Genomic DNA, 286,251 nt, shown 5'->3' with positions numbered 1-286,251 from the left:
GGTAGCTACTCTCACCCGATATCGATGCTGATCTATCTGGTCCTTCCAAGCATATTGGTTATTTCTACTATACTAAGCTGTTCATCTTTATGGCCCTTCCAAGTTTTATCAAACATCCTTGTTCTGGGCTTGTTCACCATCACAAGTCTATCCAACTGTTCACCTGATATTTATATCTCTAAGCCATCACAAACATCCCTGTTCTTTTCGGCTTGTTCATCCTCAATCAAGGTCCTTCCATATGTTTACCTTATCTGAGTATTCTTCCAGCTTATAGACATATTCAATTATCCAATATCTTGTTCACCTTCAATATCGATAGAGCATCTTGACAGTGGCAGAGCACTCCTCATATCAGAATGTTTTGGTGCTGTTTATGAAAAACATGTGCATCTCAGCTTGTGCATATATCACCTGGCACTACTCAACCAATTTACACATTAGTAGCCTTTTATTGTTTTTGTCATCGTCAAAACCAGATAGGGAATTTTTCCAACAATCACTACATAGGTGATATTCCCAACAATCTCTCCCTTTTTTATGATAACAAAACAATCTTCTAAATATGCAAATGTCTTAATACGCAATAAAAGATATTGAATTTGAGTGCATGAAAAGTAAACAAATTTGCTTATCTTGCCAAAAATAAGAATTTAGGTCAAGGCATAATAAGCACGTAATGCAATCTCCAAATATCAAGATATTCAATGAATATAAATAGGAGATAGCAAGAAGAAACATTATAAGTAAATAATAAGAATTATCAACAACTCATGTTTCTACACTCGTTACTAAATTACATGAGTTTCAAGTAGGAATGAACATTCATCGTGTAAACTAATACTCCTCCAAACACAAATACAATATTCATCTAATCTCTCCCTATTTTAGTCATAATAAAAAAGGAGCTAATGATATGTATGCAATTCAGCTCATTTTAGCATAATCAAACCTTTCCCAACATTCTCGACTCTCCATAATTGTTGGGAAAATCCCTATGTTGCTTTGTCAATGACAAAGATAATCAAAGGCTACTAATGTTTATATTGGTTGAGTAGTGCCAGATGATATATGTACAAGCCAAGATGCATGTGTTTTTCATAAATAGCACAAAAACTTTTTGATATGAAGAGTGCTTTGCCACTGTCAAGATGCTCTATCGATATCTAAGGTGAATAAGACATTGGGTAATTGAAGATGTCTACAAGCCGGAAGGATTTTCAGATAAAGTGAACATTTGGAAGGACCTTGATCGAGGATGAACAAGCCGAGAAGAACAGGGATGTTTGTGATGTCTTAGAGGTACAAAGATCACGTGAACAGTTGGATGGACCTGATGATGGTAAACAAGCCTAGAACAAAGATGTTTGGTAAAGCTTGGAAAAACCATGAAGATGAACAGCTTGGTAGAGTCGAAATTGCCAATATGCTTGGAAGGACCATAAAGATAAGTTGATTGATGATGTTTGTATCGATGCTAAGACATCATGTCATTGGTGATGTTTCAATAATGAGCATGTGAGAATGTTCGAGATTATAGCCGTTGAAGGGTGGAAATGTGCAACGAAAGACAGAGAAGTCTATCGGGAAACAGGAACAGGTGTCTGTCAAAAATGTCAAAGCATTTAGAGTCCGGACAAGCTGCATAAGCTATTTCGGGTAGCCCATAACTGTTCAGGATAGATTATATGGGCAGTCCCATCCTCGGACAGCAGCACCAATGGATCTTTGATGGCAAATTGATCTTCTGAGCATCTCCAATGGGAAGATTGAAGATTGCTATTTAAGAGAAGAGCTTCTAGGCCAAAATGTTATAGAGTACAATGTAGAATCTGAATATTTGCTCTGAGTTGCTTTCCTTGTTGATATTGTTTCGTTTTCTTTAAAGATCTTCACTGTGATAATCTTGTTGTAGAGTAATCCTGTGAAAGATCAAGTGTATAAGAGTAAGTACGGTAGCTGAGTCCTCATAGTATAATCTATCATTTGTAAATGATCAGCACTTGTCAATTGTAACTTGTTGAGTAGATTACTAGTGCATTCAGCCCGTATTACAGTTGTTAGTCTAGAGAGTGGATGAAGGCTTTGGGATAAAGCCAAACCACTATATATATGCTTGCAAATCATCTATATCTTCAGTATTAGTATAACTTGATCTTTATCATCACGATTTGTCAAATAGTAGCATGCACCTGATTTCTACAAACTGTTTTTGCCAATGTTTGAAGTTGAACTTGTTATATTCCGCAAATATTTTTTATAGTTCTTGAACAACCTATTTACCCCCCTCTAGGTTGTATTGTTAGACCCAACACATACCATGCGGTCTTAATAAACCCTGCAGCTAACAAACGCTCGATTTCTTCCTTAACTTTAAGAATAACCTCTAGAACGAATCTTCTTGGGATTGTTTATGTGGTCGAAATCCTTTCTTAATCGATAACTTGTGTTCTATCACATATCTTCCCAATCCGGGCATTTTGTGATAATCTAAAGCAAAACAATCTCTGTATTTTTTCAAAAGCTTGACTATTTGCGCTTTGAAATCATCATCTAATAGTACACTTAAAAATATTGGTCGACGACGCTGGTTGTCACCAATATCGATCTCCATTAAAGGGTCTTGGGCCTCTATGACTTTATTACCTTCCTTGATAGGTAATTCCTCAAAATCTATTATATAGTCCGTAACATCGATGGACTGCTCATCCTTCTCGACCATATAGGTCGCATACCTCTTACCGAGCTCATTCGATAATATGAGACTTTCCATGGACTACCTTGTATAACTGCCCCGACATTTCATTCTTACGAATCCATTCAACCTTAAGAGGTTCGATAACACACGAGCTTACATTGGTTTCTCCTCTGTGATTTTGAGCTACCCCCACCGCGTGTACCCAAGTCACATGTGTTTTGGTGTTAGCTTTAACGTACTCAACCTTGTCTCCATTCCAAAAAGCCAGCATTTGGTGTAGAGTGGAAGGCACACATTAGTTTCCATGAATCCATTCTCTTCCTAGCAATAAATTGTATGACCCATCAGCTTCGACTACACAGAAAGATGTCTTGGAAGTCTTCGATCCAATAGTCAAATCGGCGATGAATATCCCCATGGCTTCGGTCACTTCTCCAGTGAAATATGAAAGCTAGATATTTGATGGAATAATCCTCATCCCTCTTACCCAGTTTCCTAAAAAATCTGTAGGGGATGAGATTTAATGTGGATCCTCCATCGACAGAACTTTGGACATTGGTCGACCATTGACATTGGCGTTTATATTAAGTGCTCTGAGATGCTTGGAACTGTGACCGTGTAACTTCTCAAACTCCACCATTTTCTAGTTGTAAAATTGAAATTCAACTCGCTCCTCTTCATCCATAATTACGTTTTCATTTTCCTTCATTTCCATTGAGGCAACCCGAAATTCTTGAGGAAGTCTAACTTGGACCATACATGAACTCGTAGGGGATACTGATTTTTTCTGGTAAGGTAAGGGGGGGGATATTGATTTTGATAAAATAAAAAAAAATAAAAAAAGCTGCCATGTGCTCCGATTTATTAGTCGTTGCAGAACTCACCTCTTTGCTTTCTTCTTCGGCTTGAATTGGTTCCTCTGTCATCCTTTTCCAAACCAAATTTCTAGCTCGAAATTTTATGGGTTTATAGGTTGTAATCAGAGCTAGCTTACCTGAGTAATGTGGATCTGATTAATTTGTTGCTGCAATTCGTGCTTTTTCTTCCTTTGCAACCTTCTTTTTTGAGTTCTTATTATGTTGCCCCCTAATCCTTGAACTTCCACGGACTCGAACCATTGATCCTTCGGCGGATCATGAGGTATCTTCAATATGTTGGCGACAATACAATGCCGGAGGATCGACACCTTCGGGAGACAAATCACTGAATTCTTCCCCCAAGCCGGAAGGAACATCATGAGGGTATGAAGGGGTGTAGCATAAGTGACGTAAAAATCAAACTTGGCACTTGGTTTCCCCAGCGTTCCTACAGTAGGGTCACCTTCTTGAAACCTTTGTTTAAAAGACTTTAGTTTTACAAGTTGTTGACTCGGGTAGATAATTCGATCGAGCACTCTAGGGCGATCTTGTCGATTAATCATATCAGGGCGGCTAGCATAGTTTTGTTGACAACCACTCTTATCACCCCAAAACGAGATCTTTGTTCGCGGAGCTCTTCCTCTCGGCAAAGAATAACAATTTCGATTAATCTTCTGGTTGCATCGAGTACAAATATTTTGACGTTGTACGACCTTGCCCTTAGATCTCAGAGACACCATGCCCGTCATCATAGAAAAAGGCTCGACATTAACTTCCATTATAGTTTTCTCTTTCTCATCTGCAAACTTAATTTTGCCCTGTCGAATTTCTTCTTGAATATTCGTCCTTAGCATAATACAGTCGACAGTATTGTGACTCCGGGAATGATACCATTTATAATATTTTTTGCCTACTAATTCATCTTTGCTTGGAATAATTCGGCCTTCAATCAATTTTATCTGGCCATACGCTAGAAGCAAGTCAAAAATCTCGTCTACCTTGTTTATATCAAAGGAATAATATTGAGTATCTTTTGCCTTAGCTATGAAACTGACTTTCTCTTTGGTTTCAGCGCTTGACACGTGTATGGTATGTCGATCATCATTTGGCCACAGCTGCTTTAGCATATTGTGTTTGACCCATATCTTCATCGAGTTTAGTCCCATCGACGAAATTCACATTATGCTTACCGTGTCTCGTCTTTTTCCTTTAGCGGGCTCTGAATTTGACCAAACTTTATTTATATACAATCTCTCTTCAATTAATAACTTAGATTAGACTCTTGAATAAAAACAGTCAAATACATATTTTAAATGGATGACATTGCTATAGCATTTCCAATGCGGAGCCACGTAACTTCTTCCCTCGGTCCAGTTATTGTCATGGTCTAGGAAAGAGAAAGGTACTGGTCATTGGTGAAAGTATGCTGTCATAATCTAGGAAAGAGAAAGGTAAAGTATGCTTTCTTTTTTCGAACTTTAATGTTCTTCACGAGTGTCATTGGTCAAAGTATGCTTTCTTTTTTCCTATATAAATAACAAAGTGGAATTTGGTAACACGCCTTATGGGCGTCACAGCATATAAGAGATCACCTGACATCTCATGCATGCCATGAGAAACCCTCTTCTCTTGTTATGTTTCTCACTGGCCTTATCTTTTTCACTTACATCCTCAGTTCGTCTCACTTTGCGTGAAGGCTCCTCCCTCTCGGTTGATAAACCGGATGATATTCTAACGTCAAAAGACGGTGCTTTTTCCGCAGGCTTTTATCCGGTGGGAGAAAACGCTTATTGCTTTGCCATATGGTTCAGCAAACCCTCTTGTAGTATCCATAACTGCGCCGTAGTTTGGATGGCAAACCGTGACCAGCCCGTCAACGGAAGATCCTCAAAGCTTTCTTTAGGAAAGAATGGTGACCTTGTACTGACCGACGCTGGTCGTACAGTTGTTTGGGCCCCAAGCACCAAGTCATCCTCCGAGTCATCAAGGAAGTTGCTGCAACTTCTTGACACGGGCAATCTTGTCCTTCGTGACAAGCAGCTCAATATTTCGTGGCAAAGCTTTGACTCGCCCACCAACACGCTTCTTCCACTACAAAAGCTCACTAGGAACATGCCGCTCGTTTCCTCTCGAAGCAAGAACAACTTTTCTTCTGGCTATTACAAGCTTTATTTCGACAGCAATAACCTTCTTCAACTTCTCTTTGATGGCCCGAAGATTACCGGTGTCTATTGGCCAGATCCCTGGCTTAATAGTTGGCAAGCTGGAAGAACAATTTATAATGATAGTAGAGTTGCAATGCTTGATCCCCACGGGAATTTCACTTCATCTGATGATTTCACATTCTTAACATCCGATTACGGTGCAAAAGTTCAGAGAAGATTGACGGTCGATCATGATGGTAATGTTCGAGTCTATAGTCAGTCCGAAGGAGAGGAGTGGATAGTTTCATGGCAAGCCAAATCTGAACCCTGCACAATTCATGGCATTTGCGGACCTAATAGTATGTGTACATACCACCCTAGGGAGGGAAGAAGTTGCATTTGTGCTCCCGGATATGAAAGGGAAAACCATTTCGACTGGACTCAAGGATGCAAGCCTCAATTCAACAGCTTCTGTAACAGCAAAGTCGACACCGATTTCGTCCAGTTACAACATGCCAATTTTTATGGGTATGGCAAAAACTTGATTAAGAATTGCACTCTCGAAAGGTGCAAGAAACTATGCTTGGGGATGTGCAATTGCTTGGGTATCCATTATAACAACTCTGAATGTTTTCCCAAGTTGAAACTGTTAAATGGCCGATATTCACCCAGTGTTACTGGGGACATCTACTTCAGGCTCCCAAAATCCAGTCTCTCCTCTTACAAAATACCGAAAATAGAGTACGCTGCTCTGCAATGTCCAGGCAAAGAAATTGTGCTACCAAGGACTTATGTAAAAACAAATGGGAGTTGGGCAATCAAGGTTTTGCTCGTTTTTGTTGGGGCAACAGCTGGAATGGAGGCCACACTTGTACTCATAATTTGGTGCCTGTTATATAGAAACCGCCCAGAGAAAGATGGAGCTCACATTGATGGATACCACGCAAGGCCGACTGAGTTCAGACGGTTCACATACGATGAGCTAAAGAAGGCAACATGGAATTTCAGCAAAGAAATTGGAAGAGGAAGTGGAGGAATTGTATTCAAGGCCATGTTGTCAGATTGCAGGGTTGCAGCGGTCAAGCGGCTCCATGAGGCTAACCAAGGAGAGAATGAGTTTCTAACAGAGGTGAGCACCATAGGAAATCTTAACCACATGAACTTGATTGACATGTGGGGGTACTGCGCTGAAGGAAAGCACCGGCTTTTGATCTACGAATTCATGGAACATGGTTCCTTAGCGGGAAATTTGTCGTCTCCAACCGAACTCGATTGGTCCAAGAGGTTCGAAATTGCGGTAGGGTCAGCTAGGGGACTCGCTTATCTTCATGAAGAGTGCTTGGAGTGGGTTCTCCATTGTGATGTGAAGCCACAAAACATTCTCCTTGATTCCACGTACCAACCGAAGGTGGCGGATTTTGGACTCTCGAAGATACTCAAGAGAGAGGGCTTGAAGGATTCAAGCTTCTCAAGAATCAGAGGAACGCGAGGTTACATGGCTCCTGAATGGGTTTACAATATGCCAATCACCTCCAAAGTAGACGTCTACAGTTATGGGATTGTTCTGTTGGAGCTGGTGACCGGCAGGAGTCCAACAGGAGGGCTTGCAAATACTGAGGGTGGTGATGAGAATGAGAACAAAAGGTTGACTTCTTGGGTGAGAGAGAGGAAGAGAACAGGAGTTCCCATGGAAACATGGATAAAGGAAATTGTGGATCCAAGGCTGACAGGGGAATACGACATTAGGAAGATTGAAGTTTTGGTTACAGTGGCTCTTCAGTGTGTGGAGGAAGACAGAGATGCAAGGCCCACCATGAGCCAGGTGGTTGAGATGCTTTTGCATTACGGAGATGAAGATGAAATGATACTAGTATAGGTTCTCTTATCCCTATCTCTTTAATAAATTATGACTATAAGGTAATGATCTTTGCATATTTACTAGTATAATGTAATAACAGTCACTGAATGTTTCCCAGTATAAGGTACTAGTCTTTGGATGTAGGAAGTCATGAAAGTGTGTTACTTTGCCTCTATGTTTATGCTACTTTTTGCGAGAATAACATAAACAATCTCCAAACTTTTTATTATATTGCATTTTGTATCCGCTATTTTTATATATTCACTTTGCCACCTATACTTTTTGAAAACCAACATGTCAGGTGATCGAATCATTAGAACTATTAGAAATGGATGGCGCAAATAGGTTTTTCTCGTCGAAAACTCACGATGCAAAGTGCAAACTTATGTGATCAATTAACGCATCCCGGCTTTTTACGTATCCTATCCTACGTGCATCAAATATTCAGAAAGCCTATTATAAAATAGCCTAAAACATGTAACACGACATGGAGATTTCGTTAATAGAATTTATTTGGTACATACAATATAAACAATATTGGACGAACGTGATGACTACTTTATAATCATCGTACCTAGATTATCTTTCGTATCTAGAGAGACATATAGTTTACTAGTAGAAGACCTGCAATTGTTAAACAATCTTTTGAATTATTAACCTAAAGTTATTACAAAAAAATTCCTTAGTGTGCATTATAACTAATCCCGTTATTTGAATAATGTTAAATTTTTTTAAAGTTAAACTTTTTTGTCATGCTGAAACTTACTTTAACATAATCTATGTCTTCCTTAACATATTTCTTTTATACTCGTAATCAATCTTTTTTCACAACAAAAAGTGTTTTGTCACGAACTTATATTGTACATATTTTCAACAGTTTCATATAATATTGTAGGATACGTTTGTTTGGCGGAAAATGATTAATTTGAAAAATATTTTTCTAAAAATAATCGCTTATATCGCTTGAAATAATTAATCAACTGAAAATATTTTCATTAGTTTATGTCTAAACGTTTTCGTAGATTGTGAAAATGTTTTCTATTAATTCTTTTTGGTAAGCGATACAAGCAATCGTTTTTAAGAAAATATTTTTAAAATCGATTATATTTCGCAAAATAAATGGAGCCGCAGAGTTGTAAAATAAGTTATAAATTGTTCTTATTTTTTTACGTATTTATGTAACAAATGGACCTTTTTGTTTAAAAAAGAAAAGGACTTAGGCCCAAAAGACCCAATTCTCCTCTCTTAAGCGCGTGAAGCTGCATCTTTGAAGCCCAGCAAAATAACTTCCTTCAGCCTACTCATAATTGTTGGGAAAAGTATCTGAAAAGTCCTACATTTATATCATTGATGCCAATTTAATCATAAACTTTTTAATTGTGATAATTTAGTCCTAAACTTTTTAACATAGAGCCAATTATGTCTTTCCGGCTAATTTTGGCCAGATATTACTAACGTGGATGTCGACCAACCTACGTGGCACGATCAGCGCTGACGTGAATAACTTTTAATAATATTTTAATATTTTTTCAAATTTATATATTTATTTTATTCTTTTCTTTATCTTTCTTTATTTTTCCTACCCTTCCTTCTTGTAAATCAACAACTAGTGGAATCAAGCCACTATTAGGCCGTTAGCAGGAGAGTAGATGTAGGCTTAGATATAAAGCCACACCACTATAAACTTACTGTGTGATTTACCTCTAGTGCTCGTTATCTGCATATTAGTACACTATCTTCACACACGCTATTTGTATCTGATCACAATCTACTTTAGTGATTGCTATTATTCCGCGAAAGATTTTCACTATCTCCAACAACCTAGCTATTCAACCAAACAAAAAAAAAAAACCTGTTCAACCCCCCTTCTAGTTTGTTCTGTTAACCCCAACAATCTATTATCAATATTCAAGTCGTGTCTCTTTAAAATGATATTACACCTCTATTTATAGAGATATTACTAAACAAAAGAGAAAACTCTTGAAATTCCCGAGAACCGAATAGACTCTATGGGAATTCACCTAATTATGACTCTTAAAAGTAATACCACATTAAAGACTCATAAAAAGCTATGAATTAAAGGACTCAATAACTAGGACTAAATGCATTTAACTAGCATCAGATGCATTGAAACTTGATAAGACCCTCTAAATTCGTGCACTTGGAAGCCGAACAATCACCATAAAAGGTCATCAAATAGCGATAGAAATTAGCCAGAACAACCTCTAGTCATTAGGTTGTCAATTGGGAGACTTGAAATCGACAACGAATCTTGTAAATCAAAAACTATGCCCCAATCGGTAACTTCATCCTTGAACCCACATAATTAAATTGCAGTAGAAATTGGTTTTCACTTGCATGAATAGCAAATGGATTGGTTCAATTGACGAAACATGAGTCGAACTTGAGAGCTAATCGATAGAGCCCGATGCTTTCGTATTAAACTCCCTAGGTTGTTTGAGATTTGCCCTCAAATCTAATAGTTCTTCATCTTCAATATAAAGAGAAAGGTTTCCTACATTAAAAGTTGTTGAGACGCCGTATTCTCTAGGGAGATCAACCTTGGATGAATTGTCGCCAATTCTCTCGAGAACTATAAAGGACCATCAGCTTTAGGCATGAGCTTGTTCTTTCAACGAACTGAAAATCTCTCTTTTCTCAAGTGTCACCACACAAGATCACCAAGTTGAAATTGAGGCTTCTTTCTAGGCTTGTTTGCTTTTTGTTTGTAAGACTCATTCGATTCAAAACCTAAATACTATTAGCATGAACTTGTGTATTAAACGAGATTATCAAATGAGTACGACATCCAAGTAGGACTTCTTTAATATTGGACTTTCTTCAGAAAATGACACCAGAGCTAACAATAACTATATAAATTCTAAAATAAAGCAATAGAGAAAAGTCGACATTGAACGTAGAACAAAATCAAGGAAGCACCGGTAAGCTGTTGACATCAAACGTCTGAGTTGAATGCAAACAATTAAACCTTATATAGAACTATAAAAGTTATCAGAACACAAATAAAGCATATAAATAGACAACTCCAAACAATGAGATACAATGATAATCTTTCGACGTTAAATATACACTTCTGAGAGATCATCATCAACATACGATTCTTACGCTCTAAAATTGGCACCAAAAGAAATCATTGATGCCAGGGAACAACCGGATGCAACCATATTGAAAACCTATAACAACTGAAACCAAAACCTAAATAATGCTTAATTGCTTACATAGCTATAATATGCATCTGATGACATTGGACTCGAATTAAAATTAACTACAATTCATAATGGGCTGCATCATATTTGACTAAAATGACACATGAAGTAACAAGAAATATATAAATTTCCAAATAAAGCTAAGGAGAGAGTGAAACAAAACAAACAATTTCAGGCGCAAATCACTAATACAAAGGAATCTATCAATATCTAAATAAAACAGTTGGCGGTGCTACGTCATTATACTATGGGAAGTAATACCTGCTCTCTCTCTCTCTCTCTCTCTCTCTCTCTCTCTCTCTCTCTCTCTCTCTCTCTCTCTCTCTATATTTTCTTTTCATTTTCATAGTAAAACAATAAAAAATAATATAATAGTTTATTACCATAGATGGTACACGTCTAGAAGGTTATCATCACATGAGCTTAGACGAGACAAAAGGGTATCGTCCAAATTGTCTCCCTGTTATGAGGCACCAAAATAAAAATATTAAAGGGTATCGTCAATTATTGATGTTAACAATTGACCGACCACAACTAAAATAAAAATAATATGACAAATTAAACAGAAATCTAAAGAATATTAACAAAATTAGAATCCGCATTCAACAAGATAAAGTTGAAAAGATAGACAAAAGCTCGATTTCGATGGAAAATAGGACACCATTTAAGTTTAGCTCTATTGAGTTTGATCGAAAAAATAATGACATCATAGGTAACAACAAATATATAAATCTAAAAATAAAGCTAAGGAGCATGTCAACATTAAGTAGAACAAAGTTAAGGAACGTGGAGAAATCACTGATTTAAGCAGTTTAAATTGGATTAGATAAAACCATGACTTAAGATTAAAGACCAGCACAGAATAGATAAATACGACGGGGAACAAAGCTAAAGCATAGAACAAACAATTTCATACATACGGTAGTTTGACTATAGCTCTCAATTTGAAAATAACATCAATTTCAGTTTAACTAGAAAAAGGGAATTATGATGATATAAAATGTATTGCAATGTATCAAGACTTTTGGTATGGGTAATTACGGTGGAGGATGCGAGATCTGTGGATAAATTACGTAGCCTGTGTCGCATCAATGCATAGGTAATTATGACATGAATGGACATCCCTACGTTTGAATTAAAAAATTACTCTGACATCACAGATATACATGGAAATCGCGATTTAAAATGATTAGTAGAAAACAAGTCAAAGAATAAACGATTTCAAGCAAATCTTATAATAACTGAACAATTGTAGCAAAAAAACAAAAAACTGAACAATTGTAGCACGTGGGTGTCGTTCTATAATAAGAATTCTCAGTTGTCAAAAAAAAAAAAACTCGTTGACTTTTGTAGTGGTTTTATATATAGTGGTCTTTAAAAAATGCCCATGATAGCCCACTATTTTTAGGTAGACTGTGCTGACATCACACATTAGAAAATATATATATACACACTATGGCGATAGTATATATGTAGTTTTGCATAAGACACTGCTAAAAATTGAAAAATGACACAAATAATTCATAAACATTGGCTCAATGTGCAATATTGTCAGTAGACTTTTAATTCGTTCAATGTGATCATTGAAATAATATTCCTAAATTTCAATCTATTCCTTAAATTTTCATTTGTTCATCTTAATCTCTTAACTTTCGTAACAAGGTCAAATCAGTTTGCTGGTACTGTTCACAAATTTTCATTATTATACTATTCCCTAGATTTTAGAATATGTTTTCATTTCAATTCATTTCTTAAATTAACAAAAAAATGTTATTTTCTTATGACCTTTTTACCATTTGGTCTTTATAAATATTACTATAATTCCATTAAATTATATTTTAACTTATGATCCTCATAATACAAAGAATATAAAATCATTTAAAATTATATTGGATTCATATTTTGAAAAAACAATTATAAGAATATTTCATTAAGATATTAAGTTATCTATAGATTTCTTATAATTATATTAACATAAATCTTGTTCATAATGTTTTAGATAGATAAAATATTTCAAGATTTGTGTTTCGTGTTTTTTCAATTAAATTTAGTTAAATATGTGAATTAGGAAATTAAAATAGTCTAAATATCCACCCCGTATAACTTTAAATGAGGCTCTACTTTTACTATTGTAGATATATTAAGCTAAAATATATTTAAATAGAACTATTAATAATACTTATAAACATAAGAAAAGGTACACAAGTAATAAAAGATAGCCATTTTTTTTGTTTATTTAGGAAATGGATTGAAATGAAAAGATACTCTAAAATCCGCGCAATTGTTATCAAGAGTTTTGATTTTTTTTTTTTATGGAAAGTTGAGGGATTAGATTGAATAAATTGAAAGTTCGGGATTAAATTAAACATTTAGGGATAGTTCAAGAATCAAAATAAATGAATTAAAAGTTTAAAGATGACATTGTATATTAAGAGCGCAAATGACAACATTTCTTTTCCCAGGCCCTATTTTTGTTGGAAATTAAAAAATCTATTTCTTTTTTCCCGACGAGTTTCTAAACAAAAAGTAGTGTTTGATAACGACACAAAATTTATGTTCCCAGAATAGAAATTCGTTTGATAACAATGAAAATTTCTATTCTCGCCGGACGGTGAGTGGCGGTGGATGGCTGGCGAGCAGCGGCGAGGGGCGACAGTGGCGACCGTGAGCTGCGACAATGACGGCAGACGGCCGGCGAGCGACGACGGCAACGGGTGATGACGGACGGCCAGCTAGCGAGCAGCGGTAGGTGGCGGCGGACGGCCGACGGCTAGCGGCGAGTGAATGGCGGTGGGTGGCAAGAGTGAGAAATAAAATAGAGTTGTTATTTCTATTTCTGTCCCAGAAATAGAGTAAAACAATTTAACTTCTCATTTCTGTTCCAAATATATTTCTAGGCCAAAATTTGTCCCAGAAATAAAAAAAAATGAAATTATTTTACCAAACAGATTTCTGTTCCAAATATGTTCTCGAGAACAAAAAAATAGAAAAACAAGAAAACATGATGGTTATTATTCGCACCCTAAACTTAATTTATAGACCATTTGTGTCATTTTTTCTATTAGAAAAGAGCACTACAGGTGATGGGTAGTAAGTCATATGCCTTTGGTAAACTTTTTTACTTTCAAACTAGACTGTGCGGACTCATATTTTGTAGTTTGCTACTTTAACATTATATAATTGACAGTAAGCTGTGGCGATATATATTTGGTCTTAGGGGTGTGGTTGTTTAGAATTAAGTTTGTGCAGAAAGTAATTTTCTACATTCCCTTCAAAGTTTAAACTATTATTCAAATTTCAAAAAATTTTAAAAAAATTTAAGTGAATCTATGGACGGGATGTTCAATTCGAGCTATAACTACTGTTCATTTTACACAAGCACATCATTGCTGCACGATGGGATGCAAGTTAGAATAAAACCTAAAATATCCTACACCTGGTAGTCAAGCCGTTTCTATGCAGTAGAAGAATTAGGATTCATCGGCACAAACTTTTTTTTTTGTCTATCCTATCTCTAATCCTGCTCACTGTTTGACTTTTTTTGCTCTGTCTCTTGCAGAGCACGGGAGTCGAACCCCACACCTGTGATACTAGCGTCCCCACCCTCCTCTCCCAATCTCTTTACCAGCTAGGATACATGCCTATTGGCACTGGCACAAACTTAATTGCCATTGAAAATCTTGTCAATTGGTCACATCTCTCTGTCATATATCTTTAAATTTTAGCTACAGTAGCTATTACTAACTCCAGGATGACTTGTCCCATTTTGTCGTGCAACTTGGAAGTAGGAAGGTCTCCTACCCTCCTGACGGCTGTCCCCTATTACATATATTAAGATTGATCTATAAATTAAACCAATATACTATGGGATGCAATTTTGATTGATTGTCAAATATGAATCTTATAATATCTATTTCATTCGATTTGACGCACTATGCGTTTCTCCTTAAAGAAAGACTCATAACTAGCCAAGTGCTACAACTTATATCATGTTGAGAACATCAAACTATAACAAGATACATCAATCGAAATTGGACACATAACTATGTGGTTAGTATGAAACTAAGTAGTGGACAAGCGTTATAATTTGAATGGAGGACTTCGCCGTGGTAAGGCAAATTCAGAAAATCATAGGAACTTCCATCGTCCAAGAAATGATGGCGGCTTGGGAGGAAAAAAATGTGGTCAACGATCTACCTGTCAAAAGTATGCTTTGGTTTTCTCCCAGAAGTCTCTGCTGTAATATTTTAATCAGAGCCAATAACTACAAATGTCCCCACCAATGGATGGTGCTACTGCTATATAACCGAAGTAAAATCTCCTACCATCTCGCAGATGACCCCACATAAGAGAGTTCACCAAAAACCCATGAATGCCATGGGGAATTCACATTGGTTGCTTGCTTTCTCACTGTTCTTATCCTTTTCGTTCACATCTTCCATTCGTCTCACTTTGCAAGATGGCTCCTCTCTTTCCGTTGGGAATGCGGATGACGTCTTGACATCGAATGATGGTGCTTTCTCCGCCGGCTTTTTTCCCGTCGGACGAAATGCTTATTGCTTCGCGATCTGGTTTAGCAGGCCATCTTGCAGTATCCCTAACTGCTCTGTAGTTTGGATGGCAAACCGTGACGAACCCGTCAATGGAAGATCCTCCAAGCTTTCTCTAAGAGAGAATGGTGACCTTCAGTTGATCGACGCTGGGGGGACAGTTGTTTGGTTCACAAACACAGGTTCCCCCTCAAGGTCCTTCATGAACTTGCAACTCCTCGACACGGGAAATCTTGTTCTTCGTGACGACAAGCATGCCACTTTGTGGCAAAGCTTTGACTCGCCAACTGACACGCTTCTTCCAGAACAAAAGCTCACCCCAAACGCACCGCTCATTTCATCTCGAAGCAAGAACAACTTTTCTTCTGGTTATTACAAGCTTTACTTTGATAACGATAACCTTCTTCGTCTTCTCTTCAGTGGCCCTAAGATTACAAGCGTCTATTGGCCAGATCCATGGCTTAATAGTTGGGAGGCTGGAAGAACCACTTATAATGACAGTAGAGTCGCAATGCTTGATCACTATGGGAATTTCAATTCATCTGACAGTTTGACTTTCTTAACAGCTGATTACGGTGCAAAAATTCAGAGGAGATTGACGGTTGATCACGATGGTAATCTTCGGGTTTACAGTCGATCTGATGCAGGGGGATGGATGGTTTCATGGCAAGCCAAATCTGACCCATGCACAGTTCATGGCATTTGTGGACCTAATAGCCTGTGTACATACCATCCTAGCGAGGGAAGAAGTTGCATTTGTGTTCCGGGATATGAGTGGGAAAACCTTTATGACTGGACTCAAGGATGCAAACCCAAATTCAACAGCTTCTGTGATAGCAAAGTCGAGACCGAATTCGTTGAGTTACCACATTCTGATTTTTACGGGTATGACAAAGGCTTCTTCCCAGGTTATACACTCGAGATGTGCAAGAAGTTATGTTTGGATTTGTGTAATTGCTTAGGTTTCCAGTATAAATCCTCTAACTGTTACCCCAAGGTATTGTTGTTAAATGGCCATTATTCACCCAGTGTTGATGGGGGCATCCACTTCAGGCTCCCAAAATTCAATCTCTCTTCTTCCGACATACCGAAAATAGAACATGCCACTCTGCATTGTACTGCCAAAGAAATTATTCTACCAAGGACTTATCTAAAAAGACAAGAGAGTTGGGCAGTCAAGTTTTTGCTCATTTTTGCTGGGGCAATAGCTGGAGTGGAGGCGATATTGGTGCTCATGGTTTGGTTCTTCTTATATAGAACCCGCCCAGAGAAAGGTGGGGCTCACACCGAAGGATACCATGCAGGGCTGACTGGATTCCGACGGTTCACATACGATGAGCTAAAGAAGGCAACACAGAATTTCAGTGAAGAAATTGGAAGAGGAAGTGGAGGAATCGTATACAAGGCGGTGTTGTCAGATTGCAGGGTTGCAGCAGTCAAGCTGCTTAATGAGGCTAACCAAGGAGAGAATGAGTTTCTCGCAGAAGTGAGCACCATAGGAAATCTTCACCACATGAACTTGATTGACATGTGGGGGTACTGTGCAGAAGGAAAGCACCGGCTTCTGATCTACGAATTCATGGAACATGGTTCGTTAGCAGAAAATTTGTCTTCCTCAACTGAACTCGATTGGTCCAAGAGGTTTGAAATTGCCGTAGGATCAGCCAGAGGACTCGCTTATCTTCATGAGGAATGCCTAGAGTGGGTTCTTCATTGTGATGTGAAACCACAAAACATACTACTTGATTCCACATACCAACCAAAGGTGGCGGATTTCGGACTCTCTAAGATACTCAAGAGAGAGGGCCTCAAGAACTCGAGCTTCTCAAAAATCCGAGGAACAAGAGGTTACATGGCTCCCGAATGGATTTACAATTTCCCAATCACCTCCAAAGTGGATGTGTATAGCTATGGAATTGTCTTGTTGGAGATGGTGACGGGAAGGAGTCCCACTGGAGAGTATGACAAGATTGAGTGTAGTGATGTGCGGGAGACTAAAATACTGACATCGTGGGTGCGAGAGAAGAAGGGACTCGGAGTTCCAATGCAGACATGGATAGAGGATATTGTGGATCCAAGCGTAAGAGGGGGATATGACATTAGGAAGATTGAAGTTTTAGTTGCAGTTGCTCTTAAGTGCGCGGAGGAAGACAGAGATGCAAGACCCACCATGAGCCAGGTGGTTGAGATGCTTCTACATTGTAAAGACGTAGATGCGTAGTCAGAAAATGATAATAGCTTTGGTCCTTAGTTATGTCTATATATGTCATCAATAAAAATACAATTGTAGGTCCACAGTCTTTGCATACCTAGAAGTATAAGGCAGTAGTTTTTGGATGCCATCATTTTGGATGCACGAAATTAAGAAAGATAGTTTCACTTTGCCTGTGTGCATTTTGCATATCTATAATTGCATATCTAATAACTCAGTGGAAACAAATCTATTATGTATAGCTAAAATCGGAGCTAAGAAAATGCTCGCTTATATGCTCGTCACATGACACGTAACTTTAACTCTGTGGTTGCCACATAACGAACCACATGGGATACCCTCCATTTATTAAATTAGCATTAGTTTAGTGGTTTGCTGGACTCAACTTCTATCACTTATTGAATATAAATTAAAAATTTGATAAGAAGAAAGTGTATTCCAATGTATTCTTGTATGTATTCCACCAGAACAAAAGTTGCGACTTATTTGAAAGTTCACATTTTATTTAGTTTTAAGTCCTTTTAAAATCCACTTATTTCATATATTACTTATATGATTTGATGCATACCTTCAGGTCTGATCTATAAAGAGGATCCATATTTGGAGATGTTTGAGATTAAGCCATCAAGGGCCTTTAATCACGCCTGAGAAAAAAAGAATAAGAGGATGTCTATGATTTGATATTGTAATTAGAGATTGAACTTTCTTCATTAAATGCAATTCATATACATCATTTGATCTAAGATAGAAAATTTAATTTGTGTACAGTTAAAGTCGAAACTGAGTAGATGTTCGCTCTCATTTTACTTTTGCGATAGTCATGTGCTAAGACATAAGGCAAAATTTCGGCATGTGGCCCAAATTCGATCAACAGGTTATGAATCCGTTGTTCCAAACTTCTTTCTTTTATCAATGATGAAGAATCTAAAATGATATATTTATTCAGCCCTCAATCGAGACATGATAATGTTTCATCTGAAGATAGAAAGACGCTAACTCAAAACCTCATCAGTATTATTACTTCGTTCGAGCATCATTTGGCCGTCCTATTAGTACTAGGTGTGTTTCCTAGAGACACGCGGAATGTGCATCCATCATCATAGTTCTCTCTCATTCACAAAAACAAACAAATGGGATAAAAAGGCAAAAAAAAAAAAAAAAAAAAAAAGGAAAGATTTTAGTTGGTGGGGTAGCTGCAAAAGGATCCATGGGCCTTGATGGAATATGCTATGAGGATGTTCTGGTTGTATCCTGCTGCTGCTGGTGCCTCACAAATTGTCCAAACCAGAAGATCCACTGCTCATGAACGTCCACATTCACAAATATCAATTACTACTAGCCTAAAATCATCATCTCTTGGCAATAATATCAAGTCCAAATGCGCACATAACATCTTTGGATAAAAGGGTTCATCAAACCAAAGGAACCAAAGTTCTCGCTGCCCTAAATGCAAATGATTTGCATGTTTTAGCTAGCTCCTAGTGTTATTCATGTAGTAAAGCTTGGTTTAGAGAGAGAGAGAGGCTTTACCTGGTCATCCCAGACTTTATGGTTGTTGTAGATAATAGCAGCACCAAAGCTCCTAGCCGAGTAGATGTGACGCAGCCTGTATTCAAGACTAGCTCGTTCAGCTAAGAACGGCTCGTATTCAAGATCGACAAACATCAAGAGTCTCATCGATAAGTGAAAAGCCTCATCTTTAACTTTGTCACGTAGACTTTGTCCTTTTTAATGTTTCGAAGCTTGCATCACGAATCCTTGAGACGGTCACAAGCATTGGAAATATTGTACATTTAATAACTTCTAGTTTCTAGATTTGCTGTTAGTCTATTGCTTTTTCTTGTACTGTAAAAGGCCATCAAGTTTATGTACGAAGATAGATTGAATTTGATTAATGAAATTTACTTCTTGCAACCTGACAAGTAACATTCGTCTACTTCCTTGTGAAATCGACAGCTCCACAGTACTTATCTGAGAAAACTCAAAACACAAAAATTGTAGATCCAGGAGTCTTCATTCTTTTAGGTTTGGAATCAGGTCAATTCGATCTTAATTGACAAAGTTATAACTATTTTCCCGAACTAGTGCAGAACTGAAATTTTTGCTCACATTTGTGACAGAATTTCCGTGTGTGCAAGTCACTCTCCCGATCCTATTGTTCAAGCAGTCAACTCGACTACTCGAACAATAGGATCGGGAGAGTTTAAGTATCACCACTGCATTATGATCTCCTAGTGGTGGTAAATGTAACGTTTTATTTTCCTCACCACTCAAACCTAACAGCGCAGCAAATCCAGTGGTCCTATGTATTATTCTTAGTAGATTTTCTTCGCTAGTGCCTGCCATTAACGTGAAGATGCGAACACAATAAGCACCTTTAAACGCTTGCCTTGATATTTGATAGTGCTCTATCCACAGGGATGAGCGAGAACTGGAGGAAATAATGTGTACACTAACCTCAGCAAATACAATATGGAGTCGAAGATAGTACAGGAAATAAGAGCTGCCTGGTAGCATCTGTTGTTCATGTCAAACGATTTCGGGAAAAAAATACTTCCCCATATGAAAGACTAACCAGACTATAACATCGCCGACAAAATGGCACCTACTTCTACTGTTGGCCGCAATGAAGGCTGTCCATCGCTTGATCGATCGATACATTCCTGTTGCAAATCAACATATATAATCAGTGGATAGACTAGTCGCTTGGATTTGCTTGGGAAGCAAGTCAAACGACATAAAAAAGAGCTTACCATGCAGGCAAGCTCCCCGAAAATATTGAACATTTTCATATAGTTCAGGGACTAAGTTGAATATGTATCAAAAGTTTAGGGATCACATTGAATAAATTAAAAGTTTAGGAAACACATTACATATTTGGCTAAAGTTCAAAAATCATATTGAACAAATTAAAAATATATAGACTATTTGTGTCATTTTCCCTCTTGAAAATTATGGCAAAACTAACATCTTCAAGAGACTGCGGCTTTATAAATTTTTATCTCTAACTTTTCTTAAAGTCTAAAAGGCCTGCTCGATGTGCTCATACAAGAACTTCACTAAAGACTAGAATTTTATGTTGGATTTCTCGCGGCTTTCATTGGACAAACCGACAGAGCTGGACTATGACGCCCCCTTCCCTTCTTTCCACGCCGTTTCTCCACCGTTGACGTGAAAGAAAATCTTTCTTGAGATGTGGTTTTCAACACTTAGATTCGACAAACTTTTTGGATCTATAAAGTAAAGTTTTATGATTACGACTTGAGTTCAAAAATCTGGTTAGGCAGTCCAAAGATATAATAATACTTCATGATATAACAATGGAACATATACTTTACAATATGAATCATACACATTAACTACCAAGCCAATTTCATGGAGTTGATACTTATATTTATGATAAATATTTTTCATTTATTCATATTTATAAGCAATATAAGCGAATTATTTTTAGGAAAATATTTTTCGAAGTTCCTTTATTGTTTGCAAGACAAATCCACCCTTAATGCTAGGCATAAGCACATTGGAAGTACCAAAAGTTTCGTACGACGCCAACTTTGGTGCTAAAAGATTTTTTCGGATAACTTATGTACAACTTAAAAAAAAAATCACTTAAATGCCAACTTCAATTTGAGTTGTCCGAAATCCGACGTGACCATATTTTATCAATTTCTCTGACTGACATGGCTCGTCGGCATACCTAGTTAGCATATATACCCTTAAACAACATTGTCTACGTGTTTTACCCAAAATATAAATCCTAAATTGAACAATCAAGCATTTTCCCAAATTCGAAACCCTAATTCGATTTTTTTGGGGCACATCCTGCAACCTAATTCTTGCTATAGACAGCTCCAAAATGAACAGCTGAAGCTTGAAATGGAGAGCAGGAGCACCACAAGTGGCTCAAATTCGTTTCAATGAAGCTTCGGATTTGGTGGACGTCATTGAGAAGGGGGACCTTGGGTTTTCTCAACGAGAGCGGTGTAAAGATTTTAGTGCGAAAAGAACACAGCTAGAACATGGAGCTTCGGATTTTCTCTGCTCGTGACTACTCTTCATTATTCGTTGTCGTTCACCTCATTGCCGCTCCTTTTGAGAAAGCACAGAGAATACTCTGTTTCTCTCTGTTTTTCGGCCACTGAAGTCGATCTTAACCGGAAAAAGCTTCCAACACTCCCTCCTGTCATCGCAACCTTAATCACGATCAAGATTTCTCTTCGGTAAGGAATCGAGGTGCTAAAGTTAACGGCCACAGGTAGATTGCAAGGCCTCCTCTTCCTCCTCCAAACTTGAAGAATGGGTCCGTTCTTTGCCCATGCTTCATATTTCACTGTCCTGAGCTACAGGGAACGAGAATCGAAGCGTCACGAAAGCGAACTCCAAGCTAGGACAGAGCTCCGTCTCTCCATGTGAAAGCAGAACTTTATGCCTTCATCTCCACAAAGAGAGAGAGTGTGTTTTCCCTAAATTAAACTATGTTCGTTTAGTTTATTTTGCCAGAATGGAAAAAATATCTCCACGTTGGACTTCAATTTCTTTTAAAAAAGCCACGTCGGAGCAAAATATTAATTTGAAAAGCCACATGGAACTTTTTACCGGAATTTGTCACCGGAGACACTTAAGTAAAATCATAGAGATTATTTTTTCTTCGATTTGGCATTTAAGTGAGCCGGCAAAAAATTTTAGTAACAAAATGAACGCCGTATGAAATATTTGATACTTCTATTGTCCTTATGCCCTTAATGATAAAATCGCATTCCAAATTTGTCTTGCATGACCTAAGTCCAAAGAAGGTCTTCATTCACTAGTCTTGCTCTCCAAGAATTAGTGCTATTTATTTTCGTATATGGTTAAGCTATTATCTTAATTGTGAGGAAAGCGAACCGTGAAACGAAGTGAACTTCTTCCTCTTTCTTCCTCTTAGAAAGCTTATGGCCGATCGACTCTGAGGTCAAAAGTCCGCTCTCAATTCCCCAAGCCAACTTCCATCTTGTCACAAGAAAAGGTAGGAATAATATTTGAATATTCTTATTTGGAAAATAAAAATCAAGGTAATCCTGATATGCATTCTTGGGAAAGAAATATTGCAAATTTAAACTTAAATTGAATATTGCATATCTCTATAAGATATCCAACAATTCTCTTGTCAAAATAAAAAGGGCAAAAGTTGGCTAAAGTCACCAAAATTCCTAAACTATACTCACCGACACATTTACTTTAATTTTTTTTCATAATACAAAAAATCTCAAACTTGTACCCGTGTGACACATTTACCTTCATTCAAAGTTTAAGAATCATTAAAAATTTGCCTAAATGAACGCTACAAAACAAAAAAATGCTGGCATGGCACTCAAGTGACTTAAGTGAAATAAAAACGACGTTCTTTTGGCTAAAAAGTCATCTGAATGAACCTTAATGGAGGATAAATGCGTCGCATAGGTACAAATTTAGGGTTTTTTTAAGGCACAACAAATGGTTTAGGATAAATATATCACATTAAGCATAGTAATGAGTTATAGTGGGCATAATTTGAGGGTTTTTTGTGGTTTTTTCTCAAATAAATAAGATGTGCTACATGATCATGAACGATGAGACACCCATCAACCCTTGTCAAAATAATAAAGGTACACACAAATTATTGTGCTAACATTTTCCACACCAAGTCAATGGCACAAATGGGTATTCCAATAATTGGAGGAAAACTATGATTTCTGCTTTAATATTTCTCAGTTGTTTATATTATATTGTGTGCTCGAAATATTCCATTTACTTATATCATAATTCAATAAATATTGCAATTTTATGTCCCATATTTTCTTTTAAGCCGAGAATAAACCTAAATGACGGTATTCGGATCTACTTTAAATAAAATTCCTCATAAGCTCTAGCGAAGAATTCGAATGATGTGAATATTTATTTTGTTATAATTTTTTGCATATTATTTTTCTTGCGATTGCAAGAGCATCTTCGTAATTGGATATTAAACCATGCAGCATGACTATACTGGATACTTTTAAAAGAAGTCGACTATCTCGTGCGTCGAATGCACTTCTAGACACTTCTCTGCCCAAGTTGTTTGTATAATCATACTGTCTGCCGTGTAATTCACCAGCCATGACCAGAAGTATTGTCTCCAAACAAATTTCTGTTCTTATTACATACATTAGACTGGCATACTGATTATTCGCACCAAACGTACAGATGAACAAGAGAGTAATACTGCTCGTTGCTGAATGATCTTTCCAAGGAACACATACTAAATGATCATTCCAAATTTGTAAGGACAAAACAGAGATGAAAGAGAAGTTGCATACTAATTGATCTTTCCTAGCTTTATTCATCCAAAGACTACTACCTTGTCATCGTTAACTAGTACAGAAATACACAAGAGGAGCTATGCTTTTGTCATTACACAGCCCCATTTTCATGGCGCAGAAGCATCTCAACCACCTGGCTCATGGTGGGTCTTGCATCTCTGTCTTCCTCCACACACTGAAGGGCCACCGAAACCAAAACTTTGATCTTCTTAATGTCCAAATTCCCTCTTATGGCCGGATCGAGATATTCCGTTATCCATGTCTCCATCGCAACTCCTGGTTTCATCTTCTCTCTCGCCCAAGAAGTGGATCTTTTGTACCCGCCTTTTACTTCTCCATAGATTGCATGACCTCCGCTCGGGTTCCTTCCAGTGAGCATCTCCAACAGGACGATTCCATAGCTATACACATCCACTTTTGAGGTGATTGGCAAGTGGTCAACCCATTCAGGAGCCATGTAACCTCTTGTTCCTCTGACTCTTGAGAAACTGGTATCCTTAGGGCCCTTTCTATTAAGAAGCTTAGAGAGCCCAAAATCCGCCACCTTTGCTTGGTAATTGGAATCAAGAAGTATATTCTGTGGCTTCACATCGCAATGGAGAACCCATTCTAAAAACTCGTCATGAAGATAGGCAAGCCCTTTGGCCGATCCTACGGCGATCTCGAACCTTTTGGTCCAGTCAAGTTGTGGGGAAGAAAGATTTTCAGACAAGGAACCGTGATCCATGAACTCATAAACCAGGAGCCTGTGCTTGCCCTCTGCGCAGTACCCCCACATCTCGATTAGGTTCTTGTGATTCAGATTACCAATCGTTTTCACTTCAGCCAGGAACGCCTCTTCTCCTTGGTTAACGCCGTACAGCCGCTTGACTGCAGCTACCCGGTGATCCTGCAAGAGGCCCCTGTACACAATCCCCCTGCTTCCTCTTCCAATCTCTTCACGAAAGTTTTTGGTTGCTTTCTTTAGCTCGGCATATGTGAATCTCCTGCATCCTGTCGCTGCAGGATGATATCCGTTTACATAAGCTCCACCTTTATGGCGACCAGCTCCAATCAAGAAGGACCATGTGAGGAAGACAACAACAGCTTCCACTACAGCTAATACCGTAGCACAAATGAGCAGGATCTCAAGTACCAGATTTCTGTGACTTTTCAGATAAGTCCTCGGTAAGATAACTTCTTGATCTTTCGGTGGGCAGGGCAGCGTATTGAATTCTTTCATGGGTATTTGATAAGAAGAGAGATTGGCTTTTGGTAGTTTTATATACATGCTCCCAATTTGTTGCAACGAAAGACATCCATTTAACAGAAGTATCTTGATGTAACAATCAAAAGAGCCAGTGTCCTCGTTAAATTTGTATTGAAAACCTCTGCAGTTGCAAAGATTCACGCACATTTCCTTGCACGCCACCAAGGTAACGTTCGGAAAATAGTCGATATCATATCCGTAGAAATCATGATGAGGCAAAACAAGGAAATCGACCTGAGTTTCGGAATTCTTGTTACAGAAGCTCTTGAATTTTGGCACACATCCTCGAGTCCAATCAGTTTTATGTTTCCACACATATCCAGGAGCACAAGAGCAACTCCTTCCCTCACTTGGGCTGTAACTGCAAATGCCATTTGGTCCACAAATCCCATGAACTGTACATGGCTCAGTTATGGCTTGCCATGTCACAACCCATTCGCCTCCTCCCCCTCTGCTATACACCCTGACATTACCATCATGATCAACCTTCAGTATTCTTTCGGTTTTCATGCCGAAATCTGATGACAGGAACTTCAGATCGTCGGATGAAGTGAAATTCCCTAAGGAATCGAGCATGGCAACTCTACTGTCATTGTAGGTTGTTCTTCCTACTTCCCAGCTCACTTTGCTCGGGTCTGGCCAGTACACACTCGAGAACGAAGGCCCATCGAAGAGGAGACGAAGGACGTTGTCGTTGTCGAAATACAACTTGTAATAACCTGAAGAGAAATTGCCTTTGCTCCGAGAGGAAACCAGGGGCGTGTCCCTAGTGAGGTTCTGTTCCGGAAGGAGCGTGTCAGTCGGAGAGTCGAAGCTTTGCCAAACCGTGACTCTGTTTTCTCTGTCCCGAAGAACAAGATTACCAGAGTCTAGGAGCTGTAACTGATGAACCGGTGAGGATGAGAGTGAGACTGTGTTTTGAGCCCAAACAATTGCCTGGCCGGCGTCAGTTAGCATGAGATTGCCATTTTTCTTTAGGGAAAGCTTTGAGTGTCTTCCATTGACGGGTTTATCGCGGTTTGCCATCCAAACAATGGTGCAATTTTGGCCGCTGCAAGGTGGCCTGCTGAACCAGACGGCGAAGCAGTAAGCATTTACACCGACGGGGTAAAACCCGGCGGAGAAGACTCCAGAGTTTGAGATCAGCACATCATCGGGATTGTCGACGGAGAGGGAGGAGCCTCGGTGCAAAGCGAAACGATTTGCAGAGGAAGCTTGAGAAGATATGTGAAGAAGGGAGAGAACAAGCACAAGGAGAAACGACGAGTTCCTCATGGCTAGCAAGGAAACAGGTTGCCTTGCCTTGGCTTGTCACTGAGATTTTTTAAAGCTTTTAGCTTTCTTTGGAGAGTGAACTGGCGTACAAATCCATGAGAAAGTCCGATGCTGAATAATTTGTTCACAGTGTACTATGTGATAAGCACTCGTTGGGTGTTCATAAAATGACTTGCTAATCTTTTTTCTTTTGCATAACCAATTATACTTTGTTGTATTATTTGGTATATCAAGTCTCTACATGCTTTGAAAAAAACGAAAAAGTCTCTACATGCATTTGGGCGACATTAAATCACTTGACGAGGAATTGATACATCATATTACATAACAAATTTAATCTCATAGGACGTAAAACAAATCAAAAAATAATTGATGTCATGTGTCATAAAGAAAGTAAATGAAAACTATTTGAAGATAGGTAAAATAAGAGAGTTCTGTGCAAGAATTGTTTGTCCTATCACTTCTTGAAATCAATGAGATGCAATTGATGCACAACAATGCACAAAAGTTTGTTTGTCATTAGATTATTGGATCAAATATTAATCCATCAACATTATAGTAAATGATTAGGTCATTTGATTAATTACTTCATTTTAATCTAATATTTCAGTATAAAATGACAAGACCAAATAGATATAAAAAAATCCCAAATATTCATCCATGGGGTTCATTAAAAAATGCTAACTATCTTTTATGCTTTTCTATTTAAACTAATGTATTTTTTATTGAGAATTCACCACTTTTTTTAAATATTTAAAGAGGAAAAATAAATAGAAAAGTTAAAGCTGTGTGAGGTGGAGTGGCATCCATATAATAGACAAACTCTTCTCTTTTTTTTTTTTTTGGTAGTAGGTTATTGTTTAGAAATAAGAAAGGAAAAGACGTAAAAAAAAAAGCACTTGAGGCCTCCATGGATTACTGAAATACTATAATAGTATTAGATTAGATTTACATAAAAAAAATCTAGACATTGTTTTTATTTTTTAGGTACTAGGACTAAATCCTTACCTTGAAATCACCGTTACAAAAAGATTTCGATAGTAGAAAACGAAAACAAAAACAAAAGAAGACAAGAAGAACTTAAACATTTTCGCGGACGATGAAAATATCTATCGCTCATTTATTTTTCTGAGCGATATAGACAATCATTTTTAGTAAAATGTTTTTCAAACCATTTATTTTTGGGTTAATATCACGAAAAACCTCAAACTGATACACATGTGACAAATTTACTCTAAACTAATTTTTTGATCACCAAAAACCCCAAACTAGTACACTTGTGACAAATTTATCCTCAGTTAAATTGGATTAATACCATGAAAAATCAAAAATTAGTAAATCTGTAACAAACGGAAGGGTAAAACCCCAACTTAGTACGCCCATCAATTGCCACGTGTCATCCAACTTAGTAATTTGACTGTAAAATTTAACGAAAACTAATGGAGGGTAAATTTGTCATAAGAGTTTAGAGTAAATTTGTCACAAGCGTATCAATTTGGAGTTTTTCATAATATTTACCCATTATTTTTCTAAGAACAAACGCACCATTAACACCTATTTAGCCACCTCGAGAGCAGCCACATTTGAGTCGCGTCTCATCTAGCAAAGGGACAAGAATATCCGCAGCAAGACCTTTCTCGGTTGGTCACCTGCGTGCAAATGACAAAAGAGTAGACTCTAAGGTCAAAATTGGAGTTCCAAGTGAGGCTCTCCATTTTCTTTCCACATGGGGAGAGAAATGGCGATGGTGGGAGCCCAGCCAAAAGTTTTTCGTCCTCAATGCATCCCGTTCCAAGATTCTTCCCCCTTGGTAGGGTTTCGATTGGGTCTAGTCGATTCAGTGTCGAATTCTTAACGTGAATTGACTCGTATGTTCGGTACTTGAAACTCAACTCGAACGCAATCGAATATAAAAATTGTACTTGAACTCGACTCAAATGGAAATGACAATTATTCGAGCTCGACTTGAACTTGACTTGATTATATTGGAGTTATACATAAGCTCATGCTCAATCTCTAACTCGAGCTTCAAAATCTCGACTCGTCTCCTGGAAGTTATATATATGCGGGCGCAACAGGTAATGTTAAGGATTTCTCTATGTACTTTGTATATTATAAAATAGGGTTAATACCATGAAAAATCCCAAACCGGTACACTTTTGATAATTTTACCCTAAACTAATTTTTTGACAACCAAAAACCCCAAACTGGTGCACCTGTAACAATTTTATCCTGCGTTAGTTTCCGTTAAATTTTAGTGTTAAATTGCTTTGTTAAATGACACCCGGTAGTTGATGGATATACCAGTTTTTTTGTTTTACCCTCCATTTATCACAGGTGTACTAGTTTGTGATTTTTTTTTGCATTAATCCAATTTAATTGAAATTAAACGAAGGTAAATTTGTCATAACTGTATCAGTTTGGGGTTTTTTATAGTCAAAAAATTAGTTTGGGGTAAAATTGTCACTGGTATACCAGTTTGGAGTTTTTGGTTGTCAAAAAATTAGTTTGGAGCAAATTTATCATAAGTGTACTAGTTTGGAGTTTTTCGTGGTATTAATCCTATAAAATAATTTAAAATAAATACTTGAAAATCTATTAGGCTTGATTAGACTCATGAGCAGGTGAAGTTTAATATCGGCATGCTTGAGCTCGACTTAACAAGATACTTTAGTAGTTGAGCTTGACTCGAAATTAGGCGAGACGATCTCAACTGATCTTCCAATCGAGCCAAGATATTGGCAAGTAGCTTGACTCGATTATACCCCTACTTCGTAATATAAAATACTTTTAACCTTGATCCCTCTCTTATTTGTCTCGTTAATAGCATTTCCCGAATAGAGTGTTCATGTGCTCTGGACGTACATACAGTTGTTGCACCCGAGAATGAATCTTAAATCTAATCCATGAAAATCTCAGAAAGGGTGCATGCATTCCGAACGGGACCTAGACACTTAATAACAATTAAATATCACATAATATTAAAAGATTTAGTTCAGCTTTCTCCAAAAAACCATAAAATACCTCTACCTTTTTAAAACATCAATTCATTGCCTCTAAATAGAATCCTATTATGAAAAGACCAAATTGCCTCCATTTCAAATCCCCAAACTCTCCTGCAAGTCCTAGCATCCATCACTCCGTAATAGCGATGAGCATATTGGACCGACCAAACCGGGACCGCCAGGACCGGTCAGTTATGGGTGGTTCTGGGGGCTCCCGGTCCGATCCTAAATTCCTATTTTTGGAACCAGTGACCGATCGGTCCGGTTTTCAGTTCCAGCGTGGGAAGTGAACCGACTAGACCGAACTGACTATATATATTTTAATTTTTTTTAAATCTGAAGAAAAGAAACCCTAATCTAATTCCTTTCCCAATTCCCTTTCCCCCACTTCCAGTTTCCTTCCCTCTCGAGTCTCGCCTTTCCCTCTCATCTAACCCCTCACTCGCTCTACAACGCCTCCTCTCGCGGCGGCGTGGCCTCACCTCGACGACTCACGCCTCGCTCTACATCAACACATTTCCCTCTCGCAGCGTCGCCTCTCGCCTCGCTCTACGTCGATGACTTTCCCTATCGCCTCACACCTCGCTCAATGTCAACGCATTTCCCTCTCGCCTCACACCTCACTCGACGTGGACGGCGCTCGACTCTCCCTCGACTTTCGGTCTCAGACGGACGGCCTTTTCAAGATTTCCTGTAATCAAGGTAGTGGAACAAAATTGGAAGGTCTTAATGTGAGAAGAAGAGTAGCTACTGCGAATTCCTCTTGCATGTTGAATAGACGGTCTTGCTAACATGACCGTAGTGATTTATTAAACTGAATATTGAGAAAGTATTCTTCTGCATGCTAATTTTCGTGGCTCATCTGCCTTCATCTTAATCTGCATTGTATGTAAAGTGGAATCGAACCGGTCCGGTCCCCGGTCCTTGGTCCCAGAAACTAGGAACTTGTCCTCTCGATCCGGTTCTCGGTTCCCGGGTGGGATCGGATCGGATTGGGAACCGATCACCCTTACTTCATAAGCCCCCATCTCTCCTCCGCCAAACACCACCGTGTATTTTCTGAAAGGAAATGATCTATTTGTAAATAAAGCCATAAGGATAATTGATACGAAGGTGCAAAATGGTGATAAGGGCAAAACTTAGGTAATAAATTGGTAGTTGAAAAAGCTGATGTATGAAAATGGTGTAGGAGTGAAAAGAGATGTATATTCGTTATATTTTCCCTTAAATACTTATAATCATAACTTATGTTGGATTTCCTGTGAGCAAATTGGTAGTTGAACTTTAAGGGTTTTGTAGCTTTTAAATGCTAACGATATTGAGTACTGGATATGATTACCTTCATAATAACAATGCATGATTTGTGGAACTTAGAAATATCACTTGTACTGAGGTTAATGCTATTAAAGGTCTCCCGTTGATAAAATTTTGTAGACCCCTTCTTGTTTGAACTGCCCAATTTATTTCTTACAGAACTTAATATTTCAAGTCAAAAGTGCTAGGTGTTATCAATCACAAATAATCTTTTTAGTGTTAAATGCTGTAATTTTAGCACTTAATTTGGGTATGAAATATGAATTTCTTTTATTACTTACCCATAACTGTCATATTACATGGCATCATATGCTGGCCAATAACTAAGAAAGATTATAATTGGGTAAGTCAATTAATGAATTACAAAAGACAAATTACAGTGTTTGGCTTACACCTGAAGTACAAGAGAAAGTATAATTTTGTCAAAATCTTCTTTACACTGATGTTAGATATATAAAAGGGTTAATACTACGAAAAACCCTAAATTGGTACACTTGTAACAAATTTATCTCGAACTAATTTTTTTACCACCAAAAATCCCAAACTGATACACCTATGACTACATTAAACTTTTTCATGTAGTTTAGGGACTAAATTGAAAATGTACCAAAAGTCCAGGCACCACATTGAACAAATTAAAAGTTTAAGGACCAAATTACGCATTGGGCTAAAGTTCAGAGACTATTTTTGTCATTATCCCTTTAATTAACTTGGGTAAAAATTCTCACAAAATGACCAAAAATACCCTTAAATTGAAACTGACAGAAATGTCCTACGAACTCAATTTGCTAACCGGACGTGACAAATCAAATGAATGACTTTAAATATTCAATGCAAAAAATGCAATGTTTTCATGAAAACAATGTTTTTGGTAGGGACTAAATCCCAATCGTCTCTATTTTTCCTTTTGTTCTCTTTTTTCTATTTAACAATGCAAAAAAAATGACAAATCTTTGAATAAAATTTAGGTGTCAGCAGTACCGATATTAAAAGTGGTTACACTAAGCCTCCCCATCATACTCTTGATGCGGAATAAACCTCCGACAGAAGGGTCGTTATGGTGAAACAATGGCTATACTCCAAGAACCTATTCCCACCGAGAAAGACCGGCCGTTCAGGAGGACTTTTAAGAGTTGTGCTCTTGCTTTTCATCGTAACGACCACGAGGAAGACACTCTACTGTAGGCCGATCATACCTCCGACGGAAGCGTCGTTGTGGTGAAACAATGTTGATACTCCAAGAACCTATTCCCACCGAGAAAGACCGGCCGTTCAGGAAGAATTCTAAATGTTGTGCTCTTGCTTATCACCATAACGACCACGAGGAAGACACTGGGTACTGTTGGCCGATCATCTGCATCTTTGTGAACGCACAACAGTTCGTCAGCTAATTGAAATTTGGGCAAGAAAAAGCTCCGATCCTCGTAGAAAACCTCTAAGTAATAGGCATGATGAAGGGAAATTCGTGGACTAAGCTCGAAAGAAAGACTTAGGCCCGATCCACTTTCAAGTGGTGCGTTTATCAAATAAGGCTCTGATTGGAGTTGAGGGATGTCAATCGCAATTTTGGCGGGGACAAATTGTCACCTATCGAATAGATACGTCGAAACTAGTAGCTAATGACTTCCGTGGGAAAGTTGAAAGGCTTAATACCACAAAAAATCCCAAACTGATAAATCTGTGATAATTTTACCCCAAACTAATATTTTGACCAACAAAAACCCTAAACTGGTACACCTATGACAAATTTGCCTTCAGTTTGTTTCCATTAAATTTTACTGTCAAATTACTTTGTTAAATAACACACGACAGTTGACTGATGTGTCGATTTTATGTTTTACCCTCCATTTGTCATAGGTGTAACAGTTTGTGATTTTTTTTTTGTATTAATTCAATTTAAAGAAAACTAATTGAGGGTAAATTTGTCACAGATGTATCGATTTGGGGTTTTTAGTAGTCAAAATATTAGTTTTGGGTAAATTTATCACAGGTGCACCAGTTTGAGGTTTTTTATGATCAAAAAATTAATTTTTGGTAAAATTAGTACAGGTGTACTAATTTTGAGTTTTTTATGGTATTAACTCAAGTTGAAACTTTTGGGCTTTGAAAAGGACAACCACTAGATGGACAGTACATATTATGGGACCACCGGTTTTAAGCACTGTAAAGTTTCTTTCAGTAACAAAAGGAGATTCATTTCATGGGACAGTGATGTGGAATTAATGGAGTCACAAAGTTTAATCTCAAATGCATGATATAATCCAGCAAAAAATTTGTGAATTAGATAAGACGCGAGTCAAACGAGATTGGTTGCACTTGGTAACAGCACAAGAAATCAAATTTAAATTGTGCACTTTCTCCCCCTGCTAGACCTCTAGCACACATGCACACTTCAAAACTAGTTACCAATCTTGTCCCGTGGGTCAAGTGAGAGTACCTAATCTCTAATTCTACGACACTGAAGTTGGCTACGACAACATGCTCCAATTTTCATTGGGATAATGATAATGAAAATCTTAAAAACTTGTGTTGATCCGTCATATTTAGTACAAAAACTTTTTTATCTGATCATCTAAATCCTAAAATTTGTTGTCATCCTTCAAATGAGTCATTCTGTTAACTCCCCACCTTTTGGTGGACCGAAAAGTCCAAGCTGGCGCTCGCCCGGCAATAGGTGAAGTCTGCGACTCTCGCCAAGAGCAAGTGAAGGGTTGTGGCCATGGCGGCGAAGGCGGCCCTCATCACCATCGTTCAAGGGCCGCTACGACCACGAAGCAAGGGAACCCCTGCTCTGGCGAGAGTGGCAACCCTTGCCGGCGATAAAGAGGTGGCACCATCTCCCGCCCGTCCTGCCCCCTCACCTCTGATCTTTTTCTCTCCGTTTTTTTGCCCCTTTTTGAAACTTTAGTCTTTTTTATTCGTAGTGTTTGTTTCTAATGCATCACATCAATGCCACTTGAATGAAAGAAAAAGATAAAATTAATTAAAAAAACCCGCCTGGATTTTTTGTCCAAAAAAAATTGACACTGTTAACGAAAGACTAATTCAAAGGACGGTAACGAATTTTAAGCCTTCAATGACCCTGAAAATTTTTTAGGACTAAAGTGACATATCAACACAAATTTTGAAAATTCTAATATCATTATCCCGCTTTTATTTTGTCAAATTTATGGGACAGGTACGTAGAAAATCAAATGAGGTGAGAAAATTTTATGTAGCAGACTTAGTTTATGGAGAGGTGATAGAGAGAACTAGCTAATCATAATATAAAAATCACATGGATTAATATCATGAAAAACCCCAAACTGTTACACCTGAGACAAATTTATCCCAAACTAATTTTTTTACCACCAAAAACCCCAAACTGGTACACATATGACAAATTTACCCTAAATTAATTTTTTGAACATCAAAAATCTCAAACCGATACACTTGTGACAAATTTACTCTCCGTTAAATTGCATTAATATCACGAAAAATCATAAATGGGTAAATCTGTAACCCATCTAAACTGATATACTCATCAACTACCACGTATAATCCAATTCAGAATTTTGACAGTAAAATTTAATAGAAACTAATGTATGGTAAATTTGTCACGGTGTACAAGTTTGGGATTTTTGGTGGTCAAAAAATTAATTTGGAATAAATTTATCATAAATGTACCGGTTTGGAGTTTTTTGTAGCATGAATCCAAATTTCACTAAAACTTGTGGTTTTTTTGTAAGAGAACCTGTGAATTTAAGTTATTTTCCCAAACGTGACTGATGTGACCTAACAAAATTAATACAAGCAATTACTTTCTTCAACCACGTAGATGGCTCATTAAAGGTCAATGGTCGGTGATGCATTATTGCCCCCTAAAATAAAGCTCGGATGTCGAACTGAGCCGCGTCGAAGGCGTTGGGTGTCCACGTCTTAATTGAGACTCTTGTGTCGGATTCATGGTCTCCTATGTTTTGAGGCAACGATGGTCAATCAAGGAATGGCTTTGCCAGTTGCTGTCTCTTACGATTGCATGACTCGAATCTCTATCGTCACCATAGGGCTCTATCACTCGCTCATCCACATAAAATTTATACCGGAAGCGTGGTCATTCTAGATTTATTATACGGATGTCAATTTATTTCTAAATTTTTTGATTTTATCAATTTAATTCTAGACTTTCTTCAAGAAATTCATTACAGTATTTCGAATCAATGTTTGCCAGTCATCCTACGCGGTGTTTGTTGAGTGATTTTGGGCTTCTCTCATATGATGCCTTCTCTCACACTTATAAATTGATCATTAACCCCTTTCACTAGAGACAGGTGCATGTCCCTTCAAAATCACCGTCAAAACAGCTGGACCATGCCCCCATTCCCTTCCTCCCATGCCATCTCTCCACCGGTAACGAGAAAGAAGAATTTCTTGAGATGTGGTTTGCCCTAACCAAGGGAAAAATACGAGGTTGGCAAATATTTTGGATCCATAAACTAATCTTACAATTCCGTAATGCTCGTAAACCAGCAACAATCTGCAGTCTGATTTCCCTCAATCATGAATAGAGAAAGATATTACAATTTTATATTTACCTCCGGTGTAAATGAGATATTCGCAAAATTATACTTTCTTACAATTCCTATTGATAAACCTATCCGGTTGTGATCATTATTGATGGTGCATCAAAATACGATGTAGTGTAATATAACGATTCTGGGCAAGAGACGAGAGTTCATAACTAAATTAAGTATTAAAATTACAATATCTGACGCCTGAAAGATTTATTTACAATTGAGATTAGATCGATACTCTTGAGGGTGTTCTCATGAGAAATGTATAAGGAATGGCGATTTGAACGTAGGAGCATGTATTGATTACTAGGGGTGAGCAAAAGAATTTGACCGAACCGGGAACCACCCGGACCAGTAACTATGGGAAGCTTATGGGCACTTACCACAGTTCACGATTAATCGGTGAATATTGGTTCAGTTGCCGGTTTTAGGCGTGGATCCATCCACCCGGACCGAACCAATCACAAAACTAAAAACCCTAATTACTAATTCCTCATTCTTCAGTATTTCAGCTACACAACGCATTCAAACCACATGAAGAAGCATACTGATTTGTACTGGCCACACAGCACATAGTTGGCACATTTCCTGAAATACTTCCACACCCAAGCATGGTACATTACATGCAATAACCATGACCTGGCCATTAACAAAGGGCCGCTCAGGTCAAACTCTGTTGGTGGAAGAACAAGGATTGCACATTAAACCATCTGAGGACTAGCCTGCAGTCCTCATTCTTAATCAGTGCACATTGTGACTCCATCTCCAGGAGCATTCTAGGTCTAAATGTAACTAAGCCTTCTGAGCAAGAGATGAGAAACAGTGAATCGTAAGGGTCTAAGGAACAAAATAACTTCCTAAGGATGATGAGATTGTTATATTAACATCACTTGTATAGTAGTTTATACTATTTGACAACACTTGCAGTCTTGTAAGGAATAGGAAAAAAAAAGGGAGAGTATACCGCCGGTTCCCAAGTGGGTCCAAGACTAAGTGGGCGGTTTCCGGTTCCACAAACTAAGAACGATCTAATCAGTCGGGTTCCCGACTCCAGGTAAGTGGGAACCGGCCCATCCCGGAACCGATCGCCCCTAGCGATTTGTTTTGTATGCCTGCCACTCTATAAGTAAAGCCAAAGACTCGGAAAAAAAATTTCAGTACAGGCCAAGCATCAACCTGTTCCCTTGAACGCCATGAAAAACTCATCATTTCTCCTTGTGCTTGTTCTCTCAATCCTTCACCTGCCTTCTCAACCTTCCTCTGCAACTCGCACTACTTTGCGCAGAGGCGACTCTCTCTCCGTTGACAACCAAGACGACATCCTCATCTCAAAGTCAGGTGTCTTCTCCGCCGGGTTTTTCTCCGTCGGCAATAACGCTTACTGCTTTGCCATCTGGTTCAGCCATCCACCATGCAGCGGCCAGAATTGCACCGTAGTTTGGATGGCGAACCGCGATGAACCTGTCAACGGGAGGTACTCTAAGCTCTCCCTTAAAACAAATGGCAATCTCGTGCTAACCGATGCCAGCCACGCCGTTGTTTGGGCCACAGATACAGCCTCGCTCTCAGGGTCCAAGACACCGGTTCATCAGTTACAGCTCCTAGACTCTGGTAATCTTGTTCTTCGTGACAGAGAAGGCATTGTCCTGTTGTGGCAAAGCTTCGACTACCCGACCGACGTGCTCCTCCCTGAACAGAACCTCACGAGGAACACACCGCTTGTTTCCTCTCGGAGCAACGGCAACTTCTCTTCAGGCTATTACAAGTTATACTTCGACAACGACAACGTCCTTCGTCTCCTCTTTAACGGACCTTTGATCTCGAGCGTCTACTGGCCAGACCCGAGCCATGTGAGTTGGGAAGTTGGAAGAACAACCTACAACGATAGTAGAGTTGCAGTACTTGATTCCTTGGGGAATTTCACTTCATCCGACGATCTGAAGTTCCTGACGTCGGATTTCGGCAAGAAAACCCAACGAATGTTAAAGGTGGATCACGATGGTAATGTAAGGGTCTATAGTAGAGAAAAAGATGAGAAGTGGGTCGTAACATGGCAAGGCATATCTGATTCATGTGCTGTTCATGGGATTTGTGGACCGAATAGCGTTTGCAGGTACAGCCCAAGTGAGGGAAGGAGTTGCTCTTGCCCTCCTGGATATGCGTGGAAAAATGACACTGATTGGACTCAGGGATGTGCGCCCAAATTCGAGAGCTTCTGCAACAATAATTCCGATTCTCATGTCGATTTCCTGCGTTTGTCTCACCATGATTTCTATGGATATGATAAGGGCTATCGGCCAAACACTACCCTGGCGTCGTGCAAGAAAAAGTGCGCAGATCTTTGCGATTGCAAAGGCTTTGAATACAAATTCAACGAGGACAGTGGGAGCTTCGACTGTTTCCCAAAGATACTGCTGTTAAATGGACATTTTGCATTATCATTACTTGGAAGCATCTATCTGAAACTACCAAAAGCCAATCTCTCTTCTTATCAAATACCCACCGAAGGATTCAACCCACTGCCCTGTGCCCCAAAAGCTCAAGAAGTTATCCTGCAGAGGACGTATCTGAAGAGTCACGCGAGCTCGACACTTGAGATCTTGCTCATTTTTGCTTCGGTGTTAGCTGGAGTGGAAATTGTTGTAGTCTTCCTCACGTGGTCCTTCTTGACAAGGACTGATCCCAACAGACGTGGAGGTTATGCGAAGGGATATCATCTTGCGGCAAGAGGATTCACTAGGTTCACATATGCCGAGCTAAAGAAAGCAACCAGTAACTTTAGCAAAGAGATTGGAAGAGGAAGTGGGGGGATTGTGTACAAGGGTGTCTTGCCTGATCATGGGGAAGTTGCGGTCAAGTGGCTAAACGAGGTGAATCAAGGAGAAGATGAGTTCCTGGCTGAAGTTAGAACTATTGGGGATCTCAATCACATGAACCTGATTGCGATGTGGGGTTACTGTGCGGAGGGAAAGCACAGGCTCTTGGTTTATGAGTTCATGGATCATGGTTCCTTAGCGGAAAATCTTTCTTCCGATCAACTCGACTGGACGAAAAGGTATGAGATTGCGGTGGGATCGGCCAAGGGACTCACTTATCTTCACGAAGAGTGCTTGGAATGGGTTCTCCATTGCGACGTGAAGCCACATAACATACTTCTTGATTCTAATTACCAACCAAAGGTGGCGGATTTTGGATTGTCAAAGATACTCAAGAGGGAGGGACTGAAGAACTCAAGCTTCTCGAGAATCAGAGGAACAAGAGGTTACATGGCTCCTGAATGGGTTTACAATATGCCAATCACCTCCAAAGTAGACGTGTACAGCTATGGGATTGTCCTGTTGGAGCTGGTTACTGGCAGGAGTCCCTCAGGAGGGCTTGCAAATACTGAGGGCGGTGATGAGAATGAGAGCAAAAGGTTGACTTCTTGGGTGAGAGAGAGGAAGAGAACAGAAGTCCCCACGGAAACATGGATAAAGGAAATTGTGGATCCAAGGCTGACAGGGGAATACGACATTAGGAAGATTGAAGTTTTGGTTGCAGTGGCTCTTCAGTGTGTGCAGGAAGACAGAGATGCAAGACCCACCATGAGCCAGGTGGTTGAGATGCTTCTGCGCCTTGAAAGTGAGGATCTGTAATCAGCTTCAAGCATTACCTGCTCGTGTTTGATCTCTAAATAAGTGGACAGTGGTAAAGGTAATATAGTCTTCGGATGTACAAACCTAGGAAAGATAATTTAGTGGGTGTTTATCTCTGTATTTTCTTCTTACAAATCTAGGAAAGATCATTTAGTATGATAGATCCCTGTAAGAGAGATCATTCAGCAACAAGGACCCTATTGATCTCTTGTGAATGTTCACCTCTGGTGCTTATAGTCCTGTCCTATGAATTCACCAACTGAAGACAGGAAAGAACATTTCCAAGTAATTTGAAAGAAAAAAATTACACGTGCTAGTGTCCTAAGAAAGATTGCACATAAATTATACCCAAAACAACACGTATAATAAGTTTGGCATCGTTCATGCCGTGTCCCTTCACTGTGATTTGGATGATGAGTTGTCGTCTTATCCTTTCGTTCTCGCTGAGCACGTTCGACTGAAGTTAATTCCTTCGATAATCAATCATGCAAGCGGACTACCATTTCTACATTTTTCACGGTGAAATTGCACCTGTTGTCTTCCATGATTCATTGGCTAGTACTGAACGTGGACTCCAAGGGCACTAAGGGCCCGTTTGGTTAGGCTTTTCAAATGCAACTTTGGTAAAAAAAATTTTGCAAAGAGTTTTGGCAATTTTTAGTTTTAATATTCCGCTTTTGCCCATATTACTGTTCATCTTCTTCACCGGCGAGGGTGGCCGGGCGAAGCGCGGCGAGGTCGCCCGACCCGAGCGACGGCCGCCCGGGGTCGGGCGACCGCCTGGCGCCCATCACTCCGGGTCGCGCGACCTCGGGTGACGCCGACTCGGGTCGCGACCCGGCGGCCGTCGCCGGAGTTGCGCGACCTGGCGACCGCCGCCCGAGGTCGCGACTCAGCCGACGTCGCCTAAGGTCGCGACCCAGGGCGGCCGTCGCCCGGGGTCGCGCGACCTCGGGCGACCGTCGCCGGGTCGCGCGACCCAGCGACCGTCGCCGGGCAGTCGCGCGACCCAGCGACGGCCGCCCGGGTCGCGACCCAGGCGATGGCGCCTGGGCGGTCGCCCGACCCCAGGTGGCCGTCGCTTGGGTCGGGCGACCTCGCCGGCCCTTCGCCGGCCAGATCCGCCCTCGCCGGCCAGATCCGCCCTCGCTGGCCACCCTCGCGGTGAAGAAGATGAACAGTAACATGGGCAAAATCGGAATAAAGAAATTTGAATGAGGGCAATTTAGGAAGGGAAAAATAAGCTTCAGCATCCCAAATGCTAACTTTCGGCTTTCCGTTCCCCAAATGCTGAACCAAACGGTTCAGCATTTTGGGAAGGGGCTTTCGAGCCCAAAAGCCCCTTCCCAAAGCTGAACCAAACGGGGCCTAAGAGTGTGACATAAATAGTGCCCCAAGCACTTTTGAAAATTACTTACGCACACTATATGAAAAATATTGGATTTAGGATATAATGGGAAGACTGATGCAGCTAAAACTTTACATTGGTTACCATGTGATGTTAATGTAATGCCCATTTGGTGTCACATTAGCCTGTGATACCACATCAACACTAAATAAAACTTGAAAGCTGATGAATGTACAAGCTGGTGGTAGCAGGTGGCAGCTGCAGCTAGTCCAAGTCGAATATTCCATGAGCTTGTCTGTTGCAATAACAAGTTTTCCTCCTTTTTTCCTGCATCAAGTTTATCCTCACTCCATATATCAACACTTAAATTCATTGGTATATCTGTTTTAAAACAATGGAAACCGTATCCATTTAGGACAGCTTAAGACAATCTTTGCTTTTAAATTTCTTTGAACTTAAACACTTCCTTAATCTTCTGTCCTTATAGAAAAACTAAATTATATATCGAAGCGGCCTCTTTGATCATTTTGCTAAGCAAAACCAAAATCTCAAATTCAGCTAAATGAATCCATTTGAAAGAAGTTACACTATGTATCTCAATGATCACGTTAATTTGATTTCTTGCACATTGTTTCTTAATAATAAATTCTTGGCTAATTTCCTTGCCCAAATTTATTTTATTTGTTTTGTCGAACCTTGCCCAAATTGACTTTTGAACATAACTATTGGTATACACTTCTTAATCGGCACATTGTTTCTTAATGATTAATTGATGACTAGATAAGATAGTTGAAAATTTAGCAATTTCCTTTTTGACATTGACTTTTGAACAAACTTACCCAGATAAACTTCTTCATTCTTTATGAAGACATTTTTTTAGAAGGAAAATCGTCCAGAAAGTCCTAAATCTCTTGTACGGCGGCCAATTTAATCATAAACCCTTCAATTGTGCCAATTCAATTTTAAATATTTCAATTTACTAATTTAGTTCTAAACATTTTAACGATTTATCAATTTAGACTTAAATCTTTTAACGATTTGTTAATGGTACCGTTAGTAATTGAAAGTGAATGCTAGGGCTCGGTGACAAAAGAATTTAAACCGGTTTGGGGGCAAATATGGGCTCAATTCCATAAAAAACCCTCAACTTTACACTTTGTCCCAAATATACCCTAAACTTTTTTTTGTCTCAAGAAAAACCACCAACTTTTATCTAAGTCCCAAATCTGTCCTCCCGTTAAAAATCCGTCCAAATCCGTCAGAGAAAAAAAAAAAAAAAACAGAGAATTGGCAGCTGCGGCGGTGGCCAAGCCTTCGCCGGTGGCGACCGCCGCAGCCGTCGGGAAGGAGCGGCAGCCCACGCCTCGGCCTTCCCGAAGGCCAGGCGACCTCGCCGGCCCCGGGCAAGCCGCCGGCGGGCGCGCGGCTCCGATGCACCGGGGCGAGGTCGCTCCTCCCCGGATCGGGGCCGCGCGCCTCGCCGGCGGCTCGCCCCGGGCCGGCGAGGGTCGCAGCCTTCGAGAAGGCCCGGGCGAGGCCGGCGACCCTGCCGACCACTGGGCGAGCCGCCGCGAGGCGCGGCCCCCGATCTGGGGCGAGGTTGCGCCTCCCCGGATCGGGGCTGCACGCGCCACTCGCCGGCTGCCGGCCCGGCCGGCGAGGGTCGCCGGCCTTCGAGAAGGCCCGAGGCGAGGCCGGCGACCCTCGCCGGCCCTGGGCGAGCCGCCGTGAGCGCGCGCCCCGATTTGGGGCGAGGTCGCGCCTCCCCCGAGATCGGGGGGCTGCGCGCCTCGCCAGCCGGCTCGCCGGGGCGGCGAGGGTCACGGCTCTTCGAGAAGGCCCGGGCGAGGCGCGACCTCGCCGGCCAGGCGAGCCCGCCGGCGAAGTGCGCGCGCCCCGATTTAGGGCAAGGGTCGCGCCTCCCCGGATCGAGGGCTGCGCGCCTCGCCCGCGACTCGCCTCATGGGCCGGCGACCCCGTAGGCCTCGCCCGGGCCTTCTCGAAGGCCGCGACCCTCGCCGGCCCCGGGCGAGCCGCGGCGACCCTCGCCGCCCGAGGCGAGCCGCCGCGAAGGCGCGCAACCCCGTCTGGGGAGGGCGCGACCTCTGCCCCAGATCGGGGCTTGCGCCCTCGCCGCGGCTCGCCCGGGCGGCGGGTCGTCGGCCTCGCTGGGCCTTCTCGAAGGCCGGCGACCCTCGCCGGCCCTGGGCGAGCCGCCGTGGCGGCTGCAGCCCCGTCTGGGCGAGGGTCGCGCCTCCCCGAGATCGGGGCTACGCGCCCTCGGCCCGGCTCGCCCAGGGCCGGCGAGGTCGCCAGGCCTCGAGAAGGCCCGGGCGAGGCCGAGACGACCCTCGCCGCCCCAGGCGAGCCGCCGGCGAGGCGCGGCCCCGATCTGGGGCGAGGTCGCGCCCTCCCCGGATCGGGGCAGCGCCCCCTCGCCGGCTCGACGGCCGGGCGAGGCCTCGCCGGCCTCGAGAAGGCCCGAGGGCGAGGCCGACGACCCTCGCCGGCCCTGGGCGAGCCGCCGTGGCGCGCAGCCCCGATTTGGGGCGAGGTCGCGCCCTCCCCCAGGATCGGGCGTGCGCCTCGCCAAGCAGCTCGCCCGGGGCGGCGAGGGTCACCGGCTCGAGAGGCCCAGCGAGGCCGGCAACCTCGCCGGCCCGGGCGAGCCGCCGGCGGGTGCGCGCGACCCCGATCATGGGGCAAGGGTCGCGCCCTCCCCCGGATCGGGGCTGCGCGCCCTCACTGGCGACTCGCCACAGGGCCGGCGATCCCACGCCGGCCCTCGCCTGGGCCTTCTCGAAGGTGCGGCGACCCTCGCAGCCCCCCAGGCGAGCCGCCGCCGGCGACCCTCGCCGAAGCCCCAAGGCGAGCCGCCGGCGACCCTCGCCCGGGGCGGCGAGGGTCGCCGACCCGGGAGGCCCGGGCGTGGGCCGCCGCTCCTTCCCGACGGCTGTGGCAGCGGCCACCGGCGAACGCTTGGCCACCGCCGCAGCTGCCGGTTCTCTATTTTTTTTTTTTTTTTTTTTCTCACGGATTTGGACGGATTTTTAACGGGAGGGCAGATTTGGGACTTAGATAAAAGTTTGTAGTTTTTCTTGAGATAAAAAAAAATTCAGGGTATATTTAGGATAAAGTGTAAAATTAAGGGTTTTTTTTTAATTGAGCCGCAAATATGTGATTTAAACGACACGGTTGGCTTGTACTATTAAGGGCTCAATTGTCCATTCGAGGTACATAACATCATTGAAGTCAAATAATACCAAGTCAGATTTTCTGACAAGTCAACAAACAGAGACGTCTCGTTCTACGTACCAAAAAACAAAACAAATAGAAATTTCTTGAAGTATATGACGATTGAGAATGATACTAGCTATATCTCTGTTGTCACTGAATGTACGTAGAACGAGACATCGTCATTTTCTTACAAGCAGTAAATTAGGAAAAAGCCATAGAGACTGTTATATTCGTTTGGGGACTAGCATGTAGCAACTAGCGCAGACATCCGAATTACAAAAGAAAGATGAGGTATTTGCAGTATACAAAAGAATAGTGGGTGAGAATTACCAAGAACGGCATTGGTTTGGGGTTACTTGTCCGGTGTGATCGCCGTGGCGGTAGTTGTGCTGGAGGCGACACGCATCTTTCTTGAGGCGTGAATTACTACGATGCGGCGAACCAAAAAAAGAGAGAGAAAGCACGCTTAGGGTTTTGTGTTGACTAACCATAGTACCGTTCATAAGTAAAAATACCATTGCTATCTTCTCGAGATCAAAAGACATTAGGTTGCATTGCTCATACAATTGAATGTCGCGAGGAGTGTTGGCCCATATATAAGATGAGATATCAACTTGATGGTGATGACAATTTCTAGATATGCCAATCAAGTTGGGACTAGTACGAATTCGACCCACAAGAGAAATGGCATGTGCTGATCGACTAATGCCAACAGCACTTGAGTCTTGGGATATGGAGCTCATGACCGGAAACGTGAGAACGAGCTAGCTCGGTCCAGTTCGCAGTTCTTAAAAATGGACTCGGTGTTTGGGCGGTCCGATGCCCAGTTCCAATGGAGAGAATCGGAAGGAACTGGACTGCCCAGACCGATTATTTTTTATTTTTCATTTTTTTAAATGTCTCACACATGTCTCCTCAATTCACGCTTTGACTGGACTTGGGAGTGATCAGTCCTCTAAATGCTCCAAATCCAGCCAAACGAAGCCAACTTGCTCTTGTTAACAAATGACAAAAGAAGTGACCCCAGAGATGGGAGAGACTACAGAGACTGAGGTCAACATTCAAGGTAGGCAACCCAAAACTGGTCAAAATTACATTGATTAGGATCTCATCATTCAGGACTTCATATAAATCAAAGAGATAAGACACATGATTTGAAGATCCCACACCAACCAAAGACAAATGACGATAGAAGGTGGCACTTACATATGAATACACGGGAGTGGAGACAAAACGCCTTTCAAGGCGAGACAAGAGCTATCAAACTCCGTTCGCTTGCATCATCTCCCCCATCATGTCTCACAAAGATATTCAGAACTCAGTGGACCCACAGAACTATTCTCTTGAGTTCTGTTTATGCTCGATAAGCGCAATACGTCATCACTAGTTCATTATTGGACGATAAAAGATTTCTTGGTGATGGATTCTCTCCTTGGAACTTGATTGCTTCTATTGGACCGCTCGGAAACCGGACCAGACCGGTCGACCGGTCTAGTCCGGTTCCGGAAACTAAGAATCGGTCCAGTTCCCGGTTTCGAGGTGAGACCGGACTGGACCGATCACCCCCAACCCACAAACCGGAAACATGCAAATATAAGATTCACTATTTCGACACTTAAAGCCACTTTTGTACTGATTTCCAGCATTTCTAATTTGATCTTTTGCTTGAAGGCTTCTTGTCGTCAAACCAACTTCAGTCTCGCTTTGCGTTAAACCCTAAACGAAGTTTTTGTTCTTTTCTCAATTGTAATCATCTCATTATCAATACGAGGACTGTCGTGTAATTCAGAAATTGTCGATCAGAACTGTTATTCAAATGACACGATATTGTTGAGCGTTTGGCATTCGGAAGCTCTCTTTTGTAGAAACAAACATGGGTATTCAAATATAGATTCACTTATAATGTTTCCATAACTTTTTTCTAGACTTTCAAAACTTTCGTTTTAAAAACAGATTGGACGAACAACAGATGGTATTTTTTTTCTTCTTTTATTGATGGGACGGACAGACCTAACCATAATTTCTCTAGGAACGAAATAGGTATATGTCAGAGCGAGAAATAACTCTACGCATGTTTTCTGAATTAAAACTAACCATTGGGTGCTAGGAGGGTCGAATTAAAACATAAAATTAACTCGAATACAACCTTTTTTATGTTTGGATCTTGATTTCGAAATCCTTTCGGAGTTGAAAGGTCTCAATTGCAGTTGTCCCCAAAAGTTTGACAATCTTCGAAGTTTCACCCCTCGCCTTTCCAACTCGAGCTCTAATAAAAAATTCAACACCAACGTGAAAATCATTTGCTTATGTCAGAGATTATGCTTTCGCTTATTCATTGTTTAACGTTTATTATTAAAGAAAGACCGTTGATGCTACGTTGGTCATATACAAAAAGGCCAATTTACGTGAGACAGAGAGAAGCAAGAATCTATCCCTTTCGCGACGCTCCGTCGCAAGGTACCAAACCCAGCAACAATGCTTTCCTTCTTCTTGCTCTTCCTCACCGCCACCGCCACCAACTCCCCCTTTGTCCATCCTCAAGCACTCCCTCCGAGCCCGAGCCCGAGCCCGAACCCGAGCCCGAGCCCGAGTCCCAAAAGCATCTTCCTCCTCGCCGGGCAGAGCAACATGGCGGGCCGAGGAGGCGTGGTTAACATCTCGCCCACCGGGTGGGTCGAAAAGTGGGACGGCGTCGTCCCTCCCGAGTGCGGCCCCAACCCGTCGATCCTCCGGCTCGCGGCGAACCTCACGTGGGTCGAGGCACGCGAGCCGATCCACGCGGACATCGACTTGAACAAGACGAACGGGATCGGCCCCGGCATGGCGTTCGCCAACGCCGTTCTGGGCCGGGACCGGAGCCTGGGCTCGGTGGGGCTGGTGCCGTGCGCGGACGGCGGGACGAAGATAAGCGAGTGGGAGAGAGGGACGGTTCTGTACGACCGGCTGATGAGGCGGGCGCGGGCGGGGACGGGCGGCGGCGGCGGCGGGAGGACGATCAGAGCGCTCCTGTGGTACCAAGGAGAGAGCGACGCGATGGCGGAAAGCGACGCCGCGCTGTACAAAGGGAGGTTGGAGAAGTTCTTCTCGGACGTGAGAGCTGATCTGCAGTCGCCGGAGCTACCGATTTTTCAGGTGATTGAATTTCTCCTCCATGCTTCATTTTTCACTTTAGATTAGTCAAACAGATTATGATAAAAATTAATTAAACAAATGGCGATCGTCTCGATGTGGTAGGTGCTGAGTCTATTTTTATTCGAGACCAGACAAAGAATTAGTCAGATATGCATTTTTTATAGTAACAGCTTGCCAAAAGGGTCCGTGGGAGTCCATGTGATGTGTTTCTGTCCTGCAGCTTTTTGAATAGAAATAAATAATAAGAAAGAAACAGCAACGTCAAGATCTTAGGATTATCTTCTTCTTTTTTTTGGTCTAGTAGGATTATCTCTTGAATAGCTAGCTATTGGCGGCTCGTGAGGAAAATTATCCAAAAAATTTATAAATTTATTACATTTTGCGAATTCAATCATAAACTTTTCGATTTTGTAAATTTAGTCATAAACCGTTTGATAATTTATCAATTGAATCCATCCGGCCAACTTTGATAAGAAGTTATTGACGAATATGCCGATCAACCTACGTGGCACAACCGGCACTAATGTGGACATTTTTAATAATATTTTAATAATTTTTTAAATTTTTTATGATTTTTTTCTTTTTTCCCCTTTTCCTTACCCATTTTTTTGTTGTTTGGAGGGATGGCCGGCAAGGGCGTTGCGACCCTCACCGAATCTAGGCAAGGGCTCGTGCGCCCTAGCTTTGGCCGGCGAGGGCCACGACGCCCTCACCTAGAGCCGATAAGAGTCACGGGGGCTTGCCTGTGGCCGGTGTTTTCTCCAAAATCGAAAAAAAAAAATAACAAAGAAAATGGAAGAAAAAACCATAAAAATTGTTAAAATTTCATCTGAAATTATCCACATTAGTGTCAGCTGTGCCACGTGGACATATGTGGCAACATTGGAAAATTGCTGTGCCACGTAGGACATCCACGTCAAAAATTTCCAGTCAAAAATTGATCAGATAGACTCAATTGGCAAAACGTGAAAATGTTTAGGACTGAATTGGAAAAATTGAAAGATTTAGAACTGAATTGACAAAAGTGTAATAGGTTTAAGACTTTTTGGCCAATTTTCCCAGCTCATGTGGGAACATTGAAAGAATTTTGCCCATAAATTATTTAATGAGTTAAGATGATCAACAGTCGACCGCATATTTAATTAGATTAATAAATCGGACATCAAGAAATGGTGATATTCACACTAAATCCTCGAAAAAAAAAATTGTATGTTTTCATGCGTTTTCTAATTCGCATAACCGGAGTTCCCCTTTTGCTTAATTGAACGCTTGTTCTGTGTTTGGTAGCAGGTGGCTATCGCGTCGGGACTAGGACCATTCACCGAGACGGTGAGAGAGGCCCAGCTCGGGCTCGACCTTCCGAACGTGCGAACTGTCGACGCCAAGGGACTGCCTCTCGGGCGTGATCACGTCCACCTAACTACCCCGGCCCAGGTCCGGCTCGGCCAGATGCTGGCCGACGCTTTCCTTCAGTCCGTGCCTGGCCCCGCGCCGCTCGCGAGCAAAGCTTCCACGAGGGGTTCGAATCTTGTTTTCCACGTTCTGCCCTTTTTTACGTGGAGATTTGTCGAGGCAGTTTTCATTAACAGATGATTAATGATTTACGGTTTCTGTTTTTGGATTGGAAGGTAATTGACGATTCATTTGTTTTGGACTCGACCGGAAATTGCCAAAGGGTGAAGAGAAACATGGGATGCGACTGTTGTTTGATAGAAGATTGGAGGGGGATAGTCATGAAAAATGAGAAAATTTTTCTATTGTAGTCCTAAATTTTTGCATGAAATTTTAATATAATTCTTCCGGTCAATCTTAGACTGAAAATGGTGATATGACGGTACAATCAATGCCATGGCCAGATGGACAACTTTACTAAAAACGATGTTGTTTTGCTTAAATTTATGAATTTTCTGATTTTTCTTTCTTTTTGTCTTTTTTATTTTTATCTTTTCTTTACTTAGAGATTATAATCAACCTATTGTTGATCTTCTACCACTACCATGAGCTCTTTGTCACGATCCCCAGGTTCTCAAGGCTCGATCCAAGGGAACGGGATAAGCATTGAATTAATTAAGGTCTAGGGTATATTTGTATTTAGAACATTTAATGGGTAAATGGTAATCTTATATTTAATAGGGTAGAATGTAGTTGAAAAGAACGAATCTCCACATATATAAATAATGGTGTTCTGCCCCTCATTTGTAGCATCCAACGTATGAGCAATAGAAATACATTCACTCCCAAAACTTCTCTTTCAAAATACCTCTTTACGATCTGACTGAGTTAGCGAACGAACATTAAGAATAAGCTTAACTTAGGCGATCCATCGAACCAATGGAAGCCTAAATCGCCGCACGGTCTCGATCTCAAGCATCGGCCCGTGACATCTTCATCATCCCCTACCTGTTAAGACCTAACCCAAAATTGTCCGACACTCAAACCCAAAAGCTCAACCGGGACCTCTCAAAGCCCGACGGAGACTCCCAAATCCTTGTCTAGGACAAGGATCCACCCAAGACGACCCCGATCTAGTCACTACACCATCCTTGTGAGCCCAAGATCCAAGCTTTATAGTCCCCACCTCCGCCTCTTCTCACCACGAGCCTGAAAAGCAAGAAAGTGGGAAGCCGCGCAGAAATGCCACACCATGGAGAGGAAGTCGCAGCAAAAGCTCAGATCGCTTGCCTGAGGCACATGTTGTGGCACATTCTGCTGCAAAGGTTGTGGTAATTGTGGGACTTGGTATTAGGGCAAAGGTTGTGGTGGTTGTGGTACTTGGCATTGGGGCAAAGGTTGTGGTGGTATTGGAGGTCTTCCTTGATTATCTACATTAACATTTGGTTTGGATGGTGTTTGAATGAAGTTTGATTGAGGCATAAAATCATATGGTTGCACATTACCATATGGTTGAACCGGCGTAGTCTGTTGAGGAGTGTGATTTACATTGTCTCCATTAACTTGAACTAGATTAAGTCAACTATTCCCATTGGTCAGTGCTTGTCCATAGGACTGACTCGCACCAACATTCGCACCAACATTCTCAATTCTTGGTAATAGAATAACCAAATTGTTCTCATTAACCAATGTTTGGCCACAAGTCTGAATTGCAGTTACACCCTCACCTCTCTGCAGGATTCTCAACGGTGTTGGATGTACAACCTGCCCTGCAGTTCCAAAATTGGGTGTCATATTGTTGGATTGAGGCACATTTCCAGTAGAACTTGGTAAAAATATAGGACTAGGCTGCATTTGGGTTGAACTGGTCAATGGCCCTTGCTTATTTGCAATCTCATGGCCAGTGATAGGCCTGATAGTGTCCGCTACACATCTACCGACTAAATTAACCAAATCATTATATTGTTCTTTAATGATCCTTCTCATAGTAGCATGCAATTGTGACCGGGTTTGGCTCAAATTGCCTTCTCTGTTTTTCAGTGAGATGTTTGGGTATATCTACCTCTCCAATCTATCCTTGATCTACAATTGGTTGTACATTTGACGATTCTACACATGCCACCCTTTCAGCAATAGCCTTTGGATGTGAACTATTACCTGCAACATTGTTGTGATCAAGTTGACTCTGACTCCTAGTTTATGCCATTGTAACTCCTCAAATCAACCACAATGGTCCCACTGGGCATGCCAAAATTATGTTTCGCCTCATTGGATTTGCTCCCGCAGCGAAATATAATTCACCGAGCGTCGTTCTTCGATTTTTTATGAGAAAAAATCGGGTTCAGTGGTGACTCCGAACATGAGATATCTAGGCGAGAAAAATGAATCCACTTACTTCAATCAAGACAATACAAATTTGAACCGTGCTAGTATCTGATCGACGGCAAGCCCAAGCAGTATAAATGATTCGAACCAATTCCGCCATACGCTAATTGACGACAGTATTGATTTACAACGGGATATTGCATTTTAACCTCATCAATGACATGTTGCACACTAACACCAAACTAAACCATTTAGGATCTACAGCTAAGGAAGTTGAAAGTACAATGCGGAAAGCTTTAAAGATAAAAAAAAATGACGTTTTGATTGTGTTTTTCGAGGGGCCTTCTGCTGGCAATCGAGTGGTATTTTTAATGAAGGTACGGTAACCATTCCTCGGCAACACCTGTCAATTTGCGCCAAATAACTTCCGTTGATCCTATCTTCATCCCTTATTTCCACAATCTTGAATTACCCACGTCCTTATATAATCGTCTTCATCGTGTGCAAAACTTTCCACTCTCGGCGATAACCTTCATGACCAAGTCCTCAGGCGGTAAATATTCCCTCTTCAATTTGGGCTATCTCAAGTTTCAAATATAAAATTTCCCGTTGGCATGACCATTGGCGGCTGCTAGCTTCTGTCGTCGTACTAGACACAGGGCATGTTCAAGGATTACATTATCCCCTTGTCAATGGATATGCGTTATACCAAACATAACTCACATAATACACTTGTGGTTATTTCATTTCTGGTTTCTATTTTGTGTATTTATTTAGATTTCATGTAATTTCTCTTGCCGTCGACAACCTGACTATTTTTTGTGTCGAACACATTATAAACGAAATAGGTATACGTTAGAGGGAGGAAGAAAACTCCATGCATGTTTTATGAATTAAAACTAGCCAGTGGGTGCTAGGAGGGCCAAATTAAAACATCAAATTAACTCGAAAACAACCTTTTTTATGTTTGGATCTTGATTTCGAAATCCTTGCGGAGTTGAAGGGTCTCGATTGCAATTGTCCCGAAAGTTGAACAATCTTCGAAGTTTCTCCCCTTCACCTTTCTACTCAGGCTCTAATAAACAATTCAACGCCAACGTGAAAATCATTTGGTTATCTCAAAGGTCGTGCTTATCCATTGTTTAACGTTATTATTAAAGAAAGACCGTTGATGCTGCTAAGTTGGTCAATGGTCATATATAACAAGCCAAGCAGCCTCTGTAACTCTTGAGAGAGAGAGAGAGAGAGAGAGAGAGAGAGAAGCAAGAATCTCTCCCTTTTGCAACACACCGACGCAAAGGTACCAAGCCCGGCAACAATGCTTTCCTTCTTCTTGTTCTTCATCACCACCACCACCAACCCCTCCTTTGTCCATTCTCAGTCACTCCCTCCGAGCCCAACCCCAAGCCTGAGTCGAAGCCCCAAAAGCATCTTCCTCCTCGCCGGGCAGAGCAACATGGCGGGCCGTGGCGGCGTGGTCAACGACACATCCACCGGGTGGGTCGCAACGTGGGACGGCGTCGTCCCTCCCGAGTGCGGCCGCAACCCGTCCATCCTCCGGCTCGCAGCAAACCTCACGTGGGTGGAGGCACGGGAGCCGCTCCACGCGGACATCGACACGAACAGGACAAACGGGATCGGCCCCGGTATGGCGTTCGCCAACGCCATTCTGGGCCGGGATCGGAGCCTGGGCTCGGTGGGGCTGGTGCCGTGCGCGATCGGCGGGACAAGGATAAGCGAGTGGGAGAGAGGGACGTTTCTGTACGACCAGTTGATGAGGCGGGCACGAGCCGGGACGAACGACGGCGGGACGATCAGAGCGCTCTTGTGGTACCAAGGAGAGAGCGACGCGGTGGAGAAGAGCGACGCCGTGCTGTACAAAGGGAGGTTGGAGAAGTTCTTTTCGGACGTGAGAGCTGATCTGCAGTCGCCGGAGCTACCAATTTTCCAGGTGATTGAATTAATCCCATCCTTCACCTTAGATTATTCAAACAGATTATGATAAAATTATAAACGAAAGTTGCTATTTAATTAAGCAAACGGCGATTGATGTGGTACGTCCTTAGTCTATTTTTTATTCAAGACCAGACAAGTAATAGTAAGATATGCCATTTTTATAGTACTAGCTTGCAAAAGGGTCCGGGTAAGTCCATGTGATGTGTTTCTTTTCTACGGCTTTTTGAATAGAATTAAATAATAAAAAAGAAACAGCACATTTAATGTTAAGAACCTAGGATGATCTACCCTTGGATATCTAGTGGAGACTCATGTGGGAACCTGTCGCCTTGCAAAAAATATTTGTTTCTGTTCGAGTGTCGCATCAAGTTTGTAGTTCTGGACGTTGAAGCTGAAAATTTGAACTAAATTTTCGAAAAATTGAAAGAATTTTGCCCGGATATTATTTAATGAGTTAAGATAATCGAAATTCGACCACGCATCTAATTAGATTAATAATTCGGACATCAAGAAATAGTGATATTCACACTAAATTCTCGAAAAGAAGAACGTACGTTTTCATGCATTTTTTTAATTCGCGTAAATGGAGTACATCTTTTGCTTAATTGCATGTTTGTTCTATGTTTGGGAGCAGGTGGCTATCGCGTCGGGCAGGGACCTTTCACCGAGACGGTGAGAGAGGCCCAGCTCGGGCTCGACCTTCCGAACGTGCGAACCGTCAACGCCAAGGGACTGCCTCTCGGACCTGACCAGCTCCACTTGACCACCCCGGCCCAGGTCCGGCTCGGCCAGATGCTAGCCGACGCTTTCCTTCAGTCTTGCTCTGCGTCGCTCCTGAGTGAAGCTTCCAATAGGGGTTCGAATCTTGTTTTCCACGTTTTGTCATTTTTTACGTGGAATTTTGTCAAAGCAGTTTTCATTGACAGGTGATTAATGATTTATGTTTTCTGTTTTTGGATTGGAAGGTAATTGACGATTCATTTGTTTTGGACTCGACCGGTAATTGCCAAGGACCGTAGAGAAACATGAGATGCGACTGTTGTTTGATAGAAGATTGGACGGGGATGTAGATGAAAAATGAGAAAATTTTCTGTTGTAGTCCTAAATTTTTATATGAAATTTTAATATAATTCTTCCGGTCAATTTTGGTCTGAAAATACTTATATGGCAGTTGAATCAACGGCAGTTGTCTACGTGCCGTGGATGACGTTACTGGATATGATGTCATTTTGCTTAGTTTTATGAATTTTCTGATTTTTCGTTCTTTTTGTCTTCTCTTAATTTTTTTCTTTTGTGTTCTTTGCTTCTAGATCATCTTCAACCTATTGTTGATCTTCTACCAATACCATGAGCCCTTCATCATCCCTTACCTGATAAGACCTAACCCAAAATCGTCGGAGACTAAAGCTCAACTCGGACCTTTTAAAACCGGACGGATACTATCAAATCCTTGAAAAATTATCCAAAAAGTCTTAGATTTATTGCATTTTTGTCATTTCAGTCCTAAGCCTTTTAATTTTGTCAATTAAATCATAAATCTTTTTACGTTTTTCCAATTGAGTCTATATGATCAATTTTAGTCAGAAATCACTGATGTGAACACTGACCACAGCCCTGTTGTTGATAATTTTTAATAATATTTTTATATTTTTCGTGTCCGATGAGAGCCTCTGGCCAACCGTCGCTAGTACAGGCGAGGGCCGGTCGACCCTCGTTGGTCGTCGCGGGCGAGGGCTCCGCAATCCTCGCAAGGTCTAGGCGAGGGCCACAACCCTCACCCGCGACCAGCGACGAAGCCCTCGCCTAGTGGCCAGTGAGGGTCAGCCGCCCCTCACCAAACTTGATAGAAAAAAAAAAAGTAAAGGAAAAAAATAAAAATTATAAAAAAATACAAATTTTTTTGAAAAAATTATAAAAAAAATTACCCACATCAACATCGGCTATCATGACACTACGGTGTCCACGTCAGCGATTTCCGATTAAAATTGATCGGATGAACTCAATTGACAAAACATGAAAAGGTTTAGAACTTAATTGGCAAAATTGAAAGGTTTGGGACTCAATTGGCAAAAAGTTTACCCACGTTAGCACCGGCTGTCCTGGCATTACCGGCGTCCACGTCAGCGATTTCCGATTAAAACTGATCGGATGGACTCAATTGAGCAAAATATGAAAGGTTTAAGACTTTTTAGATAATTTTGCCCCTAAATCCTGGTCCAGGACAAGGATCAAACCAAGACGACCCCGACCCGGTCACTGCACATCCCCACTAGCCCAAGACCCAAGCTTTACAGCCCCGCCTCCGCCTCTTCTCACCGCAACCCTAAAAAGCAAGAAAGCCGCACAGAAACACCGTGCCATGGAGAGGAAGTCACAGCAAAAGCTCGAATCGCTCATTAAGACCTTCAAGCGCATCCCTTTCGGCAGCCTCTGTCGATTTGGCCCTAGCTGAGCTTGAGTCCTCCATCCGTTTGGCCCGCCAGAGAGTTCTTTCTTCTTATTGGTTCATAATCGGAGGTTTGTGTGTGGAATAAAAAATGCGTCCCAAATCTTCCGGACTGATTTTCTTGGCCAATCTTGCAGTTGATGCTCTCATGGACCGGGAAAGTTGTCATATTTTGTAAGTGATGCAGAGCATCCGACTTAACTCCATTGACAAAATCAGCACCATCAATGTTCATTCAAGTGAAGGTCGATTTCGGTCTTAACATGGTTCGTTAGATCATCGACAAGGAGACTATCAACCAGGTTACCAGTTATTAAGTTGTCGATTCTTCCCTTGACGTTTAAAGCTATCATTTCACAAAGAATAATTGCAGATTTCAATGCAGATCAATATCATATCAATGGGAGGTTGTTCCAAGTAATTTCCTATGATATTTGCTGATTTATTGAGGTGGATATCCTCTGGTCAAGGTTGGAGCACAAATTTTGGAGATAAACCACAAGGCTCAAGATTTCAAGTCTTTATGTGTCATCAATGCATTTCAAGTCTCCATGTATTTAAATGCTTTCTAGTTCCGAAGTCCTTAAATGGTTGGGTAGTTCCCATGTCTCTTTAATGTTTATCTATTTCCTAAGTCTTAAATCCCCTATAAACAGAGGAGCGTCCCCCATTGTAAGCAGAAGACTTGTTGAATGATATACATGAGATTTTCCTCTGTGTGAACGAATGCCTTTGGAGAGTGAATAACTCTTATATCGGTTTCTTTATCTTTGGAGAGTGGATTACTCGTCGGTGGTGAGCTAAGAAGCATTTTATTCTCAGCTAGTGGTTTCCTTTAGGCGTCGGTAGTGAGCTTTTCCTATCCCGAAGTCCTTTAACCTTGGCGAGCGGCTTGTCCTTTAAGCCTCGGTGGTGAACTTCGTCGATCCCAGTCTTCATCCTCAGTTGGTGACGCGACCTTTATACCTTGGTTGTAGTCGATTCTATCCACTACAAAAAAACATGAATTTTGCGACGGAAATTTTTCGTCGCTAATTTGCGACAAACTTTGCAACGGATTTCTAATTCCGTCGCAAATTAGCGACAAAAAATTTCCGTCGCAAATTCCGTCGCTAATTTGAGACGGAAAATAAATCCGTCGCAAAATTCGTCGCAAATTTGCGACGGAAATTTTTCGTCGCAAATTAGCGACGACTAATTTTTCGTCGCAAATTTGCGACGGATTTATTTTCCGTCGCTAATTTGTGCAACGAAATTTACCATTTTGCGACGAAAATGGAGACGAATTGGATGATTGTCACAAGTTCAAATTCAAAAGAGATTGGACGATTTGCTACACGTCCAATTCTAAGAGAGATTAGATATTACAAATTCAAATTAGATAAGAAGATCTATTATAAACTCAAGATATTAGATAATCTCTTAAAATGTTCTCGTCCCAAATAAGCTTTTTTAGATTCGATAGGTGCAAATCTTATCTTCTTTTTTTTCAAGACTTAGATATAGATAACACAGATATCTATTTAGTTGAATATGGCGGTTTCCTCCGCACGTAGCTCTTATGTATGCGTAAATATATGGGTAAATAAATTATAGCAATTTTCAAATAGATCGGAATCGGGTGAATGTATGAAATGTAAAGTCAATGTATTTATATGGGGATATTTATAGGAGATCATATAAAAGAGATATTCTTATTTAGACCTAACCAATTTGATCTAACCAATTAGATGAATTATTCCTAAAGGGTTACATCCGAATGATGAGTGAATAGAGGGCATGCATTCTATTAGAGAAATATTTAGAAGATTCCCTATATTTCCTTTAATTGATTGTAATTGATATTTTCCCTTTTAGATAGTCATCCTATAAAACCGATAAATAGGTTCGTGTACTCTTCATTTGACAATGATATATATATATATTGCTCTTAATTTTTTTTATCACATTCTTGACTTGGTATCAGAGCCCTATTGTTATTTGAGAAAGCGTCAATCGAGTCTGTTTGTAACAACGACATCCACATCAGTCATGTTTCTCCACAGTGTTCGTAATGCTAGTCACATCGGCCCATTTCGCAACAACCTCCCGTAGTTGTTTGACATTCCTCCGCTGCTCTAATGAAAAAAAAAAAAAACATCACCAGACTTGCCGCCCTTAGACGAATTAGATCATGACATTTACTAATTCGTCAAATATGAGTAATGTGTCATTGTAAGAAGCATATCTACTCAAGGTTCCGGCGGAATTAGCGATGGATTCGAAAAATTGGTCGGTATAAACATTTTCGTTGCTAATTCCGTTGCAAATTAGCGACAGATTTGAAAAAATGGGCGCCATGTGCCGCGAAGATCACTTCCGTCGCAAATTTGCGACGGATTTGGAAAATGCCCTTTATTTTTGGAATCCGTCGCAAAATCTGTAGCAAATTTGCGACGGAAAAATAAGTCCGTCGCAAATTTGCGACGGAAAATAAGTCCGTCGCAAATTTGCAACGGAAAAATAAATCCGTCGCAAATTTGCAACGGAAAAAAAAAGCCGTCGTAAATTTGCGACCGAAAAATAAGTCCGTCGCAAATTTGCAACGGAAAAATAAGTCCGTCGCAAATTTGCAACGGAAAAATAAAGCCGTCGTAAATTTGCGACCGAAAAATAAGTCCGTCGCAAATTTGCAACGGAAAAATAAAGCCGTCGTAAATTTGCGACCGAAAAATTCGTAAATTTGCGACCGAAAAATAAGTCCGTCGCAAATTTGCAACGGAAAAATAAAGCCGTCGTAAATTTGCGACCGAAAAATAAGTCCGTCGCAAATTTGCGACGGAAAAAAAAATCCGTCGCAAATTTGCGATGGAAAAATAGTCCGTTGCAAATTTGCGACGGATTTTGTGACGAATTTGACCAAAAAAATTCCCGCCAATTTGACCAAAAAAAAAGAAAAATTCCCACCTGTCCTTTGCCCCCCTCCTCTTCTTCTTCTTCTTCTTCTTCTTCTCTTCTTCCTCCTCGCGCGCACGTCCTCTGCTCCGACCTTCTCAGCTCCTTCTCCCTCTTCTTCCTCTACCTCTTCCTCTTCCTCTTCCTCTTCTTCTCTCTCTCTCTCTCTCTTTCTTGATCTCTGTAGCCTGGCGATCTCTCCTCAGACCCAACGAGGAATCGCCGCGATCTGTCCCCCTCTCCGCTGCTCCAGCTCAGGTAAGATCCTCGCATTCCCCCGTCTTCGCTCCATCATCGGCCATCAAGGTGCAGCTCCACGTGTCTCCCTTCGTTTCTTTTAGCTGTTCTTTGTCTTTGGGCTTCCGGAGGTTGCATTTTGACTTTCTGCTGTTTCGATGTCCGCGTGCTTTTGGAGTTCTGGGTCTGTTCGTTTGCTTCTTCTTGTTGTGAAATTTCGGAACTTGGGATATTCTCTGTTTCTACTGGGGATTATACTCTTATGAAGAACTTCAGTGTGGCCCAAACGATGGAGGCTTTGAACTTTGCATATGTTTTGAAGGAGTACTCGGTCAATGTTGAGGGGCAGACGCTGGACCAGTTGGTCGCAAATTAATGACCAAAAAAAAATTCATCAAAAATTAGCGACGAATTTTGCCACGAATACATTTCGTCGCAATTTTTAGACCAAAAAAAAAACATTTCGTTGCAATTTAGAGACCAAAAAAAAATTTCGTGGCACATTAGAGATGAATTTTGCGACGAATACAGTTCGTGGCTAATTTGCGACGAATTTTGCCACGAATAATTAGCGACGACTTTTGCGACGGACAATTAGCGACGAATACAGTTCGTGGTTAATTTTCGACGAATTTTGCGACGAATTTTTTTTCGTCGCAAATTAGTGACGAAAATTGATATTTTCCGTTGCTAAATTTTGCGACGCCGAATTAGCGACGGATTTTTTTCCGTTGCAAAATTTGTCGCAAATTCGTTTAGCGACGAATTTTGCGACGGACAATTAGCGACGAATTTTGCGACAAATACAGTTCGTGGCTAATTTGCGACGAATTTTGCGAAGAATGTTGCGACTAAATTTGCGACGAAATTTGCGACGGATAGTGTTCGTGGCTAATTTGCGACGAATTAATTGCAACGGATAGTGTTCGTGGCTAATTTGCGACGAATTATTTGCGACGAATTTTTTTCCGTCGCAAAAATCGTCGCTAATCCGGCGTTTTTTTGTAGTGATCCTTCACTTTCATTTTACCCTTTCAACATACATCCGGCAAACACACACCCATCCAAATACCAAAATACAAAAAACCCCATTTCCGGAATCACTCGCCCACCCACGCATCAGTAAGTCTTGCTTGATCCGTTGTCTGCCCTTTGCATCAAGCTGATTTTCTCGAACAACTTCTTCGCATCCGGATGTTTAAGTTAACAACAGTTTGGCCATTCTATCGAAAAATGCTTGAGACGAGCGGGGTTTCGTGGAATGTCGTGATCGATGCCTTGGTTCGGTTTAGTGAGATCAATGCTGCGGTGGAATTGCTCCGGGAGATGCATAAGTTTTTTGGGCTAGATGGGTACACGACACGTCGGAGAGCGTGTTTAGTGCTTGCACCATAAAAAGCTGAACAAAAGAAAGAAAATAAAAGGGAAAATGACAAAAATGATCACTGAACTTTTACTCAATGTTCAATTTAATCCCTGAACTTTTAATTTGTTCAATGTGATCCCTACACTTTTAGTACATTTTTAACTTAGTTCCCAAACTACATATTATCCCTGAACTTGAATTAATGAAATGACAATAATAAACATTTTCATATAGTGCAAGGACTAAGTTGAACATGTACCAAAAATCCAGAAATCAAATTGAACATGTACCAATAGTTCATGGACCATATTGAACAAATTAAAAGTTTAGGAACCAAATTGCACATTAGGCTAAAGGTCAGGAACCACATTGAACAAATTAAAAGTTCATAGACCATATTGCACATTGAGCCAAAGTTCAGGGACCAGTTATGTCATTATCCCAAAATAAAATAAATTAGATAATTCTTAAAATGATTGCAAACAACATCATTTTGAGTAAATTTGATTATGTTAGATCGGCGGCTGTACCACGAGGACGGCTAGCGATAATCACATCGCCACTTTAGTATTTTCAGATAAAAATTGGCCAGAATAACTATATTAGAATTTCATGCAAAGGTTTAGGACTACATTGGAATAATATAAATATTTAAGACTGAATCGGAATCCGTATAATAGGTTTGTGACTTAAATAATAATTTTTTCCATTAAAAATGGATAAGTTGTTTGAGCCGGATGGGTACATGAAGGAAAGTATGTTTAGTGCTTGCACTATAAAGAAGATGAACAGTCATAAAAGAAAAGAAAACAAAAAAAAAATTACTGAAAACAACGTTGTTTTGAGTAAATTGATCACATTAGATTGTTGATCATGCCATGTATGGCTAGCGATGATTAGACCGCCACGTTAACATTTTCAAATGAAAATCGGCCGGGATGATTACATTGGGATTTCATGCAAAGTTTTAAGGTTACATTGGAACAATTTAAAGGTTTAGAATTAAATTGAAATCCATATAATAGTTTAAGGCTAAAATAACAATTTTTATCATGAAAATTGTATGTATCTGAAGCATAAATGGTGTGGGTTGAATGTAAAACTCACATAATCTAATGGTTGAGATTGAATGGGCTCACATGTATCGGATGGATGCAAGACTTGCTGGTCTACTCCCTTCTCTATTTTCCATGAACATGCTCAGGAGTTTTTCCGCATTCACTAATTCAAATGAAAGATTATACAAATTGATCGATGTAGAGCCAACTCTCCCACATGCTAGGAATCTACCTTGACTTCACATTTCTTCTGGTGTATAATATAAATATGTGCACTTGACTCTTGATTTACGAACGAATTGGAATGCCAGAGGTTCGAACCTTTTGTATGTGCATCATATTTCATTATGAAATATATTGTTTTAATTTAGCCCTAAACTTTTGCATGAACTTACGACATGCTTGTCAAAACTGTTCCTAAAAGCTGAAAAAGCCATCCCTAACCGTCACCGGCAACTGCACCTAACCCGTCACCCCTCGTCGCCCATGCATACGCTAGCTGCTGAAATGAACTTGTACGGCTTTGCGGAGCTCTTATAACTATTTTTTTTTAGCGACGGCTATCGTACATGTCTCAAAGAAGGTGCATTGCGGACGCCTTGTCTGTCCCTTGAATCAACTTGAGAATTGTTGCCTGGGACAAGGTTCGGCGGTAGCCAACCTAATATGTGCCTTAACGACCAACCTTTTCATTTTTTTGGTGGGTAAAAGTCCATTGCTTTTCATTAAAGAATAACCTGGACCGACAGTAACAATGCTTCGAAATACAATAAATCTCATAGAGCTTGCGGAGGATAGGACACCCAATTATGAAGAATGGCTTTCCATCTACGGGCTTTGACAACCCAATTCGCCGAACAATGGGCTATTTGGAGCTCTGAAAACTTGATAAACAGATCTTTGCAATCTTTGGTAAGTGCACTCACGTCCCAAGCTTGCTGATCTGAGCCCAACAAAGCATTTGTACTGCTGAAAGTCGAGAGGAAGGAGAAGATGAAGATGACTCGAAAGCGTACCTTCTGTTCGAGGTCACCGTTTCCAAATTTCTTAATTGCGGCCCTACGTACTTCATTCCCCTCCATCGAAACTGTTAGAAACCCCAACAGATAAAGCTTAAAAAGTAAAATAGTTCAAAAAAAAAATGAGGTTAATATCACGAAAAATCCCAAATCGGTGCACATGTGATAAATTTACCACAAACTAATTTTTTTACCACCAAAAATTCAAAACTGATACACATGTGACAAATTCACTCTCCGTTAGTTTCCATTAAATTTTACCGTTAAATTTCGAAGTTGGATTACACGTGGCAGTTTACGGATGTACCAGTTTAGGGTTTTACCCCTATGTTTGTCACAGGTTTACCAATTTATGATTTTTCTTGGTATTAAATTAATTTAATGGAGGGTAAATTTGTCACAAGTATACCAGTTTGGGGTTTTTGTAAATTTTTCAAAAGTGTATCGGTTTAAGATTTTTCTTGGTTAAAAAATTTGTTCAAGGTAAATTTATCACGAGTATACTAGTTTAAGATTTTCATGGTATTAACCCAAAAAAAAAAATACTCAAAAAAGAACTCGACGCGTAAGTTTGCAGCACAACTTCACTTTTATGAGATTACCCCTTGTTTATGATCTTAGGAGATGGTTAACATGCTTGCCAAAATGATGGAACACTTAGCAACAAATGCATAATCTTTGACCAAGGGTGTTTTGGTCAACAACCCAAAAATGCTGTGTTTCCGGCCATCAAGGCCGTTGAAATATGCCCTTCCAATGTTATTTCAATAAAATGGTTGTCATCTAAAATCACACATTCTAACTAAGATGGAGATTTCGATAAAAAAAAAAAGTAAGATGGAGATGAGTGGCAATGAATGATTGCGAAAAATTGTGAATTGAGCATACTTTTGCAAACAGATTAGTAAGTTCAATCCAATCTAATAACATCGTGGATGTACATTATACTAGAAGTCTCTATTTTCAATTTACATATGATTACAATGCATCGAGGATGATTATAACTCATGATTCAAGGGCCTGACGATAATTTAGTTAAGTTTATATCTCACGATCGAGGATATAAAATGAAATACGACTAATCAGTCGGTCACTACAAGGACTAAGGACTAAATAATATGGGTGACCGGGTTTTAAGGAAGTCCATTCCAAAAGTGGAACTAGGAACTAACCCTATAAGGTCTAGAATCAAGAATTGGACAGTTGAAACCGAGAACTAAATCGGGTTCGTCTAGAATCGGCCTAGAAAGTTTTCGAGTGGACTCAAGAACCTGCCGTCCCTTTTTTTTTTTTTTAAAGCATGAAAATTTATGGGACTTGATTTCCTTTGGCAAATGAGGTCAAGTGGAAGCGAGGACCAAATTGATTATACTTTGTCAAATGTCACAAGTAATGACTAGAAAATTCATAAAGGAACAAGAGCAGAGACAGAAAGCTAAATCATCTAATTTAGAATGGAAAATTATTGATCCCCCCATAAAATTGGATTCCTACCAACCTTGGACTTGAGTATTCACGAATCACGATGCAGATTCCTTCGACTTTTAGTACTGGCCATGTCATTAAATGCAACAAGTTTTCTTGGCACTTGAGAAGTTTCGTGCATCTAAGCAACGCAACTACCACAAATTTTTAAAGCTATGTTGACCTTGACCTGCTGACCAACTTCTTTGGTAAGCTCTTCTCATCTACATACGGATAACCAATTTCTTTTCCAATAATAGTCCATGGTAAATCAATTACATACATCATATGTAGAGGACTATATTTATTGCACTATATACATTAGGTAAAAAAAATATAGGAAAAGTAAAAACTTTGATCTTGAACTCGAGGAATATCCTCATTTGCCTCTAAAGAAAAAAATTTAAATGTCATGTAGAACAAAAAGATCTATACACGCTCTTAAATGGACGATAAATCTCCTAACTCTAATATGAAATAACGTCTCTCGATGTACTGCACACGTGTCAACGTGATAATCCTGTATGAGGTTTCACTTATATTTCTTCTTTCAGACACAGAATTTATCCTTTGGGTGAGAAAATTAGTATTTTTTTTTCTGATTTGCCCGCGCCATCCTCATGCAAGGGCAAATTATATATGAAGAATTACAATTGGCTTGCTTAGGGTTTTTTTTGCACTTTCTAAACCTTCATAAAATACTCATATGCAAGGTAAATTATTTCCCTTTTTTGTATAAATTATTTTCCTTATGTCAAAAGAAAGAGGTAGAAAGAACGTGGAATGCATCCTTTTATAGATTTTTTTTTTTTGGTGTGAAATATAAGTACCATTCATAAGTTGATATACAAAAGCTTAGAGGCATACCTCAGCATTACAAAGAGGACTATGATCACGAAAAAATGAAGTGTGGGAGTCTCCATATATTAGCCAATATTACATTTGCCCTAGAAGGTCTAAAAGTTTTATAGATTTTATTTTATTGAACACCTATTCGATAAAAAATAATTATTAGGTTCATCATCAATATAAAAAAAACCTCCTTACACATTCACCATTCAATGAGTAACATTTGTGTTTGAGTTTAATTTCATAACCAAATTGATTACGATAAGCGTATAGATTATTTTTATATCGAGAATGGACTTATTAAAAAAAACACCTAAAAATAAAATCGTGTAACTTCTATTGATGGTTTATATAGACAAAAAAAAAAGAATAGAAAAAGTCACAAAAACTCCAAACTATGCCAATTATGACATATTTACCTCGATTTTTTTTTTGCATCAAAAATCTCAAACTATACTTACCGTAGCACATTTACCCTAAACTTTTTCTTGCAATATAAAAAATCCCACACTCAACCTACGCAACACATTTACCGTCCGTCCAGGTTCCGTTTAATAATTTTTCAGCCAGAACAATATTTTTTTTTTATTTCATTTAAGCCCTGCGAGTGTCATGTCAACGCTGCTTGTTTTCTAGCTTCCATGTAGGTAAATTATTAATGATTTTTATTGATAGAATATTAACGATTCTTATTTGAAATATTTATAAAAAAAAAAATTTAGAGTAAATACGGTGGGCTTTTGCCCAAATAAAGAAAGACAGGATATGCCGGAATCGGATTGTCAACGCGACACCATCACCAGCAACTAACGTTACCCTTGGCAGAGAAAACAGTTAAAAAAAAAAGTCACAGACAGGAGAGAAGAGCCCCCCATAATCCCGTCGCCAGTCCCAGACATCTGGAAGAGAGCGCAGCAGTACACTGCGCCAAATGGCGGCTACATCTTCATGGAATCCCGTGTTCACCCATCCCTCCAAGAAGCAGCGCTCCCTCTCGTGGGCCCGCTCCTTCGCCTCCAAATCCCACCTCCGCCTCGCCCCCCGCGGTGACGCCGCCGGCCGCCGCGCCGCGTCCCTCGCGGTGCTGTCGCTCCTGGGCACGAAGCCCACCGTCCTCGTCACCGAGAAGCTCGGCGATGCGGGCCTCGACCTCCTCAGGTCCTTCGCCAACGTCGACTGCTCCTACAACCTGAGCCCGGAGGAGCTGTGCACCAAGATCTCCCTCTGCGACGCCCTCATCGTCCGGAGCGGCACCCGGGTCACCCGCGAGGTCTTCGAGTCGTCCGGCGGGCGGCTCAAGGTCGTGGGCCGCGCCGGCGTGGGGATCGACAACGTGGACGTCTCGGCCGCCACGGAGCACGGGTGCCTCGTGGTCAATGCGCCCACCGCCAACACCATCGCCGCCGCCGAGCACGGGATCGCCCTGCTCGCTTCCATGGCGCGGAAGATCGCCCAGGCGGACGCTTCCGTGAAGGCCGGTGCGTGTCTTTTTTGCGGTGCTTTCGGGCAGTTGTTGATTTTTTGCAAGGTCTCGGTGCGGCATTTCTTCGAGCAGCCTGGGTGCGATGTGGGCCATTTTGAAGCTTTTAAAATTGTGGGTTGCGTAGGCCGTTTGTCTATGTTTATTATATCGTTGATGGTATGGTTGATCATATCTCTTATGGATTTGGTGATTGGCAGTGTTCAAATTGGTTGAGGCTCGTTGAAATTAATACATAGTATACTGGAGGTTCACCAACAAACGACAAATCTTTAAAATACTTGAACGGAGCCCCATTTTGTATTGCAAGCTGTAAACTTTCAGTGTTATATTGAATGCTCATTATGGACGTGTGAGCGCGCGCTCCTATAACATGGTAAATTGGGTTTTTATGCCGTGAATGCCCTATGCTGTTTCTTATGAAAATGCTGGGCCACTTGCTGTCTGGGTCGCTTTTTTATTTTTTAGGAAAGTGGCAGAGAAGCAAGTATGTTGGTGTTTCGCTGGTGGGGAAGACTCTTGCAATTATGGGGTTTGGGAAGGTTGGATCGGAAGTCGCAAGGCGGGCCAAGGGGCTCGGCATGCACGTGATTGCCCACGATCCATACGCCCCTGCTGATCGCGCGCGTGCAATCGGAGTGGAAATGGTGAGCTTCGACGAAGCAATCTCGACCTCGGATTTCATCTCCCTGCACATGCCTCTTACCCCTGCCACGTCCAAGATGTTGAATGATGATGCTTTTGCTAAGACGAAGAAGGGCGTCCGGATTGTCAATGTTGCTCGAGGCGGCGTGATCGATGAAGAGGCTCTTCTAAGGGCTCTAGATTCTGGAATTGTTGCTCAGGTTCTGGTTTTCTTTGATCTGTCTGCAGAATTTTTGGGATCAGTTCATACAAATGGTGAAGGAGCAATAGTTCTCATTTTTGTGCAGGCTGCACTTGATGTTTTCACGGAAGAGCCACCTCCCCGAGACTGTAAGTTAGTGCAGCACGAGAATGTGACTGTAACGCCTCATCTCGGCGCTAGCACAACTGAGGCCCAGGTAAATTTGGCTAACATACTGTTGGTAAGTTCTGTTCTTTCCAGGCTGGATTAGTTTTCCGACCCTGAGTTTCTTTGTGGACGTAATCAGGAAGGTGTGGCCATTGAAATTGCAGATGCAGTTATTGGGGCCTTGAAGGGTGAGCTTGCGGCTACTGCTGTGAATGCACCCATGGTGCCTGCCGAGGTAGGATATCAAATACTGTTTTCCTACTTTTGTCGTGCTGCATTTTGCATTGACTTTTAGTTATTTTGCTCCAATGACTCCTTCCTCATTTAGTACAGGATAGCTTCATCAGCCTCAACTGCTTGGTATCACAATAGTTTTAATTGACTGACATCGATTGACCAGTTTGAGAGCATATTGTTCACTTATGTGCTGTCTCTCAATTCATTAACAATTTGCAAGCATAACCATGTGTTCGGTGCATGCTTTAGGAATTTAATTGAGCTTGAATTGCTCTTTCGTTTAATTGTTGTCATACTGTTCATCTCATCGTTACTTATTTTCTATGAGAACTGTCAAATCTGACATGTTATAGAGAAGCACCCCTTAGTGAGAACAATACAAAAACTGTACACTTAAAACTAAAGAGAGTCGTTTTCATTTCCCAGGGTCTCACTATGTCTATTAAATAGACTCATTGTTACTTCGTTGTTCATTCCATTTGTTCCAGAGACAGGCATGAGTTGTTACAGCGCTATGCCATGTTACCCACTTACATGCTTTGATGGGAGTGAAGCTCAAGTTCGTTCATGTTGCTTGCAGGTTATATCGGAGCTCACTCCTTATGTTGATCTAGCAGAAAAGCTCGGAAGACTAGCCATACAGCTCGTTGCAGGTGGAAGTGGCATAAAATCGGTGAAGGTGGGTTATGCTTCAGCCAGAGGTCCAGATGATCTTGACACTCGGCTGCTCCGTGCTATGGTCACCAAGGGTCTAATTGAGCCTATATCCAGCGTCTTTGTAAACTTGGTCAATGCTGACTTCACCGCCAAACAAAGAGGACTCCGGATCACAGAAGAGAGAATCATGTTGGACGGATCACCTGAGAATCCCCTTGAATACATCCAGGTCCAGATCGCCAATGTCGAATCAAAATTCGCCAGCGCTATGTCAGAGTCTGGAGAGATCAGAGTTGAAGGGAAGGTGAAGGATGGGAAACCACATCTCACCAAGGTTGGGTCGTTCGGCGTAGATGTGAGCTTGGAAGGGAGTTTGATTCTTTGCAGGCAGATCGATCAGCCTGGCATGATTGGGAAGGTGGGTAGTTTATTGGGTGAGGAGAATGTGAATGTGAATTATATGAGTGTCGGGAGGACGGCTCGGGGGAAACAGGCCATTATGACAATTGGTGTGGATGAGGAACCAAGCAGGGAAGCCCTGATGGCTATTGGAGATATTCCTGCCATCGAAGAGTTTGTTTTCTTGAAATTGTAGGAGAGAAAAGATCGAAATGTTTGTCTTTGCTGCTGAATTCTTGAAGATATGGTTTTTGTGTGACGGTGTGTTATAAATGTCAGTAAAGTTGATTATTAGCTATTGCAATTGACGTAGATTTATACGGCGTCGATGATACTTTTGATTAGACGATAATCTGGTGTCTGTTTAGGTACGATATACATATGCCGACATGTATTCTTCTTTAGGTGAAAATACGTTTCCCGACGCATCCAATGAAGGTTATTTTCTCAGTTTCATTGCTGTGCTTCCTGTCTATATAAATGTCCATGCTGCAAATGTGGAAAACGCGGTTGCTTTCGTACTATTTCTTTGGCGGTGCTGCATATAGAATTCTCATGCCCAGTTCCTTCTTTTTCGCGATAATCTGTCTTCACCTGTTTAGTTTACCAGGGCGTGTAACAAGGATCACTTTAGGAATCTGCACAAGTCCGCTTTTTGCAGAACTTCACTATGCAAAAACCCAATTGCCCCCATTTGGTATCAACTTGTCAGTCAGTCCCACTGAGTAGAAGTTCGATGAGAATCGTTTACCCCATTGTGGAAATGCCATTACACAAGAAGAGCCTTGACGGTCATGCTTTACAATTTTCGTAACAAGCTTTACATTTTTCTGTAGCTGCCGGTTCACATAAGAAAGGCGTTCGATCCTATGTAACAGTCTCGTACGCCATGTGTTCACGAAAAGTGCGCTAGTAACACATCAAAGAGCTTGAATGCTTAATGATTTTGTTAACGGTATCAGAGGAATTTCCATACTCAGCCATAACATTACTTCTAAAAGCTTCTCTCGAACTGTCAAATGAACCAGCGCTGCAACTTCTCAATCATTCGATAATAACCCCAGCTCTATCAATAGAAACACTTGCATTTTCATAACTAGTTAGAGGGGGAACGGGTATTCCACACTACCTACTGAAATAGCACAGAGTTCTTCGCAGAATCTCTACCAACTGGAACATAAAAGGAACAGTTCCATCAACAACATGTCAGTCCCGAACAACAGGGCTGGACATCACAACAAAGCTCACTACCAAATCCCAACCTCAATGAAACCATCTTCAGTTGCAAATCCCCTGAACATCCCATTGGTGTTAAAGCCGCAGGCCACTTCCCCGTTCTGGGACACGGCTATCATCCCCGCCTGCCCTTCGTCCAGCCTCTCCTTGACCACGAAGTCGACCGCCGCCTGAAGGCCCAGGCCCTTGTACTCCATCACGGCCGCCACGTCGCGGGCCAGGGTCCCGCGGATGATGGCCTCCCCCTCACCGGTGCAGGAGACCCCGCAGAGGCCACAGGCGTAGGTCCCGGCCCCGATCAGGGGCGAGTCCCCGATGCGGCCACACATCTTGTTCATGAGGCCGCCAGTGGAGGTGGCGGCCGCGCACCTCCCCTGCCCATCGACCACAACGCATCCGACCGTCTCCGGCGCGTAGACGCTTATCGGGAGGCCATTCATCTGCAGGGGGTTCTCCACGCTGGCGCCACAGGTATCCAGGAGGACAGTTGGGATTCTATAGTCAAACTGTTCAACGAAAAACATAAAGAGACATGTTTAGCGTATTGCCCGGAGTGAGAGGCAGCACAATTGGGGGGTAAAAAACACCCAATTCAAATGAGATTGAGAATGAACTTCACCATAATTGTGTTTGCTTCCTTGGCTAATTTCAACATTCCCCTATTGTCTTCAGTGATAAAATAGTCATTGTCCACCACCTCAACACCCTGTACAAATCAAGAATCAATAAATCTCAAAAAGGGAAGACGACAGCAGTAATCATCTCATGATTCCCGTGCAAACTAGCAACTACGGCGCACTGCACAACTGTTGAAACTCTTTACAAAAACCAAGGACCGCACCAATCTTTCCAAGAACCACAAAACCGACAAAATCAAAACATAATTAACTCCAAGACTCACAGGCATAATCAAAATGGACTAATGACTGACTAAGTTAGAATGCAGACGTTACAGACTTGGGGTATCCAACGTTAATAACATGACATGTCTGAACTCAAGAACCGGAAGAAAAGTAAGAAAACTGAAAACCATTTCAAGCAAAACCTAATGAACCCTAATGACGAGGGGCAAGAACCCGTTTCAACCGAGGCAGGCACGAGGGGAAAAGACACGACCGCCGGGTCAGAGGTTCATGCACCAAATTAAAAAAGCACGTGGGTGGCTTAAACGCAGAAAGAGCAATCATTCTTTTGTCTCGCGACTGAATATTTCGACGGTTGAGATCGTTCATCGAGGCCGTCCATGAATGCATGGCGCAGAAACGCTTCTCTCGAGGAGAATTTATGATTTCATGAATCGAATGCCGAACCCATATGAGCAAAAAGGGAGAAGCAGAACTATGGTAGAGTGGGAGTGGGCAGAAAGTACAGACGTGGAGGCGGGCGAAGTCCTCGGCGCCGGAGAAGGCGAGATAGGAGTGGGGGGACTTGTCCATGACGAGCCTGGCGAGGGAGACCGGGTTCTTCACCGTCGTCACCCCCGACACCGCGCCGCACCTCCTCCCCTTCCCGTCCATTATGCTCGCCTCCATCTCCACCGTGCCTTTCTCCGTCAGTGCCGATCCCCGCCCCGAGTTGAACACCGGATCGCTCTCCAGTTCCCTCACCTTTAAGAAAAAAAAAAACAAAACGAGTGAGACTGCGTATCATGTAATCCACGACGACAAGGTCTCAAGCACACATGAAAAACCCTCGTTCGTCGTTCGGTTTCATCAGAACCGGTGTTGCATGTCGAAAAGAAACAGAGACAGAAACAAAGACAGAGAGAGAGTGTGTGCACGTGTGTGTGTGTGTGTGTGTGTGTGTGTGTGTGTGTGTGTAACGTACGACGAGTTCGACGACGTCGACGGCGGGGAGAGAGGAGCGGAGGGCGGAGATGCCGAGGTTGAGACAGCGGGCGAGGACCTGCTTGGCCTCCTCCTGGCGGTGGAGGGGGAGATTCGGGTCCACCCCGGCGCCGCCGTGCACGGCGATTGCCCACCCTCCCATCTCTCCCTCTCCCTCTCTCTACGGCGGTGGGGGTTGGTGGCGGTGGTGCGTGTAACCGGCGGACGTCTCTCTCTGCGTGGGTTTGTCTTCTTCCTACACACAAACACACACGCAGAGAGAGAGAGAGAGCGGTGGAGAAGAAGAGGCTGCGGTTGGTGGGGTATTTATAGGGGTGGTAAGAAGAAGTTCGAAAAGCAAAAGGCATTCATGGGGGGGCCCCGTTTGAGAAATGAATGCATGTCCAAAATCAGATTTCGAAAAAATCCTGCGAATTTCGAAATTTATTTAATGAAATGCCAATGCCCTTTTCCTTTCATTATTTTCTTTCCTTTTCGGATTCCGAGGCAGCATCGGGTCTGGAATTGATGGGAGTTTTGTTTTCACGTGAGGAGCGAGGGGGGGGCGTTTGACGAAATTGCCGAGAAGGAGAGCGGTTTGGGGATCGTTTGACCCGATGGGGGCGGGCCGCCGATGCTTTGAAGTAACTAAGGAAGTTCCTACTTAGGGTTTCAGTTGTAACACAAGTGTTGTAAATGTTTGGATTAATACTACGAAAAATTCTAAATCGATATATATGCGATAAATTTATCTAAAATTAATTTTTTGATCGCCAAAAATCTTAAACCGGTATATCTGTAATAAATTTACCCTCCGTTAGAATCTGTTAAATTTTACCTTCAAATTGCTTACAGGTGTAACAGTTTTGAGTTTTACCCTCCGTTTGTCACAGGTGTACCAGTTTGTGGTTAATCAAATTCAATGGAAATTAACGGAGGATAAATTTTTCATAAATATACCGGTTTTGGATTTTTAGTGGTCAAAAGATTAGTTTTTGGTAAATTTATCACGGGTGTACCAGTTTGGGATTTTTTGATGTCAAAAAATTAGTTTTAGGTAAATTTATCATAGGTGTACCAAATTAGGATTTTTCATGGTATTAATCCTAAATCTTTTAACGTGGGACCATAGGGTTTTTTGGGTAAATCAAGGGCTTATTGAAGATCTTCCCTTTCTTAAAGTTATATACACTAACTTCAAATTGAAGGGAATGGGATTTTCGTGAATTCTCTCATACATTTGATTGTTTCGAGGCCTTGAGAAGATTGCTGGATAGATCGAGAGCAATCCTGCCTTTTTTTTTTTAAATGGTTAATATCACAAAAAATCTCAAATTGGTACACATGTGACAAATTTACTCTAAACTAATTTAACCCCAAACTGGTACACCTGTGACAAATTTACCCTCCATAAATTTTACCGTCAAATTGTTGAGTTGGATGACACGTAGCGGTTGAAGGATCTACCGATTTAGGGTTTTATCCCTCTATTTATCACAAATTTATCAATTTATAGTTTTTTGTGGTATTAATCCAATTTAATTGAAGGTAAATTTTTCACAAATATACCAGTTTGGGGTTTTTTGTGGTCAAAAAATTAGTTTTGGATAAATTTATTATAGGTGTACCAGTTTAGGTTTTTTCGTGGTATTAACCCTTTTTGAAACTCTCGATCATATTAGATTTTAAGTTTCGGTGATAATACCTCCAAGAGTAACCTATGGGATTGTTAAATGCGATCGGGGCTTGAAAATATCCATTGTGTCTATGAACTTACGTAGTTCAATTCACGTGCCTTATTTTAGTAGCGAAAGTTTTCGCGCCATTGCTGTCCATCGTTCATTTTCGACGGGCTTGAAAAGAAACTCTAGGAGCGAATGACCTTATTGCAAACTTCTTGGAGCCTTGGAAAACTACAGAATAGAGAGACATGTAGATGTCGATGTAGATGAAAGGAAAGAGCACGAAGCCTTCGGTGCAAGGAAGTAGAATGTAGTTTTCAAAGCCATCCTCATGCCTATCTTCTTCTCTGAGGTTGCATAGCAATCTCTAAGCGAATTCAAAGATCGAGTCATTTGCTAATTTTCAATTCTCTGATGTTGCGAGACCAACTCATTTCCAAATTGGCTATTAGTATATGCATGTACTTGGAATATTTTAATGACATCCACATATTAAATGGGTCAATATGCAAGAGAACTTATAATTATCTTTCAAATTCGCACGTCACTCCTTCAATCGTAAGCATACATATTTCACGGAAAGGGGGGCTCCGTTTGCGATGCCGACCCTGTTTTCTTTCCATTGCTTCAGTATTTAGTACTTAATATTTAAATTCTATGTAACGTCACGCGCCGCGAATATTTATAAAGATTTGTGTATATTAGACCCTGAACATTAAGGTTACTTAGAAATCATTGAAAAGCTTTTTATTGTGCTATAAAGCTCGACTAAATTCTATTTAGGGTTAATACCACCAAAAACTCCAAACTGGTATATCTGTGACAAATTTACCCCAAATTAATTTTTTTGGTCACGAAAAACCCCAAACCGATATAGCTGTGACAAATCTATCCCAAATTAATTTTTTTAACAATCAAAAACTCAAAACGATATATTTATAATAAATTTAGCCTCCATTAAATTGGATTAATACCACAAAAAATCACACATCGATACACTTGTGATAAATTGGTACATCCATCAGCTGTCACGTGTCATCCAACTCATAAATTTAACAGTAAAGTAAGATGAAATTATCATAATTGTACCAGTTTAAAATATTTCGTGATATTAACTATTTTATTTATTACGATAGAGAACTTAATATATAGTAATACATACATATATATATATATATATATATATATATGTGCGCGCGCGCATAAAGTAAGTAAATGGGTCCCCAAGAACAAGGAGTGTATTGCCACGACAAACTTCCAAGAAAGCAGTGAGATGGGACATTACTGTCCTACAGCTGTGATTGAAAGTAGAGTATGGCTAATAATAATACGATGAGTGCCTGGCTACCACAGCAAATGTTGGGAACATGAGACGCCACCCGTAGTCCCGCCCAGATTCTCTGTCTTCCTGATCTTTCTCGGATTTTCCAACATCACGTGACATAAATAATATACAAACCAACATAAATTTTTAATTAGAAAAAAACCACGGAAAAACTTTAAATTATATTCATCGTGACACATATAACCCAATTTTTTTTTTGCAACATCAGAAACCCCAAACCATATCTATTATGATCCATTTACCCTATATCTTTTCTCGTTGCATAAAAAAACTCCAAACTTATATCAATGCGATACGTTTACCGTCCGTCAAAATTTCGCCCCTGGCGAAACTCGACCTTGCCGGGTTGGCCTTGCTAGTGGCTAGTAAGGCCGACCTCGCCTAGTGATGGTGAGGTGGAGCTCACCGGCCTTCACCTCAGCGATCGACTAGAGGAAGAATGAAAGAAAAAAAAAAAGAGAAAAAGAAAAGAAAAAAAGGAAAAATGAAATAAAAAGATCACAAAATTATTTAAATATTATTTAAAAATGTCTATGTCACGCCGGCCGCGCCACGTAGGACGGCTACTCTCCATGTTAGCGATTTCCGACAAAAAGTGGTCGGATTGATTGAATTGGCACAATTGCAAAAGATTTAGAACTCAATTGGCCAAAAAAAAGATTTAAAATTAAATTGGCACAATTATAATAAGTTTAAGACTTTTTTTGTGATTCTCCCCCTTGTCCTCACAAGCCGCAAACAATCTCGCCACGGATAGAGAGAGGGATGCAAGGAGAGGGATGCAAGCAACAGGCAAGAGCGAGGGTATCGTCATCAACTTTGAGCCGAGCTATGGCATCGAGCCGCCGCTCAACACCACAGGGTGACTCTAAATTGCTTTGGTGCTGTAGTACGTAACGGAAGCATAGGAAGAAGGTGAGAGAGGGGTTTGGGTGTAGGTTTTGGTCTGCATGAGAACAAATGTGTTCTTTTAGTTTGAGGAGTTGCAAAATGTAGGTTTTGAAATGTAAGGAGGGCGTTTTGACCACAAAAAAAAAAAAAAATGTAAGGAGGGTGTTTATTATGGAAAGCGAAATTGAGAATGGTTTTTGCAATTATTCCTTAGATCTTAAAAGGCTTTCGACTTGTGAGATTTTATGGGACCACTGTCAACTGTTCTAAAAGTTTAAGCTGTTAGATGAAGGTATGATTTAATATTTATACTCTAACACTCCTCCTCACGCTTAGTCTGGCCTTTTTGCCTAGTACTAAGTATGGACATATTTAATTGAAGAAGCAAAGCAAATGGGGTCTGGAAAGATTCAAACTCAGGACTTCCAGCTCTGATATCATGTGAGATTTTATGAAATCACTGCCAACTGTTCTAAAAGCTTAAGCTATTAGATGAAGATATGGTTCGATATTTATATTCTAACACGACTGATGGTTATGACCCAAGGAAATGAAACTTCTTCCAGCCATGTTTCCGATCGGTGAATTACAAGTTGAAGTTATAACCCATCAATTAGAAAGTTGATTCCTCCAACCAGAGATGAAGGAAAATAGACCCTAGCGAAAACCCCTTTTTATTAAGTGTAAACTACTTGCATGTCGGGTTTGTGTGTTTGATCCACTGTTGTTTTCCCCTCTTATTTGTGACCTTTTTATCGCTTGTCCAAGATATCTATCCAAAATAAAGGTCTCTAAACATAGGGACTTTGTCCTACACGGTTGTGGTGGTGCACAAAAAAGCAAGATATGACTTGAATTGATTAGGATTTAAACATCGAGCGCTTTTTCGAAATCGGGCATGTTGAGCTTTGTGTACTTGCATGACCTTCATTCGTCAGGTTTATGAGCTTTGGGTTACCGTCCATTCTAACCATAAATGTAGGCAACGTTGACAAAACTATGTAAAGGTTTTCAATACCTTTTTGCTTTTACTATAATAGAGACAGATCGCACATGGTTGATGGGTAATAGAAAAATTGAATCAACTTTTTCATTTTTTGATAGATAAACAAGGTAGGAGTGGCGACCAACGTCCGCAACCCCCATAATTAGAGGTGAGCGTGGTCCGGGCGGGCGGTTCCCGACATGGAACCGGAAACCGCCCACTAAGAACCGGTTTCGAAAAATTGGAACCGGGAACCGCCCGTTAGTTCCATGGATCCACCCGGGAACCGGACCGCCGGTCCGGTCCAATTCTCGGGTGGATCCATGAAGCCGGTCCCACTAAGTTTCACGCAAATGAAGGTGACCGAGAGTGAGAGAGAGAGGCGATGAACGGCTAAAGGCGTGGCCGTGAGTTGATGAGAGTTGAGAGTCAAGCTATAGATTAGGGATTTTATGGTTTTCATTTTTCTAAAAATGTTTTCTTTTCTTTTTTTTGGGTTGAAATTTTTCTAAAAAATTATATATATATGTATTTCTATATTACCGGTCCGATCCGGGTGAGCGGATGGGCGGGTTTATGCCTAGAACCGAGAACCGGACCGGTACTCACCGGTTCTAGTAAATTAGAACCGGGAACCGGACCGGTCCTCATGGGAACCGTCGGTTCCGGGTCGGTCCGGTCCGGATCCGGGTGGTTCCCGATTCCTTTGCACATCCCTACCCATAATAAGAGTTTTACACGCGCAATGAAATGTTCGATTTCAACAACGACTATTGCTCATATCGAGCCAGCGCCCCATCTTTGCAACCCCACTACCGAACTAGCAGGAGTAGAGCCAGAGTTTTCCTACATCATGTCACGGTTGAACATAAGCTGCAAACGAACCAAGACTTCATGAGGCCAAGAAGCAATCGGGAGAGTTAAACCTATGATCAACGGACCCGAAACTACTTGGAAGTAAGCCCTACAACACCATCAGACCAGCCGCCGCAGCGATGGAATAAGCTTCTGCTGCATGCACAATTTAACATTGCACGTATCTAAAGAGACATTAGCCACTCCCCCAAGCAACCAAGCAAATGCAGAAACTCTCTCTCTCTCTCTCTCGTCGAACAATTATTTTCCACAAAGTGCAAAGTGCGAGCCATAAAATGACAACATACATGTGGAATCTGACGTGCCATCTCTTTCCCTTCTCGTCATCGGAGATGATTGGCTTGATCTCGCCATGGTTACTTCAATCACTTCCTCTTCTTGGCCCCCGTGACTTTTTCAATTCGACCCCTAATCCAATAATTGATGGTGAATTAGCAAGCTTGTCATTGAGTCATCAGCCTCACCGAATCCAGCCAATCAGCGTTCCTATCGCTTCCTTCATCACGATATACAAAAAAAAAAAAAAATTGTCCTCTTGTCGGGAACTCACTTCCAAGAATGCAGCAACTGTCGGGCCCCCTCTGCCTCTTTCCGCTACTGTGGCAAAATTCGACATAAATTCCATTTTTTTTTAAGTTCAATTCAGTAGGTCATGCGGGACATGATTTTTCAAGAATTTTGAATACAGTGTGAATTAGAGTGAGCAAGGCCTGAAAGTAGGTATGGATTTTAGTGAATTTTCAAGCTCCGAGTCCGCGCAATCAAATTTGGTGTTAGAGAATTTGCAACTCAAGAATCGAAGATCGTCTATTCATATCCACCAATTGCGTGCAAACTTTTGGATCGTATTTACCTGCACAGACTAAAAGGTATTGAGTTAATTGGCTTATGGGTATTGCAGGGTGTTTTATGATTTTCAGATAGCCGAACATGTATGCTCGTATCTTTACCAAAAAAAAACATGTATGCTCGTATCTATGTGTTATAAGATAACATAATAGAATTTGATAAAAAGAACGTAAGAAAAGAGACCTCAATCGAGCCCAACAAAAGGCATGGCATAATTATCTGTCTCTACAAGCTTTTTATTTGCCTCTAAAAGATTTTTAAATTGCCAGATTTGCTTTAACACTGAATTGAAGTGCTCAATATAATCATATGGATTCCACAAGAGTTATGCATTTGTGATTAGTTTGATCTATGAAATTCCAGCGAGATACACACGAATTACTCATCAAAGATTATCTATTAATTTATTTCTGACTTGATTTCCTTGTAATTGCAAGGTGAGTGTGGCAAATTATCTAATACACAATTCACTCACCGCAAATATTAGAGTATAGAATGGCAAATAAATAGTTCGTTCCTTGTAATTTGGTTAAACTTAAGGGGAAAAAAATCGTTTGTTTGTTGATGCAAGCCAAAAGTATAATGTGAAAAAATTTGATGTCACTGAGGAAAATTCAATTCAAGCTGACCAAATTGCAGGAAAAATAATCCGAATAGGGAAATATTCGGTAGCTTCTCAATATTAGATTTTTGGTCAGTACTAATCGAAAAGGCAACTCTAATTCGCTAGAATTGGCGACAGAGGAACTTAATTTTTTTTTTAAAAAAATAAATTTCACAGGCTTGATCGGATAATATAATTGAAGAAGCAGTGCTAAACGAATACCATGTCGAAACGCGGCGAGGAAATGTAAATAAAAGTTTAACTGATATGAGAGATACCAGAGAATATTCTAACTTAGCTCACGTCCCAATCGTGTGCTAAACTTTAAAAGTGTGTGTGTGCAAACACTTGACAAAAGGATTTGTTCATTCACACCACTTTTTTTCCACGCCACTCAACAAGTAATTGTTTACAAAACTTTTTGAACAACTTTTAACACTATTATTGAATTTAAAAGCATAGTCATAAAAAAAGGACAATTACCCATTTAGCCATAAGCCTATTGTATGGACGCTAATTCAATTCCACCACATCGGCTAAGTTTTTAGCAAAACTTAGCCGGAAGGGAAGCGGGAAAGGCTACATTGGAATCCGCGCAAAAATTTAGAACTAAATTGAGAAATTTGAAACAGTTCATGATCGAATCAGTGTTTAAAATTGATTCGACAATTTTCCCGTCTTGAAAAAGAATTGATTGATGTAGGGACTAGGGGAGGGAAGTTGCGTAAATGGAGGACTATGGGGATCGCATTCGAAACCCCTTTTTTTTTATCTTTTATATGAATTTAAATCTCCAACATTCACGCGAGTCCAAAAGGGTGCGCAAAATGCCAACTTGAATTGGTGTGCGTGCCAACTTGAATTGGTATGCGTCACATCCACCATACACTAGGGAATCTTGACGATCCAATACGGATTCTCCCATACTTCCCCCATTACAAAGGACAGCCCTTTGTGCGTTCCAAAAGGATTCCCATCCCATGTGTGTGTTTGTTGTCTAGGAATTGCATTAGGCTAATCTCTTTTTGTTTACCCTTTTTGAGTAGGGACAGTCCTGCGTCCAGTTGCAATCAACATGGCTTTTTCCATAGTTTGAAACTTTGCGAGAGAGGAAAATCGATTTGCCTAACATGATGTGATAGCACGATTCACGAGTTTAAATGCCGACTCTCCTCCTGTGTTCATTTTATCTATTAGATTTGTCATTATGCCCTCTCTGTACTTATTACTGTGGCTATGCCCACGTCCTGCGTTTCACGTGTAAATTTTGATTTTACGACCAAGTGTATGAAAGCCGAAAGCATACGTTGGAGACATAATCGTCAACATGCTTTTGTTTTTTTGGGTCGAAAGAAAAATTATGTTCGTTTCTCATAATAACACTCGAGAGATATATAGATTGCTTATAAAGAGCGACGAGCCTAACATCAGGATCATTCGATCACAGATTGGTGTCAATAATCTTCTAATTTTTAAGACGACTTTCCTTCGTTCGGAAGTAGAGAAAACAAGTTGGTAGGAATCGGGTGCATATCATCACCTCAAACCTCACTTTTAACCTATATGGTTGAACAATGCAACATCTTCGTTGAAAAATAGGAGAGATATACATGTTTGTATGTTCTCTTTACTTCTCCTTCTTTTGAAGATTTTCTCCTTAAGTATCTGTTTGACTTTATTACCTTCCAAAGGCTGCTTTCCCACGTAAATTTCTTATACACACACAACAAGATTATTGATATGTTTTCCTAGGTTTACCTCCACATTTGACACTTAAGATTCTACTTAGTTACAAACATCTTCTCCTCATTGCAATAAAGAGGCTGCCACCTAGGCGCCACGTAAGCAACGAGTGTCGAATTGCCTAGATCACTCGACCCCGGCGATGCCGATTAAAATCATTGTGTATCATTTTAACTTCTAAACTTGAATGAATTGGGCGGTATTGCCCGTCATATAAATGTAGTGCGCATTTTCACAAGCAGGTGCAGTGCAATAATGGATGTCCTTATCTTCTGTAAACGTCCTCATGGAGACAGGATGAAGAAATTCAAAAAGCATCGCCAGACACTTTGCATTATACCCACATGAATTATAGAACAATTTCAAGTGGCTTATCAACTTACTTCGATGCTTCGCACTTTCGGCCCATCTCCCTTTGTCCTTTCGCAGATGCTTTAGGAGCAAAAGATGTGAGGACGAGCAAACGCTAACAGGGTGATTTGGCCGGAGGACAAATGCTTGTACCCAAGAATTTCTTCTTTTTATCGGCCAGAAAAGTAGAGAAGGGCGACCGGCTCGACTATCTCCTCTAGACGTTATCAATGGGGTCCAGCACCTATCACGGGATGTTCGGTTCGAAGCAAACTCATTGTCTAACTCCAGGTATAGGAGCCCGCCGCAATCCCATCAACATGCTGGGAAATCTCTCTACATTAGCCAATGCCCCAGGCACGAGCTGACCAGAAATTTGCTCCCACCCAATTCAAAATTGGGACCTCAAGGAAGATAGCATGACCCATTTACCACTAGACGCTCGGTGGTATGTGAAAATTCATTCATCCATCAGACAGACATGACAATAAGTAAATTCAACTGATATATCTATGGGTTCTTACTCTGTACTGAAAAGCAAACAGAAAAGGATATCCCTAAGCTCCATCTTGAACTGTTCCTAAAAAACTTCAAGAAAGCCCGTGATCTATTGCAAATTGCAAAACGACGGCATATTGCTAGAGTAATGGACAAGGGAACATCTGAAAGGATCGAAAATGACTATGGTCAATGCCCCATAGATATCTAGTCGAAAATGCACACTTTCTTTTCTAAGTTTCTCTATATTTCATACACGTTATGTGGGTGCCTTCATTGTGATTGTGTTTGAAGTAAGTCTGCCAGGTACAAACAACGCCTGATTAAGCTTAGAAGATCCGTGAATGGATTTCAGGTATTGTCATGTCATCTCTGTTTGAGATTCCCGGCAATCTCTTGCATGTCGGATATTTCGTTCTCCCGGCACCAATGCCCGCAGAAATCTCCGCACGTTTTTTTGTCTTTTCTTGATGAACCCACGCATCGTTTTTCAATTTTCGAAAAAGCTTTTGAGTTTGGATTCTTTCCCATAATTCGTAACGTCGGGCCAGATTTCAATTTTTCCGTGTCTCATTTTAAGATTTGATTTTCTATGTGGGTTGTGTCTTCGTCTTCTTCTCTATCCCACACTTGTTATTCCCTTCCTAAAAACGTTTAAATTTTTGGGTTTCAATTACTTAGTAATTTTTTAAAAAATAAAGGTTGAAATTTTGAGGGCCCATCCAGGTCCAAAAAACCCAAATAAGGAAATAAAGTGTTTGGGCCTTTTTCATCCCCAGCCATACTTGGGCTTTTGTCCTGGTTATAACTTTCACCTTTTGTCACTGTGCATCTCAAGATGATTTGGGCCTAATCGATCAGAAATTATATGACCACCGCACACATTAGTGAGATTGATAGGCGAAGACCTCCTTCCATTTCCTAATTCATGGTAGACATAAGATGGTTCTTGCCAAGAAGGAAAATCTAAATGAAGGCCACATTAGTAAACTCATAATAATATTTGTCTACGCTAATTTTTCGATTTTTTTATAAAATTATAACATCCGCATGATGTGTCCCTTTACTAAGAACACGGTCTTTCACTTTTATCGAAGTTGTTGTCACATCAAATTTGGCTATTTTCTCTTATAGAAACAAGCTCCGGTCATTCGAATGGATTAAAAGTCGATTTTTTTCGCATCTACCAATAAAAAACCAAAAAGTTAAAATTTCGCCCAATGTTCTTTTTTTTTTTCTCTGGTCAAGAAACTTTTGTGCCCAATGTTAGTAAGGGGTAAAACGTGGGTGGTTTCTCATGTAAAATTCTCATATATAGAGGACCATAAATTCTCTCGGCCAAACTTTTTCAGGAGCATGCGATTGTGGATGCACTCTAACCAACGCGAGAATGATGCTTCGAGTAGACTAGACTGTGGACTCTCTATTAACGTTCAAGTGTGTGCCCATTGCAACTTGCGATCCCTGGAACAAGCCTGCACTGGTTTTATTAGACAGTCTATGCTGGCAAATCAAGCTTTCTTATAAAAGAAGATGAAGAAATTCAAGAAATCACAGTAAATTAGAAACAAAACCAGGAAGAATGGGCTTTGGCAAGCCCTGGATGTCCCCCAGAATAGGGTGGAGTCCCTTTCTTTCTGCCCTCGAATAGCGGACACAAAACTACAAGAGGACTGAAACTGATTTGCATACCCTATCAGCTATAACTCCCACTTACCACAAAACATAAATTATATGAATAAAATAAAATAAATAGAAGATGGAGAGGGAGAGCTATAACTCCATGCACTGTGAAGGACCACACAGAAGACTCCATAACACAATCTACATATCCTACCAATCCTAAATGCCCATAAGCTCTCTCTCTCTCTCTCTCTCTCTCTCTCTCTGTGTGAAAGTTCCTGAGAATATTGGTACCAATGGACTCTGACCATATTAAATGACAAGAAATTAACTTCCCCTGCATTTTCATCAGTGCTTGATGGAGCACTAAAGTGACAAGACTTCAGCAGTATCTCTTCACAGATCCATATTTTATGGGGGGTGCTTTTCCATAACGTCTCCTGGTATAATTTTGCTTAGAGGGGCTACACAAGATAATTCCATGCAAATTATTAGCATAGGTTTCCTGGCCCTAGTCAAAAAGTTAAAAACCATGAGGTAGGGTATGACCAAAACATCTTTTCACCCCCTCAAATGGGCTGGCCCATCATTGCCCATTTTGAAAAGCAGGAGAGATTTTTACTGGGTTGGTGTCCCTTGTGGGTTGTGACAGAGCATGGGTTTTCCTTTCTTCGTCATTTTTTCATTTTGGTGCTGTGGTTTTAGAGCATTTCATTTAAGAAGCCCAACCATTCTTGAGGGGATTGGGACCACAGTTACGTGATCCTATCACTGAATGTCTCAGGCTCATGGAATCACAGAGAGAGAGAGAGAGAGAGAGAGAGAGATGGTTGGTCATTTTGGTTTCCTGCAACAGGTGCAGATAGGAAAGTAAATGCTAGGCTTGTCTTATGCCTGTCAGAGGGAGGCCTGCACAGTGAATACTTCCTTTGGCATTTACCCGAGAAAGTGACAACAATTGAATGCATAGGCAGAGGAGGTCAAGAGGCCCAGCCAAACCGGCCCATTGGATGCTCATCCTGTGGTTGGCCCACCTCACCACATGGGTCCACAAACAAAAAATCTCACCAAATTAGGTGAAGAGGCACGGTAGTTTTTCCTTTTATCTTTTGCGCAGTCCTCATCGGAATCCCGAACTGATACATTCACGACACATTTACACGAAACTAATTTTCATTGCACAACAGTACTCTAGACCCAAATCTACCATCTGTCAACAGTTTGGGATCCGACGTGAATGGTAGATTTTGGGTCAAAGGTATCAGTTTGGGATCTTTCGTGAAACGGGAATTAGTCTAGACTAAATATACAATGAGAGTACCGGTTCAGGATCTTCTGTGAGACGAAAGCTAGTTTCAGGCAAATGTGTCACGGGGCACTATCAATTTGGGATTTCTTTTACTGTACTAACCCTTCTATTTATGCGAACTATCCAGGATGAATGCAACGGTCCAGATGAATGTCGTGTTTTTTCCAAACAACTCGATGTCGAATTGAATTTCGTACGGGCTGCTGTATGGAATGAATGTCGTCGAGAAATAGCGACAAGAATCGCAATATCAAGAACAGATGATGATAGACACACAAAGATTTGGGATTGCAGGATCGAAGGATCCTTTCGCAATAAATAACGCTCACGCACGAAGTGTGCAACCCCTGCCAAGTAGTAACTGGTTGGACTGAATCGAAAATGTTTCATGAACATTCATATGTGCGTTTCATATGGTAATTGGCATTCAAAGTGGCCCCATTGCTTCATTAAATTCGAGACCAAGCTTCCTCTTTTTTAGTTTTGTTTGGAATAAATTATAAATTTTGCCATTTTTTTGTTGGCAGTAAGGTAATTTCAGGGAAAAAAAAAACTCGAAAACTCGTATAAATTAAGGGCGTGTTTGTATGAGTGAAAGAATTCTTCGCGAATCAGTTTTCCGAGCTTTTCACGCATTTGGTTTGCTAAAAATGGTTAGTCGGTTAAACCATTTATGATCAAAGAGAATATGCACGCCTAGAGTTAGGAAAATAAATTCCCTAATCTGAAAATGGGAAAATGGTTTACAAGAAAAATCATTTTCCTTCATCATGGAGTTTTCCTCGATACAAATACACCTAAGTAGTTATCATCATTCAGCCTCTATTCATTTCTCTATCTTCATCTGCGAACGTGATCGTAAGTCGTTTATTCAAAATAATCACTTGACAAATTTGATAAAAATTATTGGCAAAATAAATCGAGCATTTATATTATCAAGGTTTAATACCACGAAAAAACTCAAACCGGTACATATGTGATAAATTTACATCAAACTAATTTTTTGACAACAAAAAAACTCCAAACTGGTACACTTGTGACAAATTTACCCTCCGTTAGTATCCGTTAAATTGGATTAATAACTAGAAAAAATCACAAACTGGTACACCTAAACCGAAAACCGGTACACTTGTGATAAATTACCCTCCGCTAGTTTCCGTTAAATTGGATTAATACCGAGAAAAATCACAAACTTGTACACCTGTGACAAACGGATCGTAAAACTCAAAACTAGTACACCTGTCATCTAACAACTCATGAATTTGACAGTAAAATTTAACAAAAATTAACGGAGGATAAATTTATCACAGGTGTACCATTTTAAGATTTTTCCATGATATTAACCCTATTATCAAGTTATGGTCCGGTGAATTAAGTGGATATAATAAAGGCAAAGGGTAATTCAATGATACGGGCAAAAATTCCTGGGCAAAATTATTGATAGCAAAATTATTGATTGGGCATGAATATTTTGGTAAAATTATGGAGCCGACACCTAATGGAGGGCGCTGAACAACTTCTGAAGCTTTAAGCCGTAAATCTACAGATTTGGTAGCCTCTTTGTCTATTATTTTTTAGGGCTTTTATTTTTTCATCTCTTTCTTTCTTTCTTTTTTGTGATTTGATTTTTGGCCATTTGTGATTATTTTGTCTTTCACCAGTTGGGTTGAAAGTATAATTATGCAGAGTTAGGGGGGTCCACTGTGATTGTGATCCCCTAGAGTTTAATTATTTTGTTGACTCTTATAGGTCAATTACTCATTCCTCTTTTTTATTTAGTTATTGTGTGATTTTTTCCCCTTTTTATTTTGGATTAACTAGTGGAATTAGCAATGACTTAACCAAAAGATTCATTGGTTTAGCATTGACTTGACTCCACCCAAGGACATTAAGAGAAGGACCCATTTTCTTTTATGCTGTGAGAATTTTTTTTTTTTTATGTGCTGTAACAGTTTCATGCCTACTTGGTCATAATAAAATCAATAATTGCAAAATTAATAGACATGAGGATGGTCATTAGTCAAAAGTTCGCATAAGGGTAATAAACTACATCCTCTTTAACCCGGAATTGGCTCACTTAGTTGGAGCGTCAAGTTCAAAAACTCAATATCGCGTGTTTAAATCTCATCGATTAAATACAAACCGCTTTAAGTTAGTGCTACTTACACGGGTTAAAAGGCTCGACTTAAGTTGTTCAATGAGTTTGTGAGGTGTTTTTAGATGAACTACCAAGTAGTCGAGCCTCGTGCCCGAGCCTCTAAATTATTTTTATAAGAAAAAGCCTTCTTCTTCAAACAAGAAACACTTAAAGAGTGTTTTTGACAATTGCCTCGAACTATGCATGATTGAACTTAGAATGAATTTACAATGTGAGAGATTGAGAGAAAGGGAATGCCATTCTTATGACAATGGAGTCATAATCTGAATAGAATCATGACACAAAGGTGCGAAGAGATACACAGATGCGATGAGTTTTATTTAGAGAAGATAGAAATAACACAAATCATCCGGAAAACTATCTATTATACTTGAAAACAAACGCTTGCCAATGATTAATTAAAAAGAGAAGAAAAAAATGACAACAGGAATAAATAACTTGAACCATCTTTGCCCTCTAAATGTGGCTACCAAGAATTATTTTAATTTTCCCCAAAAAGGGTTATAATTCAATTAAATCTCAATAAACATCTAAACATCATTGCTCCCTATGTCAAAAGGGTCACCTCTGAGGAGCCTAAAAGATGGGAGCACTGTCCCAAAGATGTTCATTGGAACCAATTGCTCTCCTCTCTCTCTCTCTCTCTCTCTCTCTCTCTCTCTAAATTCTTTTTCTTCCTTTATTTTTTCTTTCAATCCTTTTCTTTTTCTTTTCTCTTTTTCCATACTGTGCCAAGCTAATATCAAAACTAAAAGTGCTGAACAAATCAAAGAAGCCCAAAAAAAAAATAAAAAATCAAAAGATAGTGTCCCCCAATTTCAACATACTCGTCCTTAATTTAATAATGCATCTCACTTTTTTCCCTGTGTGATGTTTTTGGTGTATCTACTTGTCTCTTTTGGATCTTCCCTTAAGAGCTTACTTTATGAGGCTAATTGCTGCTTGGTCTTCTCGTGTCTGCTTTCTTTTTGAGTCGCCTTTCCTATATTCTTCTTTTTCTTTTTTCTCTTTCTTTATTTTTTTGGGATTTAGGTGAACACCTTTTCTATATTCTTCAATCCAATCTTTTCTTGGCCAAGACAAAAGTGGGCATATTATCTCGCATCTCCAATGGAGAAAAGAGGGAAGAAAACGAAAGAGGTTTCGTTCTTCTTCGTCCCATTTGAGCTGAGGAATTGGATGAGTCCCCTCATCCAGCTCGAGGGTCAACCAGGAAAAAGTTTGGGTTATCATATAATTCTGTATTAGATATACAGTTGTTCATTTTAATATACGAATCGGATAGATGTGTTATGCCGTGTCTTGTCATATTTGGATTTCCTATCTGTAATGCGTGTTTTTCCCGTATCCTGCTCGTCCCGTGGGAGTCGTGTTCAAATTGCCAGCTCGACTCGATAAAGAACTCGGGTCGAGTTCGTTCGTTTGGATAGTAAATAAGGAAAACCGCAAAGCATACCATTCGAATTTTAACATTCAAATAAAAGGGGCGTTTAAAACTGTAACCTTTTGAATCCCTTGTGAATCTCACATTCGATTCTTACTCGGCATAAGTTCTCAAGACCGGCCGGAAAGAAATTATCAGTTCCTCGCTAGTCTCCCCATCCCGACATGTATGGCCTACGTTCAATCAAACTAAGAAGAAGGGCTTAGCCCGATTGCAAAAACTAACTCGGGAAATCGATCGGCAGCAAAACCCACCAAAACAAATAAACAAATTCCTCAAAGCACAAATGCATTTTTCTAGGTTTCACTTCCATTACAATATCTATTCACATACCAACTTGATTAGAGCAGGAGTGACCACCCAATGGCTACACGAATGACAATGATCATTATGACATCAACGAAATTGTCAATTCAGATGACTCCGGCATTCACGGCGCTATGTGTGAAAGACCAACATGAATGTGGATTTGAGGTTTAGTTCGTGAGGCAAGTGAAATTTTAATTTTATTTTATTTTATGTTATTTTATTTTTTTTTAACTACTTGGCCATTAAAATAATAAAGTTCGGATTGAGAGAATAAAGCCAAGTCATGATTCCAAAAACTTTAATTCAAAGAGGTGGGGGGTGGGAGGGTGGAAAGCACATGCAAACCCCCTTGTGCATGTCTTTTTCTGTACACCCAACAACTCCCTCCCTCAGTCAAAAAATCAAACTATATTCTCAATTTTATTTATTCAATTTTATTTATTTATTTTTCTCTATTTTTTAAATGGTTGTTCAGAGAAATTTAATTCTTGCTTCTTGTCATAAGCACTTGTACTGTATAGTCCTCCTCTGTTCTGAGAATCTCTCACCCCGCGCACGAGATTTATTGCACGTTTGATTGTAATTTCTATTGCAAATCTTATCACGTATTACATAATTTGGTCATTAACTAGCTATTGCATAGCCCTCCATGTGACACTTAAGTTGCTATGGGAAATTTTGGAAAAATACATCCAGCTAGGTCAATTTCATAGCCTAAAAAGTAGAATCCATAGTTGGTTTCCTCAATCAAAGGTCGAGGTTGAATTTCATCTCCCAAGCAACGCCTCTTTTTTTTTTACCCTCTCGCATCCTTATCGTGCTGATATACAGTGTTAAACTTATTGTGCATCGCTTTTATATACACACGGTCTACTTCCACTTATGAGCTTACGTTTCTGGCTTGAATTTTCTGACATGATATCAGATCTTGTAATTTCACATGTCTGTTCCCGATCCTATAAATGCGGTTTCCCTCTTCCAGATTGGACGCTGCGACATAAACCAAACTGGGTTTTGAGCAGACGAACAAAGCATTTTTTTAGGGCGGGAAAATTTGCGCTAAATTGTTAGATTTTTTGCATCGGAAACCCCAAGAAAACTACCCAATTGTTATCACCAACACAAGTTAATTAAACAGATCAGACAAGAAGTCGATGAGGCTTGGGAGGATCTCAAGGTTGATTTTGCCTTCACAAAGAAGCCACATCAAATTTCTTGTACATTGGAAATGTGCATAACGAGCTTGTGTTGTTGAACTCCCACCAATTCGCGTTCAAACATGCAAAACAGACTTCCACCTAAAGAAATGTTCATTAATACCGCCAATTAATGCGACTTCCCCTTCGCATGTGCTCCCCCTCCTTGGACTTCTCCTTCCTCAGATTGAATGCTGATTGGCATATTTATTAATCTCCCATTTTTATTTTTATTCTATTTTATTTTATTTTTCCATGTCGATTTATGATAAAGATGGGTGTGGATTCAGCTTAAAGAAACAGTACATGATTAGCATTGGCTTTTAAGGGGCCGTTCTCGAGCTTTGTTCTTGCTTGGAACGATGAGAAGCATATAAATGGCATAAATGATAGGATATGTATATAAAAATTGTATAAATATATAGATATAGATATATGTAATGGGTTTTCTTAATTCTTTTAGTCACTTATGGGCTCCAGCTGGGCACACCTAGCTGACGAAGTATGACTAAGAAATTTTTAAAATTTTTATATTGGAAATTTCTAAAAATCTATGCTTAGGAGGGCAAAGTAAGTAAAGATAACTCGAAATTTCACCGGCATAGAAATTATTAAAAGTCGCGTCGAGCAACTAACATCGAAAGGTGGCCCATCGTGCAATATACCTCTCCCCTCTTCCGTATAGAGTGTATAAGTGTGCTAGATAGAATGAGAAAGTAGGTACAATAAGTGCCTTTTCATTGAGAAATGGTCGAGTATTCAATTTCATACACGAATAAGTTTGTGAAACTATCGAACTTTATTGCTCCTCGCTAGAAAACCGAAGGTAAAAACTTCATGCGAATGGAATATGATACCATTTCATATTTTGCGCAGGTGAAATTTGGCATGCTACATAACATGACTAGAGTGCTCTTAATCAAATGCAACCCTTGGTAGTTTATAAGTTAATAATCAATTTGATTGCAAAAAGAAAGGAATTTTCTCACATAATTCTACGAACAAAAATGAAAGCTCCATCCAAGATCACATGAGGATTATTATACTATAGGTAAAACGACCAGCCATTTTATCGCAAGAATATTTTATCACAAGGGCTTTGACAAGCCCTCCCTCATCTACTCCTGTCTTGGTCAGTTTGGTGCATTTTCAAACATAAGTCTTCCCCAAAAAACATGAGCTCTTCCAACGAGGTCAAATCGAAACCATAGTCCGAAAATAAATTCTTTTAAAAAAATACGTGAGTGGCCGACTACATGTAATGTTTCTTCCCAAAAAAAAAAAAACACTCGGGTGCGGTTATTTTACGAAAAACAAATATTTTTAAAAATAATCATTTATATCGCTTATAAAAATGATCGAACGGAAAAAAAAATTTCATCATCAACGTAAATTATTATTGATAATGAAAAAAAATTCATTAATTAATTATTTTGAGTGATATAAGTAATTACTTTTAGAAAAATAGCTTTCGAGTCATTCATTTTTTCGCAAAATAAAGGAGCCTGATCATTTTTCTTACCGATTTGTCCAAAATCAAGGTGTTTTTTCCATATATATTGCTAAAAAGTGTTATTGGATGGTCCTTCACATTGTTCGAAGGATTTGACTTTTCTTTCCAAAAGATAAAGCTCTCCCTCCCCACAAACGAAAAACTACGAACACTGGCCACGATTTGGTGCTTGGACTTTTCAAAGGTATCCCACGGGAGAGAGAAGTCAGAAAAAAATAGGGTGAATGCTGCATCCGGGCTTTCCACCGTTCGATCGAAAAGCAAGAAAACGACCGCTTCCCGAGCTAAAATCTACCGAACGGCTGAGATCTGTTGCATTTCAATTCAACGGTGAAAGACTATAAGGGCGCGCGCTCGGCCTCGCGCAGACCGCAAAATTCACTCCCGAAAGACATCCTACCAAAGGAACAAAGTGACAATATGCCACTGAGTCTGATGATTTTGTCCAAAGGCTCCACCTTCATTTTGCTTTCGCTTCCAGGCTTTTCATATGATTAGTCAAGGACCCAATGAGCAAGCCAAAAACACACACATCAGAACCAATGCTTTGGTTACCTCATGATGAACCTCTCTTATTTCAAAGTACCCTATAGCTGAAGTGCCGTTCGATACAGAAAGGGAAAGGAGAAGAGAGGGACCGTACAGCTAAAGGAACAACAGGAACAGCAGGCAAATGCAAATAGTCCTCCAACTATTTCTTCTCTTCATTTGTTCATAATCCTAAAAGGTCAATCCGGATAAAATGCCAACCATCTCCATTCCCAAATCTCAAAAGCCTAAGATACCCAAACAAATCCCCAATTGGGAATGGTTTCTGCAACTTCCCATTTCGCTATTCGATCGTCTGGGGATTAGGCCGGAACCGAGAGATGGTTGGCAATTTAACTTGAACATTACATGAACATATGAAATGTTATTTCCAACATATAAGAGTATAATAACCAGAACCAGGAAGGAGTACTAGTGAGGGAAGCTGAAGACATCCGCATGAGCATGGTCTTCGACGTCGAGCGACCCCCGCGGAAGCCGATCTTCGGCTTCTTCGCCGGCTCTGCTCTTCTTGGAGTGAGGCTCTGGGGAGGAAGAAACCGAAGCCGCCACGGCCCAAGAGTCATTGGAGCTATCGGAGCTGAAGCACATTTCCATTACTCCTCTGGGGCTCCCGGGGACCGAGCCAAACTTGCGCTTGTTGTGTGGATAATTCTGGCCTCTTGAGGCGTGGTCGTTGATGAGCTTGTAGCAAGCATCGATCTTGTCCTGTTCAAAGAGCGATGCCACAGATCAGATTTAGGGTTATCTTGGTAATGTCCTGTTTTGAACGAATCAAGAACGAGAGGGAGGGTGGAATGAGATTTAGAGAGACCAACCATGCCCATTCCTAGGATTCCCAAGAGCTGGGTTTGGTCTTCGACACCGAGACGAGGTTTTAGGCCATTGATTACGTGCAGCATTGTGGAGGCAGCTATCACTGAAGGAAGAAAACACGTGAATCTGCAATCTGCGGAATGAAGACATACACGGTGCGTCAGAAACAGAAAAACCCGCAGCTATCCCAAAGGATTTCTACGCCGAATGCATCAGCTAAGCAATGGAGCTGGGCATTTTGGAATGGCCTACCTGAGATTACAGAGAGGAGGACGTGCTCGCACCTTCTAAGGAACTCCCAGCACAGATGGCCCGTCAGCCCCAGTCTCCTTGTCATGTAATCAAGAAACGATAGCGGGGTCACTGGATTCATCTTCCAATCAAGCGACGAGAGCACCAGGAGCTCCATTCTCTGTATGTTCTTCGCCTCAAAGACGGGGCAGCTGTCCTCGACCTGAAAAGAAAAATTAGCATAAAAACTACCGAACCCACATTGTCAATGAACAAGCAAATCAAGCGACGCCTTTTTCTCAGAGGCATTCTATCGAACAGCTGGAGGACGGACGCTTTCCGGCAACGTACTTGGAAATCAATGAGAAGGGGCACTTGGGTCTCCTCCACTTTGGCAGCGAGGGAGAGACAAGCGACGGCGGAGAGCTGAGTCATCCACGGCTTCTCTTCCTGCAAACGGAAGCCGCACATGAACCTGTCCCAGTAGTTCACCGCGAGCAGAGCCGTGAGAGCGGAGAACGCGTAGTGCGCGTGGACTCCCATTATCCACTCCACGGCCTCGCGGCGAGCATCGGCCAAAGACGGGTCGTTTTCCAGATTCGGATGCATGCCGCTCCGCTCCTCTTTGGAGAAGAGGGAGGCCAGCTCCTCGTCCTCCCACAGCAAGTCCTGATCGAGCAAGACTCGCGGGCTCAGCAACCTGTGATCTCTCTCTTCCGACAGAAGCCCATCACCCGCTAGCTCCTCTTCCTCATCCTCCTCCTCCTCCTCCTCCTCTCCTCCCCAGTGCTCCTCCGAGCAGTAAAGGGCGTCGAAAAGGAGGGTGCTTTGGAGCCGTTCTTGTTCCTCCTGTTGATGAAGAAGACGATGGTGGGGCTCATAACCTGCCTCCATCTCCTCCTTCTCCTCCTCCTCCTCCTCCTCCTCCTCCTCCTCCTCCTTCTGCTTCTTCTTCTTCTTCTTCTTCTTCAGAGAAGAAGAGGGTCGAGGTACGAGAAGACCATCACTCCATCAGAGGGGCAATGGAGATGGCGCAGATAAAGAAGGAACAGAGTTCCAAGAATGGCCCTCCTCTTGGAGCCATCTCTCTCTGTCTCTGTCTCTCTCTCTCTCTCTCTTCCTCTGTTTCTGAGCAGGTCTGCTGAAGGAGTAGAGAGGGGAACTGATGAGAGCTCCTCAAAAGGATCTGCTGCCTTATTTGTTGTGGACTTCGAGCTGCGTTTCTTTCTTTTTATTGCAGGGTGTCCTTTTGTGCGCGCAGAGAGAGAGAGAGAGACGGAGACAGAGACAGAGAGAGGAAAGAATTTTCTTACGATGCTCGAAACTTTTTCTAAACAAATTTGGAAAGTTTGCTCGCCCCCATCATCGTTAATGAAGAGCAGCTATGTAGTTTAGAAAGTTTAATAAAAAAATTTCAGATGGATGTTAATGGGTGTGAGCAGTGCAGCAGGAAAGATTGTGCGGGCTAAGGTTATAAGGTTACGTTTGGTCGTCCGAATTTCTAATCAAGATAGGACTCGATAGGATAGGATAAGAAGTCATGGGATTTTGTCATATCCTATCTACTGTTTGGTGAATTTCGGATTTAAAGTCAGATATTTTTATATCCTATCTTATCCATTACTTGGTAGAAACCGGATATCAATATAAAGGACATATATGCCCCTATGTAGTGTCCATGAAATAATATCAATCTCATCATCATAAAAATATCTTTGCGTGACCAAAAATGACAAAAACTGCTGTCACAAATTCACAAGGTTTGCTACTCTAATGCACATGCTGACTAACAATACTAGCCAAAAATTGATCTTAGCAGAAATATGTGGTGCTTCGGGAACTCAATGGAGAACAAAGGGGCAGAAGGCGGATTCTGGAAGCCTAGAAGAGAACCCCGTGATATAGTTGGTGATGCTTCGGTCAATGGTCGAGTAGCAACTCATGAATTCTATGAAGAACGAGGCCCGCATGTTGAAAAAACTAATTGGTTGATGCTGGAGGACTATATAACTTTGAAGGTGTTAAGAGAAGCTGTTTTGGCAAAGTATTACCCGAATTCCACGTTGTCTATGCTAATTCATGGATGTATTTTTACTCTACTGCCAGTCAATGGCCAGTTTAGGTTGGATTTCGTGCAAGATGCTAATTCACTCTGCAAAGTCTTCTTTAATAGTAGCTCGCCACCGTCTGACAGTAAAATGCTGCAAAATGTTGCGGGTACTGAGATCCATTGAGAAAATTACGTTTACTCACTACCTCCAGATAATTTCAGCATACCTACCGAGCAATGTGTAACCAACCAGATTTCATGGATTGAAGCACGAATTCACCAAGATGGAGCTTCAATTCATCAGATTAGAGCTACAGAGAAGAAGACGTTTCAACTCTCGCTACTTTCGTAGTTTGGTTTCGTGAAACTTCGATGTGAGAGGAGTCGCACATGTGAACAAGAAGAAAGAAAAGAAGAGTGTAGGGTTTTCTGAAAAATAGCTAGACAAGAGAAATCCTATCCGGATCTATCCCATCTCCCCCCTAGGATTTTTTTATCCGGGCTATATCCCCTTTATATTCGACTTTATCTTATACTAGAGATTTACCAAACACATGATAGGATAAAAAATATCATATCCTGATTTTTATCCTAATGACCAAACGCACCATAATAGTGTATTCGCATAAGAACAAACACGTAACTTTGGAGGAGATGAGATGGCGAGAGTTTTATGTGTACAATAACATCACGTGTTTTACTTGGGAGTAGAAAAATGTCCCACCATATCAAACCATGTTTTACTTGGATTATCGTGGACAATATCGAGTGGCGTTCCTCTCGCCCGCTAGTTGATGCCCCAACTCTCGAAAGTTCGCAATTTGAGCATTCCTCTCGGGGAATCCGCGCCGTACTATCAAGTTGGATCGTCACGGATCGGAGGGATCAGTGACGCTCCTCTTAGGAATAGTGATCGGGTTAGAGTGATCAGATAATGTGCATCTCTTGACAGGCTTTCGGGCTATTAAAGAAGTGCATCGCGAGGTTGGGTTCATCTACTTCTCGAGTATCTTTGACACGCTCCCGTTTTTTCTAAGGGGAATGGTTACCAAAAATCATAAACTATACCCACCGTGACATGTTTATCTTAAATTTTAGTCTGTGACACAAAAAATCCAAAATTTATATCTGTGAAATACATTTACCCCCCGTCAAAGTTATATGTCAATGGGAACCGTTATAAATCTATCTATATAGACGCCAGAAAGCAAACGGTGTTGATAGGCGTCCACGTTGCTTAAGTTTTGGCCGAAAAATCATCAAATGAAAACTTTGACAGAGGGTAAATATGTCACGTAGATATAAATTTCGAATTCTTTTATATCACAAGAAAAAGTTTAGGATATAGATATAGTTTGAAGTTTTTTATATTACAAAAAAAGTTCAGAGTAAATATGCATTGTGGGTATAATTTAGGGTTTTTTCTAACTTTTTCCCACTGTATTATCAAGTCAGACCATTATGAATCAGCAATACTCCTCTTAGGAATAGTTATCAGGTCAGAAGGATCAAACAATGTGCATTTTTTTCACAGGTTTTTAGGGTTTTAAAAAGTGCATCGCAAGGTTGGGTTCAACTCCTTCTTAAGTAGCCTCGACATACGCTCTTGTTTTTTTTTTTTGATAATAACATAAATAGTCTCTGAACTTTTTTTCAATATGCAATGTGATCCATAAATTTTTTATTTATTCAATATAATCCATAAAGTTTAGCTTAATATGCAATGTGATCCCTGAACTTTTAATTTGTTCGGTGTGGTCCTTGAACTTTTGATACATGTTCAATGTAGTCCTTGAATTATATGAAAATGTTCAACATAGTCCCTAAACTTGAATTAATTTAGGGACTACATTAAACATTTTCATATAATTCAGGGACTAAATTAAATATGTACTAAATGTTTAGTGACGATATCGAACAAATTAAAAGTTCAAGAACCACATTACACATTGGGTTAAAATTCAAGGACCACATTGAACAAATTAAAAGTTTAGGGACCACATTGCACATTATGTCAAAATTTAGGGACTGTTTGTGTCATTTTCTTTTCTTTTTTTTTCCTCATGTAGAACTTAGTTCATTCTCTCTATTTTTGCTGTGCTAGAATTTTACCAGTTGAAGAGAAACAAGCCACACACATCGAGAATTTTTACCGGCAAAATTTGTAATTGATGCTTAAACAAACCAACCATCCATAGCACGAGCCCCACTTGATTGAGCACTCAATCAAAATTTGCCACGTCACTTAGTAAAAAAAAATTAGAGTAAGATTTCTTAGTGCATCTAACATTCTCAACAAAATACACCATCGTAGAAGTCAGTGGGATCCCTTAGTAAACCAATCTAATCTAAGAGCGACTGCGAAGACGAAAGAGGTCATTTAGCCCAAAAGCATAAGAGCAACAGTAAGGGGAATAAAAATTTAATAAAAAAGTTGCGTTAGAATCATGGCCATATGCGATTTTGGAAAAATAACACAAATGATTTCCAAATTTTGACCTGATATGCAGTGTGATCGCCGAACTTTTAAATTATTCAATGTGATCCATAGATTTTTTATACATGTTCAGTTTAATCCTTAAACTATATGAAAATGTCCAATGTTGTCCCTAAACTTGAATTAATGGAATGACGATATTGAACAATTTCATATAGTTCATGAACTAAATTGAACGTGTACCAAAAGCTCAAAAATCATATTAAATATATTAAAAGTTCAGGGACCATATTACACATCGGGCAAGAAAGTTCACGGACCACATTGAACAAATCAAAAATTCATTGACCATTTATATCATTATCTCCGCAACTTTTAGCTCGACGCGACTCCACTTCCTTTGCGATTTTTCAAAAGCCCTGCATTTCCCCTTGTTGCTTCTGATCATTTACTACACGAAGCCAACCATGAAAATTTGGATTTTCTGAACCGTGGAGATTTGGAGATTTCAATGTGCCTTTTTCTCTCGTTTTGACCTTTTTTTCTTTTATTGGCAAAAGGGAGGAAACAGGTGGACGGTGCCGGGGATCTCCTATGGATGTTATCACAAGGGTCCTGCGTTCGTTTGCTACATGAACTGAACTTGTGACCTCACGGAAGATAAATAATGTCTTTACCATAGGCCAATCACCTTGGTGGTAATGTGTTTCTTAAGCAAACGAATTAAAATCGTGAACAGAAAAGTAGGGAATGTCCCCGAGTCCCATCCGGCGATGACCTGTGTTGTTATCGCCATTAAATGATTGGGGCTTTTCTTTTTCGCCTAAAAAGTTTCCTAGACATCGACACGCTCAAACATAGATTGAGTCGATTAAGACATGCCCGACATGAAGTTGTTTTTGGCATGAAACTTATGGAATGCGATACGCCGCCGGCATTACAATTGCAATATTTGATTGGATAAGTGGCCGTTATTACTCTGTAATGATTTTCAAACATGTTAGTACTAGCGGTAACTGATTACACTGTATCATAACGATGTAGTACGTGACATGATATAAGTGTTACATGATTGATTTTCTCCGAAGTCGAAACCGTGATCACGTGCAAGTTTTTTGGGGGCAGATTAGTAACTTGCAGCCAGTCTTAAGGATATTAAATTAATTTTAAAATTAATAAATAAAGGTCCGAAATTTAGTGGGCCGAAATAAAGTTCAAACCCCAATATGACGTTGATGGGCTGAGAGTCCCCCATAGACTTGACGGGATCGCAAAATATCGATATTGCCCCTAAATTTTAAGAAAAATGAAAATTTATTATTATAAAAATTTCTGGTGGTTCTACACAGTGCTTAATTATCTTAATTATCTGGTGATCTTTCATAAACCCGATGTGGATGGGCAATCAGGAAAATCGTTTAAATAATTGTTAAAAAAATTTCATGCAGGATCGATGTCTGGGAAAATTCGTAGTTTATTACAAATTAATTTTAATAGTTCAAAATTGACGTATCTTTAATAAAGAAAATTCCCGATTTTCCCCTTCTTTTTTCCCCTTGGTTATGTGTATAATTTGCACGGGACTAGTCGGATTTACAAGTCACTCACCACTTGCTTTTAAGGTATTTGGTTTAAAATTACCGTGATAAAAACAAATGAATACCGACAAAATTTGTCTTAAACTGTTTGTTTGGACTTACATAACTTTACTTTTCCAGCAAAACTTTTAAAATATTATTCCGATCACATAAAATCGTGAAAAAATCACATGTAAGTCTAGTTGTCAACGTTTAAGTGTTGAGAAAATTTCAAGTAGTTTCGGATTCAACGAACAAAAAAAAAGTCAAAGTGTGTGAGTTGCGACACTAAATTGTATTACTAGATTAAAGAAATTGAATATAGGGAAAATACCATAAAAAACCTTAAACTATGTCACTTGTGACAAATTTACCCTGAACTTTTTTTTGTGACACGGAAAACCTCAAACTATATCACTTGTGATAAATTTACCCTGAACTTTTTATTGTGACATGAAAAATCCCAAACTATGCCACTTGCGACACATTTATCCCACAATACTTTAGCTCATGGACATTTTCGTCTTTTTCCTTTTTCTATTTTTTTCTCCTTTTTTCTTTTCTTTTCTTCTCCGGCGGAGGGAAGCCGGCGAGGGCTGCTCTCGCTGGATCCAGCAAGGGTCGCCCTCACCCGCCCAGGCGAGGGCAGTCCTCGCTGGCCTCCCTCTGCCGGAGAGAAGAAAAGAAAAAAGAAAGGAAAAAAAACAGAAAAAGGAAAAAGACGAAAATGTCCATGTGCCAAAGTATTGTGGGGTAAATGTGTCACAAGTGGCATAATTTGGGATTTTTCACGTAACAAAAAAAAGTTCAGGGTAAATTTATTACAAGTGGCATAGTTTGGGGTTTTTCGTGTCACAAAAAAAAGTTCATGATAGATTTGTCACAAATGACATAATTTAGGGTTTTTGGTAATATTTTCCATTGAATATATTCCCTTATCTTTTAGCGTCTCTAGCTTTACTCACGAACTATTCGAACTTAATCATAGGCCTCTCAAATTCGACTCAATTTATTTTGAGCATGAATTTTGCCCGAGCTACGAAATTGACCCGAGTCCATACAAATTTTTTTTTTCACCTGGCCCCCAAAGAAAAAATGTCCTCGAACGTTGAAATGGAAATTGCACAAGTTCAATGAGTGTCTCTTTGTCAGTCGTGTTCTCTTATACCGGCATCTCGATCCATAATTTTCTATCATCGATGCATAGTTAGGAGATGTACATCTAAAGCGATAGGTTAAGATCGCCATAGAAGTACCGTGCTGGGCAAGGGATCCACGCTCCTCTGCACGTAATCTAATTTGGGTTCATATGATCCGAGGGCAAAAATACCATCCATTACAAAAGAAAAAAAAACAACTAAAATCTTAAGAATTCTAACGGTATGTTTGTTTCAGGAAAATTTCGCGATAAAGGAAATTACTTTTGGGGAAATTATTTTCAGGAAAATGTTTTCTCCTTTTCAAGTTGGGAAATTTCATTTTTCTTATCTTTAAGCATGCATATTATCTTTAACCATAAATGATTTTTCATTAACCGATCATTTTCGGCAAACTAAATGGGCGAAAAATCGAAAAAAATTAATTCATGAAAAATTCTTTCACTTAAACAAACAAACCTTAAATATAATTATTCTCCGGGTGCAAATTCAAATTAATTATTTGAGATTCTTGAAACTAGGCTAGTTCTGCAACAGCAGAACTGTAGAGAGAAAGAGAGAGAGAGAGAGAGAGAGTCAGCTTTGAAGCAGCTCGCACGAACCTTCCTTTTTGTTGGTGAGTAACTTATGGCCCGAACCGTCGCCCGAACTGCTGCAGATTTAAATGTACGAACTTCTTCTCTCTATCTCCCTCGATTCTTTTGCCTATTGCCACCCACAGATACAGAAAGAGAGAGAGAGTACGTAATGCATCACTGTGAATATTTTCTCGTGAATATTCAAAGACTCTCTCTCTTCGGTCCTTTGCTTTGCTTGACGGGGCAGAACTGAAACGTTGCTTTCTCTCCCTCTCTCTTTTCTTTCTTTCTTTCTTTTTCCTACCACTTCTTTATGGGCTCGCTCTCCAAGAAATGCATGCACCTACCCTCTCTGTCTGTGCGAGTGTGTTTGTTTGTGTGAGGGAGAGGCGCAGGCGTTATGAAATGACAGGGAAAAAGTGCAATGCGTGGTGAAAGCAGTGCAGAATCCATGGGACTCGAGAGAGAGAGAGAGAGAGAGACAGAGTGTGTGGTAATGGAGGTGGGGAGATGATGCAGATGCGGAGATCGTGTTTGCTGCGATTGATGGTTTCGAGTTTCGATTCCAACCCCCCCTTCCCCCACCAAACCAAGAACCGGAAAAGCAGGGATAAAGAAGGCTTATCGAGTTCTCGCCGTGACACTGTTTCACAGTTTAGGCGTTACTTGTCCAATAACCCTAGGTCTAGTAAATATCTCTTGCTACTTTTGATGCTGGATCTTGCAAAAAAAGGTGCTCTAGACCATTGATGTTTAGTTATGCGTTAGCTGTTTTTGTGACCCATGTTACCAATGTTTTCAAATTTGTAACATGAGAACGAGGATTGCTTCCCTCTTATCGAGAGAAAAAAGTGGTAATTTTTCTTATGGAATGTACTTAACAAGTGCTTTGAGACCCATTTTGCATTTTTCGTGATGTGATGAAATCGAATTAAATAATCTAATATGTGAGATCCCTTCTATGTACAATATGGTTGACATTCATCGGACATGTCAAATCACACAGTTCAATGTTCTCCTAAAGCAAAAATATTTGTCTCCATCCTGTATATTGACAGTTGTGCAATCTAAATATGCAACATAAGTAGGGTAATGTCATATGCAAGTGATTGGTATGGACCTATACAAAATTGCCACGTGGTTGGCAAGAGTATTTTGTTTTTTTGGGCCAAAGTAGTCGGCAGGAGTTTAGCTCGAAGGCAAATACCTGTTTAACAAAACTGAAAAGTAAATACTGAAAACTTAAATTACTAAATTTTAAACGTTGATAATCTTAGGCGCTGAAAAAAAAAAAACAGAGTCTCACGAATTATAATTAATTTCTTATCAAATGCGGAATCGTAATGGTAGGTTTAACGATATAATTGATAAGATTAATATCATAAAATACTAAAGTCTTAATTTTTAGCCCTTAATTGGGGTCATCAAACAGGCTTGTTCTTTCTTAATTAATCTATGTCTCTCAAACATCAATCACAGCACCATTGTGTACAAGAAAGCATTTAATGCATTGATTGCATTGCTGACGTTGTGTGACGATTCGAGCTTTACAATGCGATATGAATCCCGATTAACTTTGCATTTGACTTTCAAAAAATTTTAGGTTCTTACAAATCCTTGATATAACTGCTTTGGTAAGCGGTGTCATTATTCATTTGCACAGCATATATACATATGTGTGTCAGTAAGATAAATTCTTAAATTGGAGAAGATGAGTCCTTTATTACCACAACCTTTCAACCTCACTCATCTTTATCATTCTCTCCCTTGTGTACACATGATTCTGGGGATCATCTTCCTCTTTGCTTTTACCAAATCTCAGACAGAGAAGGGTCTCAAAAAAGAATGAGCAGCTCCATTTTCATCAATTAGGTTTAAGATCAGAAGAGGCCATTCTCTGCAAGAAGAACCAGAGAGAGTGGAGATGTTCTGATGTAAAACCATGTCAATCCCAGCATCAGAAAAAGCACGATCTCTTTTCTCATTGGGACTCGTCGAACTCCCTCTCCCACCATTCACTTTTCCCACGCTCCTACTCCCTCTTAGACCGTACCTACTTCGTATTCACCTCACTTTGACCCAATCTACTGAGCTCTGTACTTCATCAATAATGGTCAATGTCTTTTTACGCACACGACTTTCTTTGAAGCAAGGTTAATTATTCTAAAACTAATTTACAATATTAGTTTACTAAGTGATACGACAAACCGTAAATGGTCGATTAAACAATCTCCCTTCGATTTTTGTAGACGGCTCTTACTATTATTTGAATATGTCGAAGATTTTACGGTGGAAACTTATTTTTCTTGGTGAGATTCAGTGGGGTTTTTTTCCAGGAAAGGGAGATTCAATGATGTTTCATTTGACAAATATTACCAAACTTGGGAGACCCCACTGATGAGAAACTCATCATGACTGCCGTGGGAAGGAATGAAGGACCCAACCGGATATCTTGCAGCTTCCAGCTGGCCGGGAGAGATGGCGTTTTAGTGTATCTAATGATGGTGCTTCTCTCCGTAATTGTAGGAGAGAGCTTGCGTAGTCTTTTTCTTTCCATTTTAATTTAACGGATTTTCATGTTCTATGGTACAAATTTTGAACGATTATCATGCATTTTTTTAGAAGCTATTATGGATGCAATATTAACATTTTTGACATCGATATGTCTACTAGGACAATTTTCATGAATGAAATTTTTACATTGATGGAGTAAGAAAACGAAATCGAGTAGTTAAGTTGATAGGTAAAAGCGTAATTGGATCTTTAGATACTTTAACATTCTCATTCACGCGTACTCTAGACTTTGGTCTAAGGTTACCGATACGCTCGACTCTAGAAATCTTGCTCTGATACCAGGTGAGGTTACGTAGGTTTACTGTCAGTTATTTGAAAAGTTTAAACTAATAAGTGGAGGGAAATTACATGTATATAAATAACGTATAAACTTCACAGTTAAGTGATGTTGGATACTTTAACAGCTGCTTTCATGTGCAAGCCGGATTAGGAATGACACGTGAAATAATGGGGTGAACGCACATTTGATAAGACCACTGCCAATAGTTCTAAAAACTTAAGTTGATAGATAGATGTAAAATTTAATATTTAACTACTCCATTACTTCCCTTCACCTATAGGCTGGATTTTGGCCTAAGATTACAGGGTGGAAATATATAATAAGGAGGTAAATTAAGAGTTTGGAAAGTTCAACCTCAATACTTCCTACTCTAATATCATTTGAGATTTTGTGGGATTGCTGCTAATTATTCTAAACGCTTAAGCTAATAGATGGATAGATATCACATGTATATTAAGAGTGTATTAACCCCATAGTCAGATGATGTGAGATATTTCAATACCTCCTCTCACGTGCAAGCCAAATTAGGAATAACACATGAAATAACGCAGTCCATGCACACGCCAAAGAAATCGAGGCAGAACCCTACTTTGATACCATATGAAATTCTATGGAAATACTGTCAACTGTACGATAAGTTTAAGCTGATCAATGAATGTGTGATTTAACACGTAGATATTATAACATAGAAGAATTAGTCAAAAGAGAATTTTTCTACTATTGACGAAAATTTACGTCTAGATATTTTCGTCTTATTTTCTTAAGCAACATAAGTAATCATTCTCGCAAAAAACATTTTCCAAATCCAAAAGAAACCCACCTTAGACAATGATGGGGTTATAAGCCGTGGTGGGACTCGAGTTGAATCCTTCAACATAATGATTGAAAGGGTTGCCTATTGGTACGTGTCATCAACATCAACATTCATTCCTTAGAGATTGTACGATTATCATCAATGGAAATTTGCTCATTTGATATTTGAATTAAGCCGTACGAGTGACTTGGCTAATGAGAAATCATAAAACTAAAAGAGAGAAAACACTAAATCACCAAGCACGGAGAGAAAGCCAATAGGCATGCGGCTTTGTTGATAAATGAATTGAGGAAGTGGTGACGCTAGTATCATATGTGCGGGATTTGACTCTCGCATTTTGCAAGAGGCAAAATAAAAATCAGAGAGTGAAGAGAGTTAAAAATAAGACAGACAAAAAAAGTACAGAAAGAAATGTTAGCTTGACAAATGAGAATTGCTTTTTACAAAAATTTATAGGTGCAATGATATGTTGTCCAAAAGCGGCTAAACGACTTTTGGAACAAAAGAGGGGGCAAAAATGGAATGATTGGGAAGGAAACGTGACCAACATATGGTACGTGGCATAAGGATTTCTAAGCATCACACTATGTACCTTAGAACTAACATCGTTATTGTCTCCTTTTCTAATCATAACTTTACCGACGACAACTACTACGACAATATTGTACATTTAGCTATTTGCAATGTGAATTTCCGTCTCTAATTATAGACCGTTCTGTCAACTGTACTATGATAACTACAATCTTGTATGCGGTACGCACATGTTACAAGATAAAAATGTGACGTGAGGAATATGTCGCCCATAAAGAATGCGGCATTATTTTCTTCGATGATGAAGAATGTCGATTAGCCTCCAAACCACTAAGAAAAAATGACAATTTCGCGAGGACAAACTTTGGCCCATGACATCGTCTCCTTTCTGTTCCTCGAACAAAGATTTTTACCGGACACAAAACACGACAGCTAAAAGAAATTAAGTTGGTAAATTATTCGAGCATCATCATACCGTTGACTTTTTAGCGTGCACACGAAACGCGAAGTGACGCTAGACAGATTCAAATCACCATTAAATTGCTAGATTAACAAAATGATAAGAGGCAAACTACAAATGGGCCACAATCAACTGTCCACACGAGCCTGTCACATTATTCGGTAAATCAATTTAATCTAAGGGTAATCATATACTTAACATTACACGAATCAATTTTTTTCGGGGGTTGTTTCACCCAATCTAGAAATGATTTGTCACATTGACTGCCCTATAGTTGCACTGGCAGTCCTCAACCCCTATTAGAAGATATGGTAGTTCACCCCTCATTGTCAGCAAAGCAGATTTTTCTTTTTCCCTGGTGGAGATTAGTGCGACCAATCATCATCATTCCGAAGAGAAAATCATGAAAGTGGCGTTTCACTGACCTCTGTGAAAAAAAAAAAATACTAGCGCCAACAACTGAAGACATTCATCCCTAAAGAAATATATTCATTTTCATGACGAGTTTGCAAAACCACTGTCCAAGAAAAGTCCATGAAAAGTTCATTGTACACTAGAAGATGGAGATTTCAATTCCTATATCACTAAGATATGAATGGAATGCGGTAATTCAGAAGGAATACGCATCAGATGCCAGTTAGGACCCTGCTAACAAGTATGAGAAAAGCATTGATGCACTCTGATAAATAAAAAGATGTGGTCCTTATGTTCAAGAGATGAAACGGTATGGAATCTGATATTCAAAGAACCGAACCAAACCAAACCGAACCAAACCAAAATTGGAGTAAGAAAACGGGAGACGTGCCCTAAGAGCAGCAGCTCATGATGCTTTGATGTCTTGGGTAAAAAGTTGCACAAGTACTTGGCCATGGATGGCAGAGAAAGGACAAAAATTCAAGGCTTTGTCTAACTCTAGTAGGGCTTTTGTCTACTGGACATGTATCAAATCGTCTATTTGTTGAAAACACAGAAGAAAAAGAGATATGGGTGTCCTCCAACCCCAGAACATTATTTGCAGTCTTTTCAGAGCTGGCCAATAATGGATTCCCTCCCATTGACTTTTGCACAATGAAGCAAAGCAAGACCCAGCTTAACAATGACTCCTTTTTGAGTTTTGACTCGGTTCCTGACCCATTCACTACCATTTCTCTTCCTGGACCACCATAGGAACTTCTCAATTCGGGCTAGTACCGTCCATAATGAACTCATTCATAAAAACAAGTCACCTAATCAAGCATCAACCTTGAACCATATCATTGATTAACGTAGCTCTACATCATCTATTCATATAAGTCAACAGCATTTGACCCTATGTTCACTCATGATGTCCCTTTACAGACAAAAGAATCCAGATAGTTGGAGAGAGAGAGAGAGAGAGAGAGAGAGAGAGGCTAACTACCAATTTCCTACCGAAAACAAGTCCTAAAGCCAACCCAAAAAGAAAAAGTGGAGTTCACCTTCAATCATGTTCTTGTCCCCACATGTGAACAAACAGTTGAACTTGAGGTGCCGGTCAAAGCATCATCTGCTCCATTGACTAATGACATAATCTAAAGTGCATGAGCATTTCTTTAGCTTCACGGCCAAATCGGAATATTTTATACGAGCCAACAGCCTCTAGTGATTCCAAAACTGTTGTCGAACTTACAGTATGAAGCACGAGTCTTCGACATGCATTAACCACTGCCGCGTTTTAAATGTTCCCGGATGAATCTTTCAGCATAAGACGGGTACTTCGATCGGATATACGCTCGAAGACACTTCTGGTACGAGAAATCTATCCATGCACCATTGGTTCTTACGACAAACAGACACCTTGAAACTCTAAACTGGGGATGTCGCTCGACCTTCAATGAGAGGAAAAGGCAAGTTAGATCATTTCTTAAATGTTTCAATCATGTCATGACATGTTCTGACAAGGAAGTATTTCCCATGTTTACCTCAATGACAAGCAATAAACTTCACCATAAAAGCATAAATTACTATGAGCAATCGGAACAGCTGTGTGGACATATTTCTGCTCAAAAAAGAATCAGTAATGTTGGTTCTATTTTGAGTGCAAACTACAAATTAATAGACCTATTACCACACCAGAGAGAAGCTCTGCGGTACAAAAAGCAATGGGGTGGAAAACAATGGTCATAATCTCTCACCTCAAATTCAAAAGCCACCTTTACGGGACATACACTTAATGGATTGCCAGGTAAAAGGGGCATGTGACGGTAAACCCAAGAAAAGCTAAGGAATATAATCAAATAATGTCTCCTACAGGCACTCAAGTTGACAGAGAAAGAAGAAAGAGAACTTTACTGAGTAAAATAAAGGACAGCTCAGTGCTGAAAAATTCCAAAAGAAAAAAACAAGCAAGACATAAGTCAACCTAAATGATAATTTGATATGTCTAGCCTGTTACTTACAGCAAGGGATGTTCGGGCAATTGGAGCATCATTGCAACTGAACTATTTTACCATAACACCAAACCTCTTTCTCTACGACTCTATGGAATAGTTACTGTCAACATGATGAGTTCTCTCACATAGTTTCCTCTGTAGTTGTAGTCTGCTATTGAGTTCATTCTTCTTCTGTGATCTAACTATCACCGGTACATGTTTGATATCCATCTATGCATGCTACATTGTCCCTATTAGTTTTCTTCAGGATTAAGAATTTCTTTCTCCTTATGCACGTATTTTGTAGTTAACTACATTCATTTCACTCAAACAGCAGGGCACTAGATCCTTGAGAAGCACAAGGAGTTCCTTATATTGACCAGGCATAATATGCTAAGTAGCGTAAACTCGTTCTCTCGTCACCGAGTAGACTGAGTTATTTCTTTAATGATAGGCCTATTAAGACTGGTTCATAAAATTTATCTACTTATGCATTGGACTTTAATCAAGTGTTGAACATGTGAGTCACGTTTACAAGCCCACTTGCAGTCTGCAAGTGACAATCATTACAAGAACAAGCATCGTTAAATATAACAAGTGTACTGCACTTCAACATTCTACTGAGACAAACCACAGAGCTGAACAATAGAAACATTAGTGATTTGCCAATGCCACGCTTTTGGCCGTTAAAAAAAAAGGGAAACCGTGTGTGGTATCCTGATCAAAGAATATGAGATGCCAGCATATGTTAGATGTGCAGAATAAGGAACAGTTCATGGTCATCAACTACATGATGCAAATGGATCCGACAAAGAGACATTCAATGTTCATGGTTTGCAGCTAAATATGCAATAAGAAGAGAAAATAGAATCAAAATTTTGCTATAGAGGCCAAATGCATGCCATACCACTTGGTAGAGCTTGATCTTGTGGTTTGGAGAAAAACTAATTCCATCAATAATATCACCATCTTAACAGTTGTTTGAGTTCAATCATCAACTTGGCCGCTAAGTTTCTTTTCTTTTTTCTTCTTTCTAATGAGGGAAGGGGAGTGGGTGTTTTATAACTTCAAATTCTAATTAGCAGCGGAAGTGCTTAAAAAATAATTTTTTGTAACATGAATGCCTCTTTTACGTTCTTTTTCTTTGGGAAAAAACCAACACCAAAAACTCAATCTATGCCCACTGTGACACATTTACCCTAAACTTTTTTTGGTGACACCAAAAACCTCAAACATGTACCCGTTTGACTAGGGGTGTCAAAAACCGAACCGAAACAAGAAATTTGGGTCTTTTGGGTTATAGGTAAAGGATTTCGGGTAGCTCGCCAGTCCGGTTTGGTTCGGGTTACAAATTTTTTTCTTTTTTTATCTTTAAAAAATGTAGATCAAAACCAAACCCCCCGCAATCCATTCGAAAACCCTAGAAAACCTTTAATATCCGATTATCCCTCTCTCCTATAATATATGACAGAATAGCGTGCGCCCTATCAAATATCAACATAATTTTCTGTGAACAGCCTGGCATGTGACTCGAACCTGTGAAGCTCAGCCCAATCTCTCTCCGTCTCTTCGACACAGCCTTTATCCACTTTCAACTATACCTCTTTCCTTTTCCCCTTATCTTTTCCGAAATGCAAAGTAATCACAAAATCAGGGCAACTGGAGCCAGAGGAGGAAGTGAATTAACTTAGAAAAGGAAAAGAGAGAGAGAGAGAGAGAGAGAGAGAGAGAGAGAGAGAGAGAGAGAGAGAGCATATGAATAGGCATTCACAATCCTTTTGGAATTCTAGGACAACAGTCGCATAACATTCATTTCTTGTCAAAATGGATGTTCTTTTTTTTATCAAAGAAAATGGATGTTCAAAAAGGACAAAGGAAAAGGACTCTCTCTATGATCCACGGACTCCACCAAGTCCTAATTTTCCATGAATTCTTCATGATACACAATTTAGTTGAAAATCGTTCGAAAACCTTTAGTTGAAAATCATGTTAATGGGAGAATAACTCCTATAATATACAACAGCAGGCCATGGCAAAGATGAGTCCACAGTTGCTTTGTTAACTTTACATTGTGAACAGGGGCGAAAAAAAAAAAAAAAAACCAAAAACCCGACCTGGCCAGAACTGATTCATGATTCAGTTCAGTTCAACTGCTCACCCTAACGGTTCCTATGTGCAGCTGACGTGAACAGCGGAATGCAAACAGCGCTGACGCGATGCCCATGTGAATTAAGTGGATATCAACAAAACGGTGTCATGCTCTTCATCTCTTCTGTTGCTCTTCGTCTCTCTCGTTTTGCGGTCAGGGTTCTCCCTGGAGCTCGGTTTGGGGAATCAGGGTTCTTCCTGGGGTTAGTGATCATGAAAAGATAGGGTTTGTACAAAAAAGAAAAGAGTGGGCAATCCATTGATCATGTAGAACTAGAAGAGCGTGAAATAGCATGGAGGAGAGATTTGCCTTGCGATTTGCAACAAGAGAGCCAGAATGAGGAATGAGAAAGATTTAAGACAAAATTAGAGCTAATACAATGCTAGAAATTTTAGACAAAATTCGAGCTAATACAATGCTAGTAATTAATATTTCGGCATGTTTCAAGGCGTTCACTAGGAGGCTACATAGAATGGAGGAGAAAATGAAATTGCAAGACATTCTTTTACACTCACAGTCGCAGTCCCAGTCAGTCCCACTCAGTCACAGTCACACAATGGAAAGTCAGAGTTTCAGCAGTCGCATGGACAACGACGGCGGGGGAGATCAGATAATACTGCCTTCCACGGTGAAAGCGACGGAGGAGTCAGATTCGAGCGTTTTGCGCATTAGTGATTAAAATGAAGATTAATGGGCGGAACAAAACCAGACCATACCAGGCTATTGAAGGAATTCAAATACCAGAAAAGGGGGCAAAACCCAGAATCAGAAAAACACCAGACAGTACAAACAACCACGGATTAGGAAAAATTTGAACTTGTAATCACTCGCCTGAGTTGAACGGAAGCTCGATTTGGATAAATCATGGTCAAACAATCGCGTATTTGGCGAGGAACCTAAAGAGAGATAAACATGAACAAAGAGCCCTAAAATTTTGCTCAAATGGACTTCAGCAACCGAGAGAAGAGAGCAAAACGGCACCGTTGTCCACATAAGCTGTCAAAACAATGCCATTTTTTTAATCACTTAAGCCATGTGGACGCCACATCAGATTCATTTGTATTTCGCCGTCCACGTCAGCAGCCACGTAGGACTTTTAACGGTGCTTTCAGATAGAATCATAATGGAGGGTAAATGAGTTACATGGGTTCAAGTTTGGGTTTTTTTTGTGTCACAAAAATATGTTTAGGGTAAATGTATCATAGTAGGCATAGTTTGAGGTCTTTTTATGGCTTTTTCCCTATTTCTTCTTAAAGCAAATATAAGTGCAGGAGAGCTTACCATTATGTAATCAAGTCCACAACCAATTTTGTCTTCAGCATGTGGATGATACATGAGAAGCCTCCGTATAACAGCTTTCTCATCTTCAGCTGTAAGTCGTTGCCCATCCAAGTACCTGGTAACCAAAAAAAAAAAAAAAACTAAATAAGGAACTGAGAGCACTCTCAACTCACCAACTGCTGCATCAACATGACTTTGACAGGTAGGTGCAATTCACAATGAAGCAACTATCAACACCTTTAGTGTGATGCAAATGTTTTCATCAGTTAACTTCTAAGATTTATCTGAAATCAAGTAATTCTGACCTAAATCATGACTGTGTAACTTGTAAGCCCAATCCCACTCATAGTCCACCAAAAGGATAATTCAATAATTATCAAATAAGACAAATAATCCTCCACTTACATTCACCATTAGCTTGTCACAATTATCAAAAGTTGTATAGGAGAAACACCTTAACTAATTGAACTATGATCAAAATGGTATGCAGCTAACCACCAAATAAGTGATGCCAGCCAATTTTAAATCAAAAGCCTTATGCAGCACCGGTGTTAACAAAATCAATCTAGATTTCTAATCAATCCTACGAAAGAAAATTCTTTGGTGCAACTTTTTACAAATATTATTTCCTGAACTCTAGGATTAGAAGTGTAGAAGTGAGAATCTAATGAAAAAAGCACAACCAATACGAAACAAGTAGTCATGAAGTGCGGCCGAGATTCAAGCATACAATAGCGAATGACATCATAAAAACAGAATACGGACTAGATGTATTGGGAGAGCTTGACATGATTTACAAACTCCACCAAGTTCCTAGCCATTTAAGAACAGAATATGGACAAATATTGCCGGTGATTGAAATGAATTTAAGAGTCCAATGGTGGAGGAAGAAGATCTTAGCGAGCAGGGATATCACACAGTAGATTAAGCACATTTATTAAGCTTAGGATTGCTGGAGGGAATAAAATATCAAGTGGTGATGGCAACTGTCAAATGGTAAATGCTGTTTGTAATAAGGACAGGTGCCATTGTTTCGGCAACGAGAAAATTTAGGGAGATACGAAGCCGTCCTACTAATCATGGGTCTAAAACATGCGTGTAAAAAAGAATGACCTGCAATCATGCATAACAACCTAAGACTATCTGTAGGCTATATTTGAAAGACTCTAGGAGAGGAAATAATGCGAAGAAATTTTTCATAATTCTAAATTTTTCATCCTTTTTCTTCTCACAGAAATTTTAAATTTTCATGTTTTTAGGATGCTATATCCTGTAGGTAATATTGCAGCACTGCATCTAACTATTTTGTTATTCAAATTAAAGGTATAAAATACAGGTATTTGTCCTCAAGCTCAGTGCTGTTTGAAGATAACAATGCGTGGCGATATCTTTTGACAAAAAGGAAACCGTTTCTCAGAAATCGTATTCCATCTCCATAGTAAACAGATGGAAGTGCTCATTTTTTGGCATTATAAGAAGTCACAAGTCGATGCTTGCTGTCGTCAAATATGCTTGTATCCTTGAGCTACTTTTTGAGCTTTTCTATAAATGGCTTACCATGAGCCTTTGTAGACTAATTGGCATGCCTTTGGTGCCTTCTTATCGAGATCATCTCATCTCTAATTTTCAGACTAAGAGAAGAAGAACAGTGTCGAAGAAAATTTAAAACAACTGAAGAACTCACCACTTGTTTGATAATATCAAAAATAAGTATTGAAAATTTAATTATTGAACTTTAAGTGTTGACGACTTTAAGTGCTTAAAAAAGAAAAAGTTGTTTGATGATAGCAAAAATTTCAATTCTGAGTATAACTCATTTCTTACCTAAAATGGAATTGTGGATAGTATATGTAGGTTATAGCAAACTTATTGGCAATCTATTGAGTCAATTAACCCCTTTACCTAAGTCATTTCATGAACTTTTTACTTCATCGGATCTTTTTAGTCAACTAATTAATATTATCAAACATGCATCATCTTATTAAATGCTGAATCTTTTAACTTTCAACCTCTCAGCCTGCAAGTCCATTTTTCCCTCTCTAGTGAACTTACATGCACACAGATTTCTAGTATTTTGTAGTCCTTCCAATACCCTAAAGCCAAATAATATAAGATGATAGGAACTCAACATTGACTAGCCTCAGACCAAAAAAATAAAAAATAAAAAACATTGACTAGCCACACTAATGGAAGATAGTTTCAAATTTTTTAGAAGCTCTGTCTTAGGGCCTGATTCCTAAAAAGACCCAAAACTTCAGCCGGTTTTCAATTATCCCGACTCAGCCCCAGCAGTTGACCTAAGGAGTGGCCCGACAGGGGAATCATTTCTGTCTATCTTACCGGATCCACCCTCTGTCAATGTCCAGTGATATTGCTAAATGAAAATAAGAGATTGACATGTCTTGATTGGTCAAATATATTTTTCATTAAAAAAAGTCTGTCTATCTTATTGGATCGACCCTCTGTCAATGTCCAGTGATATTGCTAAATGAAAATAAGAGATTGGCATGTCTTGATTGGTCAAATATATGTTTCATTAAAAAGCACGAATGGACATTTAGGATGATCAATTGATATGTGAAAATGCAGTCTAATTTTACCGCTGATGTCAGCTTCAAAGATAACTCAACAACAAAGTGGAGAATAGGACATGCAGGGCAAATAATTCCGATTGTTAATCATCTTTTCGCTTTCACTTTATCTAAGTCCATTTTTTAACTTCATAACTCAATCTTATCACCACACTAGCCCTATGTTGAGCCATATTAGCAGTTAATCATGTCACTAGTGTAATACTGATGGCTGGCTGACAGGTACCTTCATGGTAGAGTTGGAAAATCAGAAATTCAAGGTAGAACTGGAAAGGTCCTGGATTATTATTATTCATAATGCAAATAGGCCGTTTTCTATATATTGGGGAAAGCTAACATCCATTGCTAGTATCAGAGTGAGTAAAAGAGGAATGGAGGAGAAGAAGAAAAGCAAAGGTAAGGAAAGCACAGAGAAATGGTAGATTGGAAATTATCCATCTTTACTTTTTTCCAAGAAAAATCAATCACCTCTATTGAAATCAATTAAATGTTCAGGCATGGAATGACAAGAACATCATATGAAGATGGTACAAGGCATCTGCAGATTTCTGAGTATTAAGTCATGGCTTATCTAAAGAGAAAGGGCATACAATACAAGAGTGGTCGGCTGTTCTGAAATGGTAATCAAGAGTACCAAGATCCTGAGATAGACAATATAAACTGAAGGAAAGAAGATGGTAAATAATTCACCACCACAACTGTCCATGGAACCACTTTTATCAACTAGCGGAACACAGAAATAGTTGGATGACAGACGTGACGATAAAGCTAATAGCTATACACAAAACACGCACAGAGAGAGAGAGAGAGCTGTTGTCTACAAAGGGTATGCAACTCATTTGTCTGAATGAGATGTGTGAGAATGCTGTGACTTTTATTATTTGGTTCTTCATTCAATGAGAAATCCCAACAGGTTTTCAAGCCGCAAAAGAAAAAAAAAAAGAAACAAAAAAGAGACATCCCAAGAGGTTTGTGTTTTCATATTCGCATACAATTCTTCACCCAAGATGCTTGGTGCCAAAGAAGGATGCCTGTATAAATTCATAGCCATTATCAAGTCCCCATGTAATTAATCACAACCGACTTTCACCTTCCAAGCTACGTAGGTTCTTTATCGAGGAGTTCAACATCCTTCAGCAAAGCTGTCGAATTGATATAACTCACTTCTACATAAAGAAAAAAAATTTCGAAAGCGTTCACCACAAGATGAAACTCATATAAGCTGGGTGCATGCAAGCTATGTTCCCGACATAGACGCATAGCGAACTGTAAATTGAAACATGCCCAACATGCACATTTCAGGCATCAAGTGAATTTGCATCCTAATCGAATCAATTCCTTTCCAGTGGCACGATCTTCCATCAAAAAGTTCATGCTCTCTGACTACAGGAAATATGCACAGTTCAGTCAACAAAACTTAAGAAGGGCTCGGAAATTATTCTGGCAAATTCTACTTTAAATCTAATTACTCTAACCAAATTCCGACCGCAGTTTCAGTAGTGCGCAGCAACGAATCACCGGAGCAACTTTCAACTACTTTGCGCGGAATGAACAACTGACGCTCACAAATTCGGACTACACAAGAATAATCGAATCATTGTCGACACAGAACATCCAGTTTAAGTAATCATTGCGTGTGTGTGTGTGTGAGAGAGAGAGAGAGAGACCTGTCGGAGTGGAGAATCTCCTTGGCGAGCGAGACAATGGGCTCGATGTCCCTCAAAATCTCCTCCTCCTTATCCTTCCACTTCCGGTAGTCGGGATCGTCCCACCTGTGGTACTTGGGCGGCTCTTTGGCGCTCGACAACACCGCGCTCGCCTTGTCCTCGGGGGACGCCTTCTCCCCCGGCGAAGCAGGCTCAGTCGAGGCGGAGGCCGCCGCCGCCGCCGCCGCGGCGCACAGCGGGCGGAAGCCTCCGGAGAAGAGGCGGTGGTGGAGGTGGAGCCGGAGGCGGAGAGCCGGCACGCTCCTCAGGAGCAGAGGAGGAGCTGCCATGAGCGGAGAGGCAGAAGCTTCTAGGGGGGCTGCCGCTCTGCTCTGGCAATGCTCTCGGAAGCGAGGATGGCGAAGGTGATTCGGTGAAGGCCTTTGCTCGTGGTGCCGATCCTTCGCGAGGGAGAGATCAGGTCCCGCGCTGGGCCCCACTGCACACTTTGGGCTCTTGCTTCTTGTTCGTCTGAGAAACGAAACCTATCACCCGCTTTTTTTTTTTTTTTTTTTTTTTTTTTTTTTTATCTTTTTTTTTTTATTATTGTTTTTATTCATTAAATGCTCAATTGTCGCTCTACAAAACTAATTGGCATCAGGAATGATCGGTTCCTGAGAGGTCTGGTTTTCACCTAGGAACTGGGAATCGGACTTGAGGAATCGATTCCCGATTTCCAAAACTGAGGATTTGATCGATGCCCCATGGAATCGGTCTAGTTCGGTTCCTGGGCGGACTAATAAAAACGGTGGCAACAAATCAATGCAGTATCGTCAGATCAGTGGTTAATGTATGTTTGCAAATTAAACGCGTTTGATGTTGTCAAATCAGTGTAGTATCGCCATGTCAGTGTTCTAGCTCTCAAGGGTTCTATTCTCTAGTCGCCGTGGAAGCACGATCACCGTCATCCTATACCTGCTTTATTCAGTAACCACGGTATGGCATTTGTTCATGAACACACATCAAAACAATCAGCTGAGGGTTTGCGTTGTGAAGAAAGGATTATGGCCTTCTTTAGTTTTCTAGTGTTTTTTTTTAGTGTCGAGACCAAGGAAGGACCAACCCGCGCACTGTACAGATTCCAGCGACCCTAGGACTAGAGACTGGCCCAGTCCCCCTTGGGAACCGGACCAGGGCCGGCCGGGTTGGGTCGGTCATGGGCCTGGACCGACCCAAGATGGGCCGAGAGTTGATGCCGGGCCCAGTTGAGCTCTCTCCTCGATGGGCCGATCCCTGCGCGCTTTGACTCTTCAAACGCGACACTTCTTCTTCCTTCTGACATTTCTCGATCTCCAAAGCCGACAAAAACAGTGTCCACAGGCCCCACCCACCGCACTAATCTCCGCGGTCCCTCCCTGTGCAACCCAACCAGAGGATAAGATAAGCCCCGCCCTGAATCCCCCGCCCTCCTCACCACCGCCCCCCATTCCTACCTCCGCCTCCGCCGGCGATGGGCCAGTCGCCGTCCTCGACGGCCTCCGTACTCGTCCGCCGCGGCCCCGACCCCGACCCCGACCTCGACCTCGACCTCGGCGGCCGCTCGGCTTCCAAGTCGAAGGCCGTGATCTGGCCGGTGCCCGGGGAGGCCGCCGGCGAGTGCGCCGCCCCCGATCTCTCCGTGTCCGTGTCCGTGTCCATCTCCGATCTCCCCGACGAGTGCCTGGCCTGCGTCTTCCAGTACCTTGGCTCCGGCGACCGGAGCCGGTGCTCCCTCGTGTGCCGCCGCTGGCTCACGATCGAAGGCCAGAGCCGCCACAGGCTCGCCCTCAATGCCCAGTCGGAGCTGCTGGACTCGGTCCCGGCGCTGTTCGCGCGATTCGATGCGGTCACGAAGCTCGCGCTCAAGTGCGACCGCAAGTCGCTGAGCATCGGCGACGACGCGCTCGTGCTGATCTCGCTCAAGTGCAGGAAACTCACGCGCCTCAAGCTGCGGGGCTGCCGCGAGCTCACCGACACGGGGATCGCGGTCTTCGCGAGCAATTGCCGGGGGCTGAGGAAGCTCTCCTGCGGATCTTGCGCGTTCGGAGCCAAAGGCATGAACGCCGTGATCGATCACTGTGCCTCGCTCGAAGAGCTGTCCGTGAAGCGGCTCCGGAGCCCCGCCGATGGAGCTGCGACGGACCCGATTGGGCCCGGCGCGGCGGCGGCTTCCCTGAAAACGATTTGCTTGAAGGAGCTTTACAATGGGCAGTGCTTCGGTCCGCTGATCATCGGCTCCAAGAATTTGAGGACGTTGAAGCTGGTGAAGTGTTACGGAGACTGGGACACGGTGCTCCAAGTTATGGTGCAGAGGGTCGCGAAGATAGTGGAGATCCACCTGGAGAGGATCCAGGTAAGCGATTTCGGCATCGCCTCGCTGTCTAATTGCTCGGATCTTGAGATACTGCATCTGTTGAAGACGCCGCAGTGTACGAACTTAGGGCTCGTATCGGTCGCCGAACGTTGTAAGTTATTGAGGAAGCTCCACATTGATGGACTGAAGCTGAACCGCATTGGCGACGATGGTTTGATTGCCGTCGCGAAGCATTGCCCTAATCTGCAAGAGCTCGTTCTTATCGGGGTCAATCCTACGGAATCGAGCTTGGATTTGCTAGGATCTAACTGCGGCACGCTAGAGAGGCTGGCGTTTTGCAGTAGCGATACGGTCGGAGACCCTGAGATTGTGTGCATCGCGGCTAGATGTATGGTACTCAAGAAGCTTTGCATCAAGAATTGCCCTGTTTCGGATGAAGGAATGAAAGCATTAGCCTCCGGTTGCCCTAACTTGGTGAAGCTGAAGGTTAAGAAGTGCGGTGGAGTGACTTCTGAGGGTGCACATTGGTTAAGAGCGAGGAGGGAATCGCTTGCGTTGAATTTGGACTCCAGTGATCAAGAACAGGTAGACGCGTTCGCCAGTGATGGCGTAGTAGAAGAAAATCATGTGGAGTTTCCACCCGTACCTAGCCGAACAGCCAGCGCTAATATTGCATCGTCGAGTGGCACCAGTCGGTCATCTTCCTTTAAAGCAAGGTTGGGCAGTTTGAGCGGAAAGAGTTTGATGGCATGCGCATTCAGAAGATGGTCAAGTGGCGGTGGCGGTGGCGGTGGCGGTGGCGGTAAAGACTCCTAAAACAAGATCTTAGGGGAATCTCCGAACAGTCGGGGTAAACCAATGACTGTCCCTCGGCACATCAAATTTGAATTGTTGACTTCATGGGTCCGAAGGTTTTGAACTTCGATCTTCAGATGATCAGCTTCATGCCATCACCGACTGTCGTCCCAACACGCACAAACCTGTTCTAATTGGTGTCGGTCCTACAAAATCGTGCCCGAGTTTGCTGGAATTGAATTGCCCGAGTTTGCTGGAATTGAATTGCCCGAGTTTAGAGCGGTTTGGCAATCGATGGTTAGTGATACCATTCACTCCGCTAAATGTACAGCTCTAGAGAACTTTTGTATCCGAAAATTTCCCGGTTTCAATTAGGTGTAGAAGCACTAGTCAGCTGTTGCCCGAGCTTGCTGATAGCGAAGCTCAAAAGGTATAGACTGTTGTGTGGAGTGACTAGTGAGATGCAGTTTGTGAGGAATGCTCTTGTTTGAAATTTGATGCTCTAAATTCGAAGGGAATCGTCTTTGATTTATCGCCCGTTGCTGGCCCACCGGTATCCATTCGCGAGTGGCTCGTCGCATTATCCTCTCGCTACTCGAGGTTAATTCAGTCCGGCGGCTTGCAAGTCGGGAGATGGTAGTGATTTAGATACTGGCGTGAAAATTGGCGTGGGATATGATTAACTGGTACCAGGGGTCGTGACTTTTTAAATCGAAATTATCGGTCGGCTTATAATCCGATCTTTTGGAAACCGGGAATAATTAGATTCGCGAGTCTGTAGACCTAGTATTCACTTATGTGTGGTTTCCTACGATTTCTCATCGACTCGTTCCGGTTTTGATTCGGGCGTGGTGCTTGGTCAGGATCTGTTCCTTGGAACGGCGATTGACAAAGGAAAGAGGTACTTCTGTTACCTAGCTGTTTTCGATTGACATAATCTGTGTGGTTACTTCATGGTCTCAGTAAAGCGCTCGGCATAACATGAAGTGACCACTTTTGCATCCCAGGACTGCGTGGGTCCTGGAAAGGCGTGGTCAGAATGTAACGTGTATCTTGTGTCGAGGTTTTGGAGCGGTCAGCCTGAAAAAGCTGTGCAGCAATGTTTACTTCCTAACGGGCTTCTGCATGTTTTTGATTCCTTCGTATGTCAGCGAGGCTCGAGTGTTCTCGCCGGCGAGAGCTCCGCCGTTTACTGTAGGCTGGGTTTTGGGAGGCGTCGATCGTCTGTTTGGTTGTTGGTAAGTTTCGCTTGCTGATTTTTGCCGAGCGAACTCTAGTCGCAAAATTCCGACGCACCAAGAATAACGACCCTCTTTCATTTTCCTCGAAACAAAAGGCGCTCAAGCAAGTTTTTTTCGAGCTCGGTGACCAGTTGAGTAGACAGTGACGTGGTCTTTCAGGGGAGCGCCTATTAACTTCCCCTCATCGGCGTCTTAGCTCAACGTGTTCATAGGCAAATCCCCGACGAGTCTCGAGGCGTGCGCGTCGCGATGCGGACTTGCACGGCTTTTGGTCAGGCGACTGATGTTTCCGAGCATGTTGAATCAGGTGGTGTGGGAGTAAAGCTGTTGGGTTCTGTAAAAAGGGGGAAGTGATCGGGACCTCACAGCAACACCGGCTTTTGCTTCAAAGCAAAATCGAATCTCGTTTTCCACGTTAAAGGCGCGAGCCGTTAGTCAAAAATTGGGGGAGCCACTTCCATCTAAAACCCCCACCCTCTATGCGAAGTGCGAGACAAGTCACGCGTCGAAAGTGAACGTGGAAGCTGCTTCGATGCGCGCCTTCGATCCGAATTTTTCTTCGTAATACTCACGCTTCTTTCCAACTGGGTCCGTCCTCCTCCTTTTTCTGGCTTTCGTTTGTTCCTTTCTTTAGTTCACTTTTTGGGGGTCCAAAGTCCCCGTCGGAAAAGGGGAAAAGAAGAAGAAGATAAGGAAAAGAAAAGTTGCGATGGAGCGAGCATATTCTTAATCGAACAAGAACTCGATATATACGAATGTCAATTCAGTCCCTAACTTTTCGATTTTGTCAGTTTGATCTTAAATCTTTGCGCGAAATTTCAATGTAGCTCTTCCAACAACGTAGTTCTCGAATGGCAGTCAAATTTCCCCATTTTCTCTCCTAACTCGTGATTAGCATTGCCCGAGTTAGGTGAGGAGATGTCCACGTATGGGTCAAGGGAGACGTCTTTGAAAAGGGGACTTGCCTAATTTTCAGGTCATTGCCTCCTCCACGTACATCTCAAAGCCACCAGAATGGCCAGTTGTCTTCGTCGAAACTTCCATGGACCAACGGCTTTAAACGCCATCCCCGTCCTTGTTCTCAAACGTAAATCGACACATCCATGGATTCTTCTTACAATCTACGTAAGTGATGATGCAATGAACTAGGAAGCACGAGCAGGGTAGATCCGGATGGACTCAATTGGCAAAACGTGAAAAGGTTTATGGCTCAATCGGCACAATTAAAATATTTAGAACCGAATCGACAAAAAATGCAATAAATTTAGTATCTTTTGAACAATTTTCCTGTTTTCGTCTGTTCTCTGTCATTGTCCTTCGTTCTCCTCGTTTTACGCGCTGGGTATCAATTAAGTTTTTAACTTTGTTAGCTTTCTCTTAGCATGCAAACCAAGGAAAGATCCCGTGTCCGGACACTGTATCCAAACCAGAGATAAGACTTTCGAATTAGCCGACTGCGTTTTAAACTACGTATCCATTCGAGAAACTATTGCTCTTAAAATTGTAACATTGGTACATCCTGCCCTCATTTTCCTTCCGTACTTTTTTTTTTCTGTTTTTTCATTACTTTCTCTTCGAGTTCCACCAATTACCAACTCACCTTAGGATTTAATGACGATTTTGGTTGATTTGGAAGGACTTCGCTAGAGAGTAAGAGTAGTTGAGCCCCCTTTTTCTGTCATATTTTCCGGCCTTCGTTCTTGAGATTCTCTCGTTGTAACGTAATAGAGAGTGACCCCAAGTTTAGTCCAAAGACTTCTAAACGTCACGGATATGTTCCATCCCAACCACCAAAACATTAAAAAAAAAAACAAGAATTAGAGAAGAAAAAGAATAGAAAACGACATTAATAATCTCTGAATTTTGGCCGAATATGCAATGTCGTCCTCAAACTTTTAATTCGTTCAATGCGATCTTTAGACTGCTTTTAAATGTTTAATGTAGTGCTTCCGTTTGATCAAACAAGAGAGAGAATCGCAAGTCCCTGCACTATTGCAAAATGTGCAATCTAATCCTTAAAATTTCAATTTCTCCGATTCAGCCCATCAACTTTCCATAACAAAGTCAAGTCAAATATGTCTTTCGGTACTATACACAAGTTTTGATAATTACGCTACTGTCCAGATTCTAGAATATCTTTTCATTTCAATCCATATCCCGAATCAATGAAACTATTCTATCTTTTCATTACCCGTTTTACTTTTCTGATTTTTTTATTATTTATATTACAATGATTTCATATTTTAGCTTTACTGATAGAAAGATAAAATCTCTTTTGGTGTACAAAGAGAGAACCACCAACGGGAGATAGGAGCGCAAAATAGAGACTCGAAAGCATCCCACACCAAAAGGACTTATATGGCAACCCCATGTCAAGGTTCACCCAACCTATGCTCGACTACTTGGGCAGAATCGTTTCACAGTGGAAATAGTTAACTGGAGTGGTTTGGCCACGATCACGATACAATGCGATCTACGTGTTACTTTCGATCGGGATAAGAAGCCGAATTCTACATACTAAGAATGGAATGGTAGACAACTTTCGGTTCGCGTATGAATACCTGTCCATACTCATCAAGACCCCCGACCACCTATTCGTCCTTCGATCCAAGAAAAGAAGCTAGATATCTGAGATACACTTCACCAGGATGACGATTCACCTCAACGGGCTATTTGATCGAACCGGAACATACACGAGAAGTACCTGCTCGAGCTGCAAAGAGCAGAAGCCCGCTTGCTACTTCACTTTCTTCTCTCCTTTTTCTTCGTGCGACTTGCGGTATATCATTATCTGACTCAGGATGGTGCCATTCGTCACCACAGTTCGCAGCGAGCCCAAAACAACTGCAGCATAAATGAGGACAGAGAAGTTGACAGGATCCATGAGAAACAAGGAAATAGCTGAACAGGCTGTGGCAGATGCAAAAATAGAAAAGGGGGTGCTTAGTGAAACCGAAAAAAACAGTGTGCTGACTGTCACATTGACCGCGTCAAATCGGTTAGAAGACTATTTTAGAATGTCCATCATTTTGGCTGCATTGACATGGTGGTTCATGTTTGTCTGCACCAAGCTCATTGTTCAGATATTGGTTGTGTTCCTCAGTTTTCCTCAAGGCATTTCATTCAAGGAGTCCCTTATATTAGCCACTCAGGTGGACAGGTAGAGAAAAGGAAGGATCAAATTCTGATCTCCCTGAAGGGAAAACAGAGTAATTTGACCGTATAGAAGCAAACTAAAGCGAAGTCAACTTTAAGGCCATTGCTTCCATAGCGATTTTGCTACAGAAGCAAAAGCAAATCATGACTCCTTTAAGAAATGTTAGACGCAAAGAGTAGCAGAACTTTTCGAGTCCCAGGGAAGCCTGACCTATAATGAAACCTTCGTATTTTTGTGGATCTTCAAAAGCAAAATTTCTTAAAATGAGAAGCATAAGGGAGAAAAGAGAGGGTTACCGCTCGTTGGGGCTTTTTCTTGTATGCTGGTGAACACTCTTGCTGCCATAAAGGAGGAATTCGAAAATGTCCCTTTAGATTCAAAAAGTTAATTATGTCACACAGTGTAGAGCTATTCAACAAGCAGTCTGAACTCACCAAGGGAACCTCCAAAATTCATGAAAATTGTCAAGAAGCTAAGTTGCCCGGTACTCTTGGTCTGCTCAGCAAGAAGTTACTATTAGAATCACAACAAACACAGTGAAGTATTCTAATGGTAAGAGGATGGCAAGATTAAAAGTGCAAAAATATCATAATGGGGCAGCTCAACGACGCACAGTGAAGCCATTAACCCCTTCAAAATATTATGACCGAAAAAAGATACACCCAATTTATCGCATGCTCATTACTGAAAAGGCCAAAACTCTAAGTAGAAGAGTGAGTCCTACCAGGAGAATCCTTGAGAATTCACATGTCTAGTTAATTAACCCCCTAATCAAATGCAACCAAAAACAAAAAGGCGAGGAAAATAACAGCTAAGCTAATTCTCATGGCTCCACTAATATAGAAAATCGATTAACTAAGGAAAAGAGAGCTGAACTTGGATGCAAGTTTCCAACCATCCTGGTTATTTCATTTGGAATGATAATCAAATCCTATATCTTCACTATCTCAAGATGAAGAGATGCCCTTTAAAACACTCTATGGTAATCCAAAACAGAAGAAGCACCACAGTTTCCTTGAACCAGGATTAACTAGCATTCTTCAACTCGAAGTGAATTTACAGCCAAAACAGAAAACTTACAGTGAAATTTTTCCATATTTGTGGAACTCTGGCACAGAAGAATATTGCATGCTGGCATGCCTGTGTTTGAGGATTCCAGTTTCATGTTAAGTTAAAATCATATAGGTGAATCTCAGAAGGGGAATACATTGAAAAATACATATACATGACGAAAGTATAACGAGAACAATGGGAAAAGGAAATGAACACGATCAGACAGTAGAAGAAGACTGCAAAGTGACAAAAGAATTTGATACTCACATATAAAGCTTCAAAAAGAACAGGATCAACTTTACCAGATAAAATTGTCGGTGCCAAAGCAAAGTACCTGGATGACAACACGTTAAGGAAAAATTTTGAAAGGAAAAATTTTGAAAAATCTAATCATCAGGGAAAATCAAAGACAAGGCCATTTAGGAAAAGACACTTCTGCTGGCAAAGGAAGAGGATACAGGAGCGTCTTGGTCCATGTCTTGGTCCCCAGAGGTTGTGAGTAATAATATATTACAGCAACCAGAATTATAGCTGTGAATTGTGAACATCAAATTAACTTGTAGTGTCATCACGTAACAGGATATTTAGTTTCACGCAAGAAAAGTAAACAGCAGTCATTCCATTAAAATATCTAACAGCAGTAGATGGAAACACATCCATTTCGAGAGCAGAATATATCACTCGTTAAAACCAAGTTCTACTCCTAGGGTCAATGCACAGCATTATGAATACAATAAGCAATTTTTAGTTAATATGAGCAGTAGAATAGTTTGTGCTCCCGGAAAAGTTCATCCTACAAGAGTTGTCCTTGGACATAGTTGCCACTTTGATTAAGTACACGATCAAAAAGCAATAGTATGAGATACTAAGTAATCGACAGAGCTACCTAACGTTTCATTTACTTAAGTTGCAGTTTAATCTGCTTTAACTTATGAGCTCAAGATAGATAAATTGATGACTTAAAGGTGAACCCTTCAACTACTGCTTTCCCTGAAAAGAGGCACTGAAGATGGCAAGGAAGCCACACTTCCAATAATTGTCACATAATCAGGCGTCTACGTTCACTGAGGCTAAATGGGAGAAAAACCGATTGATTGTTCGGTTTAAGAAAACTGTCAAGTGCCTGTAGCAAGAAGTGTTAGGCAGTTTTTTTCCCAGTTTTTGGGAAATGAAATGAAGTTATCCAGAAGGCTAAAGACTTAAAGTTTTCTGAACCTCCAAACCAAAATGAGAAGAAAATTAGTGTTCTAAGATTATGAATGACTCTCTCAAAGCTAGGCAGAGTCTCCATGAAAATGAGAGCAAACATCATGAAGAAATGCGACGTGGTGGAACTCAACGCACTAAGTGGAACTCCCGGAATTTGGAAGATTGTCCAGAACCAAACAATCTCTAAGCTTCCTCAAATGGCTCCACATAGTAACATACATTGGATCAGAAGAAACACCAGCTCGCCATAAGCAGAAAAGTGAAGCCCTTTGTGGAGGCAATACGCCAAAGCGATTGTGTAGCCGACCACGTCAAGCTCGAAGGATAACATACTGAGCCCCCTTGCACTCCCGTGCTTCACAATCTTCAATATCTGCGGTTGCCAAAGCAAGATTCCGCGACCAACATTACTGAAAGAGCTGTAATATATCAACCTTCAAGCAAACCCAAATTTCTAAATCCAAACGATCCGGCGCTCTAACGCCATTGGGCTAGAGTTCCCATCATGTCGGAAAGTGCCAAAGTCAAACCATTCTAAAAAAAATCCGTTCTTTTCGTTGGATTGCTCGTGCAAACCATGGAAACAGAACTGCCCGATGTTCGTTACCGATCACGACGAACGAGACGCCATGTGGGTTCTCGTTTTTCATTACAACAAGAAAGAAAGCGACGAGACATACCTGCGGGAGCTTGACGGTGGTCGAAGCAGCGATGAGGCAGTACCCGACGAGCTTCGACAGCAGAGGCAAGACGCAGTCGTCCCTGTCCGGGGCTCTGCCGTCGCGCAGGGATTCGAGGGCGCAGGTGAAGTCGATCCCGAGCAGCGCCATCCCTTGCGCGCGTGGACGCGAATGGACTTTGGATCGAACTGAACTGCCGGGGGAAAGTGCAGCAGATCGGGGGGACAAAGCGGAGGGTGTTCGCAAGTGGCCGGAGATTTTTCTAACTCGTTTTCCTTTTTCCTCGTTCGGAACGTGCTCAGAAGTGGACAAGACATGTGAGCTTTTTCACGTATGGCGAGGAATACGTGTAACTGGCGCCGGCAACTTTCGGCCTTACTTGCTTGTATAGAGCATTATTTAAACTGCCGAACCACGTGAGTCCGCCGTCTCCAATTACTTTTTTTGCTGTTTATTTCTTGTTCGAATCGTTTTGATCTTATTTGGGTTCCGATTGTGCGTACAGTTTGCGTGTGATGTCGATGCGTAAGAGAGAACTACGGTCGCCGCTTCTCTCGGTCACCTCACGCTTCTTAGTTTCTGACCATTTAGAAGTTCATTGTGCTGCAGCAAGTTGACATGGGATTTTGAGATTGACAAAAAGATTCAGAAGAGAACATACTAATGCTTGGCCCAAGGGAACAGATTTGATCATCATGTCACGAAAGTTCAGTTGAATTGACGAAACTGAAGGGAAAGAAAAGTAGAAGAAAAGAGGAAAATGCAAATCGTTCACATGCTTCCAGTAATTTAATGGAGTTTGCTGTTGCGCGATTGATCAAGGTCTATCTTTGAACTGAGTTGACCAGTTGCTGATCAGTACGGCGGAGGCGGGTAAATTCCAGCTGCTGGACCTGCATCGTTGCGGGGAAGTCCATCAAGCTTCAATTAGACATATGAATGAGCGAGAATCCATTAGGCTTCTGTCCGTAGATGGATGCGACTCTTGACATCCTCCATTCGCAAGTTCAAACAATCCGAAGGCATGACAATTTGCAGGTACGCAGAACTCTCATCCTATCCAAAAAGGCAATTGAAATAGGGAAGATTTAGATTTACCTGGAGGGTAACAGGTCGCAGCTGGAGGCGGATACTGTGGAGGATAACCTGCAGGAGCGCAGGGCGGATACTGTGGAGGATAACCTGCAGGAGCGAAAGTGGGATAACCGGCTGGTGGAGGAGGGTAGGCAGGAGGCGGTGGATATGTGCTCGAACTGGGAGGATACGCCGAGTAAGTAGGTGGGGGAGGATATGCAGATGGCGGGTATGTGGTTGAAGCAGGAGGATATGCCGGCACCGCGGTGTATGGTGATGGGGTTGGATAAGGAGATGCAGTTGTTTGGGGGTAAGGCAGGATGCCGGGCATGGTTGGGTTCGGGATTCCGCACGGCGGAGCCGATGGTTTGGCTTTCGTCTTTGATTGCTTGTCACAGATCACGGGAAAGCAGAATTTTGTGATCCTGTTAGTTTCATTGTTCAACGTGCCTATTCATGCAAATGAATGAGAAAAACTAGTCTGTCAACTCCTTGCGTTTTGGTCTTGTAAACAGATCCTTTCAGATCTGTCGAGTACTTTTGCTTTACTCCATCTTATGCAGATTCTCAAGTTAAGTGGGAGAGCGGGCTGTATTGCTTAAAATTGCCTAACCAGTTGATTAGTGCCGAAAAAACACAAACAGCATAATGAACACTTCTGATAGAAGCGCAAAGCTTAGATCTCAGAATGGTTTCTCAGTAATAAGGGTGCATTTGTGTCCTAAGTAAAAGTCATCGTTTTCAGGTTTCTGTGCATGCATTGAGAGAGAGAGAGAGAGAGAGAGAGAGAGAGAGAGAGAGAGAGAGAGGTTACATTAGTAGCCGAATAGTACAATATGAGCCTCACTTCACCGGAGTACCTGGAATCAAGAAAGCAATGCATACATGTGAACTGTGAAGGGTAATAGGGCATGGAAGGGGTTCAGAAAAGCTCATTACCTGCCACATTTATCCTGAATTGGCCATGCAGTGTCATCATAGCCTTGAGACAGAACCTTGTGCAATTGAATCCTGGCAAAAGAACCCCAAAGAAACCACTCACTTCAGGACTAGGTGTCAGGATGAGGTATGTCGTGGTAATATTCACTAGGATTTCAATCTGCTAGGATTTCAATCTGCCGTTTCTCTCTCAGTCTGGTCAAAATAATAGAATTACATGCCCATCACCAAGTACCTTCCAGTGCCAATGAAGTCATCAGCAGAGAGAGTGTTGCTATTCCAAACCATGACATTCAATTCTCGCAGGCCTTCAATGAGGGTGAACACAAATTTCTCCTGGAAGATGGGATTCTTGCCTCCATCTACGCATATCAGAAGCAAGTTCAATCTTTGTGGATGAGAATAAACTACAGACAGTTAGAAATCGGCCTTGAAGCATGAAGTAAAATCGCAAAAACACATAATAAAGATACATTTCTTGCGTTACCTGTACATGTTTTGGTTCGGAATTTGGAGCTAGCGCATTCGAGGCAGACGTAAGGGTCTTGCCTAGAGATCCATTCCTTGTCTTTCAGATTGACGCATCCGACGACTAGCACATGAAACAGAAAAGAAAAACAAGTCGAACCGAAGGTATTTGATAAGCTCACAATGCTGAAAGCAAACAGACGATGGTAACAGAGAATCGAACTCTACCAGTGACCTCCAGAGGCAGCCCTTGGATTCCTGAGATCGACATGATTTCTCTTCGTGCAAACGAAGCAGGGTGATGGCATTTTCGTAGGCCAGCATTTTATAACAGAGGCTTCAAGATGTGATCTCCTGAAAAGAGTTGACCAGGACTTTAGCAATCCCTGATCATCACCAGCTACATACAGTGGGCCCTGATATGATTACATCCAGGTCAAGTCAACCATGTACAAAATCAACGGTACGGATCTCGTTCATTTGGAGCAATTAATCCATGGAAATCGCCTGTTCAAAAGCTGGAAGGGGCATGCAGGAATGAGCAATGGAAGCTGATAAAGAGGCTTCTCTTAAAGATAAATTATCCAATATTCATATGTATCAGTAAATATTCTAAAAAACAAAAATGAAAGTGCATGAACATATGCACATTGCACAGATAATGCACATTATATTTTCTGTAACTTTCTTTATAGTAAAATTGATAAAAGGTATAAAGATGATAATTATTAGGGAGCAAGGCGCCGAAAAAATTGAGTATTGAGATGGTAATGGTATGCCTGGCTAATGCAATGGAGCTTATCTGAATCGGGTTCTCCTAGAACCGTTGACCTGCTAACAGTTTGACCAAAACTTGTTTGATGCAAGTGAAAGTCAAAGTCAAAGGATAAATTGTCATGATCGAAATGCCAACGAAGCTGTGCTGCAATGCAAGATCTCTCCATGTTTGACTCTACCAATTCATTGATTCTTAAGTCATTCATTCCTACTGTACAGTAGTCTGCCCAAAAAAAAAGAAGAAGCAAAAAACAAAAAAAGAAACTGCGCTAAAAAAGAAAATGAAAAAAGAAAATTGCAATTTTGAAATTATGGACGGAAATGCCGATGTCGTTGTTAAATTGCTAGAAAAGCATTTAATAAGAATGTCTCCTGCTCTGTCTAACTTTCTTTTTAGCTATTCGATCTCTAGTAAATGAAGAAACAAATTAGTCTAGAGTGGTTGTCAGCATTAGACACGGACATACTAGTAAAATTAGTGATACGGAGGATTTCTCGAGGATTAATAGTTCGAAAAGCAAAGTAAAGTGATGACATAGCGGTGGGAGACTGATCCTGACGGCTAAAAAGTGTAGGGCGTAACTCCTTATAATTGTGAATCTCTCGGCCTCACCCTTCGTGAGCGGATGAGGCCGGCCATGTGCGCGCCCCGTGAAGTTTATGCGAAATCCGCCGACTTGTGGAGGCCTTACAGAATTTCAGGGGAACGAGAATGTGCTTCTTCACTGTTCAGGTTGTTCTAGCCGATTTATAGCCATCAAACACTCGGATGTCAGAAGTTTTCTTGAATCCTAGTAATGTTGCAGTGGCCCAAGAGGAAGAAGAAAACCAGTGACTCGCATGTTTGGAGATTTCTTAAAGTAGCAGGAAGGTCCAAGACAAATTACAGGAGCGGTTTGGGCTATGTACATGACTCGATCTGAATTAACCAATCGACCCAAGGCCGTTCCTGGCTCAGCCCATTGTCAGGTCTAAAATTACATCATCAGTACAGTGCACCTAAAAATACAGAAAGAGGTCCACGGATCCATTTGTTAGTATTCGGTATTTATTTCCAGTATATCAGTAATGAAGGTATGGCCTGTATTTGTTACAACCTGCAAAATCTACATCTCGTGCTGCACAACTCCCGGTTGACAAAATGCACACTTTCTTGTTCATTGCACAATCTGTCAATCCGTGAAGTGGACAACACCCTATCATCTAGACCGATGCCTCCGAAAGTCATATAGTGTGTTCCCGATTGCCAAAAGACTACTGTTGGAGAGCCTTTTCTTTCAAATGAAAAAGAAGCTTTAATTAGCCTGCACAATCTATACACTTTCGAGATAGACGCGACCGTACAGATTGCATTTAAGGCGAAGCCTTGAACCACCTTCGTCTCTTAAATACTTGTTGAGACTGGTTCCATAAACTTTTGAGCTACTCTTCCAAAGAGAGAGGGATATCGTTTTTGCTCGATTTCACGAGGGTGTCCAAATTAAACTTAGGCATGAACTTTGAAACAATATTTTAATTTATGCTCTTGAGTCAACCAAATATGTCATATTAACCTGCCATCTGAGGTTCAAGATTTGCCATCTTTAGGGAAATCCATTGTCGGCTAGGACTTCATTAGAATAATGTGACCGTGAGGGGCACTTTCCACGATGTGATGAAGAGGCACTGTTTTCCATTTCCTTCCTCGATAGGGCTCGTTCCCAAGTAGGCCAATCCAAAGAACAGACAATAAATATGGATATGAAGAGTTCATGATGATATGTGTGAACGAATGTGGTTCTTGCATGAGCCAACCAATAGGAGTCTAAGGAGGTCAGAATCTTCTATCCGAAGGGATAAGGGAGAGGCGAAACAGAGAGGGCCATGCCAATGCCATTGGAGGTGATTGCTGTTCCAGAAAGGAAGAGTAAGGAGGGGTGCATGATGGGCTTTTCTCTTTTATCTCGTAGCTGTCAATCAGTTTTCGTTTGTGGTGGCTTCAAGGAAAAGTCCGAACCTGGACAGCATAGTACTCCTCACAAAGCAGGGTTCATCTTCTGTGTCCTCTTTTGCATTATGTATGTATGATCGGTTGCTGCTGAACATTCAATCTGGCTCTGGGTCTAGGAGGGTTGTTAAGATTAGGAGAACTAGGAGAGTTTAGTACAAGAAAGCATAGTACAATGGCCAGTTGCATTTATTTAGGCCAATGCCTTGCGGGTTCTTAGGGTGTGTTTGGTTCAGCTTTCCCAATGGGCTTTCGGACTCCAAAGCCCTTTGGAGAAATGCTGGAGTGTTTGGCAACCCTTGTCAAGTGGCTTTAGGCTAAATGCTGCCCTTGGGAAAGCTGAAAACCCAATGATGTTATGGGCTTACAATATTTGGCCGAATGCTGAAACTCGTTTTTTCTTCCAAAACTATCCTCACCAATTATTAAATTTTCTGGTTTTGCCCCTTATTGTTACTGTTCGTCTTCTTTACGGGAGGGCGATCGGCGAGGCTAGATCGGGCTGCAAGAGGCCAGCGAGGGGCTGGCGAGGTCGTGCGATCCAGTCGATTGTTGCCCAAGAGTCTCGAGTCACTAAGTTATTTCTTGGCCAGAAGTCGTAATGAAATAATAAGGCCTAACCAAGCAAAGCTTCACAGCCAAAGAGCCTCAAGAGTTCATTATTCTAGGAACTGACATCAACTCTCTCACTTTGATTAGGGTTTGATGGAATTTGAGGAACGGAGGAGGGTATTCCCCTCTTGTCTGACCAAGCATCCAAACAAGAAGAGGCATGATTGAGACTTGACACATGGTTTTGGGTAGAACGCGTATGGTTGGGATAAATATTGCATAGACTTGTTTTATAAATGACCCAACAAGCGTAACATAATCGATTATTGTATAAGCAAGTGTGGATCTTAATACCTCATAGATCATGATTTTAATTGGGTAATGTTTAATTAGAAAGGGAATTAAGAAGGGATTCGAACAATTATGAGAGAAAAATAATAAAGAAACGAAATGGAGGAAGTGTTTTTTGGATGCAGACGAGACAACGGAAATAGAAAAAATGGATTAGGATTTAGGATTTTTGATGTCCTTTGATGGAATATGATTTTGTTTTTGGTGGAATGGATTATGACTTTAATGTCGTTTTGTGCACTTATAAATTAAAGGGGTCAAAACTATAAAAAAAAAACAACCCTAAATTATATTCATTGTGACACCATTAGGTCCAATACCGCAATTTTTTTTTCCAATCACGTAAAACTCTAAATCATGTCTATTGTGACACTAATACCCCAAATTTTATTTTGTGTCAACAAAGGCCCCTGAACTATGCCCATTGTAATACCAATATATTTAACTTAACCCCCAAACTTGTACTGGTATGACAAAAACACCCAGTGGCCAATAGCACAAGTTTGGAAGTATTGGTCACATGGAAAAAAGTTTGGGATATTGGTATTATAGTTGGCAAAGTTTAGAGTTTTTAGTGGTAGACGGAGGGCATTTTTTGCCACAGCGATACAAATTTAGATAATCGTGACGCGGTAAAAGTTTTGGGATATCGGTTTTGCAATGAACAAAATTTATTTTTTGGTAATAGATGGAGGGTATTTTTGTCACAAATTTGGGAGTTTGGTGATATAGAAAAGAAATTTTGTGTTATTGGTGTCGCATTAGGTATAATTTAGGATTTCGGGTAATAATTTTTCTAAATTAAAATTCCATAAAAGAATAAATGGGAAAGAAAAAAAATTTATAAATAGTAGGACGAATTTGAAGGGAACCAAGTCCACATAAAATTAACCGCATCAAATCCCACTTCATCCTTTCTTTTCTGTACCCTTGGTCACCTTCCTTCCAAACAAGATGATACGTGTAAAATCCTCTCGCTTTCCTCTCGATCACCTTTACCAATAATATTCTTGATTGGAGTAAACTTCCTCTTTCAAAAATTGGTGGATTCATGTAAAAAGAATGCACGAGTAGGTGATCGAGAAAATTACCAAAAAAGTTATAAACCTACTCTTTTACCAATTGAGTTCTAAACTTTTTTATTGTGCCAATTGAGTCAAAATTATTTTCACGTTTTGCCAACTGAATCCATTCGGCCTATTTTGACCGAAAAATTACTAACATGGATGTCGATCTTGCCAGGTAGGACAGCTGGCACTAATATGGATATTTTTAATAATAATTTGAAAATTTTCTTCTTTTTTTTCATTTCTACTGTTCTTTCTGGGTTTTGGAGTGAGGGCTGGTGAGGGTTGCCCCATGGATGAGGGTCGTGATGCCCTCATTGGCCACTAGGCGAGGGTGAGGGTCATGATGCCCTTGCTGACCAAAGCAAGGGCACGCGAGCCCTCGCTTAAATCTAGCAACGGCTGCCGGCCCTCACTCCAAAACTCATAAAAGAAAAAAAAAAGGTAAAGGAAAGGAAAAAAATAAAAATTTCAAAAAATTATTAAAATATTATTAAAAATATCTATGTCAGCGCTGATATACCATGTAAAATAATCGGCATCCATGTTAGCAATTTCCAGTCAAAATTGACTAAATAGATTCAATTGGCAAATCGTAAAAATGTTTAAAATTCAATTTGCACAATTAGAAGTCTTAGAACCGAATTGGCAAAAGTACAATAAATTTAGAACTTTTTTGATAATTTTCCTGTAGGTGATCTATTGTAAGCTACCAGAGTACTAACCCTAACAAACACCATTGATCTCTATCGAAAATTGTTGAGCCACCATGTTGTTGTAGCCACTGTATTGCGGCCCCTCATCACCGCCGTCTCTCTCTCTCTCTCAACCGCCACCGAAATCCATCTACCTCAACCGTCTGGCAGCCACCGCCTTCAAGCTCCGTAGATGGTAGTGCCGAGCTCCTACTTGTCGATGGAGCACACATTGCCCGGATCTAGGTTGATCTGAACAAATTTGGCAGAGTTGCCTAGATCGATGGTGGATGGGTAGTGTTAGAATTTAAAGTTACTACAGTGATATTAACATGTAGAATGCCCAATTGAAAAACTAAAAACCAAGTTGGAGGAAATAGGTCCCTCCAAATTTGAACCGCAGAATCCCTAATCTAGTAGAATCGTCTATGTCAAAATTGGGATTTAAGACCTCACGACCTCGAAGTTACTAAGCAAAAGAAAACGTCGACACGATTGATAAATTTATGAGTTCAAGATGTATTGTAATAGTTCTTGATCGATCCAACTTTACTCTTTAAGATCCATCCACATTTTAATTGGGGATAGGTGCAACGAAGTCTTAAAACTTGTCACGAAAGTGCAATTGAATCCTAAAACTTTCAAAAAGTGTAATTAAATCCTAAAACTTATCAAGCCGATGCAATCAAATCCTAAAAATTGTTAACATTTTCCTTTTGTCAAGTTGAATGGAGTTAATGAAAGGACTTGATTGCACAAACTTAACAAGTTTTAGAACATGATTGTACTTTTTGAAAGTTTTAGGACATTTTCGTGATAAGTTTTAGAGTTTTTAATACAGTTTTTTCTTTTAATTGCATTTTGACCTTGTACATGACACTTAATTCGTATCTTCTGCATCATGCCCCTTCCACAACATGTTCACAAACACAATCAATTGACCAATTCAAGTAGTTTTGGTCAATCAAGCTATTGGACCCAAATCACTGTACTAACTTTACGCTCCTCGCACGTGAGCTGGATGACAAAAGAGTGCAAAACTGATCTTTACGTAGGCAAGCATCGTGGAAGCCCACGAAAGATTGAAAGCACATAGACTGGTGAAAGTTAATTTTGAGATTGCACCGGATATTTCTGCATCGATACTACCTCGAAAATCAACAGCCAACCTCTTGGTCAATAAAGCTCATTGCACTGTACACCACTATAATCTAGGATCTCCAACATCAACATGGATATGTTGGGTCTAAAGTATTAACCTCAAGATATGCAATGCAAGGCCAACAAACGCAATACAACATGGTACACACACACACTCTCGTACGGCCGGTGCTGTGGACCAAGTGTTTTATGGCGCTTTCTTAATTGCCAAGAGGACCGATGAGGACCACCTTTCCTTTCTTCTCAGAGAAAGGGGACAAAGCCCCACCACCCTGTACACATTTCAATGGATCTTTAGGAGTTGGTTTTGGTTTTCTTTGATACAAGATCGTTGTACTTCTCTCTTACATGTTCAGAACAACTTATTCGTTGAAATTAAAGCATGTTGGGTGAAGCTCGTTGCCATGTTTGGTGCACCCATTTATGCTGCAACATGAAAATGTACGGTCCGCAAACCGGTTTTGTGGTTTGCGGGTGAGGGAGTAATTGTTAGGGGGGGGGGGGGGAATTAAGCGATCAGTCCTAAATTTATTGTATAGATGTCAGTTCAATCCTAAACTTTTTTTATTTTGCTGCCATGTCGGCAATTTCCGGCCATAATTTACCAGAAGAATTATATTGGAATGTCGTACAAAGGTTTAAAACTGATTAGTAAAATTGAAAAGTTTAAAACTTAATTGGTGTTCATATATACAATATGTTCAGAACTGACTGGACAATTTCCCCGAGAGAGAGAGGTAATCTTTCACTCCAATCATTAGTTTATAGATAAGGCAAGAATAATTAGATCATCGAAGTAATTTAGTCAATTAACCATGAGATGAAAAGTTGGTCCAACCATGAAGAGCAATTAACAAGCTAGTTACTGCGCACCAAACTGTCTTGCTCTGTCAAAAAACCCCAAAAAAACAAAGGAGTCTTTCCTTGGTGACACTGCATGGATACTCGAAAGCATCATCATATGTCAACGTTGCGTAAGCTTAAGGTAGATACAATGTCGGAAACAATAGAAGAACGAGGGACCACGATTGGAAGACAAACATAAGTGCTTTGTAAAAGCATATAGCAAAAGCCAAATAGCAATACCACTTCGAGGACCACTGAGAGAGTAATGAGAATTGAGGATGGGTTCCTATCGTGTGGTGAATGTGTCGATCAAGAATTGAACTACATACCCAACGGACAGGAAGAAAACGAGAAAAATTCTTGCCTTTTCTCTCCGTACTTTTACTACGTTTCAGATCGAGCCATTCTACTTGCACAAAATATCTAATCGAGTCTCTTCTTTGGCACAAGATCTGGCCAAATCCAGCCGAATTTTTGCCTTGGAAGAATTCAACTAGGTATTTTACTTATTTAACCAAAAAAAAAAACTAGGTATTTTACTTAAATCAAAGGTCCTAATGAGAAAAATCAAAAAGTACACGGCCTTGATTAAAAAGAGTAATGAAAGCATAAGGATGAAGCTTCTCCTATTTAAATTAAGGATTAATACCACGAAAAATCTCAAATTGATCTATATGTGATAAATTTATCCAAATTAATTTTTTGACCACGAAAAACCCCAAACTGGTACACCTGTGATAAATTTACCCTATGTTAGTTTCTGTTAAATTTTACTGTTAAATTACTGGGTTAGACCACATGTGGCAGTTAACGGTTATACTAGTTTGAGGTTTTACACTCTATTTGTCACAAATATACAAGTTTGTGATTTTTCATGGTATTTGGAAGGTAAATTTGTCACAAGTGTACCGGTTTGGGATTTTTTGTGGTCAAAAAATTAGTTTGAGATAAATTTGTCATAAGCGTATTAGTTTGGTTTTTTTATAGTCAAAAAATTGGTTTGGGTAAATTTATCACATGCATACCGATTTGGGGTTTTCGTGATATTAACCATTAAATTAACTCATGTTGATCGCGCTTTCAAGACACAACGCATATATGGTATCCCAATACCCACGATTCAATGTTAAGGTCCCGTTGCGTACGTGGACATCCTCAGCACTACAGTAGTTACAGAGTGTATGTGGGATAGGGCGACTGCTACGCCCAATGCACGCCTATTGCACGCCCAGTGCACACTCAATGAGAACTAATCAGGTGTTCAAAGAACTCTAAACATTATGCAGGACAAACCCCCGAGAGAGAGGGAGGGGGCTTGAAGAAGGCAATAAGGAGAGAGAGCGAAGGCAGGAACGCGCAGGCTTAGGCTGAATAGCTGCAGGACAAACTCGAGCAAGAGAGAGCTGAGAGCGAGAGGGGCTTGAAGAATGCAGTCAGGACACAGAGTGAAGCCGGGAATGCACAGACTTAGGCTGAACAGGTGCAGGACAAACCCGAGCAAGAGAGAGTGAGAGCAAGAGGGGCTTGAAGAATGCAGTAAGGACAAGAAGTGAAGGCGGGAACGCATAAGGGGACATGGATCACATTACAACGAGGACAAAGCCGAACCAATGCGGGCTAAGAGCGTGACTCTTGACATGTTTCTTGGACGATGAAGGGTAGAGATGGATCACATTACACATCAAATAGGGGGAGAGTGTTGATGAACCATATGAGCAAACACCGACTAAAATGTGAGCTTTACAAACCGGGTCATTAGATAAACATGGCATGTAATGATATTTTTAAAGAAATCACACATACCCTATCCCACATACACTCATCGGTTAAAGAAATCACTGACGTGGATATCGACAATCGTGGCATAGCCGACGATGACGTAGATAATTTTTAATAATATTTTAATAGTTTTTCGATTTTTTTAATTAATTTTTTCCTTTTTTTCTTTTCTTCTAAAATTAATAAAAAAATTTGAATAATATAAAAAAGGAAAAGAGTGCTATAATTTTTTTTCAATCACTCATAACTTCTTTAAAATGTTTACTTGAGTGCTATAATTTTCAATCGACCACTTGAGTCTCATAATTTTTAGTAAGGTTCACCAAAGTATTGAAAATCTGACATGACATGGTACTTGTGGTGGACGTTTTAAAAAGTTATGGCATTCAAGTAATTGATTGAAAAGTCATATGCAATCAAGTGATCGAAAAATAGATATATCGTACAAGTAAGCACTCTACGAAAGTTATGGTACTTAAGTGAGTGCCGTATGAAAATTAGGGCAAAGCACTGTGGTGTCCTTATCTCCACAAATCGATAATAGTTTATAAACAATCTTAGCATGTAACAATCTTAGATATACAAAACATTAGATTTTATCGTACTTTTTAGGCGTAAGAAAATTGCTTTTATATTTTAAAATAAATATACCTGATTTCTTTGCAATTATGGATCGCATTGGCACCCCATAAGAGAAATATTGATTAGTGTTTACAAACCGATCTGGGATCTGGATTATATTCTACTAATCCATAAAATTAGTAGGTTATTTCACGGATTGGGGTTTACCTTTTTGAGATGGATTTCTTGTCATAAAAAGATAAATCTATTCATTTTTGGGTCTGACATACTAAAAAGTGTGCATATTCTAATGTTTGTAATATCTCCAATAGGACTTTTTATATATTTCAACCTCCAAGATTAGGTTATTGCAAATTTTTGTCTCGTTGTTAAGTTGCATGTACGCTTCGTGGCATCATCATCATCATTATCACCTACCAATTTTTCCAACAGATGTCATGTGTTTTTGACAGTGCGAGTTTAAGAACTGATAATCATGTTGCGCATCATGTAATCGTCTTGGAATTTCAAACATCTGTATCATGCTTTGCAAATCTCAATTAAAATCGGTTTCAGTATTTCTTTTCAAGATATATACTTATCGAGATGGCTTTCTAAAGGCTCACTTGCAAAGATAATTTGATTTTGAATTAGTAACATGCGCAAATTAGTTCTTCATATTGCAGAAATTTTGGGGTGAATGTTCTTGCGTCCTAAGTGGATTTTGAGCTATTTAAAATACTTGGTCCAGAAATATTGCATGGCCGTCCCACGTCATGTGATCACTCAATCACATCATGCCAAGAAGTGTGTAGGATCCTCTCTCGAAATATCATGAGACCGTAATTCGGCACCACTAACATATGCCTGATAGACAAATAGAGTCGAGACATAGGCAACTAATAAATTAAAGGATTCACCCCGATGGTTGGCCTAGTTTGTCAAGGTTTCTGGGAATCTCACCAATTCTACGCAAACTGCTCAAAATCAGAGTAACCTGTTCAAGCCAAATTCTTGGACTTCACCGGCTTATACGAGGCTTGCAGCGTTATTCCCTGAACTTTCAAGTCGTCATGCCTCTGCACTCGTTCCCCAGGTTAACGAAAAATTAGGGAATAGGGTAGCTCTCATTAGATCAGCTCCATTATATGCGACATTGATATGTTGTTAGTGGTTGTGGCAGTGCTTGATATAGCCATGTACTGCTTGCTCTAGCTATCTCACCATTTAGGTATAGGATGAGATGATAAATGAGCCAAACGTGGTGGATGAGACAGTGCAAAGCTGAGGCAATTGTGATGTGTGCGAATAGAATCATTCTCAAGTAAGACGTCCCTCCCTTTGCCGTGTCTCCAACTTTGCATTGGCCGGAAACAGAAACCCTCATCATCATCATTCCAATGTCCTCTCTTCTTAGCTCAATGTTATTTTTCCGGCCACTGAATTTCACCGCACATTGCACTCTAGTCCCTAGACCCGAGGTGTATCGTTTCGCTTTAGTCCGGCTCCATGCCAAATCAATTGGTCCGCATGTTATACTCGCCGAGATAACGACGTGGAAAATTGAATGTAACATCCCAACAATTTTGCAATATTTTCTCAAGTATAATAATAAGTCAAGTGAACTCTTTGAATACTAATTTTGTGATAGAACATGCACAGATTACAAGAAGGAAGTTTGACAAACATGTGAGATGATCTTGTGAACCAACTGTCATCAATTGACGCCGGGGAAAGCGGGTTGACAATTCTCCATGGCAACATCGCACCACATCCTGATTCCTGGTTCAAACAGAACTGGGTCGACACACAAAATGACACGCACGAAGACATGCCGAAGCTTCTTCCCACGTCGTACTCAAGAATAGTCTTTGATCTAGAACAGACAGATAGGAAAAAGAGGTCCGGTTTGTCAATTAAGCGATGTACTTCGTTGAACCCTTAACTCCCATTTGATTGAAAAAGAAGGTACTGGTCAATAATAACCGAGGCTAGTTGAAGTTCAGTGTTTCCAAACACTCAGTTTCAAGTGCATGGGGCCACAAGACTGGGGAAAGAATATCAAGTCAGCTGATTCATCTAGATGCGCCAGATAACATCAATTGTCCAGGGATTTCGTATTTTGAAATAAGATCAGTTTAGTTTCGCCGTTATTCCCCAAGAAAAGAAAAACACTTCACGTAATATATATATAGGTGGCATCCTGAATTACTGCGTGACATGTCTTGAACTAAGAATTTGACTGAAAAGTTAGTATATTGTGTATTTTATGTGAAGGAATACAGTCTTTTTTACATATGCACTAGCCTCTGTAATTTTCATTTTAAGGGAACAATAAAGCCAAAGTACAATGTGAGCTCTCCAATTGTACCTCCTCTCTCTCTCTCTCTCTCTCTCTATCTCTCTGACACGCAGAGTGAGAATGGATGGTGGACTTCCAATGCTGAATTGTCTGCTGCAGCACACATTGAGGAGCATATGTTCATATTCATCAGATCCTTCTAATTCCTCCAAGTGGGTTTATGCTGTTTTTTGGAGAATCTTGCCTCGGAACTACCCTCCACCAAAGTAAAGATGCACACACTAATCATCAGTTTTTGTTGCGTTAAGTTCGGTACATTTCGCTGTTTCTTGATCCATGTTGCTCTGTTGCAGGTGGGAATTTGGAGGGGGTGCAATTGACAGAGCCAAAGGGAACAAAAGAAACTGGTAACCGTGATGTGGTTGAGTGACTCAAAAGAAGTGAAAGACCCTCTTCTGATCTCCCATCAATTTTTGAGTTTTTGATTTGGTTTCTGAATCAGGATTCTTGTTTGGGAAGATGGGTTCTGTGATTTCTGCGAGTGTGAGAAGGTGGGAGGTGGATACATGAAGGGAAGGTTTGGACCAGAAGTCTTCTTCAAAATGTCTCATGAGGTCTACAGTTATGGTGAAGGGTCAGACTTTAATCAAACTCCCCTCGCATTGTCAGCTTCTTCCGTCTCTTTCTGAGGCAAGAAAGAATGATTTCTTCCCCTTCTTGTTGCAGATTGGTTGGGAAAGTGGCAGCAGATAACAGTCACAAATGGGTGTCGAGAGACACAGGGAATGAGAGTGATCCAAACTTCATCTCCTCGTGGAACATGTCAATGGAGCCTGTAAGACAAGTAACGCAACTTCACTGTTTTAGAGTAGCCACAGTAGATGCAAGTCTCAGTTTCAATAGTTCTCCTTCAACCTTCATTTGCATGAAAGTTTACTTCCTACATTGCAGCAACCAAAGGCATGGGAGGTTCAGTTCAATACCGGCATTCAGGTCGGTGTTTCCCAGACTTAAAAAGCAAAACAAGCCCAGCTTTTCTTTTTTCCTTCACAAATGCACCTGCAGCTAAATCGTTTGATTTGCAGACAATTGCCATTATTTCGGTACAAGAAGGCATAGTTCAGCTTGGATCATTGGATAAGGTCTTCCTCTTAACTTCCTTCTCTTTTTCTCTGTGCCTTTCCTCTTGATCATTGTCAAATGTGGTCATTTATTTCTCCAGATAGCGGAAGATCTTAATTTGGTGATTGGCATACAGAGAAAATTCAGCTATCTCCAAAGCATTCCCGGCGTTTTCACGATACAGAGACCATATCTACCTCTCCAAGATCCCCACCTCCGTAAATCCCATATCTCCATCACCGAACACCATGAGACATTTTACTTGGAGGACGAGAAACGCCAATTCATTGGCGCCAAAAGGTTGTTTGAGGAAGCACCGGAGAGTTGCCCGGTCAAGTCCATCAATCTTGGTTGGAACACCCCGCAATACAGCATCCAGGGCCCATCCATGTGGCCGATTCCGCCTCTTCTGTCGAAGCTACCTCCCATGATCCCGCATTACAACCCCATCGAACCTCCCGATCCAGCTATCATTGACAGGAACAGCATCGGCAATGGGTGCCAGAGAGCAAAAGCGAATGAAAACCGAGTTCAGATTGGTGATGTGAAAGTGGAGCCTTCATGTCACCTGGATGCTTTTAGTGAAGAAAAGCCAACGTCCCCAAACTGTGAACTCGACGTGAAAGATCAGGCACTTGTTGGACTAGGATTTGAGCCTGTTAGGAATGGAGAACGGTCGCCGAATCTTAATTAATTAGGAAAGCCAAAACGCCACGTAATTATGAAGCAGACACAGACCGAGCACTTTCTGGTTCCGAGCGGTCAGTTGGTAGAACATTAGCAGTTATGCATCAGCTATCCGTCTGTTTATAAAAATGAAAAGTACAGTTTTATATGATAAGCTCAGGCATTATGTACGTACGCAGAGAATGTTTCTGTGAAGCCAAAATAATGCTGCCGGTACGTACCGAAGGCTGCATACTGTATGACAAACTTCGGCGCCTTAGCTCGATTTAGCACCTATTTGTTCTGGATCACGATCAGCTAATCTCGCGGTAGATCGTACGACAGTCCAGGGTTGAGTCGGACAACTGGATTGGCCCAATTCCCTTTTGTTCCATCCCTATCGTTGTGGGATGCAAGACCACCACCATTACGTGATGGTCCCCCTAAACATACTGATAGGAAAAGGACACAGCAAATTGTCAATAGGATGAAGTAGTGTGCAACATTTGAGAACTTGCCGGGGACACACCGAATGGTCCCCGTTCTCAACCACTTGATTTTTTTTCCCCTCTTGAACGAATTCGAGAGAGAGAGAGAGACCTGCGATTCATGTTTTGAGACATAGATGCAGCGTGATTAGGTCGGAAAATAACATGTCCGAACTGGTGTCCAGTTCGGTAGTCAGGCTGAAGTTCATTTAGGCATACATGCTACATAATCAGACCAAGTTACCTCTCCACTCCCCTTCGCGACATGATCTTCAGTAGACCACATCACATTGATCTTATGTATGGATGGGGACAAGAATCAGCACGGCGGATAGGCTTTCTAAGAAGAGTGTCTCAGATCTATCAATACATACGGGGGATTATAATATACTGCAGCAGCAAATTTTTAGAGGTGGGCGGTTTTAGGTTCCTTACATGTTCCAATAATTCCTCAATTTTTGGAACCTGAAACCCACACGTCGAAACGTGAAACCTACCCTATCACAAGCTCTAAGGTCGGTTTCAAGATTTACCCAAATTCCACCTATATTATTATTAATTGAACAATTATAGTGAATTATCACTTTTAATGACCACCACTTGCTGCTATGATTTACTGACCATAACTTATATTTAGACACACGAAAAATATGAAACATTAACAAGTCATAAAATGAAAGCTTAAACTTGTGATTTTAAATTATACACTCATCATCTAATGCAATGGAACATCACAGAATCACGCGAAGACATAGATCAAGAAAAAATACATAACTTGTTTAAGGTTTCAGATGAAACTTGAAACATTCCCTGCATACCATAGAACCCGAAACCTACAAGTGCTCATCGGTCAGATTTTTAGGTTCCAGATTCTACCCTGAAATCATGCTCACACCTACAAATTTTGGTCGAATCTTTGTAAGGATTTGGAAAGCAGGAATCAACTTAAAAGAACGGGCATACTTTGCTCAAGAGGGTAGGTGGACCTGAGACTGGCACCCCCACTATTAGTAATATGTATGCTTGTTTTCTCCTCAAGCACTCGATTTTAAACCATCAGCAACTCACAATGATTTTTATTCTCAGAAAAGGAATGCGTCATCTCTCTAAAGAGTAGTTTCAACCAACGGTCGCAATCCGTTCAAGACAGGCCAGAAGAGATTAAACAGAGTAAAGCTGCTTTCACGTCATAAAATGAAATTAACCGACCAAAGAACAGAAAAACCAGAGGCATGGAGAGAAACAAAGCATTCAAATTCTATTGAAATAGGGGAGCTATTCGAGAACCCCTTTCTGAATGAAGCCTGGATTTAGAGAGGATGTTCCAGAAACTTGCAGCAGCAAAGTCTGTGTATCTCATGCCGCATAAAATAAGAAGTCTATTTACAGAACCGGTGCCTAGACATACTTTACGAACATCTTAAGAAAGGGGTTCTCTGGATCTGCAGTTAAATGAGAATGAGGAGGAGAATATGAGTTGCTGCGATTTTCTCAATTCCCCTGAAGAATCTCCACCCACAGCATACCAGATCCAAGTTTTTTTTCACGCACTGCTCTTCTGTCCATCGCTTCCAAAAGCCCAGTGAAATTTAGCAGGAGTGCGCTTCAATGCCTTGACTCCTAAAGGATTGTTCTTGCTCTGTTGCACAAAAAAAAATTAGAAAGGAAGAAACCACGTTGAATTAACTTTAATATGTTCAAGGTTAAGTCAGATGCATGTCCAATTTCAAAAAGCCATTCGTGATGAAATTGAATTTAGTCGGTTGTGCGTACCATTTGGCAGGTGCCTGCGTTTACATTGCAGACCGGGAAGTCATGAGGACAGCAACTATAGTGGTCTTCACAGCAGGTGGCTGCCTCGAGAGGGCAGCATCCCCAGGCAAAGCAGTAGTTTGCATACTCATAGACGCAGCAGCAGGTGGTGCTCTCGGGACAAGAGTAGTAACTGTCGCAGACAGTTGGGGGCTTCACTGGAGATGGTGGAGACGGGCCGGGATTGGGAGGATTTTGGCCACTTTTGACAGGATACGAGGCCTCCATCACTATACCACATTTGCCAGTGGGGGTACCAACCACATTACGTGCCATTCTGATGTAGCCTTGCTCTCCCCAGCTATCACCCCATGAGTTCTTCACTATCCAGTAATCAACTCCGTTTTCTGTGCCATATCCGACAGCGGTGACCCCGTGATCCAGAGCTGTCCCACATTTGCCAGTAAATACACCCTGTAAAAGTCAGAGGGCACAGTTAGGGCCATAAGCCTTTTGAGAATCATCTGCGCCTCCTCCAAGAATTTGTGTTTAACAGTAACATTCCAAAGTAGCTCTCACAATTTGAAAAATAAAAGTTTCCGTGAGTAACTAAGGAACTCATCAAACAATGGCTATATCTGACCAAAAAAAAAAAAACAAGGGCTCATCAGCCAGAAAAATCATTGCTCCGAAGAAGCTCATCAATTCCTCTATGTGACGAATTTTCAGGTAAGCAGCATGGTTGACACTCTAGCTGCAGAAGAAATAGTTGAAATCTAGAGTGAAAGTGCGAGTAACACTCCTCCATGTTGATGGATATGCCAAAGCTTTTCTTGTGATTCAACATGCGATATTTTATTGATGGACCAACTAAGGAACTAAGACCGTAAAGTAGGAATATATGTTTTTTTTTGGTCAAAGGTAAAGTAGGAATATTACCGAATCGTAAAACTGGAATTCCCGGCCTCCTGCTTCTATGGCCACACTCACTGGTTGATTAGCAACTGCCTTTTGCAATGCTTTCTCATCATTCTCTGGGACATCTTCATAATCGTCGATCGTCACGACCTTTGCGTTCTTCTGCAAAAGTTGGCATAAAGGGAATGACATGTTATCACCTTCGTGGTCATTATTATGCCTACTATACATTTAGATGATTAATTGTGACACAAACCCTGTATTGGTCACAAGTACTATCTACAGCTCTATAGGGATAATCTTCCTCGCTATCAATGCCTCCGTTGTTGATAATGAATTCGAAGGCATAATCCATGAGCCCGCCATTACATCCTTCATTGTAGGATGTATCGCAGTCCACAAGTTCCTGCTCGGACAGAGAGATCAAATCACCAGTAACAATCTTGTTTATCCCCTCCACAGCAGCAATGGTAGAGAACGCCCAGCAACTCCCTTCAGTCAGAAAAAAATCATTTAACAATTGACAGAAATTCTCCCAAAAGAAATTCTTTGAGAATGAATTTAATAACAGGTGATGATGATTGCTTTGAGTTGAGGAAACTATTAAAAATATATATATAGACCACTTTTTCTTCCCAAAATCCTCTTGCACTAGCTGCTACAATTGCGTCAAAACAAAAAAAAATTATATTGACCGGCTTTCTTTTTTTCCAAGTAAAGTACCATTTTCACTTCAAATCAATTAACAGTGACTTCAGAGAAGCTTGTCACGAATGGCATTTTAATTTTTGGGCAAAAAGATTTGCAGTCATTACTATATCTTCATATGCATTCTAAATTTCTAGCAAAAAAGCAAACAAAAAAGATTTTTTTTTTTGGGCCCGTGCGTATCCTCTCTTAGCAATTCATGCTATCATTGAAAATAGAGTATGCATCTTCTACACGATCCATACAAAGCAAGCCCAAGCATATGAATAACAGCTGACAGATTATCACGAATGGACCGCATGGAAGTCCATCAAAGGATGCAAATCATGGGATCACCCCCAACAAAAACAGAACGCAACAACCATGGAAATCGGTCCAAAACGAAGAAAGTCACCATCAGACAAACGAAGGCACGAAACTTCCTAACGAGCAAAACGGGCTAATTCTTAACGCAAGAATCGATTTCTTTTTTCCCCCACAAAGTGAAATAGCAAATTACCAGCAACCACATCCTTGACCACAACATCAAAATTCCTCCTTTTTCTTTTGGTTTAATATCATCACGGATGCATCATACAAAGATATCGTCAACATAAGAACAATAATCTCTATTCCGCGCAAAAATATCAAATAAAACCACTAAAAATATCAGAAGCGGTACAAAAATGAAAGGAAACAATTATTTATATATGTTTTATCAGGAGAAAAAACTCACCACAACTTCCCTGGTCCTTGACGTCGACAACGGCGCCTTCCTTCCTCCAATCGACCGACGCCGGCAGCTCCTCCCCGGCGACCACGGCGTAGCGATCGCTGCGGGCCTTCCCGAGCCGCCGCCTCGACCGATCCATCTTGGCGCCCAGGTACATGGACCGGTACTCCTCGTTGGTGAGATCGGCGAACCGGTTGAGGCCGACCCTGAAGGTCCGGTTCCCGTCGTCGGCGGCGTTGTTGTGGTCGTCGATGAACCGGAGGTTGTCCTTGAAGACCTGGAAGCGCCTCTCCTTCTCGCCCAGGGCGTTGTAGGCCTTGCCGTGCTTGGCCAGCCAGCTCTCGTAGGCCGCCATCACCTCGTCGTCGGTCCTCCCCCGGTCGCCGTGGGCCCGGTCGTAGCTGACGATGGACATGTCGAGGGCGGCGGAGGCGATCGCCAGGAGCAGCGCGAGGGCGAGGGCGAGGGCGAGGGCGGCGGTGGCGCCGGCGGCCGGCGGCGGCGGCGATCTGGGATCCATCTTCCTTGGCCTTGGCTGTATCGGATCGGGAGAATCAGAGGAGGTAGAGAGAGAGAGAGAGAGAGAGAGAGAAAATGGAGGAGAGAGAAGGGGGGGGGGGGGGAGCGTGGCTTTATAGAAGGCGATGTAGAGAGAGAAAGGAGAGAGAGAGAGAGAGAGAGAATATAGGGGGAAATTGTAATGGAATGGAAATGGCAGTGGACGAAGGAGAGGAATCGCAGAGGCGAGACGTGATTGGCTGGAGGGGGAGAGAGACCTCACGCGCGGTGGGGGGGCGCGTGAGGGTTCTCCTCTTTCTTTCTTTTTCTTTTTTTTTTGGGCATTTTTAGATATTTCTTTCCTTTTTCCAATCGCGTGAACTTTTTTTAAAAATGTGGCCGTATTCATAGTAGCCGTTCAAAGTCGATTTGAAGACTACTTGGATTTTTAGTTTTTTCTTTATTTTCCATTTAAATTTTTTGGTCATAAATGACTTAGTTAGATTTAGTTCGATTCTTTTCTAATTGGAGATGAGGTCGTGCTCGGGAAAATATTATAACCACGTAGCTGCGCGAGCGTAGTCTGCGCGATTGTACTTTTACATGTTACAATCGCATAATTTACCGTAATTCATATGAATAAATCTGCAGACACAATCTTCCAATCGTGCTGTATTTTCAAAGCGAGATCTTTCAGCCCAAGTTTGAATTCGATTTAAAAATTTAAATTAGTGAATTTGTTTCGCTGAAAATTTCATGATAAAGGAAATTATTTTTTATGGGAATCATTCTCAAAGAAAATTGTCTTGTTTTCATTTGTTTGGAGCTTTAGGGGAAATGATTTCCCTTTTGTTTGGAGGAGAAGTTGTGATCCCCCAATCTAAGCTCGTTATTTTCGGTCCATGGAAAATATTTTCCAAATATCGATTAGTTTCTCGTTATTCAAACATCGGAAAGTCGGAAAACAATTTTCCAAAAAAAAGATTTCCTTCGAACAAACGGGCCCCAAGCTTCAGTTAAAGATATTTCAACTAGGGATGAGCATGGTTCAGGTGAGCGGTTCCCACCATGGAACCGAAAACTGCCCACTAAGGAACGATTCCGAAAAATTGAAATCTCCCGTTGGTTCCATAAACCCACTCGGGAATCCGACCGGACCGTGCGGTCCGATCTTCGGATGAGTCCATAGAACCGGTTCCATTCAAGTAAATGAAGGTAATCGAGAGCGAGAGAGGAAGGCGATGAACGGTTGGAGGTGGGGCCGTGAGTTGATGGGAGTTAAAAGTCAAGGTCGTGAGTCGATGGATGTTGAGCTTGAGAGTCGAGACCATGAGTAAGAGATAGAGAGACGACTCAAACAAGATGAGAGTAAGACGAAACGAACACTTAGTTGATGGGCGTTGAGCTTCATATTAAAGATTAATTATACATATTACCGGTCCAGTCTAAATAGGCGGGTGGATGGTTTCACCCCTAGAACCAGAAATCGAACCGGTATTTACCGACGATTCCCCGTTCATTTGCACGTCCCTAATTTCAACCTATTAATTCACCTGGCATGTTTCTCTCAACTTTTTACGGCCCAATTCCAAAAAAAACCCTCAACTTTATACTTTGTCCCAAATATATCCTGAACTTTTTTTTATCTCAAGAAAAATCACAAACTTTTATTTAAGTCCCAAATCTGCCGTCCCATTATAAATCCGTCCAATTAACGTCAGAAAAAAAAAACAGAGAACGGGCAGCTGTAGCGGTGGCCAAGCCTTCGCCGGTGGCCGCCGCCGGGAAGGAGCGGCGGCCCTCGCCTGAGCCTTCCCGAAGGTCGGTGACCCTCGCCGGCCCCGGGCGGCGACCCTCGCCCCAGATCGGGGGAGGGCGCGACCCTCGCCCCAGATCGGGGGCTGCACATCCTCGCCGACGGCTCACCCAGGGCCGGCGAGGGTCGCCGGCCTTCGGGAAGGCCCAGGTGAGGACCGCCGCTCCTTCCCGGCGGCTGTGGCGGCGGCCACCGGTGAAGGCTTGGCCACCGCCGCAGCTGCCCGTTCTCTGTTTTTTTTTTTCTGACGTTAATTGGACGGATTTATAATGGGAGGGCAGATTTGGGACTTAGATAAAAGTTTGTGATTTTTCTTGAGATAAAAAAAAGTTCATGATATATTTGGGACAAAGTATAAAGTTGAGGGTTTTTTTTGGAATTGGGCCAACTTTTTACGGAAATCGATTATTATTATTATTAATTATTTCAAAGTGAAACTCCGGAAAGGGTTTACGCCCCCGCATGCGATCGCGATAAACGTCGCCTTGGTTGGCGGGGCCCGCGCTCAAAGGGGGGTTAACTTTTCGCGGTGGGAGTCAATTATTCCGTCGCCAGTCGCTGTCCGAAAAAGGGTGGGACCGACGAAAGCCGGGGGGCCCTCCTCCTCCTCGTCGGCCCCCCCTCTCTTTCGTTTGTTTCTCATTAAAAAATCCTTAATTGGTCGGGCTTCCCTTCTCCTGCCATTGCCCCAGCACGGGACGATATGAAATCCTCCCAAAGCAGTGAATTGAACTACCCATCTCGATCCTTTTGGTAAATCAATCGGCTAACTCCCATCTTTTGTCCCTCCCCAGAAAAAAAAAAAAAAAAAATTTTGCATTCGGGTCGTCGGCCCAAAAGAAATTTAAAAATACGAAGCATTTGGAGCGGAGCTGGCGATGCATATGTATCTCTTCGATCCTACGAAAAAATGAAACGTTTCAAGCGGAGGAGATGAATGATAAGCACCGTCGGAATGGAATTTCGCCGACCGATTGCCCTCGGTCCCCTCAACCACCTAGTCCCAAAGTTTTTTTTCCATCGCGGGCAAAAAGATTTGATCAACAATTGATCGGGCGTAACTTTTTTCTTTCGCCCAATTCAATCGGAGTTCTCGACCCGGCATCGTGCCAACCCCCTCCCTCTCATAGGTGGGTTGGATTTTGGTGTAAGAATACAACATTGAAATGTATTACGGAGAGTTATATACAAGTTCCGGAGAAATTTAAGTTCGAGATATCCTGATATGATATCATGAGACATTTTGTGAGACTGCTGCTAACTGTTCTAAAAGTTTAAGCTGGTCGATGGATGCGCCATTTAATATATAAGTAGTCTAATAATTTGAGTATGATCCTAATTTAAAGTTCGGCTCTTTGACATCTCTACACTGCAATCACATTTGTGGACATGAGAGAGGTTAAAAAGCCATATATAACTCCACAAAGGGTGGGAAAAAGTAAGAAAAACAAAAAAAAAGAGAGAGAGAAAATGACACAAACAGTTCTTGAACTTTGACTCAATGTGCAATTTAGTCCCTGAACTTTTAATTTGTTCAATGTAGTCCCTGAACTTTAACCCAATATTCAATGTGGTTCCTGAACTTTCAATTTGTTCAATATGGTCTCTGAACTTTTGGTATATGTTCAATATAATCTTTGAACTTTATAAAAATATTCAATGTAGTCTTTCCATTAATCTAAGTTCAGGGAGTATATTATATATTTTCATATAGTTCATGGACTAAATTGAACATGTACCAAAAGTTCAGGGACCATATCGAACAAATTAAAAGTTCAGGGACCACAATAAATATTAAGCTAAAGTTCAAGGACTATATTGAATAAATTAAAATTTCAGGGACTAAATTGCATATTGAGCTAAAGTTCAACGACTGTTTGTGTTATTATCAAAAAAAAAAAAAAAAAAAAAAAAGCGAAGACGGAAAAGTGCGGACAAAAACAGCGCATGGACGAACTCATACGTGGGCAATGATACTCCATTGGAATCACAGCCTTAGGGTTTGGGGGCGGGTCCCACACGACGGGTTCCAATGAATCTTTTTTGGCGATTATGAAAATGTCTGTCGTAGTAATTATCATTGATGAAGAAGGGACAATTCTATCATGGCCACTTGACCGTGACCTCTTTATTATAATAATAATAATTATTATTAATTTAATCGCGAGTTACTATCAATCGCAACATCACATCGACGTTACCCAGACGCTATTGCACCTTACCTTTTACCGATTACTAATAACAAAAAAAGAAAAGAAAAGATAATGATATAAATATTTTCCGAATTTTGACCTATCGTACAAATTTAGTTCATAAAATTTTTAATTTATTTAATATAATCCCTAAATTTTAATTAAATGTGTAATTTGATCTCTAAACTTTAACTCAAAGTCTAGAAACCGTATTGAATAAATTAAAAGTTTAAAGACCACATTACACATTGAGCTAAAGTTCAGGGATTACATTGAACAAATTAAAAGTTCATAAATCATAATGCACATCCGGCTAAAGTTCAGGGATCGTTTATGTTATTTTCCAAAAAAAAATGCTTTTACCCTATTGTGAATAAGCTGGAAAAAATTGTGTGGCCCTAAAAAAAAAAATGTGGAAAATGTCAATTGTCAAAGAGGGTTGGAGAAAAATACAATAAAGATTTTCGTCTCCCAAACCATCCTCCGTTTTTCGACCACAAAAAAAACAAAAACTTACCTCCGTTCCCCCGATAACGTGGGAGCCTTTTTGTATGTGCTTTTTCAGAAAAATATCAACGTTTCATTTTTTAGTCGATATTTAAAATAGTATTCGAGTATGGAAATTATAGGAAAAACTATATTAGGGTTTTCCATGACCGGTGATTCCGGTCTTAGAAAAAGTGTATCTAGACGAATCTGTATTTTCCTTTCTTTCGCTTTTCAAATAAGATATGTGAAAAACAATGTAAGGTTCGCCGTGATAATAATAAGTCATTATCCAAATTTTGACCATGTTTGGTATTTGATCCCCTCGATTGTTAAGGCAACAAATAACATAAACACGCTTCTCTTATCATTTGGAAAATGCTCGGAATGAAGATTACGGAGATGATTGCACGCGTCTATGGAATTCACGGGTGCGAGCACGCATCGGTATCTCGCCTCTCGCTCTATGCCCTCGACATACTTGCAATGCACTTCGCAGTATGCAAATCGGATGAGTCCGGGCCTACCGAAGCCCGACGATGCGCACCGTCGAATTCATATTCATTACAGCTTAATTATTATAAGTCATTGAACCTGACCTTGCGTAACGAGAAAGGATACATGGAATTTCTCGTGTAAAAAAAACCAGACGCAAGAACTTGGTCTTAAACAGGCGCATTGATCTGTAGAAAGTCAAAGGTCTTGGTAGGTTGTATTCTGGCAAAAGAGTTGGAATCTCGCACGTCTTTGTATTAGTAAATAATATCTCGTGGGAGGCATCAAGCTGTCCTTATCATCCGGCTAACTCGTGAGGACGAAACGAAGGGGTGGCCAATTGCGAGAATCACTAAAGTTTTGTTGTCGTGTTTCGATTAGGAAAACTATCTTGTCCTGTCCCTTAAAAGTTTTTTTTTTTTTTTGGTAACCGAGGTGTTCGGGCCAGCTTGCGCGCACCTCGACTATTCCTCGGGGGTTGTCCCTTAAAAGTTACGCGCGTGATTTTTGGCATACTTTTTTTTTTTATATGTCGTCCTCTAAATCTCAACTCACTTTCAGATTTTTACCCTATTTCTTGTAGAGCGTGGGAGTCGAAACTCACATCTAAAACTACACGTCCCCACTCCTAACCCCCGAGAAGGTGGAGATTCGAACTCGCCACTTCCCTCTTTTCCCAAGTAGGAAGAATGGCCATTGGGCCAAACTCTGCACGATATTTCTATACATCACGAGTCCCTCGCCTCAGGTCGACGAGGAGAAAAAAAAAAAAGAAAAAAATGTAAAGAAGAAAAAGAGAAGAAAGATATAAAATATTAAAATATTATTACAAAATTATTTACGTTAATGTTGATCGTCCAAGCGACAGGCATTTATGTTGGCGATTTCAGGCCAAAATTGATCAAATAGACTTAATTGACAAAACGTGATAATGCTTATGACTCGACTGGTACGATTAAAAGGTTTAGGATTGAATTGGCAAAAATGCAATTAATTCAAAATTTTTTTGGACGATTTTTCTATTTGGGAAAGCATAAAAAAGGTTGCGTCGTGAACTTTCCGTCTCTCTCTCTCTCAATCAAGCCGAGGACACTCGTTCAATAATGGCTTCATCATATATTTGTGCACTCAATTACGCAACATAATTTTGCATCGACCCCCTCTATCACTTTTTTTTTTCTTTTTTTTTTGCATTTGATGTGCTGGCCCCTCCACCATCTCTCACATGAGGCTGCTCCTTCTCTTTCCAAATTTTTGATTTTTTTTTTCCGGGGCCAGGAGGAGGAGCAGCAGCTGATTCGAGCCGAGCCCATCGGAACTGCACACCCAAGAGCCTTTGACAATTCATCATTGGACTCGTGAAATTGCGTGCTCCGTAATTACAGAACATCGAATATCAACATCCATCGATCCAAGTCTTCTCGTGGCGGTAGCTTCGTTCAGAAGGTTTCAGCATATTATTGATTATAACTTCGCTCCATCATCTCGCCCTCTGTAAAACCCTAGAAATGGATCCCCACCCCCTCTCTCTCTCTCTCTCTATTGATCCATCCGATCGAGAATCGCGTTGCGCAGTGCTTGATTTTGGGATTGTGGTTATCTGGGGTCTGTGTGACTAAGGGGGAGAGGAGGTGGGGGGGGGGGGGGTCCGATAAGGCTGGCGGGTCTCGGGGTACCGTAAACGGCAGATCCGAGGATTAAAGTATGCTTCGTGTGCACTCACCCTCGGATATATCCATTGTAGGCTGTGAGATGCGCGATGCTTAGACTCACAACTTAACCTTAACTTAAAATAAAAATCTGAAACACGAAACCCGACTTGGACAAACTTGACCCGACCCAATCCTATCGTGCGGGTTATATTCCGGATGGGTCTCAAGTCGGGTTGGGCCAATCACATATGCGTAGTTTTTCGGGTTGGGTCAAGTATCATAAAAACCCGATCCAACCCGATCCGTTGCCACCCCTAGCTGTAGGATGGTACGACTACGTACGTTTAGTGAAGGGGATACTTGTACAAATTGGCTAGATAATTGGGCTTTTTCACGAGGCCCAATGTTCACTATAATCAGAACTTTCTTTTGTTGTCTAGCGGGAGGATGGACTGACCTTGCCGTCGTGCCCAGTAACGGCAATCTTGTAATCTCGTAGGGCCGTACCCCCTTCGGTTTCCTCCGCTTCTTCCCTCTCTCCGCCCGTCTCCGACTCCCCACCGCCACCCTCCGCCTCCTCCGCTCCTCCCGCACTGTCTCTCTGCCGCCGTCTCTCCTCCCGCCGCCCCCAGAGAAGGCCGCCCCGACCCCCTCATCTCCAATTCCTCCTCCTCCTCCTCCTCCACCCTCCCATCCCTCTGTTCGCGGCCCAAGTCACGGTCTCTCCGAACTCTAGCCTATGCCTCGGGCGCATCTGTCGCCGTGTCGTCGCCGCTGCCCCGAACCTTCAACCTCTCTCCCTCCGGGCCTGGTCCAAATTTCACATCCTTCGTTACTTTCTTCAGTTATTTCTCTTCTGTGCTAGTGCTGGATTGTCTGCTACATGCAATTTTCCAAAAGCAAAGAAAAGATGATGATACTGAGACTAATCTAATGTGACCGACACTTCGAGTGGACGGACGGAGAGAATGCGTTTCATGTGTCTTGGTTTTTCGAGCGGGTGTTCGTGTCAATCCCGTCGGTGGGACGGAAAGCAATCCTCTGCTCGTGCTCGCGGGAGGAAAGGCACGCGAGTCATCACATCTTCGTCCCACATCGGAAACTCACGACAGCTTTCTTCTCTATAAAGTCCAATGTCTTTGGCATTGAGCTTGTCTCTTCGGAGACATCCGATAAAATTGGAACGATACAGAGAAGATTAGCATGGCCCCTGCGCAAGGATGACACGCACAAATCGAGAAATGGTCCAAATTTTTTTTTTTATATTCATTCAACGATATTACTTTCTTTCCAAATTTTTTTTATACTTATTCACCCACATTAGTTTCTTTGGTTAGTTCTCTTCCTTGGGAATTAGTTAGATCGATTATTTTTTTTCACTTCACGTTTCTTAGCAAATGCTAACATTAAAAATTCAAGTCATCAAGATAAAATATTCTGGAAATTTAGTACGAGTTTGGACGAAATAATGCCATTTTTTTCCCCAATCATTACCTGAGAAAGTGTAAGAGCGTTTGGTTTTTTGTTAGATATTAAAGAATGATTACACCGAAAATGAAGTTTCCTTACATGGGCTGTCAATCATGACATAATTTAGTTCGCCACTTCCATCGATTTATAGGTGCAATCATGTTCAAAATCCATAATAAGTACCGAAAAAATTCTAAAGCTTATCATGTGAATGCCAATTCAGTCCTAAAATTTTTAATTTAGCCAAATTATATAGGACTAAATTAGCCAAAATTGAAAAATTTAATATTGAATCGGCATCGGTACAACATGTTTATGACTTTTTTGATAATTTCCCCGGTATTAAATCCTATTAGATGGAAAATGCGTTACCTTCTTCCTTCGAAATTAGTTGTTAAGAACAGCATGACATAACATAAAAAAAGCCCGAGAAAAATGAAATGAAATGAAATGAAAAGGGTCTACGCCGTCCATGGCATCGAATGATTTGCGTCCCACTCCTTAGTCATGTTTAACTATAATTGCCCATGATGAGTCGATGGCCATCCGTCAAGCACGATGCTGTGGTTGTGGCAATGCAATCGATGCTGAAAGATGAAGTAGTTCCACTCTGCCACTTATAAGTTGAATTTATGTGCTAGTGCTTGTGCTAGTGCTAGTGCTAGATTGTATGGTACATTCAATTTTCTTCTTCGCCTTCTTATAATTGATGATGATGATGATGAGTCTAATCTAATGCGACCGACACGTTTTAGTAGAGAGAATGCATTTTACACGTGTTTATGTCAATCGTGCCGGTGGGACGGAAAGTAATCCCTACAAGAGAAAAGTCAGGTAAGTCATTCCATACTTATCCCGCGTCGGAAACTCAGGACATCTTTCTTCTCCATAAAAGCTAACGTGTCAAGTGATAAGGTTGTCTTTTTGAAGACATCCGATAAAATTAGACGATACAGAGAAGATTAGTATGGCCCATGCGCAGGGATGATACGCACAAATCGAGAAATGATCCAAGTTTTTTTTTTCCCCTTTTACCCATCATTGGGGGAGCGCTTTTTTCCATCTGCCCTTTTCCTTTTCTGCCCACCTAAGATAACTTAATGATATATATTACCTTCATCTTGATTTTCATACATCGACACGAGACGAGTAAAATCAAAACGTGGCATCGAAACGCCTAAACAAGAGGCCACAAAAGAGGAAAAAAAAAATTTCCAAACACCCTCTTGGTCTATACAGAGACATTATCATATTGAAAGATCCATAGCTGGACATAAGTTTTGAATCTTTTACCCATAAAAATCAAAGTTACTGCAAAATGATTAAAGTTCAATGACCACGGATTGCATCCGATAGCAATCATACATCCACCAACGGTAGTAGAATAACAGAAGTGACCAAATTGTTTGCTTCGTAAGTTAGGATGGTGGCTTGTTTTGTGTAGGCCGCTCGAGTCAGCAGCAAGTAACCAATGCAGATGCAGACCCTAAGCTATGCCCGAACCTTACGCGTGCTGAATTTGAAAGGATGTATCGACGATTCGAGCTGCCTGGATACCCTCGATCGAGGCAACTAAACCCGGCGTACCAAAAATACTGGGAGGCATGACTTGAGCATCACTCCGAGGAGCCCATATGAATAGCACCCATTCATACTTTTGCCAAGTAGGCTCCGTTTATTTCGCGGAAGATGAATGATTAAAAATAATCTCTTATATCTCTTACAAAAATGAATGAACTGAAAATATTTTCATTATCCACGAAAATATTTGGACATAAATTATTGGCGATAATGATAATATTATCATTATCCACGAAAATATTTGGACATAAATTATTGGGATGATGATAATATTTTTCATTGACTAATTATTTTAAGCGATACAAGCACGTACCCCGGGATTTTCATGTCTATATTTTGCAGGATTGCAAAATTTAACTAATCTCGATTCTTCAGGTGAAAATGTTTCTGTGGATTTTTATTGTAGACAAAGATCATGTCTAAAGTCTCATTTTTAGTTGACCAATATGTATACTGCCTACTTATGTACAAATTGCAGGATTTAACTGATCTGAAATTCTTCGGGTCAATTTTATTTTTTTTGGGTGGTTTTTCTTTATTGCGCACAAAGATTGGGCCTGAAGTCCCATCTTTTGTTGGCCACTATGCGTAAAGTTTCAAGAACTTATTGGTTTGTTCACACATCAACCATGTAACACATGCATAAAATCTTTTCTTGTCAATTTACATTTAAAGGGTCTATTCTAAAACAATGTGATCTATACATATTTAATTTGGAACGTCCTCATGCTTTAAAGAATTGTCTTATGCAATAGTTTTTACATGTGTTTTGTGTAAAACAAAGATTTTTTGCCTAATCTTTATCTGGGTAAATTTTTCTTATGCAGATCGACCTGCACTTTGTTCTTATCAGAGAATCAATTTTTCTAAAATTAAACATATACACGACGGACGAAAGCAGCCATTCGGTCGTCACATTTGAAATTGTGGTGCAAAGTGCCCCGGAAGTCTAGGAGTAGCAACTCTTATTCTTTGGAAACTTAAGCAAGGATGACAGAAATGGGGGAGGGTCAAAGGAAATGATGAGTTAACCACCGATTTCAAGCAACAAAATCAACATCAGTTTGGCCGGATTCAACCCCATCCACCATTCAATTGCATTCAGGTTGGCCCATTTTGGTTATTGGTTTCAAAGCTTTTGACGAAGTCCTTTGATTTATCGCTTATGCCGAAGACCGACGGCGGTTTAGAGTCGGTAGAACAAGGGCATTGAACAGAAGCTGCCAAGTTTCTTCTGTTGCTTATCCTGTGACCTATCTTGTTGAACATGGAGGTATAATCCCCGACCAAGGAGTTTTGGGTGCACCAACTACTCATTGAATGTTACCGGAATGAATCCGTATTGCGTTAATGTTAAAAAAAAATTCATGTTATCTGGGTCATCATAGTTCATATCGAGCTCAAGAAACATGACGTACTTCGAATAGTCACTGCTTAAACTGATTTTTAAGGGAACCAATGACTCGTATTGAGAGAAAAATGGCCCAAACCGTCCTGTAAAACACATGCGGCCGCTCGTGCTTTTGTACTGTGATTAACTTTGTTTACCACGGCGTTCACGCCTCCAGAGAGCTGGGATAGAAGATAACGAGATGGAAATTGTCATTTTGCTGAATTTTCTCGAGTGTCCTCTCATGACAAACCTGCAAATCAGCACAGACCAGTGGGGGAAGAAAGTGGAAAGTGATTGGTCAGACAGAAAGTTGGACTTCTATTAAAGAATCATCTTGGCTGTTCACATTCTGCACGCTTTGAGGCTTTGAAAAAACAGACAGCCACTAAAATTTGCTCTATTTTAGCAAACTAAGTGGGTTAGATGAAGCAGTGAATGATGGGGTGGGTTAGTGGGAAGGAATCAGTTTCACTCTCAGTGGGAGTCACAAGCTAAAAGGAAGTAGTGGACATTGCAGGCATAAGAACACATTCTAGCAGATTCTAAGGTTGTTTCCTTCTGAAAGACCCACCTCAATTTTCTCCACATCTTCTCACTGTCAAAATCTCCATAGCATCTGAAATTAGAAGAAAGAACATACAATGATCACCAAGATCTCTTTTGTTGCAATTCTCTCACTCCTCCATATCCTCCCAACTTCTCTCATTTTGTACGCAAAAGCAACTTCCACCAGTAGAGACACACTAGAGCTCTCCATCGGCAGCGGCAGCAGCGGCTCAAACAAAGATTGCGGTGATAAACTTCTCGAGAACCCTGACAAATCTCAATGTCCACAGGCAAAAATTCCATTGTTAGGACCGGTTATACAAGCACCCCTGTTAGGACCAATAATACAAGCACCCATTGTACAAGAGATCCTGAACTTTGTTGACCAGAGGCTTGCACTGGTATACCCAGTGATCCAGCTGTTCAAGTCCACAATCACCTCAGATCCTCTTGGCATCACCAAATCCTGGGTTGGCGCTGACATTTGCAAGTACAAAGGCTTTTACTGTGATAACCCACCTGACAATAAATCAGCCATTGCTTTAGCTTCTATAGACTTCAATGGCTTCGGATTAAGTGCTCCGAGTCTAGATGGCTTCCTCGATCAGCTCCCGGACATCGCGCTCTTCCACGCCAATTCCAACAACTTCGCGGGGGCCGTTTCCCCGGACATCGCCAAGCTTCAGTACCTCTACGAGCTCGACCTTAGTAACAACAAGTTGTCGGGCCCGTTTCCTATGGCGGTTCTCCGCATGACCGAGCTCATATTCCTAGATATAAGGTTTAATTCCTTCTCCGGGGCCGTACCTGCCCAGATATTTACTCAGGATCTCTACGCACTATTCCTCAACAACAACGGCTTCAATCAGGCGCTGCCATACGAGCTAGGGAACACACACGTGTTCTACCTCACCTTAGCCAACAACAAATTCACCGGTCCGATCCCGAGAAGCATCGCGAGAGCCCTGTCCACTTTGACTGAGGTCCTGTTCTTGAACAACCGGTTTAGCGGCTGTTTGCCTTATGAGATTGGTCTGCTGGACGAGACTGTGGTCTTAGATGCGGGTAACAATCTGTTGACAGGCCCGCTTCCGCTCTCATTGTTCTGCTTGGAGAAGGTGGAGCAACTGAACCTCGCAGGGAATTTGCTCTACGGGATGGTGCCGGAGCCAATCTGCTGGCTAGGATTGAATCGGAACTTGGTGAACTTATCTTTGTCGGACAACTATTTTCAGTACGTCGGGCCTTGGTGCAGAGCGTTGATCGAGAAGGGCATACTCAATGTGAGAAATAATTGCATTCCTGATCTTCCATTCCAAAGGCCAGTAGCCGAGTGTGCACATTTCTTCGCACGCCCAAGGCCATGTCCACGGATGTGGTCGTACTCCTACGTACCATGTAAGCATGCTCAGCTGGATTCATTGGTTCCTGGCATTGCTCCTTCACCTTGAGAATCTTGCTGGTTCTTCTCTTTTCTCTTCAAGTCCAAATATTTGTAATTTAAAAACTGAAACAAAGTACTGTAAGTGTGATTCAACTAAGAATAAATCTTTTTTTTTTTCAAGTGCTGATGTTTCTACCTTCAAATCAAATCTTTTTTATTTTTATTTTATGTAAACCTTCTTTTTCATTTTGCTATGCAAGCGACTTGCCCTAATGTTAAGACAATTGACTCAACAAATCCAATGAATCGTCATTGAACCCCAACATATTGCATCTCTATATCTGTTAGGCGAGGAGTTTTAGGTCCTCATTAACGACTCCTGTGACTCTTAGCAACTCCTGATATAGCAAAGGGTGATGAACATAAGTGGCCTTGCCTCTTGAAATTCGAGTGACTTTTATTCTGATGTATGTGCACAGATTGAACATGGTTCTACACATTGTGTTGCAGAAATGCAAATCCTTTTAGATGTCAGGTTTCATTTGATTACTAAAACCTGAACTCCAAACTCCAAAATGATACCATGGAAGACCAAGACTACCTTAAAAAATAACAGAAATTGTAGCTCATGCTTTGTATTATCTTTTCGTTTTTCTCCCACTTGACTGATGTCCAAGGTTTCAGCTCCAGCCCTCCTTCAATGTCCATAAAGCCAAAAGAAGACAAAGAACTTGCAAATGTTTTTGCCATGCCATAATATAAAGGTTGGACCCAAAAGTCTCAAGTAGTGATGGGGAAAGTGCAGATTCCCATCATGTAATGGTCCAGAATTTTGTCCACGCATTCATGAGAAAGAGGAGAGATATGGCAGAGGGAAAAAAAAATGCTTGGTGCTGAAGTCAAGAACTTGATGGGTTTGTGCTCTTTACTTTTTAGGACAGTACTGCTTCCTTATCCTCACAAGTCTGGTGTATCATTTTTTTTCCTGTTCTAATTGTTACAGAGAATGCATTAGAGTGAAAGGAAATGTGGACCAAATATAACTTTTCCCACTAGAACTCTCAGCAGCAACATTGTGGTCCACCTAAAAAAGTGGTTCATTCATCCCCTCGGATTCTAAATTCTGGTGGATGTCTCACTCACATCCTTGTCACTGGCCACCGTCTCTGGTTTTAATTGTCTCCGTGCAACTGCTGACGAGGAGCAGGAAAGATCTGCTCTTTGGTCTTCATGCCATTAAACACAGGCATTTGATTTGCCCTGTGTGCAGCCGATGCAATATAAGCCGAAGAATCGCAAGACCCGTCTATTATATAATCATGGCCGACAACCTTGAACTTAATCATTCGATCTTGAGTCCTCGACTGATCTTATTAAGTCTCTGTTCGTTTATCTCATCGCTCGCGTTGGTCTCCATTTTCTGGTTATACCCATTAATTTCTTGTTTCTCACGAACAAAAGGACCAGAAGTTTGGTACTTTCCTACGGATGAATTCTCTATGACTTGTTTGTCCCTCACTTTTGAATCACCATGCCACACATTTCTTCATCAACAGTAATTTCCTGGGTAAATGGTTAATGAAGCATGTAAAAAAAAATGAGTAAACCTGAATTGCAAGATGATAAAAGCGTGGCTACTGCTACTGTACTGGGCACCATGGATAGAAGGGATCAAAGAGAATCAAATGAAGAATGAATCCATTAACGTACTGTTTTGTGCGCTCTTTAAATCTCATGAGCTATAGAAGATATCATAAACTTGTGTCTTCTGATAAGTGGGTTAATTAGGTAGAGAACTGAGGTTTATGCTAGATGCATCGATGTAAACACCCTTGAATGAAGCCTAGAGATTCTACGGACTGGTGCTTTTTACCCTTTAATAGAGATTAAGGGTGTGCAAAATGGACCGTCCAAACCGGAAACCACTCGGACTAGACTGGACTGGCCAGTTTGGTCTGGTTCCTGGGAGTGTTGGTCCGGTTTTCAGTTCCTAAAAGTGGAACCGGTGTCCGGACGGTTCGGTTCCCGATTCCAAAGGGGACTGGATCGGACCGAACTGACTACATATACCTTTTTTTATCTTTTTATTTCTTCAAAAAAATTAGTAAAATGTGAACTAAATACTAATTGAAGCACTTTTTTGATTCGTTTTTTCAATTTGAGGATCATTGCATACATATTACTTAATTCAACACGAAAAGATGGCATCAAGTAGTGGAAAAAAAAAGTGATCGATTCTAATGGACCAGACCGGAAATCGATCACCCCTAATAGAGATGTTTTTTAGGGCCAAATATAGCAGAGATTAACTACACATCGTGAATCTCTGAGCTTAATATATGAAAATTGACTAGGAAGGATGCCAACCGGCAACCACTATCATATAGACTCATTGATGTCTCTTTTTATGCTAAACTAAGTGGTCTTTACACAGCTACTTAAGTGAAAACATGGTAGATTCTGTAGATCAATCAGTTCGTCTATAATTCGACGAGCACAGGCTCATAGTATATGAAGAGCATTCAAATATGTTCAAGCAGCGCATGGGTACGAAACTAGCTCGTGTTCTAGAGATGAGCTCTAGAGTACAAGTTCATGAAGCACAAATTAGGGGTGAGCAGTACCAGATTCCTTATAAGTTCCACCTAAACCTGAAACCTACCCTCAGGTATAGGTTCCTCATTTTTTGGAACCTGGAACCTACATGTCGGAACCTGAAACCTAGAACCTGCCCTATCACAGGTTCTAGGGTCTAACATGTTCTTTTTTTATTATTTCATTTTTAGTTAAACAAAACGAAAATGAATGTAACAGTACTTAACAAACTTGTTATTCACCAAAAAGAATACAAAAGACTAGTTTTACTGGCATTACGGTTTAAATAAATACAATTAAACCGAGCAGTTATTCTGTGAATCGATACTAAGAGTGAGCGGTTCCATATTCCGTACAGGTTTTACTTGGAACCTGCCCATGAGAATAGGTTCTTTATTTTTTGGAATCTGGAACCTACCATATCACAGATGCAAAGGTCATTTACAAGGTCTACCTAGGTTCCACCTTTTATTATTAATTGAAAAATTGCAGTGAATCATCACCTTCAATGACCACCACTTGCTGCTATGATCTATTGACCATAACTTATATTTAGACACACGAAGAATATGAAACATTTAACAAGTCATAAAATGAAAGCTCAAACTAGTGATTCCAGATTATATACCCATCATTTAACGTCATGAAACACCGCATAATCACGTGAAGACATAGACCAAGAAAAAATACAAAAAACTTATTCAGGTTTCAGGTTTTAGGTTTCAGGTTTCGCCTACCTAAAATCTAGAATCTACCCGTCCAAACAGGTTCCCCAATTTTTGGAACATGAAACCTATCTTGCATACCTTGAAACCTAGAATCTACAGGTTCCCACCGGTCAGGTTCTCAGGCTCCAGGTTCTACCCTCGAACCATGCTCACTCCTAGCGCAAATGGAAGATTTAGTTCTTGTCTTGGACAAAGCAGAAAATAGGAGGGTGAGATTTTCGTGGCGTCAGAGGATTCTAACTCAAACTTTTACCTACCACAACATAAATTTCATTTGCTTCTAGAAAGAGAGGGTCGAAATGGGTTAAGTGAATGTCGATTTGAAGCTAAATTGTGTTCATGCCACGTCGTCGAATTCTTTCAAGCGATCCCAAATGGTAACATTCTTGTCCATCCAAACCAATTGCCGACATGCTTACTTTCATATAATTCTTTTATTTTATTTTATTGAACGACGATACATCGCACGCAACGATTGATTTGAACGGATGAAAAGAGAATTCTCTTAAAGTCTATCTGTATGGGCCAGAGCTAAGCCCGTTCGCTTCGACATCTTACCATGAAGCCCAAAACCACCATGAGTCTTCACCATTATGAGCAAGAAGAGAAAAGGAGTCCAGACCCAGATCAGGTGGAACGAGACGGAGAGCGAAATGGAAGTGCCGTGCTTCTTGGGGATGACATGAAAGATCTTGCCAGACCCAGAATCGTCTAAAACAAAAACTGCCCTCTACACTTCACCAGAATCGTCATCAGAAGTTGACAGCCAAAAGAGAAGGGAGAACACAAAAGGAGGAAAATCCCACCTTTCGTGGCACCCATGTGATTCATGTTCGTTCTGGGTCGCATCGACATAGCTGAAGCTGAAGAATTTGAGTGGGAAGAGTGAGAGAGAGAGGGAGAGAGGAGTGAGGAGGGTGACGAAGAATGGCAGGAGATCCAATGGAGGGAGACACGGAGATGGGGGAGAGCGAGAGGGAGACGCAAGAAAGAGACGCTGGGTGGGAGTTGCTGGCCATGGCACGCCATCTCATTGATCAGGGCAAGCCCTCGCAGGCTCTCCAAGCGGTGACCTTCTTGTCTTTTTAGCTTTTAGTTCATGGTTCCCTACCGTGCTTCTTTCTGGGAAACTGCCGGGCTTGAATTAGTTTGTTGGATTTCAATTGTTGAATTCATTGTTCAAGTCGTGTTTGTGAGTATGTCTTGGTTTTAATTCATGATGATTGGCCCGTACAGTAGCTGACATTATGGTAAAGTGTTGGGTGTGAAATGCATTGATGGGGTAGAATGGATGCTAATTGTGATTGATGGCCGGTGCACCCCGTTAAGTGGGCTGCCAACTCCCGAATTTTCGCCTTCTTGGCTGGTGCACACCTCATTGACAGTTGCATAAGCCCAAATTGGACATTGAGTCAAGCATTTTGATGCTGTGAACCTCTCGTGGTCACACTATTCCATGGGATTATCTATGGCGAGTCCAATGGTGTTAAGTTTGATAAGTGTCAGTCAACTGCTGCTACTCGATGCATTTAAGGGAGAACTGGCTAGCTTTGGGTTTGAGTGACATCACCCCTGATATATAGTAGTCTTAGGATATGAGGAAAAAGAAAGAACGCATAAGCAACCTGAGCAACCTGTGTAATGTATCTGTTTGTTTATGTAGGTATGGAGAGAATTTGGGTCACCACTTTGTTTAGTATTCAGCAGCCTCTCTCCAATGGAATGGTAATTCTTGTTATTTTACTCCACATAAAAGCTTTGATGTTGCAAACGGCAACACTCTATATGAAGCTAAATGGGATGCTTCCTTTGAATACGGGGTACCACCTCTTCTGTTTCCTTGGAATGATTAGGGAACAACATAATATGTCACTCCCATATTGAGATGTAAGTGTCCCTTTTACAAGCTTAGGGAGGAAGAATGGCAATGGGTTTTGGAAAAATAGAATTCCATGTTCCAGAGGAAGTTCAATGGAATACTTTCGTTGAAAAGTGAGACCAAGTAGTAAGTTTAACAGACAAATAAGTGCTTTTGCTTTGCCATAATCGATTCAACTCTCAGTTATGCCTTCAATGACCTTGAGTCAACCAGTGAACTTGCATGTGGACAAGGAAAAAATACCTTGAGAAGAAGATTTCTGGAGAATATTTCTTAACAGAGTGTAGTGGTTTTTGACTTGGCTGAGCTGTTGCCCTCTGAATTGCAGAAGATGGTGCAAAAGAAATAGACTCAACTGACTTTTATCATGAATTGAAACGGTCGATGCAAGCTGGTACATATGAGTCAGTTTGAGAAAGACATTGACTGTAATACTCTCGTTATTGAATCATCATCTATCCTCCAAATTTAGGACAACACAGACCAAACACAATAAAAATTGCAGTGCTGATTGCTTCTCTTCCATCTGTACTTTGGCCCTTTATGTAGTAATAGCGGATGCATTGTGGAGAATGCTTTATGATGGCGCAAGATTATTTTCATGGTGATGTTCTGGGTCATGCTTAGCGGGGAGAAGTTTCACCGACCTTAGCTATGCTTGGTTGTCAATTTCGTTTTATGATTTTACTGTCTGTGTCTTCTGTATAGCAACTTCTATGTCTCTTTCTCTGCCACCAATTGATAATTGTGTTCAGTGCAAGTGATAAATTTCCGTTTGAGCCATAAAGAGATACTATTACCTTTTATAGTTAAGAGAGGATAATGTGAACATAGTTTGTCAAAACCAAGGTTGGGAAAGATATGCTAAGAGATGGAGAAAACACTTCATTGGTTGGAGCTAATTTGGTGCTCTAAACAGGTAGTGATGGCAACAAGGGCTAAAGGAGGGGACCAGGCCGTGATCGAATTCTTGCAGCGTGCCCGTGAGCTATACAGAAGCAAACTCCAATCAACTTCTGCAGTCGAACAGCTGGCTTCCTTGTTCGCCGAGTGTGCGATTGCCGAAGCACAACCTTTGGAGGCCAACCCTCCAACAGTTACTGCAAGTGGTCCATCGATCGAGCCAGATGGTCATGGAAATTCCATACTGGCAGAAACTGGAAGGAATCAGGTTGTACTGGATGCTTTTTCCGACGGGAGCAGTTTCATCTGCTTGCAGTGTGGTGGTCTTGTTAGTAACCACCGTAGAGATGAGCACTATGCCTATTGGTGTGGTTGATCAGATGCTTGATCACATACACTGTCTTGGTTGAAGTTGCCTGAGCCTTTAATGGATTTGCTCGTTTAGCTACATACTTCTATCAGATGCCAGAAATTTTGACTTAGATGCCGGACAATGGCAACTTGTGAAAAAGCCATTTGGCGCCTTGTGGGCAATTGGGTGCTCGTAATCTGGATCAGCTCGAAGCTCATACAACTTGTTCCGATGAAGTAATTAAGAAAATTATGCTCCTGCATTACAATAGTGGAAGTTTGTGAAATAAGGACATAGGATTAAGAGGGGACAGTTTCTTCCTCAATGCAGAGTTTGTATTTGTCCGGTTTGTCATACCGCGAGATCTCTCTTTCATAGCTTTCAGATGGGCGTCAGCGTATTTTGGTTAGGCTGTACACCACGGTATGCAGCACATTGAAAAATGTTTACTTACCATCTTGGAATACCGTTACCATCCAGTTTTGCATGGGTTCTAAGCTTTTATAGTGACTGGAAGTAGTCATTTTCAGCTTTTGCCAAATGAGTTTGTAACAGGCTCTGCTGTGTCACATCTTGGCAACCCAACTATGATTATTCCATGGGACCACAAAAGAAAGATTGTGATGATACAGTGAGGAAAAAGGTAAAATGTATACGTCGCACGGCCAATGTATCAACAGGTCTTGTTGATACAAGACCCGTTTTACGTGCGTGACGAAGTTATTCCTTTTAGATTGTATTTTACTTATGAATCACTCGAAATGATCTCTCACTTGATATGGGACTTAAGCTGTCACATCTACAAAGTTGAAGCCAGTAATATTCTATTTCTTTCGCATGTGTCTGATAAATGGCAAGGTGCAAGTTTGGTGAAACAGTATGCAAGTGTAGAATCCGGAACACAAATAAACTGATAATCTTGCTTATTGAAGACAAACAGGTTAACAGAGTATTCATCACTTTCTGGACAAGAAAAGGTTTACAAGATGGTCCACTCACCCCACACACAGACGTCAAAAGAGAACAGCAAGAAAAACGTATGAAAGAATATCAGTATCGTTGCGATGGCTGGAGGACGCTACAATCTACAATCAATACAACAACAGACACAAACGTCAAACCATATGAACAGGCTTGGCCACAAACACTACAAGAGGACAGAACAGGCTTGGCCGAAAACACTACAAAAGGACACCTAGTTTACACCTTTTCAATATACATCTTTCTGACTCCAAAGCGATTCCCTCAACTTCTGTTATTGACTGGGAAAGGAGCACCAAAATTAGGTGTCGCCCTCCCATTGGTGATGTTATCTTCAGCTACTGTCTACTTGCTTCTTTACCTCGTAAACTTAGAAACTGTTCGGCAGCATCAAACCTTCTGTACAAGATGCTCCTGATGAAGAAACAGCAAAACTTTCAAGCTTCCAAAACCAGCTTGTACTACTTCAACTTGTTCGAGATACAGTCATAAGCAAGAGATCCTCAAAAACCAGCATCAACTGCAAAAATAGAGGAACGCATTAGGGCGTTTGCGGCAATTGGCATGTGGCTAAACTGCGACCATGCTAACCGCAATTGATAAACTGAGAAACTAAGTCTGTACTTTCTCAGAATTTTACAAGGAACAATCACTATAATATCAATTGAAGCTGAACATGCCACAGGAATGTATTTGGTACTTGCATAGCCCTAGCACTGGAGTCGTATGAACTATCTAGCAACTTGAGAGGAAATTGCTGTCAAAGAACGAGTTTCTCATATATTTCCATTTAAAAGCTACCTCCAGGTGAAACTTTTGCCAAAACCAAAAGTTGGGTACTAAACTAGCATGTCCCATGGGTTCCAGATAACTATTTCACTGAGTTACTTTCCCCAAGCTTATTATGCTCGTAAAAAAATTACCTCCTGCTACATGTCCCTATGCAACATGCTGCATGCTGCAAGTTCCAAGGAAAAAAGATCAGGCAATAGCTGGTGACTGCAATCGTATCACATCATATCTTGTAGAGCTTGTGGGCGAGGCCTTGCTCTCATGACAGTTTCATCACTGTGCCTAATCCATTCAGAAAGTCTCCATGGCTTCTGCCACTTCCACTTGAATTGCAAGAGCCACTGGTGATGACTCCTCTTCCATCTCCATAGCTTCCCAGCTTGTCCAACAACTGCCAATTTTCTCATTGACAATTGTCCCATTGGAACCATCTGCAGCAGTATGGACATCAAACTGTTAAGCAAGTTGGGATAGGAACATCAAACTGTTAAGTAAGTTACAAGGCAGATAACAGAAAAACCAGAAGATATTGACCTTTCGTGTCTGATCTATAAATGCAGCTGATTCCCGGATTGAGCCATTTACAATCCCAGGGGTATATTTGAGCTGCTTCTGTGCAGGTAGAGAGATCGGAGATAGAGGACCACTTGCCTCATCGGAGAAGTGTTTCAGTGAATTAGGAGAGTTTTCCTGTCAATGCCAAGTTCAAAGAGTTAACAGAGTCTAACAAATTGGCACCAGAGAAAAGATATCAAGCCACAGCTCTACACTGGAACTTGAACAAGGCTAATTGGAAACTACGTAGCATGTGTAAAAGTGAAATCATTGTTTGAATTCGATGTTGCCAGGACCAAATTGAACAAGTTTCTCGTTCATAGTTGTACGCTGAAAGTTTAAAACTAATTTCTACATTTTTTCATGAATTAAGGCAGAGATTGTTTCCAACATCATCACCATCTTAATTACATAAAGATTAGAAAGTTTGACATTGGATGAAAACTTACCGAAGCCGACGTAGCCAGTGCAATTGCAATAGCTTGCTCTCTCGATTTTAATTCCTTTTCAACTTCTTTTCTTTGTAACTCACTCTGCCGCAGTAAACCTACGAGTTCTTTCAGTTGGTCTTTCATTTCGTTGATTTCCATGTCCCTCTCCCATAATTGGCACCTGAAGACAAAAAGAAAAGGCAGAGGTGCCATTCTTGAGGATGTTAATTTAAATTGTCGGAATTAATTATGGAAACTGACAAAATTACCGGTCACAACACATTCTCAAATAATTACATTGGTAAGGCCAGCGATCAATTTCACTGATCTTTACTGACTATTGGAATGGAGAATGGTACCGTGTTGTCATCTTAGTCTGCTAACAGTTGCGCTCACTACTCTTTTGGCCATGTACACATTCACAGATATCTAAGACGGTAATATAGGTCCACTTATGTATGATTGGATAGTAGTAGCAGGGTAATGTTTCTACTAAAGCAAGGACATGAGAGTATTTCTGCAGATAATAGCAAACTGGGCCAAGAGAAGTACCTTGTATCGGCAAGAGAACTGAACATATATTGAAGCAAGTTCTTTGCATCTCCCATTGAACGCAACTGGTTCCAACGGCCACGATTAGTGAAGCCACGTTCCCGCTCTTCTGCCTCTGAAAGCTGTGATGCCATGGCTACGAGTGAGTTGGACGATATGCTTAGCATACTCTCAAGGGAAGATATTCTGGCCATTCTTGCATTTGGTGACATGGAGGAAGCTCTGGAAAGTAAAAGCAATGTAAAAACATTTAATATGTACACACAGGCATGACAACTGGCATTCCTGAAAGTTCTCATGAATCACTTCCACTTACCTTGCAAAGCCATTCTTTCCTCTTGGAGGGCTAAGCCCCTTTGAAGCAAATTCATTCACTTGCTTGAGGAGAGACAACTCTTCTGCCAGTGCAGCTCGCCTACATTGAACCAATGCATTGATAAAGCTATCAAAACACTGCAGCTAGCATCAAAGTTCCTTTCTGAATAAGTGACTTACACTTGACTTTGCTTCTCGTATTCAAATCGTACTTCATGGACATTCACCATTACTTCAAGCTCATGGTCAAGCCAGCGTTGTAAGGACTTCTCATTGTTCTGAAGATTCAATACTTTTCGGATTAACTTCAATAACAGAAAATCATAAATGAACGTTGGGGGAAAAAATAACAGGGAACGAGACCACTACCTGCCCATTTATTCCGTTGGCACTGCCCATAACTGGAATACAGCATCAAAAATGAATTAGAAGGCAGAAAGAAAGATCCCTGATTCTAAGTGAAGCCTTCAGATACAGTGAATTCATGTGCAAATTGATATGCATTTAAACGGTGGATAGTATTCATGATCTATGAAATGGACCTTGTATAAAAACAATCAGTAATTTCTGCTAAAATTCTCACAAGGATACAATGTACATCATACCTGAGTTGTCACGAGCAGAAGATTTGCGAGCTTCCAGTAACTCTTTTAGCCTCTTGGTGGCCATTGCAGCCTCTTCTGTCTTTCTTTGAAGAACCTGGGACAAAAATTTCCTTCAAGTGAAAAGACGAACAAAGATTCCAAGTTTCATCCTCTCAATATTTTTCACATGTCAGCATAAGCAAATTAATGGAGTTTACATTTGATTGCCAGCTGTCAGATATCATCGACTTGCAAGTCATTTGCACAACTAAAAAGAAGGAGCAAAAAGACCATACTGAAGTTTGCAGATTGTATTTAGCCTACTAAACATGATGGTCAGCAAGATATTGATAGGTTTTGCAATGCTGCTTACTTTTTTTCTTTTGGTGGATAAGGCTTCCTACTGTCATAGCCATAAAATTATATCAAAATATTAGTGGATGCAGCAACACTCAAAGCAGCATCTTCTCGCATATAATAAAGCGCACATTGATTTCCTCAAATAGACTGCCCACTGAATTAACAATATTGAAATGTATATAGCTGCATGCCATGTTAAATGCTAAATATGATCTGCATCTCGGGCATAATCATTTTCGTAACTACAATCGAAACTATTGGACTTGATCAAAAAATGATGAGCATGGTATGAGAATACCATTTTCTGACGTTGATTTAGAGCTTGCAATTTATGCCTTTCATATTCATTCCTCCTCCCCTCCTTTCGCAACTGCTCACACAAATGGAGAATGTCAACAGAAAAAAAATTCCAAAAAACAAAACATTATTAGAGCATGCTAAAATAGTCTGCAAAGACGACGCAAACAGATCATTTGTCCTTTCAGGAACAAAATAATTAAAATAGACCGAGGAATAAATATGTCACAAAGTTATGCATCTAACTCTAAAAGCAAAACTATTTCAACTGCAGTGCAAAATGAATTAATTTTGTGGATATTTTCTACAAGTGCTTCACTGCAACTGTACACTTCAATGGAAGGTACACCTACATGTCGGCATTTGTCTTCCCATCGTAATAGTATGTAAGATCTACAGAGTATTATTCCCTCTATTTATAAATCCCACCTAATTCAAACGGAAAGCCAATTGATTGATGGCCTTGTAAGTTATAGACTTAATAAGCAATTGGTGATGCTGTCGATTATTTCTACAAGCTTGCTCGATCATGGTTGGGTAACTTTGCAAAGCAAGATATTGAATAAGCACTGAAGGAAAGGTCTCATAAAAATAAAAGGGTGTCATTTATGGCATGAAAAGTAAATGATAAATTAAGAGTCTCCATTCACTTTAGGCTAGGGAAGACTGAAATAAGAGAACCCCTCAGACCTGTTACTTTTTTAGTTGTACATTGCCTCATTAAAGTTAGATATACACTATGATATATTGCCTAAATTTATTTCTTTTTCTGTTATGTCAAAGAAAAGGAAAGATTAATCAATGGCAGTAGAAGCAAAGGACAACAGAGACAGGACATGCATACCTGCAGCAGTTCCTTCTCCCGAGAGGCCTTCCACTGTCGAAACTGTTCAGCTTCTTGTTTCATTCTATGTTGGAGTTGAACCTAACAGATAGAAACAAAGTTAGAAAATGATGACGTCATGGACTTCAGAGTCGTAGAAGACCAAGTGATGTTCCAACCTTTTGTGCCTTTATAGATTGAATTTCTTCCTGCAATCTCTTTGCTGCTTCATCACTTTTTTGTTTTTGCTTTAAAAGCTGAACCTGATTCTCTTGTTTCTTCTTGAGATCAGAAATCTGTCGCACATGGGCAGTCAATAAAAATTTATCATCTTGAGAAGGCACCCTTTTTTCGCGTCCACCACACAAAGTAACGTATGATCAATTTTACATCATCACCTGAGCTTCAAGCGTCTTCAGTTTCTGAGCATGGATATCCTGCATCTTTTGGGTGTGTCCATCAGAATTAGCAGCCAGGTTCTCAACTTCAGCCAACAAGCGATCTCTCTCTTGCTGCACTCGACATACACGAAAATAAACATACATTAAACTTAACTCTTCTACAATGAGCAACGTGTATAAACTGAAGAGACTGTATTCTACCTGCACAGTTCTTTTTTCATCCTCCAACTCCATGATTTTCTTGCCGAAGTGTTGCTTGAGTGCTACAGTATCCAAGCCTCCAAAAAGTTTCATCTCTGACTGTTCATACGCAGTTTAAAAAATACAGAAGATAAGTCAAAAGCTATAATGCTTGCATACTGAGGAAGAGAGGAAAAAGAAATAATGCGGGAAAAAAGTCAAAAAGACTGGCTGATGGATTCTTCCTTTCTTCCCTTTTCTATGAGTAAAACACAATGATATATTCACCAACATACTGTCTTACAAGATTAAAACACCATCACTAGGGGTGTACCGACTACAGAGTCATTAAGCAAAAGGTCGGTTAAACTGGTAGGGCAGCGTCAAATAACAAAATCCTGAGATAACTCTTTTTCGTATGCCAGCTAAAGCAAACAGCAGAGCTAATAAGAAGCAAATCAGAGCTATTAATATTGCTAGTAAGAAGAAACTCAGAGATAATCATCTATATGTTTCTTTAAACAATCCCCGCTGTTCCTTCTGGAGAATCGTAAATATTCAGAACATTAAATATAAGAATCTGTGATCTCCTCATTAGGAAAATAAAAAGGTCTTGCTACTTTGGGAGGCCATTGGAAGAATGTTTATCAATCAAGAAATTTCAAGCAAAAGAGTGGACTGTCCAAAAATAGCAAATATCAATAAGCCATTAACCTGCAGCCAACATAAATGTCAGAAATATGGAAAGTCCATCGTACCTCCTTCTCCTCTAAGCGTTTATTCAACTCATGTAGCTCTTTGTCCATGGAGTTTTGCAGAAGAGTGTGTTCCCACTCTTTCGTGACTTCATCTATATCTCTGGAATCACCAGCTATAATTTGAAATGGGGAAGGGTAAATGAAGATATACACAAAGGGAGTGCAAGGTAACATGAGAAAGGAGATGATGTGATAAACAGAAAATGAAAGTACTAGAGAGGATGGGTCATACTGCTCACGGTTTCACCCATTTGGAAATCACATGACTCCATGCTTTGCAATCCTCTTTTAAGCCCATCACTTTTCACAGAGCACGTATCATCCTACAAGAAATGTCTCCGGTTCACAAATGCGGAAGCATGCAGAATTGTGCATGTGATATCTTAACAAATTCTGTTACAGGATAAACCAAGTCCAGCTAGCACTGGAAAAAGGAGCGTAGTTTGACAATTGGGTGGAGATTAAATGGACAAAAGGGCATCCGAATCAAAGCCCCCAAGATGCAAGGACTTGGAAAGGTGGCAGAAAGGTATGCAGCTTTGATGCTGCATTGTAAGGAAGCTTTTGGTGGTTGAGCCACGATCTTCATGTTACAATGGATAGATTTATCATTGAATAGAGACTCACCTCCATTAAAAGGGCTGAAGCAGTGAACTTTTTTAGCACTAAAATATTCCTGACGCATGTTAATATCATACCTGGGAATCTGTTTCACAGCACTCCACAGAAGAGCATCTGCTTCGGAATTCATGTAGTTCTCGACAAAGATCCTCATTAGCCGCTTCAAGCCAAGCAATTCTTTCCTTGAGAGCCTATGAGGAAAAATTATTATGACTGGTTAGGTCAAAGAAAAACTGCAATATCACAAAGCAAGATACCAACAGAATTATTTCACAATGAGCTCAAGAGTTCTGTAACTAATTAATGCAAGTGTATAAGGATTAAACAATAAATTGGCCACTTAAGCCTTTGCTGTACATGGAGAAAATGACTTGCATAAAATTGTAATACCTGCACTTCATTTGATGAAGGCCCACCACGGGCACAAAGTTCTGCTTGCAAATACTCTAGTTGTTGGCGCATCTTTAGCATCTCATTTGACATGGGATCTCTATTAACCTTTTTAGAAAAAGAAGACGTTCTTATGGTACTTTCACCATGTATAGAATGTTCAGCCACATATGAAAAAGCAAAAAAGAATCAAAGCAAACTACTTCTCAGAAACTTACAACTGGCTTGTTTTGAATATTCCGAGCACGATTTGCATACTTCAAAGTATTAAGCGTTTCTTCAGCATTAATATCAGCAGGGCTGATGCAGGCTGAAAAATGAAAACAAATTTAGGGGGCATGAAAGAAAAACGTTAAGGAAATTCTTATAGGATAAAATTACGAGGATAAGCTCAAAAAAACAACTATGGTACCATAAACACATTCATACAGGTATGAAAAATGAGTGATATGCATTTTCTTCTCACACACGAAGACAAAAGTTATGCCAAAGTATTGTACTCATGTGCCAACAAGCATTGGCATCAACAAAACTAAAGCCATATCTAGCAGCATCACAGGCTCCATAAGTATGTATCGAAGTACGCAGAAAGCATAAGGAAGATTTTTCTGCCTTACCTATCATCACTGTTCTACTATTGCCGCCAAGTGAATCCTGATATGTAAACAAAGTCAGTGTAGGTACAAAATAGGCTTATACTCGGTACTCAATACAAAATAAGGTAAAAAATATGAAGCTAAAAGGGTGCAAATAAAAACTTCGCAGCCATTAGTTTCTAGGAACACACAGACGTCATCTTGTCATTATTGTTACTAAAGATGAAAAGAAAATCGCAATAATAGTTGCTTAATCTTCCAAATAGTGCACACTTTTCAGCTAGATGATACCGCTAATTAAGTCAACACTGTTCCATTAGATTAGCATATGATAAGGATAATTCTTCATAAGTCTCAACCTGTAAAAGCCTAGTTAGTTTACTGTCCCTGTAAGGCACATGAACACCTTCTTTCCGCTTCTTCTCATCACCAAGAGCACTGATCACATTACCAAGTGCAAGAAGGCCCCTGTTGATGTGCACTCCTATCAAAAAATAAAAATGAATTTGATTACCATTTGAGTACGCAGATCATTTAACAAAGAAAGATGCACGCTAATTTACCTTCTTTGAATCGCAAACCATCAGAACCTGTTCGCTTAGCTCGCTCTGATCCAGCAAGATCAACTAGATGCAATTTGGCACATAGGTATTCGTCATTTAAATTCTCAGGACTGCTATCGCCAGGAAAGAGTGGATTGAGCCTACGCATCTGCTCTAATGTTATGGTGAAGATGGCATGCGAACGGCTACATAGACAGAATCAATAATAAGACTCGTCTAGAACATGGTATGGAAATTTCACTATATATTCACATGATTCTTCAAGATTTAGCCCCAAAGTCTATTACAAGGGTTTCTAGTATTAAGATGAGTAGCTACAGCAGAAAAATTGTGCTACTCAGCATTTGGTTTCTCACATTGTTTGATGCATATGAAAGGACTTCACTGACTTATATGGCCTATGGGAAGCACAATGACATTTTAAAGGTGAACTTGCATCAGATAGAGAATTCAGTATACGTGTATGCGTCTTTGTGAGTCATACAAGTTGTGCAATCACAGTACAGTCCATAGAGCTGCTTCATTTGCTCCTCTTTCAGCAGGTGAACTCACAGTGCGAAAAAAGCATGCTTTTTTTGAGAAAATAACTCAGCCCCGTGCTCATAAAGTTTTGTCCATGAGGAACAGTCTCCATATCATATAACCACTCAGCTTTTTTATGTATTTATATTGGGATCAAATTGCAAATGAGATACGCCAAAAAGAATTATCAGCAGATAGGCCACACCAACAAAGGAGAATGTAGCAAATACATCTGAGCATGAACCATGAGTATGTGAATTGTCTGCTTGTGCACTTGGACAAAATTTAAGAGGCTTAGTTTACCAGCTAATGGTGCATGACGCCTGACGCCAGTGGATGAGATTGCTTCAGATAAATGCTATGTTTCCTACCTCAATTGCACCTAAATTACGTTTCATCACATTGAAAGAGAGAAAATAAAAGCTTCACCAACCTGGACTGATTGTTCATGTTTGTACTTCCAGTAGCCCGGCTCAGTGAACCCTGTTCAAGGCAGGCAACCATCTCTTTTAGAGAACTAACGCTAACTTCTGTAGATCCTGCCAATGTTATAACACCATTCGATGATTCACGAATCTGGATGGGAGGTCTTCCTGGAATAGGTACTTTCCCAGTATGGCCATTTGCATTCTCTGATTTGCTCAAACAAGTCGGATCCAGCAAATCTTGAACTTCTTCTTTCAAAATCTTTCACAAAAGAAGACATCTCATTGTAAAGCAAATCTTAAAAAAAGTTACAGGACAACAGATACTTGCAAGTGCTGTATAAAATCAATGCACAAAGGATGAGTCAAGTATCATAAAACGACTCATACATCATTCAACAATAATTATTTTATGGAATGCTCATAGAAGAGTGATTGAGCCCATAGTGCTAGAATGTAATAGAATAGCTTATATCTGTAGAAGGAATGGACCAAAAAAAGGCCCTTTAGGGAAAGACTAGGAAATAAGAAAAAGTGAAACACGATGAAGTTTGAGGAAGAGAATGGCAATCTGATATCAGCCACTTGGAAAATGTGGTACTTCTTGCCGTTAATGTAGCACACTTTGTAATGTTCAATGGGCCAAAAAAAGAAAAAGATAGCCATTGTATCATTGCTCCAGTGAAATCTAGATTTTGCATCAGATGGCCCTTCTGTTATGGCACTTAAGCAACAGAAAAATTGTCAATCCTGGAACCAGACATTGGCACATGGTTCCATTGACCTTTGCCCTTCTCTTTGTAAATGATTATCACTTGTAAAAAGAAAACGTACATGGTTCCATTTCCACAAAATACAGTTTCTATCAGAAGATTGGCTCAAGTTAAAAAGACATTAGAGTTATGTACAGCACTGGGACAGATAATATTTTCGATGTTGCAAAAGGGAAAAATAGCTAACCTCGATGAAGGAAACGTGCAATTGGAACTCTGTTTGTTGTTTCAGAGCTTCTATCTTGCTGAATAAAGAATTCATAACCAGGGGAATCAGACCTGTCTGGCTACCATCTTTTAAACCAGTACCCATCGTGTAAGTTTTACCGGAACCAGTCTGCCATGCGCAGAACACACAAATATAAGCAAAAATAAGAGGAGACTATATAGGCCGAACATGAGCTCCATTTAACAACAACAAACCCACCTGGCCATAAGCCAGAACAGTGGCATTATATCCTTGGAAGAGGCCCTCGACAAGAGGCGCAACACATTCTTCAAACATTGAAGATGAAGGAGTTCCAGTGCTCCCATACACATGATCAAACGTGAAGGAATGTGTACCAATTTGTACCTGCACCCACCAATAACAATGTTCAGAATTCTGTGACTGCTATTTTCAATTTCCCCACGTTGCTTCTTCTTGCAGAATTTCCCATGACCGTCAAATAGATCAATAAAGAACAAAAATCCAGAGGGGCATTCTAGTTGTCCAGAGGTGATAGCTATCTTTCAAAACCAAGTATTTACAATGAGAAAAGTTTTTGATACTTATAAACAATAGTGAAATTAATAGGAAAAATGTTACTGTAAAAATGCTTTGCTACCATGATTAGAGTATAAGTAGCAAAATGAGAACAGGATTGCTACAACAATTCCTGATTTTTATGTTGCAGCATGAATTCACGGGTCATTGTAAATCTTGTCCAACATCCAAATTGTTTGAATGATCAATTTTTTCAAAAGACACGACTACCAAACATTTGTCTGAAACTTTGGAACACCCTTCCACCTCTCAAAGCAACAAAAGAAACAAAAAAGGTACTCTAGAAAAGAAGCAGAGTTGAGCAAGTCCACAACAATTCTAGGATGTGAGAAAACTTCATCATCAATTGCAGTTGGCTTCCGACCAAAAAAAAAAATTGATGTTGGCTAGGTCGTTCCAATAAGTAGATGTTTCTCTTGCGGATGCAACACTCAAGACCCTCCAGAAACTCCACCGCAAATTCTGATGCCACTGGGAAAGAAACCAGATGGCAACAGCGACAATGGAAGAATTCCTCCCTTCCGTAACTCTGTTTATTCTTGCTGGGCATTTCCCACCATCATTTAATCAGTTCGACCCAGAAAACATTTAGCCGACTAAGAAGTGGGATTCATCGTCGTCAAACCAAAGGGAGAAAAAAATTAAAGACAAAAAGTTAGAAAGCAGCGCTTTGCTTGGACTTATGCGACTCTCCCAAAGTCCCAACCTTTTCGGGTGAAGAAAATACAGAAGAAGCACAAGGGGAACTTCAAGTGGCAACAATCAGCTCCTGAGATGAATCGGGAAGATTCACCGAACCACCCAAAGCGTAATGACGATGCATGAAAATGATTAAAGAACAAAGAAAATTTCCCAGTCTAGTTTAGTATTTTACCAAACCACTTGGAAAAAGAAGAAGAAAACCTAGTCAAGGAAAAAAACAAGAAGAGTTTCCATGAATATGTCAGACCCATCCTCCTAAATCAGACTATTACGTCACGGTCCTCTTGAACAGCAGACGAGTCCAATCCAAGAAGACCCAAGAACCTCTCAAAGAAAACATACGTGTAAAAAAAAAAGGAGAACACTACTCGCAATCACCGCAGGCATTCTGAGATCCAGATCTCTCAGACACACATGATCGTCCGACAGCCCAGCAAACAGTCAAACTTGATTACGCACCCGACGACGGGACCCCCTTTTACGTTTTTCCCGCCGACATTTCCGGTCCGAATTCACCGGAGCGAGGTTCCGCATTCGGAGCGAACGTACCTGAGGCTTCCCGGGAACGAGCGTGACGCAATCCTTGCAACCCTGGAGCTTCTCGTCGCCGATGAGGGGCCTGATGTGGACCGCCACTTTCACGCAGCAGTCCTCCCCGCCGCCGCCGCCGCCGCCAGCTTCCATCGCCACCGGCCCGGAGAAGGAGGAGAAGGAGGAGAAGAACAGAGCGGCAGCAGCAGCAGCTCGCACGGTTCAGCCGGAGAGACGCGGCGGATCGGGCCCAGAAAAAACCGGAGCTCCGGCGACGGCGAAGGGATCGGCCGCGACGCCGCGCAGGAGGGAGCAGGAGGAGCAGCTGCTTGTTAAAGGGGTCAGAGCGAGGTGGGAGGTGGGATGCAGGAGGAGGAGCGACGGAGGAGGCAGGAGGAGGAGACAGGAGGAGGATTTTAGAAGGAAAGGGAGCGTCTTGTGTGCATGTGTGTTGGCACTGGTAGAGAGAGAGAGAGAGAGGAGGGAGGGGTAGTTGGAGGGTGAAGTAGGAGAGAGAAAGTAGAAGAGGACGTAGAGAGAGAAGAGAGAGAGTAACAGGCAAAGGACAGCAACCAGTAGAGCAGAGCGGAACTCCTATGATGCTGCCTTAGCCTTCACTGCATTTTTTGCATTACACCACCACCACCACCACCACCACCGGACGTGACAGTTAGAGAGGCCCTTTGCTTGCTTTGCTTTGCTTGCGCCAACTCCCAAAACACCAAACGAGAGAGAGAGAGAGAGAGTGAAGGAAAAACACAAAGGACACATGCTTCCACGCCACTCCTTCCCGTTTTGCCCTCCTCTCTCTCTCTCTCTCCTCCCGCTTTTCTCGGGTAGAGAGATTTCCCCGACCTCCGGCGTCTTCGGGGTACGGCGACGGGCTCGCCGGCCTCGGGACTCCGAATCGCCGGCGAGGGAGCAGTTAATGGCTCGGATCGAATGTTGACTCTCTCTGATAATGCCCAGACGAGTCACTGACTCTGGCTCGTCCCTATCAGCCCTTTTAATAAAAGAAAAAAACATGCAAATCGAGTAACTCTCGTACATGACATATCGGCATGATATCGTGTTATGGGGTAATAGAGGATGTGTTCTTTTACGAGCATTTGTTACGTCTGGATATTCTTTTTATCGCCAAACCGTATCATTGTCTTTTAGAAATCAATCTTACCACGTTCTGCCCGAGAAAATTAAATAGAGGACAGTAATTTAAGGAGAATCTCAATTGGTAACATGGGTACGTGCGAGGCGACAACTATCTAAGCGCAAAGCGTTTACAAAAATCGGCATCGCTAATTGATGTGGCAAACTCTTATCAGAGAACATGACCCACTTCCTCTCCCTCCCCTTCTCATCTTCTATTTTCCCGGGGTGCTGGATTTTCTATTCTAAGCATAAAGGAAGCTTCCAATGGGAAAATACGAGAATACCCTCTTGGGCATCGTCACGTATTGAGGAGGAAGAGTAGGGACACGCGTACGTACATTGAGGTGTATATTGTTACGAAGAAAGTAGAGAGAGGGAGAGAGAGGGAGGGGGGCAGGGGGGCCCACGAAGCCACGTGACGAGGGAATCGGAGCCACGTGCCTGGAGGTTTTGCCCGGCACGAGGCGGCCACTTTGTCATCATTTAACCACATCTCATTATTTCCTTCCCTCCCCACCCTTAAATGCTTGCTCTTTTATGGCTTCTCTCCTCCCTATATTTTGACCCTATATAATATATATATTTATATATATATAGTTTGACCCTACATATATCTATATATATATTTCCCCACCTATATATAATTTAACTATTTATTTATTTTCCTTGATATATCTTATATATTTTGACCTAGACCAAAGTCCCTCTTTTATCTCATTTCTAGATTTCTTAAATTACCCTTCATTTTCCCTCTCTTGTATCCATCGGTTTATTCAACAGCCAATTCACTTTCTTTTGTCTCTTCTCACCTCTCTCTCTCTCTCTCTCTCCCTCTCTCTCCTATGTGCACCTTTGGTACATAATTCTTCATTTCCTTTTTGTTCATAATTACCCGATTATGATCGCCCGCTACACAAGTGTCTTAACCCTAATATACACTAATATGGATTCAACTACTATTTCGTTTCCACACAAACTTTTCGAACAACGCTCGCCGCTCGAAGTTTCTTGCGGTGATTTACAACATTTGTAGTTGGCAATTGAACATAAGCGGATGCGACGTGCGTTGAACAATTCAATGCTTATGGATCGAATACTTTCCCATTTTCAGCATCGCATAAATATGACCAAATCTACCACAGAGCCATAGAATGATTAACTTGCTATTCACTTTCACATTCGAAAGTGCGAGGGTTCTGTGCGTTGTTTATCGGTTTAAGCATTATGGGATTTTTTTATTTCTGTATATATTCAATATAATTAGTTAAAATTATGAGATTCGGAAGGATTCACTTTTATCTTAATGTTTAGATAACTCCATGATATCAGAACTAAAAAAAAGAAAGTAGCTCATGAAGAATTACAGATGTAGAATTGCACCAGAAAGCTGTTGAAGAGCTCGTATCGAGTAAGGAAGAATAAAGTTCTCTTCCTTCTCCTATTCATGATAGAGAGTTTACCCTAACTCTCACGTTACCACTATAATCAAACTCTCCCCAGCTCGCCTTCCCACCCTTTGAAATGGCACTATCTAGTCACAGGTGTAGAATTCAGGTCACGTTTCCATATCACACAAGCAAAACCAAGAGAAGAAAAGTCCAAAACGCTATACGGAAAAGGGGGCGTGATCATCCGGTTTCTCTGCTTTGGAACTTTCTGGCTCGTGGTGGAGGGTCACGGCAATGGCAATTCGGGAAAAGGAAAAGGAAAAGAAACGAAATGGACTCGACTCGGAGAGAGAAGCGAAATGTATACCGCGCTTATATCAAGCAACACGTCGACGCGATTCTAATTTATCTGGATGTTCTTGATTTTCCCGATTCATAAACGTCGTATCGAATATGGCTATATGACTATGTAAGTATCAAACGATGAGATCGCGTTAAGGTATTCTTTAAATGAGTGAAGGTTACATGTCGTAGAGAACTTTATTTACTTAAGAGGGGAGGGAGAGTTGGAAAGTGATGTGAGGGAGGGGGAGACCCACCCACAATTAGACACATTACAGCTGGTGGCCTCCCAGCTCACATGGCCTTTTAGGTGTCAAAATAACCCGTGTGGACCCAAACTCTCTCTCTCTCTCTCTCTCTCTCTCCACTTGGTCAGAGTCTCAGCTGGTCCAATGCTTCTCTGCAGAATTTGTGACAGTTAATAAAATACCATCTTGGTATTTTGCAAACCTTTGAAGGATCAAACTGTTTGTGTGGTGTGTCACCCTCAAGGCTGTGCGGAAATAACTAAAAGGAAAATGCCCAGCTAACTCTTGGTGATGAACTAGCCACATCCTCTGACATTATGGCCATGGACTCACCTATTAATTGACTATTCCCATGAACTCATGGCGCGATGGGCCTTGGCAATACAATACTTGTTCTTTTTCCTTTTACGTTCTGTGGTCACCACAATACATGATAACTCTCATGTATGTGTAGGTAGTCCCATGCTGGTCTGGAGATGTTGATGTGCTTATTCAACCTCGACCTCAAATGGTTTTATTTTAGGAGGCATGAGTCGCGTTCAATCTTGACATAAATAACTCGCGGTGGAGCTTGATGAGATGATTTCGACCTTTTTTAAGTGAGTTAAACGGATCGTTTCACATAACTGTGAGGACGATTAAGCTCGACCTAAGCACCCTCCAACCATCCAGAGCAATGTAGTCACCCAATGCCTTCGCGTCATCTAATGTCTCACTTGAATTTTTTTTTTCTTTTAAAAGGAACTGGCCTAGACACACACACACCTGTGTGCCTTTAACAAGTATTTTTCACCAGCTTTGAAAGCCACGGCTGAATCATCACAATTTCATAATATTTTGGCAGTTGAGCGGATTGGATGGTGAAGAGGGCACTGAAAAGACTGTTCAAAGTAGATGTAAATAAAGGGCCACAAACTCTGACATAACCAACAAGAACCATAGGAGCCTTCTTTTTCCCACCAAATGGGACCTCACGCTGCAATCTTTGAGCCTTGGTGGTTCCTTGTTGCAGAATCAAAATCACATTGATATGGACTCAATTGAAACTCAATCTACCTGAGACCTACACACATGCATGCTTAGAAAAGTGTTAGGTCTAGGGGGATTGTTTGATGATGATACATTATTCCAGTACATGCCCATGTCTAGGCCTTATCAGAGCATCATTCTGGTTCTTTATTGCTTTTTTTGATGGGTCATAGATGAAAGATCATTGCTGTGTGGTTTCTAATCTTGTTGCATTGCTGTCATAGATTGATCTTGGCGAAGTTTTGGAAGAAAGAAGAAAAGGGCATCTATCTTTCTCAGTTCTTGTTGATTTAGGAGTTCGAAAATCAATTTAATTGATGCACTGACAGTTATGCTCACTTTCTATGGTCTTGCAGAACTTGTGTTCACACTGTGAAGCTGTCGGAGCCTTTCTTTCCAAGACACCAAACTGTAGCTTTCTCCTTTCTATTTCATAACGTTTCTAGTCAGTTTTGGATAAAAGATCAAGCTAAATCATTCCCATTCTTGTTGGGTGAATGGCGATGAGTAACTTCAGCGGATTTGAGTGAAAGCTAAAAAAAAGAATGAGAAAAGAGCTTGCATCTTTATCAGCTCCTGTAATCTATAAGTTAAAGAATCATTTTCAAGACCCATTATGAACAGACGAAAAAGAAAAGTCCGCGGACTTTGATTATCTATCAAATGACTTACGCTGGGAAGTTTTTAGTCTCGTGTATTCCAAATTTTCTTGTGATGACTCTAAGCTGAACAATGTTTTCTTTGCTCTCATCCTTTTCCTAGAAGCGGTAAACTGCAAGTTAAGCAACCCAGTCCGAACATGGGACTCTTTCCTCTTTCTGGACTTCTGGACTCTCACCAAAGGCTTCATATACAAGGAAGGAACAGATGCACACTAAACAAGCTCTGACACAAAGACCTCACCCTTCAACCCTTCACTTTCTCAACCTAACTCCCTTCCCTCAATTCATTGGACTTTTGCCCCATTCCGACCGTTACATTGGACGCAGACCCGGCAACCACAGTGGCCCCCCCCACACACACAAAAAATGTCCGAGTGGTTTTGTTGCTGACAATTTAGCTTCTTTGAGTAATACATGTCCATTCTTTTACCATATTTGTGCCTGTCTTACCAAACAACCCTGCAGGATCTTAGAATAAAAAGCTTCTTGCGTTTTTTTTTCACCACAAGGAATATGGATCGGCACTTTGACTACAAAAGCAGCAATTTTTGAAATCCCACCTGTAATGTGAATGGAAAAAAGGGGTCTTGCAATTAGGTGTCTTATGTTTTTCATGTCCATTTTGATGAAAATGTTCTTCTCTTTGACAAATGAATATCTTTCAAGAAGGTGCTGCCTAGGAATGTGCTAGTTTTATGTCCAGCCTTATCGCTATCGTGGCCAACGTCCAAATGTCTTGTGAAAGTTCGTGAGCCCTCACATGCTTTTGTCTCTCGGGTAAAACATAGTTGAGTCTGAATCATATTCTTTAGGAATTTAGATTCTCAGGACACTATGAAAGCAAATGCAAAGAGGGATGACGCGCAAAGGGAGAAAAAAAGAAACAATCTTGCCATTGCAGATGATGTTGACAATGACATTGAAAATTGATCTCAAGGCTTAAAAGCTGGATATAGGCAACATGTACTAAATCTAAGGGCATCGACCTTCCTTCTTTGGAAAGAAAACATTTATTATGAATTGATCATTTTCAGATCACTTGAAAATGCATTTTCTTCTTCTTTCTTCTTTTTCTGCTTCTAATTCTTGTTAACCTGACAACATCCTCGTTAAATTTACTGAAACCCCGGTCAACATTCTTCACTGAACTCTTGATTGTATAATGTGGCCGCCCAACCACATGATTGCATAACAAAATGCATTTTCTTCTTTCTTCTTTTCTGCCTCTAATTCTCGTTAACCTGACAACATCCTCATTAAATTTACTGAAACCCCAGTCAACATTCTTCACCGAACTCTTCATTGTACAATGTGGCCGCCCAACCACATGATTGCATAACAAAATAAAGTTCAGACCTTTTGATCCAATGACAGAAGCTCTGTTGCAGAGTAGCTGCTACTGCGTAGCAGTTGTGCCTTATCTTTATTCTGTTCTCTTTCCCTCTTACTGCTAGCTTTTCACCCATGTGGAGCAACTTGCATCACATGCACTCACTCCTTTTTCACATCACCAACACACTATTATTCCAAACCCTCCCTCCTTTTCATCTGAATCACTTAAGACCCAAATAACTTTTCTGTTCCCTTTAATTCTGGCATTCCTCACAAGCAAGCTCAGCTCCTTTTTCTGCTCTTTTTTTTCTTTTTGGGTTTTGGTGTTTTCCTAGGAATAATTAGCACCAATAATTAAACAAAGTTGGACCCAAATTAGGGCTCAAGTCCAATCCTCCGCCATAGTTATGTCAATCAGTGCATCCATGTCAAAGTACATTGAAACCTAGATTAGAGTTTCATAGAGGAGATATGATTCCACTCGATGAATGCCATCATGACCCCTTTTTTTCTTTGTGGGGTGGCCCATTTGTCAACACTTTGAAGCCAATACACAATTTTTGATTGTTTGTGCTGTGATCCCTTCTTATCTCGGTTTTTTGGATTCCATCATGTCATGTCTTGGATGGGAAATGCAATTCTTTTTACAAAGAAAATTGAAGGAAGAAAAGAAAGGAAGAAAGAAAGAAAGAAAGACACTCAATTGGTCATTTTTATCTTTTTGAAATTGAAAGGGGACATGGCATGTGCAGCTCTGGAGCCACTCATCATTGTCAAGCGTTTAGATGCGGTCTTTGTCCTGGTGGTGTACCATTGAAGGATATTGGGTTAATAATTGAGTATGCAAGGGTTGGCTCTACCTTCAATATATCTACACTTTGGAGATTCTTTTTTTATTTAAGAAAGTTGCCATCAGTTTAGTTATGTAGGGTTATTTTATTTTATTTTTTTCAGGACTAATGTCTGGGGAGCAAATGAAGTTGAGTTTGTCAGGAGCCAAAACATAAGAGGAGGAAAAACACTGAAGAGCAAACCTACGGAACTTTATTTAAGAAAGTTGCCCTCAGCTTGGATCTTTCTTGTTTTGATCAATGGGGTTTGGGAGTGATGAAAGAATGAATATTAGGTTGTCAGATCAAGTATCTTAGGTCCCAAGTACAGGTGCTTACCAGAAGAAATGTACCCAAGGTTTCCAGTTGTATCTTCTACCTACGTGGTCACAGCAAGATGGAATGACAGTAAATTTCAAGAATAGGGTTGTACTGCTAGATGAACTAGCTAATAGGGCAAGTACATGTAGCCTCACATGGAGTTCCGTGGATCATCCCCTCGATGGTCCAATCGGAATGGAAGAGTCTCATTCCTGACAAGTCTCTGTCATTACACTTCATACTGTTCGAGAATCTCATGGTACAAGGCCAGAAGCTGAATGATAACTTAGCCGGCCCGGCCCATGTTGTTCTACATTTCAGCATCATACGAGATTTTGTCCTTTGTTGTCATATCTTTTCTTGCTTCCCTAATGTCATCACAGGAATAATTAGGGGTGAGCATAGTTCGGATGGACGGTTTCTATCCAAGAACCGGGAACCACCCATTAAGGACCGATTTTAAAAAATTGGAACCGAGAACTGCTCATTGATTTTATAGACCCACCTAGGAACCGGACCCCACGGAACCAGTCTCACCAAACTTCTCGCGTCAAGATTGTAACAGGGTAAGTCATGAGTCCAGAATACTACTGTCCCCCGTTAAGAACCAACAAAGAGGCGGAAGGAATACAAAACGGAGAGCAAACGACAATAGCCAAAGGACTAATATTCTGCACAAGAGGCAACAACAAGTGCAAATCAGAAGAAACCTCCATAAAAATTATTAAAAAACCACCCACCAATCAATCCAGAAAGGTTTCGAACTAGGAGATTAGGCCCATTAGATCACACAGATAGTGAGAGAGAGTAGAGACTGAGGTGAAAGTGAGAGAGTGAGAGTTTCCGAACGAGATGAGCTTCACATTAGAGATTTATGATTTTTCATTTTTTAAAAATATTAAAAATTAAATAAATATATTTTATATTACCGGTCCGATTTGGGTGGACGGGTGGGCGGTTGCACATCTAGAACCGTGAACCGGACCGATATCCATCGGTTCTAATTCATTGGAACCGAGAACCGGACCGGTTCCCTTAGCAACCATCGGTTTTGGGCTAGTCCGATCCGGTTCTGGATGGTCCGGGCTGTTTCTGGTTCCTTCGCACACCTCTAGGAATAATGTTTTGTTTTTCAGGATCAATTATGGAATTTCTACGGTTATTCTTTATCCAGTGACGCCAAAATAGTGAAACAATGTGATTACAATGACACTCTCAACCTATCTAACTCCCTATTGATAGGAAGATTTGTCCAATCAAGCTTAGTAAAGTGGACGTCAAAGGTTCAAATTCAAGCTTTAGACACACCCGAAAATTTAAATTGTTCGAAATAGCCGTTGCTGAGATCTCATTAATCGTAAAAAGATTAAAGAAAGAGAAAAAAGTATATATTTTATGTAGATCAATCAATCTATTGGTTTTTGTCAACTTTTCTCAAACTGTTGTTTCTTCTTCTTTCATGTTCACATCGGAGAAGTTTACATATCTTTTGCTTCTTTACGAGAATCATCTAGGATTTGAGTATTTTAATAAATTTAAAGATCGAGATTCTAATTTAAAAGAATATAAATAAAGTACTTTCTTTATAATGTTCCTCCAAAGTTTAATCTGGAATTACTCCTTGTAGTGTACAACTCTTTAGTTCTAGTTTTTTTTGGGGAATTCTTTGGTTAAAGTTGTGAACTCTTTATGATTATAATTTATATTCAAAATATGCTAATTAACTAAGATTATCAACAAGGTTCAAACCCATTAGAAAGATCTTTTAATAGAAATTAGCTTAAGCACATTGGTAAATAGAGGAGAGGAAATAAAATCTGTATAAAAATGAATGGAAAATAATATGAGATGGTGGAATAAAATATTACTGTTTTGATTAATACCGACAGACTTCTATTTTCATCAAAATGTGTGGTTTTTGCATCTCAAAGCCAATGTCAAAACCGACGCGGTTTGAGCACTAAATCTTGAACACCCAAACTCCTTTAGGTACAAGAAAATCGAAGCGCATCTCAAAGCCATCTTTTGACCCGACTCTTCCTAAAACGGAGTCACTAACAAAAAAAATCAAATGCACACCAAAAAGTGAGATGGGATTTGATCTCGAGGTACTCTTGACAATTGAACCCCAAAAACATGTATGATCTTTTCATGTAAGGTCCCAAAACCCATCCTAGATTCTAAATCCTAGACACAATCAAAATGTATGTATTAGGGTGTGGAGGGGGTTGAGAACCTGATCGATCTCGACCCTTTTTTTATCCCTACGGGGGACTGAGATGAGAGAAGTATGCAAGTTAAAGGACTTAATTGAGCAGTTGAGTTGCATCATTGAAATGGGCTGGGTTGGAATAGGATGGATGCAAGAACAAAACCTACTTTCCCTCTCTTCACAGGCAGAGCAGTTTTCCTCCATGAAATAACGAGACCACTGGGCCAAGCGTGGGCGGACGCTATAGATTCATTGAAAAGACCACTTGCCACTACAAAAAAACACCGGATTAGCGACGAAATTTGCGACGGAAAATTTGGAAAAATCCGTCGCAAATCGAATTTGCGACGAATTTTGCGACGGAAAAAATTCCGTCGCTACTAGGTCGTCGCAAAATTTTGCGACTGAAAATTTAAAAGTTCGTCGCAAAATTGCGACGAAAATAAATTCGTCGAAAAATTAGCCATGAATACAATCCGTCGCAAAATTCGTCGCAAATATTTCGTCGCAAATTTGCGACGAACGCTATCCGTCGCAAAATTCGTCGCAAAATTCGTCACAAATTTCGTCGCAATTTCGTTGCAAAATTTCGTCGCAAATTCGTCGCAAAATTCGTCGCAAAATTCGTCGCAAAATTCATCGCAAAATTAGTCGCAAATTAGCCACGAATACAATCCATCGCAAATATTTCGTCGCAAATTTGCGACGAACCGTCGCAAAATTCGTCGCAATTTCGTCGCAAATTCGTCACAAAATTCGTCGCAAATTTCGTCGCAAAATGTATTCGTCGCAAATTAGCGACGAACTGTAATGATCGCAAAATTCGGCTTAAAATATTCGTCGCTATTTTTACATCATTTCGGCCATAAATTCTTGTCCATATCAAACAAAGGAGACAATGACATATAATTGAAACAGAAAAACGAACCAACCATAGATTTTGATAAACCAGCCACAATGACATATAATTGAAACAAATAACTGAAGGAAAGTTGTAGAGTCTGACATGATGCTATTTGATATCCAATCTTACAATACATTCAAAACATGAACTAAGAGACGGGACAACCATAGAAGACGCAGAAAAACCATACACAAGAAGACGCAGCTTTGGTACGATGGCAGGACACCAAAAGTAGTCACTTTTGTCGAGACCTGAGGAAATGTCGATACATAAATCGATCCGAATATAAAAGAAGCGTTTATGCATGGATGTGGAACTAGGTGTAAAATAACAAGAGGGTTAACAAAAATACGTTTCGGGACGAACATAAATGTTCTTACATATGAATATGAGTGAAATTATGAAAAACCAAGATTATGAAGCAAGCTTACCCCCGATTTTGAGAATTTTAACTAGAAAGTCTAGAGAAAATCATCATCATCATCATCATAATCAGCATTCTCGGCATCAATGTGTTGGTCATCATTGTGCCCATCACCTATTGGATTGGCTGGAGGTACAGGAGGATCGTCATAGCGATTGAGGTTAAGGTGTCGCATAACGAGTCTCATTTGTTGTTCCAAGTTATTTATTTGTTCGTCCTTCTGAACAAGTAAATTATTCAGACGATGCACTTCTTGGGTCAATTGCTCGTCTTGTCGTGACCTCCTTCGACCAGTCGCAGTGGATGATGAACTTCCAGGATTATTCGGCATGTACATCCTTGACAACGATCCCATCCCAAATATTTTCCCTTTTTTCACCCCACCCGTTGCCTCCATCCATAATGCCATATTATCAACTGATGGCCCGGACTCAGGACAATCATCACTACCACTAGCACTGCTCATTAAAAGTTGATCATATTTTTCCTACATTAACAATGTAGATGAAAATAAAATCACTATATATATATCTACCATAAATATTGAAAGCATTCACGATTTTTGTTATAGTTTACATATAAGCCAAAGTATAACCTTACATACCTTAACAGCTTTTGCTCGATCGCCAGTTCATGTCTTATCTTTCTTTTGAAATGTGCGTTCAAATGTAGCTGCAAATGTCGGTTCCGTCCCCAATTCTTGTGCCTACAAAATGTAAACATGAGTAATTGAATTAAATTAACTTATAACTCATTTAACAGACTTAGCAGTCGTTTGTGATGCTCCGCAATGTTGATAAAGCCCCAAAGATATGTGGTGACCCATCACTAGAACTAGAAGATTGATTCTTCTTATTCGCTCACGAGTTGCCGACTGCTCGATGCCCAAAATCTGTAATTGCCGCCCAATTGTCACCGTAAAAGAAAGACAGCTTCACTTGCTTGATCTTCGCTCTATTCATGACATTTCGCATAAAATCACCGTTTTTCTTATCGAAAATTCTTCTCACTTCATTGTCTTCCGCTTCCTCCCACTTGAACTTCCGCTGCAATGAATAAAAACACAAATTGAAAGTTATTATGATGATCACATATCCATAACCATGCACCAGACAAATATAGACAGATTTTGTAAAGTTCATGTCGGGGAAAATATCTCGGTCCTTTAGGTATCGAAAACTACAGAGTTGTTCTGGTCCCTTTACATCATTCTTGATCATCAATATACTACACCAAACTTAATTGGTGAGAAAATAAAATATGTAAAACTTACCTTGAACTCATTCCACCACATTTCTTTCACTTCTTATGGAACACTTCTGTAAGTAATATACTCTCCCATCCAAAAGTTTCTTACTATTTTGTTCAATTCCCTCACAACAGACGGAGCATTCGTGAATCTGCAATCATACGGATATTGTGCAACATCGACAATTCAGTTGACATCAATATCTAAAGCCCTAAATATTACATATACTAAAATAAAAATGAAGTACTTACGAATCTCCAAATGGGCATATGAAGAATCGGTTATCTTCTTGACCTGTGTTTTCGTCAATATTCGATTGTTCCGCCGAATAATGGGGTGGAACGGAAGGAGAGGGAGCTAAAGGAGATTGAACTGGAGGAGATTCAGTTCGCATGTGGCCAAGTCCCGTAACATGTTGTTGAGTGTTGGAGGAAGGGCCAACGTGTCCATATTGTGACGGACCATATTGTGGTTGAGGGTTAGATGACGGGACAGGGGAAGAGGAAAGGGCCGGGGACTAGGACGAGGAAGAGGCTTGTCTTCTATACGAATGACCTCCACATTTATACTGACAAGTAGGAAGGTTATGCGAATATGTAAAGAATTATTGACACGTATTACGGACACATAATGATGTACATGACGAAGCTTACCATTTTAATGGAAAGACTGAGAAAATGTTTCCTTGAAATGAGCCAATGTCGAGTGCTTATGACGTGCAATTTCCTATGAACAAATATATTATGAATCCCATTCATTTTGATATGAAACATCAATATATGAGCACGATATGGGTGGCCACAGGTATCAAACATCACTATATGAATCGCATTCATTTTGATTAAATTTTTTTTGACCACGTACAAAAATTTAAATTTCACTGAAAGTGGGTGGCCACAGGTATTCTAAGTCATTCTGTAAAGTTTTGTAAGAGAAAAATTGTTATTATTGGTAAATTTTTTTTGGGACCTAAAAAAAAATTTCACTAAAAGTTGGTGGCCACCGATATTCTAAGACATTCTGTAAAGTTTTGAAATTTAAAAAATTTTTAGAATTTTTAAATTATTATTTTTTAATATAAAAATTTTTCCGTGAAATAAAAAAAAATTTCCATACTAAAATTGGGTGGCCACAGGTAGTCTAAGCTATTAGGTAAAGTTTCCAAAATTTTTGTCCTTCTTTATTTTAATAATTTTTAGGGCACGTTAAAAAAATTAAATATAACTAAAAGTGGGTGGCCACAGGTAATATAAGCCATTCCGTGAAGTTTTGAAAATTTTTAAATTCTAATTTTTTTTTGGCCACCTAAAAAAATTTAAATTTCACTGCAAGTTGATGGCCACATGTTTTCTAGGCAATTCTATGCAGTTTTGAAATTTTATATTTTTTTAATTTTTTTTTCACCCAAAAAAAATAAAAATTTCCCTCACAATGGGTGACCACATTTATTTTAAGCCATTTTATAAGGTTATGAAAATTTTTAATATTTTAATATTTTTTGTCCCGGAACGTTAAAAAATCTAAATTTCACTCAAAATGGGTGGTCACTATTAATTTTTGCCATTTTGTGATATTATGACATTTTAGTTTTTTAAAAATTTTAAAAAACTTTTACGGTCAAATTTCATATTTATTGCCAACATATACCGTTTTTTTAATTTTCCGTAATTTTTCATGATTTTTTATAGAATTGTTCAATTTTCAAGCACTTTCTGTGAAAACGCTTAATCAATCACCCTATCATCATTTAACACTTAATCATCCACATAATAGACAAATTAACCAGTCGACTATCGATCAAAGCCACATGCAATCTTGAAATCGACCCGTAACTTAGCCAACGAAAAGTGATCCTAAATAATCCCTAAACAAGTCCGACTAATTACCTAATTATACTAACTAGGGTTTAGGGAGTTGCTTACTTGGTTCAAGGACAACAAAAACCGGCCGATCGAACAGTGGCTGTCCCGGCGCCGGCGTGGGCCCAAATGGTGACTAGTCGGCCAGGTGCTCGGCCACGACCGGGCGAACGACGGTGGAGCTCAACGGCAACGGTGTCGGTCGGCGGCGACGGCGTCGGGCGGCGGCTCGCTAGCGGCTTATGGCGCGCAGCGTCGCCGGGCGGCGGCGTACGTAGGCGCGGTGACCCGCGCGGCCGGCGATCGGGAGGCGGGTGGCCGGGTGGGCCGGCGGCGGCACGGCGGCGCCGAGGCAGCCGGGCGGCGGCGACGGTGACGACGCGTCGGAGGCGGCTGGCCGGCGGCGACGGTGGCTTGTCTTTCCGGCGTAGGCGGCAACGAATAAAGCGGGGTCAAGCTCCGGCGAGAGCCTCGGCCGGGCCGATGGTGGGCGAGCGACAATGCGGCGGTTGCGGGGCGACGGCGTGGGGCGGCTCTCCTGACGGGCGGGCGATGGCGGCGAGGCCGGGCGGCGGCGGCGGCTTGGCTCTGGCGTCCGGGCACGGCTCACGGTCATCTGGTCAGCGTTGCGGCGAGGCTTCGGCCGCTTTCGGACGCGGCGAGGCTTCGGCCGTCTGCTCGGACGCGGCGAGGGCGGCGAGGTGGGGCGGGGGCGAGGCCGCGACCGGCTGGGGGCGGGCGACGAACGGGGGCCGCGAGGCGGCCGGCCCGCGACCCGGACCGACGGCGAGGGCCTTCAGTGGCGACCGGCGACGGGCGGGGAGGTGCGGGGCGGCCGCGAGGCCGGGCGGCGACGGCGATGGGCTGCGACGGCGAGGGCGCGACGGGTGGGGGGGCGGGCGACGGGCGGGGGCTGCGGGGCGGGCGGCCCGCGACCGCCGACGAGCGGGGGCTGCGGGGCGACCGGAGACGGGCGGGGGAGCTGCGGGGCGGCTGCGAGGCTGGGCTGCGACGGCGACGGGGGAGCTACGCAGATCGGGCTTGGGCGGCGTCGGGGAAGGGGGGGAGGAGGGGGTAATAATGTTGCAAATTTGCGACGAACTTTCTGTGTCCGTCGCAAATTTCGGACGGAACTCCATTTTCGTCGCAAATTTGCGACGGACTTTCTATGTCCGTCGCAAATTTTCGACCGACAAAAAATTTCCGATGGAAATAAAAATCCGTCGCAAATTTGCGACGCAAATAAAAATCCGTCGCAAATTTGCGACGGATTAAATTATCCTTCGCAAATTTCGAACGGTAAAAATTCCCTCGCAAAATTTGCGACGGACCACTATAGTCCGTCGCAAATTTGCGACAGACAGGTTGAGTCTGTCGCAAACTTGCGACGGACTCCACTTTTTGTCGCAAATTTACGATGGACTTTTATGTCCGTCGCAAATTCTCGACTGACAAAAAATTTCCGACGGAAATAAAAATCCGTCACAAATTTGCGACGTAAAAAAAAATCCGTTGCAAATTTGCGACGGAAATAAAAATCCGTCGCAAATTTGTGACGGATTAAATTAGCCGTCGCAAATTTCGAACTGTAAAAATTGCCTCGCAAAATTTGCGACGGACCACTATAGTCCGTCGCAGATTTTCGACCGACAAAAAATTTCCGACGGAAATAAAAATCCGTCGCAAATTTGCGTAGTAAAAAAAAATCCGTTGCAAATTTGCGACGGAAATAAAAATCCGTCGCAAATTTGCGACGGATTAAATTATCCGTCGCAAATTTCGAAAGGTAAAAATTGCCTCGCAAAATTTGCGACGGACAGATTGAGTCCGTCGCAAATATGGACATACTACATGATCGTTGTAAATTTGTGACGTCTTTTTTTCGGTAAAAAATTTAGTATCTCATTTATTTGGGTCCTAAATTTGCTACGTCTTTTTTTCAGTCCAAAATTTTGGCATCTCAAATTTTGCAATGGAAATTAGAATATCGAAAATGTTAGGGCACGTTAATAATACTTGACTTGTCGGCATTTAGGGACAAAATTTCGGACGATCAATTAAAATAAAAAGAATAATCGACAATAACAATAATAAAAAAGCACAATAACAATAATAACAAGAACAATAATGATAACAATCAAAATAGCACTTGTAGCATTAATAATTACACATCTGTAGTGTTTTGTGACAAAAATTTTAATCTTCATTTTCGTCTTCGTTTTCGTCATCTTTCTGAAAATCAGATTTTGAACATTCTTGTACATTTAATTCGCAAATTTCAGTTGGATCCACATCTATCATTGCTCCACACGGATCTCGTAAAGTTGGTATGTTATATTCCTCAATTTCAACCGTATTACACACTTTCTCTTGTTGGTAGGCTCTATCCTTCCAGTGTTCCTCGATTTTCCTCCGTGCTTTGATTTTACATACAGCCCACCAATCAGCTTTGTCACGTTTCAAACTAGGATATAATGCATAACATACTTGAATTGCTTGTTGTGCCAAGACAAATGGTTCATACTTCATATACATTTTCTTGTGATTTATTTCAACCAAATTGAACTTCGTATGCACCTTCATTCCTTTGACGGGGTCGAACCACGTGCACTTAAATAACACAACCCGCATCATTAATGGTCTAGGGTACTCTATCTCTATGATTTCATCCAATAAGCCATAAAAATCATCTTCTGAACTGCCACCATTGGATGACCGAACAGACACACCACTATTCATTATGGATTTTCCCATTCCATATTCTTGAGTATGAAAATTATATCAATTTATGAAATATACTGGCCAACTTCGAACTCTTAACTGTGGACCCCATGACAGATGATATAGCAATCCTTGCCCTCCAATTTTATCATAATTACTGTGAACCTAAGGTTACACATGCAAAGTCAATAATATATATTATACTAAATGATGTATATAATTTTAATAACTTGATTTTGATCTATAGGCAACTTACATATGTCTTGAACCATACTGCAAATTGTTCATCGCACAAACGGTCAAACTCATTTGGTTGTAGTCCAAATATTGAAGTTTGGAAAATCCTAATATTAAAAATCATATAAATATTAGCAAATATTTGACACACAAAACATATATTTGCAAATTTACACTTACTTGAAGTATGGCTCGACTTCTGGGCAGTTCAGTAAAATATAAGTACGAGCTGCATGAAATTCTTCGCTTGATAAGTAACGAAACTGACATGCGCCGCTTGGTCGACCCAGATAATTGAAAATAGAGAATGCTGTGCAATTGGGATCAATGGGGCCCTCATCATTTCTCGCTTCTCTCCGCCTCTTGCACCGAACGTGCGGCTCAAAATAGTATGATGCAAATGTTGTCACTTCTTCCACAATATATGCATTACAAATTGAAGCTTCAACACGTGCCTTATTCTTCACTTTTTTCTTCAAATGATATAAGAATCTAGTTGAAATAGGAAGAAGCTTATCGGAACATATTATATGATAAACTAATTTGAACTGTATTTTAAAAAAAACATTACCTCTCAAATGGATACATCTATCGAAATTGGACGGGACCTGCAACTTTGGCCTCATAAGGCAAGTGAACTAAGAGATGCTCCATCGAATCAAAAAACGCCGGAGGAAATATCCTTTCTAAGTTGCAAAAAATAATTGGAATATCTCTCTCTAGTTTTTCCATGTGCGATGCTTTTAACACTGTCGAGCAAATATCATGGAGGAAATTGCTTAACTCTGTAATGGCGCCCCATACAAAGTTCGATAGAACTTCCTTCAAAGCTATTGGAATTAGTCTTTCCATCAGGATGTGACAATCATGACTCTTCAAACCTGTGAACTTGCATTCATTTAAATCAACACATCTCCCGAGGTTCGAAGCATATCCATCAGGAAACCGCACAGATTTCAACAATTGACAAACAACTCGCCTCTGCTCTTTATCCAATGTATAAACTGCTTTCGATTTTGGTCCCCTGCTGCTTGCATCCACAGCTAGTATTGGCCGATCGCAAATATCTCTTATATCTTTTCTTGCGTTCAAGTTGTCTTTCGTTTTTCCGGCGACATCCATCACAGTATTTATGACATTGTCGAAAACATTCTTTTCTATGTGCATGACGTCAAGATTATGATGAATAAGATGGGCCTTCCAATATGGTAGATCCCAAAATATACTGCGTTTTGTCCACTTATGTGTACTTCCGTACGCAAAAGTCGTGCTGTGCGAGTTCTCAACAACTGTTGAAAAGTCCTGCACACGCTCCCAAATTTGATCGCCGGTCAACCTCAATGGTGGACGCGTTCTTTCAGTCCTATTCTTGGTGAACTCTTTCTCATTCCTTCTGAAAGGATGACTTGGCGGTAAAAATTGTCTGTGACAGTCAAAATAGCTGAGCTTCTTTCCATGTTTTAATCTAAATGACTTTGACCTCTCCAAACATATCGGACATCCTAAGATCCCAGCTGTACTCCATCCAGATAACATTCCGTAAGCTGGAAAGTCATTTATCGTCCAAAGAAGGGCAGCCTTCATTACAAATGTTTGATCGGTAGAAACGTCATACGTAGGGACACCTTCAACCCATAGCCGTTGTAACTCCTCAATCAATGGTTGCATATAAACATCTATCAACTTTTTCGGATTTTGCGGCCCTGTCACGATCAATGTCAAAAATATATAAGGTGTCTTCATGCACATACCAGGTGGAAGATTGTACAGCGTTAAGATAACTGGCCAACATGAATAACTTTTTCCTGTTTTCCCAAATGGAGCAAATCCATCGGCACAGAGACCTAACCTGATGTTCCGAGGCTCTATCGCAAACTCAGGGTATGTTCTATCAAAATGTTGCCATGCCTCCGCATCTGAAGGATGACACATTAGACCCTATTCTGTTTCATGATTTGCATGCCAAGTCATGTGTTCAGTAGTGGCTTTAGACGCATAAAGCCTTTGTAATCTGGGGATTAAGGGTAGATAAAACATTTGCTTGCATGGTCTACACTTCTGATTACGACCCGGCCTCCTGTTAATCTTGTACCTAGGTTGGCTACAGAATTTGCAAGATTCTGCATTTTCATCATCTCTCCAATATATTATACAACCCCTACTACATACATCAATCCTTACAACTGGAAGACCTAAGTTATCCACTAGCTTTTTCATATCATAAAAATCACTTGGCATGATGTTATCACGAGGCAATGATTCCCGCATTACTTCAACAAAAGAGTTGAAGTAATCCGTAGACACATTATGCTATGCCTTGATATTTAATAGTCGGGCTGTCACCGATAACTTAGTGTGGTCGTCACAACCTGCCCATAAAGGTTCATCTGCTGTTTTCAACACATCCCGGAACTGATTAGATTGAAAAGTTTCATTATAGACATTCTCATCAAAACCCGTTACTCCTATATCTTCCAATTGTGAAGCATGACTAGTACTCACTTGTTCACGTGTAGGAGTAAAACTAGTACTTGCATGATTTGATTTTGTGACAAAATTATAACTAGCTGCATCAATCACCATCCTCTCGTATGGGTTCAATTGCTCATAATAGCCACATTCTTCCCTAACTGAAAATTGGTCACTTCTTCCATATCCTTCATCAGATATAAATGATTCACTATGGGAAGTCCAATTATAATAGTTCGGACTAAACCCAAATATAGTAAGGTGTTCTCTAACTTGATCACACACAAGAAATTTACCATTACCGCACTTTTTACACGGACACCTTAACTTATTTCCATCCATGAACTCATATTTACTACTAGTAAAGTCTAAAAATAGTTCCAACCCAGTACGAAACTCATCTGTCAATCCTTGACGTCCAGGTAAGTTCTTATTATACATCCAAGCCCTTTCTCTTTGCATTGTGTCTGTATTAAAATAAAAAAATTCTGGTAAAATATTTAAAATATCATATCTATTGTTCTTAATTAAAACCATAAAATTTTGGAAATTATAATTTTTGTTATTCACGCAACAATTAATATGAAATTGCAAAAATAGAAAAAATTATCATGTAAAGAAGACTTACCCAAATATTTGACTGAAATATTGGTAGGAGAAAGTGGTCAATTTGATGAGAATTACAACGTCCACTTGGATTGCGAGACCTTCAATTAGACACATACCCAAAAAGAATAATCACTTAAGAATCATTTTTTTAATAATTTTTAATGTGCGATGGAAACGGAATTCATCCCTCGCAAATTTGCGACGGAATCAAGGAAATTCGTCGCAAAATTTGCGACGGATCCTTGATTCCGTCGCAAATTTGCGACGGAATTTTCATTTATTCGTCGCAAATTTTGCGACGGAAACTATTTCTGTCGCAAAACGGCTTGGCCGTTCGGCCTCATCCAAAGGCCGGCGAGGTGTCGCCGGTCGTCGGTCGTTAAACCGGTGATGCAGATACGAAAAAAAAACAAACATAAACATATATAAAATAAGAGAAATTACAATTCTACGATGAATAGTCACGAAGCTAGCTATGATACTTACCGGTACAAAAACTTCACCGAGATTAATATGTGCGTGCGCGGATTTTGCTGATTTCAGACACATGAAAGAGGGAGAAAAGCGAGAGAGAGCGAGAGAGAGAGAGAGATAGGGTTGGAATATCACGGGCTGATAAACTACAAATTTGCGACGGACGTTCGTTTTCGTCGCAAATTTGCGACGAATTTAGCGACGGTTTTTTTTTCCGTCGGAAATTTGCGACGAACTTTTGCGACGGATTTATTTTCCGTTGCAAATTTGCGACGAACTTCTTTCCGTCGCAATTTTGCGACGGTTTTTTTTTCCGTCGGAAATTTGCGACGAACTTTTTTCCGTCGCAAATTTGCGACGGAATTAGCGACGGTTTTTTATTTCCGTCGCAAATTTGCGACAGATAAAAATTCCGTCGCAAATTTCCGACGGATTTTTCATCCGTCGCAAATTCTGTCGCAAATTTGCGACGGAATTAAACCGTCGCTAATTTGCGACGGAAAATATAATCCGTCGCAAATTTTGTTGCAAATTTCCGACGGAAAATTTCCGTCGCAAATTTCCGTCGCAAATTACATGTTTTTTTGTAGTGTGCGTTATCGTTCTCTTGATCAGCCATGCGGATACAAGAGACACTCAAGGCAGGATTTAGAGTTGGTAACATTTTATTCTAATTCTGTTTCGAGAAAAACATTTTGCTCATTTTCTGGTGCTTGGGTCACTTAGAAAAATGAGTCAACTGAAAATATTTTCCTATCAAACTTTAAATTCAGGAAAATAATTTTCTCTTTAAAAATTCAGAAATCATTTTCCAAAATATGACTAGATATATAAGCTGTGCGCATCAACTTGTGTAGGGCTGTAGCTAACGCGTTAAGTATCCCACATCGGGAGTATGTTCACAAGAATAAAACTCAAAGGAATTGACGAGGGTCCTCACAAGCGGCGGAGCATGTGATTTAATTCGATGCAAAGCGAAGAACCTTATTAGGGCTTGACATACCGCAAATCCTCTTGAAAGAATGGGTGTTTGGATCATAAATTCTGTGGTTGGGTAAGGAAACCCCAATGCTCGTTGTTGAGTCCTTGGTAGCGAGGCCAAGTCCTTAGAGCCTCGGCCTGGGTCCATCTAGGCCGTGCTCGAGACCTCAGCCACCGTGCCTAGGTCTGTCGAGGCCAAGCCCAGGACACTAGTGTCCGTGCTCAGGTCCTCGACACTTCTGTTCAGTTCTATTAAGGCCGAGCCTCGAACCCTGGCGCCCTTGCCTAGGTCCTCGACTTTCGAGATCGAGTCTATCGAGGCCAAGCACAGGCCTCCCGTGCCCGTGCACAAGTCCATGACTTCCGAGCTTGGGACTTTTGTGCCCATGCCTCGGCCGCCCATGCTAGGTCCATTGAGGCTGGCCCTGGACACTGGGTGCCCAGGACCAAGTTCCTAGTGCTTGGACCCGGGTGCTCGGAACCAAGTTCCCGCTATTCGGACCAGGGTCCAACGAGGCCGGGCCATAGTCCTCGGCACCAGAACCTGGGTCCATCAAGGCCGTGCTTGGGACCCCAACGACTATGCCTAGATCCATCAAGGCTGAGTGCAGATCCCTGGAGCCATGCTCAAATCCGTCAAGGTCGAGCCTAGGACCTTGATGCCGGTTCCTGTACCTATGCTTGTGCCCAAGATGTCAAGCCTTAGGTCCATCGAGGCCAAGCCTGAGAGCTCGGCACTTGGACCTAGGACCCCGACGGCGCTTGAGCTCGAGCTCGAGCACCGGGGACCCAAGCCTAGCCTTGATGGATTCTAGCCCGGCATTGAGGACCCAAGGCACTAGCATTAAGGGATCCAAGCTTGGCCTAAGGCCAGTGACCTAGCCATTGCCTCGTCAATGACAGACGGAGGGAAAAGGGGAAAAAAGAAGAGAAGAGAAAAGAAAAAAAGTAAAGAAGGAAAAGAGAAAAAAGAAAAAAATTAATAAAAATTTTGAAAAAAATAAAGTATTAAATTATTTTTAAAATTTATCCACGTCAACACTGGCTTTGTCAAGTAGAACGGCCAGTATCCATGTCAATCATTTCTGGCCAAAATTGGTAAAACATAAAAATGTTCAAGATTCAATTAATACAATTAAAAAAAGTTTATAATTGAATTTTGCAAAACTGCAGTATGTTTAAGACTTTTCGAGACAATTTTCCCGGGAGAAGAACACTAGAAGTGCCAAAACTTGTGTACGGCGCTCACTTTAGTGCCAAAAGTTTTCGTCGGCTCACTTAAGTGCCAAATCGGAGGAAAAACGATCACTTAAGTGCCAACGGCGAGAAATTCCGGCCAAATTAATACGTGGTTTTTATAATTAAAATTTTAATCTTAGTTGGATTTTTTTTTAAAATAAGTTTATGTGGCATTTCCATGTGTACATTTAGATTTTTTAAATATTTTTTCTGATTTTTTTTCCTTATTCTCTTTTTTCTTCTTCTATCTCCGGTCACCGGCCACGGCCAGCCGCCTGGCCCCGCCTGGACGAGGCCGTCGTCGCCCGCCACAAGCGAGGCTCGGCCGACCCTCGCCTGGGTGAGGGCGGGAGAGCCCCGGCGAGGGTCAACCTTGCCTTGCCAGATCCGGCGAGGTCGGCCGTCGCCGTGGCCACGGTGGCCTCGGGGGGCGTGGCCTTCCCCCGGGTGACGGCCGGCCTAGCCTCGCCGGGGTTCGCCCTCGCCCAGGTGAGGCGAGGCCGACCCTCACCAGATCCGGCGAGGCCAGTCGTCGCCTGGGGGAAGGCGATGCCCCACGAGGCCGCCGTGGCGACGGTCGGCCTCATTGGATCTGGCCAGGGTCGACCTCGCCTCGCCTAGGCGAGGCCGGCCGTCGCCAGGCCATGACGACCTCGCTGGGCATCGCCTTCCAGGGCAACGCCCGGCGAGGTCGTCGTGGCCTGGGCGACGACCGGCCTCGTCGGATCTGGCGAGGCGAGGCCGACCCTCGCAGGGACTCGCCCGCCCTCGCCCAAGCGAGGGTTGGCCGGGCCTTGCCTGTGGTGGGCGACGGTGGCCTCGTCCGAGCGAGGCCAGGCGGCTGGTCATGGCCGGTAGCTGGCTTCCGGTCACCGGCGGTGATTGGAGGTAGAAGAAGAAGAAAGAGAAGAAAAAAAGAAAAGAAGGAAAAAAAATCAGAAAAAATATTTAAAAAATCCAAGTGTACATGTTAAACTACGTTGTTTTGACGTGTACATGTTGACTAAACTTCCGGTGAGCCACATCAGCTTCAGAAATTAATAAAAAAATGCCACGTCGGATTTTCGGCCAAATTAACCGGAGTTGGCACTTAAGTAATCGTTTTTCAAAAATTTTGACATTCAAATGATTCAAAATAAAATTTTGATACTAAAATAAGCGCCGTATATAAGTTTTGACACTTCTGTCGCTCTTTTCCCCAATTTTCCTGGTTGCAAGCATATTCCCTAATCCGAGAGCCGGGTACTATTTCGGATGCTGCACGCACGATCGGACCTTCCCCCGAAAAGAGACGACGACGCTACCAATTACCAAGCGGCAAGTACACGAGCAGACTCGCTCTCCAGCAGATAAAGTTCACACCTTTATCGCATCTCCTCAGACACCTCGGACACGACAACTCTCCCCTCCCTCGAAAGCCATGAACCGTCGCTCGCCGGAACTGCTCCGACCAACCTGATCCTCGTACCCTGCCGCAGAGGAGCAAACCATGAATCCCCTCTGCAGATCCCTGGACTGTCTCTCCGCAAAACCTCCTCCTCCGCCGCCGCTCAACCCCCCGCTCCGCCTCCGATCCGCCGCGTCCCTCCACTTCCCTCGCTCCTCCTCCTTCCTCGGCAGCCCCGGAAACCTCAAATTCAAACGGACCCTCGTCCCGAAACCGCTCCGGCGAGCCCCGGTCAGCGCCTCCGCGGCTGCGGACATCGACATGGTGAAGGACAGGGAGGGTGTCTACGCGCCGAAGCAGAAGAAGGTGGTGGTGCTGTGGGACCTGGACAACAAGCCGCCGCGGGGCCCGCCGTACCAGGCCGCCACGGCCCTCAGGCGGGTGGCGCAGAACTTCGGCGAGGTGGTCGAGATGTCGGCGTACGCGAACCGGCATGCGTTCATTCACCTGCCCCAGTGGGTCGCCGAGGAGCGCCGCGAGCGGAAGCAGCTCGACATTCTCGAGCGCAAAGGTGTGGTGACTCCGCCCGAGCCTTACGTTTGCGGGGTGTGCGGCCGAAAGTGTAAGACGAATATGGACTTGAAGAGGCATTTTAAGCAGTTGCACGAGCGAGAGAGGCAAAAGAAGTTGAATAGGATGAGGTCTTTGAAGGGGAAGAAGAGGCAAAAGTACAGGGAGAAGTATGTAGCTGGGAATCATAAGTATAATGAGGCGGCGAGGGTGTTGATCAAGCCAAAAGTCGGATACGGTTTGGCATCGGAGTTGAGGAGAGCTGGCGTTTTGGTTAAGACTGTGGAGGATAAGCCACAGGCAGCGGATTGGGCCCTGAAGAAGCAAATGCAGCATTCGATGAGTAGGAGGATTGACTGGTTGTTTTTGGTGTCTGATGATTCGGACTTTTCGGAGATGTTGAGGAAGGCAAGGGAGGCGAATTTGGGGACGGTTGTGGTCGGGGATTGGGATCGGGCATTGGGAAGGCATGCCGATTTGTGGGTTCCTTGGAATGGGGTAGAGAATGGGGAGGTTACCGAGAAGGATTTGGTGCCCAATAGGCGGAGAGAGCGGGAGGACTCTGATGGGGAGGACAGCTTCTTTTCGCTTTCAGTCTTTGATGAGGACGTTGATGGAGACAGTGACTTGGACAATGTAGTGAATGAGCTTGTTGCAGGAAGGTCTGCGATTGGTAGCGTGAGGATTTCGGCTTTTTCAGAAGGGGAGGAAGAGGAGGAAGAAGAAGAATGGGACACAGAGGAAGTATTCAATGGCTTCGTGTTGGGGTATAGTGAGGATGAGGAAGATGTCTACTTCTGATACAAAAATTACATCTCTCATTGTCAAAGTTTGTTTCAAAGCCATTTGATAATTGAATTGCAATGACATTGTGTCCAAGAGCTGATCATATCATATGGTTACCTGGAAAGAGATGGCCATTTGGACGAATTGGCAACTAATTAGCTGGTTTGTTTCCAACAAGTTTGCGTACAAAAGTTGCCTGTCTGTATATTATACACCACATTTCTCAAAGGCTTAACTCTCTTACTGGATCTATCACTTGGATTAACAACAATACAAGGCTCATTTTGTGTCTTCTCCATCAACAACTATTTCATTCCGAGACAGGATAATAAATCTGCTCTTAGGATAAATGCACCCTTATTATTTCCATGTCATCTTTTATTTACATGTCTTGTTAGGATTTAAATCCCAATGGAAGGAAAAGATTTGAGTCAAGTCTCCGTTTTGATTGAATCTCGAGCTGAAGAACTTTTGCAAATGTTTTTTGTGCGTTCAGCATAACCATTTGGAGGTGCTCATAAAATTTCTACAACAACATTCCTAGATCATGGAGATTGAGTACTTCTCTTTGGTTTTCAGATGTAATATCTCCGTCTCACTGATGCTGGGAGCTTACCATAAAGACGGACAATATAGACAGAGATATATTCAGGACCGCGTGGAATTTGTAAGATGGATTTGATGTTTTATGAGATTAGAATGCCCCCCTGAATCTTTAACAATTTTGCGTTCTGATTGACTTTTGATTGGGGAAAGGAGAACATGGTACATTAGAGGATTGTCTACTGATTATGGCACAGTGTTTAGTAGTGGGACCATATGAGGCTGCTTTAGTTTTAAGTGGTGCTTTTGGTATTTGCTATATAGAATATAAGCCAAGCCATACAGGAGAGAGTGGAAGTAAGTTTTGGTCTGTCAACTGGTTCTGATCATGCTTGGCTGCTCAAAGGAGAGTCATGACTGGATTTTTTGGCCTTCAAATTTTTTGCAAGTTCCATTTTGCTATCTGATTGCACTTGGTGAATTCCGTGTAGAAAGTTAGTACAAAAGGTGGCTTGGTGTAGAGTAGATTACCTTTCCCGTCCTTACTGGAGTAGTACTTTATGATTGTGAAGTATGAACTCATACCTTCTCAAGTGTCTTTAGCTATTTTGAAGTTTGTTTGTCGAGTGTTGTCACTAATAAGCATCGGTCAACTCCTGGAGTTGCCATAACCTTGTAGTTGTTCTCTGTGTCTAAAATGTAGAATAGAATTCACCTTTTGCGTTTTTCTACTGCTCTATAATTCGCTGCATGAAAGGAAACACAACTATTTGCTGTCGATCTTTTCAATTGTATTCGTACCTCAATAGTAGTACTCTTCACTTGACCAATTGCAAACTTTTGAGTGGATGTATAATGAAAATGCAAATAATTGCTGGTGAAGCAACAAAATGCTCCCACTTTTGTCGTTGCTAGGAGACGTTTGTGGCGTTGCTATGTTAGTGAGCAGAAAACGACTCTCCGGTGGGATGATGGATCATGTAGTGGTAGAGCTTCTTTGAGTAGTTTGATGTATTTGGAGAAACATGAAGGTGTTCTCATCTTTTTTGGTGTTGAGTTACTCGACACCAAGGAGGGAAGATACAGGTATGGTGGAAAGGAGTTTGCTTGTTTGACCTTTTAGTTTGAGATTCAGATTAGCGTCTGCACGGCGTGCGATGATGAGATCGATAAATGTGAATATTGCAAAATGAATGGATCTCATGCTAATCAATCTTATGATGAGATTGATTATTTTTTGCATTAGCACGTCCTCTGTAGCAGAATGATCTCAAGGTAGGGATGGAGACCAAGTACTTTTATTCACCAAGCCACTGGTGCTTGTTGAGAATGCATGACAAGCCAAGCTTATATATTGCATCAGGTACATAAGCTCAAACCTCTAACAGAAGGCCCACCTAGGGGGACTTTGTTCTCTTGAAGAAAGATGTGGGCTTCGAACTGCTCAAGAAAAGCCCTGGCTGCATCCAAAGTGTTTGATGAAATTCCCTGGAGAGCTCTTTCCTCTTATTTCAGTACCTTAGTTTATCAGATTCCCCATTCACATTGAGCCTAACTACTTTCCATCTGGGTCCTCTTTGTCTCAAGTCTTTTTGTCTCCACGGCAACAAAGAAGGAATCCATAAAACTTAGGGATCCTTAGTTTCTTACGGAAGGCTTAGGATTCTATGGGACCGGCCGTTTAGCTCAGGTGCTTGAGCGCCTGCATCATGATTGGCCCGTGCCTAAGTTGTCGTTTCTGCTGAATTTCGAAGATGTTTGCCAAGTTGACATCCTAACCATAAAGGGTTGGGTGTTGTGTCCCGGGCCTAAATCGGATTGGCTTGGCTTCGCATGAATGGAACAGCACCCTTGAAGCCCCTCTTCTCCATTCGACATGGCTACAGCCAGCCAGATAGTGTTTCTTTCTCGAACACAGCGCTTACATCTACCCTCGGTTGGGTGCAGTTCTATAATGCCAAGCGTGAAGGTTCTTGGATACAAAGCAAGAGCTCGGAGTGATGTTGGCGCTTCCGGTGGCATTTGACATGAAACACAAGATTAGGTCTTAATCGAATTAGAGGACTGTGAGGCGAACCCACAAAATAAGTTAGGCTTAGTTGTTCTCCGTCCCAAGTTCAGTAACGGAGTTGGCAGCCGGCAATGGCCTCTCGTCTTCCGATTTGACCCATCCCTTCACCTGACCAGCCACCTTCGTTTGCTACTTCTTCGGGATAATTGTTCAAAAATTCATAAATCTATTGTACGGATACAAAGCAAGAGCTCGGAATGATTTTGAGCGCTTCTGGTGGCATTTGACATGAAATACAAGATTAGGTCTTAATCGAATTAGAAGACTGTGAGGCGAACCCACAAAATAAGTTAGGCTTAGTTGCTTTCCGTCCCAAGTTCAGTGACGAAGTTGGCAGCCGGCAATGGCCTCTCGTCTTCCGATTTGACCCATCCCTTCACCTGACCAGCCACCTTGGTTTGCTACTTCTTTGGAATAATTGTTCAAAAGTTCATAAACCTATTATATGGATACCAATTCAGTCCTAAACCTTTCAATTGTATTAATTTAGTCCTAAACCTTTCAATTGTGTTCTAAACCTCTTGAAGATTTATCAATCTAGTCCCAAACCCATTATTCGGATAATTGGTTGGAAGGACTACATTGAGAAATCGTCAAAAGGTCTAGCACTGAATTGACACAATTAAAAGATTTAGGATAGAATTGATATCCGTATAATAGGTTTAGAACTATTTGGACAATTTTCTCCCTTACTCCCTTCTTTATATTTAAAAAAAAACCATATTTAGTCCAATCAACAGTTCATTAATTCGCGTATGCAGATCTTTATCAGTGCGTCAGTTGTCAAATACAGAAATCCACAAGCAAATCACCACCACCGCTCGAGTCATTGTATCGTAGCGGAAGCCAACCCTTCTTTATCATACTTTTTTTCTGCTCTGTGTGATCGTGTGCAGAGAAGTTGATCGACCTACCTACCGCCCAACGCGTACAAGTCGCTCTTTTCTGCTGCTGCTTTCCATAAAAGTCCATTGCTTGTATCGCAATCCCAACCAAGGTTATCCAGAACAGCTCTCGATTTAGCAAATTTTTAATTAAAAAAAATGGGAGGATGTATTGATTAAAATAAGCCAAATTGCCAGCACACAACAAATCTGGATTTGGAGTACCCCGTTTTCCGCCTACTCTTTCGTTGATTTCTTCCTCTTTTTATATCTGCAAATTGTGTGTTGTTTTGTGGTTCGTGGCCATGGTACGGGGTTGGCGATTGCGTGGACGGAAAGAAACTACTACCTCCTTTCATTTTCTTGCTCATTATTGGGTCTTCGTCTTGGCACCGACCCCCAATATGTTAAATTTCTCGGAAACTTTCCCGCTTTGTCAATATTCCTACGTTTCGGGGAAACTTTCCCGCTTTGTCAATTGTCCAAATAATCTTGAACTTATTATGCGGCGGTCAATTCGGTACCAAGTCTTTCAATTATGCCAATTTAGTTAAACCTTTTAACGATTTATCAATGCAGTCGTTCCGGCCAATTACCCGAATAATAGGTTTAGGACTACATTGGCAAATCTTTAATAAAAGGTTTAAGACTAAATTGACACAATTGAAAGGTTTATGACTAAATTGACAAATCGTCAAAAGGTTTAGGATTAAATTGGCACAATTAAAAGGTTTAAGATTGAATTGGCCGCCGTATAACGGATTTAAGAACTTTTTGGACAATTATCACACATATTTGGATAAATGAATTTTGGAATATTTCTTTTTTTAACCCGAAACAGCCAAAACGTTCACGACAGATATATATTTTGAGCAGTAAATTCACTCATAATTTCTTCATAATTGTTGAAAATTTGAAAATAGTATGCTGGGTTTTGTCGGGAAAGCCAAAAAAAAAAAAGTGCTTCTTGCTTTTTACTTGATCCTAAACAGACGTGCCGAACCCGAATGTATAGGTAGGCAACGCGGTGGGAGTATTATATTTGATCCACCAAAGTAACACAACACGATTTGTATGTTACAGCGATAAGGACCCATTGACATGTCATGACATTTCTTTTCATCCATCACCTCCCTAACTATCTTAAGGGATTTTGTTCTAGTTTCGAGTTCATATCGGCCACGATTTCGACACGGTAGTCGGATGTCCATGCCGGAATCGAAACGGAAAAATGGATGAGGAAAGGGGGGGGGGGGGGGGGGGCAGGGGAGGGGCTCCGTTAACCATACTTTGTAACGAAATATTTCAATTTCAATATACCGATTACACACGATACAAGAGGGACGGCGTACTGAAAAAAAAAAAGAAATTTTTTTTCTCGTTAATTAAGAAAAAAACTTTTCTTGTTCACATAACCCAATATAAAAAATCGGTGTAACCATGCTCAACTCATTATTCCCCACGAGCAATATATCACGCAAGAACTATAACACTTCCTTTTTTCTTTTGTACACCACGTCTTCTAAACGTCGCATATGCCCGCATTACTCTTAAGAAACCGGGCATGTCGATCGAACGTACGCATTTAGCGTAACGGTTACACAATCGGACACGGAGTAATCCCTAACTGCACGGCGCGAGTGATTTTGTACTTGGACACGTCGGCGTCAAAATGCAAAACAACATCGCCGCTCCTTCCTTTTCAAAGACGTAACTTGCACCAATTGACGTGCACGAATTTCGGCCCCCCCCCCCGCCACATCTTCCCCCCCTCCTTCCTTTGCAGGCACGTGCCCAAAATCCACCCCGCGGGAAAACGCCACGTGACGTTGAAAAAACACGTGTCAACTTCGTCAAAAAAAGACAGGTACAAAACCGTCCCCCGACAGTGCCGATTAACTGAACATAACGAATCCCCCACCCTTCTCATCACCGACGTAAGAAATTTCCTCCTTCCTATGCGCGCCAAAAGAGAGAGAGAGAGAGAGAGTGTGACGGTCTTATGTCGGCCGCGTTTTGAAGATTAGTAAGAGGAGGCGGCTTCGTGGTCGTTTGCTGCAAAAGACGGCAACTTGTCGTGCCCATCTTGCCAAATTCATCTCCCTCTGCACGCCCCCCCTCTCTCTCTCTCTCTATTTATACCCACCCCAGTTCTTGATCTTCTTCATCCTTAGTCTTGCCAGAAAAGACCGATCTTTGATTCTTCCCCCACCTGCCTCTCTCTCTCTCTCTCTCTCTCTCAAGAATCAAGAATTCAAGAGCTTGTTATGGAAAGCGAGCGCTACGACGCGGTTATGGAGGAGAAGCAGCGGATCAAGAGACGGCCGCCGCACCAGCAGGGGCGGCAGCAGCAGCAGCAGCAGGAGAGGCCGTACCGGGGTATCCGGATGAGGAAGTGGGGCAAGTGGGTGGCCGAGATCAGGGAGCCCAACAAGCGGACCCGGATCTGGCTCGGCTCCTACGCCACCCCCGTGGCCGCCGCCCGCGCCTACGACACGGCCGTCTTCTACCTCCGCGGCCCCTCCGCCCGCCTCAACTTCCCCGACCTCATCTGGCGCGAGGGGCGGGACTCGCTGCGGGAGATCTCGGCCGCCTCCATCCGCCGGCGGGCCGCCGAGGTCGGGGCCCAGGTCGATGCCGTCCAGGTGCAGGCGGCGGGGGCGGCGGCCAAGCCGTGGCCGTGCCGGGCCCCGGACTTGAACGAGTACCCGAAGCTGGAGGACTTGGAGGAGATTCATCACGAGTCTGTCTTTTGAATTACTTTCTTCATGGGAAGAACCAGGTTCAGGAAGAATTACTGATCGCCCCAGATGAAAGAGGCATTAATTTAGGCCAGGGCTGGTGAGACTGAAGGAGCAAATGAAGAACAGCGATCTCTTTGCGCGCGCAGATCAGCGCAACGTCGGTCTCCAGTTTTTGTCAAGAAAAGAGATTGTAGAGCCTCTTAGTTCTTCGAGTGTGGCAGGAGAATTGATTTCTATTTGTTGACCGTAATTTTTCTTTCTCTTCTTCCTTTTTTTCAAAGAAAAGAGATCAATCCAGCGAAACGATACCGACCAAGAACACAATACTAAATGAATGCTTGCTTATGGTCTAATTAATTCTTGCAATTCGATATCGTCATGTCACAACGCAAGATCTCGTGAACCTGAGAGGCTGAATGTTAGCTGTCATGTCGTGCTGCATAAAGACGAACTTTTTTCATGAGTTTGTTTTCTGGGATCTTTTGAAAGCTTGAGTTGAGTGCGCATGGTCCAGGCTTTAGCAGGATGGTGGTGGTTTTTACAGGGTGTGCGATAGAGATGCGATTTGGCGTTCTTGTTTCCGAGTCACGAACTGCCCCACCAACAACGTGCCTGGGGACACCACCGAAGCGGCAGGTGACCACCACATAGATTAGAAAGTTCAGCAGAAAGAGATGATGGAAAAAAGCTGTGGCGATCTATCGACCTGAAGCGCATTCATCAGTCCCACTCAGACTCGTGTTTTCTCGTGGTAAGCAATGGGGGAAAAGTACCGAAAAAGTCATAAATCTATCGCATTGATATCAATTCGGTCCAAAACCTTCTAATCAGACCGATTTGATTTTAAAACTTTCCACATTGATACCAATTCAGTCTATTCGGTCAATTTAGGCCGGAAATTGTTGACGTGGACGCCGGACGTTCTACGTGGCACGGCCGCCCGGTGTTGACGTGGACATTTTGAATTACATTTTAATAATTTTGAATAATTTTTATTGTTCTTTCTTCTCTTTTATTATTATTTTATTTTTTTCCTTCATTTTGATCAACGAGGATCACCCTTGCTGGCTTTTGGGCAAGGGCTAGTAAGCCCTCGGCCAGGGCCTTTGCAGCCCCATCGGCTCTAGGCGAGGCGACCCTCACTAGCGATTGGCAAGGGCTTGCTGGCCCTCACTAGCGACCAGTGAGGGCTTGCTGGCCCTCACTCGCGACCGGCGAGGGCTTGCTGGCCCTCACTCGCGACCGGCGAGGGCTAGTCATTGACGAGGGTTGCCGGCTAAAATGAAGGAAAAAAAGAAAGAAAGAAAGAAAGAAAGAAAGCATAATAATAAAAGAAAAGAAAAGAAAAGAATAATAAAAAATTCAAAAATATAAAAAAAAAATGTTCACGTTACCAAATGAAGGCTCCTTTTATTTCGCGGAAAATAACTTCCAAGAAAATATTTTCGGGATATTCCGGTGTTTAGTTCACGGAAAATAAACAAGTCAAGGAAAACATTTTCCGTTAATGGAAAACACACCTTCAAAAGTGGGAAAAATGATTTCCCTCCTCCTTCTTTCACCATTCATTTCAATTATTTTTATTATTTTTTTTTATATTTCTAAAATTTTATTTTTGAAAACAAACAGGTCGATGAGGCTCGAGCTCGCCAAAGGACGGTGAGGCTCAGGCCTCACCAGAGGTTGGCAAGCGAGCTCGCCAGATCGCGACTCGCTAGACCACCTTGCGAGCTCACCTGTGGCCGGTGATCGGTCATAAAAGAAGCGCAAAAAAAGAAAAGAAAAAGAAAATTTAAAAATAAATTTTTAAAAAATAAAAAATAAAAAAATTATTAAAAGTAGTGCATGGAGAAAAATAAAATCAAAATTTCCAAACCAAATAGCGGAATATATTTTCCGGGTCTTTTTCAGGTTTCAGCCAAACACTGAAAAATTGTGTCATTTTTCTAGGTAAGTGGCTTCTTGGAAAACATTCGAGAAACATCACATTTTCCACAAAACGCGAAACGAATGGAGAGGAATTTTTAAATTTAATCATCTAAGACTGTTAATCAATACAGTATGACCAATAACAACGATGGATATTTTTACTCCAAAAATATCCTTTATACATAATTAAGTTTCTTTTAACAAATTCAACCTTAACTCATTAATAAGTTATCACCCTTTCATCAACAATCCATTCATATAAGTTATTTTGTGTCTTCAATGTGCTATCCTTCCACGGAGAGAAGTTTAAATTAACGCGTGATCACTAGACAAAGGGGGATTAAACATTTTATAATTGAGGATGCATTTGCTTCATGGAAATCCATAACTTGGAAAATATTTTCAAAAAAAAAATCACTTACATCACTTATACAAATAAATTAATCAAAAATACTTTTATCATCCCTGAATCTGTTTAGACATAAATTGCCGTGTACGATAAAAATATTTTTCATTAACTATTTTTTTAAGAGATACAACAAATCATTTTTTAGAAGATATTTTTCAAATATTTTTTTTCGCTAAAAAAATGGGCCTTGAGATAAAATATTCATTTCTCAATCCGAAACTCATTAGTTTCCAAAGTTTCTTTTGAATCAAAACAAGGCCTCTGATACCTTTAGGGCTTGTACAATGACAAACGGTAAGTCCACGAAGAAATTCTGCATGTTTGAATGTTCTTTGGGCCCAATTCCAAATCCCATACCAATGTTCGGATCATGCCAGTTCTAAATTTCCATGGGAGCCTCTTCCTTTGGTTCTAGCTCCCTTACCTTTAAAGCTTATGTTTTGAGGCATTTACTCATCATAGAGATCGTTTTGCCATGCAAAAGCAGTCGATTTATCACAAGTAGTGTAGTAATGGGCCTCACAGGTAGCTGCGCCTACTTAGGCCCAAAGAGCAAACGATAAGCTTTTGACACACTATTTCTTTCTTAGGCTCCGTTCGTTTGGCGGAAAATATTCTCCCGGAAAATATTTTCCGGGATTTCCGGTGTTCGGGGGGTGGAAAACGTTTTCCGTGGGAAAATATTTTCCTTCCCTCCCTCACAAAATAGCCTAAGTCTACGGAAAATGACTTCCGCTTCTTCAAAAGCGGAAATCATTTTCCGGAGCTTCTTCTTCTTTTTCTTCACTAAGGTCGCTGGCCGCCGCCGCTGTAGCCGGTTAGCCGCCGCCGGACGCCGCCGCCGCCGCCGCCGCCGCCGGACGCCTCGCCGCCGCCGCCCGCCGGACGCTGCCGCCGCCGGGCACGCCGCGGCCTCCGCCGGTCGCCGGCCTCCGCCGCCCGCCGGCCTCCGCCGGTCGCCGGCCGCCGCCGGTCGCCGGCCGCCCGCCGCCGCCCGGTCGCCCGCCGCCGCCGACTCCGCCGGTCGCCGGCCACCGCCGCCGGTCGCCGCCGCCGCCGACTCTACCGGTCGCCGGCCTCCGCCACCGCCGCCGCCGGCCGGACGCCGGACGTTGGCCGTTGGTCGCCGCCCCCGCCGCCGCCGGACGCCGGACGTTGGCCGTCGGTCGTCGGCCGCCGCCGCCGGTCGCCGGCAAAAAATATTTTCCGAAACTTTTTCATATTGGTCACCGAACACCAGAAAATTATGTTCCGGAAAAATATTTTCCAGGAAAATGACTTCCGGGAAAATATTTTCCAAAAGGAGAATATTTTCCGCCAAACGAACGGAACCTTAGGCTCCATTCATTTTACCGAAAACGAATGATTTGAAAAATATTTTCTTAAAAATGATTACTTGTATCTCTTGAAAATAATTAGCCAACAAAAAATGTTTCATTATCAATAACAATTTATGTCTTGATATTTTCAAGGACGGTGAAACTATTTTTTCGTTCATTCATTTTTTTAGGCGATATAAGTGATCGTTTTATGGAAAACATTTTTCAAATCATCCACTTTCTACTAAACAAACGGAGCATTACACCTTGCTCACTGTACTCGGACTCTTTCTGTTAGCGTATGGGAACATTTTGGGGAGGTCAGGCAATCCGCGAAAGTTAACACAACTCACCCCAAATTGCAACAAAAGGATAAAAAAAAAAAAACACTCGACATCTTGAATTAAGCTCTTTTCAGGTACAACTAATTATATTCGAATCTCTGCACGATAAGAGATAAGTTGTACACACGAGGATCAGGGAGCTTGCTATGAATTTATTCATCCTGACGTGATCTCGACAAGTAACATCGAGTATGTATGACCTTCAAGATTGCACCCTTTTGAAGTGTTCCTCTTCAAAGGTAAATTAAGTAGATTAATGTTTTGAATTCATGGTTTTTTGGTCCCTAGTTGACTTGCATGCTCTTAGCTTTGGGTTAAAGTTGAAGTAGAATTGCCATATGAAGTCACTATGTAATCCCAGTCACTTGTATGAATTCAAGTAATTACCTTTTAGAGAACAAAATCTCCAACCTGAGATGGAAAATGAGAAGGAGGTTCGAGTTTGGTAATATAGCCGTCGTCTCCTGTTTACGAACCTTTTGAACTTTTTGCCTAGTGCATTTTGTGGTGTCACATGTACTGCGAAAGCTCTGAGCACAATGGGTTGACAACAACTAATAGCACTAAAAGAAGAAAAGATCGTTCAGGAAAGCGAAAGGAGAAAAGCTCCATTCAAAATGCATCTGGGTTATTATAATCTAACTCCCATTTGTCACTTATTTGGTAGGTCAAAGGAGCAATATTATTCGGTTGTTTTCTTCTTGGGCTAAAAAAAGAAGTATCATTTCTTAATTACTAAAAAAATAAAGATAGGAAAGAAAGGAAAATAGCAAATATACTTGCAATAGGTGGAAATTGTCTAAACAGACATAAACCTATTATGCGGATACTAATTCGGTCATGAACTTTCAGATTTAGATAATTTAGTCCTAAACATAATGCCAGAAATTTCAGTATAGTAATTCCGATCACTTTTCGCTGGAAATGGTTGAGGTGGGAGAGAAGTGTAAAAAAAGTCCTAAACTTTTTGTATTTGTGCCAATTTAGTCCTAAATCTTTTATTGGTGCCAATTCAGCCCTAAACCGTTTGCATTTGTATCAATTTAGTCCTAAACCTTTTTTTGGTGCCAATTCAGTCTTAAACCTTTTGCATTGGTGCCCATTCAGTCCTAAACCTTTTGCATTGGTGTCAATTCAATCCTAAACCTTTTGCATTTGTGCCAATTCAGTCCTAAACCTTTTGCATTGATGCCAATTCAGTCATTCGACACGTGAATAGCTATTAGCCGGAAGGACTGAATTGGCACAAATGCAAAAGGTTTAGGACTGAATTGGCACAAATGCAAAAGTTTATGACTGAATTGGCACCAAAAAAAGGTTTAGGACTGAATTGGCATAAATGCAAAAGGTTTAGGACTAAATTGGCACCAAAAAAAGGTTTAGGACTGAATTGGCACAAATGCAAACGGTTTAGGACTTTTTTGACACTTTTCCCGCTGACGTGGTAATGTGCCACTTAGGATGGCTGGCAATGACTAGAACGCCACGTCAGCGATTTCTACCAAAAAATAACTGGAATAACTACATTGAAATTTTGCACAAAGATTTAGGACTACATTGCAAATTTGAAAAGTTTATAACTAAATTGACATTCATACAATAGGTTAGGACTGAATGGGTGATTTTCCCCATGCAATAGTGTTTAGGGATTCAAATATGGAAACTAATGCTAGTTCTCCAATTGCGCGCTTTGTGCCTCACTTGCTTTAGTTGTAATATGGGATGACAGAATTTTGTTTAAGGTGCATTTACGAAGATAGCGGTTGATATATATTGCGTTGGCCCATGACTTGTTTATTTAAATTTTTTGAGTGGAGGTGGGTTTTATTGATTAATGCGTTTGAACTTGGGTTATCTCTTAGAATGAAAAACTATAGGGTTTTCGCTGCCACAATTTCCTCATACTTATATGAGCATGACTCGGATCATTGACCGTCAGCTAACTCACAATAATATATGGCTGAGAAACCCGCCTAACTTGTGTTAAGGCTTGACCCTTGTGGTAGAACGATGGCTTTGATTTCGGAGGCAGCAGATCACATGTTTGATATGTATCATCTAACATGAAAAGCTAACGTTGGAGACCTAAGGGCCCAAAGGGTATCATCTTACAGAACTCCACAAGCAGACGTGTAAGACGCAAGTCGAGCTAAAAAAGATAGAGGACAGTGTGCATGGTGAGGTTGCTGTGGGCGGTGATGACCTCAGTGAGAGAGAGAGAGAGAGAGAGAGAGAGAGAGAGATGTGAAGTGATATAGGACTGAAAATCAGTGTGGTTTTTGGTGATTTCTCAAGCTTTCTTTGCTACATGCAGACATGTTCCCGTCCTCTTGTGGCGGGAATTGTAGACTCTCTTTGACAACTGCGATGAGTGGGGCACAGCAGCACTAACATCTGCTTCCATTGGACAGTACATTGACGTGCACCGCTAAAAAGCAGCTTCCTTTTACTAAGTTGCGTTTACTCTTCTTTCCAAAACTGTGAGATCAAGAGGGTTAGACGAATAAAGAAGAGGCCATCCGAAAGACTTTCGAGAGAGTCAAAATATCCCCAAAAAAACAACTCTTCGAGGTCGTGCAAAGCGCACTACAATGGGGTTAAAAGAAAATGGAATAGCGAAAAGAAGGGAGGAAAGCAAAAGGGGTCTTGAATAAGAGCTGTGAGAGGATCTTTCAGTGCCATCGATTTGCTGCTTAATTGTGTTTGGACTGTCATCCATTCACTGCCCCAAAAGAGAATCCCTTTCCCTCCATATTTGCACCCACTTTCCCTTACACGACATGACACGAGGTTTTTTTCCCCGCTCACCATGCGATCACCTTCTCTTTCTCCCCCTTTTCTCGAGGAAAAAGAAGGGGGGATAAACAAAAGGGAGGACGGGTTTCACTGTAGGGCATAAAGTCGGGGGAGATGAGTTCGTGTAAAAGGTGTCCATCCAAATCTAGTCGGGAATATATTTCCATCATAGCAATGATGGCTACTCACAGTCACATTCACTTTATTTGGCATACTCTGAAGAGGGAGAGAGGGAGAGAGAATGTGGCATCAATATCATCAGCGACAGATCACTTTCCATCAAATTCCAAGTTAAAAAAGGCTTCCAAGCAAAACGAAAACCAAAGAGAATGGAAATATAAAGTCATCAAGGTAAAAGGTAGGGGAATTTGGGGCTTTCTTTACTATTAATTTGGTGAAAAGTACATGTTATTTCCGTGATGGCATTTCATGTCACGCTTCCAACTTTTTCCACTACGACATGTTTTGGCCAAGGGAAGGCTATTAACCAAACCACAAGGCACGAGTAATTCTGCTGATTTTTTTTTTCTTTTTACTAGTATATACTACTTATTCGCCGGAAAAGAAAATGAGTCTTGATGATAGTGTTCGGTTAGTGGCATACCTACGTTCACAAAAAAAAGGCTCAGTGCAGTTGGATACCGTGCAAAGTCCAATGAAGGTGCTCGTATGAGAGTGTTTGAATTAAAATTCATATTGAGATCTGGGTAACGTGGGGCAATTGGTATATCATAGTTGATTCATTAATCATTAAATTAAGTTCTAGAAAATGTGACTTTAACTAGATATGGTTGACGGGCATGAACTTGAATTGTCTCTTGGTGATCTCTCTGAGTGAAGATGTTTGACTTATATGCATCCATCGGAACCGATGATTAATCGATGGCCTATTTGATCTAGTGTATTGATGTTTGGTCATATGTCTTGTAGAAGAAATCTCCGCGTGACTTCCCTTATTGAGATCATTATTGGTGTCACAAGATTTCCCGCTGAGTTTTGTGGCACAACCAAGGTGAAGATTCGAATTGAGATAATATTGGAGCGAAAGAATACTTAGATTAAGTGGGTGGGGACATAATACATAACTGTACATGCGAGTGGGAGATTTGTTGAGGTGTTTGTGTGAGGATGTTGGACGAAAGAATGCCCACATTGATTTAAAATTTTTAGTAAATGTCCAATTGGATATGTTGACATGCTTGAACTTTGACTCTCTTTTAAGTGTTCTCGGTCCAACATTGATTGAAAATGGCTAAAGGTTCAAACTCAATTTATCACCTATGTATTCTCTAATCTCTCTCCCTCTTTGTCTCGCGAAGTGGTGGAAAGTTGTTGCCTCGTTTGCCATGGCTATATATACAGCTGATACTGATAAATAGGCACGCCGATGGTAGCAAGGGTTGGCAGCGTTTTGCCCATGGGTTGTGGCGGTGGCGGCTCCATAATCTACATAGACTAATTGGGGATGGTGATAAAAGGAAAAATGGAAAAATAGAAATATAAAGAAAATGAGAAAAGTACGAAAATGAGAATGCATCTCAATCTTTAAAATGGGAAAATTATCAAAAAAGTCCAAAACCTATTGCAATTGTACCAATTCAGTTTCACACTTTTTTTTGTGTCAATTGAGTCCTAAATCTTTTGCATTTGTGCCAATTCAGTTCATTTGATCAATTTTGGCTAGCCAGCGTTGACGTGGCACGGCCGGTGCTGACATGGATAATTTAAAATAATAATTTAATATTTTTTCAAAATTTTAATATTTTTTTCTATTTCTTTTTTTCCCCTTCCTTCTTCCTTTGGCCGACAAGGTCGGCCCCATCCAGCCACTAGCGAGGTGAGTCCCCGCTAGACCTCGACCTGCAACAAGCGAGGCTGACCTCGCTGGCCCCTAGCGAGGTTCAACCTCGCCTTTGCTTGGTCGCCTCGGTCTGGCGACCGGCCGGAGGAAAAAGTAATTAAAAAAAAAGAAAGAGAAAGAAAAGAAAAAAAGAAAAAAAATTCAAAAAATCGAAAAAGTATTATTAAAATTTGTCCACGTTAGTATCAATCGTGCCATGTCAGTGCTGGCCGACCAAAATTGGTTAGATGGGCTGAATTGGTACAAATGCAAAAGGTTTAAGATTTAATTGGCAAAAAAAAAGGGTTTAGAACTGAATTGATATAATTACAATATGTTTAAAAAAATTTTGGTAATTTTTCCCTTTAAAACCAATAAGGTGATATGTTCTCCTTCCAAAGTGGATTTCTTCAGAAATTCAGAGGATCTAATTAATCCTTTACTTTTACTCACCGGTGTTGAAATGCAATTTAACAATCGGCCATAATTATGCTCAAAATTCAACATAAGTTCAAACAAATTTAGGCTTCGAGCATTAATCATCTAAAAATATTCAAAATCGTTTAATGATAGATCCAATCCACGAATGCTTGACCCATCTCCACATACTTACCCATGGTTCGATAAGTTAAAATTGCACATCTCTATATTGCAATAAGCTAAGATCACAATCCATCGCGTCAGATGAGATCCGGTGCATTAACGCCAGAACGATGACATTCACAATTAATCGCATTAAGATCATGGTACAACATGGAATTATGTATACAACATGGGAATGGGGTGTTTCGGCCTGCAAGGAGACCTTTTATGCAAAAGACATTGCACCTTCAATCCTACTTCTCTCGAGTTTGGAAAGGATTGTCCGTGTCACTACCAAGTAAATCAATTCGGAGGTCGATTCCGATGCAGACCGAGCTTGAGATCCCACTGATCGTCGCTTCACAATTGCTTACATATTTTTTTTGAGTTGACTCACCTACCTCTTGGCGCAATAAGAAACAAACCGCAATGTCCTGATCAAGTACATAAGCCGAATATCAAGCCATTGCTTAAACTACGGGGTTATTTGGGAGGCTGAATTTGCACCAAATTAATAAATATTTTCGAAATAGCTTGCGTTTTCTTTACTCAAAAAAGGACAGAGATTCTCACCTGAGTATATTGCGCCCTCTACACCGTGCAAGACATCGAGTGTATTCTGTCATTTTTCAGAGGGTGAAAGTGATTTTATGGTTCTACTCGTGTGCGCACACGCACAAGCACAAGCACAAGAAAGCTTGCACGGTGTGAGGGGTCCATCGACACGTGCGAATGATGACAATGTGTATGGGGGGATACAATAATGATGGAGTTGCACCGTTTCTTCCACTGGTCGTGGGATCCCCACCCCCCCACCTTATCATGCGACCCAACTTCCTTTCTCTCTCTCTCTCTCTTTATCTTTGACCGACAATTATCATCATGTCATCAACTCCATCTGATTGATGTTCTTGCTGGTGGAATGAAATTGCTCTTGTCATCTTGTAATGGGACGAAACTTTAACAACAATAATGATAAATTTCCCATCGATCCATAAGAGGAAATTCGAAGAATTTTGTTCGGACCACGTTTCTGATTGGTGGGTTACTCATTATAGACATCGAAGCACTAAATTTAATCAAATACAATGCAAATGTGGGCGATGTTCGTAACTGGCAACTTACGAGGTATCGAGTGGTGGATGAAGGACAACGGGACTCTTGGAGAAGTGGGTTTCGAGTCGTTAGGTTCGAGAGAGAACATACGTGTAGGTAAGTTAAATAGATTGCATGAGTGGTTAAACACTAAAGTTAAATGCGGTGGAATTCTATTGTCAAATCACAATACTCTCACTCATATTGACCTCGGAGGTTAAGATCGTCACCCAGTAAATAAGTCTTAATAAATTCTTAATTAATGCACGTGAACATGATGATTACATGTATTAATTTGTGAAGATTAGCTCAAATGAGAGATTCAACCCTACATTATAAAAAAATTGATGTACATAGATAATGTGGGACCACTTAAAACATTGTAGAGAGGAAAAGAATTTCAAGAATCATGTTAAATTATCCTTTATTGTAAGGAGCGAGCATAATGCGATTGGTTCGTTTTGGAGATTGATTCGAACCAAATTGTAAGCAAACCGTATTAAAACGATTTGTCAAGAAGCCAAACCAAACCAAACCAAACCAAACCATTTAGTATTTATTACCAAAACTAACCAAACTGTAAAAGGTGGTTCGGTTCGATTCGATTCCAAACCGCTTTGAACCCCTCTCTCTCTCTTCCTTTTTTGGGTTTCTATTTAGCTACTAGTATCATATTCTAAATAAGAAACTAAAATAAGTAGCAACATAAGTATGAAACTTGTGACAACATAAAGTTTAAAGAGAATAATTGTGATGACATTTTTTTTATCTGTCCCACTCAAACTCTTATCTCACTCTTGGACTTTTGCTCTGCTTCTGTTTTTTCACATAAGGCAATTATGAAAAAATAGTGTCACGATTTGGTTTGGTTTCAAATTTTTTGCAACCAAACAAAACCGCGCTATTATGATTCGGTTTGGCGGTTTGAACCATTTTTTGCTCACCCTATTTATAACTTGTATGGGGATCTTCTATACATATCATCTCCTTATGCTCAATGATTTAAAGTTTTGGATTTAAACATTCTAAAGTATCATCCTAATAGATTCAAAGATTTTCCATTCTTAATAAAGGATCTCTCTACCTTGCATTCTCTGTTTGAAGGTTTAATTCATAATCTCATGTCATTCAATGATGAAAGCAGAATGTGTAAGATCATCATTAGACAACGATGTAATGATATTGAAGCATTTAACACCTCTTCACGTACTTTTTTTTTTTGGTCTGTCCATCTCTAATTCTCAATTTATTCTCAGACTTTTGCCTTGCCTCCTTGCAGAGCGTGGAAGTCGAAACCTATATCTGAAACTAAACGTCGCCATCCTTAACCCCTTTGAAAAGGTGGGGATTCAAACTTCCTACCTTCCCCTTCTCAAATAGAAAGAATAGCTACTGGGACAAACCCTAGTAATTAGCTCTTCACGTACTTAACAAGATGAAAGAGGAATAGTTTTAAGGAGGGACACATCATTGCACTGATGAACAGGCATTGATTGGGGAATGGAAGCGAATGAGAGAAATCAATGTGGACGATAAATGAATTTGAGTGTAGTAGGAGAACCTCTATATGTTTTGACTTTTGGTGCAATCAAGGCCTGATTTCCCGGTCGGTAACATTTGGTTGTCGGAAAACCTCAGCCTTTCATTCTTGCGTGAAAGTTATAAGCATAATTCTGATCATAATAGAGGACACAAAAAAATAAATATGTTGACAAACGAGTTGGAAATCGAACACTATAATAAATAAATAAATGTTTGATTGCACCCGTTTTGGGGATCAATCAACCAAAGTAAAATTTCTAGAGAACTCAAACTTGAAATATTACCCAATCAGTCCTAAATTGATTGTACGGATGCTAATTTAATCTTAAACTTTTGTGCGAAATTCAAATCAAGTCATTGCTGTCAATTTTCGTAAAAAATCGCCGACGTGATGGTCTAGTCATTGACAGTCGTCCTACGTGGCAAATCGCCACGTTAATGTTTTCCGACGAAAATTGCTTGCGAGGATTATATTGGAATTTCACGCAAAGATTTATGACTAAATTAGTAGAATTGGAAATTTTAGGAGTGAACTGACATCCATACAATAAGTTTATGACTAATTGGGCAACTTTTCCTAAATAATCATGGCCCAAACATTTCGGATTTCTACCCTAGTCGAAGAGATGATTTTGAAAAATTCTGGCACCATGTCATACTAAATCTACAACTCAAACCTGCTCGGATGGTGCGGTGGTCCAATCACAAAATTATATCATCAAACAAAAAAAGATGGATCAATCAGCCTTTAGAGCGTCATGGGTTTAAGGTACATCCCTTTTATAGTAATACCAAGTATCTAGGATTTGCAGCTCAATCATCAATTTCCACAAATAAACACAAACCGTCTTATCCACGTGTATCTAGTAAGCCTTCACTCGCATGTGGCACGCATGACTAATGTAGTTAATATGTGTGTGAATTACCGTAATTTGAATACAGAACCTCCTGCATTAAAACTAAGCACTCAATTGCTTATCCAAACCCGTCGCTGTAGCCACGTCCGAGATCCTTTTTGACTGCATCTACCAAAGTTCTGATACAACAATCAACCCGATTGTTCCTTCTTAAAAGCTGTCAGATCGATAAAAGGAGTTCCACTAGACTCGGAGACAATTAGGTGACCACCATGAATGGGGTCATGATACCATGTTTGACAATTGCAGAGAGAAGTGGGTTTTTCCGAGTGTCTTTAGTTCAAGAAGGAGAGATGAGAACTTGTTGACTGGGGTTTGCGTGCATGGCGATCAAGAGGAGGAAGAGGAGGAGGTACATGCAAGTGATGAGTAGTAGCGATGCTGCAGAATATCTGATGGACCAATGGTGACGGTAGATCGCTCTGGATTCATCAAATTAGGTGCACAATGATTGAGTCTACAAGGATAGGGTGGGGGAGGGAGAATTTAGAATCGATGACAAAAGCAAAGTCGTGATTGATGGTGGAAATTGAATCCATTTTGGGGTTTTGTACACTCACGTGAGACCGAAACCGGTGAATAAGGCAGGGCCAAACACTAATTACATACCAAGATTTGCTTAATCATATCCTCGTCGTTTAATTCATTTGCGTGACAAATTCTTAGGGCCTGTATTTCTCTCATGAGAGGGAATGTTGCGGGTCGAATCCATGTCCTCATTGTTGTAAACTCCTGATGCTATGCAAGAGTTCGAGCTATTAAAAAATCTTTATTAGCCAATAGTTATGTCTTTCACTTTGTTTAATCAGGACAAATTGAGTGCGGTCTCATGGGAGATCTCACTCAACTTTTTTTTTTTTTGCTTTCTTTTGTGTGGTTAGTGAGATAGTCAAGATCTCACTCGGCTTATGCAATCAGGAAATTGGACCTTCCGAAAAAGAAAGAGATCTTTGGATTTGTCAAACACTCATAATTGTCTCGACAAATTTCACGTCAGTGATGGAATGACATCTGGCAATTTGAGTTCCATGGCGCAAGTCGCTCCTGGGGAACTGGTCCTCTCTCTCTGTTTTTTCGGTGCGATTTGAAATTTTGGAGCATAGCTTCTCCTTTGGTTTTGACTATAAAAAGAAAAATAGGGCATGTAATTCCACAAGAAGAAGTGCTGTGGAAAAGTGAGAACTTGATTTTCGAATTAAAGAGTTTGAAATGCTTTTGTAACTTGTGCATCTTTATTTTTCATTTTCACTTTTTAGTTTCGTACCATTTAATTGGACTAGTACCCTAAGGTATCTATGATGAAAAAAGTTTGAGTTTGTATGATCCGTTATATGGTAATTATCGAAATATTAAATCACACATTCATCTGTTAGCTTAAAATTTTAAAATAATCAATAGTGGTTCTACAGAACTTTACGTGATTTCTGTAGGAGGTCATGGATTTAAATTTTTATGAGTTTAAATCTTCTCAAGACCCTATTTTAATTGCTACGTGTTATCACAAAGTAAATTTTATAGTGTAAATCTACCGACCATCAACCGAGGTTTGGTCATTAAAAAAGATGCATGAACTTAAGTCCCTTTTGGACCTTTTCTGTGTATTTCGACACAGATATCTGGCCAGTGATTAGGGCGGAAAGAGTATGGCCCAATAAAATAATAATAAAAAAAGAGATATGGCGAATGGAAAGATATATACCTTCCAGAACATCATTTTGGCAAAAGATAAAGTTAAATCTACAGCAGCCCCAAAAAGAGGCAGATTAATTGCATCAAATCATTCTGTGGACGAGCTTTATATGCCACTTTTAACTCCAAAAGCTACTTATGATCAGTACATGAGATAAAGGGGCCGCATTAAAACGCCGCAAATAAATAAATAAATAAAAAGGAAAGGAAAGAAGTGTCCAATTGAGCAATGAGGCTCAACTCAAAGCTGCTAGTGAATCACTATGTAGATACACTTTAGCTAGAATGCATACTTTCCAATCTATACATGGAAAAGGGGCAAAATTAAGATGCTATGCTCCAAAATTTGAAAAAGAAAATGCTTGCTTGGCGATGAACATGTAGTTTGCACCGACTTCGTCGAACACATAAAAGAACACATGAAAAATGATTTAGAATTTTATTATACCAATTAAAATTTTAACATATGATTTCATTCCGTATAAAATATGAAGGATTTTCGGCATGGGTTTCTTTGCAAGTTAAGTTATGATTCTCAGTATAAGAACATGTGATTTTAGGTACTTTAAGTTAGGAATGCCAAGTACAGATTTCGTGCATGTCCATCTTTTATGTTTAAATCCAATCGGGGATGTGTATTTTATTGATACTAATTTTTATTGATGTAACATAAGTCTGTTCTTTTGGGATGAATTCGATAATTCTTGATTAATTCTAGAGGGGTGTGGTCGAGCAATTTTTGAAGTTCAATTTTAATTTGGGCTCTTGTTTTAGTGATGTATATAAGTAGCAAAAAAAAAAAAATCGCATTCTGACGCAAACCGGGTTTTCAAATGTATGAAATTTTGTGTGGTCGTATAAACTAGTGTTGGGTTTTGTCCTCTTCTTGCGAGGTGAAAACGACAAATCGGTAATTTTAAAAACGAAAAGGGTAGCTGTCTAGTAATAAGGAAAACAGGGGTTGGTTAGATTCAAACTAGCGTGACTGAAGTGTAGGTTTTGTCCCAGACCAATCTCTGATGGTAAGGCATTGGTACTTACGTACGTCCATCACCGAAATCTGTGGGGTGTCTAATAAATTTTCCAATGGGAGTGGTTTTCTTGTCTCCTCTTTTCCGACTTTTCAAACTATTCTTTGTCTTATATTTTAATTTAACTATATATATATCTATATATCTATACATAAATGTCGTCAAGGAGGAACATGGTAATCTAGGGAAGGTGGTCTAGGGCTTGATTAAAGCTGGCACTAGCCACTAATCATTGTGTGGCGGTCAAATACATTGACTCTTATGTTCTTTTCTTTTCTTTTTTTTTTTGTTTTTTCAAGTGAAATTTTGTGTCATAAATCGATAGATAGATGTAGGAATAGAATCAGTCTTTATCTTCGATTGCTTATTCGGGTTCAGGCGTTTGGTTAAGTTCGGATTAATTGGAATGGCATTTCTCTAAAACATTTCGAGTGAACCGGGGAAAAAGTTAATCCCTTGAATCCAAAACACGTTTATTATATTGGGGAGAACGGGAATACATCCAATTTATTTCGTTGTTCTGTGCCCTCACATATATATTGCATTTTCAATAGTTGTAAAATAAATTTTTTACAGCAAGAATGAAGGACCAACAAAGGGTGTGGAATTACAATTAGCATAAATTTAAGACTTTTTTAAGAAACTAAAGTTTTGGTTATGAAAATTCACATGGTACTTAATTTTGAAAAGTGCTCACGCCACTTTCCTTGACTTGGTTGTACATGGACAACTCTTTGAGTTGGAATTGGATATGATTTGATTTCATTAGCATGAAACACGATTATATTTAAAAAGTAGTTAATGTATGGTCACTAATTTCACAATTCGATCCTCGAACATTTCTCGCAAACCGATCCTCCGATTGGTAAGAAGGTTTAATTTGATAAGCCCGACTAAACACATCCGTTGAGACAGATTTCGCCTAACGTTGACAATCAATGACTTCCGTCGAGCAATATGTCATTTACATGGATTCGCAATCTATCACAAGTAGTCTAATTTTGCTTGAGAAATTGTATATATTGATGGGGAAATGTGTTGGAGGGACCAAAATGAATTCTTTTTACAAGTTAGAGGGAAACATTGTCAAAACAACTATGAGAACTACATCAACAAAAATTTCTTATATGCGTACCTGGAGGGCTGGTGGATGTAATCAATTGTGTCCCTACGCAAAAATTTAACACTTATAGTGCCGTTTCCAAGGAAGAAAAAACAACAACAACCACAATTAGTTGTATCCTAGGCAAATTATTTACCTAGCTCAAACCTACTCAAAATGTTAAAGTCCGTCGTTAATTTCAAACTTATCAACATTATAATCGACATCTTTCTGATAGCACGAGGTATTCGAAACCTTTGACTCAACTAATTTTCCATGAATATACTTAAATCTCACAGTAAAAATGCATTTACTAAGACTTTAGAGTCCTCTAGGTAAACTGAGTGGGAGAAGCTGTAGATTGAATAGGAAAGAACCCATCAAAAACCCCGAATTGTGCTCACGTGGCTTAAGTAAAATAAAAACGATATTATTTTGACTGAAAAATCATCTGACAGAACATTGACGAAAGCAAATATGTCATATATGTACAAAGTTTGAGTTTTTTACGTTACAACAAAAAGTTTAGGGTAAATATATTACAATGATCATGGTTTGGGGTTCTTTTATGACTTTTTTGTACTTGAATTAAGATTTTGTTATATTTGGACCAAACGATCGAATACCCATGGTTTCTTGCACTTGAAAGAAGTTGAATTATTGTCACGATTTGGTTTACATATCGTATAAAAGTAGATTTAGGTTTCTTGTATTAGATATTTTCCTTCTTAAATAAGTTCGATTTAGGATACTTACGGAGATTAACGGACATCCCATAACATAGACAGTGAAATTAGTAAAGCATCAATGGAAAGACACAGCAGGAAAAATTTTGAAAGAAAAAAATGGGTAAAAACTCAAGCTCTATTTGTTTTGCGAAAAATAAATGATTTCTATAACATTTTCCCGAAAACGATCGCTTCATGTACAACAATGAATGAACGAAAAATATTTTTATTGTCCACGAAAATTTTTAGATATAATTTGTTGTTGTAATGACAACAATTTTCATTGATTAATTATTTCAAATCATACAATACAAATGATCATTTTTAGAAAATATTTTTTTAATTATTTATTTTTTGCGAAATAAACGGAGTTTTAATCGAAAATGTGAACCTTGTTGAAGTCAAGGTTTATAGGTTATGGGAGGATTTTGTTTGACGAAGTTGGCAAAACGTGGAGACATATGGATTGATCGAGACTGGCAATCTATGATTAAATTGGTGATATGATGATGGTAAATGTGTCTTGTAAAGTTCTACATAATCATAGGAAAACAGATTTTTTTTTATAGAAATTCCCTTTAGAAAACTTAAAGAATTTTGAATGAGAAGATAGAATTTGAGATGATGTACTTTACGATTGGTTGGTTTATTTATTCTAGATAAATTTACGTAGAATAGAATATTTGAATTTATCGCTATATTTTAATTAGTTTAAGTTTTAAAATTTTTTAAGGATACCTTATCCTTATTGAAAGATATCATGGGATGTAGTAATTGTTATTTGTTTAATGTTTTCACATTTAGTTAGATTTCTTTTACAGAGATCCTTTACTACCTTTTACGTCTCTATTGGTATCTCAATAAATCTCAATTATTAAAATATTAATGCTAATTTTGCAACTCACAACTATTTTTAATTATTTCCATACGTTAGTTAATAATTTAGATGGATGAGATGTCTAATGTAGACAATATCGACGAGGCCAGACGATCACCTCCCCGGCTTTTGGCGCATATATTTGTTATTTTCTCGTTTTGTCAGACATTTTACCTCTTTGAATATCGATATGACTATTCATAAAGTTAAATTTGTGCTTCGATGAGTTATCACGTTATCGCGTGAAATAACCACACCGATGAGTTAGGTATCATCTCAATAATACATTGTGCAAAGAAAGATTTTGTCATCAACACACGATACAAAAGTCCAAAAAGATGAATGGCAAAAAAGAAGAAGAACAAAATGAGAGGTTCCTCAAAGTCGGTGAGCTGTTAGCAAAATCAACGTCCAAGAATCACGCAACGACATCGAATTTCAAGATCGATCCTTAATTGGTACGAATATATGCTACGCAAGTCAGACCACGAGATTGAGAGACCGGACCGGATCTTAAGCTGCATGATGCACCACTCCTTCTAAAGCGGAAGGGTTGAAATAGAGCAAGGAGCACAATTTAACCCACCCCAACAAATACCCGCATCGGCCCGCCTCGAGTCGAGCAGATAGATCCGGCAACACATGACTAGCCTTCTCTACTTCCTTCTTTAGGGTATTCAGTGTAAATGATATGTAGTAATTTATTTGCTTCTTTTTTTATAATTTAGGAGCACGAGCACACACTTTTCAATAAACGAGGCGGCTTCGTTGAAAAAAACCGCCTAGTTATGTTGGAACATCGAGTTCACTATACAATAAGTGACGAAAAGATGGTGGCATTATGGATTTACCTATGTATGCCAGGATTGAACGAGTTGGATTTTAGACATAAAATCCGACTTGTCGACATTAACAAATGAGCTGAGCTCGCATCTCATCTCATCCCTTCCTTTAGAAGCTCAAAGTTCATATTATGGGGAAAAGTGTCAGAAAAGTCCCAAACCTATTGCATTGGTGTCAATTTAGTCCTAAATCTTTTTTTTTGTGCCAATTCAGTCCTTCCGTTTGAACGGATTTTGCTGACGTGGACGTCGGTCGGCTTACGTGCCGACGATGACGTGGATAACTTTTAATAATATTTTAATATTTTTGAATATTTTAAATATATTTTCTTTTATTTTTCTTCTTCCTCCAGTCGGTTGCCGGTTCGGCGACTGGCTGAAGGCCAAGGCCTGCGAGCCCCGCTAGGTGCTAGCGAGGCTTGCCCTCGCCAGCGACGGCAACGGCAAGCCTCGCCCTCGCCAGTGGCCGCGAGGTTGAGGCCTCGCTAGCAGCCAGCGGGGCTCGTCGGAGGAAGAAGAAAGGAAAACAAAAAAAAAGAAAAATAAGAAAAGAAAAAAGGAAAAAAAATTCAAAAAAATTAAAAATTTCGAAAAATATTAAAATATTATTAAAAATTATCAACGTCATTGCTGGCGAGGCCATGTAAGCCGGCCGGCGTCCATGTCAGCAAAATCCATTCAAAATTAGCCGAAAGGATTGAATTGACATAAAGACAAAATGTTTAGGACTGAATTGACACAAAAAAAAGGTTTATTACTAAATTGGCACAAATGCAAAATGTTTATGACTTTTTCAACACTTTTCCCTCAAATTATGTGATGTAATGGTTCATTTTAAGGATTCAAACGAACCAAGTTCTTAAAAGAAATACTTCAGTGGTAACTTTTGGCGTCAATAGGCATGTGGTCATGTTAGTAAAAGGATTGGGTGCGGACACTAGTATTATAGGTGCGGGGTTCAACTCTTGCGCTTTGCAAGATATATAGCAAAAAACCATAGAGTGAGTAGTTAGAGATAGGATAGGCAAAAAAAGAAGAAGGTATACTTGGAATTAGGCCCGTCAAATAGGAGTGTTGGGTCAGGTCGGATTTGTGTCAGTTGAAAATGGTCCCATTCATATTGACCCATTTTTGCGTAATACGCATTTAGTGACCCTACCCAACACGGGATCCAATTATTAGTAATTTTTCTCCTTAAATTCTTGTCTTTGAAAAATGGGTGACTCCATAAACTGGCTTATTGAATCTATGAGGGAGCTCAGGTGCTTGAATCAGGTCATACTTGGCGTGGCACATAAGCAACGTGGAGACATGAGTAAGCACCACACTGATGGACAAAAAATGGAGGCTTTAGAATAGGGAACTGGTTGGTTCCAGTTTGATTCCCGGTTCTTTAGGAACCAGCACATTTTATAATTTGGGTAGAAAATCGAATACTTATAATAAAACATAGAAGTTACCCATTTCACTATAAAAACATATATTGGTCAAATATCATATTGTTGTTTGTTCATGTTGAAGATCATGGTTTAATTCTCAATGCATTCAAAAGTAATTTTTTTTAAAAGACACTTTAGGACTAGCCTCGAGGAACTTGGGTCAAACTTCCATGGACCTAGGCACGGGCATTAGGGTGTTGAGCTCAACCTCAATGGACATGGGATTAGCGTTTGTGGACCCGACACGGGTATCGAGGTCTCAAACTTGTCCTTGAGTGACTTGGGCCCAACCTATGTGAACTTGGCTCAACTGCCAAGGAACTGCGCTTAACCTCGATGCATTTAGGCCGAACACCACTGACTTGAGCAAGGGTGCCGAGTACCTGGGCATGGCCACTAGGGAGCCGGGCATGGCCGCTAGGGACCCGTGCATGACCTCAAGGGACCTGGGCTCGACCTCTTGGACTAGAGTATGGGCGCCAAGGTCTCAGGCCTGACTTGAAGGGACCTGACACCCGCCTCTATGGACTCGGGCCTGGTCTTTAAGGAATCATGCCTAACCACGATGGATCGGTTAGGCGCCAATGACTTTGATGCAGAGTCAGGTTTCTGGGCAGGGCCGTTGGGGACTCGGGCATGGGCATTGAGGACTCGGTCCAACCTCGAGAAATCAGGCCGTTGAAGAACTAGGCCCGGCCTCGATGGGCCCGGGTTTGGCTCTAGTGACTTGGGTGCGAGACCCGAGTACCTAAGCAGGGCCACCAGGGACCAGGGCATTGGGGTCCCAACCATGAGGCCAAACATAAGGTCCTGGGCCCCTCTTGAAGGGACCCTTGCTCAGCCTCTATAGACCTGGGTGTGGCCACCCAAGGAACTGAGATCGGCCTTGTTGGACCCAGGCTCGGCCCTAGTGCTTTGGTAAAGGAGTCGAGTACTCATGCATGACCGTTGGGGTCTCGAGTATGGGCACTAAGGTCTAGGGCCTGGCTTCGAGGGACCCAACTTCCAAGGACCCGGGCATGGGCACTGAGGTCTTGGCCATGACCTATGGGACCCAAGCCTCGCCTCTATGAATCTGGGCTTTGCCTTGATGTACCTAGGATAGCCTTGATGGATCCTGGCCAAGTACTAGTGACTAGTGGGAGTTAGGTACCTAGACATGGCTGTTAAGGACCCTAGGTACCGGCACCGGGGTCTTGGGCACCTCCTTGAGGGATTTGGGCCCAGCCTCTATGCACTTAGACCCATCCACCAAGGAACCAAGGTCAGTCTCGATGGACCCGGGCCGCAAGAGGCGGGTACTCGTGCATGACCGTCAGAGACTTGGGCACGGACACGAGACGGTATTGTTCTTTTATTGGGTCAAAATTGGGTTCCTTTCAAACCCATTTGCAAACCTTATAGAAGCCATGGTTAATTGTGCATTGCTTTATTAGACCCATTTTAACCCATATTTATAAAATTAAGGCAACCCATATTTCCCCAAACTTAATAAATTTGAGTTAAAATATGGATCCATGACCCATTTTGCAGGAAAATTATAAAAAAATCATAAACCTATTGCAATTGTGCCAATTCAGTCATAAACCTTTTTTTTTTGCCAATTGAGTCCTAAATCTTTTGAGTTTATGTCAATTCAGTTCATTCGGTCAATTTTAACTAGTCGACGTTTACGTAGTATGACTAACAATGAGTTGGCGCGGCCGGTGCTGACGTGGACAAAATTTTAATATTTTTCAAAATTTTTACTTATTTTTGTTTTTTTTTATTCCTTCTTCCTCTGACCAGTTGCTGGACCGAAGTGACTAGCAGGAGGTGAGGGCGACCTCATTGGATTTGGCCCAGTGACCGCGAGGTCGACCTCGTTGATCCTTGCCTTTGGCCTGTCACCTTGGTTTGGCGACCGGCCAGAGGAAGAAGGAAGAAAGGAGAAAAAAAAGAAAGAAAGAATAATTAAAAAATTAGCAAAAATATTAAAATATTATGAAAAATTGTTAACGTCAGTGCTGGTTGCACCACATCAGCGTCAGTTGTGTCACGTTAGCACCGGCCAGCCAAAATTGGCCGGATGTATTGTATTTGTACAAATGCAAAATGTTTCGAATTCAATTGGAGAAAAAAAATATTTAGGACTGAATTGACACATTCGTAATAGATTCCCCCCATTTTGCCATCTCTACTTGGGATGCTATCCTCCTGTCATGCTGCCACAATTTTCAACTCACCTATCACAATGCTGCGAGTAGGACACGAGAAAGTATTTCAAGTATCAATTCTATGTTTGATGCGGTAAAAGGAATCAACATCAATATAACCGAATTAAATTCAAGCTAATCTTACTTTTGAATCTTGAAAACTATTGCTTTTGATTGGCTTGTTTCTGTACATTACACGCAACTTGATATTACTGATGCGCAAATTATATTTTGTGTCATGGAATGGGATCTTGCGCTGGGCCGCCACAGTCTTGCTCGCCCCGCAATGAACGCTACCACAGAGGTCACGACCATAGCGCGAATGGTCGTTCTAGCTGTAGACAACCCTAAATCGGGGGAAGCTCAAGGCAGGGAACCCCTCATCTGTGGTCAAATTTGGAGGGAGAAAGAGAAAGGGATAGAGGCATTGAAGGAGGACCTGGAAGCTTGGGCTCCGACCGCGGCGATGGTTCACAACTCCGGTGACAATGGTGGGGCAGCTACCGTGAAAGAAGAGATAAGCGATTTAGCATGAGAAAGAGAGAGAGAGAAAGAGAGTCGCATGCATACTTCAAGGTTGAGAGAGAGGAACTGCATTGAAGTGAGCAATCTATCAACGGATAAATTTAAGATGTAAATTTATCATTTTAGTCCTTATTGAAGAGCACCACCATCAATTATATTTAGTTAGGTTTGAATGCGCATGACGCTAGTAATTTATAATCCATTAATCAGAAACATGGTTAAAGGTAATTTCGAAGAAACTCGAAGAAAACTCAGTATCTCCACATAGCTTGCTTATATGATTAAAGGAAAGGGTGAATGTGAATGAGGTTGTATATTAGGTGGTGACAATTACAGAAATAATTCAATCACCGCTGACTGATTCACAAACTTAGATCGTCATATAATCCGACTTAAACGTTATCAAGACGCCATATTCATGACCAAAGCCTATCCACCAACTCCAGCCTCGTGGTAATGCAAGGAAGCTAGCAAAATCATATGTCGATAGCCAATTTGGAGTAAATCCAATTTTATTCACGTTGGTACAAGATGCAACAAGATACACAATAAAATCCAATTTCATTGGCCCTGAATCGTGCGAGCCCTTCTCATGCAGGAAAGCACTCGAATTCACAAATTCACCCCCTCCACGGCCAATACGTAGACATACAAATGATTACTTGTAATGATTAAAGATCAAAGGGAGATAAAATAATATCTGGAGGGCGATAGTGCCACTGCCATTGTGGTGCGGTGCTTTAACCCTAGACCTCTTTACCCAATTCTCTTTTTCTTTTCTTTTCTTTTTCATTCTTGGATTATGAAAATGAAAGTGGGGTTACGTATTGCCGGTCTCGAACTGTTTGGGAAATTGAAGCAAGCTGTTCCCAAAGAAAAAAGCGTGCCATTTATTCGCAAAAAATAATATTTAATATGTATATTGGGGTAGGGGCATTCAGATAGAGTTTGCCTTTCTTAAATATTTATTATTGTCAATTGTATATTCCACTTCCATTGCCTAAAGACAACGACATTCAGTTTTCTCCCCCTTATTTATTTATTTATTTATTTTCCCCCCTTTTTTCATTCATTGGATTATGTGGAAAAGAGGCAATTTCGAGTATTGGGATTGGAGGGATCTTTCTTTCTTTTATTTTTTTATTTTTTTTGGGTTGAATTATTATTATTTTTTTTATGATTATTGTTTGCCTTCATTCCTTCCCACCTCTTCAACTTTATGGAAGAAAAAGGTTGATAGAGGCCACCGAAAAGCATGGACACCTTATCATGAAAGCAAGAAAAACACGACCCGATTTGACGGGCCAACACACACCCACAACACAAAATACCAAAAACCACTCGAACGCCCTCGCAAATATTTCACACGCTTGTTCCATCATCACATTCACATCTCACATCTCCCATCTCCACCTTCTATTCCCCTTGGCTGTTTCTCTCGACCCCCCTTCCTTTTTCTTCGGTCTTTGTTGACGAGCATGATGGAGAAAACACAGAGGAGGTTGTCATGTTTTTCGAAGAAGAGTTTGGCTCCTTCTGCTGGACGGGGTTGAGGGCGATTGGTTCGCTGCGATGAAGAATTTGGAGAGCTGCCGAACGGTTCCATGTCCTTCCAATCTTCCAAATTCCACTTGATTAAGATGGGCGATAACCTGTCAAACAGGGAAAATAGAACTTATTCAGTGAAAACCCCTTGTTCAATCTTAGCCCCTTCAAAAGTTGAATATCAAGATTACTCGCGGTGTTTTCAATTTGGAGAAGTAAATTGAGTCATTTTGCTCCGACTTGACACGATGGTTGTCCATCAACATTTAAAGGTAAATAATGATACATTACACATGTTTTGCAGGTGAGAAATCATGATCCAAGGAGGAAAAAATTGAGTTACGCAATTGAGAGCATACCAATCCATGCGATGAAAAGAACGTGAATGAAAAATAATCAAATAAAGTTATGAGAAGAATTCATTTTTTTCTCATTAACGGGAAAACCCATTTAAATAGATAGATCTTAAACTCATGAAATACCTTGCTAATCTCATGAATGATATAAACATGAGTTAAAACCCTTTACACTTGGTGGCGTGGGAAACTATGACCCCCTTTTATGAGCCTAATCCACACACGCACAAATATGTTTTTTAATCACTAAGCAAGCTCTACAAAGTGAATATCGTAAGAAAGGAATAATTCAAAGTATAATAAACTTCCATGCTAGTGCATTTAATGCAACTGAAAGAGCACTACAAAGCAAAATGGCAATCATAAACATTTTTTCCTTTTTCCTTTTTGCTCCAATGCAACTTTAGCTTTTTCATCGTGTGGGTAATCAATCTCCAAGTCAACCTCGCCTCATCATTTGGTCTTGGGTTCTTCTGAACAACCCACCATGCACCTCATTTCCCACTTTGGCTCTCTCTCTCTCTCCCACTCTTTTTCGTTTTATTTTTGTTTTTACCTTTTCAATAGGAGTGTGTCATTCCCTATATAATTGCCTCTCTCTTTTAGCCGGATCTTCCCCTCATGGGAAGCAGAAGCATCTCATTTCAGGCAAAGCATGAAGGTTCATCAGTTCGCACGTGGATTATTTGAGCTCGAACCCACCACCCTCACGCTCGGCTGCAAACGCCTCCGCCCCCTCGTTCCAAAGCTCCCCCACCAGACCGACGTGGTCTCGACCGCCGCATTCGTCGACATCAAGAGCTTCATCCGCCCTGAGAGCGGCCCGCGGAGGCTCGGTTCCTCCGACGATGACAAGAGAGACCCTCCTCAGGTCTCCCCCATTTCTCTCTTCTACGGCAATTTCCACAATTCATGTCATGAGCGTGTGAATTTTGACTATATCAGATATGACATTTGCAAAGTGACTAGGAATTCAAACTTTGCCGTGTTTACAAGTCCAATGTACCACACAAAGAGCCTTCGGAGTCCTCTTTTTTCCATTGATGATTTTTCTATTCGATGATTGAACCCTGTTAATCCACTTGTTCTCTTCCTGGAGCATACGTCCCCTAGTAAAACCTAATCAAACGGGCTAGTTGAAGAAAGAAAAATTCATATCACGCCTCTTCTTGACAAAGCAAAAGTGAGAGTGGTTTTAATTTACCGTGTCATTGGACTGAATAACAAAATAAATAGATAGTCTGTAATCTTCATCATTTCGATTGCCATGGCGGCCATTAAGTGTCATTTGAAAGAAAAGAATACATGTCTTGCTGGTGAAGAAATTACTATATGATTTTGAAGTCTCATATTTTATGTGTGCATGGGAACTTCTACGTTCATGCAGGTGGAAACACACCCGGGAGGGACACGTTGGAACCCGACGCAAGAGCAAATCGGAATACTTGAGATGCTGTACAGAGGGGGAATGAGAACTCCCAACGCGCAGCAGATCGAGCAGATCACGGTGCAGCTCAGCAAGTACGGTAAGATCGAAGGCAAGAACGTGTTCTATTGGTTCCAGAACCACAAAGCCCGCGAGAGGCAGAAGCAGAAGCGCAACAGCCTCGGCCTCGCTCACTGCTCCAGAACCCCCACCACGACTGCCGCCATCGCCACTGTAACTTTGAACACTACTAAGGTAAGAGAAATCATACTACAATTTTTATGTTCCTCATTCCAACATCGGTATCGGAGCGCTGAATGATGTATGTTGAGCTTGACGCTTGGTTCGTTGTACTCATGCTTCACGTGTTGTTTCAGCTTTGCCTGACTACTTAATTTCCATTTGATCCATCTATCGAGCATCGCCTATCTTCTCGGACTTGAACCGTCTAATGTAGGCTTCATGTTTTATGATGTAGAAAACTCACCTGTCCTAGCACAATATGCACGAGTGTAATTGCAAATGAACGTTTGAATTTTAAAATTTTAAGATTAACCGATTGAACATAACGTTATGTTGCAGGGATCGGAAGGAGAGATTAGAGGGGAGGAAGACAGTCCATACAAGAGGAAGTGTAGAAGCTGGGGATTTGACTTCTCGGAAGCCGAAGAGGATGTGAGCAGGTCATCATCATCTTCATTCAGAGATGAGGACGAAGCAGCTCACTGTAGAACTCTGGAGCTCTTCCCATTACACCCGGAAGGCAGATGAAGGTGTTCCGTTCTGAAGAAAAATATAACTTCGCAAAATCTTCCTCTCGTTCTCTCTCTCTCTCTCTCTCTCTCTCACCCTTTCTCCCTATTTCAAAGGCTTTGTGAGGCCAAATTGTGATGTGATCATCGTCTAAGCATGATCTTTCCTTCTTCTTTCCTTTTCTTTTCCCTTCTCTTGAATTAGATGATGTACTGCTTTTTCTTTCTTTTTTCTTTCCTTTTGTTCCAGGAAAGAAGAAAGAAAGACAAGATGTGTCGTCTCTTGTCTGACCTCTGTACTCTAATTTAACCTTTGCTCTCTCTCTCTCTCTCTCTGACTTCTAAGCCTGCGTTCTCTGTAGGACTCTTTATTCACATCTCTGCCATGTGTTTGTGTGTGTATGTGCTTGTTCATTCTTTTGACTATGGAGGAACAAGCATGTTAATAAATCCAAGGCTTTTAGGTTAAAAGTAGCGACCTATGGACACTGAAGTCCAAGCACCTACTAATCTTTTTTCATTTTCCTCTTTTTTCCTTCCTCTTCTTCTTCGCCCTACTTTCAAATTAGGAACATCACGATCTAAAAGGAAAATGTCTCCACTTGCATCAATTCCCAAAAGAAAAGAAAAGAAAGAATTGATGTATAATAGTATTATGTGTTTAGTCTCTTGTGGAGACTTTTTAGCAAAAGCAAGATGGATTGGAAGATCAAGATGATCAAGTATCTAAGGGACGTGGATTTTCTTGATGTGAAGAATCTTTGGTGATTGACATGCTTTTTCAAGCATTATTTGGCCGCCCATCCATCCTCGTTTTGGATGAAGTTTTGGGAGGGAAAAGATATGCCACGAAATTTGAAAGATACATGCCTAAAATCATCTCAATGATTGTTCTAATTTGGACACATATATGACAACTGATTTAACTTTTCTTTTCTACTTTCAATAACATATCATTAAACAACTTTAGGGTCCATTTACCTCTTCCAAAGCAAATAGGTTTCTCTAGAATTTTTTTCAAAATTTAAAAAACTATTTGAATTTTAAGAATAAAGTTGTACGAGAATCTATATTTCAATATTATATCTTAAAAGGTTCAAGTTCAAAGAGTTCAACGTCAAATAAAAGTAAAATTACTTGACCCACAAGATTCGAAAATATGGGGAAAATTACCAATTCAGTTCCAAATCTAGGAAAATTACCAAAAAAAATCATAAACCTATTGTACAAATGTTAATTCAGTTATAAAATTTTTAATTTGGTCAATTTAGTCATAAACCTTTTGATAAATTGCCAATGTTGTCCTTCTGACCAATTTTGGCCAGAAATCGATCATGTGGACGTTAGATCCTACATGACATAGCCTGCGCTGATGTAGACAATGTTGCAATTTTAAAAAAAAATGAATATTTATATATTTGATATTTTCTTTTCTTTTCTTTTCTTTTCTTTTCCTACTGTGGCCATCGAGGGCTTGCAAGCCCTCGCCCAGTGGCAGACAAAGGTTGCCCAGCCAAAATGAAAAAATAAATTAAATGAAGAAACTAAAAAATAAAAAATATAAACAATTCATAATCTTTTTAAAAGTTCTAAAAATTATCTATGTCAGCGCTAGTCATGCCAAGTAGGATGACTATCGTCTACGTCAGTAATTTCCGATCAAAATTGGTCGGAAGGCCCAATTTGAAGGTATGAGACTGAATTGGCGTCTATGCAATAGGTTTATGACTTTTTTGATAATTTTTCCACTAAACCTATTGTACGGATACCGGTAGAGTCTTAAACTTTCCAATTTTGCCAATGTAGTCTTGAACCTTTGTGTGAAATTTCAATATAGTCCTTCCGGCCAATTTCCGTTAAAAATTGCTAATGTGGCGTCCAGTCATTACCAGACGTTCTACGTGGCATGCTGATGTAAACGACTCGTGGATCGTCATGTCAGCATTTTCGATGGCAATTAGCTGGAAGGATTACAGTGCAAAGGTTTAGAACTGCATTAGAAAAATTGAAAAATTTATGATTGATTGGATAATTATTCCGAATATAAGGATTAAGCATTGGCATCAAGACATGTGAATTTGTTCACAAACATAATGAATTTGATGACTAAGTAGCAAAAAGTACACTGTATAAATGACAATTAAGGTTTACTTTAACAATGTGTTTAGCATCATAGAAAAAGGAGGAAATGAGAGAGATTATTTAGAAAACAATTTTCTTAATTCGGGTGTTTAAATCGTGGGGGGAAGTGAGTGAAAATGAAGGGAAGCTTTTCCCTCTAAGATTACATTTTATTTCTTTTTTATTCGAAAATTCACACTAGAGGTGATCATAGGACAACCTTATAAATCCGAACTTCACGACTACTGTAAGCGACCATCTCAAGATGAGCTTTACAATTAAGAGTAACTAGAAAAACGCACAAAAATATATGGTCAATTTGGTCATGACATCCGTTTTGTAAAGATTTATGACCAGTAAGTCCACAATAGAAACAAGAATAGAAACCTTGTACACAGGCAGCAATAATAGGACGCCATTGGTTAGATCAACATTACACTAATGCAAATACATAGACTCGAATAAACCTAAACGGGAAACAGTCGGCCCATCCAAACCATCAAATTCACTTCATATAAGTACAACAAAGGGAAAACAAAATAGAGGGTCATTTTCGATCCTATCTCAATTGGTCTGTAATCATGACCCAGCCACAACACCTTACTCGAGTGGTGGCTCCACCACCTACGTTAGATACCATTGATGCACGGACAACTTCCGTAGGCCATTTGTTAATTCCAAATGTTTGAGATTGGGCTATTGATTTAGAGTATGTGAAACAATTGATTTAGAATTCAAACGCGTTCACTCCCATTCGAATGAGACAGACGCGTTTTGAATACCATTGATGACCACTGGAGTAATTGAAGGTGATTGGAGCGACAGACCCTCAGGATAGGATGGATAGTTTGTTTCACTTGACCATCGGACCATGGTATAATGGGAAAAATTATCCAAAAAGTCATAAACCTTTTACACTTTTGCTAATTCAATCATAAACCTTTTGATTGTGTCAATTAAGTCCTAAACCTTTTCACATTTTGCTAATTGAGTCCATCTGATCAATTTTAGCTGGAAATTGCTAACGTGGATGCCAACCATCCTACGTGGCATGATCGGTACTGACATGGACAATATTTAATAATATTTAAATATTTTTTCGAATTATTTATTTATTCTTTTATTTTTCCTTTTTTTATTTTTCTTTCTCTTTAGCTTCTTTACATTTTTCTTGCTGTGGCTGACGAGGGTCGTTGGGCCCTCGTCTAGTGGCCGACGAAGAGTAAGAAAAAAGAAAAGAAGGGAAAGAGACATAAAAGAAAAAAAGGAAAAAGGAAAATTAAAAATTAAATAAAAAATAATAAATTATAACAAAATTGTTCATGTCAGCGTTGGCCGTGCCATGTAGGATGACAGGCATTCACGTCAGTGATTTTTAGCGAAAACTGATCGAATGAACTCAATTGGCAAAACGTGAAGAGATTTATGACTCAATTGGAAAATTTATGACTCAATTGATAAAAATGCAATAAGTTTAGGACTTTTCAAAAATTTTCCCTGTAGTTGATTTAGAATTCAAATGTGTTCACTCCCATACGAATGAGACAGAGACGCGTTTTGAATACCATTGATGACCATTGGAGTAATTGAAGGTGATTGGGGATAGAGACCCTTAGGAGAGGATTGATAGTCTGTTTCACTCGACCATCGAACCCTGGTATGACGCGATGCTTACGAGTCAATTGCACTATCAGATTCTTCCTTGATGAGGATTTGACCAACTTGAAGTACAACTGGGATTGTCGCTAAATCCATTGCGATATAAGATTATACTCTTGGGCACAAGCTTTCCTTTCGAGACAGAATATGAAAGGGGATATATGCAATCCAATAAGTCAAGGCACATGGCTGGCTTGCTACTAGATGAGGAGGATCACTGTCTAGAGATGTTAGATAATCATGTCTGCAAAACATGAAATTGCATCTTGGCATAAGGAATAAATAATCTGTGATCAATACAATTACCTAATAGAACATTCATTTCATATATATTCAGGCTATTTTCCACAAGACATAGGAAGGAAAAGGAATATCTTGGGGAGAGAGAGATTCTTAAATTTTGTTCATGATAAACAGTTGAGAGCTACATAATTCTAGATTTCATCCTGTATCAATGTTCTAGACTATTTTTTAAAATGTCTTTTGAATGCATATGTTTCTTAGATTAATCACTCATTTCATTTCAAAGAGAGAGTGAGTCTCTTGGACTGTGTTTGGTGGACCGGATATTCAATAAGATAACTTTTGTCCTATCCAATGTTTGGGCCAATGAAAATCCAAATCCAGATAAAAAAATTCCACCTGAGGGGTGAGATATACATGGATAGGATATTGCCATCCAGTAAAAATTACAAGAAATGAAAAAATTAAATAATTCAAGCCAACTTCCTATAGTTTCTTTGTCTTATGCAACTTCGTCACACAAGCAGCTGCACCTTCATCTGCCGCACCTTCGTCAGACCTGAGACTCACAACCTCAGATTCGAGGTTGCCGACCTTAGGGGACCCTAGATAAGTGGTCGCCTAAGGCTGGGCCTCAACCCTAATGTCGATTGTGGCGTCTGGGGTTGTAGCATTGTTGGACGTTGCGCCAAGGAGGGGTGCGCACCATCAGAGCAAGAGAAGAGCAAGAGAATCAAGCAAGGAAGGTGATGATGTCGACGAGCTCACAAAGAGCTTGAGAGAGAGACACAAACAGTTAGAGCAGGAGATTGAGCAAGGAAGGGATAACGGAGTCCCATGCGGCGTGGAAGTAGGCGATGAGGCGGGAATGGGAAGCTGAGGGGAAGAGGGTGGAGATGAGGAAGGCATAGGTGGGTAGGTCGAGAAGGAAGCCTTAGGAATTCAAGTGAAGAAGGAGGAAAAGGCGAGGTCGAGATGGTGTTTGAGCCGCTTCATTGCAACGGCGATAAAAGCCGGAGATTCAATCCATGTTAGGTCCAGACATTTAACAATTTACGCATAAGATATTATAAATCCTATCCTCTCATAACCTATCTGATCTTATTCTATTTGGTAAAAATGTTCAGACGACCAAAGGTGGCCTTAAATTGTTGTCATCTTTTAAGTACCATTTACTCCATAAACTTACCACCCATTTGTGTAGACCTGTTAAATGGGTGGGTTGGGTCGGATTTGGGTTGGGTCACAAATGGTCCAACCCAAATTGACCCATTAACCCATTTATGACCTATTTATGCGCAATGCAATTCTTGACCTATATCTAGACCTGTCAAAATGAGTCATAAATCCATTTCTTAACCCATATATTACTAAACGGGTCATAAATAGGTTAGTTGTATTTAGTAAATTAGTCATAAATGGGTATAGGTATAATATGGGTGTTAAATGGGTCGTAAATGAGTTTACAACTTATTTAAACTCAACTCATCTCTCTCTCCCTGACTCAATCTCGCTCTCACTCACTCTGCACTATCATATCATTTTAGGTTTCCTAAATTTAGTTAAATATGGAAGTGCTTTAGTAATATGGGTCGGGTTGTGTATGAGTTGGGTCGGGTATAGGTCAAGAAAATTGCATTGCGCATAAATGGGTTATAAACAGGTTAATGGGTCAATTTGGGTCAGACCATTTGCAACCTGACCCACCCATTTGATGGGTTTACTCATACCTGATCCGGTCCATATTACTAAAACACTTCCATATTTAACTGAATCTAGCAAAACTCATATCTAAACTAATATGAGAGTGCGGAGTGAGCGAGCGCAAGATTGAGTGAGAGCGAGAGAGATGAGTTGAGTTCAAATAAATTGTAAACCCATTTACGATCCATTTACGACCCATTTAACACCCATATGAATATACCTATGTCCATTTATGATCCATTTACTAAATATAACTAATCCATTTACTAATATATGTGTTAAGAAATGGGTTTATGACCCATTTTGACATGTCTACATTTGTGATGCATACACCATCTATACAAGCAATTCTAGCACGCAAGCATTTTTTTTTTTCCATCAATGCACCCACGATTGATGCATTATAACTTGGGGTCAGGTAGCATTCGGTTGAGGCCATCCAGCTCAAACTTAGTTTCTCATTTCTGATTTCGAAGTCGTAAGAAAACAAAAGCATCTTTGCATAATCTTCTCTAGCAATGCACAGAAAAGACAAAAAAAAAAAAGAAAAAAAAAGAAATTCAAAACTGCAACAAGTTAGCCTACTCAAATGGCACATAACAAGAACTTCACAAATTTTAGAATACAAACAGAAACTTCCCCCATGCTCTGTTGTCTCTCTTACGACTTGTTGGGCTCGATCAGAGTTTTCCACTAAGTTCTGTTTTCAAGGGTTTAACTTCAACTTTCCATCCATGGTTGGTACTTCTAAAGCTGTGAAGAAAGAAAGTCTTTACAAAATCAATATAAAAACAAACAACCTAACAGGTTTGGGAAGAAAAAAATTGATGTTAATGGATATCTACCAATAGGATGAGATTAAAATAGACTGGCCCCCCAACACAATAAGGACAAGTCTCATCCAGGACCTTACCAGACACGACTAGAAAAAATTACCCGATCGGTCCTAAGCCTATTGTACGGATGCCAATTCAATCTTAAAATTTTCACTTTTATCAATTTAGTCCTAAACATTTGCACAAAACTCCAATGTAGTCCTTTTGGTCAATTTTTTTTCGGAAATCGTTGACTTAACGGTCTAGTCATCGCCCGCCGTCTTGCATGGCATACCATCACATCAGCGATCTTTGGTTAAAATTGGCCGGGAGGATTATACTCAAATTTTGCGCAAAGGTTTAGGACTCAATTGGCAAATTGGAAAGTTTAAAACAAAATTGGTATTCGTACAATATGTTTATGAATGATTTGATAATTTCCCCGACACGACCACATTACGCGGGTTTTATTCACACGTTACGCCATAGGATAGCAACAATCCTCCCAAAAGTTTTTACATGAAATTGTGTGAAAATAGAAAAATCTTATCAATCTAAGTTTATGGGAATCGATATAATAGATTGGAGGTCACTTTAGTTTGGAACAAAATGCTACCTAATAAAAAAATACTAAACAAACAGAGAAGTTATCTCACAAAAAATAGTAGTCAAAACACTTAAATCCGTGAATCAAATATCGGGTTTGCATTTTTTTTGGAAGAAGAGGGAGGTTTAAAGCTTGATTCAGTTAGGCAAAACCACAGACACCTGGTGGACGTCATGGAGTGGGGTTACTTCAGACGAAAGAGAGAAAGGAACCATATGAAAGTGCTTCACGCTAGTAAACGATCGACAACCATATGACATGAGTACCAACATCTACAAAGGAGAGTCATTGACAGCTATATGGAATCGACATCAACAAGTAATCCATTGGTGTTTAACAAAGTTGAACAATAGAACAAACAAAGACTTGGCTATCCTAAAATTTCATTCCGCATTGGAAGTTAAGGGAAGACACGAGGACAAGAGTATCGATTAAGGCAAAGACACCGAGCGACGATTGAGTTGCTTAGTGGCTTTGGAAGTTGTAACTATTTGTGAATGAGATTGACGTGCGAATAAGAGGCCTAGAATCTTGGGAGCGTAGTTCTAACCATACTTAAAATAATAAATGTTGGTAGACGGTTGTAATTAGTGGGTTATATAAATGGCGATGTGTAAGTGGGATTATGAAAAACCCAAATTCCTAATGTATTTTTCTTAGCTCACTAATGTCATTGTGTTTTTAGTTTCCATTCTTTACTATCTTTTGTCTCGTTGATTATTTTTTTTGCAACGCCAAGTAAATTCTTAACCAAATTCACCACCGAACCCGTTTCATAAAAAAACCAAATACCAACTTTTGGCGAAGGATGTTTCAATATTTGGGTCGATAGCCATTATCAGTGAAAAAGCAGCATTCAAATTCAGAAATGATTTTGTTCATTCGTACCTCGTGGAATTTTTGGACTGAACAAAGCATCCAAGGGACTATCATCTTATCACCATTCCTCCCTGCCTAATCAATCACCGTTTCCACCGGGGCACTTTCATATAAATTATACAATGAGACCTAAGTCGAGAACAGATTGGAGAGGGGGAGAGCAAGAAAAAAAAGAAGTAGGCCCAAAGCTCATTCAGAATCCTTCGAAAGCGGCTTTGAGACTGGGCCTGGCCTATTACTGACAAATAATGATTTCGAGTGCTAAGGGGTGGGCTCATACTTTTCCAGAGCTATTTATCTGCTTTTGATTAAAATGTTTGATAAACCGTTCTCAATCTGGTGTGTTTGTGTCACGAAAAACTCAGGATTTGAATAATATTTTCTAATAAATGATCACTTGTATCACTTACAAAAATGAATGAATGAATTTTTTTTTCATCAGATAGTTAGTCATAAATTATGAGTTCGAGTGCTAACTGGTGGGCCCATACTTTTCAAGATCTATTTATCTGCTTTATATTTAAATGTTTGATAAACCGTTCTCAGTCTAAATATCCCCTGACAAATTTCATCCTCGCCCACCTCCAATAGAAATCCTAGTTTATACTACAGTTATAGACCCAGAATGAATTTTTGTAGCACATTTTTACCTTTCCTTAGCGTCTGCTAGAAATGGCAAAATGGGTCCACATTCATAGTTGCTGGGTTGGATTTGAAATGGGTCGCTCCATTTTCATGAATAGGTTACATGGAGGTGTAAAAAATAAAAATAAAGTAAAAATGGTTCTAAATGGTTATGACTGGACCCATCTTTAACACAACTGCGGTAAAAATGAAATAAACCAAAATCACATACATGTCAATTCATTTCATCGCCCCCCGATCTATTATTCAACTCGCCGCCTTCAATTCCGTTGCTTAGCACCCTACTGCATGAGTAGACACATTGACGTCTCTCTCCCAAGGTTTTTCATTGTCTTTCTAGTTCAAGTTCGATTTCGTGTCCGATTCCACCCAAAAAGAGGAAAATCCAAGTGGGATCTGCGGTTTTATTAAACTCTGCCGTGGCGACGAGTAATGCTCCTGCCACTACTACTGATGACGATTCCTCACAATCATCTCTTAGTAATTAACTCGTTTCTATTGATGGGTTTCGCGCATTCCGCATGTTTTATGTAATGTCTTGCTTCGCTTCGTTTGGCTTCTCGGATTTGGGTGTATCTTATGCTTGCATTCCATATGGGCACTTACCAACTCACCATCGTTACTGGATGTTTGTGACTTTCTACAAGTTGCTATCTTTTGAAATCTGGGCCCTGTGTGGCTTTCGTATGCCCATAGAAGTGGCAAATGAGTGTATTGGGTTGATTTCGGGTGGGATGTGTTGATTTTAGGTGGGTCATAAATGGATTCAACCAAAATTTACTCATTTAATTCATATTGTCACATTTTTTTACTAAACCATTTAGATGACTCATACCTGCCCAACCCAATCCAAATCCAATCCAAACCCACCCACATAACTTACCCAAAAAACAGTGAAAAAGGTGAGACAAGATCTCCAAAAATAAATAGATGACTAAAAGAAATCTGCCCTTGTTGCCCATTGTGCCGCTTGTTTCGCCAATTTTTGACGTCGTTGGTCCTCCTCGTTTGAATCTTGCAGCCACCGGCTTCTGATGGTTCACGAACGCATAGAGCACCGATAAATAATCACCTGCACATATAGTACCATAAATTGAGAATCAAGAAGTGATGAATAGTTTGAGCTCGAGGAGCGACTCGCAGGAATAGATCGTTTAATTGAGAGCTACGTCGCGTGATTACTCTGTCCATCACTAGAGAGAGAGAGATCTATGCATAATCACAGTGACAAAGACTATTGCTTTTGCTTGCAGGACTATTGCTGATGAGACTGTAGCTATTCCTAGCGATGCCATCAGCGGAACCAGCCATTGTAGGCGACATTGCCGACAGCGGTAGCAGTTCTGTTCGCCCTTTCTCCCCCTCTTCTTCGACATTGACAGTTCTTGGTAGGGTTGATTGGTTCTGGGGTGGGATGATTCCCGCCTAGGAACCAAAAACCGGATGAAAGGGGCCGGTTCGCCATTTTTGGAACCGGTAATTGGCCCCTCTGGTCTTGGAACTAGACCGGATCAGATCGATCGGTTTGGTCGGGTTCCCGGGTATGCCAATAAAACCAGTGAATAATTCTAGAAAACTGCCAACGGCAATTGCCTTCATTATAAAGTATTACAAATGGGGCAAAACGACCGCTTTTATATTGTCGCTTTGTTTTGACGTCCTTCCATATCCTTCACTAACACAAGCGAGCCTTGCCTTCTGTGCTCTCCGCCATTGTTTGAAATCCAAAACCCCCAAAATCCCAATTGGAAGAGAGCGCGATGATGCTGCATCAGCTCAACCGAGGCCTAATAGGATGTCGTCGACGTTGATGGAGGTGACGCGCGCAGCCGACAAGGAGGTGGAGACATCGTCAAAGATCTCCAGAATGAGCCACCGAGGAACAAGGACCGGCTCTTCCAGAGCTACCATGTTCGCCACATGATCGACACTATCACCGCCACCATAGAGAAACTTGTGAGTTCTCAATTGGCCACGAAAAAGTTACTTGTGCAGCCGTGATATTGCCGAGTGTGCTTCTGGTGTGCTAATTCTGATTCTAATGTATCAATACTATGTTAACTTAGGAAGTGAGTATTTGTAAAGGATTAGGTTTTTTTTTCCATATTTGTAAGAAATATATAAAAAAATTAGTACAGTCTAGGTGGTTTGGGTCGGTCATTCCACACATGGATCAGAGAACTGGACGAAAATCACCTATTTCAATTTTATGGAACCAAAAACCGGAATAGTGCCCTTGAGAACCGCCTAAAACCGGCCGTTCAGTCCGGTCTGGACTGTTCCCGATCCGGTCCGGACGGTTCTCGGTCTAGACAGTTATTTTTGCTCATCCCTAGTTCTTGGTATCTCTAATATAAACTTTTTGGGCTGAAATGGGTTCGTTACCTCTAGCATTTCTTCCAACAACTCGTGAGCAAATCAAAAGAATTACAAGGATTTCAATTTCAATACCTCCAAAACACCCAAAACCAAAGCAATCTCAGAAGATAACCAGAATCCTAACAAGAACTGACCCACCTAAGTGAGCCACTAGGAGAATTAATGAAGAGCCGAATGTCCTAGGTGGGGTCCTGAGCATCCAGCAAATTATTCCGTGTAAGCCCCGCGCGCCGAAGCGCCACCTTTCCCTTCGTCACCCGAGTGACCAACTTCAACACTCCTCCCCCTGAGAAGTGCTCCATCGCGACCAATTCTGGATTAGATCCCGAAGACGATCCGTTCGAGAGCCAGCTCTAGCAGGTCTGGATCCGGTACTGAAGCAGGACTGGCAAGAAGGCGGAGGTTTGCAAGGTAAAGAAGTCGAAGAGAGGATCGTCTCCATTCGGTAGAATGTACTTGCATCTAACGACGCTGAAGGAACCGGTGTCAAGGTTGAAGGTGGATTTTGAGTTCAGCACTTACAACGTGAGGATTGCGATCCTGGGAATGAGCGCTGCTGCTGAAGAATTTGACGACGGTGAAGAGGTGATCACCTATCCTGTACCGAAGATCAAGCTCATCTAGATGTAATTCGCGGCGGCTGCGGCCGTTCTATATGTGACTTCAATCTGTGGTGGTGGTGGTGGTTGTTTTTATTTTTATTTTTTCGTGTTTACATTACCACAAAGAAAGTCAAGACGTTGCAATTGGGTCTGACCTGGGTAGAGTCTAAACTCATTTTATCCCACATTTAGGTGGGCTTTACTTTTATAAACTCTTATCAACCCATTGTTAAAAATTTGCTAACTCATACGACAACTCGGTCAATTGAATATGGGTTAATAAATGGGTCTATAACCTATCTTAACAGCCCTATGAGACCGTGACATTTTAAGCTCTTTGTTGATGTATGATGAGTGGGTAAGATTGCTAAACGTGTCTGATAGAAGAAAGTGTTTGATGGGTTTACAGGAAAATAACTGGGATAAAGAAGTTCGTCATCAAGGCATAAAATAATATTCCAATAGCCTAGGACAAAGCATTTTTAAGGTTCACTATCAACGAATTGGATAAAGAACCAGAGAACTTCAAGGTTTATTACCAACAAATTGGATAAAGAACATATCGAATTGCACACTTGAGAGAAATTCTCATATATTATCAACTCAAAAATCTACATGTCACAACTAAGAATGCAAATGTTATTTATCGAGGGTTTAGGACGCTAAACTAGGAAACATTAAACTGGAAATGTTAAATCATGAGATAATAAAATAGGAGACATTAAATCAAGAAACATTAAACAAGGAAATCTACTCAAATTAGTAAACAAAATTAAATTAGAAAACATACTCAAATTAGGAAATCAACTTAAATTAGGAACAACCTTCCAGCCTTTGACTTAGGTGAACGAGCCTTTATCCTTCAATCTCTTTAAACTCCATCTTGGATTCCTCCTCATTAGACCCATTGGATCATGTTGTGATCGATATCTCCATTTGCTTGCAAACATTAAATGGTCCTTAATGGAATTTGATGCTCTCGCATCATCTATGTCGTTCATATTCACTCTCATCTTTAGCATTAAGGGAAAAAAAATTTGGAGTTTAGGTTAGTTTGGGTCTGGGTCGAGTCGGGTCGGGTTGGGTCGGATTGGGTACGGGTCACTATAACTATATTACACAAAAAATTGGTCAATATGAATTAAATGTGTCAATTTAGGTCATACTCATTTTTAGCCACCCAAATCTGAACCAATTCATTCGTTCGACAGGTCTAACGTTGTTATAGTTGTTAATTTCCCCAATGACCTATTTCGAGGCCTCATTGGTATGATTGTTTTTTTGAAAAAGGTACAAATAAATGGCCTAATTCCCTAAAAATCCCTCAATTTTAACTCAAATCCCAATTCTACCCAAACTATTTTTGCTCTCACAAGGAAGCCCAACTATAGGTCTAGTCTCAATTTTTTTTTTGTCTCATAAAAAACCTACAATTTTATATCCAATTACAATTCTACCGTAAGCTTTTTTTTTTGTCTTATAAAAAAACCTTAACTTTAGGTCTAGTTCTAGTTTTATCCTAATTTTTTTGTTTAAAAAAGTCACCAGTTTTTACTTGAGTCCCAAATCTACCCTTATTAATCATCCATCTAAAATCGCCCTTAGTGATCTTACGTGGTATTTCCACGTCATTGCTCCAGTTTTTCCCTAAATTTTAGATCCAAGAAGACATCTTTTGGAGATAAATTTCCATATAAGCCCCAAAAAAGTCGTATTGGGTTTGCAATTTAGGTAAAAACTAGAGCAATTGCAATTGACTTTCTTCAATTGCTCTTACTTTTAAGAGAGTCTTCTTTTTATCTCTCTTGGGGATCTTCGATTTTGTGCTCGGTCTTCAACTTGTCATGCTCGAGAGTGTTCCATCCTTGTAGTCTGAAAAATATTGCACGATAGCTCGCGCTCGAGACATTCGGCTTGGGACGATCGAACAGCTTGGCTTGAGAGTTTTACATCTCTAGGTTGTTCACGAGAAATTTTGGACAGAGGGTTAACGGGGGCATATTTGTGACTCAAGTAAAATTGGGTGGTTTTTTTTTATGATATTAAAAAAAAGTAGGGTAAAATTGGGACTAGACGGTAAAATTAGGACGTGATCTAAAGTTAGGGGTTTTTATGGGATAAGAAAAATATTTATGGTAAAATTGGGATTGGATTTAAAGTTGGGTTTGTTTATGGAATAAAAAAAAGTTTACGGTAAAATTAAGATTGGACCTAAAATTAAGGATTTTTTAGGGTATTAGACCTAAAATAAACACTAAAATTACGAAATTAATTTCAAAATGCAAAGGACGGCAAAATTTGGCAAGGAATTTGTTCCCAAAAAGTAAAATAAATAAATAAAGGCTCGTTGTTGCTGGCATGTAGTACATGCGTTGGCAATTAACATCAACGATGGAAATCATTATCCAGGTAAGTTCTCCGCCAGAAATTTATTTTGTTTTCAACTTACTAGCAAAAGAGGACACCTGAAATAAAAATGAAAATTTTACCAAAAAAAAAATGAAAAGCAATGTTAAGAAGAAAAAAAGTGGTCCATCTTTCTTTATACTTCCGTCTTGGGCAAGACATTAAATTGTGCCCATCCTGGTCTCACTTGAGCCTCGGAGTCTCCGGGATGTAAAGGAAATAGAGGCCAAGCCTAGGTACAAAGAGGCCAAGCATAGAACCTCGATGCCATGCCCGGGTCAACAAAGGTGGGGCTCGGGACATCGGCACTCGTGCCCAGGACCTTGGTGCTCGTGCCCGAGACCCCAATGCCCAAGCCCGAGTTCATAGAGGCCGGGCCTAGGACTTCAATACTGTTGCTTGGTTCCTCGGCACCTCAGTGCCCATACCCCAGGTTCCCGATGCTGGCGCCTTAATCCATGAAGGCTAGGCTCCGGGCCCACAAAAGTCGAGATTGGGACCCCAAAACCCGTGCACAGATCCCACGCGCCTGAGCCTGAATTTGAGTCCATCGAGGTCGGGTTCGGGATGCTAGTGCTTGTGCCCATGCTCGAATCTCCTGTACCCAAGCCCGAATCCATCAAGGCTGAGGCCCAGGATCCTGGTGCTCGTGCCTAGATCCCTTGCGCTCAAGCCTGGGTCCAGTGAGACCGAGCCTGAGACCCTAGTGCCCATGCCCTGATCTCCTATGCCCAAGCTTGGGTCCATCGAGGCCAAGCCCCGAGATTGGGTCCCTGACACTTAAGCCCGGCTCCTTTGAGGCTGGGCCTAGGATCCCGGTGCTCGTGTCCGAGTCCCAATGCTAGTATTAGATCCTTGGCGCCTGAGCCTAGATCCATTGAGGTCGAACCCGGGACCTTGATGCTCGTGCCTAGTTCCCCCGTTATGCGCAAGTAACTAGCGCCTAAATACTATATGTCTATTTTGGAAAATCAAATCAGATTTTGCTTTCCCAACGACGGAAAATATTTTTTGGTTATTTTTCAAATTCAGACAAACATAAAAAAATATTGTCATTTTCCTAGAAAATAACTTGTTAAAAAATATTTTCTAGAAATGTAACATTTTTCGCGAAATAAATGGAGCTAAAGTGTGACATGATTACTCTAGATTTAATTGCTTTTTATTAAGGGTAAGATTGAAATTGGCAATATAATCTAGTAGTAAAAAAAGGAAAAAATTGTTTATCTTTTTGTCCAGGTTTTTTTGCCACATTCCTTTTTTGTTCTTTCTTCTTTTGCCACTGCCATTTCTGTCCTCCTACTTGCCAAAATAAGAGAAAAAGAAAAGAAAAAGAAAATGAGCCAATGATAAAGTTGTTTGTTCCGCAGCAAGACAATTAAGAAACTTCACTGTGTAATTTTCAGTGGAAAATGGGCAGTAAACTTTTTATTTTACCTTTTTATCTTTTTTCTTTGGCCAGCTTTACCTTTTTCTCTTTAAAGTTGAATTGCATTACGAAATTAAAAATAGGTAAATAAGGGCTAAATTAGGAATTTGTAACGAGACACAACTCACTTTTGACTTAAATATATAGAATAATAGTCTACTCATTTACCGGCTAATAGACATAAAGAATACGATTTCATTGGTTAATATATGCATTTCAACTGGCTTTTAAACTTAACTTATTATTTTTCAGTATTTCGGATTTGACTTTCATTTGAATTGGATTCTTAATTTCTTTTTGGGTGTATACACGAATTTAAACTCATTAAAAAAATATAGAACCTTTTCGTGATTTCTTAAAGTCAGTTTTTTACGGGATCAAAATGAAAAATAGTGTACTTATAAAAATTTGAAACAAAATGCACCTTTTCAACTACAGAAGATAACTCTAGTTTGATCTCCAGCCCTAGTCGAGCTTATTGTATTTAACTTAGGATAAGCAACTAATTTGAGTGGAAATATGTTAAGTTTTTTATTATTTTTAACTCAAACGTAAATATCCAACTCAATCAAGCTCAACTCAAGTCGAACACTAACCACATTGAACGAACTTGGCTTCAGTACGGCCCTAGTGATAGGTCTCATCATGACATTTACTCTTAAAGAATCATCTTTTTATCACATAATACTAACATATTCTTCATTTTCTCTGAGCAAAAATTTGTCGAAATTATTGATGAAAACAAGTAATGCGATTGGAATGGTTAATTTATGCATTGGAATGGACTTTTAATCTTAACTTATTATTTTTCAGTATTTGGGATTTGACTTTCATTTAAATTGGAATTATTAATTTCGTTTTGAGTGCATACATGAATTTAAACTCATTAAAAATATAGAACTCTTTCTTGATTTCTTAAAGTCATTTTTTGCGTGATCAAAATCAAAATTATTTTACATTGAAAAATTTGAATCAAAATGCACCTTTTCATCTTCACAAGAGAACTCTAGTTTGATCTCCAGCCCTAATCGAGCTTATTGAATTTAACTTAGGATAATTAGCAAATTTGAGTCGAAAAAATGTTAGTGTTTTTTTAATTTTACCTCAAACTTAAATGTCTAACTCATGTCAAGTCGAATAGTAACCACATCAAACGAACTTGGCTTCATTACATCCCAGGTCTCATCATTTTTAAAGTTTTTCTTGTTGGAATCATCTTTCTATCCCATAATACTACCGTATTCTTCTTTTTATCGGAGCAAATATTTGTGGAAGATTTTGATAAAAACAAGTATTATGATTCCTAGTTCATGTATTATATAAGTTGAAACAAGCTATTAGCATGTATAAAAGTATTTGTGTAAAACTTTTTCTGCATTGCCTTAGTATGTCATAATTACTCTAGATTTAATTGCCTTTTTACGAAGGATAAGATTGAAAATAGCAATATAATATAGTAGCTAAAAAGGAAAAAATTGTTTCTCTTTTTGTCCAGATTTTTGTCACATTCCTTTTGTGTTCTTTCTTCTTTTGCCACAGCCGTCTGTCCTCCCACTTGCCAAAACAAGAAGAAGAGAACAGAAAAAGACCAACTGCTCAATCCTATCCAACAACCCATGCCAAAAAACAAGTAATATGATTTAGTTGCTAAAATATTATTTAAGCTGAGCTAAGCTATTAATATTATGCATAAAACATTTTGAGTAAAACTTTTCTCTCTAGACGGTATAAGAAATCGAACCCGAAACAAAGGCAGCGCTTTCCCTACATCAAAGTGTGTCATAATTACTCCAGATTTAATTGCCTTTTTACGAGGGATAAGATTGAAAATGGCAATATAATCTAGTAATTGAAAAAAGGAAAAGATTATTTCTCTTTTTGTCCAGATTTTTTGCCACATTCGTACTTTCTTCTTTTGCCCCAGCCATTTCTGTCCTCCTACCTGCCAAAACAAGAGAAAAAGAACGGAAGAAGACCAATTGCTCAATCCAATCCAACAACCCATGCCAAAAAAGGACAAGCAAAAAGGTATGCCTTTTTTTTTCTTGACCAAAAAAAAAAAAATAAGGCATGCCTTTTTAGGGCAAGACAAGAATGTCCTTTTTTGCTTTTTCTTTTTCGTTAAGGAAAGAACACTATCAGTGTCAGGTTTAATTCCAAAAAAAAGCACCAACTTTAGGTCGAGGGACAATTCTGGCCCGAACTTTTTTTTGTTCCATAAAAAAGCATCAACTTTAGGTCGAGAGATAATTCTGGCTCGAACTTTTTTTTGTCCCATAAAAAAGCATCAACTTTAGGTCGAGGGACAATTCTGGCCCGAACTTTTTTTTGTCTCGTAAAAAAGCACAAATTTTCATTTAAATCTCAAATTTGGCCCCTCATTGACTTTCTGTCTGAAGTTACCCTTGTTTGAGAAAAAAAGTTATGGTGGTGAGCCTGGCGAATCTCTTCCATGGCGTCTGTCGACGGGCGGTGGTCTACAGCTTTAGATTACGACAAAACGACGAAGTTTGGCTATAAAGATTCAATCTGGAGATATTTTTGACTTGACGGTGAAGTGAATGAGACGAATAGTTTCACCGTTATTCTTCAAGCTGTGGTTCAGAGAATAAGACAATGAATAATGCTTTAAATCCAGTCAGCAAGTCACGTGGATTTATTGCTAAGGTGGAATAGTCAAGTTGGAAAATCAATTGTTTTAAGTCAATAAGGGCCAGATTTGGGATTTAAGTGAAAATTTGTGCTTTTTTACGAGACAAAAAAAAGTTCGGGCAAGAATTGTCCCTCGACCTAAAGTTGATGCTTTTTTATGGGACAAAAAAAAGTTCGGGCCATAATTGTCCCTCGACCTAAAGTTGATGCTTTTTTATGAAACAAAAAAAAGCTCTGGCCAAAATTGTCCCTTGACCTAAAGTTGGTGTTTTTTTTTTTTGAATTAACCCATCAGTCTCATACCCCTGCTCTCTCGTTTGCTTCTAATGTACACCTCTTTCTTCTTCCCCTATAAAAAGCCTCCACTCCCTCATTCTTCTTCACTTCATTCTCCTTTCTCTCACTGCCTGAAGCCATCAAATTTCTCTGTCTGTCTGTCTGTCTCTCTCTCAACAATGGGTGGCCAAAACATTCCTGCCAACAACGAGCAGAACCACGAGAACATGGGACTGATGCCCGTGCTGCCACCGGGCTTCCGCTTCTTCCCTTCTGATGAAGAGATCTTCCGCTACTACCTGGTGAACAAGAACGACCGCCCGAACCCCAACCTGGCCAACCGTTTCGATCACAATGTGATCAGGGAGCTCGATGTGTATGGCTACAGCCCCTCGGAGCTGTCGGAGAATCCTTTCTTCGAGTATGGCTTTGGGGCGGCGACAAGGCACTGGTACTTCTACACGGCAGCTCGTGGGCCTGCTGAAAGGCAGAGCAGGATGAGGGCCGTGAACAGTGGGTTCTGGCTGATGAGGGGCAGGGGCGACCACGCTGTCCTGGGTGGTGGTGGTGAGGTTCTGGGGACCAAGAGCTGCTTTGTTTTCTACATGGGGAATACAGTTCAAAATGCTGCTCGGACTGATTGGACGCTGCATGAGTTTGCCCTGCCTGATCATGCCGAGGTGATTCATGATGATGCTGCGTTTAGCTTGTTTTGAGTTTCTCTTCAAGTCTGATATGTATGACCATGCTACCCTCCTGATTGTTGAAAACTTTTAGTTGATTTTTCATCTATGCGTTGTGGTTTGGCTTTTGCATTTTCTTTTTTCTTTTTTCAAATTTAAGTTGTTAGGGGTTCTTATTCTTGAGCAACATTTCACGTTTGATTGGAGTGATATTAACTCCACGCGTGCACGTATTTTTGTTGAATAACAGTTTGCATGGTTAAGTACCTGTTATGTTTGTATGATTCCCCAGTTTGACAGGATTTTGCACGACAATCTGTGTATTAAAGGAGGCTTTTTAAGCATGCTTTGGATGATTTATTTGCAGAAATTCGATGGTTCTAGTAAGAATGCATCAGATCACTTCTATAGGAAGATTCTTGAATTGTCCTAAGTACATGTTGAAATTCTGCATGTACTACTTGCAAGAGCTATAACGCTTTGCATTTTATTGGAAAACCACCATCTTGATAGTATGAACATTGAACACAATTCAAGTATGCACTCGTAAGTGGTTTTTCAAAATCAAAACCTTGCCTTTATGACGTTAAACCTTTGACTTTTACTGATGTGCAGGCTTCTTCCGTACTCTATCGACTTTTTATGAAGCCCAGGACCGAGAATAAGATCTCATATGGCATCGACATCATTTGACAAGTGAACGCATTTCCTTTTCGACTACTTGCGTAGGTAAACCATCATCATGGGGACTCTGGTGGTGCTGGGAATTTCGATGCTGATTTTGCTGCCCCGCCGGCAACAGGTGCTCCATGGGTAGACTATATAGGGCTGAATGATTTTTTCAGCCCGCTGGGAAACACGGGCTGATCATTCATGAATAAGATTCAAGCAGCCGATCTATGGATATTTAAATACTAAACGTAGTACTTGCTTGTATCAAACCTTCGATAGATATTTGAAGAAAACTAAAGGAAAAACATGATGTCTAGTATATGATGGAGCAACCTAATTATAGGTTGTGCCATCATATACTAGACATCATGCTTTTCCTTCAGTAGTATTACATTCAGTTTGCTTGGGTACTATGAAAGCCGAAATTAGCGATTAGTTCATTTTTTGTTTTTTTTCCCTTTTTGTTAATTTTCTTTTTTTGGTTAGGTGGGGGCATGACAAGGTAACTAACTCGAATGATAAACACAAATCGATGTATGGTACGAAAATCTTTTGAAGCAACTATATTCAAGTAGAGACTTCCTACCATCTATGTCTTAAAAGAAAAATCCAGTCGAGATTTGAGTCATTTTGCTAGAGAGAAATCTTCAAAATTTGGCTATTCAAAGTAAAATGTACATATAAATGACAAAAAAAGAAGTAAAATGTACATATGACAAAAAAAAGTAGTAAAATGTACATGAAGAGATTCAAAAAAGTAATGGCTGTGAGTGAATAGAGTTGATGTGGTTGGTTAAGTGTAGGGTGTTTCCAGCTTAGGAACTGGAGGTACCTATTTAACTCCCAACATTAAATTACACACGTCAAAGTTTAGGACTTAATCAATTCAAAGGGTTTGTAAGGATGTTCTGTGGACTTCTAGTTAATTAGGCCGCTGCACTCGTGCCCTTAGGTTGTTAAAAAAAATGGCTCCTGCAATTTCAATCGAGACAGTAAGCTCACTGCCCACTCGATGGCCACCATTCATCAATCCTAAAATTTTGCTTTTCTATCTTAGCGTTTCATCACCACAAAAAGAGCGTACTTGAGATAGTAAACCAACTCTGCTATTATGATAGAATCTGAATTGATCATATAAATGACAATAAAATTATTCATTAGACATGCCAATTTCATCAAATTAGATTGTATTATCAGGTAAAGCTTTAAATTTCCATTTACGCATGTTTGGTCCTTAGACCCTGGTTCTTTCGGCGCATCTCAAATATCATGAAGGAGAAACTGTAGAATAGTAGTCCAAGTCAGCCCCCATTTAAAATGACAAGAAAGTGATAACAGATATGAAAAATAAATAAAGAGCAGGATAAACATCCCATTGCCGAATATGCAAACCATATTTCGTCTGAATGGCAATCTCAGCTTTACAAAAAAAAAAAAAAATCATCGCAAATTTGGTAGTATTTCTTCGACCAAGTACGACAATTTGTTCATATATTCATTGATTTAAAACATTGTCATATCTAAGAGCATTATCATTTACTTGCCAGATAAAGCAGCCAACTTAGAATATTATCTCAGGTTTGATCTTTTTGGGGGAAGTGAATCTGAAACAGGAGTTGCCATATAACAAAGGAGCCAACTTAGATTAGTTTCTCAGGATTGATCTGTTATGTTAACTGAAAATGACACATGAGGGATCGTACGTGTGTGATCAATCTATTATGGCAATCTACACGTTTACTGGATATGGATATATTCATTTGTGAGTAAGAAAAGCGACTCCACCCTATTAAAAGAAATAATCTTTTTCAGCCAATTGTAGAAGCATTTTTAAAGCCTTTCAAATATCTGAATGGAAATTTCTCATCACAATATAAAACTGAATATGTATACATGGACAATTTTAATTTTTGAAGTGGTTAAAGGATAACAAATATAAAGTTGTAATAAATTGCGTTTCTCTGAATTTCTTCCTTTTCGTATTTTGTTACTTCAAAGAAAATAATAAACGGAATAGGGAATGCCAATTGTTGAACTATCCAACGTCGCATGACTAAAATGTAAAATCTTCCCTAAACTTATGTCAAGTTGAGTGAACAGAGCAATTGATCTAATGGATTCTACAAGCCTAATGATATTTCAGAAGAGAAATATGAAAAAAAGAAAACAAAAAGTACTATTTTTTATTTTTATTTTTTGGAGAAGAAAAAGTACTATGAAAAATCCTAAATTATGTACAATGTGACATTAATATCTCAATTTTTTTTTGTGATACTAAAACCTCCAAAATTGTACTGATATGACAAAATACCCTCCATCTACCGTTACAAATCCTAATTTTTGCCCATTGTGACACTGATACCTCAATTTTTTTTTTCATATCACTAATACCCCAAACTTGTACAAGTGTGATCAAAATACCCTTCATCTACCACAAAAACCCTAGATTTTGCCCATTGGCGACAACAATACCCCAAACTTTTTTATTCGTATTGTCATTGCTCCAAACTTGTACCGGAGATAAAAAAAACACAGTCAGTCACAATTCCTTCCAAGACGGTTGTTAAGAATCTGACGTGGTGGCTTTGCATGGACAAGGCAAGCAAACAAATATGACGTGGACAAGGCAAGCAAACGGCCATTAAAATTCAACTCCATTTTCATCTAGTTTAACTTGAATTTGAAGGGCTCAAGGATAAATACGTGAATTTGAGGTTTATGATCCCTGACTCCAAGTTTCTCACAAATCTGATGGATAATGGGCTCTAGATATACTAGTTTTCATGCACGCGAATTTCATACCTTGTGTAACGTCATGATGAACTAATAATAATGCTAGTGACTTTATTTAGAAGGAGGCATGGAGCGGTAATATATTTAACATTATGTCGCTTTTACCAATATATGAATACTTTTCTACAACGTTGAATGAAAATTTTGCTACTTTTAAAACAATAAAATAAAAATTCATTCAAAGTCTATGAAAAAGAAAATGAGAGAAGGATAGAGTTGGTTGTTGCACGGTTAGCCAATTAAGGAATTTCACTATGTGTAGTTTTTAGTAGAAAAACTAAATTGCATTACAATATTAAAATAATAGGTAAATGGGGGAAAATGAGAAATTTAATAGTGAGACAAATTCACTCAGGACTTAAATGTATATATTTATGGTCCGTTCATGAACCAGCTAACAGAGACCAAGAATATAACTTGACTGGATGATAATATGCACTTGCATTGACTTTTAATCTCATCTCACTATTTTTCAGTATTTGAGATATGACTTTAATTAAAATTGGAATATTTTGAGCTTATACATGAATTCAAACTCATTAAAAAATATAGAACCTCTCGTGACTTCGTAAAGTCAGTTTTTACAGGAACAAAAAGAAAAATACTCTCACTTAGAAAAATTCAAAACAAACATGCACTTTTTCATCCACACACGAGGACACCAGCTTGATCTTCCGCGTAAGTCGAGCTTATAGAATTTATCGTAGGATAATCAACTTACTTGAGTCGAAATGTGTCAAGTTTCTTATTACTTTTAACTAAAACTGAATTTCTAACTCAATCGAGTTCAAGTCAAAGTCGAATGGCAACCACATCGAACGAACTTGGCTTCATTACGTCCCTAGTATAGGTCTCATCATGATATTTTTTTTCACTTGTAGGAATCATCTTTCTATCACATAATACTAGGGGTGTCAATGGGTAGGGTCGGGTCAGGTTTCCATGTAATATTATGGTAATACTAACATATTCTTCTTATTCGTGGAACAAGTATTTGTTGAAGATATTCATTAAAACAAGTAATATGATTAAGTTGCTCAAATATTTTATAAGCTGAAATAAGCTATTATTATGTATAAAACTACTTGTGTAAAACTTTTTCTACATCAAAGGCTCCGTTTGTTTTGTGGAAAATATTTTCCGAGAAAATATTTTCCTCTTTTTCTGGTGTTTGGATCGCTTAGGAAAATGATTCAACGGAAAATGTTGTTCTAGTCAACTAAAAAACTTATGCTTAAATTCAATAAAATGATTTCCTCATTTAAAAATTTGAAAATATTTTCCAAAATATGACTGGATATCAGTGGTTGGGCACAAGAACTCTAATGCTCGTTCTCGGGTCCTTTGCACAGGACCTTGGTCTGGAGGCTGGGGTCGGGTCCATTGGAGTCCATTGAGGCTAAGCTCGAGTCCAACGAGGCCAGGGTTGGAACCTCGGTGCCCCCCAAGCTTGAGTCAACAAAGGTGAGGCTGGGGACACCAGCACTCGCCCGGGACCTCGGTGCCCGTGGCTGGGTCCCCAACACCCAAGCTCGAGTCTATAGTGGTCGGGCCTAGGACTTCGGTACTATTGCTTGTCTCCTTGGCACCTCGGTGCCCTTGCCTTGCGTTCCTGTTGCCCACGCCTTAATCCATGGAGGTCGGGCCCGGGTCCACAGAAGCCGGGCTCGGGACTCCAAAACCCATGCCCAAATCCCTAGCACCCAAGCCTACGTCCGAGTCCTTCAAGGCCGGGCCCAAGATCCTAGTTCTTGTGCTCGAATCTCCTGTGCCCAAGTCCAGGTGCATCAAGGTTGAGGCTTAGGGCCTCGGTGCCCGGATCTCCTACATCCGAGCCTGGGTTTATTGAGACCTGGCTTGAGACCCTAATGCCTGTGCCCTGATCCCTTACGCCCAAGCTCGGGTTCATCGAGGCTAGGCCCAAGACTGGATCCCCGGTGCTCGAACCCGGGCCTAGGATCTTGGAGCTTGTGTCCGAGTCCACGCGTCGAGATTGGGTCCTCGGTGCCCGAGCTTAGGTCTGTCGAGGCCGGACCCGTGACCCTAGTGCCTGTGCCTGATTTCCCGGTTATGCGCAAGTCACTAGCAACCAAAGAGTATATGTCTGTTTTGGAAAATTAAATTATATTTTTTCCTTTCCAAATGACGAAAAATATTTTCCAGTTATTTTTTAGATTTAGCAAAAAACTCGGAAAATATTGTCATTTTCGTAAAAAACATTTTCCAGAAATGTAATATTTTCCGTGAAACAAACGGATCCAAAGTGTGTCATGAATACTCTAGATTTAATTGCCTTTTGTTTTACTAAAGATAAGATTGAAAAATGGCAATATAATCTAGTAGTAAAAAAAGGAAAAATTGGTTCCTCTTTTTGCCCAAAATATTTGCCACATTCCTATTTTGTTATTTCTTCTTTTGCCACAGCCATTTCGGTCCTCCTACTTGCCAAAGCAAGAGAAAAAGAAAATGAGCCAATGGTAGTTGGTTGTTGCGCAAAAAGATAATTAAGAAATTTCACTATGTATAATTTTCAGTGGAAAATGGGTAGTTAACTTTTTATTCCAGGGGGTAGCCCCAGTGGCCACCTTCCCACATGGAAAGGGGCAGATGGGGAGTTCGAATCCCCACCTTCTCAGGAGGGGTTAGGGGTGAGGACATTTAGTTTCGGGTGTGGGTTTTGACTCTCACGCTATGTAAGGAGGCAGGGCAAAAGTCTGAGAATGAGTTGAGAGTTAAAGTAAGACAAGACTAAATTTTTTTTATTCCACTTTTATATCCTTTTTCTTTGGCCAGCTTCACCTTTTCCTCTTTAAAGTTGAGTTGCATTACGAAATTGAAAAAAGGTAGATAAGGGCTAAATTTAGAATTTATAGTGAGTAACAACTCACTTTTGCACTTAAATATAGAGATTTATGGCCTACTCATTTACCGGCTAATAGACATAAAAAAATATGATTTGAATGGTTAATATATGCAGTTGAAATGTCTTTCAATCTTGACTTATTATTTTTCAGTATTTGAGATTTGAGTTTCATTTAAATTGGAATTTTTAATTTCGTTTTGAGTGTATACATGAATTCAAACTCATTAAAAAATATAGAACTTTTCTGTGATTTCTTAAATTCTGTTTTTACGGGATCAAAATGAAAAATATTTTACTTAGAAAAATTTGAAACAAAATGCACTTTTTAAACTACACACGAGATGTCTCGTTTGATCTCCAGCCCTAGTCAAGCTTTTTGAATTTAACTCAGGATAATCAACTAATTTGAGTTGAAATATTTTAAGTGTTTTATGAATTTTAACTCAAACTTAAGTGGTTAACTCAATCAAGTTCAAGTCGAGCCAAGTCGAATACTAAACACATCAAACGAACTTGGCTTCATTACGTCCCTAGTGATAGGTCTTATCGTGATATTTTTTTTCCTCTTGTAGGAATCATCTTTCTGTCACATAATAATAACATATTCTTCTTTTTCGTTGAACAAGTATTTGTCGAAGATATTGATAAAACAAGTGTCATGATTTAGTTGCTCAAGTATTATATAAGCTGAAATAAGCTATTATTATGTATAAAATTGTTTGTGTAAAACTTTATCTACGTCAAAGTGTCATAATTACTCTAGATTTAATTGCCTTTTTATGAAGGATAAGATTGAAAATGGCAATATAATCTAGTAGTAAAAAAAGGAAAAAACTGTTCCTCTTTTTGTCCAGATTTTTTCCCACATTCCTTTTTAGCTCTTTCTTCTTTTGCCACAGCCATTTCTGTCCTCCTACTTGCCAAAAAAAGAGAAAAACAGAACAAGACCAACTGCTCAATCCTATCCAACTACCCATGCCAAAAATGGACAAGCAAATAAGGCATGCCTTTTTAGGGCAAGACAAGAATGTCTTTTTTTGCTTTTTCTTTTTCGTTAAGGAAAGAACACTATCAGTCTCGTACGCCTGCTCTCTCGTTTGCTTCTAATGTACACCTCTTTCTTCTTCCCCTATAAAAAGCCTCCACTCCCTCATTCTTCTTCACTTCATTCTCCTTTCTTTCACCGCCTGAAACCATCTAATCTCTCTCTCTCTCTCTCTCTCTCTCTCTCTCTCTCGTGTTCAACAATGGCTGGCCAAATCATTCCTGCCAACAACGGCCAGAACCACGAGAACATGGGACTGATGCCCATGCTGCCACCGGGCTTCCGCTTCTTCCCTTCTGATGAAGAGATCTTCCGCTACTATCTGGTGAACAAGAATGACCGTCCGAACCCCAACCCGACCAACCAATTCGATCACAACGTGATCAGGGAGCTCGACGTGTATGGCTACAGCCCGTTGGAGCTGTCGGAGAATCCCTACTTTGAGTACGGCTCCGGGGATACAACAAGGCACTGGTACTTCTACACAGCGGCTCGTGGGCCTGCGGCGAGGCAGAGAAGGATGAGGGCCGTGAACCGTGGGTTCTGGCATATGAGGGACGGGGGCAACGATGCTGTCATGGGTGGTGGTGGTGGAGTTCTGGGTACCAGGCGCTGCTTTGTTTTCTACATGGGGACTTCAGTTCACAATGCTGTTAGGACTGATTGGACGATGCATGAATTTGCGCTGCCCGATCATGCCCAGGTGAATCATGATGATTCTATATTTCGTTTGTTTTTGAGTTTATTTATTTATTTATAGTCTGATATATATGAGCATGCTTCCCTTCTGATTAGTGGAAACTTTTAGATGATTTTTCGTCTGTATGTTGTGGTTTGGCTTTTGCATTTTCTTTTTCCAGTGGTCAGTTGTTATTGGGGTTCTGATTCTTGAGCAACATTTTCCCGTTTTATTAGAGTGATGTGAATTCCATGTGTGCACGTATTTTTGTTTGATAATAATTTTCATGGTTAAGTACCCATTATGTTTGAATGATATTACCTATTTTGACAGGAACGACAATCTGTGTAATCCAGGAGGCTTTTTAAGCATCGTTTCGATTATTTATAAGCAGAAATTTGATTTTTCTAATGGAAATGCATCATGATCACTTCTCTAGGAAGATTCTTAAATTGTCTTAACTACATTTTAAAATTCTGGATATACTACTTGCAAGACCTATAACGCTTTGGATTTTATTAACAACCACTGCCTTGATACTAAGTATATTGAACACAATCCAAGTCTGTACTTGTAGATAGTTCTTTGAAATCAAAACCTTGAAAAGAGAATCTACAAGTTCGCCACGTAAAAAAGAATGCTCAATGACCATAGAACATCTAGAACCTTGCCTTTACTACGCTAAACCTTTAACTTTTATTGATGTGCAGGCTTCTTTCTTGCTCTATCGACTTTTTGCAAAGTCTTGGACCGGGAATAGCTCATCGAGTGCTCGCAATCATGGAGTGCTCACATATGAAGCTGCTCCAGGAGGCAATCGTGAGGGTGCGTTGATTAGCGAGATCCACAACCATGTTCCAGACGGGCAAATTCCTGCTCCTGTTCGTCTGAACCAGACCATTTATCTGAATAGTAGGGTAAGATTTGATATCATGCCATGCTTTGATCATTTCAATGCTTCTCGTTGTTGGATGCCAGAACAGTAATTTACCTGAAAGCCATCCGTTAACACTTGGCCTGCTATCTCTTGGTTAGTCCAGTGATATTTGGCGTGCATTCTACAGAATTTGCATCCTCCAGGAAGATTAATTTGGTTGTGTGATGGCATTTCACATATATTACATCATCAGTTATCTTAGTTAAAGTTAAAAGCGATAGTAAGTTCTTGTTGGTTAAAAAGTAGAAGGAAGCTGATATGAGAAACTTGCATGAGTCTTGTTGGTTAATTAAAAAAATTTGGCCACTATTTTTAATGTGATATTCTTTTTGGTTCTTATCAGGCATCGAAATCACTTAACAAGTGAATGCATTTCCTTTTCGACTACTTGTGTAGGTAAACCGTCATCATGGGGACAGCGATGGTGGTGGGAACTTTGATGCTGATTTTGCTGCACCGCCGGCAACAGGTGCTCCAACGGTAGACTATATAGAGCTGAATGATTTTTTCAGCCCGCTGTGAAGCACCGTCTGATCATGCTTGACTTCTATAGTTTTACTTTGGATATAATATAGCTATTTCAAGTCAAGCATGAATCTGTCAAGCTTCTTATTTTGTTAAGCTTGAGAGTTTAACTTTATATATTGAAGTTCTGGTCGAGAACATTGTAAAGACCGTATTCGGCTTTATTACACCTCTATAGATAGATAATCATGGTATGTTTTTGTTGGGGAGAACCGGGCAACAATTCACCAAGTACCAACTCAATCCAGGATCAATATCTTTTCCAAAACTAAACCAACCAATCGATTTAAACTCAGCACCAACCAACAATATATTCTAGCAATATAACCTCGCAATATGTAAATACAATGCCGAAATTTTAAGGAGACAAATGCAACAACAACACCAAGATTATACGTGAAAACCCAATGTGGGAAAAACTACAAACCGCCCAAAAACTTCCACATCCTCAAAAATAGTAGGATACACATAGTGTTCTTCTCTAGTCACATACAAGAGGTTCAACATCAATAATACAACCATATTTCCTCGCTACAAAGGTGGATTAATATAAATGGAGCAATAAAATCCTAACCGTGATCGGAAAAGGTTCTCAATGAACGAAACCAATCAATTCGTAGCCCTTGGTCTCACGAACAACATTGAAATTTGAGTCAATTCCGTCAATGTTTGGCTTTCGAATTAGGACCGCAAGCCGCAACTCTCATTTCTTCCTTCTCGTTCGCTCTCTCTCGGTGCACTCTCTCTTTCTCTCTCCGTTTTCTCTCTCTTCTTTTTGGGTACACCCTCATGCACGAAGCTCTTTCTTTCTTGGGTTGATACCATGATAAACCCAAAACTGGTACATCCGTGACAAATTTACCCTGATTAATTTTTTGACCACAAAAAATCACAAACTAATACACCTGTGACATGTTCACCCCAAACTAATTTTTTGACCACCAAAATCCTCAAGCTGTTATACTTGTGACAAATTCACCCCCCGTTAAATTGGATTAATATTACGAAAAATCACAAATTGGTAAACATGTGACAAACGGAGGGATAAAATCTCAAACTGGTACACCGGTCAACTGCGACGTGCAATCCAACTCAGCAATTTGATAGTAAAATTTAAGGGAAACTAATATAGGGTAAATTTGTACTGGTGTACCAGTTTGGAGTTTTTAATGGTTAAAAAATTAGTTTTTGGTAAATTTGTCATAAGTATATTAGTTTAGGATTTTTCGTGGTATTAATCCTTCTTTCTCTTCTTCTTTGTTTTTGACTTTTCTTCTTTGTTTTTCTTTTTCTTTAATGTCAGCAGGGCCCCACAAGAGGCGGACCCAGCCAATAGTTTTCTCTCGTAATAATTAGGTCGTTCCATTGTATACTAGACATCATGCTTTTCCTTGAAATTTCTTCAAATATCTATCGAATGTTTGATCCAAGCAAGTATTACATTAGTTTGCTCGAGTACTATGAAAAGGGAAATTAGTGATTGGTTCGTTTTTTGTTTATTTTTTTTCCCTTTTTACTAATTTTCATTTTTTGGTTAGGTAGGGCATGACAAGGTAAGTAACTCCAATGATAAACACAAATTGATGTATCATACAAAAATCGTATAGAGCAAGAGACATCCTACCATCTACGACCCCACTGTCTTAAAAGAAAAATCCAGTTGAGATTTGAGTCATTTTGCTAGAGATATCTTCCAAATATTGCTATTCAAAGTAAAATTTACATCGAGAGATACAAAAAGTAATGGCTTGTGAGTGAATGGAGTTGATGCGGTTAGTTAAGTGCCGAATGTTTTCAACTTAAAAACTGGAGGAACCTATTTAATTTCCACCATTATAATGCACATATCAAAGGGCTGGATTTAACCGATTCATAGGGTTTTGTTGACACCTAATTTTTGATTTTCCCACTTAGTCATTTGTTGCATAAAAATTAGGATCGAATTTGACCCCTAAACAAAAATGTCACTTGCATTATTTACATTTGCATTTTTTACTTAGATAAATTGCACATGACAACCACATGAGCTTCCTACGACGCCACCACGGATTGATGCACACTGGATCACTCTTTGTGGCACAACATATCCACGGACAAGCGTACGAAGAACCGTCTCCCATAAATAACTGGCCATTGCATGCTCTTAGTCTAGATCAATAATTCAGAAGGAAAGAAAATCAATTATGACCGGCAAATCAAGAACATCCACGGATTGAAATAAACAATGGGATTTGGTGTGGTTGAAGAGATCAATTCGGTGGAAATTTGGTCTTTCTTTGCCAAGATTCAGCAGCATGATTCTTGGCCAAAAAAAGAGCAATTGGAGAGCGAATTCTTCTCTTGATTGGCGTACGCGCAAATTGAGCAATTCACAAGAGCTAGGAATCCGAGCCACAATGAGGGAAAAGGGGAGAGCCAGATTATCCATATGCAAATTGGAAGGAAATGAATGAGTGAAACAAATCTGATGAATACCGTGATTTGTGGGTGCGCCATCATCCAACATATCCTCTCCTTCCACACATACAGAGATTCCTTTGGGCAAAGATCAATCAAGATTGGTGAAGAAAGGAAAGGAATCAATGGAATATTGGCAAGAGATTAATACTCATGGAATGAGCTGGCCGGTGGTGAATGAATGTGGACACGTTCAAGGCAATATGGGTGGAAGCGGAAAAGGCAACCTAAATATTGCAAGGAGAGGTGAGATTTGGAGCACTAATTCACGGTGACAAATCAAGACTAAGATTCGGCAATCCCCATGATCAAAGGAGCACGGGTTCAGACTTTTCAATGATAAATGGAAGTCTTTTGCGATAAAAAGGGGGCTTGTTGAGCCATTGCAGGACATGAAGGGGAGCTCGTGTCGGAAATTGTGATCCATTTTTGACACATAAATCTCTAGTCCAATCTACACTACTCTAGATGGACATGAGCAACAAGAAAAAGCAAGTAGCAGAAGTCCAAGTCGGTGGACAAAGTCAAGAACTTGGAAAATCCTAGAACAAACTAGTCTACACGTGCTTAGGAAAGAAGTATACTTAGAGGATAAGAATATGAGTCAGCAGAAGCCTCTAGAGTCGGTTGAGATGGCCTATAAATAGGCTTGTATCATTCATATAAGAAGGTGTGGGGGAGATGAGCTTATAAATCACACATACTTAGCTCCTCCACTCATACTCTCCATCAACTATATTTGTACAACTATTATGTCGAAACTATTTTCCTTTATCCCACGACTTATGTCCTTGAACTATCCTTTCTTGTCCCTTGTCCATCCTCTACCAACTATACCATACACACATACACTTGCACACATCACAAAAACTATAAACTATCATCGATATCACACCATACTTCCGCACAATTCTAAAAAATTTAACATGGTATCAGAGCTTTACAAAATTTCTACAACTCGTAATAGAGAGAGATCAAAATATGTAAGAGACAAATGAATTCTTTTCTTGGGATATTGTTCTCTCACATTCCTTTTTCTCGGTGATTCGCAGCAAATTCCTTTGTTCCAGTAAGCCTTTCATTAGCCTGGTTGCATCTCTGTTCGCTGCTGTTTGCTGCTGCGTTGGTGCTGCTTGCTGTTGTTTACTGTTGTTCGTCGCTGTTCGCTGCTGCTACGTCCTTGCTGCTGCTGTTCGCCGCTGTCGCTGCCGTTGCTCGTCGCCACTGCTCGCTGTCCTTTGCTGCGTTGCTGCTGTTCGTCGTTGTTTATTCATCGTTGCTGTTTGTTGTTTGCTGCTGCTGCTGCTGTGCCACCGTTGCTGCTGTTTGCCGCTGTTTGTTGCTGCTGTCTGCTGCCATTCGTTGTCGTACACTGTTGTTGTATACCTCCGGTTGTTTTCCGCGACTTTGTGTCTTCACTTTGTATCAATTTCTCGTGGTTAGCTCTAACCCAGGTGAGGATGAGGTCGGTTTAAATTCATGGATTGTCAATATATGATTTTAACTGCATGTCATTAGTCAGTAAAACCTTAGGTTATCTAGTTGTATTTTTTTTTTTGGCATTAACCAAGATATATTAGGGCGTTTGGACCTTTACACACTAAGGTCAAACCCTTCATATTATCAGAGCGGGATTCCTTGATCTGTTTTGCTATACGTGATATTTTTGGTTGTTTGGAACAAATGTTGATGAATCTTGTGAACCACACACATTTTAAAGCTCAATGAAATTTATTAGTTATCACGTATATAGGACATATTCGTAATCCATATCTTAATTTTTTTTACATAATTAGGTCAATGCAAGTTAATTAGGATGTCTATAGATCTAGGTAATTAGTTTCCATCAAACAAAAAATCAATCAAATAAATTGTCATTAGAATCATGAAGAGTGCATGTAGGTTTAAAGTTGAATAGCCTCATAGCATGCACATCATTCCTGCACGTCTAGTAATTAGTGCATATAAATCAATTTTTAATATAGAACTCTAGCATTTATTTATGTTTTTTTTTCTTAAATTAGACATGATAATTAAAAAAAGAAAAAAAGATTAGTATAGATTGCCTGTTAATTAGCCATAATTTCATGCACAATCATGCACAACATTCATGCATTTGGTTTGCATATTTTTCTAAAATAATAGTTTGCAGAAATCTTGTGATTTTGGATAGTGATATGCTTCGCTTGCTTAGTGCGTTTGAGTTCTTAAAATCTTCTGCAATCTATTTGCTATTTAATTATTGAGTGTTACTTTCCCGAGTGTGTATCTGCATGATCACCCCATATATGTTAGTGGCATAGGGTAAAAATGGATAAGACTGTGTATAAAACATTTTCGAAATGAAGAGAAAAGGTACTGAAAGGGCGTTATATTAATCTAGCGTAACCAAGTCTCTGTACTCACGAATTTTTGGTTCGCGGGGTGTCTTATCGACCCATAACTGATTAGTGGCGGCTCCAAAAGGTAAGTTTAATCACGTGATGAATTGAGTACCAAGTTGCGGTTGGTAGGGCTCGGGAGAACCCGCGCTTAATGCGAGTGATGGCCTCGTGAGAGGAACTTTCATTCCTATTTAGTAGTCCATTAACCTTCCCTTGGTGGTTAACCTCCGCAAAGGTCGCGACAGGTTTGTATAGATGTGTCGCGATGTTCCTAGAGGTGAACCACAAAAGGAAAGCAAATGGACTACTAAACAAGAACGAAGGTTCCTCTCTAGAGGCAAACGCTCAAGTTTAGCATGGGCTCTCTTAAGCCTTGCCAATCGCAACGTGGTGCTCGATTCAACATGCAATTTTCTTACCTTTTGGAGCCACTATTAATCAATTAGGTCGATTAGACAACTAAGTAAAATGCAAGAGTATATTTACTTTTGCAAATCAGAGATTCAATGGGTTGTGGACTATTTTCTCTTTATTTCGAAAATAATTTACAAGAAATCTTGGTTAATTTTTAGCGTAAACCACTAATCATGCAAGGGTGATCGTGCGAATGTGCGAACAATAAAGTAACATCCAATAAACCAAAGTAATAAATAAATTGCTTATAAAATGGACTAACCTTAATGCAAAGTAAAGCATGATTTCACGTTGACTAATTTTCTAATCTCTGTAATATGTTAACTAAAAATGCATGCATGGCCAAAGCAAGATTTCTAAATGATTATGCAATTCTAATTTCTTCTTTTCATTGAGCTTTCCTTATTTGTGAAAACTAATTATATGCAAGGCTATTCTAATTTAGTATGGCATATTTGTTACACTAATGACTCATGACATGTAATTTACATGGCCTAATTCTGGACAAAAACTAACATGAACTATTCTAACATTACATGTAATTTAAACTATATGACCCTAAGCATGTAATTACCAAATGACGTGTAATTAATGACGTAGCATAGATGATGAAATGGTATACGATGATAGGGCATTGATGCAATCGCATAAATGTTGACATGGCGTAAGATGACAGGGCATTGATGACGTAGCATAGATGATGACATGACATAAGTAATGTGATAATAATGCAACTTATTCTATATGATATGCATGTTAATTTTTGTGATTTTCTCTTAAAATGAAAAAAAAAATCTAAACATAAAATTGTCTAATTTAACTTTAAGAAATAATTTAGATTAAATCCTAGTCTAAATTAGAGAACTTTTTCTAAAATATTACATATTTCCTAAACATGCGATTCTAACATAATAATAAACGTGAATGCAATCTAACCTATTATGCAATGCAATTCTTTTTTATAACTTCTCAATAGGAAAGCTTACTAAAAATCAACAAAAGCAATGTAATCAACCATATAATTCGCCACGACCCAAGACGGAAAGTCATAATAATAAAAAAATCTAATCCGACGTCTCGCGGCTCAATGTTCTTGATTATTTTGATTCTCAATAAGACAACGTCTTAATTGAATAATGCCTACTAATATTACGAACCAAATCATATTAGATTTCAATAATCGTAAACTAAGTAACAAGATAACCAAATTAATTTCGGTTTAAGGAATTACCTAGTTCGGAATTTTGCTTCTGAAAACGGGACCGGCGAGAAACGCGAGGACAGAGAGGTGAACTGTCACTGATGAGTTTTGTACAGCAAGGTGGCAGGAACACGACGGCGAGGGATTACGGCTAAGACCAGTGTTGACACCTATTTTAATTTGCCCAAAATTAATTGCACAAAATTTAGGAGTTAATTTTTTTTAATTCCTAAAACAAAAAAATTATTTCTATTTAAATGCATTGCATATAGAAAATAGGCACATTTGTATTAATAGGGTTTATTAGAACATTTTTTTTTCAAAAAAAAAATTCAAAAATTTTAAAAAAAAAATCCGAGTTGGGCCGGGTCGGGGCCAGGTCGACCTGGCCCTTTTCTTTTTTCTTTTCTCCCCCCGCGCGGCCCAGCCCACTTTCCTTTTTTTTTCTCTTCCCCTCTTTCGCACGAGCTGGGCCCAACTCCTCCTTCCTTCTCCTTCTTTCCCCCCCGCGCTGGCCTCTCTCTCTCCTCTACTCTCCTCTGTTTTTGACCGTTGAGCAAACCGACGGTGGAGCGCCGCCTTGCCGTCCCTATCAGGCCAGAGGAAGGCTAGGGAAGCACGCCAACGGGACTGGCATTGATGGTTAGTCCCGTCCTCCCTGAAAACCCGGCCCTTCCTCCTTCCTTCTTCCTCTCATCTTCCTCACTGAACCAGCCCCCCTGCACCGGCCAAAATTGGCCACAAAAATATCGAATAGGTATAGGTTGGTGCAGACCGTCGTCCGCAGACGTAACGGAGCAGAGGGGACGCGTCGTCGTCGGCTATATAAGCCGGAGAGAGAGAGAGAGAGAGGCCGGTCGGCCATTTTTAGAGAGAGAAAACAGAGACAGAGAGAGAGAGAAACAGAGACAGAGAGAGAAAAGAGAAAACTGAGAGAGAAAGAACAGACCGAGAGTCTACCGGCCGTGAGGAGGAAGCCAGTCGTCTCGTCGACGCCGCCAGACCAGCCGAAAACCCCCCCAGAAGCGTCGCCAACCGGTGAGCCCTCCCGGCCGAGACACCCCTCTGTTTTCCCCTGTTTTTTGGCGTGGTTTGGTCGGGACTCGCGCCGGCCGTTTTGCGCGAATCCCAGCCCATACCGTCGTTCCCCACCATTCATACGTCGTCGCTGAAGGTAAGCCAGGTCATTGGAGTTGGCCGGAGCCCTGAGAGAGGTCGGAGACCCCTGTTTTTGTCGATGCACTCCAACTGTTCGATGAAATGCCCAAGAGGGGCCTATTTTGTTTGAGCTCCGATTGACAGTGCCGAGGCTGGTCGGAGAGTTGTTTGACCTTGGGGAAGCTCCGGGATGGCCACTAGAGGCCGGGTGAGGTCAAAGTATGACTTGGGTTCACCGGCCAAGCTCCGACCGACGTTTGGGCTCAAACGAGCCCCGGTCGAAGCTCGGCCGGCGACTCCCCCAGCCGGCCATCCGTCGACCCGTCGCCCCCAATCTCTTCAGCCTCGAGAGCTAATGAGACTGAGGCTAAAGGCCGGGCGAAATAATCGGCAAATCGCCGGATTTCTGCCCGGCCGATGGCCTCCCGAGCTTAAAGGCTCGGATTTTGGCTTGAACCAGCCGGCAGCCCAGCCGGACCGGTTCGACCCAGTCGAACCGGCCCTATTTTGACATTTTCCACCAGATCGGGCCCTAATCGGGCTCGATCCAGCTCGGGATCCGGCTCGGGATCTGGGTCAACGACCCGGGTTGACCCTGACCCGGTTTGGATCCGAAGATCCGACCCGGGTCAACGTGATGGGTCGGGTCCGTTGACTCGGGTCGGTTCTGACCGACCCGGATCCGCCGACCCGACCCGGTTTTTAATATTATATTATTATTTTATTAAAAAAAATTTAAATTTTTTTATTTTCTTTTAAAATTAAGTTATAATTTAGACATAGTATTGTATGATATTTTTCTAGATTATGTGATATATCTGATTGTTTTAAATTATTGTTGTATTATTATTATGCAAGTTTTTTTTTATGCATTAATTGTTACGGTTTGAATGTTGTTCGCCTTAGTTAGGGCTACAACCTTAAGCTGCATATCTATTTTGACTGCTAATCGTTTATGATTATGCACTCGCTTGATCACCTCACATGTTAGGAGAAAGGTCCTAAAATCAATCCAAATTGCCTGACAAATATTTTCAGAAATGAACAGGGTAAAAAGGTACCGAAAGGGCATTAGTTATCCAACTAGTGTAACCAAGTCCCCGAACTCATTTAATCTCTGGTTCGTAGGAATATGGTGATTCTCCCATCACCTTATTTGGGTTTCTAATCGACCCACCCCAAACCGATTAGTGGCGACTCCTTGTTATAAACCATTTGCAGGTTAAAAATCTAAACCCTAAGTCGCGATATGGTATGGGCTTGGGAGAGCCCGAGTTAAGTCCCGAACCTAAACTTAGCGCGTACCAGGCGAGACCCCCTTTTTGTATGTTGAGAAAAACGGAGGTCGGTCGTGACAGACTGGCGACTCCACTGGGGACTTGTTTTTTTTTTTAAAGTGGACTTAAGCCATAATTTTTATCCTGTTCAAAAATTTTTGTTTGGTAGCGAGGACTCCAGGTATGATCCTGACATTAAGGTGTTATTTGTTCGTGCAAGTTCAAATTGATTGTTTATGAATTATTGTGTATGATTTAATGATTTAGCACTACACTGTTGCACACTCAACCACGCCGCCGAACCTGGGTCGCGATAGGGCATTTTAGGATGGTGTTAAGAAAGATACGACTTCGAACGCGAGCCCGGGATATAGAGGTTGCCTTTCTTTTCCCCGAAATTTATTTCTAAAAAAAATCGTAAAGAAATATCTTTAGCCACTATTCGCGTGACTATAAGATATTCCTGTCGATTTGGCTGAGGTTAAAAGGACTTAACACCAACGCGAGACTGCGACGGTCAGGCACCCTTTTAACTTCATTTTGCTGAACCAGTCTACATAGAAATCGAACCTCACTCCTCATGCGCATGTTGTTGTGATTGCCATGGTTCAAGGAAAGGTATATATTCTATCCCTTCTTATTTTATTATGCAGCTTACTTATTCATTTGATTTGTTACTGTTAGGCCACCCGTTGATTACATTCTATATACGATGGGAAGAGCTGATATCCAATTCGTCCCCACTCCTAAGAAAGAGCTTCTGGCATGATGGGACTGACTCGATCAGAATGACCAACAGTATGTCAAAGCAAGAATTGGTCGCCTACTTCCACTGCTCAAGATCAATGTCCATTCTGGCATGATGCAGGCATTAGCACATTTCTTGTGCCCACAGACATCCACTTTCATATTTGGTAAGTTTGAAATGACCCCGACTCTGGAAGAATATAGTGTTGCCATTGGAAAGCCTTTGTGATATGAGCTCATCAAACCACTTTTAGGTGTGTCCCCTCTACCTGAATTATCCCAGTTTTTGCGAGTCGAGAGCAATACCGTGAAAAGAGTCGTTAAAGCTCATTATAATGCATGCCCCCTGGTTTTTCTTAAATGAATGCTTTGAAAATCAACCCATGAGCCAAAAATCTAAGATTTTTATCCTTGCTTTTATCGGGTGTGTCATTTTACCTCATCGCAAAAATTCAATAAACCCCTAGATTGCGTATGTGGCCAAACAAATTTGCACCGGCTTGGGTTATGTTAATTCGGTTCTGGCAGAAACATTTTTGTCTCTTAACCGTTTTAAACAAAATGACGAGAAAATTATGTGGGCCGCCCTAGAAATTTTGCAAATTTGGTTTTTATCCCACTTAAGAGGATTTGGACACCTCATGCAGCTTTTTGAAATTGATGACCTTACGCACCAGATACAAAGATTCGAGGTCTTAAAAAGTAATTCCCTTGATAAAGATTACTCTTGTTGGATAAACTTTTTGAAAAACCCCGATCCCAAGGTATTTTTATGGCACGCTAAATGGTTCCATGAGGGTCAGGCTCCTTATGCTCACAGGTTTCACAACCCTGTTCCACTACTCGATTTATCTGGCACCACTTCTTACTACCCCTACCGGGTAGCCCGCCAGTATAGGGCCCTTCAGGACATCCTGCCGCCTATCAAGACGGACCTGTTTCGAGTCCGATTCACTCGCTCGAACTATAATTACGCCGGCGAAATTCGTGCCACCCAGGGGGTGTGGACTGAATGTTAGCCTGAGAATATCCTTGTGCCCAGACGACTGAAAGGGCAGGAAAAGGTCCACCATGCCTCTCTGTTCTACATTCTACATCATCAAATCCCGGCAACTCTACAGCCAAAAGTCCCAGAAGTGGTTGACAAGCCCAATCACCAAGCACAGATCAATCATCTTGAAAAGACTATGGGGACGAGAGATACGCTTATTGCGGAGCTTGTCCGTGAAAATAAGCAGCTCCGAGAGACTGTGGCTTTCCCATCGTTTATAGAATGAGTGTCCGGGAAGGGCGTCCTTTTGTTAAAAGCCCCTGTCTTTTATATTTCCTAGTATTTAGGTTTAGGGGTTTTGGTTTTTTTCTTTAAAAGTGTTTATGGGTTGTACTAATGTTAATTTAACTCGGACCACTTTTTATTATATAAATAATATGTTTTGCGCTTTAATGACACCACCGTGGCCTTGGCCCAGTGGTATCCGGGGATGAGCGGAAACGGTCCAAGGCGACCGGGGTTCGAACCCAAGGGACGCCGTTTGTAATGTTAATATTAATAAAAACCCTTTTTTCTTTTTTTCTTTGCAAATAAAAAAAATTTGTAATAAATATGTAATAATATTATGACTAGGTCATGAAATGATTCTTTATTAGACATTATACTCATTCATTTTAACGTTTTCACAGATAGTTACAAAGAAATGGTCGAAGAAGACGTCCATCTCAATAATATGGAAAGCGAAATGAAGATGGTTTTCAATGCACTTGAAAATCTCACCAAGCAGATAGAATCTATCAATGGCAAACTCACGCCCGCTCCTGTAGCAATCGAGGTGGTGTTACCGCCACCGTCTACTGGAAAAGACAAAGCCTCCGCCAGCGACAGCAAAATGCCCCTGCTAGAGGACGATCCGCTTCCCCTTGCCGTCAAGAAGACTGAACTTGAAAGTGTACCGATGACAGAACATGACAAACGCCTTGCAAAGGTCGAGGAGATGCTGAAACAGCTACAAGGCCTGCAATATGCTGTCCCACTTGACATGTCTATATACAAACGGGTCAAGGTACCAGAAAAGTTCAAGATGCCAGAATTCGAGAAATATAATGGCACCTCATGCCCCAGACACCATTTACACATGTATCATGTGCGGATGACCCAATACGTTGATAATGAACTCCTCATGATTCAGACTTTTCAAGCAAGTTTGACAAGACTAGCTTTGACATGGTATCTGTCAAAAGATGTGGATGCTTTTAAATCTTGGGATGATGTCGCTGATGCATTCCTCAAGCAATATCAATTCAACCTTGACGTCACCTTTTCTCGTGACGACCCTGAACGCACTGAGAAGAAGAAGAGTGAGTCCTTCAAAGAGTATGCCATTAGATGGAGGAACTTGGCGGCCCAGGTTACCCCAGAACTTACTGATCATGAATAAATGAAGTTGTTCATTAAGTTCCTTCCCTACGAATACAGACACCGCCTGGTTGATGCCACTGCTGAATCTCTTACTCGTCTTGTTCCTGTGGGCGAACGAATTGAAATGGGATTGCGTGACGGGTGGTTCACAGACCCCACTTCCACAAGCAAAAGACTCAACACGAGAAAGGAGAAGGAATCCCTGACATATGGGAACATCGCGTACACCCAGACTGTTCATCCTCCTCGGACAGTCCAAGTGAGCAATGAGCAGCAGCCGGCCTCAAGTCGTCAACCCCTAAAGTGATATAAGAAAAGGCAATTCACCCCACTGCCTGGATCCCTTTCCCAAGTCCTGGCCATACTCCGGAAGAAAAATCTACTTTCTACCGAGCCGAAGCGACCCAACTCAGAAAATTTTTCGAGCTACGATCCGTCTAAAAAATGTGACTATCACATGGGCGAGGTAGGACATTCGACGGACAACTGCTATACCCTCAAACACCGAGTCCAAAACTTGCTCGACACCAAAGCCTTTTCGTTTTAGACATCCAGGCCAAATGTCCAAAACAATCCATTACCCAAGCATGAAAGCAGAATTAATGCCATATTCACTTTCGACGCTGGCCAAATCAAGAATGTGAGGGTATACACTATTGACGTTTATAACGGTCTAGTGAAAGCAGGGTACTATCCTACTGGTGAAGTACTGCCCTTGTCCCTAATGAAAGAAAGGGTTGCCAGCATGGCGAAAGCAGGTTTGATTGTGTATGCCGACCACACCGGCATAGTGGCCACCATCTCCGAGGTTATCATCAACTCGGACGAAGAACTCTCAGCATTGAATGCCGAAACAAGTGAATCCATCCTCACACTTGTGAACGAACCTTTGACTGATAACTCAGACGAGGAGGAGGAACTGACGATTGAGGTACCCCTAACCGAGGAGCACATAGTGATCGAGATACCTCAGCCTTACCAGTACGAGAATGACAAAGCAGTCCCATGGTCCTACGAATTGGACGTTGACCTAATCACCAGGTCAGGACGAACGTATGCCCAAGCTGACGTGCAACCTCCGAAGCCTGTCACCGACGAAGAAGCCAAGGAATTCCTGGCCATCATCAAAGCCAGTGAATACAATGTGGTAGATCAGCTACACAAGTTGCCCGCCTAGATTTCTTTGCTAGAGCTACTTCAAACATCCGTGAAGCATCAGAAATCTCTGATGAAAGTGCTCAGCGAAGTAAACGTCCCAGAGACAATTGAGCACGACAAGTTAGAAGCATTTGTGGGGTCCATCCTTTTGAAGGACCAGATAACATTCTCGGAAGATGATTTTCCCGTCGAAGGTAGAGGGCATACCAATGGTCTCTACATCTCTGTTAAATGTAGAAACTCCCATGTGGCTCGAGTTCTGATAGACAATGGGTCTGCTTTGAATATTTGCCCGTTGGCAACCTTGTGCCGTCTTAATGTGGACACGTCTAAGCTCCGTGCCTCCAAAACATTCGTCCGAGCATTTGACGGGATGAAGAAAGACACTGTTGGTGAGATCGACCTTGACGTCCAGATTGGCCCAACCGTATTCAGCATTCTCTTTCAGGTAATGGACATCCCCACTGCGTTTAGCTTTCTGCTGGGCTATCCCTGGATTCACTCTGCTGGGCTATCCCTGGATTCACTCTGCTGGAGCCGTACCTTCAAGCCTTCACCAAAGCGTGAAGTTTGTAGCCCAGGGGAAGCTAATCACAGTTCTTGGAGAAGAAGACCATCGAATCTATCAAGAAACTGCCATCCCATATGTCGAATCAAGTGGCAAGGTGGAATCTAGTTATCAGTCCATCGAGCTCATGTCAACCGTGTACGGATATCGAGGAACTTCTCCCATCGTCCCTGATATGTCAAAAGCCTCAATCATGGTAGGGAAGGTTATGGTTGGGAATGACTTCACCCAAGGTCAAGGACTCGGCATAGGAGGCCGGGGCATTCGAGAGCCTATCCAGGCCGCCATGAATCACCATACCACTGGTCTAGGGTATCATGTGTGACATTCCGAAATTTCCGCCAATTGGAAATTATGAAATAACTGAGTTTTATGAAATGTGCTCGTAGTAAATTTCTCGCCCGGAACTGATCATTCCTGGGAATGCTAACCATTAGGGAAAGGCTAATAGGGGAATTAAATTCGCGCGACTAAAGAAAATTCGATCGTGAATGGATTTCGACCATTAAATCGCGGAAGTGATATTTTGAACCACTGTTGGCTGATCTAAGATAGTTAGGGGTCAGTTCGCCACTGTCCTAGTAGTGGATCGCGGGTGATTCCGTTGGACCACGAAACGACTTGAATAATGATTCCGAAATTATACCGAACGATCGTACCCCTCGGATCAAGTGATTGATCTTCGCGATTTTTATGACAATCGAGGTCGTCACGTACCGAACGAACTTGCACGTGACTCGATTCGGTATCAGTCATGAGTCGATTCAGCGAATTTCCCCAGCAAGCCGCCCGTTAGCTCGAGAAACGCTCGAGTTGCGTTTAATAGAATTTAATTATTGAATTTTTGCCCAAATTGGACATCGGAAAATTAGGAAGTCACGAAGGAACGCTAGGACGACGTTGCACGTGACACATGTGAATTTTTGGTGTGCTCAATTCCTTCGGAAAAATTCGATTTGGGCAAGAAACGGAGAAAGTGACCAAAATACCCCTAGAATTATTAAAGGGCATGTTTTAAGGGTAAAGGGTAATTTGGTCATTTCCGCCTTTGGTCAAACTTTCACTATTTAAGTCTAGAACTTTTTCTCTCTCCCCATTTTCTTATTCTTTTCCTCTTCATTGCCGTGAACCCCTACCCTCTTTCTTTTACTCTCCCGATCTTTCACTCTCTCTTTTCTCTCCACCGTGAAGACGCCAGAAGCCCACCGCCGACACCGCCGTTCGTCATCACCGCCCGGATCGCCCTCAAGCCGCCGTACCGCACCACCATCAGCCATTGAAGCCACCGTCTCTCACCGTCTCTCTCTTTTTCTCTCTCCACCGTGGCTAAGACCCACGGCCGAGCAAGCCCCACGCCACCGCCGGACCGCCGCCGTGCAAGCCGGAAGCCATCGTGAGTTGTTCGCCTTCGCCGAAGAGCGCCGCCGCTTTCCGTTCTAGCCGTTTTAGCCTAGAACGCGGTAAGTCATACTCTAATCCCGATTTAGGATTTTGGGTATCGCCGAATAATTTGATTTTGGGTGAAATTGGACTTGTGCGGGTGCGAAATGTTGGGGCTTTAGACCGGGAATGTATGGCGGGCCTTAAGGAATTAATTTGGAATTTTTGGAGGACGATTTGAGGGAATTTCAAGCTAAGAATCACTGTTCAAAAGCTGCGAATCACTGTTCATGGGCTATGATGATTGGTTCGGAACGCAAGTTGGATTTTTAGAACCGGCAATTAATTACGAGAAAATGCCGTGAAGAGCTGGGAGTGTAATTTTGTGATTTAAGGTGCGGAATTCACTGTTTGCTGGCGTGATGTGTGGTGTGATATGCTGTGAGTGGTTGTTTGGCGCATGGATGGTACCGTTAGGTCCGTCTTTGAATTTTATGAAAGTCCCGTGAAGGGCTGAAATTGATTTGAACGTGTTTGAGTGCAGAGAAATGAGAAATTGTGCGTGAATGCGCGTTTGAGGTGTGAATGCGTGATTGTGGGTGCAAATGTGTGCACGGAAATTCATGTGAAGGTGTGAAAGTACGAGAATGGGATCGGGCCGAGTATCATAAACTCGGGCAGCGATCACGTAGGTCTGTTGCATTTGGCACAGGCTGAGGCTTGAAAAAGCATGTATGAGAATCGGTCCGAGGCACGATCAGCTCAGGTGAGACCGGGATTGGACCGAGTCATCATAAGCTCGGGTTCCAATCATGTAGGCCTGTCGCATTTGGCGTGGGCTGAGTTGGGTTCCAATCATGTAGGCCTGTCGCATTTGGCGTGGGCTGAGTTGGGATCGGGCCTGGGGCGTGTGATGCTCAGGTTGCGATCGGGGCCTGAGGCGTGAACGAGTACGCGGGCCGGAAGTGATGTGATGAATGATAGTAGTGTGCCTGAGGCGTGTACTTTAACGCAGGCCACTGGCGAGGATTGAGAAAGCGGAAAATGAGAATGGAAGGAAGAGTGGGATGAGAATTGGCACATACGCGTGTTGCATACGACGTGATCGTGACTGAGTGTGAATGTGTGCATTATTGAGCCTGACAGTCTTAATTGATGTGCCTGTTTTGTGATATTGGTGTACGTGAATGTGTGTGATTGCGTGATTATTTGGAGGTACGTGATAGCCTAGGTTGAGTTTAGGGGTGTTCCTACTGAGATTTATTCTCATGGTTGTGTAAACCAAACATTTTCAGAACCCAGACCTGAGTCATGAATCCTCCACCGCCACCACCCCCAGTACGTTTTAGAGTTCCAGTGCATACAGAGTATGAGACAACTGAGTTTCAAATGGGAGACGGGTGACGTGGAGTTAGATTCTGAGTGGATGCCAAGCAAGGAGTGTTAAAGGTTGTTACGGGTTGGATGGCAGGTCATCGGTTTTTGTTCTTACGCTTGAAGGATTAGTAATGTGTGCACTGGTAAACTAAGGTTTGTATTTTGTAAATATTGTGGTACAAGTTTGATCGAGTAATGGATATGTATATTCTCCCAATTCTCCCCAGTTTATTTTGTCAGGGTGTTTTATGGTTTTCGTTTGCGCTATTAATCTCGGTAATTGGAGTGAGGTCGGCGATAACCTGGGACGTCGCAATCGTTCGACCTGAAGCGGGTTGTCGCGAGCTCGACGGGGGTTCGGGGCGTGACATCCCAGTTTGAATTGGTATCAGAGCAAGGTCAGCTCGATCTAAGGTTGGTCGAATTGGAGTGATAAGGAGCGGAAACATTGGGGTAGTAATTGGGGAGATCTTAGTGGGTGTAGAGTAAAGTAAGCTATACGTGCCTCCAGATTGTTTGTTGTGATTGTTTGTGTAAGTCAATTGTGTGTGGTAATTGAATTGCAGGTGCGTCTGGACCTGAGGTAAGTATTCAGACCTCTGTGTTGGTGATTTCGTGATTGATAATAGGGAGTTGCTTGTTGAGTGAATGGTTGTGCTAATTCGCTGCTTAGAATTGGATTGAGCTAGTTAGTATAGACCGCTAATTCCTGAGTAGAATTACAGCAGGTAGTAGAGTGGTAGAATCGTGACTATGAGCAGTGAAGGAAGAGGAGTAGGAAAAGTCCCAAGGAGAGGCACTGGTAGAGGATCCAGGGGTAGAGGACGTGCTCGAGCTAAAGCCGTCGAGGACCTTGAAATAGGTGCTGGAACGATGGAAAATGTAGGAGTTGATGCTGGAGTAGCAGCAAACCCCGGAGTAGAAGTTAGACCTGTTGTGGATCCGAGAATGGAAGCTGTAATGAGAACTTTGGAGCGGATTGGTGATATAATAGAACGGCAGACTCAGGAGCGAGCTGCTCCGGTTGCCCAAGCTGTTGAGGCTGTTACTGTTGCTAATGAGAATCAAGGTCAGGGGCAAGTAGTTGCTAATAGACCTATGCACCAGCTAGTAGAGCAGTTTATTAAGCTGAAACCCCCTAAGTTTTCTGGGAAAGGAGATCCTGAGGCTGCGCCTCGATGGGTAGAGGAACTGGAGAAGGCTTTTGAGGTACTGGAGTGTAATGATCATGAGAAAGTGACTTTAGCAGTCTATCAGCTACAGGATAATGCGAACGATTGGTGGAAAGCCACCATGGATAGGATTTTTCCTGAGGGTACAGCCAAGACTTGGGCTGTTTTTACCGAGAGTTTTTATGAGAAATACTTTTCAGCTAATGCTAGGGAAAGAAAACTCGTGGAATTTATGAGACTCCACCAAAGTCAGATGACAGTAGATCAGTATGAGGCGGAATTCGCGAGATTATCTAAGTTCGCGCCGAGAATGGTGGAACATCCTGAGGATAAGGCGCGAAGATTTCTGGATGGATTGAGAGCTGATATCCGCAGTCAATTGTTATTGGTAAATCTGGGGATGTATGAGCAGATATTCGATAGGGCCCAGATTCTTGAGCGAGATCAGGTGGATAGGACCGCCTCATCAGGGTCGAGATTTGTCCCGGGTTGGAATAATCGTAATCCTGGGAAGAGGCTGATGGTGGATAACAGGCGTTTCACTCCACCAGCAAAAAGGAATATTGGAAAGCCAATCCGGATTGGTAATGGTCCGTGTAGGATTTGTGGAGGTCGTCATGGAAACGGGCCTTGTCCGACCAGGGGTGGAGCGTGCTTTGGATGCGAAAAATTTGGACATCACATAAAGAATTGCCCTAATTCCAGGCAGAATAGACTGCCTGCTTTGCCGCCACCTCGGAATGAGAATCAAGCTGGAGCGGCCCAGACAGAGAATTTGAGTCAGAATAGGCCTCCAGCGCAAGGACGAGTGTATGCGATGGCCAGACGAGAGGCTGAGAACGCACCAGGGGTTGTCACAGGTACGATTTCTCTGTGCAACCATGCTGCGTATGCTTTATTTGATCCTGGAGCGTCGCATTCCTTTATATCGAAACAGTTTGTGGAGTTAGTTGGAATAGAACCGCAATTGCTTGATGTTGTGCTATGTGTGACGACTCCCTTGAATGATAAAATGTTGATTTCGTTGGGCTGCCCAAACTGTAAGATCGTGATTGGGGATAGGGAGGAATTGATTGATCTAGCGGTTCTAGACATGTACGACTTTGATGTGATAGTAGGGATGGATTGGTTGTCTAAGCAAAGGGTTGTAATGGATTGCAATAGTAGGGTGATCCAATTTAATCCTGTTGGACATCCGGAATTTAAATTTGTGGGAAGTCGAGGAGGATCCTCAATTCCGTTGATATCGTCAGTAGAAGTGATGAAATTGTTGAACGAAGGGTGTCAAGGATTTCTAGCTGCAGTAGTTGATTCAACGGCTGAGGAGCCGAGGCTTGACAATATAGCGGTAGTGTGTGAATATCCCGATGTGTTTCCTCAAGAATTGCCGGGATTACTGCCGGAAAGGGAAGTAGAGTTTGTAATCGAGTTGGCACCTGGAACTGAGCCAATCTCGAAGGCACCTTATAGAATGTCGTTATCGGAGTTAAAGGAATTAAAGGTGCAGATGCAAGAGTTGTTAGATAAGGGGTTTATTCGTCCCAGTGCGTCTCCGTGGGGAGCACCGGTTTTATTCGTAAGGAAGAAAGATGGATCGTTGAGGTTGTGTATAGATTACAGGCAGCTGAACCAGGTGACGGTTAAGAATAAATACCCTTTGCCAAAGATTGATGATTTATTTGATCAGTTACAAGGGGCTTCGGTGTTCTCTAAAATTGATTTGAGAACGGGATATCATCAGTTGAGGATTAAGAAAGAGGATATACCGAAGACGGCATTTAGGACGAGGTACGGACATTATGAATTTACGGTGATGCCGTTCGGATTGACGAACGCGCCTGCTGCCTTTATGGATCTGATGAATAGGGTGTTTAAGGAATTTCTAGATCAGTTTGTGATTGTTTTTATCGACGATATACTGGTGTACTCGAAAAGTCTGGAGGAGCATGAATTTCATTTGCATCAAGTATTACGAACTTTGAGGGAATATGCATTGTACGCTAAGTTTAGCAAGTACGAATTTTGGCTTAGTCGAGTGGCATTTCTTGGTCATGTAATTTCCGAAGAAGGAATTTCTGTGGATCCATCAAAAATAGAAGCTGTGATGAAGTGGCCTAGACCGACCACGGTAACAGAAGTTCGGAGTTTTCTGGGATTGGCTGGATATTACCGTCGCTTTGTGGAAGGATTTTCGTAGATAGCAATGCCGTTGACGCAATTATTGAAAAAGGAAACGAGATTTGAATGGACAGATCAGTGTGAAGGAAGTTTTCAGGAGTTGAAGCAGAGGTTGACAACGGCACCGATATTAACGATTCCATCAGGACCTGGAGGATATGAGATATATAGTGATGCGTCATTAAAGGGATTATGATGTGTGTTGATGCAACATGGACAAGTGGTAGCCTATGCATCCAGACAGTTGAGGCTACATGAATTGAATTATCCGACGCATGACTTGGAGTTAGCAGCAATAGTGTTCGCCCTAAAGATTTGGCGACATTATTTATGTGGAGAAAGATTTCAGATTTATACTGATCATCAGAGCCTCAAGTATTTATTTTCGCAAAAGGAGTTGAATATGAGGCAACGACGTTGGATGGAATTGTTAAAAGATTATGATTGTGATATTCTATATCACCCTGGAAAGGCAAACCGAGTCGCGGATGCGTTGAGCCGGAAATCAAGCATCGCGCATTTGATGGTCAAG

The 286,251-nt window shown here is 40.8% G+C and overlaps 21 protein-coding genes, 1 long non-coding RNA gene, 2 other non-coding genes and 1 pseudogene across 33 annotated transcripts; 17 read left to right on the top strand and 8 right to left on the bottom strand.

Annotated features, from left to right (window-relative positions):
* The first annotated feature begins 5,166 nt into the window (after window positions 1-5,166).
* Window positions 5,167-7,575, top strand: LOC115685604 (putative receptor protein kinase ZmPK1). Its single transcript, XM_030610685.2, has one exon. The coding sequence runs from the start codon at window positions 5,167-5,169 to the stop codon at window positions 7,573-7,575; it is 2,409 nt and encodes an 802-aa protein (XP_030466545.2).
* A 7,586-nt stretch (window positions 7,576-15,161) lies between these two features.
* Window positions 15,162-17,555, top strand: LOC115685629 (putative receptor protein kinase ZmPK1). The gene is made up of 2 exons (XM_030610715.1): window positions 15,162-16,025; window positions 16,305-17,555. The coding sequence occupies exons 1-2, from the start codon at window positions 15,162-15,164 to the stop codon at window positions 17,553-17,555; spliced, it is 2,115 nt and encodes a 704-aa protein (XP_030466575.1).
* A 6,233-nt stretch (window positions 17,556-23,788) lies between these two features.
* On the bottom strand, window positions 23,789-26,520 carry LOC115685607 (putative receptor protein kinase ZmPK1). The gene has a single exon (XM_030610687.2). The coding sequence runs from the start codon at window positions 26,388-26,390 to the stop codon at window positions 23,958-23,960; it is 2,433 nt and encodes an 810-aa protein (XP_030466547.1). The 5' UTR covers window positions 26,391-26,520; the 3' UTR covers window positions 23,789-23,957.
* Window positions 26,521-36,299: 9,779 nt separating this feature from the next.
* Window positions 36,300-39,017, top strand: LOC115685666 (putative receptor protein kinase ZmPK1). Its single transcript, XM_030610752.2, has one exon. It carries the CDS (start codon window positions 36,456-36,458, stop codon window positions 38,895-38,897), a length of 2,442 nt encoding a protein of 813 aa, XP_030466612.1. The 5' UTR covers window positions 36,300-36,455; the 3' UTR covers window positions 38,898-39,017.
* A 6,814-nt stretch (window positions 39,018-45,831) lies between these two features.
* Window positions 45,832-48,271, top strand: LOC115685674 (probable carbohydrate esterase At4g34215). Of its 2 annotated transcripts, XM_030610764.2 has the most exons (3): window positions 45,832-46,614; window positions 47,905-48,133; window positions 48,243-48,271. In XM_030610764.2, exons 1-3 carry the CDS (start codon window positions 45,958-45,960, stop codon window positions 48,248-48,250), a joined length of 894 nt encoding a protein of 297 aa, XP_030466624.1. In that variant the 5' UTR covers window positions 45,832-45,957; the 3' UTR covers window positions 48,251-48,271. The 2 variants fall into 2 exon arrangements, with proteins under 2 accessions (XP_030466624.1, XP_030466623.1); XM_030610763.2 differs by having other exon boundaries at window positions 47,905-48,271.
* A 3,313-nt stretch (window positions 48,272-51,584) lies between these two features.
* Window positions 51,585-53,283, top strand: LOC115685675 (probable carbohydrate esterase At4g34215; annotated as a pseudogene).
* Window positions 53,284-64,534: 11,251 nt separating this feature from the next.
* LOC115685658 (D-3-phosphoglycerate dehydrogenase 3, chloroplastic-like) lies at window positions 64,535-67,735 on the top strand. Its single transcript, XM_030610745.2, has 5 exons — window positions 64,535-65,138; window positions 65,609-65,985; window positions 66,073-66,183; window positions 66,274-66,369; window positions 66,952-67,735. Exons 1-5 carry the CDS (start codon window positions 64,592-64,594, stop codon window positions 67,621-67,623), a joined length of 1,803 nt encoding a protein of 600 aa, XP_030466605.1. The 5' UTR covers window positions 64,535-64,591; the 3' UTR covers window positions 67,624-67,735.
* Window positions 67,736-68,494: 759 nt separating this feature from the next.
* Window positions 68,495-70,798, bottom strand: LOC115685676 (probable isoaspartyl peptidase/L-asparaginase 2). The gene is made up of 4 exons (XM_030610765.2): window positions 70,491-70,798; window positions 70,037-70,270; window positions 69,283-69,369; window positions 68,495-69,169 (listed from the first exon to the last, which is right to left on the bottom strand). Exons 1-4 carry the CDS (start codon window positions 70,650-70,652, stop codon window positions 68,675-68,677), a joined length of 978 nt encoding a protein of 325 aa, XP_030466625.1. The 5' UTR covers window positions 70,653-70,798; the 3' UTR covers window positions 68,495-68,674.
* A 19,878-nt stretch (window positions 70,799-90,676) lies between these two features.
* On the bottom strand, window positions 90,677-93,771 carry LOC115685628 (cyclin-D3-1-like). Its single transcript, XM_030610714.2, has 5 exons — window positions 93,743-93,771; window positions 91,813-92,467; window positions 91,483-91,684; window positions 91,233-91,363; window positions 90,677-91,122 (listed from the first exon to the last, which is right to left on the bottom strand). The coding sequence occupies exons 1-5, from the start codon at window positions 93,769-93,771 to the stop codon at window positions 90,826-90,828; spliced, it is 1,314 nt and encodes a 437-aa protein (XP_030466574.1). The 3' UTR covers window positions 90,677-90,825.
* An 11,378-nt stretch (window positions 93,772-105,149) lies between these two features.
* Window positions 105,150-114,327, bottom strand: LOC115685645 (protein DCL homolog, chloroplastic). 4 transcript variants are annotated; one of them, XM_056311745.1, is made up of 4 exons: window positions 113,998-114,327; window positions 109,740-109,854; window positions 109,290-109,354; window positions 105,150-105,766 (listed from the first exon to the last, which is right to left on the bottom strand). In XM_056311745.1, exons 1-4 carry the CDS (start codon window positions 114,324-114,326, stop codon window positions 105,718-105,720), a joined length of 558 nt encoding a protein of 185 aa, XP_056167720.1. In that variant the 5' UTR covers window position 114,327; the 3' UTR covers window positions 105,150-105,717. The 4 variants fall into 4 exon arrangements, with proteins under 4 accessions (XP_056167720.1, XP_030466588.1, XP_056167721.1 ...); XM_056311746.1 differs by lacking the exon at window positions 109,290-109,354 and adding an exon at window positions 108,974-109,074 and having other exon boundaries at window positions 105,633-105,766; XM_030610729.2 differs by lacking the exons at window positions 105,150-105,766; window positions 109,290-109,354 and adding exons at window positions 107,927-107,968; window positions 108,974-109,074.
* A 1,059-nt stretch (window positions 114,328-115,386) lies between these two features.
* LOC115685625 (F-box protein At1g47056-like) lies at window positions 115,387-202,380 on the top strand. The gene is made up of 3 exons (XM_056311391.1): window positions 115,387-117,119; window positions 201,598-201,631; window positions 202,338-202,380. Exons 1-3 carry the CDS (start codon window positions 115,487-115,489, stop codon window positions 202,378-202,380), a joined length of 1,710 nt encoding a protein of 569 aa, XP_056167366.1. The 5' UTR covers window positions 115,387-115,486.
* Window positions 120,881-124,742, bottom strand: LOC115685602 (mannose-P-dolichol utilization defect 1 protein homolog 2-like). Of its 2 annotated transcripts, XM_030610682.2 has the most exons (8): window positions 124,465-124,740; window positions 124,004-124,157; window positions 123,034-123,106; window positions 122,843-122,909; window positions 122,603-122,662; window positions 121,957-122,017; window positions 121,819-121,860; window positions 120,881-121,209 (listed from the first exon to the last, which is right to left on the bottom strand). In XM_030610682.2, the coding sequence occupies exons 1-8, from the start codon at window positions 124,612-124,614 to the stop codon at window positions 121,103-121,105; spliced, it is 714 nt and encodes a 237-aa protein (XP_030466542.1). In that variant the 5' UTR covers window positions 124,615-124,740; the 3' UTR covers window positions 120,881-121,102. The 2 variants fall into 2 exon arrangements, with proteins under 2 accessions (XP_030466542.1, XP_056167231.1); XM_056311256.1 differs by lacking the exon at window positions 121,819-121,860 and having other exon boundaries at window positions 124,465-124,742.
* Window positions 125,132-127,277, bottom strand: LOC115685667 (leucine-rich repeat extensin-like protein 3). Of its 4 annotated transcripts, XM_030610756.2 has the most exons (8): window positions 127,174-127,277; window positions 126,965-127,069; window positions 126,713-126,839; window positions 126,478-126,549; window positions 126,353-126,398; window positions 125,647-125,926; window positions 125,563-125,610; window positions 125,132-125,357 (listed from the first exon to the last, which is right to left on the bottom strand). In XM_030610756.2, the coding sequence occupies exons 1-8, from the start codon at window positions 127,214-127,216 to the stop codon at window positions 125,320-125,322; spliced, it is 759 nt and encodes a 252-aa protein (XP_030466616.1). In that variant the 5' UTR covers window positions 127,217-127,277; the 3' UTR covers window positions 125,132-125,319. The 4 variants fall into 4 exon arrangements, with proteins under 4 accessions (XP_030466616.1, XP_030466614.1, XP_056167230.1 ...); XM_030610754.2 differs by having other exon boundaries at window positions 125,563-125,926; XM_056311255.1 differs by having other exon boundaries at window positions 125,563-125,926; window positions 126,713-126,833.
* Window positions 125,352-126,026, top strand: LOC130138136 (uncharacterized). Its single transcript, XR_008816546.1, has 2 exons — window positions 125,352-125,502; window positions 125,577-126,026. It is a non-coding gene; the product is annotated as an uncharacterized LOC130138136 (long non-coding RNA).
* Window positions 139,101-141,119, top strand: LOC115685603 (uncharacterized). Its single transcript, XM_030610684.2, has 7 exons — window positions 139,101-139,289; window positions 139,377-139,430; window positions 139,526-139,657; window positions 139,750-139,858; window positions 139,975-140,016; window positions 140,109-140,165; window positions 140,246-141,119. Exons 1-7 carry the CDS (start codon window positions 139,144-139,146, stop codon window positions 140,837-140,839), a joined length of 1,134 nt encoding a protein of 377 aa, XP_030466544.1. The 5' UTR covers window positions 139,101-139,143; the 3' UTR covers window positions 140,840-141,119.
* On the bottom strand, window positions 142,533-145,958 carry LOC115685613 (cysteine proteinase mucunain-like). Its single transcript, XM_030610697.2, has 5 exons — window positions 145,393-145,958; window positions 144,226-144,461; window positions 143,991-144,131; window positions 143,073-143,525; window positions 142,533-142,938 (listed from the first exon to the last, which is right to left on the bottom strand). The coding sequence occupies exons 1-5, from the start codon at window positions 145,907-145,909 to the stop codon at window positions 142,843-142,845; spliced, it is 1,443 nt and encodes a 480-aa protein (XP_030466557.1). The 5' UTR covers window positions 145,910-145,958; the 3' UTR covers window positions 142,533-142,842.
* LOC115685677 (U6 spliceosomal RNA) lies at window positions 153,682-153,784 on the top strand. The gene has a single exon (XR_004006265.1). It is a non-coding gene; the product is annotated as a U6 spliceosomal RNA (small nuclear RNA).
* On the top strand, window positions 154,917-155,018 carry LOC115685678 (U6 spliceosomal RNA). The gene has a single exon (XR_004006266.1). It is a non-coding gene; the product is annotated as a U6 spliceosomal RNA (small nuclear RNA).
* On the top strand, window positions 157,395-159,078 carry LOC115685615 (uncharacterized protein At4g06744-like). Its single transcript, XM_030610698.2, has one exon. The coding sequence runs from the start codon at window positions 157,614-157,616 to the stop codon at window positions 158,967-158,969; it is 1,356 nt and encodes a 451-aa protein (XP_030466558.1). The 5' UTR covers window positions 157,395-157,613; the 3' UTR covers window positions 158,970-159,078.
* On the top strand, window positions 162,839-166,192 carry LOC115685616 (uncharacterized). 2 transcript variants are annotated; one of them, XM_056311257.1, is made up of 3 exons: window positions 163,155-163,293; window positions 163,889-163,950; window positions 165,024-166,192. In XM_056311257.1, exons 2-3 carry the CDS (start codon window positions 163,891-163,893, stop codon window positions 165,381-165,383), a joined length of 420 nt encoding a protein of 139 aa, XP_056167232.1. In that variant the 5' UTR covers window positions 163,155-163,293; window positions 163,889-163,890; the 3' UTR covers window positions 165,384-166,192. The 2 variants fall into 2 exon arrangements, with proteins under 2 accessions (XP_030466559.1, XP_056167232.1); XM_030610699.2 differs by lacking the exon at window positions 163,889-163,950 and having other exon boundaries at window positions 162,839-163,293.
* Window positions 166,258-178,594, bottom strand: LOC115685612 (kinesin-like protein KIN-4A). The gene is made up of 26 exons (XM_030610695.2): window positions 178,296-178,594; window positions 176,706-176,852; window positions 176,466-176,615; window positions 175,514-175,767; window positions 174,559-174,743; window positions 174,355-174,479; window positions 174,017-174,053; window positions 173,618-173,709; window positions 173,400-173,507; window positions 173,087-173,200; window positions 172,621-172,711; window positions 172,389-172,501; window positions 171,652-171,750; window positions 171,448-171,561; window positions 171,229-171,345; window positions 171,071-171,151; window positions 170,228-170,299; window positions 169,591-169,684; window positions 169,355-169,386; window positions 169,166-169,263; window positions 168,987-169,085; window positions 168,671-168,892; window positions 168,137-168,299; window positions 167,667-167,822; window positions 167,264-167,563; window positions 166,258-166,860 (listed from the first exon to the last, which is right to left on the bottom strand). Exons 1-25 carry the CDS (start codon window positions 178,428-178,430, stop codon window positions 167,351-167,353), a joined length of 3,111 nt encoding a protein of 1,036 aa, XP_030466555.1. The 5' UTR covers window positions 178,431-178,594; the 3' UTR covers window positions 166,258-166,860; window positions 167,264-167,350.
* Window positions 202,234-204,049, top strand: LOC115685618 (uncharacterized). Its single transcript, XM_030610705.2, has one exon. The coding sequence runs from the start codon at window positions 202,446-202,448 to the stop codon at window positions 203,712-203,714; it is 1,269 nt and encodes a 422-aa protein (XP_030466565.1). The 5' UTR covers window positions 202,234-202,445; the 3' UTR covers window positions 203,715-204,049.
* Window positions 204,050-209,347: 5,298 nt separating this feature from the next.
* Window positions 209,348-210,294, top strand: LOC115685620 (ethylene-responsive transcription factor RAP2-1-like). Its single transcript, XM_030610706.2, has one exon. It carries the CDS (start codon window positions 209,465-209,467, stop codon window positions 209,951-209,953), a length of 489 nt encoding a protein of 162 aa, XP_030466566.1. The 5' UTR covers window positions 209,348-209,464; the 3' UTR covers window positions 209,954-210,294.
* Window positions 210,295-235,618: 25,324 nt separating this feature from the next.
* On the top strand, window positions 235,619-237,549 carry LOC115685673 (WUSCHEL-related homeobox 4). The gene is made up of 3 exons (XM_030610761.2): window positions 235,619-235,914; window positions 236,431-236,724; window positions 237,052-237,549. The coding sequence occupies exons 1-3, from the start codon at window positions 235,699-235,701 to the stop codon at window positions 237,238-237,240; spliced, it is 699 nt and encodes a 232-aa protein (XP_030466621.1). The 5' UTR covers window positions 235,619-235,698; the 3' UTR covers window positions 237,241-237,549.
* Window positions 237,550-255,817: 18,268 nt separating this feature from the next.
* On the top strand, window positions 255,818-257,188 carry LOC115685627 (protein FEZ-like). The gene is made up of 3 exons (XM_030610713.1): window positions 255,818-256,318; window positions 256,937-256,945; window positions 257,051-257,188. Exons 1-3 carry the CDS (start codon window positions 255,818-255,820, stop codon window positions 257,186-257,188), a joined length of 648 nt encoding a protein of 215 aa, XP_030466573.1.
* The last annotated feature ends 29,063 nt before the right edge of the window (window positions 257,189-286,251 follow it).

This window comes from Syzygium oleosum, unplaced genomic scaffold (assembly GCF_021117445.2).
Source record: "Syzygium oleosum isolate NSW1041296 unplaced genomic scaffold, Sole_v2.1 Sole_v2.05, whole genome shotgun sequence".
NCBI classification, from domain to species: Eukaryota; Viridiplantae; Streptophyta; class Magnoliopsida; order Myrtales; family Myrtaceae; genus Syzygium; species Syzygium oleosum.
This window is presented reverse-complemented; position numbering and strand designations above follow the sequence as displayed.

Coding starts and splice junctions, on each gene's coding strand:
- LOC115685604 (XM_030610685.2), top strand. CDS start 5,167: ATGAGAAACCCTCTTCTCTTGTTATGTTTCTCACTGGCCTTATCTTTT.
- LOC115685629 (XM_030610715.1), top strand. CDS start 15,162: ATGGGGAATTCACATTGGTTGCTTGCTTTCTCACTGTTCTTATCCTTT. Junction 16,026..16,304: donor CCAAATCTGACCCATGCACA/GTTCATGGCATT, acceptor TTAGGTTTCCAG/TATAAATCCTCTAACTGTTA.
- LOC115685607 (XM_030610687.2), bottom strand. CDS start 26,390: ATGAGGAACTCGTCGTTTCTCCTTGTGCTTGTTCTCTCCCTTCTTCAC.
- LOC115685666 (XM_030610752.2), top strand. CDS start 36,456: ATGAAAAACTCATCATTTCTCCTTGTGCTTGTTCTCTCAATCCTTCAC.
- LOC115685674 (XM_030610763.2), top strand. CDS start 45,958: ATGCTTTCCTTCTTCTTGCTCTTCCTCACCGCCACCGCCACCAACTCC. Junction 46,615..47,904: donor CGGAGCTACCGATTTTTCAG/GTGATTGAATTT, acceptor GTTTGGTAGCAG/GTGGCTATCGCGTCGGGACT.
- LOC115685658 (XM_030610745.2), top strand. CDS start 64,592: ATGGCGGCTACATCTTCATGGAATCCCGTGTTCACCCATCCCTCCAAG. Junction 65,139..65,608: donor GGACGCTTCCGTGAAGGCCG/GTGCGTGTCTTT, acceptor TTTATTTTTTAG/GAAAGTGGCAGAGAAGCAAG. Junction 65,986..66,072: donor ATTCTGGAATTGTTGCTCAG/GTTCTGGTTTTC, acceptor ATTTTTGTGCAG/GCTGCACTTGATGTTTTCAC.
- LOC115685676 (XM_030610765.2), bottom strand. CDS start 70,652: ATGGGAGGGTGGGCAATCGCCGTGCACGGCGGCGCCGGGGTGGACCCG. Junction 70,271..70,490: donor TCGACGTCGTCGAACTCGTC/GTACGTTACACA, acceptor TTTTTCTTAAAG/GTGAGGGAACTGGAGAGCGA. Junction 69,170..69,282: donor AGGAAGCAAACACAATTATG/GTGAAGTTCATT, acceptor TTCGTTGAACAG/TTTGACTATAGAATCCCAAC.
- LOC115685628 (XM_030610714.2), bottom strand. CDS start 93,771: ATGAAATCTGGTTGGTTACACATTGCTCG. Junction 92,468..93,742: donor GGTTGGTTACACATTGCTCG/GTAGGTATGCTG, acceptor CCTCTGATGGAG/TGATGGTCTTCTCGTACCTC. Junction 91,123..91,232: donor GAATCCTAGGAATGGGCATG/GTTGGTCTCTCT, acceptor CTCTTTGAACAG/GACAAGATCGATGCTTGCTA.
- LOC115685645 (XM_030610728.2), bottom strand. CDS start 114,326: ATGGCAGCTCCTCCTCTGCTCCTGAGGAGCGTGCCGGCTCTCCGCCTC. Junction 109,855..113,997: donor GAGATTCTCCACTCCGACAG/GTCTCTCTCTCT, acceptor TTTGGTTACCAG/GTACTTGGATGGGCAACGAC. Junction 105,767..109,739: donor GTGGACTTGATTACATAATG/GTAAGCTCTCCT, acceptor CTCTCATTGAAG/GTCGAGCGACATCCCCAGTT.
- LOC115685625 (XM_056311391.1), top strand. CDS start 115,487: ATGGGCCAGTCGCCGTCCTCGACGGCCTCCGTACTCGTCCGCCGCGGC. Junction 117,120..201,597: donor AAGTGGCGGTGGCGGTGGCG/GTGGCGGTGGCG, acceptor GGCCGTCGCCAG/GCCATGACGACCTCGCTGGG. Junction 201,632..202,337: donor GCTGGGCATCGCCTTCCAGG/GCAACGCCCGGC, acceptor GCATCTCCTCAG/ACACCTCGGACACGACAACT.
- LOC115685602 (XM_030610682.2), bottom strand. CDS start 124,614: ATGGCGCTGCTCGGGATCGACTTCACCTGCGCCCTCGAATCCCTGCGC. Junction 122,663..122,842: donor TTCTTTTTGAAGCTTTATAT/GTGAGTATCAAA, acceptor CCTCAAACACAG/GCATGCCAGCATGCAATATT. Junction 122,018..122,602: donor AAATATGGAAAAATTTCACT/GTAAGTTTTCTG, acceptor CTTGCTGAGCAG/ACCAAGAGTACCGGGCAACT.
- LOC115685667 (XM_030610754.2), bottom strand. CDS start 127,216: ATGTCGATCTCAGGAATCCAAGGGCTGCCTCTGGAGGTCACTG. Junction 126,550..126,712: donor GACTTCATTGGCACTGGAAG/GTACTTGGTGAT, acceptor TTCTTTTGCCAG/GATTCAATTGCACAAGGTTC. Junction 125,358..125,562: donor TGCGACCTGTTACCCTCCAG/GTAAATCTAAAT, acceptor GCAACGATGCAG/GTCCAGCAGCTGGAATTTAC.
- LOC115685603 (XM_030610684.2), top strand. CDS start 139,144: ATGGATGGTGGACTTCCAATGCTGAATTGTCTGCTGCAGCACACATTG. Junction 139,290..139,376: donor CGGAACTACCCTCCACCAAA/GTAAAGATGCAC, acceptor GCTCTGTTGCAG/GTGGGAATTTGGAGGGGGTG. Junction 139,658..139,749: donor GTCTACAGTTATGGTGAAGG/GTCAGACTTTAA, acceptor TTCTTGTTGCAG/ATTGGTTGGGAAAGTGGCAG.
- LOC115685613 (XM_030610697.2), bottom strand. CDS start 145,909: ATGGATCCCAGATCGCCGCCGCCGCCGGCCGCCGGCGCCACCGCCGCC. Junction 144,462..145,392: donor CAAGGACCAGGGAAGTTGTG/GTGAGTTTTTTC, acceptor TTCTGACTGAAG/GGAGTTGCTGGGCGTTCTCT. Junction 142,939..143,072: donor ACGCAGGCACCTGCCAAATG/GTACGCACAACC, acceptor TTTGTGCAACAG/AGCAAGAACAATCCTTTAGG.
- LOC115685615 (XM_030610698.2), top strand. CDS start 157,614: ATGATCACCAAGATCTCTTTTGTTGCAATTCTCTCACTCCTCCATATC.
- LOC115685616 (XM_030610699.2), top strand. CDS start 163,153: ATGGCAGGAGATCCAATGGAGGGAGACACGGAGATGGGGGAGAGCGAG. Junction 163,294..165,023: donor CCTCGCAGGCTCTCCAAGCG/GTGACCTTCTTG, acceptor TGCTCTAAACAG/GTAGTGATGGCAACAAGGGC.
- LOC115685612 (XM_030610695.2), bottom strand. CDS start 178,430: ATGGAAGCTGGCGGCGGCGGCGGCGGCGGGGAGGACTGCTGCGTGAAA. Junction 174,054..174,354: donor AACTAACTAGGCTTTTACAG/GTTGAGACTTAT, acceptor TTTACATATCAG/GATTCACTTGGCGGCAATAG. Junction 171,562..171,651: donor ATGAAAAAAGAACTGTGCAG/GTAGAATACAGT, acceptor TGTCGAGTGCAG/CAAGAGAGAGATCGCTTGTT.
- LOC115685618 (XM_030610705.2), top strand. CDS start 202,446: ATGAATCCCCTCTGCAGATCCCTGGACTGTCTCTCCGCAAAACCTCCT.
- LOC115685620 (XM_030610706.2), top strand. CDS start 209,465: ATGGAAAGCGAGCGCTACGACGCGGTTATGGAGGAGAAGCAGCGGATC.
- LOC115685673 (XM_030610761.2), top strand. CDS start 235,699: ATGAAGGTTCATCAGTTCGCACGTGGATTATTTGAGCTCGAACCCACC. Junction 235,915..236,430: donor ACAAGAGAGACCCTCCTCAG/GTCTCCCCCATT, acceptor ACGTTCATGCAG/GTGGAAACACACCCGGGAGG. Junction 236,725..237,051: donor TAACTTTGAACACTACTAAG/GTAAGAGAAATC, acceptor GTTATGTTGCAG/GGATCGGAAGGAGAGATTAG.
- LOC115685627 (XM_030610713.1), top strand. CDS start 255,818: ATGGGTGGCCAAAACATTCCTGCCAACAACGAGCAGAACCACGAGAAC.